The sequence below is a fragment of the Equus caballus genome, chromosome 9 (genome assembly GCF_041296265.1).
Source record: "Equus caballus isolate H_3958 breed thoroughbred chromosome 9, TB-T2T, whole genome shotgun sequence".
Classification (NCBI taxonomy): Eukaryota; Metazoa; Chordata; class Mammalia; order Perissodactyla; family Equidae; genus Equus; species Equus caballus.
The window spans coordinates 52709676-52998033 of NC_091692.1; positions in this window are offsets into that span (position 1 = coordinate 52709676).

Consider the following 288358-nt stretch of genomic DNA (forward strand, 5'->3'; position numbering starts at 1 on the left):
CAGAGAGTGGGTGCCAACAGCTCTCTGGATGGCTTTTTATCTCATTCCCTTAGTGAAAACAGTTAACTAGGCACTGGTGAGCGATTCTGTAACTGCACAACACAAAGCTGGCACTAATGCCAAGTGTGGCATGCCAGATGTGTGAATACATTCTGGAGCACAGCATCAGCAACTCCAACAGCTCGCCATAGCCATTAATCTAGAGACCTCTGGGAGTTCCGGGTAGCGCTGTAAAACCCGGCCCTGCCAAGGCTCCATCAGATAAAGCCATCAATGCATTGTAAAAAAGACACAAAACCTATTTCATGGGCTGCACTGATCAAGCAATTACAATCATTGACTACATTAAGCAAAGAAACAGTGGGGTGCCCTATAAAATTGACTGCCAACTTGAATAATCAATAGACTCCATGTAGAGTAAATTAAATAACTGAAAAACTATTTGGAAAGCTGGAGTTAAAAAGCCAATCAGTAATCCCTCATCCATGGCAAAACAATCCTGCTACCAAAAGACCCTTTGGTTAGCTTTACTTCTCACCCTTGGGAATCCTGGGCTGGTGGGCTGGGCATGGGGGAGATTCTTCCACCTCTTTGATCTTCTCTTTCATAACTGCATGTTTAATTTGAATGTTATTTATAATCAATCGATGTGCTCTTCCTGTCATCTGTAGCTGAGTGCACAACCAAGGCAGGAAGGTTTTTGATTGAAAGTCAACATTCTGACGAGAGGCATTAAGGTTTGACATGGTTCATGGTTTAACCTGGGGCTTACAATAACAAGAAGGTTTTTTTTTAAAAAAAAATATATTTAGACTAATTTGGCATTTGTGGATTTTTTAATATTTAATTTTGTATCAAATAAAGCCATACATGCAAGAGACAGAGCAATGTAAAAGCTTCTTTGAGGTTTTTGCTGATTTACCTGGTCACCACATGTATGAGTTTTTCGAAGATAGAGCAATCATGACCAAATTTCACATGTCCTTCTCCAGAAGCTATTTTTATCCTTTTTTCTCCACTGGAAAGTGACAAAACGTGTTCAAAAAATAAGCATTAATTTATATTTTATGTTATTGATGCCATGAAAAGTTCGCATTATTTTGCAAGAAATCTATTCATTTACACGCACACACACATTTGTTTGTTTCACACTGGAAAAAACACCATGTATAAAACAGTTTCCTTATTGTCAATTAGGAAATGCAGGAGAAAACATGATAAAAATGTGAAAATGATTTTTTCTTATACACAAAAAAAGTCACTTTTTTGTGGGTTTTCTTCAAGATTAAAATGTTAATGATAACAATTCCAGATCTCAGAAGCCAGGTTAGTTGGTAACACTATATCTAGATGTGAAAATGATAGCATTGGAAAGATTACCAGTACTACGTGTGCTTAACAAAGATGTTTTTCCACCAAAAGAAAAAAAAAATATTTGAAATCATTATTTCAGAGACAATACAATTTTCTTTGTGGTGAAGCCTGTTTCTGAAAACAATATATAATAGTAATAGTATGAAGACACCTACGGCACTGATGAATACATCATTAAGCAGGCATTATTGCCATTCCCACTGAATGTAAGATCACCCTCATATTATGAATGATTTGCATATTAACGAAAATAATATCGAGGTGTATTTAATGTGGCATTTGAATTAACTCTTAATGGCATGCAAGTTCTCTGGGGCCAGGCTAGGGAATAAATTGCAGGGTGAATTTGGAAATAATTGTCGCTAGCTAGGCTTTGTGAATCACAGTATCTAGAAAATATCTTAGCAGTATAATTTTTAACACATTGATGTGTTTTATGGAGCTTCCTACCGTGCAACACAATAAATTAGTTGTCAATAAACAGCTTGTTTTAACAACACTGCTTTCTTTCCTGTTAAATCTAATAGGGACGAAATCCTCTGAAATGGTGTATCTAACGAGCAAACTTTATTTTTAAAAAAGCTGCACAAGGAAAAGGAGAAATATGATGAACTAAAAATGATTATGTGTCACAATAAAATTCTCCAACTTGTCTGCTGATGAGATGATAATGTTGCCCATAAAAGCAGAAGGAGTGAAAGTGCTGCTGAGCTCTTGATAAAACGTACTATTGAAACCTATTGTATTTACTTCTTATTAGGTTCTGAACTCAAATAGATCTTGATTGTTGAGAGCTTGGGTATTTAAAAGCTTTAAGATCATCAATTACATTACTCATAATTTCCACATCTGCCTTTCCTGCTGCAATTCAGAGAGAGAGAAAGACTATTATAACAGCTTTCCAGCAACTTGATTACTGGGAGTCTCTGTTACAATGTGCACTTGAAATGCTGTTAAGATGTGAACTTAACTGCAATTTTCCGTTTTATGGAGCTGCTCCTACACAGATAGCTTTTGGTAATAATTGAAATAAAATGACAAGAGAGCTGCCAAATGAGCAGGGAGAAACGGAGGGCCACCTTAAAACCCAGACTCCTGCAGGGCTGCGGGCAAACTTGCCCTTTGGAGCTGCCCTGCTTTACCTTCCTGATAAAATGAGCTTTATGGGAGCTCAAATGCATTTTGACTAAAACAAAATAATCATTAAAGTGGCCATTATATAATTGAACAGCAGTTTGGTCATGTTTATGCTAGATAGAAACAGGCTGCGGGGATTAAAAATCTGGAGAAGTTTCACTGTCAAAATGTTGCCAAGTATCATAGCTTTTTTCAGAAATACCTTGTTGTTTCTTAACTCCTGATGGGAGATGGGGCATTTGGGGGTAGTTTTCACAATCTCCTGAACGTTTGCTTTGTATCCAAGGTTCAGGAATCCTGATAGAAATAGTTTTTTTTTTTTTTTTTTTTAAAGATTTTATTTTTTCCTTTTTCTCTCCAAAGCCCCCCGGTACATAGTTGTATATTCTTTGTTGTGGGTTCTTCTAGTTGTGGCATGTGGGACGCTGCCTCAGCGTGGTTCGACGAGCAGTGTCATGTCCACGCCCAGGATTCGAACCAACGAAACACTGGGCCGCCTGCAGCGGAGTGCGCGAACTTAACCGCTCAGCCACGGGGCCAGCCCCCTGATAGAAATAGTTTAAAACAACGGGTTATCTTTCAATAAAGTAGTTCAAAACACAGCATTGTACACGTATAAAGGTTTACTTTGTCTCATTGGGTCTCACCTTACCCAAGGAACCAAATATGAAAGGACCACATTGATCATGTAATGGGAAGTTCAGGTCCAACTTATGATCAAAATTCTGTATTTTGTTTGATTATGGAGATGGTTTGTTAAGACACAGTTTGACACACACACACACACACACAGAAATATGGAGGTGTTTTCTTAGAAGCAAAAAGACAGCATATTTGAAAGCTGCATAGCAAATCTTCAGAAAGAGGAGGGGAGAAGACTAAGAGATATTTCTCTAGAAACGACTCTTCCTGGGGAAAAAAGTAGTCTCTGCAATTTTACCTTTTCAGTAATGCTTTTCAATGCATAAATCTTTTTCTCTCTCCCTGAAGAATCAACCTTGACATCACAATTGGACCAAATCTAAGGTCTTGTCACCTAGCCCTTAAACAGAAAGGAAAGATGGGTTGGTTCTTGACAATTCCTATAGAATCTGGAGCATTTTATTATTCTTTGGCTAAAGGTTTTATTCAGCATTTAATCTGTATGCATCTTAAATCAGGCAAATACAGAATTGGGCCAAAATATTTTGAGATTTTTCACGAAATTTATTTGCTATGAAGAAAGAAAATTTTCCACTCAAGGTGAGCTCTATTTCCTCCTCCCTCCAAGAGAAACACAATAGGAGGAAATAATTGATGCCACTTTGCCTAGAAGAACAACAGTTCACAGGTCCTGTGCCAGTATTTACATGTTTGTAAATATGTGGGTATGTTTTTGAACTGATCTGGATAAAATGAAGTGTTCTCTATAGCTTCTCCATAAAAATAGACTTTGAAATGTACTTCTGCACACATAGTTAATGGATTATTCAGAATTATCGTAAACAAAGTAAGACTCTCCCTGCTTTAGAAAAGTTTTTAGTCACAGAAAAGAAATAGACTCCTGCCTAAGAAGAATTTAAGTACAGGTGTTGATGTCTAGCAATGAATTTATTTTAAAAAATATATTGTAGCAGTATCATTGTGATGCTAAATTAGAAGTATCTAATTTAGGAAGATCCAAGAACTCTATCAGTTCTCAGCATCGCAAAAAAAATGTATCTGCAGAATTTCTTCTTCTTTCTTAAAATCAGGGCTACCCAGCTCATGACCATAATTAACCTGACTCATTAAAAAGTAGACTAGTTTCAGTTTGTCCTGTTTTAACTACTCATAGACCTTCCGTTCTCTCTCTTATTCTTAGCCCTCTTCTTCCTTCAAGCATGCGGAAAGGAACCTAACACTCTTCTGCTGTTTGGACTCTCCGATGTGCTCTGAGTTAGCCTCTTTTTGCCAAGAGCTGCAGTTGCACATGAAGGAAACCAGGTGACGCCTGTAGCAGACAGGCATCTTACCACGCACTGCACTGTCTGGCTCAAGGCTGTGTGTCATAAAACAGAAATGCAGGGGCTGGCCCCGTGGCCGAGTGGTTAAGTTCGCGCGCTCCGCTGCAGGCGGCCCAGTGTTTCGTTGGTTCGAATCCTGGGCGCGGACATGGCACTGCTCATCACACCACGCTGAGGCGGCGTCCCACATGCCACAACTAGAAGAACCCACAACGAAGAATACACAACTATGTACCGGGGGGCTTTGGGGAGAAAAAGGAAAAAATAAAATCTTTAAAAAAATAAAAAAATAAAAAAATAAAACAGAAATGCAGATCAAGAATGTAAAAAGGAAATACTGGGCAGAAGGCAGAAGGCAGCAGGGTGTGTCCTGACCAGCAACCGGACCAAGTGTATGGCTCACATCCTGCTTTATTTCCAACACCCTATCTAGATTTTCCGTTCAGTCTGTCACTTTCCTCATCACTGATACAGATATAGTATTAAGTAATCAACACAGAGGCTGTGTTGATCGAGCATTAATTAACCATTTTGGCCTAAAACATGTGGCAGGACACATAAATCTGAAAATGAATGAAAAGAAAAAGGAAAGAAAGATACAACATTTTGATAATGTTATCCAATTTTATTATTAAGAAACTATTGCCCACATCAGTATGTGCCAGTTTAATTCTATCCCAGAGTGTTTGCGGCACATATCCGGCAAGCAGCACCGGGGCTGTCAACTTCCAGTCAGGACTGAAAGGAAAGTTTAAAGGAAATCCCTTTCGATCGCGATTCTGATTCTTGAATCCCTTGTTATTTAATTGTCTTCTGCTCACTAACTGGCTTTTCTCTACCCACCTTTAATAGTAGAGAATTTGCTACCTCTCCAGGTTGCCTGTTTCTTAGATTCTTAGAATTCTGATTCTTAGAAAGTTCTCTTTACAGCTGACCTAGGCCTTCCCAAGGTCTTCCATGCTCCCTCTTTGGTCATATACAAACAGATCAACTTTCTCTTCTTTAAGTCAGCCTTTAAAGCATTGATTTGTCTTTGTTAGTGCTGCAGAGTCGATTCCGATTTCTGGACACCATGTGCAGCAGCCGGAACCCTGCCTGGTCTTTTTGCATCATCCTCTGACGTTCCAGTGCTATATTGGACAATGCTCTGCTGCTATTCATAGGGTTTTCACAGCCAATTTTTTCAGAAGTGGGTCACCAGGTCCTTCTTTCTAGTCTGTCTGGTCTGGAAGCTCCGCCGAAACCTGTCCACCATGGGTAACCCTGCTGGTATTTGAAATAGCAGTGGCATAGCTTTCAGGATCACAGCAACATGCAGCCATCACAGTATGACCACCACAGTCTGACAATCAATAGACATGTGGTGTGGTTCCCTCACAGAGCACTGAATTTTAACCATTAGACCACCAGGATCAAATCTCCATGTGAATTGACTCTTTTCCAAACAAAACACTCCTGATTTATTCACCAACCACTCTTGTTACATGGTTTTAGGGCCACTCACTGCTTTGGCTACCTTTCTCTAAGTTTTCTTCAGTTTGTCTATAATTTTGCATGTGTCTCTTACTAAATTTTACTTCTTTTCTTTCCTTTTTTTTGCCAAAAGTTAATTTCCTTTGGGGTCAGCTAGATTTCCACAAATATCTTTACTCAAACTGTGGCAGGAGACATGTAGGTATACATGGCCCCATGACCTCCAGGATCAAAATCATGGCATTTTATAGAAATCATTATAGAAAGTGAGAAAATTTCCAGGTTAAATTTAAGAAGAGAATGTATGTTAATTTAGTAGAAAGAGCACAGGCTTCCGAGTTCGATGAACGTGGATTGAAATGTGTTTCTATCACTTATTAGTTACATTGTTTAATCCTTTTGAATCTCAGTCTCCTCTTAGGTAAAATTGGAATAATGCCTATTCTGCAGGATTGTCTCAAGGATTAGAAATAACATGAGGTAAGTGTCAAAAACAGAGCTTAGCATACTACAGGCGATCGATAATCACAGTTTCTTTTGTTGCTCAGGAAGTGAAAGAATTGTTACTAGAAAATGTTGAATAATGCAAAAATGGGGAAAACCCATAGAGGTACCGTTATGAAGAACTACTTAGACCAATCACATGTGAAATGTCGCTGCTGCACACTGACAATAAATTTAAGACCACCATAAATCATTTCACAGGGATTGCTCAACTGGCCTCACATGGCATCAGCAGTTTCTAACTTACAGACCTGCTGTGCATTTAGCACCAACAATGCAAAGGTGAAAAGGCCATAATCGACTTTCTGTCCCCAAAGTATCTCCAGTCCTTTAACACTGTGAATTTTGCGTCAGCTTTTCTCATCGGCACTTGGTGAAACAAAGCCTTCGTCAGGGCATTTATTTTATTTTATTTTATTTTATTTTATTTTATTTTGTTTTATTTTGTTGCTTGTGGGGTTTTTTCCCTCTCTTATTTTTGGGGACAGAAGGGAATACATTCTAAATAAAATACTTCAATATGAAACATATTGAATACTTGTTTTTCTTTATATAATGCAGCTGAGAAGTAATTATATGGATATTCCAGTGCAGAAATACTTCCTACACTACCAATATTCTTATTAAGAATAATAATAAAGCAACATGTCATGAGACTATGCTGTCACAGATTCTTACTCTTGTGTATTTTTATCTTCTCCATCCTGGATTCTTTATAGATGGCATGCTGAGTGTAACACTATTTCTGCTCTGCTAAAAGACAGTGTCAAATAAAATTATTCCTCTCAACTCCATGCCATAACAATGTCTCTAGAAGTGTATTATAGTCTTTATTTAATATATTAACTATATTTGTGCATATGTGCCTTTATAAATCATAATGAAAGCCCTAATGCATTTTAGAATCCAGCAGCATATTCAGCAAAGATAAAAAAGGCTCTATTCTGGATGAAGTCTCCCTTAAATGAAAGGGAAATGAGGACATATTGCCTTGCTCAGAAGAGATTTTACTTGAAGAAAATGGAAGGTTTACCATTGGAGAAGAGATCTTGTTTCCTAACACAAATTAGGGCATTTGATGAAGGATGAAGCATTTGATTTATATCCATATTCTATTGTGTATGTGAATCTGTGTCTGTTCACGTGTATTAGGGATAAGGTAAGAGGTGATATTGCAAAACACAGAAAAAGAGAAATGGACAAGAGAGGAATGCCTCACCTTGGTAAGTATAAAGTTCATAAAGGCTCTTCCTCACAGGGCCAATGAATTATCAAATCAAAGGAGAAAGTTCTACATGAATGGCTAAATGGGATGCTGGCCCAAACTCTATATTGCTAAGGCAGCTGGCACTGAAGATATTTGGAGGGGCCCAGGAGAAAAAAGCTCTACTCTTCAGTTCAGAGCTGAACAAGCGAATAAACATAAAACCCAGCACGTTACACTACTCGTGGCCTCAGGCAAAAAGAAGATAATGAAGAATATGATAAATCAGTCTATCTCAGATTTCCGTTCTCGGGTCTGTCTTACCAAGCCCTCTGGCTCTGGAGTAGATGTTCTCAACCCTCCCTTCATTTCCAGCTTGAGACCATGATTCTCGGATTCTCAGATAAGCAAATCAATGTCCTGTATGGTTGAATCTTTGCTTTTTGGAACATCGTCTCAGGCTCTTGTTCTTCAGCCTGACCTCTAGGGGTGGTGATATTTTGCTTTCCTGGCCTCCTCAGAATACCTTATGACCATACAGCAACTCAATTGATATGAAGGAGCTAAACGACAACCCCAAACTTTAAGCCTCAAGCAAGGCACCAAGATAGATTCTTCTATCTTTGCCAATCAAACAAAAGTCATTTCTAGAGAGAGACAGGAAATACCTGTAAGAGAAAACCTTTGAGACAGCACTTAGCACACCAAAAAAGTGTTTAATCTCTCTGAAATATCAGATGCTTATAATTCTGTTCAACAGTTGTGGTATGAGTCAACATTCTGAGACATTTGAGAGAAATTACTTGGGGAACAATTACTGATGCACTTAAAAGAACAAAGGCTTTGAGTTGAAGTCTTAGATCTTCCACTGGCTAGTTTTGTGATCTGGGCAAAATTACTTAATTTTTATGAGCTTCAATTTCCCATCTGTAAAATGGCCATTACAGAACAACACAGATTGTAAGGATCCGATAACTTTTTATGTAGGAAGCACCCAGCATTGTGCTTGTCATATAGCCATGACATGATGAACGTCATTTCCTTCCCACTGTCTACTCTAAAGTTCTTTTGTTTTATAAATTTGTTCAATAACAATTAGCAACAAAATGTGAGCAACAGAAGTATTGTTGGGACTTTGGGTTAAGTGGGGTGGCATGATCATTTGTATATGAATATACTTACAGTAATACATTTGTATTCATATTTACAATTTCTTTAAAATTACTGTAAAGGAATTTTTTTCTTTTTTGAGGAAGATTAGTCCTGAGCTAACATCTGCTGCCAATCCTCATCTTTTTGCTGAGGAAGGCTGGCCCTGAGCTAACATCCGTGCCCACCTTCCTCCACTTTATGTGTGGGTTGCCTACCACAGCATGCCTTGTCAAGCGGTGCCATGTCCACACCCAGGATCCAAACTCACGAACCCAGGGCCACCAAAGTGGAATGTGCACACTTAACCACTGTGCCACTGGGCCGGCTCCTGTAAAGGAATTTTTAAAGTATAACCTCACAAATACAAAGGGAACAGGAGAGGTGGGAAAAGTGGATGAGAGATTCTGGCACATACATGGAAGAAGAAAAGTAAACGGATGAGAAATAACTGACTTAGAAGACCAAAGAAAGCTGAACCCAAAGTACCATCAGAAAGAGATACTAATGAAAAACAAGCTTACGCACGTAAAAGAAAACCAGAAAAACCCAGGATTGTGGCACTGGCTGTCTTCCCTAGGAAATGAGAGTGAGAGGTGAGGGTAAAATAGGAAGGCTACATGAAAGTCTGACTGTCTATATAAGAAGCAGTTAGATCCTGCCAATCCCCCACCCCTGCTAAAAAAACAAAGGTTTATTCTATGGAGAAACTAAACCGCAGAATCACCACACTCTGGATCCTTGGCACAGTGGAGAGTGGCATTGAGGTGCGAGAGGGAAACAGAGGCAGTAAGAGAAAGTAAACACAAGGTACAGTGAAACCTTGAGCCTTCTTCCCTCTGTTTTGCTCCTAGCAATGGGTGGCCAAGTCTAAAGAGGGAAGAGAGGAGATTAGAGAATCATGTCTGGAGAAACTGTTATGAAAAAAAAGAATCTGAGATTCCAACATTTAAAGTTCCCATCAAAATGACCAGAATTCCTCCTAAGCATCCTACCATGAGGCTTAACAGGGCGCAAATGCTGCTCCCACACATAGATCTTTCAATCAGCTTTTTAGTGACTTGGTATTATGAAATGAGTGGATTGTCAAAGATCTCTAGACATTCATGGAATGCTTCTAACAAGAAGAATCCAAGTTTAAATCAACGGACAAGGAAAATTTATATGAAACAGAGGCATTGCAAGGGAACAGAAGAAAACTTTCAAAATATCTGTAATTATAGCCTTAGAGAATTTACTTTTATATCAGAATTCAGGAAGGATTAAAGAGTTAACAACAAAAGGCACTATTAGCCTAAGGACAAGGTAGGACGAACAAGAGTAAGATACTAAAAACAAGTTAGTAAACAACAACAAAAACCCACAAGGGACAAATCTGACACTGAGAAAAAGCTCTAAGTTGAAAGAAAAATTTGAATAATGGGGAAATAAATCATCCTGAAAATAGACCAAGAAGACAAAGCAATGATGAATTGGAAAAATGATAGAAAATAAACAAAGATATTATTAAACACTAATAAAAGAAAATTTCTGAGAATTGAAGGAAATGGATTTTCAAGTTGAAATGGCCCATGAAATGCATCACACATTGTATGAGTATCTGCATGTGAGCTATTGTGGGTAAGAAAAAATCAGGAAAAAAAATCATCAGGATATATTCAAAGGATTAGAAATCTGGATGATACCAGAATCCCACAGCAAGACTGAAAGTTGGAATGCACTGATTTTCATATTCTGAGCAAAAAAGAATTTTCAACTTAAAATTGTATACTCAGCCAAACCATGCATCAGTGAGGACAGGGGGAATAAAGATATTTTTATATGATCTAGATCTCAAGAAATAAGAGCAACTACTGTTATGTTCTTTCTCAGAGAGTACACAAGTAAGAGGAAGACATGGGTTCAAAGAAACAGGAGATGAAGTAAAAAGAACCTAGATGAGAAGAAAAGAGAAACTCAAGATGATTGTGAAGAAAAATTCCAGGATGACCTAGAACAGCTTTTCCAGACTTGAAGAAGGAAATGGAGGACTCCAGGAGGAATGCTTCCAATGAAGGAAAATGAGTTTGAAAGAACACATGGTGTAGATTTTTAGTTCTTTAGAAAGTATAAGGATAAACCTTTGACGGCAAAAGACAACTGGCAAAAAAATAATCCCTATAACTCCAGGAAGACAAAAGTTGTACAGGGAAGGAAATATAATCATAGTACTATGGTACTCAGCTGTGAATAATATTTATATATTTACCTTTAATGATATGTAAACTATTTATAATAATACCCCAAATTGTAATCTAAATATATTGGGAAGATGAGCAGTGGTTTTTCTACACATGAAGGGCATATGTTGGGAAGGGGGCTAAATCTTTATTGTAACAGAAAGTCAATAGAAAATATCTAAAATTGATATATCAATAAATAGCAGAATACGAATATTATTAGAAACACAATTATAAGTAGCCAAATGAGAATGATTTTCTGGATATTGGGAGATGAAGGCTTGGAACATGTGAGGCAGTGGACCCTGTTGCTTTCAATTTAAACTATGTAATACTATTTGAATTCTAGAATTGTGGTGGAGGCCTCTGGTGGACTACATTGCATCTGCTTCACCCAACTCTAATTTTGGCCATTTCTTGGGAGGGCAGATACTCCTCATGCCAACAGGGTCCTATCTTAAGCACAGACTTTCTGCCCGCAGTGCCTTCTCAGAAGCTGTGGGGGCTCAGTGGGAACACTGCACAATGGTATCCGTGAAGTGCAAGTGATGGGAAATAATGTCCCTTAGGGTCACCCTCAAGTGATGGGGCATGGGAGTCAGTGGATCAATGGTCCAGGCTTCTAGCCTTCAGATGGACAATTCTGGAAGATATTCTGTATACTTCTCAGGACGTCCTGGTGGAACTGACCTTCCAGTCCTATGCCTGCTGCCCACAGCTGCAACCTCTATATCCTGTCTTCCACACCTAATGCTTTCTCCGTTCCTGCCTCACTCTACCTGTTCTCTCACTTCGGCTTCTTGGAATCACCTCCACAATAAACTATCTACACCCAACGGCTTGTCTCAGGTGCAGGAGGATCCAAATGAAATAAAAAACTACACAGAAAAGTTTATGTCATGCAACATGAATTTGAAAAATTAGAATAGCAAATAGTTATGTCTTATATGTACTTTAGGATAAATAAAACATCTTTATTGCTATTATAGAAAAGGGTTTTTATGGCTTGAAATTCCTAGTCACAGTGTTATACTGAGTTTCAAAATACATTCTGTCATTAACTTAAAAACAGAAATTGACATGATATGTTTTGGAAAATATTTCAGGTGACTAAAAGTTCTCTAATGATGATGAAGACACTGATATTGAATATGCTGGTGAAAAGTTGAAATAAAATTGTTTCATGAAATGTTAGAGAGGAGATTAACATATTATTTTATAATTGCTAATTAGCATCTTATTTAACATAATATGTGATATACTTATATAACTACATTAATAAATATTTAATTATATAAATATTATTATATATAATAAATGATTTAATACATCAAAAAATATGGTTATTAAAGTCTATTTGAGGCACTGAACTGAAAGTAATTCTTCACCTAGATTTTCTTTACCCAGTATTTTCTACCAGCCTGTAAGCAACCTTATTAAAGTGGACTGGTACGGGATACAGAAATGTACTAACCAGATCAATAGTGGAGCAATGCAGAAACAGGATGACAAAAACTGTTATCCTGAACTATCCTGGTGAAGGTCAATTGGCAAGTCAAGAAGGCTTGGCAATTTATATCAGTATCAACCTGAGAGTACCACAGCAAATTATTTGAACTTGAATAATGTCTGAGAGTATGTGTTAGATTTCATATACATATTAGTGCTAAAATTCTCTCCTCCATAACTTCCAGGACACTCTTCCACCTAGCTTCTTACTGCTGAGTCTCCTTTCTTGGAACCCTGACTAACCTCTCAAATATGGTTGTTCTGTAGTATCTCCTCCTCTCTCATTCTACGCACTGACTCGTGGCCATCTCATCCCAGTCCTCGGCTTCAGTTGCTTCAGATGATTGACACTCAGTACTGGCTGCATATTAGCAACATCTGTGGCACTTCTAAAACCTGCTAATACCTGTCCTCCACCCTCTCTTGACCAGAGGTTCTGACTGAATTGTTCTGAGGTGGGATCAGGTTAGTGCTGTGATCTGAAAGTTCCCCAGATGATAACCAAGAGCTGAATTGAGATCCATTCCTCTAGATGCTGATGACTCACAAAACATAGTATTTAGTTTCTACTTTCTACCGAGTTTTAGATCCGTATTTCCAAATGCCATCTGAGAGGCAGCAGAGGGTGGTGATTAAGAGTGTGGGTTTTTATACTGTAATGGAATCCTTGCTTCGGCACTTAACTGTGTGAACCTGCACAAATTACTCATCCTCCCCCCGCCCCCCTTAAGCCTTTGTTTTCACATCTGTGAAGTGGAGTTACCATCCACTCACAGAGTAGTGCACGTTGGATAAAATAATGTTTGTAAAGCACTTAGTGCAGTATTTGGAACATAGAAGGTGCTTTAAAACGGAAGTTATTATTTCTTATAGATGCCTCTTAGTTTCTTTAATTTTAGTATTTCCAAAATGAATTCGTAAAAATTGTTCACTATAACATTATTTTCAATAATAAAAATTGAAAAATACTAAGTGTTCAACAATGGAAAATTAGTCAAGTAAAATTTGGTGTATCCATATGATAATATACAATAATATAATGGATAATATCCATATGATAGTAGAGTATAATATGCTGTACCTCATAATATGTTATGAGGTCATTAAAAAACATGGTGAAGAAAAACATTTATTTACTTTGTAAACATTTATTTTACTTTGTAAAATAAATAAACATCTATTTTACCTTGTTTACAAAGTATGTAATATATTGTGATATGAAAAAGCAAGCTATGCTTCCATTTACATAAAACAAAAAAATAAACAAAAATCTCTACATCTATGCACGCAAATACTGCCACATAGCAAACTTGTATTAATGATATTAGTTAGGAGGTGGGAAACAGGTTGGGTTTTTTTCCTTTACTTTTCTTCTGTGCACCCCAAGTTTTCCGAATTAAGCATTTACTGCTTATTTGAAAAAAAAAAAAAATGTTTTTATGACTTAAAAAACAAAATTGATGTCATGTTCTCTTTGTTCAAATTTGCTTTTTCTCTTTTTTCTTGAGTTTAGCTGGTTGATGCATCCACTCGGTCCTATGAGTTAGAAACCAGGATTCACCTCTGTATCTTCCTTCTCATCCGACTCCCTACAGGGTGTCCCTTCCATTGCTTGCCTCTTTTCTGAGCCCTCTTCTTTACTCCTGCCACTGCTGCCTCACTCGCTTTAAGTCCTCAGCTCTTTTGCCTGCTCAGGTGAAAACTTCTCCAAGTATCTTCCTCTTTCCAGTCTTTGCTCATACCGTTGCATCCTCTATCACACCTATTTCCCTAAAAGTCAAATCTGATTATATATTCCCCTTCTAATAAACTTTTGCTGATTCCTGCTGCCCATGAAAAAGCGCAAATATTTTAGCGTGTTGTTCTGCCACACACCCATCTGGGCCAGCAGTGTGGGAGAGGTTGCTGTGAGACCAAAGAAAAGACCCAAGGGCAGCGAATGAGACATATGGGTTTATTGGGAGTTACTTACAGGGAAGGTCCAGCGGCGGCCGCTGGACAGCAACATGTACCCGCTATCGTCCCATGAGAGAAGCCCTTGCTTAAGCAGGCAGAGGAACAAAGGCTGTGTGCTTGCCAAGGGGGATCATCCCTGTATGACCTGCATTCCAAGGACCAGAGCCCCCACAGAGGGCCTCCATGTTCCCACAGACCACGAGGGTCTTGGTGCTAACTCTCCCATGAGAAAGCAGCTGGGTTGGCCAAGCCCAGGACTGTTATCATTGTTGGTCTAGTGCATAGCCCAGATGGGAGCCTCAAGGACACATGGTTTTTAAAGGGGCATACCAGCTAATGCCCCTACACGTGTTATATTAAACTCTTCATGAACTGGGTGCAATTTCAGCCTTATGTACTACACTCCAATGATTCACTCTATGCTCTATTTATATTGAACCCTAAATTGTGTGACTCTTTCAGATGATGCCTTGCCATTATTCATGGTTTTGTTACTGTGTGGAATAGCCCCTTACTCCTCTTTTTGACCTAGCAGCTGCCATTTTATCCTGCACTCAGCCTATAATTTTCTGGATTTAAGAAACTTTCTTTCCTTGCCTCCCTATGTAGCCCCTGTTTCCAAGTCATTGTTTGGTTCATCTTCTTGTGTATTCTTACAACCTTGTTTATGAGAAACTATGAACAAATTTTGTGTTACATTGTTCATGTATTCTTTCAGTCTTTGAGGGCCTATGTTGTGATAGGCACTGTGCAAGACGGTAAGAATGAAACAATGTGCAAGAGACAAAGACCATGTCATCATGGAACTAAAATACTTAGGATAGGGGATGATGAAAGATAAGCAAATGACAGATTATCATATATGCCATTCTTTTGGTATTCTGAGACCCAATTTCCAATGTATGTGCATAAGTGTTCCTGCACCAACAACAAACAGTTCCTCAACCCCAGCTGGGTGTCCTACAATTCAACTCAATTCTGACACTGACTACTTTGAGATGGCATCAGGTCCTCCAGGTTAAGAGTTCTGTCCTACAAGACTGCTCTCCTACTCCCCAACCCCACCTCAGACACCAGTTGCAAGCCTAGGTTGTTACCTGTGCTTCTGACAGGTGGTCTATAAATCAGAGGTTTCCACGACCCCCTTCTCAGTTCAATTAATTTGCTAGAGTGGCTCACAGAACTCAGAGAAACATTTTACTTACTAGATCACTCATTTATTATAAAAGGATACAACTCAGGAACAGCTGGATGGAAGAGATATGGGTAGGGTAAGGGATGGAGAAAGGGTGCAGATCTTTCAGGTCCTTTCCAGGTGCACCACTCTCCCCAAATCTCCACATGTCCATTAACCTGGAAGCTCTCTGATCTCTGTCCTTTGAGTTATTATAGATCTTCATTATATAGGCATGATCGATTAAATCCCCACCTCAGAGATGAGGGGGTAACTGAAAATTCCAACCCTCTAATCATATGGTTGGTTCTCCTGGCAACCAGCCCTCTCATCCTTAGGTCACCTAAGGGCTTTCCAAAAATCACCTCTTTAATGTAAGAAAAGGCACCTTTATACCTCTTATCATTGGAATTCCAAGGGTTTTAGGAGCTGTGAGCCAGGAACCCTGGACAAAGACCAAACATATATGAGAAATATATAAATATATTTGGTCCAAATATATATGAGAAATATATATTTGGTCATCTGAATGACCAAATATATGTTTCTTATGAATTACGATATTGCAGCCATCAAGCAAGCCAACAGAGTGAAGTACTAGAGTGCAGCCGTAAGAGGATATTTATATAGCGTGTTCAGGGCAGGCCCCTCTGATGAAGCAACATCTGAGTTGAAACCTGAAAGTTGAGAAGGAGCCAACTATCTAAGACTATCAAGAGCTAACAGAAGAACAGTCCACGCAGAATAAGTAGGCTGAAGACTTATAGGCTAGAAAGAACACGCTGGATTCTTGGGAAAAAAGGTCAGTGTGGTAGCAGCTCATTGAAGGGTGGGATGTGGAAGGAGATGAAGCTAAGAAGAAAGTTGGGCTTTGTCTTCCATGGAAGGATTTGTTTTTTGTTTTTGTTTTTTCAAGGAACAGAAAACTATTAAAGGAAATTTAAGCAGAGAGGTAACGTGTTTTGATTTTTTTTTGATTAAATACATCACTCTAGCACTTTTGTAAAGAAAGGATTGAAAAGGCCGTGAGTACAGTAAACGAAATAGAAAGACCTTCAGCAGCGCTGTTGACACATGATAGCACCATACCTTAGAGGAGTGGCATTAGGAAGTTGAGGAGACTTAAATGGATTTGGAATATCCCTTGAAATAGAAGTGAGAAAATTTGCTGCCAAATCAAATAATAAGGGAGAAGACTCCTAGGCTTAGGCTTCAGATGCTGGTCACTGGGGCTGCACTTAGTAAAGGGAGGATGGAGCTACGTTCCATGCTTGACTGTTCTTCTCAGTGCTTTCAATATGGCTAATCAAGAATATCAGTCTCTCTCTTTTCAATAGGACCACATGATTTCAACCTGAGGCTGTTCAACCCATTTTTAGCCTTGCATGGTCAAGCCTGGCTGGTTCCCTGATGCTGCTCATCCACTCCTTCCAGCCCCCAGCTTCTGTTGAACATCTGGTCTGACTTCAAGCATGGTTACCCTATTTTCCTCATTACTGTATCCTCAGCATCTAGTGCAAAGTATGACAAATCACAGGTGCTCTGGATTATTTGCTGAACTAATGCATATATGGGTAAATCAATTGTCAGTAAATTCAGTATAGTTAATTTCAGAGGGAGGGTTTAGTTCTTCCCAACAATTACATTTGCTGACCTTATATATTTCCAAAGAATTCTAAAGAATTGATTCAGATCTTGCCAAGGGTAGGTAGCTCAACTTGATGTAATCAAATGAAACAGATATGATCTGGGGGTCTCGATTAAGTAGATAAGAAAATGACGGTTACAGATTTAGTCACCTAAGTGTGACCGTACTTGTTTGGGTCACCGAGGTAAACACACTTCCATTTACACTTTCAAATGTATTTTCTCATTTCCATACTTTATTAACTTAATGAAATAGGCAGGGAAGGTATTATTCTTCCAATTGTTCATGAGGCCGCTGAGAACTTGAGAAGTCAAGTCACTCATTCAGAGTAAAAGGCTGGTTGGTGAAAGAACCAGGAATGGAAGCCACGCTTTCCAACTTTCGGTCTGTACTCTTCCTACAATGCTGTGTGCACATTTCCTTTCAGCTGTGTACATGCAATGGGCTGGCATGACTATCAGAACCACCTTTGGAATTTGGCCTTGTGTCTTTAACTAAAGAGCTTAAAACCAGTATTATACTTGCTTACATCATCATTCACTCCTCTGCTTAGAATAACAAAATATTTAAAAATTCAAATTTTAAATATCCGAATTATTTCATCTTTCAATGGGAAGCAAGCCTGTGCATATTGCTGGAAGACTGATATAAGAAACTGAACAACCCACTTCATTCTTTCTGGGCCCTGAATTTTCATACCATTCTAGTCCTGCTTGTTTCAGTAAATCCTTCAGCCAGTGGTTCCATGAGAGTAAAGGAGTTGAACTCTGACAAGTGATGCTGTATCACTGTAAAACAAACACATCCATAATCATTACCAACCAGATTATTTGAGAGGCACCAGTAAGAAGAGACAACCATATGACAACACCAAAGAGGGAGTAAAATCACTTTAGTGTTTAAGTCTGCAGGATAAACCCTTAGACAAGATAGTTCATAGGGTTGGACTTATTTCTAATCCTTCTGACTGTTTTATAGGTCACAGATTTAGCACTCAACCTCATTCTGCTCTATTTTCTTCAGCTTCACTCTCATGATACTATTTATTAAGGGAGATGTCAGGTATCTGCCTGTCTCCTTCAAAGAAAAGAACGTTTCAGAAAGGACTACATGCATAGAAATAGCCAAATAAAGTAAATTTCTCCTATTTGGGTTAATCATACTATTTATTAGCAATCATAATTGTACTTCCTACAAGTCAGACTATAAAATACTAGTGTCAGATGTGGTTTTTAACAGAGACTACAGGCAAGTGTATTAATTTTAGATGAGTGAGTTTGGGGTTGCATCGCTTTCCAATGAGAAATGAGGTAGAGATAATATCAAGTTTTGATGAGTCTTTAGCACTGCAGATCATGACCTGATACAACGTGAAGTTGATCTTCAAAATTCACTGTGGTCTGATTTTACTTGTCCTCAAGGATAGTCATTAGCCTGACCTCACAATATTGGAATTTGGTTTTAAGAATAGAGCAGAGTTTTCCCTTCATAATTACTTCCATCTGCTACACTAACACATGTGTTCCTGCAATAAAATTTTCTAAAACTCTCCGAACTCCACGTGCCCTTTTTGACTGGGTTCTTGCTGCATTGATGTCTCACCTGCATCCCTTCTGAGTGGGAATCTGTCTTGCAGCTGACTGCTGCTTTGAGGGTGTGGGTAGCTGGGGGAAGTACAATGTTTGCTATAAGACTCCAGCGGCAAATTGAACACAGACATTTGCCTTGAAAACCAAAAATTATGGGCATATGTGTTACATCATATACCCTGCTCATGTCTCATTTCATTTCAATGATTTCTTTTTTACTCCATTTTTATTTATTCATTTTAAAGGATACAAATCGCATACAAAAATATTGTTATTGTAAAAGTCTTCTATTGGAATAGAAAAAAAGAAAGTTCTACCTGAGCACACCCTCCTCCCTCCACCTTAAATAATAAATGAGACATTTTCTAAGAAAACGGAATGTTTTCTCCTTAAAAAACAAACGTTTTATATTCTGTTTGTGAACAGATATTCCAAAACTTCTCCAAATGGAAGAAACCAAAGGAAAATAACAAGTCACTTTAAAACACAAATTAAAAAATCCCAAGAGAAGCAAAGCTGTATATTAATGTGCATTTCACCAGAGGGGAGTGGTGAAGGGGGAGATGACTGAATTGGTTTGATGAGCCTAAAGAGTTCCCAGCACTGTAGTTCCCAGTAGGATGCTGGGTTGTTGGCTTCCTTGATCAAGACACTGCTGCAGATACCACCAAGAGATCAGCAATGTGGATATTATCACTTTGTTTAGTCGCTAAAACCATGGTTATTAGTTGCAAGATCTTCTTTAGAAATTGCTTTTTCGTGTATATCTTTGTGTGTATGTGTAATATGCATGTATATACATTTAACTATATACACATTTGTGGAGAGAAATCCTTTTCTTAATTTTTTTGGTAAATACATTACACAGACTTTTTAACATAATAGTGCGTAGTATGGACATGCTTGTGTGTACTCCTTCTAGTCCCTTTGATACTGACATTCGCTGAGGAAGGTGAAAAGTTTAATGTCCAGGATTGATGGTTTAGGTTGTTAGTTCTATCTGCCTCCTCTGATGAATGTTTTGTCCAAGAGATACCATTCACTTGAAAATAGAATGTCTGTGTCACCTGGCAGATTGTTCAAGGTAGACACAGGCAGAGAGTGAGGCCATGCTGTTGTCAAGGCCCAGAGGAGAGGACAAGACCAAAGACCAAGGACCATATGCTGAAGAGGATCAAAGAGGTCATCCAATCCATCCCTTGAACATCAATCTTTGCCTTAGGCAAGACCACTCCTAAACCACAGAAGACATATGACTGTCAAACCCACACTAAAGTGTCTCAGGAAATACCCTCCCTCTGTAACTCATTCAGAATCCGATAAACCTGTCAGAAAGTTCTTACATACCTCTCCCCTGCCATCTCTGACTTGTTTCATGGAAATTAAGAAGTGTGTGATAGCATCTACCTCAACAGCATCTCAAGTTTCAAAACCTTGAACTATTAAAGGGTTATTTTTCAGTTTTTTTTTTTTTTAAGATTTCAGTATACAATATTTGATGTGTATATAACATATTTGGGTAAATTGTGGGTAGTAAAATAATACAATAAATGGACATAAACCCACCACCTGACTTAAGAGCTATTTCCATTGCAGCCATCTGCAAACTCTTTATTAAGCCCATTGCTTCACCCCAGGGGTATCCATTACTCTGAATTTTGAACTCAGCATTTCTTTGATTTTTCTTTTCTTTTTAAAAGTTTTACTATGTATGTATATAATCTAAAATTTAGGTAATTTATTTTTACTGTTTTAGCTTTATAAAAATTAGATTTTAAGTATGAGCTCGTCTTGCTTTTCTTTCAAAGTAATATTTCTAAAAGTCATTGATATTCTGCAATACTTTACTCATTTTAACTCATATAATATTCCTTTGTCTGTTTTTCCCTTGATAGACATTTCAATTGTTTTCAGTTTCTTCTGCTGTTATAGACAATATCATTATGAAAATTTTGAATTATCCTGTTTCCGGAATACCATATGAGTTTCTCTAGGATAATATTTTTCAAACCATGGGTTAGAAGTCATTATTGGATCATGAAATAAATTTAATGAGACTTAACCAGAAATTTTTAAAATGAAATAATTGAATAAAAATATCAGATTGGGAGTATTCACAAAACTTTCAACTTGATACATGCATGTTATGAATGTATTGGACATGATGCCAAATTTCCTTCCAAGTGATTGTACCAATTTACATTCCCAATAGCACTAGATGTTGTCTTCCTTTGTTCCACATTCTTGCTGATGCTTGATATAGCCAGATTTAATTCTTGCCATTTTAGTAGAAAATCTCATTGTGTTTCTCATTTTCATTTCCTCAATTACTGATAAGATTCAGCGTCTTTTTTCATAAGGTTATTTGTCATTTATATATCTTCTTTTTATGTATCTTACATATCTTAAATATATTTTACTTTTGTAAAATACTTCTTAGATGTTTTGGGCATTTTCCATGAGATTGTTTATCTTTTTCTTATTGCCTTGGTTCAAGTATTTTGTATGCTATAGATGCTAATAGTTTGTTGGTTATTTGTTTGGCAAATATCTTCTCCCATTTTGTGGTTCTTTTCTCATCTTGTTTATGGTTTCTTTGGATAAGCAGAGAGTTTAAATTTAATGTAGTCATCTATTTTTCTATTTTATGGTTAGTCTTCTTCAATAAACCTTTCTCCACTCCAAGGATATAAAGTACATTCATAAATTTTCTTCTAGTAGTTTAAAAGTTTTGATTTAAAATGTGATGTGAAGACGGGATCAAAGGATACTTTATTCCATGAGGGTGCTGAATTGTCTCGGTACCATTTATTGCATAGACCATCCTTTACTCAACGACCTGCAATATCGCCTATTTCATATATCTAGTTTCCACATATGTAAGGGTCTTACACTGTCTTAATTACTAGACAACATCTTATTAGTTAAGAACTCAGTGTATTTCAATCAGGATGCTCTGGCATTTGGGGCAGTGTTATAATGGGATGTTGTTACGTGGGACTGTCTCACGCATTGCAAGATGCTATGTGAAAAGCATTTCCGTAGTCATTGTGAGTAAGAAAATCATGCCCACTTCCACCATTTTCAAACTCTCCATTGATAAACACTTCCAATTGAAAACCACTGTGTTTGGCTTTACAACAGATATAAATAGCTGGTGAGCCAAGTCTTCTATCCTCATTTTTCTTTTTAGTTTGTTTTGACTACTCTTAGACTTTTGCTCTTTCTTATCATTGTAGAAAAACTTGAGAAGCTCTTCAAAATACCCATTAGAAGTTTGATTGGAATGATATTGAAACTATAGTTCAATTTGGCCATAACTGATATATGATTATATCTTCCTACTCATGAGTAATAGCCATTTATTTAGGTCTTCTCTAGTGTCTTCAATAAAGTAAAAAAATCCATGAAGCTCTTGTTTATCTTTTGTTATTTTTAGGTATACTATGTTTTCCACAGTTATTATAAATGGGAAAACCTAATTTGTATTTTCCAGTATATAGATATGCAATTGATTTTCCTTTATTAATTTAATATCTAGGAACCTCGCCAAATTCTCATACTAATTCTAATGATTTATGTACATTATTTTAGCTATGATAGTTCTATTTCTTCCTTTCCTATCCTTATACGTCTTATTTCCTTTTCTTTTCTTACTGGCTAAGACTTCGTATTAGTTTCCTAGGCCTTTCACAACAAAATACCACAAACTTGGCAGCTTAAAAGAACGGAAATTTTTTCTCTCACAGGTCTGGACATCAGAAGTCTGAAATCAAGGTTTGGAGGCCCTAAGGTAGAATCTGTTCCATGCTCCTCTCTCAGCTTCTGGTAACTGTTGGCAATCTCTGTCACTCCTTAGTTTATAGCTGTATAACTCCAGTCTCTGCTTCTGTCTCACATGACCTTCCCCTCTGTGTTCATGGTCTCTGCTCTCTCTCTCCTTTCTCTTACAAGGACACCAGTAATTGGATGTAGGGCCCGTCTTAAATCCAGGATGTTCTCATCTTCCGATCCTTTGCATCTACAGAGATCCTATTTCCAAATAAGATCACATTCAAGGGGTTAGGACTTGGACATTTCTTTTGGGGAGACAGTTCAATCCACTACAGAACCCTAAGAGAATATTGAATAAAGAGGCTATGATGTTCAAGTACTTTAATTCTTAGTTTTTATCTTAATTTTTATACAGACTGTATGTTTAGATTATTATTTAGACAGACTATGTTTAGATTGCATTTTCTAATTTATTTGATCACCTCTACTTCTTGCTTCTTAAATCTACTTTTGAAGTCTTCTTATTTTCCTTTTCTGTGAAATATATCTTACAGAAGTTTCTTTAGTAATGTTCTTCTGAGAGTAAACTCGGTTTTTTTTCATTTCCTGAAATTGTTTTTATTTGCTCTCATCGTTAAAAAATAATTATGCTAGGTCCGACATTCTCAATTGACAATTATATTCTCTCTATACCCTAAAATATCATTCCATTTCTTGGCCTCTCATTGTTGCTTTTGAGAAGTTGCCTATCTGTGTTTCCCTTATAAGTAATTTCTTTTCGGATGCTTTAACGATCTTCCCTTTGTGTTTGGTCTTCTGAAGTTTCACTACAATATGAGTGAATTTTTTATTTATCCTGCTTGTGGTACATTTTGGTTTTGCTCATGTCGCCTATTGTTCTAGAAAATTATCACTATTATCTCTTTGACTATTGCTTCTCCATTTTAAAAACTGTTTCTCATTTTGACACAAACTGTTGGTTTCTCTTTCCATTATTTGTGTTCTTTAAATTCTTTCATTTTTTCCATCTCCTCTCCTTTCCATTTCCTTCCATGTCTGCAACATTCTATTAATATCTTTCTTAACTATATTTGACAATTTTATACATCCATTGTGCTTTTCTTTTATTTCATTGGTTTTATTCATTTCTAAAAGTTCTATTTGATTCTTTTTCAAATAAGCTAAGCTATTTTTGAGAATATCTGTCAATTGCTTATTTTTAAATTATATTTTTATTTCTTTAAACTCTATACATAGTTATTCTATATCTGGTATTTCCAATATTTGAAGTGCTTGGGAATCTAATGGGCTATGTACTGTTTCTGTTGACTTCCACTAGTGGTAGCTTGCTTTCTTATGTCATTTTTATTTTTTAGTTTTTTTAGTTGCAAACGCATATTGCATATCATTTTAGATTTGTTTTATCTTCTAAGTACATTGAATCTTATACCACACAACTTACTCTCTAAAAATTCTGAAAGCCTAACTAGGGAATGCTTTAATCTAGAGAGAATTTGTGTTTTCTTCACTTGTGATCTAAGGACTGCTCCCAAACTAAGACCATCTTAGGTCATCATTCTCCATCTCAGGTTCAGCTCCCGTTCCTTGTGGGGCCCAGAATCATTTCTGATTCCATTTGGGGTCTTATTCTTTCCCTTGGGTCGCATTGCTTTTGGATTAACATTCCTTGCCTCCCCCACACCTTGTTTTCATTCTTTTGTTTTTAAAATGTTTGTTGTACATTACTGTGGGAAGTACCTTAGAGATTGAGTAGGCCATGTAAAAGAAGCATAAGTTTGAATTTTCTTTCTGTCTTTTTCCCCATTGCTGTCTATCTTCTTGGTACACTTAATAGAAGTGGAAAGATGGGCCATGTTTCTCATTACCTTCCAGTTTACGCAGAATAATGACAACTCAGAATGGAATCTTCTTATTTATTTCACTAAGCATGAGTTAGTAAAGCTGTTACAAACCATTTAAAATGTGGATGTCAGATTTAGATTTGTATTTCAAATTTATAGATCAGTTCTGTTTATTCATCATCAACTATCACTTCTTTCAAAATTAAAGATGTGGCTTCTTAGGACAGCTCTAAAGCCTTCTTGGAAATCATATTATTCTTAAAACAGATTTTTTCAAGTTAAGTTTAAGTGAATCAGAACATACGGATTATACATTCATTAAAACACACACATGGGTTGTGAAATGACAGAAAAATGTGTTTGGCAAAAACTATTTGGCAACTTTCCAAAAGCCAAAACATTTAAAAACTAGTAGTTAATCATTTTTTAAACCTCAAATATGGCCAGGTTTTTCAATATCTAGGAATTATATTCTTTGATACGTTTATTTTCTATAGCAAAGAATAACTTCTACTAACTTTAAATACTCACTTCATATATATTACCAGTAAAATCCTGTATAGCGGGCCTTCCTTCCTGCATTCACTCTTCTAATAAACTCAAAAACTCAAAATAAGCAGGATGACAAAAGACATAAGACTTGGTATTTCATCTTATTTGCACATAGAAGAATACCTGTGTACAAAGGCATGCCACCACATATGCAAACAACTTAGCAAGGATCAAATTTCAAATTTAACTGCTATGTTTTTTATTCTACAATTAATTGACTAAGAAGGCCAAGGCACATTTTGAAAAGATCCTTGATTATCACTTTAATTTTAGAGAAATAATAACTGTCTCTGGGTTCTTGGATTTAAGCCGTTATTTTCACATTCACGTGAATCAACAATATCAGTTTTTGCAAATGGGGCTATTAGACCTTGTGAGATTCACTTGATTGAGAAAATTAGGTTTACTTACAGATTGCTTAATGTGGCTATGCTAAAACTTGTTTAAGTTCCCAGAGTATTCACTTCATTTCGACTCTAAGGTTATGACCATGATTAGTCAAATCTAGCATATTGATGGAGAGTTACTGTTTCCCAAAAGGAATAGAAGTTTTAGTCTTCCATCTATCCGTTCCTGCAGTGAGAGCCCAGTCATCTGCAAATTATGCTTCTCTTCCTACATTCAATGAGACTCCTCTCTAGTTTGTGTCTCAGAGTGCATCTTCAACAGCTCTATTTTAGGAAACTGAGGCTCGTGGAGGTAGCCACTTTCTAAACTCTTTAAACACCATCAGAGGACACTTTATCCAACACTAACAGCAATTGTTGACTGAACATCTACTGTACACAAAGGACTTTATATACACTCTCTAACCTCATAACAGTCAATAAGTTAGACAACATTATCCTCATTGTATAGAACAAGTAAACTGAAGCTCACATAGATTAGTTAGAATGGGGATTTAATCCTACCTTTCTCCTTCAATGAGGAGGCCAGTTTGCCTGTGTGTCCTCCCTCTGGCCAGATCTTTTGTGTTGTCACCCTCATCCCCACCCCTGGGTCTCCAAAACCAAGGTAGCCTGGTAGTCTGGTAGCCCGGCTGAGATCTAGCACACTCATAGGCAGCCTGACAGTAATTTTCCAGGGATATATTCTCAATTCTGATATTCCTTAGCTCCTAGCGAGATAAAATTCACAGAGAACAACTCAATTTGCATCCCTGCCCCCTCATACCAAAAACACACCTCCTCTGACCCTGAGCATTGCTGTAGTATGTACCTTTGGGGCTACAATCTACTTTCCTCCCGCGATTGGGCCCAGCTCCCCTGTCTCCCCCATGTTACTGGTGCATGCCCAGAAACAGACCCAGGTTCAATGCCCTCCTAAGGTAAGCCACAATCTCCAGCTTTTAAAAAGGAATAAGTGCTTCAGTTTCCAATTCTTTGTGATTTTCTTCCTCATGCCACTTCATTTCCCCAGTGTACTGAGGGGCTGAATACAGTATATATAGCATCATGTTCTAATTCTCTCCTAAATCATAGGAGCAATTCTGAAAAAAATTTAAAAGATTTCATTTTAGGTTTTGGTTTTGTTTTCTACATAATATAGTAAATGTGAAATTATTCTCTCCAAGAAATGGCTACTACTCTTCAATTCCATTTCTGCCATTGTCACTGGGCAATAATGATTCACATATTTTACCAAAAACTACAAAGTTTCTTTGTAATCTGGATCCAGATAGCTGTGTTGTAACTGTCCTTGGTCCTTAAAATCTTAGCAGAAGAAAGACACTGCTATTGCATATCAGAAAATTGTTGTCTCCTTGTAGGCAGGGGCTTCCTAATTTTGAAGCTTTGTGCATATTAGATATTACAAAATGGGAAATTGAATTAGAAGTCTGTCTTTTTGTTTTATTTCAAGTTATATGTATAAATTATATGAAGCCATTGGATTAAGGACTTTGAAAAACTGTGTTAGTGGTTTTAGTCATGGAGTGGCATGCCAGGCATACATTTAGAATATTTTAAGTGTTGTTCATATTCATTGATAGTAGTGTCTGATCCTGTATGTAGATGCTAATTTTTCAGTTATTGCAATTATGTTTTAGAAGTTTGTTTAGGCATGGAGCTTGATGCAGAAAAAATTGGAAAAACCTGCTTTTACTGCTGTCTTAAAATTTTACTCACAGGAATTTGAAAACCTTATAGCAATAGACAACAGGAGCCAGAGTTTAAATCCAAATATATACCTACTACATTCTGGGTCCAAATGGAAACTTCTTCAGAAAGCTCAATATTAAAAGCATCACATCTTTTAGGCTTATAAGGATATTTTGTTCCATTTACTAATTCTCTTTTATCAGTAGCTGATAACAGAAAGATGGTACATAGTGTTGAAAAATGTTTGTGTCATGGTATAAATAGCTAAATTTCTCATAGGGTACAAAAAGAACAGAGCAAATAGTTTACCTGCTTGTGTTTTTTAGCATAATGGATTTTCTGTAAAAATGTAAAATCATTATTTAAATGAACCAGGTTGACAATCACTCATAACACTATTTTACATATTTATATAATATTAGATTTCAAAGAAAAGGTACAATGTGGCACTTCTGTACCAAATTTAAATGATTTATTATTGAATGATCTAACCTTGTTTTCCGAGTTGCACACTGGGAATCTGCCTAGAGCACCCAGGAGGAAGTGAGGACCTCCCCCCTGGACACGCCCACACACCCAAGCCAGGAGTGAGTTTGCAGCCACCAGAACGGCAGATGCCATGGATTTACACAGGTTTTGCTCACATCCTCATTGTGTGTCTGTGCCTGGGAGCTGCCTTCTCATCCCTCTCCCCAGCCCAAAGCCAGCACCTTCCTTTCCTGATGTGGCCTGACCTCTGGCCTCCAGGCCTCTGTCCCTGCAGTGCCCTCCACCCAAGAACCCAGTGTCACAATGCCTGAGAGTCTTATCTCTTCCTCAGCTGTACTTGTGCTCAACTCTAATTCTGCATCAGGGGATGGCACACAGTTTCTCCCTCTGTGTGCTGGGGCTCTCTGACTGAACAGAAAAGAAATTACTGTTTGGGCTCCATGTATCTTTCTGCTCCACATAGATTGGTTTAAGTTATAAGATAGAAAGATTGTCAGCTCCTCACACGTTCGTGTAGGCAGGAGTTGGAGCTCTGCCCCAAGAGTGTGTAAAACCTCACAATGGTCTAATAATAATCTCTTTCTAGCAAGGAAACAGTAATTTTCTTCCCCTCCATTCTCCTTTTCCCTCAGCCCTTGTTTCCCTTAAAGCCTAGAGCCAGTATAAAAATTAATTTGCTTTGAAATGTTTGAGATCACTTTCAACCATTATAGCGGAATCTCAGTTCTTTCAAAATAGCCTATTTCCTTCTGGAAAGACCTGTGTAACTTTTCCAGAGGGCTTAGGAGTTGAACTTAAGCCAAATAATACTCAATGTTTAAATCAATGTGACTAGCTCTTTCTTTATAGCCCAATCAAGAAACAAATCCTTTCTAGACTCCAGTTTCTAAATCTGATATTTGAAAGTAAGAAATCTTTCACTTTAGAGATACATTAATCGGGCTATTTTTGGAATCTCTGTAATTTAGATTTTAAAATGTAAAATACTGCCTTTCAGTGAATCGAAAGAATGAGACTTAGCATAACTTCTTCTCTGCCATGTCACCTTTTGGGTCTCTGACAGTGCAAGTCGGCATGGATGGCTTTCTCAAACAAGTTGTCCTGCCCCTGTGGGTATCCAAATGAAAATATAGCTTATCAAAGAAACCCTCCATTCTCATCACAAATACCAGTATTATTCTCTCTTCTCAGCTGAAATGTCTTGCTTTATTGAGAAAAGAGAATCGCAGTAGGGGGAGGGGAACTCTCCTACCTTTGTATCATAGGCCAAATCCTCAACACATCTTTTGATCCTGTCCCAGGCCCACCTTCTCAAATAATTTTCCCATGCTGCTATTATCCATATTATCTTGGACCATTGATCCTCCATCAGGATCCATCCTAGTCAGTCATTTCTATCACACAATACTACTCCGCTGACACTGTCCTTTTCAATATCGTAAACAACTCCCATGCTGCCAGATCCAGTGAGCACTCTGTTGTCACCAGCTCCATCTGCTTTAGCACCATTCTCTGTGGCTGAACTTCCCTCTAATTTTCAATCACTCTCTTTGCTTGCATTCCATGATAACACACATCCTGGTATGTTTTCTAAGTCACTAGTTCCTTACTCCTTATTTCTTTTGCAAGTGCTGCCTTCAAACAGATCTCTAAAAATTGGTGTTCTTTGGGTTAGATTCTGCGTCCACTATGGAGACTCCTCCATATCTCCAGGTAGATGTCTCACAGGTATCTCAAGCTTAACTCATCCAAATAGAACTCTCAATTGTCCCAATAAGTGCCCTTTTGTCCAATTTTTCTATCTTAGTAAACAGCATCATTATCCACTCACTCTCTCAAGCCAGAAACCTGAGAATTAGTCTTCTCCCTCACCATGTCCTCCACTTTACCCTACTTAATCCATCAGGAAGTCCTACTAATCCTGGCTTTCGAATAGACATCACAGCCATCCATCCTATGCCCACTCTGCCTAGGTTTCAGTCATCGCTGGCCAGAATTATTGCAATTGCCATTTAGAACATCCTCCTTTTTCTACTCTTCATCACCCAGTGTCCTCATGCTACAGTCATCTTTTAAAACTGAAAATCAGTTCATTTCAGTTACCCCCACCAATGACTTCCCCTGGCTCTATCATCAGGTGTCAGCACACTTCTGCAGAATAATCCTATTCTCCACCTTTCCCCATACAGAGCTCAGACTCACAGGTCTTCCTCGAGTGCCTCACACATACTGAGATAGGAGGCCCAATATAACTGTCACTTCCTCAAAGAACACTTCTTCACCACACCCAAAGCAGCCTGCCTCATTCTTCTGTAGCTCAGCCCACTGTTTATGTCTTTCATAGCATAGATCAGTGTCTGATGACAACTTCGAATTTATTTTCAATAATTTGCCTCTTTCACTGGGCTGTAAGGTCCCTATGACCATGTCCATCTCACACACTCTTACATCCTCCTTGTCCAGTGCCAAGCATGAGTAGGTGCCTAGTAAATAATTGCTGAATAAATGAATGTGATGCAGGGTGCTCATAATAACAGGATTTTTTCCACACTGCACATATGATATTGGGCTGCTAATTGGGCTTCTAAATATAGAGGAAATAAATTGTGTAAGATAAGCCATGTAAGAAAATGAGTATTTCTTGGAGAATGTGACCTTTGCATTCATTTATCTTCTAGGTCTCAAATTACGATCCAAGGGCTGCGTTGATGTAGGTTTTTTTTGTGGTTAATTATTTATGAGGCATTGAAAAGATCTATGCCAAAAAGCAAAACCTGCTTTAAATAGCTTTAATCTATCTAAAGGCACTGCTAGACACAATTCACAAAATCTACAGACAGATTATTATAGATTTGCTGAAATTATATTAATCGCACTAGCTATCACACAACATGGGAAAAGGAAACACTATTTGAAGAAATTTGTAAATGATTAAAGGGGCAGCTGTTTCAGGATCCAAGTGCTAAGGTGAAAATGGAAATTTACATCCAATCCTGTAATTCAGGAATTCTGTTAATCATGATATAATGGGCCTGATTGTCCCACTGACTACGCAATCTAGTTTTTATTTATCTCAAGTTGATGATATTTTTTCTAACTTCCACATTATTTTCTTAGACAGTTAGAAGTAATTTTTGTATTCTCATGATGAAGAGAAATTAACAGCAAAATGTACAGAAACATTTGAATCTATCTCAGGTAATAAAGAGAAATTTATATACATGAAAAAGAAGAGAATGAACTTGAAAAGTCAGGCAAAAAAATCTAAATCAGTTGTTTTAAAACTTTTTAATTTTATTTATCTTTTTATTGAAGTATAATTGACATACAATATCCTACTAGTTTCAGGTGTGCGTCATAGTCATTAGGTATTTATATACATTACAAAATGATCACCACAATAAGTCTAGTTACTATCTGTTACCATACAAAGTTATTACAATATTATTTGCTATATTCTCTATGCTGTACATTACATCCGCATGACTTAAATTTTATAACTGGAAGTTTATACCTCTTAATCCCCTTCACTGAAATAGGTGAAGGGGATTAAAATTTTTTTAAAACTGTAGAATGCTTTCTTCAAATCAATTCTGAATTTTATATGTGTTGTGTGTATATATACAATATATGCATGTGCATGCACATGCACACGCACACAAACATACATATCCTTGTAAAAGTGAGGCTAATTTGGTTGACATACAAATGGAAAAATTCAAATCTTGCCCTCTTTGTCCCTCCTTACACTGATGGCAGCCTTTGAGGTACTTATTGGATCACCTCAGTCTTTCTCAACTGGGGGATAATTAAGCCCTAAAGACCTAAGTTATCCATTGTACCTGTAGAACTAACTTTTCTCCTATGCATCTAATGTAGTACCAATTACATACCATTCTTGAGGGAACTGAAAAAGTAGTCTCTCAATTCATTTTCTATGTTCTCTGATTCATATGAGAAAACCAATAAGGCTACAAGTAATTTGAAAACCACTGATATAAGTAGTGAAAAAAGATGACTATATTATTATGTAGTCTACGTTTGTCAGATGCACTGCAATAGTTCTGCCCTTCCCCCTTCACTTACACATAGCAGACATTGCTAATCAATCATGACACTCTTTGCTCCTGTGACTGGACAATGCCTTCCAATTCCCCTGAACACTTTGCTCTAGGCAGTCATTATCAATCAATCAAAATTAAGACAGCAAGATGAAACCAAACTGCCACTCAGATGTGGGAGACATTTAAAGTGATTGAAAAGATGAATGAACAAGTAAAGATTATATAATCAAATCAATCCCACCAATGAAATGTCTGCTTTGCCTATTCTAAAGGTTGTAACTAGGAACAAGTGTACATAAAAGTATAAGGCAAGTCTTAATATCATGGGTGATATTATTTGTCATACATTATCTAAAATACATTAATTATTTAGGTTATTTGAGATGTCATTATTCTGTATTTCTTGAAAATGGTCATATAATTTGGTATAAAGATAGGCAGAAAGGAAAAACAATAGAAAGCACAGTTTTGTGCCTATATGTAAGGAGAATGACATCACTATTAGTGACTGAAAAAGGAGGAAATAAAACACTTTAAAATATGAAAATGAAGGAAAACTTTGAGAAAAAGAAATCAAAATTAAAATATGTCCTATGTGGTGGCTAAATTCTTTTGTGTACTTGCAGACAGTATGGATCTTATGATCTCTTAAACATACATAGTGACAACTCATTAAAGACCCTACAGATAGAAGGAACAGCTGTGCCCTCTGCCTCCAAAACCTCTTTCTTTTCAGATAGAACCATGTCTTTCTGATACTTCCATAGATACATTCCTGTCCAGACTGGGGATAGATAAGAACACTGGGTGAAGAACTTGTCACCTCAATCCCAAGCAGCCCTGTCCGCTCATATTCTACCCAAGCTTCCTATAGTAATGTCTAGACTTCTTCCACTATAGCTTTATCTTCTAAGCTAGTTCCAATTTTTCTTTCCCTGTGTCTGAGTTCCTGCTGGGCTTCTCTGTTCTGAGTCCTAAATTTGTTTTGTTTTGTTTTGCTTGTTTGTTTTTTAGAACTTGGCTGGCATCTTTCCCCTTGAGTGTCACCCAAGTTTAAATCTCAGACTGCATAGTTGGGTCCTTGTCACACCTGAAACTGATGATTCCCTTGCCTGGACTGATGATGATGATGGAGATAATATTAATATGCCCATGTATTAAAAGGAGTTTTACATATGAGTTTCACATATGTATTCTCTAATCATACAGCAACTCTTTAGGTTAACTATAATTATCCCCATTTTAGGGACAAAGAAACCTAGGCCCAAAAGGATTAAATAAATTGTCCAAGGCCACTGCTAGGAGATGGCAGAGCTAGATTCAAACCCAGGCCTATTGCTCTCCAAGCATCTTTACCCTTTCTAATACAACCCACAGGAGCTGTCTGACTGCTGTTACTCTGCCTAATGGGTCTATCCATCACTCAATTATTTGTCTATTCAACAAATATTTACTGAGCAAAAATTAGGAGTCAGGCAGGGTGCTAGACACTGAGAATATAACAATGGGATATAAAATAATTACGATTCTTGACGTTGCAGACTCCAAGGACGCTCCAAATCTCCAAGAAGAAGAGTCAGTAGACTTTCCTTTTGTTCCAGATGATGAGAAGCTGTAAAAGGATTTTTACGTAGAAATTTGTATGAATAGATATGTGTTTTAGAAATAGTATTCTGATAGCAGTGGAGAGGATATATTAGATTTTATATGTAAAGGAGTAAAGGACAATTAAAAAATTTATAAATAATCTAGTAAGCAACAATGTATCTATTCGGGGTATTATTAAGAATAAACAGGGTCCAGCCCTGGGGCCAAGTGGTTAAGTTTGTGTGCTCCACTTCAGTGGCCCAGGGTTTCACTGGTTCAGGTCCTGGGTGCAGACATGGCACTGCTCATCAGGCCATGCTGAGGCGGCATCCCGCATAGCACAGCCAGAGGTGCTCACAACTAGAATATACAACTGTGTACTGGGGGGCTTTGGGGAGAAGAAGAAGGAGGAGGAGGAGGAGGAGGAGAAAGAGAAGAAGAAGGAGAAGAAGAATAAGAAAAAGGAGAAGAAGAAGAAGAAGAGGAGGAGGAAGAAGAAGAAAAAGAGTCCTGGTAATAAAGGATTCCTTAAAAAAAAAAAAAAAGAAGAAGAAACAAAGAGCAGCCTGAGCAACAGTTAGGTTGAATGACCACAATTCACAGACTGATTGAACGTGGAGCTTGCAGGAGAGAGAAGCATCAAAAACAATTCTTAGCTCTCTATACTAGGAGGCTAGATGAGAAATAATACAAATGACAGACAGTACATTTTTAAAAAGGAACAGGTTTATGGGAGAATATAGTTTTTAACTTGTTGCATTTTGTGGGAAACCAGGTAAATTTCCAGTAAGTAGTTGAGAATTCCAGTAGGGAGCTAATGAACAAAGTAAGAGTTGAATACAAAGGTTTGGAAATAATCCATGAATATAGAGGTTTGGGAAAAAGCCATGGCTTCAGCCATGGGAATAGATGTGATGGTTGAAAGAAAGAAAGGAAAAAAGAAGGAAAGAGGCCAAGAGTAAACATGAGAGTTGAACTGATATTTAAAGGGCAAATAAGAGAAGTGGAACTTGCGAGAGAACTTGTTGTATATTGTAGAAAATGTCCGCAATTCTCCCTTCACTCCTTCTGATAGTTATGTCCCATGCAGTGTGACTTTGAAGCTTCTCCCATCAAGAGGGGGAGTCTATTTCCCTGTATTTGAATCTTGATAGACTCTGACATGCTTTTGCCAGCAAAATGCAGCAAAAGTGATGGTTCGCCACCAAGAGGCCTTGCATGATCTTATGTCCTCTCTTAGAACTTTGAGCAGCTGCCAAGTGTACAAGCCCAGGCTGACCTGTTGGAGGATGAGACACCTTCTGGAGCAGAGACAGACCATTCCAGTTTAAGCCATTCTAGACCAACCATCCTCCAACCAAGCTGGAAGCTAACCACAGATGCATAAGGAAGGCCAGCTGAGACTGGAAGAACTGCTGAGCTAAACACTGCCCAAATCACCTCCTTGCAGAACTGTGAACTAAATAAACAGTTGCTGTTTTAAGCTACTAACTTTTGGGGGAGCTTGTCATGCGGTAAAACATAGCTGATACAGAGAAGCAGGTGAGACAGCATAAACTAGGGTCAAAAAGTAAGAAGAGCGAGAGGTACAAAAAAAAGAGGATGGTCAACAATGTGAACTACCCCACATACTCAGGCAAAGAACTGAGAGGAGTTTATTCCACTTGGCAATGGGCAGGATTCCACTGGTCTCTGAAAGAGCAGTTTCAAGTAATGAGGTGGGAGGGGAAGACTGATGGCAGGAGATGTGGAGACAGAGTAAAGCCTTTATATCCGAGGCAATTAAGAAAAAGATCCTTACCCTGAGAGCAGGAGATTGGTGCAAGGAAGTGACATGTTTTCAACACGATGATCTTCAGCGTCTTCAACTATAAAATAAGAAAGTTGGACTTGATGACTGTGGATAATGCTTCATTTTGTTATACTTCACTGTACTTGGGAGGCAGAAAAACTTGGTAGTTGTACTCACGAGTTTTGAAATCAAACAGGCATGAGTGTAATCAGAAACTCCTTTCTCTAAGATCTATGTGTTCTTTTTAAGGTTATGTAAACAAAGTCTGAATTTTCTAACATAAAATAATAATAATATTGAGAATATTAATAATAATACCTAACCATTAGCATTATAGATGTCATTAAATTAAATGCTGTATAAAATTGGTGAGCACAGTGTCTGGCACAGAGTGAGTGGTAAACAAATTTTTATCACTATTATCATTATCATCCTCATCATCACTACTACTAAATCTTGAATAAGTTCTCTGGTTTGAAGTTAAATCTGTATTACTACATTCCCTACCTAGTTCTCTGTACTAGCAATGCCTTGTGGGTTTAGAGTATTTGACAGTTTCACAATGTGCTTTCACATCATCACATTAGGATTTGCTAAACTTTGTCATATGTTCCCCTTGGCCACCTTCACTTCATCCCTGGCTTTATAACAGATGAGACTCAGAGGTAGGATAGCTGAAAGCCATGACAGTAAGCTTAAGTTGCAGTTGTCAGTAAAAGAGGAAACAAGAAATGCTAACCAGCAAAGCACAGACATCTGAAGCCATTCAGTGTTAGGAAAAAGTGCAGCTCTCCAAACGTTAATTGTACTATCATACTTCTGCATAGTACACTAATTGATGTGCATGATGATGACCCTGCTTAATCAGAAACCATTGTTACATGTATATTCTGTTTTCTAAGGTAAGAAATTTTTTAAGGCTAAAGTTGAGCCACAAAGTATGTTCTTTAAGTGGAATCTAGGGTGGAAGCCCGGTACAGTGTAGAAGGCAGATGGGCTGAGTGGTTCTTGATGTGGCAAGTGGAGCCAGAGACCCTCACTGGGCCTGCCTAAGCTAACACTGTTGTTTCACAGGCGGGGGTCCTCCAAACTTCAGGTGGGCCCTTAGGAAATGAGGCAAAGCAAAGCATGAGATTAATTTCTTTTTTCAGAAAATGCACATCAGAAATATTTAAGTTTTGGTGCGTTAAGGGGTAAGTTATTTGGGAAAAAAATCACATACAGAAAATTGCAGTCCTTCATAGCTCTAGAGAAACAAGGTTTTACTCCTTTTTTAAAAGTAAGAAATCATCTTAAATATTACTTTTAAATTTCATAGAATAATTCTATTGACATTCACAGAAATAGAACTTTCATGAAAAAAACCTCAAAGCTCCTTTATCTCTACCTCATGAATCATTCCTCCTGTGCATAGCATATCCCCACCTAAGAAAAATACATTGCTAGTCTCTTGAAACACATTGTTAGCTAATATCACAACAGCTCCCCCTGCTTATTAAATGTTTCCTTTTATCAGTGAACTCAAACCAAATCTAATAAATATTTATTTTTAAGCAAAGAATAAAGAATTAAGTAGAGAGCTAAAAGTTACAAATTGAAATTAAGAGTGATGCCAGTGTAGACAAAAAGAAAAATTTAATAGATAGGTACATAACCTCAGGGCTTTCAAGGAACTCCAGTCAGTGAGCATGACACATATATAAGTTTTACAAACATAATTTCTTTTTATTTTATTACCTAGGAGCATTAGGATATACTTTCTTAGCTGTAATAATTGCTTGCAGTTAATTACAAATGAAACAGAAGTGCTGGTGATATTGGAGACTTGTACTCTGCATAAAACTGAAAATTACAGCTATTACTCTTGGTTGCTAGAGAATATTAGGTCATAGATGCTAATTAGCAGCTCATAGCCCTCCTACAGGGGGGACATCTCATTACTGCATGAAACTGTCTTGCTAGCCAAACCCACCACTCGCGGTACTCTGACCATTTTTGTTTGAGCAGTTATAAAGAACAATAAAATTAAAGATTTACTTTTTGGAGGGAGAAGGGAACCATGAAGGCTAGTGTGCACAATCGCATATTTGCTCACTGCTTTGAGAACAACAGTTGTAGCATACTTTGAGCCTAACAGTCAATGTGCAGGGACTGATCAAAAATGAAAAGACAAAAGTTTTAACAGCACGGGGCAGAAACAATGAGGTCTCCCATTAAATACCTGTTCTCAAAGCAAAAAATTAGAGAACAAAAGTGGATGTGGGATAGGACAGAAATGAGAATGATTCTAGGGTCTTTCCAATCAGTAATTTATCATACAGTTATACACACACACACACACACACACACACACACAAAACTAGCCCTTATGATATTCATACAGATATACGTACAATCTTTTTTATAGTCTTTTTATATATGTTCATATATGTACATGCATGTATATATATAGTTATTTTTGTCATCTTTTTTAATACAAACAGATTCCTCAAAGAACATTTCTTGGGTTTAATCTGGGTATTTTTTCAAAGGGAGCTTTTGATGCTGTGATTTATTAAAATGTTTCCATCTACCCCGATACATATATATTTTTAATAAGCACATAATCATTTGGAGAAAGGGTGTATTCAAAGAAAGAGGAACATGTTACAACTCCAATCTGAATTTAGTTATTCCTAATAAAGAAAACAAATTTAGATAATGCATAAATCCTGTCTGCTTAGTCAAATTAGTTTTTATATTGAAACATAAACTACATTTGTATTAAAAAAAGAATATTAAATCTTTTATATATCTATTCTGGGACACATGCATGCACACACACACATACACAAACACTAGTGGCTTAGAAAATTCGTTAATAAGTGAAACAAGAAACCTAGGAATAAATCAGAGCCACAGGAATATATGAGTTCTTTATGTTAAGGAAGGCATATTCATTTCTTCTCAGTGTAATGACATATTCCACCTTTAATTGGGCTCTTTTCTTTTCCCAGAAATGATACATCCTTTTTCACCTGTGAAAGTAAAATTAATTAAAGGAGCAATAATTTTTAAAAATTGCAAGAGTAAATCTTTCTTCTCTGTATAGTATCAGAGGGTCCATGTGATACGAAATGCCTTTGCCCACCTCCTAAGCTCTTGTCAAGCCTTAACACACGCTAGAAACAGATATAAAGAACTCCGAGTTCATTAAGCAAAAGAGAGAAAGAATTGGAGGTTTAGCAAGTAATAGTGAGGGAAACAGGTTAACTCTGTCCTGAATCAGGAGACTGGAGCTGGGTGGTAGGGAAGAGCTAATAGCGTGCTGTTTTAATCTACTCTCTTCAATCTTACAAGAAGAGGATTTCTTTCTCTGCTTTCTTGAACCGAATCAAATCTATGTTACAGGCAGTCTCAGTTCCAAATATTCTGACTCATTGTTCCCAGGAAAGTATTTTAACTTGTCAGACCATATGCTGTAATTTTTATGTTTGAATATTTGCCACCATTGCCATGATATGTATGGATCAGCTATGGGTACCTACTGATATAATAATGGAAGATTGGTATTTCATTTCATAATAATACACGTTAGTTGAAAAAAATCATTAGAAAATTCAGTAAGGGAGAAAATACCTGAATTTCTGTAACAGAAATAATTATATGATATTATGTTGACATTTTGATGTCTGTCTGCCTCTTTCTATCATCTATCTATCTATCTATCTATCTATCTATCATCTATCCATCTAAAAACAACTATTGAAACAACTTGTCTTTATAGAGTAGCTTACATTCACAGGCACTTTCAAATTTTGATCCTCACAACAACTCAGGGAGGAAGAGTAAGACTATGACCAGAATGTGCGTGTGCATGTGTGTATATGTGTGTGTGTGTTCGTGCGCGTGTACGTGTGTATCTTATTTATCATCTTACTCTACCAATTGTCCCACCTGTTCTGACAAAAGCAAAGGTTAATTACATTTCTGTGGAGCTATCCAGCAGTAGGCTACTTTTCTCCCACTAAGTTACAGGAGTGAATTAGAGGTTTTCAGAACTTCAAGGTTTTGATTGATGAATTCTTTAATTCAACTTTTCAAAGTGAGGACTCATGTTTTAAATATTTTATGTACAATTTGCATGTTGGCATTTTTAAGGGCTTTTTAAAAAAATTAGCACTTAAGAGAAGGGTCAAAGTGGTCACCTTGGAGGCTGGATGCCTTCATAACACAGAGGAAGAGGAAGGGTTGTCTTCCCTGTCTTTCTGTCCCCTGAAAAATAGTCTGTCTTGGATATCTCTATGAGCTCCTTATATTATGACTTTAGAACAAAAGCAAATGAGTTTAATGAGATAGAAGAGTTTCATTTCCCAAAGTGAGATTCTGTTTGTGTCAGGGTGGATGTAGACGCTGTTCAACAGAGATCTGGCTCTTATTTCGCGTTAGCTAATACCTGGTCATGGCATTGCAATTCCCCATGTGAAACCTTCCATCCAAGTTGTATGCACTTTAATACATTCTGCATCCAGTCATTGATGCTCAGGCACCTCCTTATACTCCCAAGGTAACTGAGCGTGTGCCTGTAAACTCGGCTTAGAGCAGACAGTCTTTCAGCCCATTGAATGACTTTTTTTCTGATTATAAGATTTAGGAAACATGCGTCATCCATAAAGATAATGTGACATCAGAAAAACTTCATCCTATAAGCACTGTCATTGTTTTTCCTTTCACCAAATTTTCCAATGTACTACTACACTTTCCCCCCCTCTGCAATACTCTTTAACTTATTTTGGCTACTTTTGAGAATTCATGAAGAAATAAAGTGATTACAAAAGATTCGTTCAGTCTTTTCCCCCCAGTTGACCATAGTTAAGTTTGATTTTTAAAAAATAAAGAGAAATAGGGGCCAGCCTGGTGGCATTGCAGTTAAGTTCACGTGCTCTGCTTTGGCGGCCTAAGTTGGCTGGTTTGGATCCAGGCATAGACCTACACATCACTTATCAAGCCATGCCGTGGCAGGCATCCCACATGTAAAGCAGAGGAAGATGGGCACGGATGTTAGCTAGGGCCCGTCTTCCTCAGCAAAAAGAGGAGGATTGTGGTGGATATTAGATCAGGGCTAATCTTCCTCAAAAAAATAAATGAAGAGAAGTAAAGATGGACAATCAATATGATTAGGTAATAGTATGCAAAAAGACTGTTTAGTCTTCCATCTAGGATCATATGGGATGGAAATAAATGAGTATGCAGATACATACCTTGGCACAAATTGCAGGATAAGTCACATAAAGCAGGCTTTCTTTAAAAACATCTTAACAATAAAAGAAGAGTCATTTTTAATGCCCTACTTGCTTAGTACAATCTCAACCTGATTTGGTTCACACATGCAGAATATTAAGCAGGGATCTAGTGTAATGACTGAGGGTTTTCAAGACACGGAAGGAAGAATCGTTAATAATATGTGGAGCTTCATCCTTATTAAAATCTAAAGCAATCTTTATACCTCTTCTTTTTGGTGAGTCCATCCTATTGCTGCACACAACAGTGAGCTCCTGGCCTCATTCTCAGTCCTTAATTTGTACTTGAAAAACATGTACATGTTGAGCCAGATGCTCCCGGTGCCTAAGGTAACTCTGTGATAAATTAGGCACTTGAGAAAACAGGATTAAGTCTTTCACTAAGAGTTCTGCATAGAGGCCCACTCTGCTTTACATAAATGTAGTATCTGAAAATGCAGCTCTATTAAAAAGGCAATTAGAATTTACTGTAGTTTTACATTTACCACAGTCTTTTTAACGCTTACAAAAATGCCTTTATTAACAAAAACTTTTTTCCAAATGACTCTTCAGGAATTTGTCTACTGGGTAAAGCTACATACTTTTAAAATGAAGAATATCTTCTAGTGTCCTGGAGGGGGAAAACAGCTATGTTTCTCACATGAGCCTCATACTATTTTTAATGCACAACGTTAATATACATTCACAGAGGAGGCATCAGGAGGCTGATCTCTAATTGTCAAGGGAGTGTTCAGAGCAAATTCTTACCTGCCTCACCAATAGAGCTTGTTTCATCTTAATTCGGAAAAATTAAATTGTTACATTATTGAAAATGTTTCACTTCTATTTTTCTTTCAAAGACTAGAGACAGTCATTTCTTTCGTTGATGTTCTTTCTTTGGTTCAATTGACTGAATGTTCCTCGACAATGTCGGCATCATGTAGACCTAATTTAAGTTGTTTATAATCTTCAGTGAATTTGTCACAATTTTAACGCTCTAATTTTTTGGCAGGATATTGCAAGGGATTAAAAGGCTCAAAACAACAGCAAACAAATAAGCAGTAATTACAACACAATGGTTATTCCAGCACAGCAATATTGCAGAGTATGTCTGAAAGGATCCTAATTGCACACTTCATTTGGTTACCCTTTTGCACCATGCTGATTTTTTGAGCAGGACTGTCTCCAGCCCTGACCATACCATTTAAAATACTCTTGAAGCAAAGTTCTTTCGTGTCCCAGCAAACTCACAGCAAGTTATAAATCCCTCTACCTCTTCAACCTTCTGAGAGAAGCTTCTATAACTGGTATGTCAACATGAGTGTAGCAAAAACAAGGTTTACCCATTGTGCTAAATTTGTGTTGTCCCATGGAAACGTTAATGGGAATAAACATTAATGTCTTAGCCCTCCCAGTGACTCTCTGATCTAGTCAACCTGTTGAGAAGTCTTAAAATCCTTAAGTCTGAACACTGATCTTTGAATCCACACAGTCTAAAGCTTTCTTTTATGTTGGGTGGGGTGGAGATCATGGATGAGAATAGAATCTTAAAAAGTATTTCATGAGATTTGAAATTTTGACAGTTTTTTTTACCTGACAAATCTTGCCACTTGATCTTCCTTCCCAGATATACATCATCACCCTGGCTTTCCATTCATGTCAAGTTTTTATTTCTTATGGCACTTCTGTAGGCTAATAATCATGTGCTGTATTTATTCCCGTATGCTCCCTTTTTAACTAAGTCTAACTTGTCCTCCTTTTGTTGTCATGAACATCTGCCCCCACACAGACTGCTGAGTTCATTTAAAATAAAATAATCTGCCAAGTGCAAGTAAATATGGGCCACTTCCCACTCCCTGCGAAAAGAACTGCTTTTCCCTCAATTTTTTCAACATTATGGCTACCAAACAAACAACAGCTACAAAAGTTTTATTAGTTCAAAGGTGACAAGTTAGTAAGTTTTCAGAAAGATCATTTCTTATGGTAGCCACATTTGTCTTATTTTGAAGTTTCTTTTCTGTTCAGCATAAAACTGAGTGTTCTTTGGTGTGAGATATAAAACAAACTTAGATGCTTCTCAAACTTAAATATCCAATCCAAGATTTACTACATAGCTAAGGAAAGAAATTTTAGCATAAAGTCATAAGATGAAGGTTACAATTCAACTTATACCACAGTAAATACTTCTTATACCATAAGATGTGGCATAATGAATTCCTAAGTCAGAAAAAAATGTAAAATGAAACATATTATTTAAAAAAAAAGTGTTTCAAATATAGGGACATGGAATTAAAAATGGAGAATATTTAACAAACCATCCATTTAGAACATTTTCAAATGATCTTTGGATTTGGATTTATTGAAGACAAATGTGGTAAAAATTTCTCAAGGCTAAAAATGAGCCTCGGCATGGCTACAGAGGGCAAAATGTAGGACATTATCTGAAGTCTTCTGAATTTTAATCCTAACAATGACGCGCAAATAACTTGTTACTATGGGAAGTCACTTAAGCACTATAAGTTCATGGTTTCCATTAGCTAAATTGTGGTGGTGATATCTGAACATCTGTCCACCTTCCTGAAGATCAAAGTGACGTAATGCTTATGAACAGGGTTTAAACCATAGCAAACTCTACAAATACAAAGTATTACTATTGTTCAGCAATAAAAAGCTAATGTACATTAAAAATACTGATGTAACATTTATATTTCAATAACGCTCTATTCTAATATGGATTCCTTTTAAAGACATAGCTTGGACATGGTTATAGAAGCCTTATTTTATTTGATAATATTACTTTTACAACACCGTGAAATGTTTTATTCACTTGAATTACTTTTCAAACTTTTGTATATCTACTAAAAAGAACAAAATATACTTGAAAACCTGTATGCATGTATCTCCCAAGATTACGTACATTTAAAACATACTTTGTTTGAAAACTGCAACTACATTCAAAATTTTGGGTTTGTAGCTATAATTTCTGCAGTTCTAAGCAGTAATATATATATATTTTTTACTTTTCATATATTGATAACTATGGATACCAGAACTAAAAGCTGTAGTTGAAGCTCTTTATTTGCTGCAGTTATGTGTTCCATAAAGTCACTGCAAACACTGAATTAGCAAATACTGAACAGTTGCTGCTGGGGGAAATATGGGGTGAGATTCTTGTGTGCCTCTGGTCACAACAAATTCATCAACTGATTAATATATAACTTTGTTTTCTGTATGTTTCTTTTTAAAGACACTTCACTGAATACATGTTGTTGACTCATTAACCTATGTCTGAACAGAGCTTATCTAAGACACATACCTTCCTCATAAGGCACATCACTGCCTCCTTGGGCTTAGGAACAATAGACAGCACTTCAGCACTATGCTTGGGGGCCATTTTAAACAGCAAAATCACCTACAAAACCCACAGAAATGTGAAAATGTGGTACTCAACAGATGGTGAAAAGGACACGTATACAGTATGAGAGCTGAAACAAGATGGGAGAATGTTGTCTTATTTCACCTCAGCTGCAAATGTGCACAATGGTCAACTCAAACTTTTCAGTACTCTGCACGTGTCTGTGAATGACCTCAAAAGCACCATCAGTATTGATTTCGGGGTTGCAAATAAATTTTAACAAGTAGGAATATTTGCAAATATGGAATCTGCAAATAATGAGGATTGACTGTATCTTCTGTGGCATACACAGAAATCTGAAGTTGGATTAAATTAGCAAATCCTTGGTCCATCCTCCTTTGTGTGAGGCTTCTTTTTGGTAAAAGTAAAGCAGAGCTGTAAAGCCGCTATTCACTGCTTGACGTTTAATGTGTGTCTTTTTCCCTCTTAACTCTCCCATTTAAAAAGCAAATATATTGCAAATGTCTTCGTTTACAAATTCTTTGTGTGGAACAGCTTAAATGATTATTTTTGAGACAGAATTTAGGAAATCCAGGAGTAAATCTGCGTAAACTCCTTTTGCTCCCTTTCCCTCATCCCCAATTCTCCATAGTAACAGTACTTTATCATTTATAGCACAAAAACCTGGATTTCAGTCAAATGGTGCTAACCTGAGAGGGTTTGCATTACCAGTTCAGCCATGGCCATGGCCTTTTGGAATAAAGATGAATCTGGCTCACTCTGGCTTTCATCCTGGTAAACTACTGTGATTATAATGGAAAAGTTCGATTTTTTTCCCCGTAGGTTACATTTCTTTTATGTTTCTACCTTCTCCACTGAGGAAAATTCTGGGTTCAGTGCTTTCCCAAAGATGAAGGCCAGGCTATAGTTGTCCCTGCAGTGCTCTGGCTACTCCATCCACTTCGTCTTCAACACCCGGGTTGATGAGAGAAGAGAACTAAATTAATGCAAAAAGGGAACAGAATCTTCCTGAATCCCATGACAAATTCCATTCATTAAAAAGTCCATTCAAACCATCACTGTTTAAGCCAATTAGCAGACATTTGGCCCTGTTCAAAACGTCCCTAGAGACACTGGGACCATGCTAAAAGGTCCTTGATATTGGGTCCTATCAAAAAGCATTTGACATGGACCAAATATACTCATGGACATTTGGGACATGACCAAATGTCAAAGATGTTTTGGCATGGACCAAATGTCTGTGGGACCAAATGTCTTACGGATCAAATGTCTTAGGGACGTTTTAGACAGGGCCAAATGTCTTGCAAAAGGTTTAAGCCTATTCTTAAGATTGCTGTTTAGTATTTTATGAACCGATCTCTGAAGTTTCAGAAGTATTCCACAGCATGATTATTCTCTGGATTCTAGTGAATATTCTAATACAACTTTGTTTTAGAAGCTAGGAGTCAGGATGCTAAGACTTAAGTTCTGCCTGTGTATGAATTTATGAGGTTGGGCAAGTCAATCTCCTGAAATTTATTTCCTCCGTTTGCTAGATACAGATAGTAAGAGTTACCTCAAAGGGTAAATATGAGGGTATAATGAGATAATAAACCTAAAAGGGTTTTATAAATAGTCAAAGGCTACAGGAACAGGATCTTGTCTATAACATAAACCAATGTAAATGTAGTGACTGCACAGTATTTCTAAAATAAGCTTTTTAAACAGTAAAACCAGCAGCTTCTTCTGAGCCAAAAGTAATAATTTTGCTATTTTTTTCTGCTTCAGAAAAGAAATGTTATATACCGATGAGTGACAGGAAGCAGTAATAGAATCGTTGAGTCTGAGATTTGTAGAAAGTTCCACGTCCTAGAGTAAAGAATCAGCCCATGCATAGCCTTCTATTTCTCTGGACAACCAAACTTTACAAGCTTGCTTCCAGGTCCTCAGAACAAAAAGACTTGGGTGTCACATTGCTTGTGTGAGGTTTGGAGGTTGTGACTTGGTTGAACTGATGGCCACACCCACAGAAATATGAGTGCAAGTGTATGCTTAATTCAATTACACAGCATGTAAGTGATCAAAAGAGGAAAAAATGTTGCCTTGGCTCAACTCCAGGTTTGTTCACATAGTTAATACTGATCAAAGTTACCAGATAACTGCCAATCTTGACCAATTTTTAAATTATTTTCTATTTTAATTGATGCTTCAGATTTAGGTTTGAGAGCATTTGTTTTGGATTTTTATTTTCCTTGCTGGGCTGATTTACCTTCTGTCTGCAAAGTTCTTTGACATCCAACATTTAAGATTTCATTAAGCCACACTTTACCTGTGAAATCTTCTCAGAACAGCTGAGTCAAATGAAGACTCTCACTTCCCACAAATTTCTTTTTAGCAACTGTTTCCCCCTACAATATTGAATCAAGTTTACTGTCCACAAACTAACTTTACAATTTGATCAATATATGCTTGTTTAGGATCTGTGTAATTTATGAGTAATGCTTAAGCTAATTTAGCTTGTAAGCTTAGAGTGACCTTTGTCTATGCTATGTTTGATATATTGTGGTTTATTCTGTAAACACTTAACAGCAACCAAAGAATTGGACCAATTGACACATCACCTTTATGGATTTAATGGATGACTAGTACTTTAAAAAATCCTTTAAAAGGAGAGTAAATACAGCATGAAACATTTGAATTAACTGTCCCTGACTATTCTAGGACTTCAAATCTTACTATAACTAACATACAATGAGAGAATCAAGCCATTCATCTACATGAAGACAGACAAACTTCCGAGGCTTGGTAATTTGTATCAATTTCTGCATTAACCCATATTTCAGTTACTGTTGAGGGAGCTCTCTGGATGAGAAATGGTTCTATTTTAATATCCAGTTTGAATGAAGTCAATGTTGCTTTTTTGTTATTTTGCCTAGAGAGCTACCTTAAAATCCTATCAGTTTTACCACCCTGAGCTTCATGTCCCAGTGGACAGACACATCCCAGGCCCATAAATGCCTCAAGGTAAGGCTCCGTCATTGTTTGGTGCTGTAGTCTCTTCATGCTCCACTGGTCTTCTTCAAAGGGATTTTGAAGAAGAAAATCAGGTTTCCCCTATAGAAGCAAGTTTTCATGCATACAGGATCTGCAGTAGGTTTCACTAGAGACCTTAATATTCAGGGAAGAGACCTGGTTGATTCCAAAAAACTACTTTTGTCCATCCTTAATTTGGTGACACGCTTCAATTATAATTTGTAACTAAAAAGAGATTGTGAAACGTCCCTTGACAATAACAAGATGCAGGAGCATATCCGTCCCAAGGTTCACTCAGACTTGTCGGTTTCCAATTCATTGCAAAGGTCTTATGGCCTTTGTTAATGTTCTAGCTGTCCACCAGATCACTGTGACAAGTGGTTGGATAACGGGATGTGAGTGAGGTTACTGTGAGATTTGTGAATTTTGTTCTTTGACAAATCATCAGGTTCAATAGCAGGGAAAAAAAATCAGTATCAAAACATGAGTTACCCTCTCCTCCTTTTATGAGTCAAATTTATTTTCCTTTTATAAGTCAGAGAATACATCAACAAAGAATTAGGAAAGTTAATTTTGTGAGGGGTATTATAAGTATTTTCCAAGAAAGTTAGCAACATTTCAAAAATACAGACATCATCAAGTCTTATTCATCAAATCTAAGACTTGCAGCTTAAGTTTAAACTTCAACTCATTAAAAATAGTTAATGACATCATTTGATTAGCTAAAATAACACATCAAATAACCAGCAAATATTTCTGAGCACAGGCTATGTGCACGGCACTGTGCTGAGGGCCTCAGAAGATCCAGTCACTCAACACATGCCCTCACTGAGTTTATGATGTAATCAAGGAGATAACGTCTACACAGGAGGATAAGTTGAGTGACTATTCAAGAAAGAAATAAGAGATAACCAGGATAATGAGAATATTTGTTTTGGAAAATAAGGTCACAGATGCAAAATTTAAAATAAGGCTCTGTTTTTTGGGAACAATTTTATGCAGGGAGAAAGAGAAAGCCAATGCAAGAGATAAATTCTACTCCCTCCACTCTTTGAAATTTCAAAATTACAGGCTTTATTTCATTTACAGATACAATCTAAAATCTTTTTTTGGAGAATTGTTTTGTGGTCACTGTTAAGAGTGGGATGTTTAGAGGAGGAGAAAATTTATGACTCACGGTGAGGGGATAGGAGCTTTGATATTCATAGAGCTATTTATAGAGAACTAATGGTACATATCCAAAGGGGCCACAGAATTTATTCCTGCTCTAAAGGGTTTATCGGGCTTCCACTAGAAAAGCGCAATCATCAACATAAATACATTTAGTTTAACACTCTGAAGACATTCTTAATGTCATTTCTCAGATAGAAAAAAGGGTTACGAATTTATATCAAAGTTCTATAGAGATTGAAATGTGATTGTTGCCTTCAAAGTCATCCTCTGTTTATTCCTTCGGCACTTTAAACTCAACAAATGGAAAGTGAACTCAAGATCTTCCCCCATCCTCTTGCATATCTCGCAGCTGGAGCGGCACCAGGAAAAATCCAGCCCTTTCCTCACCACATCCAAGTAGCTGGCAATATCTTTAGCTCTACATCTTCTACATACACCACCATCCTTTCTGTCATGTTCATGGTCTCTAGGCTTTCCTAGAGTTTTTATGGATATCCTCCACGCTGCTATTAGAGTTACATTTCTAAAATGCAAAGTGAACATGTCAGCACTCTGCTTAAAACCAGCTAAGGAGCATGCATTGTCAAAAAGAGAAAGTCCAATTTATTTAGCATGATGGTAAAAGGTCATCTGCTCTCTGGCCCCCGTTTTACTTTACTTTTCAGCCTCTTATCCCCCTGTCTCCATCCACTTAGGTTTTAGTCTCTGAGAACTATTTCCAGTTCTCCAAACCTGCTGGTGTACACCTTTGTCTTTGTCCATGATGTTATTTCTACTCATCCTTCAGGACACAGCTCAACTCTCATCTCCTCTTGACCACTGCTTTGCCCATGAGGAGTCTGCTGTTTCCTCCTTTGTTTTTGATCCTAAGACTTAGAACATACTATTGGAATTTATCTTGCTCTCTAGATGATGTGCTCTTCAAAAGCTGAGGCCATGAAGACCATTCATCTTTGACTACTCATCACCTAGTAGTGCTCAATAAATTTCGAGTAGATGAGAATGAATTTCTTGACTATTTTTCTTACATTGAATGTGAGTTGCTCAGTCATGGACTATATTTTATTTATCTTTGTGCTCAAGGCACAGCTTCTAAGAGAGAACAACATTTGCTAAATGCTTCATGTTGAATGAATAAATTAAAAATTGCCTGCCTACCTGAAGATTGACTGACTGACTAAATTTATAGGGTAATAGCTGATCATAATGTTGCCCCTTGGGGAAATAAGATTTTTAATTATTTTAATATATTTTGTTTTCTAGTATAATTAGTTGTGTAATTTATTTGCAAAGATGCTAATAAATTATTTTAACACTCCATGTTTACAGGCTTAAGTTTCTAGAACTTTTAGTCAAAAATCGATAGCGAATCAAATCACTTTCATCATAGAAGATAAATGTAGCAAGTTATGGGAGTGACATCAGCAAGATGCAGTATAAGAATTTCTACTGCTCATCTTCTCCCAGAAACATCAATTTGAACAACTATCTGCACACAAAAATACCTTCACGGGAGCTAAGCATTCCAGATGAGGGATCACAGCACATGAGTGGAGCACAGAAAGAAGAAAAGATGCATCAAAGAGGGTAAGAAAGACAGTTTCACACTTTTTCCATCACCTCTATTCCAAGCCCTGGTAGCCCAGCATGGAGAAAGACACCCTCCCCGTGTGAAAAGGAAAATGAAGTGAGTGCCCAACTTCATCATCAACCCCAGCCCCAGGCCCACACCATTGTCAGGAGGCTCCTGTGAGTGCAGACTCCCTGCCCACCCCAGCAGCAGCCAGCCCTGACAGATGCTAGGCCCGCACCATTCGTCCCTGTATTCTGCCCCACAAAGACCATGCCAGCCACCACGGATCCAAGCATCAGAGCTGCCTATCTCCCGACCAGGCAATTTAAATCAAATCAAGAAATAGAACTTTGCCAGCATCCTAGAAGTCCCCTTATGCACCTTTCCAAGTGCTATCCAATAGCCCAAAGGTAACTACTCTCCTGAGTTCTAACATTACAGCTTAGTATTGCCTGTTTATAGAATTTATATAAATGGAATCTTTGATTAGGTATTTTCGAGTCTTGCTTCTTTTAATGTTATATTTGTAAGATTAATCCGTTTTATTATGTGTGGTTGTGATTCATTCCTTTTCACCGCTGTATAGAATTCCACTGTAGGGGCCGGCCAGGTGGTGTAGCAGTTAACTTTGCACGTTCCACTTCTCAGTGGCCCAGGGTTCACTGGTTAGGATCCCAGGTGCAGACACAGCACTGCTTGGCAAAAGCCATGCTGTGTTAGGTGTCTCGCACATAAAATAGAGGAAGATGGGCATGGATGTTAGCTCAGGACCAGTCTTCCTCAGCAAAAAGAGGAAGATTGGCAGTAGTTAGCTCAGGGCTAATCTTCCTCAAAAAAAAAAAAAAAAAGAATTCCACTGTATACAAATATATGTTTATGAATATATAGATGTGTGTGTATATATATGCATACATGAATTTCAATTCTACTGTTTATAAATGCTTGGGGTGCTTTGAGATTGGGTTTTGCAAATCTTAGATTTATTTATAGCTACCGGCTTTTTTAAAATAATTCTTTTCTTTTTTTTTTTTGCAGGGGAATATTAGCCCTAAGATAACGTCTCTTGCCATTCCTCCTCCTTTGTTTTTCATTCTTTTTCCCCTCCAAAGCCCCAGTACATACTTGTGTATAGTTGTAATTTCTTCTGGTTCTTCTACGTGAGCTGCCACCAGAGCATGGCTACTAACATACAAGTGGTGTGGTTCCGTACCTGGGAACTCAACCAGGGCTGCCGAAGCAGAACATGGCAAACTTTAACCACTAGGCCATCAGGGCTGGCTCACTAATGACTTTTTTTTTTGGAGGAGGATTAACCCTGAGCTAATATCTGCTGCCAATCCTCCTGTTTTTTTGGGTTTTTTTTGTTTTTGCTGAGGAAAACTGGCCCTGAGCTAACATCCATGCCCATCTTCCTCCACTTTACATGTGGGACGCCTGCCATAGCATGGCTTGCCAAGTGGTGCCATGTCCACACCAGGGATCCAAATCGGCAAACCCCCGGCCACCGAAGCAGAACGTGCTAACTTAATCACTGCGCCACCGGGCCGGCCCCTCACTAATGGCTTTTTTTGATGGTATTTTAAGTAGTTTATTTTTCTGAAATTGTGTATTCCAAATGACTTTTGTTAACATATAAAAATACAACTCCACTTCCAAGCTGACTCACGGTGGCAGGCCTTTGCTACATAAGCCTGTCCACAGGACGGCCTCAGAACATGGCTTCTGATCCCCCTAGAAGGGGGCGACCAACGAGAAAGCAAGAGAGAGCCGGAGACCGAGTGCCAAAGACAGAGTTTCCGAGGTAGAAGCCAGAGTCTTTCTATTTGGAAAGTGACATCCAAAAAAACCCAAAACACAAATTAATTTTAAAATTGTTCTTGTATTCAGTAGTCTTGCTAAACATCTATTATTTCCATAATTTATCTGTAGAATCTTTGGATATTTGACATATATGTTATTACATCATCTACTGATAATAGCTTTATTTCTTCTTTCCAAACCTTGTGCTATTTATTTTCTAGTCATATTTAACTAGCTAGGCTCTCTTGTTCAAAATTGTTTATCTTTACCTTAAGGTAATTACTAATATATTTTGGTTTAAATTGATCTGTTTGCTTTTTATTTGTACTGCCTACTCTATGTAACTTTTCTTTCCTCCCCTGCTTTTTTTTTGAATTATTTACTATATTTAAAAGTTATTCCATTTCTACCTCCATTAGCTTATTTTATTTTATTATGCTAAGAACACTTAACATGAGATCTACCCTCTTAACAAATTTTTAAGTGTACAGTACATTACTGTTGGCTATAACTAAAATGTCATACATCAGATCTCTAGAGTGTATTCATCTCTTTTAATTGAAACTTTGTGCCCTTTAATTAGTAACTCTCCATTTCCCTCTCCTCTCAGGTTCTGGCAACCACCACTCCACTCTTTGATTCTATGAATTTGACCATTCTAGATAGTGGGAATGCAAATTGTGTAGGCGCTTTGTAAAACAGTATGGAAGTTCCTTCAAAAATTAAAAATAGAACCATCTTGTAATCCAGCATTCTCACTTCTAAGTATGTATCCAAAGGAGATGAAATCACTGTTTTGAAGAGATATCTGCACTCCCATGTTCATTGCAGCATTATTGACAATAGCCAAGATATGGAAACAACCCATGTCCACCAACAGATGAACAGATGAAGAATACAGAAATACACATACACATAACGAAACACTATTCAGCCTTAAAAAGGAAGGAAATTTGGCAATATGCAACAACATAGATGAAACTTGAGGACATTAAGCTAAGTAAAATAAGCCAGTCACAGAAAGACAAATAGTGCATGATTCAACTTATATGAAGTATTTACCTCTATTAGCTTTTCCTATTCTTTTCCCATTTATTCTAGAGATTACCATGTGCACACTAGATTTATCCTCATTGTTGTATAAATTACTAATTTTACCTCTGGCAATGTGAGGACCTTAGAACACTTGAACACCGTTGATCTCTGTTTTTGTGTATCTAAATTCTCTGAATATTTTATACTGTGCAAGACATTATTAATACTGTTTATTAAAGTTAGGATCAATTGAGATTTGCCCACATATTGACTTTATGTTATTGTGGGTGGTGCTTTTGTTGTTTAGTTCTTCCTGAATCTATAACTTTCCATCTGGGATTGTTTGCTCTCTGCCTGAAAAACGTCCTTTAGTATTTTAGCTCAGGTCTGCTAGGGATGAATTTTTGCAATTTTTAAAAAATTTAAAGTCTTTGTTTTACCTTTGTTCTTCAAGGATATTTTCAGAGGGTATATAATGCTAGGTTGGCAGATATTTGCTTTCTTTTCTTTAAAGATGTTACTGTATTTTCACCCAGTTTCTATTGTTTCTTTTCATAAGACAGTTGTCAATCTAATTATTCCTTATTTTTATGTTTTCTCTTTTCTGTTTTTCATATGTTCTTTTTTTCTTTTCCTGTCGGATTTTAGCAGTTTTGCTATGACGCATCTAGATGTGATTTTTTAAAAATCCTTCTTGGAGTTCATAATGATTCTTGAATATGTAGCTTGATGTTTTCTTCAGTGTGGGAAAATCCTCAGCTATTATCATCTTATCACTGGTCACTGATGCCCCAGTTTCTCTCATCTTTTCTTCTAGAACTCATTCCTTATCCATCACACCTTCTCACACTATCCTCTGTGTTTCTTATTCTCTCTTTTTAATTTTAGATTCTTTTTACTCTCCATTATTCACTTTGGATAATTTCTTTTGATCTTGCTTATTGATTCTTCAGTAGTGTCTAATATGCTGTTACTCCTATTGAGTTCTTTATTTGTATATTTTTTAAAAAATAGTTTCCAGATTTCTGGTTAACTTCTCAATAATATTTATTTCCTAAAATATATTAAACATAACTATTCTAAAGTCTTTATCTGTAGTTTAAAATGTTAGCTTCTATAGTCTGTTTTCTCCCTTATGTTTTCTTGTCTCTTCTGCTGCCTGATTAGTTTTGATTGCTTGCTGAATATTGTATATAAAAAATTTTGGAGAGAAGATTAGTCCTATACCAATGTCACCCTTCCCTAGGGAAGATTTATAATGACTTTTCACAAGTAGTTTATACATACTAGCAATCAAGGTGCATCTTAATCTATTTTCAAGGATTTAGATAATTTTAATCTGGACTTTATTCTCTTTGAGATGTTTACTTCTGGTTCACCCTTACTTCTAGAATCCTTCCTCCTAGAGATCTTTGTGATTTTAATGCGAAGTATCGGTGTTTTACCAGAACCGCCAGCAGCTCCTCTAGTCCAGTTTTTGTCCCAACTCCACAAAACTGTCTGTGAACATTGTGACTTCTTGGCTGTGACATGTTGCCTAGCCATGTGCCCAGAATGAAAAGGCAAGCAATGGTGACTACCTAGGCAGACTTGGCTTAGGCAAAAAAAGGGGATTGTTCTTCTTTACCTCAAAAAACTATTTACAAGAACTCTTGTATACAGACACTCTCTTCAACTCTTTTTAAAAGGACTCAGGAAAGGCGGTTATTTATTTAAAGAAGACTCAGAAGATACTAAAAAGACTAAAAGAATGTAGCACAGAATAGGCACATTGGCCATGTTTGTTGGGTCCAGTGGAGAAGAAATCACACTGTCTGCATTTAACCCTTCGCATTCTAATATTATCAGGTGATTTTGTGAGCATAAACATAAGGAAAGCTGTGCTTTTTTGTAAGTGGAAAGTCTCATATATTTGAGGTGAGTCAGGGAAGGAAGTGAAGGGAACAGTGTCTATTTTTGGTTGTGAACACAGCTGAGGAGTTCTAGACGCCTGCCAGCGAGACACAGCTGCAGGAGCGCTGCACGGCTGTCGGCCCACCTGCACAGCAAGCCGTGTGCTGCGCTGATTTTCTCACCATGGTTCTGGTCCTGTTTTCTGAAAGTTATAAGAAGTGGAACCAAATATGAGAGCATTTCCTAAAGTGTTAAGTAGCCCCTATATGATTCTGATAAATAAAATATTCCAGGCAAGAAAAACACTCATCGACATAAAAGAAACTTCATCCAGTTTGACAAATTTAACTCTCATATACTTAAATGCATGTAATGAGTAGCAAAATATCTTAGTCTTGCCTCTAATCCTATTTATCAAGTGCTGGTGGTCTCTTGGTCTTTAGAAACCACATCTTATCTAAATACTTTTGAAGCGTAAGACAAGACAGTTGCCAGGTACAGTAAACACTGGATTAAAGTGATATTACCAAGCTGTATTTTATGAGCCCGTTTAAAATAGTAACCTGGCAACCAGTTTGCTTTTGTCCAAATGGATAACATAGCCATAATTTGCACTCAGAATTTCCAAATAAGTTTCTTAAAAACAAAAGACACTTCCAAGTAAATATTTAAATGGGTACACACTTGGAAAATGTTCAGAGAGAACTTACTATCCTACAAGAACTATGTTATTCCAGAAACAAGATTGCTAGAAGTTCTTCAATTAAGCAATTCGGAATGACATAAGGATTACGGTTAATCTAATTAATTATAAAATTAATTAGTCTAATTTTATATACTTAAATCTAATTGTATAAATCTAATCTTATATACTCCAAAACTTTACAAAAATGAAATAAAAGTAAGTAAACTGAACCACATAGGTGAACCAGGGAATAAACAAACAAGAACCCACTATTTCGGTTAGCTGGGCGAAGTGGAGCCTTATAGGCCCTCATGCAGATCCCCTGTGGCAATTCATTTATTCACTAATAGACCACAAGCACCTCATCTGTATCTAGTGCAAGAGTGGGCACTGAGGATAGTAATGGTTCACAAAACAGATGTAGACCTTAATTCCTCAAACTTAGGATCCAGGCATTGACAAAGGGAGACATCTTACCACTTAAAAAGTATGGTATCTTTTGGGAGTTTATATCTCCGTAGCCTGTGGCATCAGGAAGGACATTCCAGAAAAAGTAACATTAGAGCTGAATCCTGAAAGGTCAGTCAGAGCTAGATAGGAGAACAGAGATGAGGGAGAGCAGAAGTTGGGAGATAGTTCTTATAGGTTCGACAGCTTGCACAAAAAGACCTAAAAGTCAGAGAGGCCATGGAAAGTATAGGAATTCAAAGAAAGCAGAATATCTGGAAAACAGTGAGCAAGGGCCAAAATGGTGAGAGAAGTGGCTGCAGAGATGGGCAGTGGATAGATCAGAGGGGGAGTGTTAAACCCTGGGACAGAAAACATACATGTGCAATAACAATAACAACAATAACAACAGTAACATGATATTTATCACACACTCCCCCCCTTACCTTTAATGGCCAAAAATATGCCTGTTCTATTTTAACAAGAAACTCACAGTAAAATTTTTGAACAGATACATAAAGCAAGTGCAACTTAAAACTAGAATCACTTTCCTAGTAAAGTCCAAGAAAAGGCTTCTGCTAGAGATTAGACCCATGTTGGACATTGTAGCTGGTCTGAACAAACAACTTCTACTTACTGAGTATCTACTACGTTTTTATCATGTACTTGTTAGACAACTGGGGATAACAAAAGAAATATATTTTCTGGTGTGGATCAATGAAAGGAATTTCAGACAGAAACCTTTCTCCTTAAGGTGCTTAGTTGTAAAGATAAAGCCAGAAACCATGAAGCAACTGGGGATAATTGAATGCTATGCTGGGCAGCACGATCAGAATCCAGGAAAGGGAATGATCCAGTGGACAAAATCATCCAGCCACAAGTGATGAAGGAGTGGATACTAGAATTGGGCCTTCAAGTACAGATGGACAATAGAAATGGAAGAGGAGTCAAAATTATGGAGAGAGTGTGAGCAGAAGACATATACTAGGCAGAGAGACCCAGGAGAAGGACCATGTAGGTGGAGAGGTGTGTGTCAAGGATGACTGGAGCTAATAAAAATTCAGAAGGCTTAACAACAACCTGTGTGCCTTCCCCCAAACCAGGCAATAAGAAGAATCAAATGATGGACTACCGGGTTCCTGCCTTCAAAGAGTCCGTAATCTACCCAAGGTGCATAAGCATGCGAAAATAAGCAGAGAACCTCATAAAGTAGTCATATACAGGAAGACTCTAGAGACAGCAGGTGCTTGACAGAAGGAATTTGACAGTAACAGTCAATTTTTAATACAGCAAAGTTTGAGTTTGAAAAGATCCTTTACAGTTGCTTTGACCACAGAAGGAGAAAAAGACTTTACAATAATCTGCAGGTTTTGAACACGTGGACGCTGCTGTATGCATACATGATCAAACACATCTTACACATATGAATGTACCCAAGCTTATGATGTTTTAATTAATAGCTTTTGCTTGTTTGTTTTTTAATAACTTAATGTTATAAAAACATTATATACTTGGATTTTACTAGGAAAGTGATTCTAGTTGCAAGTTATACTTGCTTTATGTGTCTGTTCAAAAATTTTACTTACTTTAATAATTATTAATGAATAATTTTGACTTGGTTCCTCTTTTAATTATTTAAGTAACTTTGTGTGCCAGAAGGATGGTATCGGTTCTCTGCTGCACTTGGACTAAACCCTCAATTTCATGGGGTCAGATATAGGTACACCTATGAAAGTTTTTCTCTGTGGTCCTAAGACGCTGGTGAAAGAAATCTTTACTAATGTCCCAGACAATGAGGATAATCAAGTCAATTACAGGAGATGCTACAGTTCTTAAGAACATGGTGCTCTAGGCAAGTCTGCCTCACAGGGCACAGGGTTAATTAGTGTTTATTAAGAAAAAAAAAAAAGACCAAGTAGCAGCAGGGTGGGAAGGTGGTAGTTTTTCTTTTTCTTGTTCCCACTTTCCTTCTGGCATCCAGGCTGTCAGACAATCTTCTGCTATCCTGTGGCTTTGCCCACATCTGGAACCTCTTAACTTCTTTGACCTCTCTCTGTCTGTTTCTAGACTTGAGTTCAGCAAAAGAGATGCAATGGTTAGACTTTTCCTTAGCCTCCTTTGGATAATAATAGTTACCTTTCAGAGAGTGCCTTCATACTGCCAAGTAGTATGCTAGGTGACTTCACGGACATTATCTCATCAGATGAGCATAATAACCCAGTGAGCCAAAGGCCAGGGAGATAAGTAACGTGTCCAAGGTCACACAGCAAGGAAGTGGTAAAGTCATGGTCCGGATTTAATTCTGTTTAGGTTCAATGTGCATGCTCTTTCTCCTCTTTCTACTTCACCACCTCTGGAGATCAGCCTAACAGTAAGGAACTCAGTGCAGTTTATAAGCTCTTTCATATGTGTCAATATGAGCATCAATAACCTCCAGTGGGCAAAGCTTCTTTTGAAACCACTGTTGGCCGAGAATGGCAGTATAAGGTTTTGTCAAATACTCACTGAAAATATCTTTATTGACAACTTTGAGGGATAATGAACTCATATTCATTCCACTTCCCCGTCTGTGTGGGCCTTATCCAGGTCTTGCAAGATCTACATGTTGATGGCTCAGATATTGTCTTCTAATGATCCAATAGGGCAGCAGGCAGAAGGACTCCATTCTCCTAATGCCTTCATTTAAGTCCAGATTCTTCTTTTGAGCTGGTGAAATTTTCTACGTTGGAAACAGTACTGAACTTCTCTGAGCTTCAGCTTATTCACTTTCTTTTTTTTTCCATTTATTTTTTTCATTTATTTTTTGTTTTCTTAATTGCAGTAACATTGGATTACAACATTATATAGCTTTTGGATGTACATCATAATACATTTCGAATTCTGTGTAGATTACAGCATGTTCACCACCCAAAACCTGATTATAGTCCATCCCGTCACAAGTGAGCCTTATCACCATTTTTGCCCTCCCCCCCGCCCATGGTAACCACCAATACAATTTCCAATGCTATGTGTTTGTCATTGCTTTTATCTTCTACTTATGAGTGAGATCATATGGTATTTGACTTTCTCCCTCTGACTTATTTCACTCAGCATAATACCCTCAAGGTCCATCCATGTTGTCACAAATGGCTGGATTTCATCATTTCTTATGCACTTTTTAACATCTACTTTGCCACAGTTCAGAATTGTTACAGGAATCAAGGAAAAAAATAAATATGAAAGTACTTTTAATATTATAGAATTGTAATTTAAAGTCACTGAAACAGAAAAACAAACGTTAATACTATTTAAAACACTGATATCTTGAATTTTTCTGTTACTAATAGTTGAAACTAATTTTAATTGATTTACAATACATGCTAAAAAAGAAAAGCTTGAAATGAACCATCTCCCCTAAAGAGTTGAGCTTTGGGGAACTAATTCTTTAATTTGATATGATACATCAGTATGCATAAAATTCCTAGACAGAGAGTAAAGATTAACCTATAAATGTCTGCTACCTGCTAGCATCAAATATTTATCCGTGGTGATGATATAAAATAACCTGAAAGAGTTTTCCTCTGCAAAATATGCAATGATGCATTGATGTTTTTGCAACTGTTTTACATGCATTTGTGATGAAGGAAAAATAAGATTGTTCAGCCAGTGACCAATATATTGCTCAAGATGAAATTAACTACTACCAAGGCTCTCTTTGTAGAGCTGAACAGCAGCTTTAGTCTCTATACTAAGAAGTCTGCCAAATTTTCTCTCTCCTGATTCTCTATTCACAGTCACCTCATAAAAGCTAATATCCAAATTTAGCAGTTTCCCCCCTTGTGTTTCACTAAGAAAACAGATCGTGCAATAAAATAAACACACATAAGGACTCAGGGCAAAGGTATATTCTGTATATAATTTTAATAAAAACTTGTTTTACTTTGTGAAGGAAAAAACACCTAGTGATAGCCTAAGAGTATAACACAGAAAAATATGAAGAAAGGTCATCAAATTGAAATTGAGTTATGATGCCAACTCAAATCATCACCCTTTCCTTCCCTCAGTTAAATTCAAGACAAGATTTATATCTAGACAGAGCACATATCACAGGATGATGCTGAGATGTTCACAAGGCACTATTAAAGCATTAAGGGAGAAGTTGTTTGGAACTAGAACAGTATGATGAAATTTGTGAAGATGAATTTTCTGTTGCTTTCTAGTCCATGGTGGTCATCGCATCTACTGAGTGGGAAAGAGCTCGGGAGACACCAGTCCATTCTAGAACAGTATAGAGTTCTGTTTCAGTCAGAAACTACCAAGGATTAATAATGAAACCCAAGAAGAAGACTGGGGATGGTCCACAGCTTCCAGTCCCCTTCCCACTCAAAGATTTTGATCTACTTGAGAATGGTATTGAAGAAGCAACAAAATGCGCCATTTGATCAACCATTATTCTCATTCCCTCATCAGGAGAATGCAGATTAGAATCTGGTGAGACCTCTGAATCTAGAGCAAACTTCTGAGGATGAGTTCCTCATTCCTGTACAAATAGAGCCACCCTCCCAGTTGAGTAGGGCTTTGAAGAGTAACTAATTTGTGTGTGCATGTATGCATGCCAAAGTACTTGATACATAACAAATACTTTACAATTAAAATCTATATACTAATTAAATGCTGTTAATGAAAAGCAAATCCGGTAACTCTATCTCACCGATAGTTCTGTTTCAATGCAAATATTTATGTGACTGCTCATATTAGAGACATGGTAGCACAACTGATTACTTTTCTTGTTTCAATATCACTACATTTTTAATTCAACAACAGCCTCCAGACCGGTTCTTCCCTCTCTCTGGCTCCCCACGACCACAATCACAGCTGCCACTACCGTGCCTGCCCTCTTCTAAGTTCTCTTTGTACCCAGTAACTTTATGGCACTTAAGTCAACTGGAATTCTATAAATATTTATATAGGTAATTAATATTTGCTTATTCTACCATACTGAAAGCCCACAACGGCAGGAATTGCATTCCTCTTACTTGTTGCTGTGACTATAATGAGACTATCATAATTCTGCTATGTAGTAGGTGCTCAGTAAATATTTATTGAATAAATAAATGAGTATTAAAACATAAATCAAGTTTTATGCTAACCGCTATGAGGTTCACAGATAAATTAGATGGAGTTTAGAAGAAGAGATAAAGTATGTACACAAGGAGCTATATTGCAAAGCAGAATGACATCAATATTATAGTGGAGATGCAAGTACTAAGGAAGTATTATTTGTGGAAAGTGTGATTAATTCCAGCCACTAATGAAGACAGAATGATTCCATTATATAAACACTCATTAGCTTCAGTAGAGATCTGTAGACAGCGTGTAATCCACTAACTTGCAGACAGCTGAGGCAGATTACCTGTTTTTTTACATTTAATATCAGAGAATGGAATGTCAACCTGAACTTGTACTTTATATTCTAGAATAAGAAGGCACTATAAACAACCATACATAATGGAATAGTAATAATAATTAGGGAAGCATGACTTCTACATCATTGTAATTTTGCTCTCCAGTTCCCATTTAAGCATGAGCGTTAATTAATGAATAATATTAAGCTCCTATAAAGTTATTTGCTGAATTTTCCTATTCCTATATGAATATTTTAGACAAATAAAGCATTTCTTATTTAAAATGTAACTGAAAAATTTCACAGGGAAATAATACTCAATGAAGTTGTAGTAAACATACACTCATGTACCGCTGGTAGGAAAGAAAATTGATATTTCATTTCTAAGGAAACTAACCTTAATATATTCATACTCTTTAACCAAGAAATTTCATTTCAATGTAGTATTTATATCTCTAAATATTTATAGATGAGATGTTTATCAAAGTTTTTATCTACGATAGTAAAATATTAGGAACAAACACTTTAAAAAATAGAGAATAGGTTCAATTATGGAAATTATGAAGCCATGAAAACCGTGATTGAGAAAAATGTTTTCTCATTTTTTAAACTGAAATGAAATCTTCTGTGCAATCCTAATATGGAAAGAATACGGAGGTTAAACTTCCTTGAGTAAAATGGCCCGGACAGCTCAACGTCCTCTACCACCCTGCGTAACACAGTTCCCAGTTCACAAACTGCTGCTGAGGAAGAGCACTCAGTGATGTGAGATTTTTCTTTCTAAAAGCAGACTGTTATAAAGTCCTACAGGGAAGATGAGAAGGCAACCCCATCTTAAAATACATAACAAAATATTAACAGTGCTTCTCTGTGAATAATGGGATTATAGTTCATTTGTTTCTTTTATAGTTAGCAAGTTTTAAAAATAAAAGTGCATTAACTTTGTAATCAAGGAATAAAGTTGTTTTAAACAATAAATGTAACCTAATATTTTTATTTTCAAAGTCCAGAGCTGCTTAAATTGTGATATTCCCACACTTTCCCGATGCACATTCCTGCTAAGTGCTCTTCCAGGAGCAGAGAGGAGAAGATGTGTGGTGATTCTGTGGCCCTAATCCTGGGCATTCTCCTTTTCAGGTGAGTTAATGTGGTCCAGAGAAGTGCATGCAGATACCATGTTCTAATAGACATGATAATGATTATGCAGAACTTTATTTTTGAAATTTTGAAAGAGTAGATTTTGAAGGAAAATAACCTTCTAAGTGAATCTTTCACAGCAAAATTAGCTCATACACATATTTGGTTAAGCAGATGTTATCTAAGTTTGCAAGTGCCAAATGGGAGGTGTTCTTTCCCAATGTCAATGGTGGCGATTTTGTGTGTTTTCCCCCTGAATAAATAAGTTTTAGTTAATGGGTTCTCATCAATAAGCAACTCTACAATCAGTTATGCCTTTGTGGTATGTGTGGGAAGGATTGGTTGAAGGAGAATCTGGCAGGCTGTCCATTGCCATTGTCTTAAAGTCATCATCCACAATGAGACAAAAACACAGGAGCGCCCCTTCCCACTGACCCTAAAGCTTTCCCTTTGCTAGACCTGCCAGTATCAGCCAGCTGTTGGGGGCTAGTTGGCAAGTGTTATAATTCTGCCTTTCTATAATATTTCCTCTCTGGACTGCCTCTGTGGTCCACTCTTATTTACATAGCAATTTTCATTAAATAGATTCATGTTTTGGCCAAGTGTTTTTAAAGGATTTTTTATATCCTGCTGTTCATGGAAAACACATCATTTACCACATGTAGGTAAAATTAGAACAAAAGAATGTTGCCAAATTTCAATTAGGTAATATTATCCATTACACCACCGCCTAGAAAGGCTCTGGACATTAGGCCTTGTCTCTCTGTAAAAAAGGGAGATTGGATAGTGTTATTGGAATGTTAGGGGCAGAGTAGCTCTAACTTGAGACTTTCTCCTAGACTTACTCAGAAATACCCAGGTCTATGCCTGTGGACTGCCCAAAAACATATCTTGTGTTTCCAGGGTATTTGTCTCCTACTTCAGGAATTACTGTTCTAGAATGATGCTGGACCATATGTAGTCGCTAACTATCATCTCCTTGCCTGTATCTCTCCTTTCCCATTGTAAAGAGACTCTAACATCTTTCAGGGGGTTTGTTTTAGCTCATTCACTTTTATCTCTCAGCTCAGTTCTCATCCTCAAGAGAAAGAAAGGGATTCAGCATCTTTACGTCTTGTGTGTCCTTGTGAGCCTTTCAATTTTTAGCTTTTCTTGAGACAAATGGTATATTCAAATTCAGCCAGGTGCTTGACCTGCCAATAAGCGTGGTATATTTTTGAGGCAATAAATAAATAATAAATAATGCCAAGTCTTAATTTACTATACTTATGTGCTAACAATTTAGTATCTGCGTGGGTACTAGATGATGTCATTGCTGTCAGCTTTAAGACTTTCTTTATTACAGTCATGCTAGCATTATTTTTAGCACAGCAGGTGTCAAAAAGGTTTATTTTGAAAGAAAGAAAACATAAAAATGAATTATTTATGTGAGTTAAATCAAAATGTACTTGATATAAATGTTTAATCAGTTTTTCACCAACTTTTTTCCATATGCTCTGCCCTGCTCTAATTCTAATTCTAATGGAATTACTAAATATATCTTAATAGCTCAGCATACAGCATTAGGCAACGGTACTTACACAAGAAGAGTTTTTCAACTTATGTTAGTCAGGTCAAATGATAAAAATTCTGTAGAATCTCACTGTTTTTTTCAGAAGATTATTATTCAATTGGCAAGAAAAATTCAGTAAGTTTGACACTCAAAACATGCCATGTTGACCATATTTAAATTTTCTCATTCCTTCAAAAAGAAGAGATTAGAAAATAACTTTAATTTTGACTGTAATTGCAAATGTTGTGGGGTTTTTTTCTGCTTTCATCAGTAATCAGCAGATTTGCTGTTACTCCTGGAATATAAATGTTACAGAATTGAAATAAGGATTCCAAGAAAGACTACACCATGACTGAAGGACAATTTTTGTATTATGGAAGAAACTAAAAACCTGAAGGCAGGACCCATATTTGGTAGTCTATGCCAACTTCTTGACTGACCTTCAACTAGTTGCTTCCATATTTCTGTTCTTTGAATTACATACTCTTTTAAGATTGATAATAAGTACAAGTCCTTATTTTTATTATGTGTTACATTTTCAACCAAATTAATGTCTTCAAAACACTCCTTATTACTTTTGTATGCAGATGCTTCATGCATTGAAATCATTCAATTTCTAAGGCTATAATCTAAGAGAGACACTCAAGCAGAGGGCCAGTGTCCAAGTCAGACACCAATTCCTTAAGGGGATTCTCAAACTTCAGCTGAGTTATTGTGATAGTAATGATCAAAACTACAATGTTAGTGAATGTTTATTGAGGGTTTTCCACGTGCCAGGAAACCAATCAATATTTTCTACGTGCTTTGCAGAATTTTCTCTATATAAGCCTGTATGGTAGGCACCAACCATAACCTTCTTTTCTTTTTTTCCTTTTTTTTTTTGAGGATGATTAGCCCTGAGCTAACATCTGCTGCCAGTCCTCCTCTTTTTGCTGAGGAAGACTGGCCCTGAGCTAACATCGTGCCCATCTTCTTCTACTTTATATGTGGGATGCCTGCCACAGCATGGCTTGACAAGCGGTGTGTAGGTCCACACCCAGGATCTGAACCAGTGAAGCCCAGGCCGCTGAAGAGGAATGTGCAAACTTACCTGCTGTGCTTCTGGGCTGGCCCTCATAATCTTATTTTCTGAAGAAATAGTGGAAACACTAAGAAAGCAATAAATTTCTATTCAAAAAGAGAAAGCAAGAAGATAGATTAGAAATAGCAGTTGAATTTAGGATATTGAAGATTATTTTAGTTTGGGAGTGAACAGGTAAATCTATGGCTTGACTTTGGGCAAATAATTCCAGTAATAACAGCAATACATGTACGTGCATGTAGTCTGCTCCCCACACCTTACTAAAAATGGACCAGCAGCAGAGACAATTCAGAGAAGGACAACTAAAGTGATTCAAGGGCTAGAGGCTTTCTTAAGGAAACAGACTCAAAAGATTATAGACTTTCAGTGCGGAAAGCTAAATGCAAAGCAGAAATATTTAAAAGATGATAAAATGGAAATTCTTTACCAAATCCTGGAGTATAGTTGTAGAAGAACTTCCTTGAAGTTTGAAAAAAATACATTAAAAATAAGCAGAAGCAATTATGGTGCTAATTTATCCAATAAATAAATATAAGGTGCATATTATTAAAGAGCATCAAAGGAAATGCAAATGAGGCCAAAAGAGTCAGGCAGAATGATCTAGCATCCAGCTGAACACATTTTGAAGAAGGTATAGGAATATTTCCTTAATGTTCTGCAGTTAACCTCATCAAGCATCAAAATTTTCTGCCACATAGCAGTGACAGCATCACCAAACCTGAGAAATATGGAACGTGGGTCCGTAAAGGGGGATTTATAATGGGCAAAGACAAACTATCAGACACCAAGACTTTGCTCCATGGTTGTATATTGATAATTTCCATCATACCAGTAAGGATTTCTCCTTGACTTCCTGGCACCGGGCACACGGTAGATTCCGCATGGATTTGTACTGATAGAACAGGCTGTGTGTGACCAGGGTGGGTGCTATTAGCAAAACTAAAGGGAAAATCTGGTTTTCTGAGACTCTTTGGACACAGTTTTGAGCAGGAATATCTGTTCTAGACTTCTCTGTTTCCTACTTTAATCCTTTTCATCTTTTCCCTACAGTGGAAATTGCAGTAACAACATTAAGTAGTGGCTAATGGTGGAAATAACTGAGGGCTTATTGTATGCCAAACACTATGCTAAGGTCTTTCATACATTGCTTCATTTTATCCATGGACCACATACAAGCAGTATCTCTGGCTTTTGCTGTTCAGCATCCATCTCCCTCTTCTTCTGATGACAGCACCCATACCAGACCCAATGCTTTCCTTTCTCTATTTACATGACCCCAAATACCCGTGGCTTCATCCGTGAGAATGGGACTCAGACACAGCTAGATGATATTCCATTCTTCTGGGCATGGTGACAGGTTCAGGGACAAGCAAATGTTTCAAGTCAATCTCATGATAATTTTTCAGAGGACCTTTGGTGGAATAATTGGAAAAGAGAAACTCTCTATTGGGGTCACTATGTGTAGCGGTGATATGAGCCTGGAAAATCAGAGTTGAGAGGTTAAGAGAGAAAGTACGAAGGTGAGAAGGAGATCAAAGTGAGAGCATTCATGCATGTGTGTGCATGTGTGTGTGTGTGTGTGAGAAAGTAAGAAAGAGAAAGAGGGAAAAGGGTAAGTCCCAGTTTCAGCCTCTGCATCTAGAGAGGCTTGAAGTTTTCTGGGCTGTCAGCCAGTGAATTTTTGTTTCTGTCTTCTTAAGCACTTTTGAGTTGCGTGTCTGTTACTCACATTGTCCTGACCAAAAAAGAAACACAACTTTATAAAGAATGTATTATTTGGGCCAGCCTTGTGGTGTAGCGGTTAAGTTTGTGGGCTATGCTTCAGTGGCCGGAGGTACGCCAGTTCAGATCCTGAGCGCGGACCTACACACAGCTTATCAAGCCATGCTGTGGCAGGCGTCCCACATATAAAGTAGAGAAAGATGGGCACAGATGTTAGCTTAGGGCCAATCTTCCTCAGCAAAAAGAGGAGGATTGGTGGCAGATGTTAGCTCAGGGCTAATCTTCCTCAAAAACAATTAATTAATTAATAATAAATTTTAAAAAAAGAAGGAATTTACAGATGAAAAAACTGAGCCTCAGAAAGTTTCATTCATGGACTCACTATTCTACCTGGTATCTTTAGAAATCTTATTCCAATTTTTCTCAAATCTTGATTTTCAATTTTTATATTTGAATCTGTTTATCTATTCTTGGTTCATCTGTAACTTTTTATAATGATCCCTATTGAAGAATTTTTAGATTGTACAAGCAATAGACTAAAATCATGTTCTCAAAATTATCTCTTAAAGATTTTTATTGTTGGGGCTGGCCCCATGGCCAAGTGGTTGAGTTCACATGCTCCACTTCAGTGGCCCAGGGTTTCGCTGGTTCGGATCCTGGGTGCAGACATGGCACCACTCGTCAGGCCATGCTGAGGTGGCATCCCACATGCCACAACTAGAAGGACCCACAACTGAAAATACACAACTATGTACTGGAGGGCTTTGGGGAGAAAAAGGAAAAATAAAGTCTTAAAAAAAAAAAGATTTTCATTGTTTATTGTCCTGTCTTGACTTATGTAGGCAGAAATCCACCTGAAAAATGGTTTGGATTCACAATTTCTCCATCTCATGGTTTGTAGAACATTTGTAAATGAGATGTGAATATTTATAGATGTTTGTGACACTACTACTGCATTTAGAAGCTTTTATGCGAAATTATAGATTCATGTAAAGGTTATAAATTAGAAGCTTTACAGAAAATGTCTAAATATTTATGAATTTAACTACATTTAGGAATAAATTTGCAAATCTTACATTTGCTATTTTTTCACATTTATGAGCAAATATGAGTTTTCTAATAATCTATCAAAATGAGTCGGCACTCAGAAAAGCACAAATCCGGACGGAAATGTTGTCTTCATTTTCTTTGAGCATCTCCCTCCCTCTCTGTCTCCCTCCCTCCCCTTAGGATTTCTGCCTACGTAAGTCAAGACAATAAATAACGAAAATCTTTGTTTTTTTAAGATTTTATTTTTCCTTTTCTCCCCAAAGCCCCCCAGACTATAGCTGTGTATTTCAGTTGTGGGTCCTTCTAGTTGTGGCGTGTGGGACGCCGCCTCAGCACGGCCTGACTCTTCTCCCTCCCCGACTCCTTTCTCCACCAGAAATAAAATATCCAAAATACATAAAGGAGATTTCAGCACTTCCAACAATCCCTGGTATTTATGTGTTGTCAATCATATCATCTCTTTATTTTTAACTCTCTAATCAGTCATCCATCAACCATCAGCATCCAGGAAAGAAAAAGGTTACACTCTGGGTCTTTTAAAACATCATGGACTAACCACTTAAATTTTGCTACGTTCTGAATGAACATACTTGGGGTAGACGTGGGCAAAGCCACCAGTTCTTTCTGGCCACATCCCTGAGGAAGTGGACATAAATTGAAATCTCAAGGTTTTCTGCTCCTGCATACTTCAACATTGGGAACTAGGGAAGAGAGGAGAACATCTCAACTTCTGGTGCTTCAAGGTAGAGTGCCCATTTACCAGCTTGCCACCTCACTGCTTGGCAGTACTGAGAGCCATATGGAGCTCATCAGCCAGCATCTGGGCCACTCACTGCATGACCTGCTCAGATCCAGTGATCTTTTCCTGCACCCCACCATGGCTACTGGACCTGGTCATCATGAATAGCCACACCAACACTGAAATCTCAGCTGGCACGCATTCTACTCTTTGAACTCCACCTTCAAGTCCACTCACTCTTGAACATTTCTTTGGCCTCACTGAGACTTCTAATTCATAAAACTACTATCTCATCACTGTCCTCAGTCTGTCTACTACCACTTTCCTCTTTACTCAGCTAAAAGTCCACGGTCCATCTTTATACTCATCTCCCTGCAAGCACTACTAACTCCCTTGACTCTCCCCCTGCCCTTTTGCATCAGGCCAAATTCCATCCCTGGTTAAATCCAAGTACCTGACAGAGTTGCTGAACATTACTGGAGACTAATATACCACTAGGTTGATTTTAACTTCAGAAACAAAAATATCGAATAAATATTCAACAGTGCTGACTCACACCATCAGCTCCAGAGGTGGAATAGTCTAAGGAACTCAGGCCCAAGTCACACTGAGTGTGGAAATGGTCTAATGAGGCTGGTTCAGGGATCGGCATGAAATCAAATTAGTGAATTAGACACAAATAGAGATTTTGTGAGGTTTCCCACCCATTTTAGAGAGCAACTAGGATCTTACCCTCATATTCTCCCACTCCGTTATGATGATGTAAATTGTAGCTTTAAAGCCTAGACTGCTTTAGTCGCTTTCCTGTCATCAAGAGAGCAAGGCCACCTGTGCAAGATGCTAACACCATGGAAGACAGAGAAGATAAAATGAAAAAACTCAGATCCTTTATGATATTTTTGAGTTGCTGAATCATTCAATGCTGAGGTTCACCCCACTTCCATACCTTCCATTTACATTAGGCAATAAACATCCTTTATTGTTTAAGGTGGTAGGAATTGAGTTTTCTCTTACATGCTATAAATAAGAATTCAAAACTCATAGACTTACTATAATTGCTTTCTTCCTCTCCAAAAGCCCTTGCTTTTTACAGTCTCTTCTTTCACCAAACAGGCACATAAAGGGTTGTTGAATAAATGCTTGCTGCATGTTGTTAAATGGCTCCTTAATAGTTCACTCCCAGGCTCCAGTGCACTGTAGTGAGGCCGGTTGGGAGAGGCATGTTAAAGTTGCACAGGGGAAATGACCACAGATAGTGATTTTCATGGTCTTAAGGATACACACTTTGAAGTAGCTAAAAAAATCTTTCTTTTCCTACCTGGAGTCAAAGTGATCTATAAAATTCTGCCCCCTTCACCTGGGAATGCTAACACATTCTTAGATATTGGCAGGCATCTGAAGCTGCCAACAGTGTAGAACACAGATCAGAAGAAACTCACACTTATTTGTTGCATTAATATAAGTATAAATTTGTGCAGTAGAAACTAAGAGAACAAAAGAGCAAAAACTCTACATAATAATAATAGTAGCTAACATTCATTTTGATCTGTTACCTGCTGGGCATTGTGCAATTTATGCAAGATGCTCTGATCCTCATAACAGTTCTATAACAGGCATTTTAATCTCCACTCTACAGATGATGAAGACTGAAATTGACCAACGTTAGGTGACTATGCAAGGCCTCATGGATAGTAGTGGGTTGAATGGCGGTCCCACAAAGATATGTCCAGGTCCTAACTGCTAGAATCTGGGAACATGACCTTATTTGGCAAAAGGGTCTTCGTGGATATAACTAAGTTCAACATCTGAAGATGAGATCATCCTGGATTTAGGATTCCTAAATCCAATTACAGGTGTCCTTATAAGAGAAAGACAGAGGAATGTCTGAGACACAGACACAGAGGAGAAGGTGATGTGAAGATAGAGGCAGAAATTAGACTGATGCATCTACATGCCAAAGAATGCCAAGGACTACTGGCAGCCACTAGAGTCTAGGAGAGGGTCACGGAATCAATTATCCCTCCAAGTCTCCGGAAGGAGCTAATCCTGCTAGCACCTTGATTTTGGACTTGTGGCCTCCAGAACTGTAAGAGAATAGGTTTCTGTTTTAAGCCATTTGGTTTGTGGCAATTTAATACAGCAGCCACAGGAAACTAAAAAAAGCTGAAATTCAAACCCAGAACTGCCTGCTTCTTAGGAGTTCATGCTTTGACCAAAACACCACATTGGATAAAAACCACTTAAAACCTGGACTTTAGATGCATACAGATAAGAGAATTGAGTATTCTGTGAAATCATAATCATAGAAACGCTACAAAAGAAATAACTTCTGATGCACGCTAGTCCCAGTGAGAAGTATAGAGGAGCCTTGAGTGCAGAACAAGAACAATACAAAAGATAATGACCATGGGTATTTCACAAGTTTGTTGGTCAAGAGAAATTGCAATTTAGTACCAGAAAGCACTTCAGCTACATTATTAATACATGAGTGTGTTGTTCATGAGTAAATAGGTATAAACAGACACATCTATGCTTAACTAGTTAATTAATATTAGTAGCATGAGTTTAAGTATCAGTTAACACATTTTGGTTGTCTTTTCAAAGTTACGAGTGCAAATACTTATTTTTAGGAAAGGTATTTAACAGTATGGAGTGACTTCTATACCAGATACTTCATGTGTTACCTCAATCTTTATAAAATCTCATTTTCAAAAAGGAGAAAGCTAGGCAGGGCCATCATTAGTCTATGCAGCACCTTTGTGCAAATTACAAATGTGTGTGCCAAGATAGATGGCTTAGCAAGAGCAGCAAGGGGCTTGGTTCGGCTCTACTTTGTCCCTCGACTGTGTCTACAAGCTCATGTGCAAGGTGGGAGCTGCACAGCTGCCCACATTGGCCGCAAAGCTGAAGCTCAAAGCAGCAAGGTAACAGTGCTCAGGTCCCAAGACCAGTAAATGTGTGTGCTATGGTTTGAAACTACTTTTCTCTGACTCCAAATTCTGTGTTTCCACTACTACATGAGGAGATCTTCATGTCACTTCAGATTTTACTACAGAAAGGTATCTAAGCTGATCAATGGAAGTGACAACTGCAGTTAATATGCCAGAGGCAGGCCAAGTGAGTAACCCTTCTGAAGAATAGTACCAGAAGACAGACTTACCTTCCCCAGGTGGGCAGGACCAGCTGTATAACTTGCAAAGCTCTCCACAAAATGAAAATGTAAGACTCCTGTTGAAAAATCATAAAGACTTTCAATAGCAGGGCATTAAACTAAGCCCAGAGTCCTTCTAAGTGTGAGGCCCTGTGGGACTGGTCAGGTGGCACACCTGTGAAGCTGGCCTTGCAGGTGGACTACATGAAGCCAAATACCTGGCTTGCAGAATAGCAATCAAAGGGACCTTGGTAGAGAAGATCTCCTGCCTAGGTTGGCACATTCTCCTCGGTAGCTTGTCAAGCTCCAGTGGGTTCCAGCAGTCCTAATAAGAATTTGGGTTGAGTTCTATTTTCTCAAGGCAGGAAGAATCTTTAATGCCCCATTCTGGGTTCTTATACAAGTAGACTACTGCATTTCGCTGGGTGAATCTCTTAAGGTTAGGGACTAGAAATTCAAGTGCTTCCACAAAAGTATTTTTACTGCATTGGTCTCTTAGTCTCTTAGTGAAATAGGTGAGAACCTCAATTGCTTTATGTATGTATTTGATCCAAGCTAATATCAATAAAAGAAATGACTCTGATTTGAAGGATAGTGGAATGGGAAAGGAGAATACCAAATTCTGCTGCTCTAGAGGAGGCAAGATCATCTGTTTAAATATAACTTTTGAAGTCTCAGAAATGCTGGATTTTAGTTTCTGTAAGATACTAGCTGTATTTTAATTGCCTTTTAGATCAGTCTTTTCCAAAGTGTATGTAACTGAAAACTATTTTGAAAGATGTTAAAAGGTAATTGCATAAAAATAGTTTTAAGATCAAATACATTAGAGCGATGTACTCAACAGTGTTTTATCGCAGGATGTGTCTGAGTCTTTGTCACATACTCGTGCTTGAGTGGAATAAGGTATGTGACTTTGCACAGAGCACCTGCGGGACTGTGTTCCATGAAATGTACTTTATGAAGTGCTCCTTTATGTGAAGCTGCACTGCAGGCAGCATGCCAAAGAGGGCATTTTCAAGCTCCATCAGTCCAGGCACACTTGTTTAAGAGCTTGCTTACCTAGGAACTTCTGATTTGGCCATTCTTAGCTCATTACTTCCCCTCTGCAAGTCCCAGGTGGAGGTTGATACACCTGTTCTCACAATGTCCTGGCATTTGGTGCTCAGTTTTCACTTGAGGAGCAGATTATGACTGTGAAGATCGAAAAACATTCTCAGCTAATCTTAGCTGTGGGGTTAATACTGTTGTGGGGATCTTTTTTGCAGTTTATGCAGACGTGCACTGCTCAAAGATCCATCTAACACTCAAAATGAGGCTCCCTGAGTCGACGCCTGGAACCGCCGTCACCACCAGATCTGGCATTGTGCCTGGCTGCTCTGTGGGGCCCAAGGCAAGTTACTGCATTCAATAAGACAAGTGGCTGCTGTGCTCTTCCTAATTTTAAATATGCCCAGAGAGCAGAGAGGGACTCAGTTTGATAGATAACTATTTAGTTTGCATCAAAAGTACCTGAGTTTTCAGGGGCCGAGCCTGTCGCCAAGTGGTTAAGTTCATTTCCTCTGCTTCAGTGGCCCAGGGTTTGCCAGATCGGGTCCTGGGCACAGGTCTACATGCCACTCATCAAGCCATGCTGTGGCAGCATCCCACATAGAAAAACTAGAATGACCTGCAACTAGGATGTATAACTATATACTAGGGCTTTGGAGGAAGATTGGCAACAGATGTTAGCTCACAGCCAATATTTCTCACCAAAAAGCAAAAAAAAAAAAAAAAAGAGTAACTAAATTTTCCATTCCACCTCACTTGAAAAACCTACCAGGCTGTAAGGTTAGCAGTCAATGAGCAAGCACCAACTCAGCCCACATAACTTGGAGCTCTGAGGCTGGGTGAGGATCTGTGGGATGGGTGTGTGCCTATCTTACACATGTAATTTCCCAGGAGGCCAGAAATAGGTGGATAAATACCCATGTAGTCTCTGATGGGACTAGTCAATTTCAGCACTGTGCATGTTTATTCACAGGAAGGGAAATTGAAATCACAAGTGTGTTTACTAATGTTTGGAATATGATAAAGGAATAATCAAAGAAATTCAACGTGTGTGGTTCAAACTAGTTTTTCTTTCTTAGCCTCTATCAAAAATTATTTTATAAATTATTTAAATGATTATCTCCAACTCCTTTCAAATGAAAGCAGCAAAAAAAGTCAACCAGATTTTATTCAGGAAATATTTTCTTATTGAAAAGACGCATGATTTTTACTAGTATTGGTTTCTTGAATACTTCTGGTGATTCCTGAACAGCAGATATTGACTGCTATAAACTTTAATCAACTTGCCACTAGAGCCACTGTTAAAAGCCCTAAGGGAGGGGCCAGCCCGGTGGCGCAGCGGTTAAGTGTGCACATTCGGGTTCGGCAGACTAGGGTTCCCCGGACCAGGGTTCCCTGGTTTGGATCCCCAATGTGGACACAGCACTGGTTGACAAGCCATGCTGTGGTAGGCGTCCCACAAATAAACTAGAGGAAGATGGGCATGGATGTTAGCTCAGGGCCAGTCTTCCTCAGGAAAAAGAGGAAGATTGGTGGCAGATGTTAGCTCAGGGCTAATCTTCCTCAAAAAAAAAAAAAAGCTCTATGGGAATTAAATGTGTGAAGTTGAAAGATGTACATTTTTTGCTGCATTGTATCACTCATTTGTTCATTTAACACATATATTGAGCCTCCATTTTGTACCAAGAACTGTGACAGACCTATGGGAATAAGTAGGGACCATAATACACAAGGGCCCTAACCTCAAGCTACTATTCAGCATCTCGGAAGTTGTTTGCTCCAGGGCATGACTATGGAGGGGCTGTGGCCACTGCTGCTACAGGCCTCTGATATCTCCTGCCTCAGCTTTTCCTGGCTTCCTGCTCCCCATGTCCTCAGAGCATCACTGCCAACATCCCAGCTCACTAACTCAGACCATTCCCAATTCCTAGCAAATTATGATCAAGGCAGGAGTATATCGTGGTTCTCAGTGTTCTTCCTGCTATGGCTAGAATTATTTTATTATAATAAAATATGTTGGATTTCCTACTGGTTAGGGTCTTCCTGATTCCAAACTATAAAGCAAATTGTGACTTAAATTGCTGTCGACTTTGGACACTTGATGACTCGAAGTCAGACTTGAAAGATGAAACAGAATTTCCAATCCATAGTGTTGTCCTAAGCGTTTGGTCTAATCTTTGGGTCTCAACTCCCTTCTCCTCCTTCTTAATTGGTGCTGCTCTACATGGCCATAAGAAAGCATCCCTGCAATGCACACCTGATGGGAGAAGTGGGTGGGGGAAAGCTACTCTGGAACTGGGAAAGCTCACAATGCAGAAAGTTAATTCTGAGTACAGGGAACTCATATCCTTTATATTTTGCAAGAAGGCTTTAAGTTGTCATAATATTTCATTCCTTCTAAGGAAAAGAATGATCACATAGGCAGAAAAAAGTTACTAACATTGCATCTCTTTGCTGAAAATTATAAGAAAAAAGAATGAATATAGAAAAATAAGACCAAAACACAGAAACGACTAGAAGATATCCAATAAATGATCCCTTGGCTAAAGGGGGAGTAAGAGAAAGAACGACTAAAAGCCGATAAAAGTCATGGTAGCCTATTAATCTGCTCAGGCTGCTATAAAAAATTACTAGACTGAGTAAGTTAAAGAGCAGAAATTTATTATCTCACAGTTCTGGAGGCTAGAAGTGCAAAATCAAGGTGCTGTCAGGGTTGGTTTCTGGTGGGGTCTCTCTTCCTGGCTTGTAGATGACTGCCTTCTTGCTGTGTCCTCACATGGCCTCTTCTCTGGTGTCTTTCCCTTTTTTTATAAGGAAAACAGTGCTGTTGGTTTAGGGCCCCACCCTTATGATCTCATTTAATCTTAACTACATCCTTAAAGACACTATCCAATATAGTCAAAATGGGGGTTAGAGATTCAACATGTGAATTTTGGGGAGACACAATTCAGTCCATAATAGTACCTAATGAGTGAGCAGAACATAGCCAGACTGAGCAATGTGGGGTCATGTACACAATGGTAAAAACATCAGACTCTGGATTCAGATAGGTATAGGTTTGAACTCCTGTTCGCCAACTTCATCCATCCAGTTATTCTTTCATTCAGTTGTTGAACAAGTATTTATTCAATCGTTCATTCAATTGTTGAACAAGTATTTACCCTGGGGTGAATATAGGCATCTCAACAGATACAATCTCTGTTCTTACACAATTTGTAGTCCAGTGGGAGTGTTAGTCAATAAACAAAAAACGTAGCTATATATAATTGTCAGCTGTGAGCTCTTGTACAAGTTACTCAAGCATACAAAGCCTCAATTTCCTCATCTGTAAAATGGGCCAATACCACTACATCATAGTGTTTTGTGGGAAGATGAAATGATAAAGGTACATATAAGACACAACACAGTGCTCAACATGTAGGTAGTACAAATAAACAAATAACAAAAATAACAACAAAAAATCCCTAGGAGACATCCCCTATCAAGAGGAAAATAATAAATTGCAGATTGGTAGAAAGCAATGAATCACTAGGGTAGAGTATTCTTCGTGTGAATCTATTGAGATAAAGATATGGGATAACATTTTCCTTCTCTAACCTTGCCAGGCCACATCATCTGTTCAAAGTAGTGCTGGGAATGCCTTGTGAAGCCACGCTTGAAACATAGCTTTCCTCAGTTTGCTCTTCTTCCTGAATTTTAAAAGAAACCATCTGCTTTTTGTGTTTTGTTACATAATGAGAGGTGAAAGACAGGGTGATTAGATGTGGCCCTCCTGTGTTTCCTCCCCACTCAGCAGGTGTACGATTGGACACTGAAGCTGAGGCTGGAGGTGGCAGCCAGCCTGTTAGAACTATTTCCCCAAGTCCTTTAGAAAGATGAGCATGAAACACATGGAAATGAGAAAAGCCAGTGTGAAAAAAATAGTTTTGAATTCAAGGTAGGAAATCAAGAAATTGGAGTTCTAGTCTCTGTCTGGAATTAAAGAACTGCATGGCCCCAAGAGATAGTTTTGGGAGTAATTTTCCTCGTCTGGAAAAATAAAAATATAGGAGGGAGGATTTTAAGTTTCAAAATCCTAGGCTTTAAATAAGGTTAATGATTAGGATTGGGAAAATAGCATGAGGAGACGGCTTTCTTTTATGTGACATAAAGATAATCAGACAAATACAAAACAAAACAAAAAATGAACGTTTTCAAGATGGACTTAATAAACAAAGTTGCGACTTATGCTGACCCCAAGTACGTTTTCCTTCCTTACACCTTCAAGTAGATAGAGCTCTAAAGCAAGTCAATTCTTGACTGTTCCACATAGCTGTTCAATGCAGGAGCCTTGGGGTCAGGCCAACTTGGTTTGGAAAGTTGGTTCATAGGCCTGTACCTGGCACACAGTAGACTTTCAATAAACATGTGTTTAATATTGTTGAGTCAATAAGCACTCTTTTCCAATTGTAAATCACTTAGCCTCTCTGTGCCTTGGTTTCTCCGCTGTAAGATGAGAATAGAAGCAGTGCCCGCCCTGTAGACTTATCATGAAAATGCATGAGACAATGCATGCAGAGCACTGCACACAGCAAGTGCACAACATGTTAGTTGTTTTTGCAAAGGGAATTTCTGAATGATTCTCTGTGCTGTTTCCATTCAGTAAGTTTTAGTCCATCCAATGACAATTTTCCAGAGTGGCAGTAAATGCAGGCCAATGTCCTTGCTAAAAGTGAAATCTCTGGTCCTGATGTGAGGGAAGCTCTCAAATCCTGAAAAGAAGATTTTTGTTAGCAAAATTGCCTGCCACTTCCTCACTTCACCTCAGGGTCCATTCTCTGTTTTTCTTTTCACTGCATACCATTCAGATCAAAGCATTCTCCTCTAACGCACACCATATCAGTAGGTTAATAGTTGAAGATCGCAGACTTCGATTTCTCCGCACCCTGTCGGGGCCATGCTTGGTAGCAGCCAGAGCCCCAGCTGGCGTGGGGGAGGTTACCGTGAGCACACTGTTTGTGCACCCAGCAGATGTAAAAAGCTTGGTGCAGTGATCTGGGTGCACCTGTTGGTTTATCACCATCTGCTAGCCAAAATGTTAAAGAGCCACACCCTCGGATGGCCAGCTGAGAAGAACTTAATCTCTTCCCCCACAGGCCTCCTAATACAGGCTGCTGGTCACATTTTACAAAAGAGGAGAGGCAAACACAGAGAAGAAACTGTCTGAACCCCACCTGGGGGAAGCCTAATCTTCTGTCATTGCTTGGTTTTATTTCTTAAACTAATAAGAAAGGGCTTTTAAAATAAACCTAGATAGTTATTACCTGATAAGTGATCCTGTTATAAACTGCCAATTTTTTAAAAAGCAAGATATTGGTTTAACATGGATACTAACATGAGGTGAATTAAGTGGTAATAGTGTTTTGGATGAGTACTTAGTGCGGTGGAACTTTTGTGAAGGAGCTAACGTTTGCCGCCTCTGAGGGAGACAGAACTGGAATCTCAGGAGCAAAATGCTTGGGAAGTCAGCGCAGGATAAACAATTATCTAGAGTGTAGGCCTTGGAGTCTTGAAAATTAGAGAAACATTCCTCTAAGTGAAAACAGAAATTTGTATGACCTGTATCAAATCATGAGGCAGGCTTCATCCATTGGTACCTCTCTCTACTGCCCAGATCTTCAGGACACAGAACTAAGCATCACATTCCCAAAGGGTCAAGGACCACACCATGGAATAGCATTTAGCTGGGTGCCACTCCTGTTAGCTGAATGCCAGGTAAGTATATTTAAAAGCAGTCTGAGATAGCAAAGATCTTTTGTTAAATGACCAGTCTAAACTTTACCAAAGTAAATATTCAGCTAGAATACGCATCCAGCAACTTTCTTGAATACACACCCAGGATATCTTGGAGCAAATGTTAGTATGCATTCTTGTCTTTGTTGAGAATAAATAGAGAGCAAGAAACTGGTTTCTATCCAAAGTTGTAAAATAAGAAAGATTTAGTTTGTAATTCAAGATTTTAAAAAGAATTTTAAGTTAGAAATGACTTGACCTAGCTATCAAGTTTGGGTTTTTTTTTAGTGGTGGGGAGACAACTTAAAAATCCTTTGGCCAAATCTCTTGTATGGCCTATTCCTTTCACATTAATTCTCTACCCGGTTCTTTCTTACTAAACTGTCATTCGATCAATTCTTAAGGAATATTGAATAGAATTAACTCCTTTATACCAATCCCATTAGTGTGCTGTTAAATTAATGGGTTCATTTCTGCCCTCAAGCAAGATGCGGATTGTAACCTTGAGACAAGCTACCTTTAGGCAGTAGGCAATCACTTTAAAAACCTGAAAGCAGGCAACATATGGCACACTACATAATATAAAATTGTTTTTAAGAGGTACAAGTTTCCACCCTCCATGATACATGTCCAGTTTTAAATAAAACATAGCGTCATCTGGTTTACACTTAAACACTGAAATTGAAATTATTGGCCATACTGTCATTTTCAAAACAATAGCTAATGGTTTGTACATGTGCTGTTTACAGATCTACAGCCTGTAAACCCAGTCACCAACCACAAGTTTGCAAAGGTAAGTGACAGCTTGAAAAATTTCAGGTCTCCAGAACTCCTGGGATTTCCTCATTTTCCCCCTTTTCATTCATTCTCTCTTCCTACCCCACCCCTGCCTTTCATCATAGACACAACAAATCCTCTTCTGCCTGCGCATGTGTAACTTCCTAACCATGTCACCGCCACCTCCCAACCCCCCACGACACATTTTCCTGCTGTTGAGACCAGCTGGGATGCATTAGTCATGCTGAAGCACATCGTGTAACACAGCAAAATATCAGGCAGTCCTGTGTCTTGGGAAACGTGAATCTACTTCATTATCTACCTAGGGAAAGGAAACAGCACTATCGCTTAGACGGGCCTGGTCTTCCCTTCCGTGTTGTTAATGTAAATTCTATTAATATCCTTAAGGAAATTCCAAGTTCTCGGTATCAGTGAACACAGTACATTAGAGAAGCACCAATAATAATATGGTGGCACATACCTATGCTCTGGGGTCTTTCTCTACCATTTTTGTTCATACACAAATTCCATAAATGTTAAAGGATTTTGATACACATAAATAAGGGAGAAGGATACTGTTATCAAACTAGGAACAAGTATGTCCTGTACTGTAAGGCACAGCATCTGACATTTATAGAGAAAAATAATAATCTGTTGTGTAGCACTGCTTCTCAAACTTTAATGTGCATTAGAATCACATGGAGAGCCTATTAGAAATGCTGTTTCTGATTCAGGGGCTTAAGAGTCTGCGTTTCTAAAAGCTTCCAGGTGATGCTGATGCTGCTGGTCCCAGGACAACATTTTGAGTAGCAAGTTTATACAGAAAGGACAACGTTTAAGACAGTTCAAAGGACAGTTTTAGAACTACTGAGGACTAATCTCAATCAAAAACTGACCTGAATGAGCTGGCAAACATCTACGCCTAGACAACAGTGAAGGGACGGGGCTGTCACAGGCTCTCTGGGGACGTTTTTGGTGGGCCTAAAGCAAAAGATGTGAGGAACAGGCATCAATAAGAGACAAGGAGGATGCTTAGGTTAAATTTTAATTTTTAATCTTAAACATCTGGACAGGTCTGGAAGCCCTCAAAATTCTCTTTAGGAGGTATCTATTGGTATCTCAGATTTTTTTTAGTAGAGAAGCAGAGATGCAAAGAGGTTTTTAATAAAGGATATCAAAAAACGATTAAAAAAATGGAATTGAAACTAGATTCTGGTTTGGCAGTAGCGTCTGTAGTAAAATCTCTGAGGAAAAAAAAAGGGAAAATGATTTTCCCGACAAAAGATGGTTAAGGAAGTTATGATAAGGTGAAACATTAGTTTCTCATTGCTCCTTGAAATAATTTACATCTGGTATTTCTTCTGTCATTTTTCTCATGTCACTAACTGTGGTAGCTTGACAGTTAATACAATTATTTTATCTTTATAACAACATCATTTTTAAGAGAGAAAATGGTTTCAAAAACTTTAAAGTGTCAGTGGGTGCTCTTCTCCATGATGCCAAGAAACACGAGGAATTTTGACTTCCTAAGTTAAAATTAAACATAAATTTTGGAAATTGAAAAAAAAGAAATTGGTCAAACTTTTGTTTTTATTTCTTAAATTGCATTATGATACTGTATTAATTTCCTCAGGCTGCAATAACAAATCACTACAAACTTTGTGGCTTACAACAGAAATTTATTCACTCACAGTTTTGGAGGTTGGAAGTCTGCATGGCTCTAGGGAAGAATTCTTTTCTGCCTCGTCCCAGCTTCTGTGGTTTCTGGCAATCCTGGATGTTCTTGGCTTATAGATACATCATCCAATCTCTGCCTCTATTGTCACATAGTGTTCACTCTGTGTGTCTCTTCTCTTCTTAAAAGGACACCAGTTATGTTGGGTTAAGGCCCACTGTAATACAGTGTGACCTCATTTGAACCTAACTACATCTGCAAAGACCACGTTTCTGCCGAAGATGACATTCACAGGTTTGGGGATTAAGACTTCAGTGTATCTTTTTAGGGGACAGAATTCAACCCACAACAGGTATTAATGGCATAGACTCTTTGCACTTTGAGTCTAAATTTCCAGGTTTTTTTGCAACTTTACCATTTCATTTTGAACAGGTTCTTTTTACACTTTTAAATAAAGCAAAAGTGACAGTACTTTTTGATGCTGAAGTGCTTTGATTATAAAGGGCAAAAAACTCCTGGAAAGTTTCACTTTTTACTGTAAAAATATTAACTGATTAGACACATAATAGATATTAGAAATTTTTGCTTTGTTTTAGAGCTAACACAATTCAAAATATTTGTTCTTATAAAGATTTGTACGTGTTTTTATCCGGCAGTTGTTGCTTCACTATATATTAATAACTACAACTGGAGATGTAATAGACTACCGTAACCATTGTAGTTAGTAGACTGTGAGTTTCTTGAGGACAGATGCTGTCCATTATTTTGATTCCCTCTCTGCTCCTATACATGTTTGTTGGATACTTTCTCATATCAAGTTATATTGAATCATTTTGAAGGCAAAATAAAACTTTAATCATCATTAACATCTGAGTGCTGCTATTGTCTATTTGACTTTGGGGAAAATTCTTATCAGAAGAGATGGATGACATTTTCGTAAACATTTATTATGCATAACCTGTTATTAGCACTAAAATATACAATCAATAATCACAAACAATAAATAATTGGTATCCTAGGTTTATCTTCAAGTCTCCTGTCTGTAAGCTTATCCCACAAGGTGTCGAAGTTACTTGAAAGTCACGATGTTAGCTAACGTCCTGCCTGGCTTGCTCAATTATGAGATAGTAACTCAAACGAGTCACTTGCCACTGACTCTAGTCCTTGATTTGCTGTGGAAAAGGTGAAGAAATTTGATATGGAAACATTTTTGATTTAATAAAATATTCTCCTAGAATCTTTCTCATAACCTCTTTCCCTCACCCAACCACATACAAGCAAAAATATTCGAAGAAGAATCTTGTGGTTAAGATTTAAAAACTCATCTTGAACTTAAAGCTAGCAAATGTCAGCAGTTTCTCGTTCATTTGTCCTAATGTTTTCAGAAATCTAAACTATGGTATCTTGCAGCATTTAAAATTCTTCCCTGCTTGCTGCAGTCCCTAATAATATCCTGGCCATGTACCTTCATCTATATTCATGAGAGTGCAGATGCAGCCAAATTAGTGGCAGCAAAGCACATTTTACAGTGTAGAAAATACAATCTGGCTTCCTTTAAACATTTTTTGACAAAAAAGTTTTATTAAAAAAAAAAAAAAGAATACCAGACAGATTTAAATTCACCACCACCCGTCAGAGGAGTCTGTTTCAAATGCACAGCTGGCTTGATGATGAGTGACAAATCAAAAGTCAGAGAGAAACTTCCCGATCATCTGAGCCCTTGCCACCCGATTAGCAGAAGAAAAACAGGGCAGATGGAGAGAGACGCAGCAGTTCGGAGGGAACAGATGGCCACTACGAACTTGATATATGAAATTAATAACACTTTCTCAAATACAATTAGTAACAGGAATACATTACCTGAATTTTCATAACTGTGAGCAAGCTGATATTAAATGAGGTTTTTCAGATTAACAGTTGATGTGGCATTGATATTTGGAGGGAAATAAATATATATAGCAATAAGAGAAACCTCTTGCTTTTTGGTGCCATTGATCAGGACACTGTAACATATGAAAGGAGAATTGCAATTCAAGGAAATTCCATATTTAAATTTCACTAATTGGGATTTTTTTTTTCTAATGTAGCCATTTGGGCCACATAATGCATGAGACACTTAAGAGCCTCACAGATGTATGCAGCATCTACTTCCCTAGATGAATTATTCTTTAGGAAGAAATTAACCATTATACATCTCCCTACAAATAAACTTGGGGGAAAAGCAAAGAAAAAGGGACCAGACAATAAAAAAGTCAAGGTAAGATGAAATCAAGAAGCTAGCTTTTGTGTTTTTCAAGTCTACTAATGGTACAATAGGTAATTCCAGGAAAGTCATTAAGTTTTCTCTATTTTGATGCCCAACTTTTAGAATGGGCAAAATTCTTATGCTATACGTCTTATTCAAAGCACTGTCAACCAAAAAATATTTTAATTTAAAACCCATGATAGTGATATTTCTGGATTGTGTTAACCAGCCCTCTGGGCAGCCAGAACCTCCATGAGCTAGGCTAGGTCAGCCTCTGGTACAAGAGTTTCTGAGGCTCCTGATGAGGCAGACGTGATGGTGATGGAGCCTTGCTGAATGAAGTCCAACCCTTGGCCCCTGCAGGAGGCTGAGGCAACCTGGGGTGCTACAAGATGAGGCCAAAGCAGCAGCTGCATGGGCTTTGTGGTTGTAGCAAAGGGCACACTCACATTTATGAGTGAGAGCTGCCACAGGTCCAAGGCCCATGGGACAGGTGGGCTTGAGTGTCTCTAGAGAGGTGCAAAAACTGGTTCTGATACAATGATAGAGCAAAAATATGCAAGCACACCACCATATGTACTTGTCTATGGTGGCAAGAGGAGTCTCTTACGAGTCCCAGGAGGCAGATATTAGTTCTGCTACAATATGAGAATGGCTGTTTCCACAGCTGGGGGCTGCAGAAATTGACAGAGAGAGAAGGTAAGGACATCTCCTCTTCCCTGAAAGGAACAAGCCTCGGTATTCCTGGGTAAACATAGAAATCACAAAAAGAAGGCTGTTCTATGTTAAGGAGCTAGCACCTTCCTATTGGTAAGAAGGAGAATCACCCAAAGAAATCAAGACAGAGTTCCCTCCCCAAACCATCCAGAAATACACACTTTACAAAATAGTTGAATCAGGTACAATTCAGAAAGCCTAGAGGACAGGGTGAATATTGAGTGCTTGACTAGGCATTAAAAAATATTAATTTTTAAGTAACACCTGAATTTAATTAGTGGCTTCAGCTGTGAAGCCAATTAGCAATGAGATTTAGGTAAGTCACTTCCCAAGCCTTATACCATCTAAGGAGTTTTCATATGGAAAATAGAGGTTTGGGATTTATAAAAGAACTATTAGATCTCAAAATATTTTATTATATTAAAAAGCTAAATGTTAACATACCTGTGTACATTTTGTTAATTCTTTCAGTCTGCAATAACATGTCCCCTTGTAACCAAGCATAAAAAAGTTACTTAGAAAAGTTAATTCTAAATGTTCCCAAAAGTTTCAGTCTACTGAAAGACAGGCTATAGCTTTTCAAGGTGAACATGTTTCTCTGCATATCTGAAACAAAAATAAGATTATCACACACATTTAAGTTAGGCTAGTGAACGAAAGACAAGTATGAATTGGGGAGGCGTGTTTCTGAGCTTAGGTTTCTCCAGAAGCAGACCTGGACACAATAACTTGAGAGCAAGTAGTTTATTTGAGAGGTGAAAGAAAACACCAGTGTGGGTAGTTGTGAGGGAAGTAAGACAGGGAAATGAAGACAGCCAATAAATGTCACATTATCAAACCAGTCACCACTATAAGTGACTGTTGCCCCAGTTCATCGGGAAAAGTTTGCCATGTAAAGCACACATCCCAGCGTTAACCCACTGAGGAGTGAGGGAGCTGGGGTACTCATCACCCACTCCTTGGTTAAGGGCGGCTCCAGGGATCGTTCATTTCCCTGCACTTCTGGTCTATGCCGGTGGCCAGGCAGGCTCCTGTAGCGGAGAAAGCCCGATGGCAAAGATAATCAGGTGCTGGCAGTTGGAAGTTAGGTTGCTGCACCTCCGACCTTCGAGGGCAAGGGGATATGGCAGGACATTGGCATCATCTGCTAGAGCATGTAATGATAAAACTGCTGTCAACAAATTCCCCACTCAGTAGCTCTTTATTCCACAGACTGTATGACCTGAAATTTTTTATATCCTTCTCCTCTCACCTTTGGGAAATGGGTAGAATCCAACAGTGAGTCAATACACCAAACATCTGCTGCTGCTCCTGGAAGTGCCTCCCCTGCAGCCTCTGCAAGTGAATAAGAACCATCCCTTCACCTCAAACTTATCTGATACATCTGGGTATTTCCTGAACTACTTCCAGCTTCCTGAAGGTAATGATCTTCATTTTCTGAATGGTCCTAACTCCACACTTGGCTTTGCTCACTCTGAGAATGAGGAGTGAGACGACAGAGGATACAGAAAAGCTATTCTCATGACCCATCTAACATTCTAGAGAGGGCAGGGGATTATGCTGACCTCCCCACTTCTTGTATTATTCCCCTGGAGACATGAATTTTGGGTAAAATTCAATTAGAATTTCCTTTTACCTTACTTGAAGTACAAAAAGTCCCCCCCCTTTATTGAAATTTGCATATTGAAGAGAGCTAGTAAGCAGGATATCTAAATAGAGGGGTTTTAAGCAGGGTATTTGCTGCTGTTTTCCATTCTCCTTTGGTGCGGATGGGGAGTATGCCTTTCAGAAAAGGTCCTAACAACTTATAGACGCTGGGTCCGTAAGCTGTTAGGCTCATCTGTTCTATGAGGAAGAAACTTTATTACATAGGAGTGCTGGAGGACTTGAGTCTCATTTAGAGATTTTTCTCAAGGATCCTCCCAAACACCAAATAATATTACTTCTTGTCAATTATTTTATTCTTTGAAATTAAAAAATTTTAATTCATTTCCTAAAAAGTTATCTTCATTCTCATGAGAGGAATCGGACGTTAGTGATTAAGTTATTAAGAAAGTCTGGTAGTATGTAAGAAAGCAATAAATGCTATAAAATAAAGAAAATACATAGCATGGGGAAGGAGGGCCTAGGAGTAACCTGGCCTCACAGGGAAGTGCCATTCATGCAAAGACTTAAGGTAAGAATACCATTCTGAGTACCTGGCACATTTCTAGGACTAGCAATACTGCAGTAAATGTAACAAAATCTTTCCTTAGAGAAGTTTATGTTGTAATGAAAGAGCTCAATCATAAACAGATAAACAAATACATACAACACAATATCAAGTGATAATCATCAAGAAAAAAAATAAAGCAAGATAATGGAATACAGCAGGAGTTGGCAAACTTTTTCTGGAAAGGGCCGGAGAGTAAATATTTTAAGCTTTCTGGCATGGTTTCTGACACAGCTACTCAACTCTGCCATTATGATATGTAAGCAATCATAGATAATAAGTACATGAATGGGTGTGGCTGTGTTCCTTGAAAAGGTAGCTTGATTGGCAAGTGTGAGCCATGAAGTCAAGTGAGCAAAAGGAAGAAATATAGGAAGTTGGATCAGGAGTATGTGGCAGACTGCATTACTGTGCACAATCATTTATTTCTCCCCGTATGCACGTCTTTTGCCATGTGATATTGTAGCTTCTCCCTCTAAAGGGGAGTAGTGCATTTCCCTAGGCTTGACTTTGCATTTAGCCATTTGACTTGCTTTGCTTAGAACAAAGTAGAAGTGACAGTATGCCAATTCTGAGTGTAAGTTTTAAGAGATTGCCTTTTTCTGCTCATCCTCTTGCATGTCCGCTGTTGCTATAAGAATGGCTCAGGTGAGCCTTCTGATCCCTATAGAGGCAGAGACAGCCAGCCAAACAATCCCAGTTGGGTTCAGCCTGGATCAATCAACTTTTAGCCAAGTCATTGACATATAAGTGATAAAAAGTGTTGTTTTAAGCCATTGAGTTTTCAGGTTGTTTGTTACATACAAATAGTTATATGATACGGAAAAGTAGCCTCGTGGCTATGGCAGGAACTTTGGATTTCATTCCGTGAGAAGGGAAACCTTTTAAATGTCGAGAGCAGGGGTGTGGCAAGACTTGGTTCTTGCCATATTTTAGATGGAATACCTGGGTTACTATGGGAGAACAGACTGCAGAGGTGCTTAAGTGGAGTATGGGAGACTAATTAGGAGGGGTTTGCAGCTGACACATGTTGGTAGCTAAAACGAAAGAAGCAGAAGTGAAGGAGAAGAGAAGTGGTTAGATTTGGGCTACATTTTGAAGACAGAGCCTATGTAATTTTTTAATGGATTTGATGTGGCATGTAAGTGAAAAAGAATAATCAAGGATGGCTCTGAAGTTTTGGGCCTGAACAAATGGCTGAATATTTGCTGAAATAGAGGGTGAATTGATTGGAAATGAAAAAGAATCCTGAATTGAGATCAAGATCAATAGAAAAGTGAGAAATATTTTGGCAATATGAAATCATTAAAAAATACTTCAATTTTGAACAAGACTTTGTAAGCATGCTGTGTAAGCTACTATTAGTTAGCTTGGGTTGCCATAATAGGATACCACAGACCGATTGGCATAAACAACAGACATTTATTTTCTCACAGTTGTGCAGGCTAAAGGTCCAAGACCAAGGTGCCACCAGTGTTGATTTCTGGTGAGACTTGTCTTCCTGGCTCGAAGCCACCTTCTCATTGTGTCCTTACATGGCCTTTCCTTTGCGTGCCCACAGAGGGAGAAAAAGCTCTGATGCATCTCCCTCTTCTTACAAGGACACCGGTCCTAGAGGATTAGGCCTCACCCTTATGACCTTATTAAATCTTAATTATTTCCTTAATGGCCCTGTCTCCAAACAGTCGCATTGGGGGCTAAGGCTTCAACATATGAATTTTTAGGGAACACAATTCTGTCCAAAATAGCTACCTTTATTTGCAGTATGTCTAATGGACTAAAGCAATTTAAATTTAACTCCAGTTAGCATCAACGTTTTTGTTCCTTTCACAGCAAAACTTTTTGAAAATGGTTTATATATTCTTCTCAACCTTTCCAATTAAGTTCTTTTCTACCACTTCAGCAAAATTTTTCTTGTCAGGGTCAGCACTGACTGCTATCAGTTAATCCCATGGTTCCCTTTTTTCCCTCTGTTTTCTTGACTCCTCTTCAGATTTGACACAGTTGGCCATATCTTCTTTGAAACACCTTCTCCTATTGCCTTAGGGGGCCCTATGCTCTCCCTGTTTTCCTCCAACTTCTCTGAGAACTTCTTGAAGTCACCTTTGCTCGCTCTTCTGTGAGATGTTGAGATGCCTCAGAGTGTAGACCCAGATCCATTGTTCTTTTCTGGAGCAATCTGGCCCCAGGTGACCTCATCAGCTCTCATGACCTTGCATAAAACCTGTAGGCTAATAGCTACTACATTTATGTATACAACTGTGATTTCCACTTTCATCCAGACTTTTGTACCTAACTGCATCCTTGACTTCTCCACTTAGATATTAATAGGCATCTCAAGATCATCAAGTCCTGAACAAAAGCCTTGATTTACCCCTACGCCAAGCCAGTTCCTTGACCAGTGTCCTTCACCTGAGTAAATGCCACCATCATCAACTCATCTGCTCAGGTCCAGCACCTGTGAGTCTTCCTTATGTCTACTTGTTCTCTTACTCCACATGCTTAATCTACAACAAATCCCATTAGCTTTATCTCCTTCCCTTATTCCAGCGACTTATTAACATCTCCATTGCAACCACCCATTGGTTATTGAAAATAAAATTCATGGTTTAATAAAAAGGTCACTGGCACTTTTAGTTCGAGTGTGACTCCTTTGTAACTGCTTCACTGAGGCATGTGGCTAATACAGTGAAGAAATTAAGAAGAAAAAGAATATATGTAGTTTAATAAATAAACTTTGCTAAGATGTTTTAGGAACCTAAAATACAAGTGGAAGGAATGGTGTTGAATATCCCATAATATTTATTGACTTGTGGAAATCCAATAATAAGCAGAAGAGAAATATACCTGGGACGAAATTCCTTTTGGGAAAATTTACACTGTTAGCTAGCTGGGTCATAGGCTGTGATATGAAATCCTGTAGAAAGTCAACCCATGTGGCACTCTGTCCTTTCAAGCCTAGGGAAGGAGGCTCTTCATGCTAACAAGGGACAACTCTTTCATTCAAAGAACCGAGCCCTTAATTGAGGAACAGTAGAATACTTGGTGGCAGATGCTGGGGTACTTTTTGGAGTCCTTCAAATTTAACTGCTTCACCTACATATGAGATGGGCTGTATCATTCTTACTGCTGTAACAAGATAAACAAAAGCAATTAAAAAGAAAAGAAAAAAGAAATAGTCAAAGTAAGCAGAATTCTTAAAAATCCATAAAATCCTTATGCAGTTTTAACCAATAACACGTCTGCTTTCAGTTAAAAAAGTGCCAAAAGCCAACCACAGAAATGAATCAGAATGGAAATTTGATTGAAGACTGCTGGCCAGCAGGCACTGAAAAGCCTATTGTGAGAGGGCTGGCGGAGATCAGTGTTGAAGCCGTGTTTGATTTATATTAGGAACTGTTGCCATTCGGACCAGTGAAAGCGACTGCTCTAGGCAGAGAGATCCAGTCCCTGCGCTGCGTTCTCTTCCACCTCCACCACGGCTTCTAGTTGAATGAAATGAAGAAAATTCAACAATCTATTGGGATCATCCAGCGGGGCTGGCTAAATAATTTGCAGGGGGCAGTGCAAAATGAAAGTTTGGTGCCCCTTGTTTAAAATTTGAGAAAAATGTGCTGCTAAAAGCACTAAAATATATAACTTTCCTTCCTTCCAAGGTCTCGCTCTTGACCTCTTAAGGTGTTTTTCATTAACTTTTTAATGTTAAGTTAAACTCCTTCAGGCGGGTGAATACTCACAGGATCAGTGCAGACTTTCACAGGCAGCTGAGGGCTCAGTCTGAGCTATCATCAGATCCACTTGTCAATTTCCCTTTTCCATGTCAGCCACCTAAGCCATGACGGACGAGTGACCCTGAGGGATTCCATCCTCACAGAGGGACATGATAGGTGGCTTGATCAGGACTGGCTAAGAGCCTCCTCTCCCCCAAACAAGTCACCTGGTAAACACCCTGTGGTGCTGATAACCCTCGGTGAGGACAGCCACCCCAGCACTCTGCCCTGAGATACTGTGGGATGCAGGCATACTCAACCCCAAACCTTCTCATGTCCATACGCAGGCCCTCACCAGGGATGGGGGCAATGGCAGAATGTTAGCCTTCTCCTGCTTACCTGACCCTATCTATCCCTAAGGGTGATTGTGGTAGTAGGGCAGGAAGGGGAAGTGTGGTGGGCTCAAGAGCCAAAGGATGGGGACCAGGCTGCCAAGAACCCATCCCAAGGAGGTGGTGATGTGGCAGGAGGCCGCACCACACTTTAGCTGAGGCTCCAAGCCCCACCCCCCATGCTGTTTTCCCATCATACTTGACTTACAAAACACGAATTCAAAGATAAAGCTATTAATGATTCCAAGAAAGTGACTGTAGAGCATGGAACCCCAAACTCAGGTCCTTCTGAGCCCAGGGCCATGTATGACTACACTGGTCACACAGCCATGAAGCTGACCCTAATGGGAAGTGGATTTGCCAGTGACATCACAGTGTCCTGATTCTGGAGGGTTTTGGAGGAGCTGTGTGCTTCTGCCAACTCTGGCTCTTATCCAACGTACACAATGTTATTGTTGAAAAAGAACTTTCTACCTTACTAAGACAAGAAAGACAAGGCATTTTAGGAATTCTAAAAACAGTATATCTTTTATTTCATGGGCTTATACACAACATATATAGCAGTACCAGAAGAATTTGCTGAAGAGCGAAAATGACTTAATTTGGAGTCTGTTTCTAGGCAGTGCCATTCTGATCAGAATGTAATTAAGGCATTGCTCCAAGCAGTCTTGGCTGAGTTCAGTGAGCTTAGACAGATATGGCTCTCTGAGTCCTTCACAGCCTGGACTGGATTAACGATCAGCAAAGCCTCCCAGTGATCACTTTTCCTCTTTTCTTTGTGCCTCCATTTCTTTATCAGTATTGCTGTTCAATCCACATCCAGCAGACCCTAATATCATTTATGGTGAATCAGTGCACACATTTATACTGTTTATTCACAATAGTACTTTGCTTGAAAATTTTCATTATAGTACATTTGAAAAACCTAATTAAAAAATTTTGAGGTTCTTCATAGCTCTACACATATGGTTGTATAGTTTTAATTGTTTTTTTTTGTATTCTTTCTTTTTATTGCTGATATTGCTTTCTTGGGGATGTGATTAGTTATAGTCCATCATATTTAATTATTATAATTACATATACAGTATTATACATATAATTCTAAGTTTAAATGTATATAATTATGATTATATACGTGTAATATTTTTTGAATGCTTACTACCTGTCAACCATACTTTAACTCATCTAATCTTCACTACAATCCTATGAAATAAGTACTCTCACCCCTGTCTCACATATGAAGACACTGAGTTTCAGAGTGATTGAGTAACTTGCCTAAATTCACACAGCTCATTGGTAGCAACATTCATTGAGGTCCTACTATGAGCCAGGCACCATGCAAAGTGTACTACATAGGTTCCCTCATTTAATCCCTACAACCATCCTTTAGGATTGTACAATTATTTCCTCTCTTTACAGATAAAAGCTTGACATTGGCAAGGCTGATTTTCTCAAGAACACACTGCTATTGCTACTAAGTAGAAGAACCAGGATTTTACCATAGGTATTTGGACACCAGAGCTGGTGTTTTGATCCATTATGCTATTTGTGGAAGGTTGTATTTTACAAAAATGGTCAGAGCAATATTTCTGTTCCAACATCCTCTTCCAGAACCTTGAACTCCCTTATTAAGGAATGGGGTCTATTTTCTCTCCTGTTGAAGCTGTGTGGGCATTATGACTGCCATGGCAAGTAGCAATGTAGGGGAAGTAACGCTGCATGCTTTTGGGGACTAGGTTATAAGAGGCACTACAGAAGCTTTCTGGCTTGCTCAGGATGCACATCCTTGAAAGTCAGCCACTGTGGTAGGCAGAGTAATGGCTCCCCCCAAATTTCCATGTCCTAATCCCTGAAACCTGTAAATATGTTACCTTATATGACAAAAGAGACTTGGCAAATGTGATTAAGTTAAGGACCTCCAGAGAAGAAGATTATGTCGGATTATCTGGGTGTGCCCAACGTAATCACAGGATCCTTAAACGTAGAATAGAGAGGCAGAAAGCTCAGAGTCAGAAGAAGTGACTGCAGAAGAAACCTCATATAGAGGGAGGCAGAAACAAGTCAGTCAGAGGGAAACGTGGCTATGGAAGAAAGGCACAGAGAGATATAATATTGTTGGCTTTGAAAACGGAGGAAGGAGGCCAGTAGGCAGTCTCTACAAACTGGAAAGAAGAAACAGATTCTCCCCAAGAGCCTCCAGAAAGGAATGCAGCCCTGTATCACCTTGATTTTAGTTCACTGAGACCCGTATTGGACTTTTGACCTACAGAACTATAAGACAACATATTTGTGTTGTTTTAAGCCACTGAATTAGTGGTAACTTTTTGAGGCAGTGGTAGAAAACTAATACAGCAATGATGCTGTGAGGAAGCCCAGGCCATGTGTTAAGTGTTTCAACTGACAATTCAAGCTAAGGATTCAGCCAACAGCCAGCATCATTCACTACAAAATGAGTGAGTGGGTACGCCTACACCTTCAGAAGATTCCAGCTCCCAGCCTTTGCAATGCTCCTGCTGATGCCAAGTAGAGCAGAGATGAGCTGCCCGTGCTGATCCTTGCTCAGATGTCTGAAGGGACTGTTGAAGAAATCAAATAAGAGGTTCTGGGTTACCTTATTGCATGCTTTGCTCAACTTGGGAAACTGTCCAGTCTGTGAAGCAACTGTTGATTATTGAGTTTCATGATCGTAAATTACAACAAGCATTAACCTATTCCTAACTGCTGAAAGTGTCAGACTCATGCTTAGTAATAAGATTCTAGAGCACTTGAGCAATAAATAAGGAAGTATACCAATGGACAGAGGGGCATACTCATTGTTAGAAGAATAAACTATCTCCAAGATTAGTGTAGTCCTTTATGTTCTTTACTGACTAATAGCATAGTCTTTGAAAAAATTTCCATTTGGATGATTCCTAAGCTTCATAAGAGTAATCAAGAACCTCGATTCCACATGATACAGCATACAGAACACACAGAAATCATGGAGGACCATCTAACAAAGATAAGTACCTGCCTTGATTCAAATTTTTTTTTTTTTATGTTTTTTTAAAGATTTTTATTTTTTTCCTTTTTCTCCCCAAAGCCCCCCAGTACATAGTTGTCTATTCTTCGTTGTGGGTCCTTCTGGTTGTGGCATGTGGGACGCTGCCTCAGCGTGGTCTGACGAGCAGTGCCATGTCCGCACCCAGGATTCGAACCAACGAAACACTGGGCCGCCTGCAGCGGAGCGCGCGAACTTAACCACTGGGCCACGGGGCCAGCCCCTCAAATTTTTTTTTTTTGAAGAAAGAAAACATCACAGAGATACCATGATCATGAATTTGGCATTTGTTGTTTTCAGCCATGCATGTTTTTTTGTATTTTTGATCCTTAAAAAAGTGGTACTGTTTTGCTACACTTCATGAATGATATCATCAACCTGAAACTTAATTTTTGGTCACTAAGTTTTTAAGGTTTATTCGTTGATACTCATGGGTCTAGCTTATTCATTTTTAATGGCATATACTTTCTGTTGTTAATGGACATTTAGGTTTCATTTTTTTTGTTTGTTTTAGCTTTTCCCTCTAAGGAAAAATGCTACAATTTGCCTTCTTTACACATCTCCTTAGGTGCATCTACTAGAGTTCACTGTATTATATACTTAGGGGTGAAGCTGACGAAATGAAGGAGATATGGATCTTCAAATTTGCTAGATAATGCAAGACTGTTCTCCGAACAATTTAGAATTCCATCACAGTATATAAGAGTTTCACTGTTTTACATTCTTGTTCACACCTGCTGTTACCAAACAGTTTATATTTTGCCAAACAAATTTTGAAATTATATCTAATTGTGGTTTTCCCAGATTATGAGGGAAGCTAGGCAACCTTTCATACGCTTACAGGACAATTTTTTCCCTTTTCTGTGAATTACCTATCTCTGTCCTCTGCCTATTTTTCTATTGAATTGTGTGTGTATGTGAGGGGAGCCTTCTCATTTGTAAGCATCTTTAAAAATTTTGGATAATAATTGGTTTTGTTATATGTTTTGCAAAAGCCCTCTCTCAATGTTGTGGAGTATCTGTTTACCTTGTTTACAGAGTTCTTTTGTGTAATACTGGTATAAATTTGAATATACTAAGCTTTACATTTTCTTCAATAGTGTGTGCATTTGTTTCTTATTTGCTCTATCTCAAGGTTATAAATGCATTTTAAAATATTTTCTTCTAAACTTTTCATGTGTTTTATTAATCAAGAATTTACTTTTTTGTGTAGAGTGTGAGGTGGGGGTTTGATTTTATTTTTTTTCCACAGTGATATCTCATTTTTCAGCAGCATTTGTTGAATAGCCATCCCCACTAATTTTTAACGATGTCTCTATCATACTAAGTTTTCACATATATGTGAGTTGAAAATACACTATTATACCTCTATGAGTTTGTATAAGCTACTGCTTCTGTGTGGAATGTCCTTTCTCTGTTGACTTGCAAATATTCTACCATTCTATTAAGTCCCAGTTAAATGTCACCTCCTTTATGAGATGGCTTTCACCTTTATTCCTCCTTCTCTGAGTTGATTATAGCCTTCATTAGCAGCACGTCGTGCACCATAGATATTTATGTGAAGAGAGTTTTCACTGCCAGATTTTTAGCTTTCTTGAGGCTAAACACATTGTTCTGCTATTTTGTACTGTCAGACACCTTGTAGATATTTAATAAGATTAACTAAATGAATAAATTAATGAGTGAATCTTCAAACAGAACAGCTTGAGTGACACTTGGTAAGTCTGAATAATTCATCTTCACATCTCTGGACTATCTTTTTCCTTGTTTGGCTGACTTTGTTGTATAGAGATTTTAACATATCATGGATGAAATTCTTCTCTCTAAAAATTGCTTCCTATGTAATTTTTAGTAATATGATCTTACCTATTAGATTCTTTATTTCTGGGTTTTGTTTTGTCTTTTTAATAAATGATGACTGAGGACTAACTGAGCAGTCTCACCTACATAGTGGTGCTGCTTTATCTGAAAGTGCCCAGAGTTGTCGTGTTGGGGTAGAAGGCAAGCTCTGCACTCTAAGCAAGCTGCTATTTGGTACATATAACTAAAATCTATAAAGCACACTCAAAACTGTAAACTCACTCAATTTTACATAATTATTTTTGGATACTCTATGGTACCCTATAAAATGCAGAGTTTCCATAAATAGTTAGTGACCATTTGCATGATAATAAACATGTTTCTTCACATGCCTTACTCTTGAGAAGGTTTTATAAGATCTATGAACCCCACAGGTAATAAGGAACATACCTGATTCTGTACATTATTTCTGTCATAGCACACGCATTTTATGAAGCAGGCTAGGCATGAGCATTGCCAACATGATCTTGAAGTTGCTATAGTTGCTAGCCTCTGGTATTATTTGAAAGTAGATTTATACCACCTATTATTGATATTGTTTTCACTTTCAGTAAGTACTCAGATGATTAGCAGTCCTTTATTGCTGTCAAATTTGCTATTGACTAACTCACAGTAATAAATGCTACCATTGACTCCAACAATTCAAAGCAGTGAAAAACACAGTCTATACACGAGAGTGTAGTCATCAAAATCTCATGCTCAGCCAGTCATTTAGTCTGCAAGACTTACCTTAACCTGGGAGTGCGGAAGTTCAGATTTTACATTGTCACAGGTCAGCAAATCATGCATAGTTAGCTTTGCCTTGTTTAGAGGAGTTTAGTTACAACCTATTCCACACTATTTCTGCACCAACTTAAGTTGTGTCTCTGATAGTTCTAATTCACTTGAGGAAAGAGCAATCACTTTCAAGAGTTCACCCAAATTGTTCTTTTAAGCCATCCTTAACACTCTGAGCTTTTCTCTAGATCTTTCTTTTCCTTATCCCTAGAAATATCCTTTCATCACTTGCTTTTCGAGATGTTCAGCCAACATAATTTCTAAAATTGGTCCTTTCAGTTCCTGCCCTGGTTAGTCTATTAAACTCTTTAGCTTTTCATCTTACCTTCTTAACTCTCTTCTGGTGAATTTCCTTTCCAACACTCCTTGCCTCTACTCTCCAAGCTCCCCACCACCCCCACCACAAACATAAAAAGTTTCTACTTCCTTCCCAATCTCAGCCATATGGATTCCAAATTTTCTCATTCTTCTCTGTTGCTTTCCCTGTAAAAGAATATGTTTTATCTCAAATTAGTGTTTTAAGTCCCAAATTTACACGTAAAGGGCATAAGTAACTCTTATCTACAAACTTGCCAGACTCTTCCTCTCTTTAGAGTTCAGTTTCCTTGTCTGCAAAATGAGGTGGTTGGAAGGCATCTGTAAGGTCTGTTTCAGCATAAACATAATGTGACTCCATAAATCAGAGAAAATCTTTCTTCTTTGGTACACCTCAACTGATTATGGCTTATTTGCCATAGAATAGGCTATCTTTGCCACATATAATGTCTTGAGCACTTTGGCGATCAGCATGTTAAATGTAAAACTGGATCACGAAAAAGAAGAACCAGCTAGTTATCTAATATCACAGTTGTATTTGTCTTAGCATAAGGCAAAGCAGATCTGGTTGGGAGAACAGAAAGCAACAAAAGCACAAGAAGCTGCAAAAAAGGTGAACTGAAATAAGATGGTCACAGCCAAAGATGTGAGTTGAAATGTCTTTATGACATCCCAGAAGATGATAATCAAAGGAACTAGGCCAGCGTCAGGGGTTCAGGGAGGGAGTTGACAGAAAAAAGCAAAAAAAATTTAGAACTTAGTCATCAGAAAGATGCTTTTCTTCTTTAGTAAGATGTTTCCTCATTGTGTGAGTATAGGGTCAAGGAGACAAAGCAATTGGCAGGCAAAGGTCTGGCAGTAGATGCAGAGTCAAATTTAAAGGTAGGGGGTGTAAAAGGGAGCTTGAGCCCAGAGTCCTAAGTCTTTTTGTCACCCCCTCAAAGACCATAATTCTGAATGCAATGAGCAGAAATAGATGAACTTTATTTTTGCTAAGATACCTGTTAGGCTGCCTCCGCTTAATAAATTCCTGATCATATGATCAGTTTATCATGCCATTCAGGTAACAGAAGAAATACAATTATATTTCTTCCATTCCGTTTGGTAGACAGCACATCAAGAGACCAAATATGGTCAGCTTTATAAGAGCAACTCTTTCTGAACAAGCAGTATTCTTGAAAAGAACATTCTATTTCCTGAAATGAAAATTGGAAAGGATTATAGCCTTCAGAAGTTTGATTTATTGAAGGCTTTTTGATTTTTCAAAGAAGTGAATAACTTTTTTTGAACCAAGAATATGTGTGCTACAAATCCTTCTGGATAACGGGTTATTGAATTGAAGAACTTTAAAGTTAAAAAAATTATCTAGCCTCTCTATTCCCAAGTAAGATTGCTGTTATTCCTAGTTCCATCTTGCAGATGAGGATATGGAGGTTCAGAATGATTAAGTGAATTGAAGCTGGTCACGTAGAGCAAGAAATGAAGATGGTATTTAAATCTAGCTCTCTTGACTTTAAACCCTATGCTCCGCATACTATATTCCTAGCAGCTTTCACCCAGACTGTGAGGTATTTAGAAAGGTATATTCTTGCCCCTCCTTACCTTGCAGGTGCTTAGTAAATTAGTCATGAAAGTATAACAGACATAAGGAACATCTTAGCAGAATCACCAGATGGCCACCCATACCTGTCTTCACATCTCCCCTCTACAACCCCTATCTCTCATTATGAAACAAGGACTTCTTCTTTCTTTCTTTCTTTCCTTCCTTCCTTCTTTTCTTTCTTTTGCAGTTTGCTTTTTAGGGTTTGTATAGACAATGGTGCCATATACAGCAGAGCTTCCTAGAAGAAGGAAGATCCATTCATTGATTTCTTGATTAAATCATTCATTGTATATTAAATGAGTCATCACTCCTTGCAGGTTCTTGTGTGAGGTATATAACAGGGCATCATTGAATGTTTATGCTAATGGATATAACAGTCTAATCTTTTTTGCTTTTTGTAATTTGAAAAGTTTTCAAATGGTTGAAGTTTGGAGGAAATTAAGAAAATGAATCTCAGTTCAAATAATCACAAAGTCCTGTATAAAGAAGAAACAGAGCTGATTCTCATTTGGCTCTAAAATATAGTCAAGCTCCTAAACACGTGTTTTCAAATATCACTGTGGAATAAGTGCTGCAAATGCCAAAGGCAGCATTGACCGGTAGGGTGCATATCTCTCTCCAGCAGAGTCAATTAACCCAAGATGGCTTCTAGTAGCCTCACCGCTTCTTCTTGTCCCTCCCTTTACTTGGAGGAAAATGCCTGCTGATGGCACTTTGCGGCACGACAGCATTTCTGATACTTTCAGTGTACTTCACCTTTTGGTGCTCCCTTAACTCAGTGACCCATCCGTGCTAGCCAGAGATGCATCAACCAGGTCCCACCCTCACAGGAGAAATTCCTTTCATTCATCAGCAGATAAGGAGTTTTGAGAAGCCTCTTCGGGGAGCAAAATGGGAAAAACACGCACACAAAAGTTTGCCCTGTAATACTGAGAAGTACAAAGTGAAGAGGCCAAATAAAGACTGAAGGAAGCTTTGAGGCAGCCAGGGCAGACAGGGAGTCTGCTATCAGAATTAAATGCGATGCAGTCCAGAGCCCCTCTCTCTGTCTCTACCTGCTTCTTCTCAATGTCACTATCGGCCAACAGTTTGATACAAAACAGATCCCCAGAAGTATTCCAGTAACTCCTCAGGACCACCAGGGCAAAAACAAAAACATTCAGGGCTTGACACTTACCAGGGCAACTTGCCAAGCTTATCACATGTGAAAAGAGCTGCTCGGAGAGAATAATCTTGCTCATGTTCACAAGGGTGGGTGTTAAGTCTGTGAGAACCCAGGGCATTTTCCATCCAGGGCAGCCTAGAAGAGTTGGGAAAAGCACTTTTCCATGAACTGCTAGAAAGGACAATTATATATTTTATGGAAGTGAAGGCTGAAGGAGAACTTGAAAGGTCATTTGGGGGGGAAATAGGGAAAATTAGTCTACTTGCTTGTCTTCAAGTCTGAATACACTGGAATGACCCCACCTTGCAAGGATATTTCACTCGTTCTTTACTAAATCTTCTCTGCAAACCCAGCCTTGAGGAATTCTGACACCCAAGCTAACACTTTCATGAGATATTTATTTCTCTTCCTGCAGGCTTTATTGAAGATACTAATAGCACACACTGCTCCCCTCCCCGAGTGCTTCCTGCATGCAGATATGGTCCTGGACTTCTCATAGGGATCTTTTCATACGATCCTATAAACACCCTATGAGGTTACTCTCCCTATTTTCCAGCTGAGAAAATTGAGGTGCAAAGAATATAACTGAGGTCATGTGGCTAATGAATGATATAGCAGGAATTTACACCTGCTTCTTATTGGATACTCATACTTGTAACATTTTTTCAGAGGGACACTTTCCCCCTTTTTCTTCTCAGTCTTCTCAGGTGGCTAAATAATCTTTTTGTCTCTAAGCCTTTCACCTCCTATGCCTTCCTTCTGACATCTCTCTCTAGGTTTCCCTTTAATAAGATTTGTTTTTCAAAATGGTGCAAAACTTCTAATGTATGTTGTTTTAGGTTTAAATACAGTCATGCACTGCATAATGATGTTTCACTCAACAACAGACTGCACATATGACAGTGGTCCCATAAGATTAGTACCATAAAGTCTAAGTGTGTAGTCGGCTATACCATCTAGGTTTGTGTAAGTATACGCTATGATGTTTACACAACAACGAAATTGCCTAACAATGAGCTTCTCAGAAAGTATTCCTGCTGTTAAGCGATATGTGACTGAATCGGTCAACTATACTTATATAGTACATGCCTTATATCATGTTGTTGTATATTTTTTCAGGAGAATCATCTATCTCAACTGCATTCCTTATAATTCTTCATAACTGCTACAAGTTTCTGACCTATTAAGATAAACCCTTATATTTCAAATTAGAACCTCACCCCTCAAATATGGTTTTTATATTAGAAGCTATACCCATGCATTCTATCCTTTAGGCAAATTTGTTAAGAAGCTTTGTGAGGTTTTGGATTTTACACCATTGCTTCTTTCCTAAGGCTGCAGGCAGCTATCACTGTTTGTTAAGATCACGGCAGTGTGGTTAAAGTTGCTTTTACCTGTCTGGATGGCAGCCTATTCCACTTATTCCTCCAACCTTGAGAGGCCACTGGTCCATGAACTGACACATCACACTAATCGAGAACATGATGAGTTGGCTTTTTCACTATATAAAACTTTTATTCATTGGTCTAACAAATATGTATGAAGTGCCTACTACTTGTCAGGCATGCTCTAAGTGCTAGCACTAACTCAGTGAACAAAATAGATAATGAAATCTCTGCCTCTTAAATCTTATCCTCTAGTGGGTTTTGTAGATATGCTGTATATTAGTTATGCTGGAGAATTTGGTAAATGAGAAATAGGAAGTTCATCCATCTAAAATTGATTTAACAACTCTTTGTTAAATGCCTAATATATATTGTAGTGTGTTTGTCAGGTGCTGGGCTGAGGATAAAACAGGAACCACAGATACACTTCCAGCCCTCATTTTACTTACATTATAGTGGACTGTGCCCATCATTTAACTCTTTGCTCTCACATCCACTTCTCACCCTTCCTCTGCTGTTCTGGAGGGGGAAGGTGAGGGGCATAGTCCGTGCACATTGCATTTCCTAGGTCCCCTTGTCAAAAGGCTTTTGACTGTTCTTCCAGGAGCAGAAACTGGCTAAAGTTTGGAGGGTAGGAGGAAGTCTGCAGCCCTGCTTCTTCCTTTTTCTCTTTGTCTCAGGAGATGGCTGCCTTTTCTCTGGATACAACTCCTAATGGCCATGGTTCCAAGTCCTGACAGATTCTCTCTACTTCTGGCCAGCGGTCTTATCACCTCCTCCTATTGTCCCTCCATTCCTTGTGTTAGTGGTGACTTGTTCTGAGTTGCTTCACGGTCTCCTGTTTAACTTTGCTGCTCTTTCGTAATCCATGTGACCAAATTCTCATATTACGCTCTTTCTCTTTGAAAGACCTAAAACAGTTTCTGTTTTCCTCATGGAACCGTAAGTAGGGAAGAGAGTTTTGATGAAGCTATTATAAACATGATTAGCAAAACAAAAATGGACGTGTGGGACACTGTGGAATGTACAAGAGAAAATACTAACTGTGTTAGTTTCCTGGGGTTGCCATAACAAAATACCACAGGCTAGGTGGCTTAAACAACAGACATATACTTTCTCACAGTTTCTGGAGGCTGGAAGTCCAAGATCAGGGTGTCTAGTCTCCTAACTTGCAGATAGCCACCTTCTCCCTGTGTCCTCACATGGCTGTCCTCAGTGCATTCTTGTCCCTGGTATCTCTTCTTATAAGGATATCAGTCAGATTGGATTAGGACCCACCCTAAAGGCCTCACTGTAACTTAGTCACCTTTTTCAAGATCTTATCTCCAAATACAGTCATATTCTAAAGTATTAGAAGTTAGGGCTTCAACATACGGATTTGGGGAAGGGATAAAATTCAGTCCACAACATTAACCTAGTTAAAAGGTCAGGAAGGCCTGACTAAGAAAGACATCAACAAAAACATTGGCAGCCATACATGCATTTACTTGATTTTCACACATTTGACATACTTTTATCAACACAATGTGCTAGCTACTGGACTGAATAAGATGAATGTCCTCTCTCAACCCTAACATTGGTAGGAGAGATGGACAAGGGGTGGGAGAAATATATAGTAGGATTTACTATATTAAACCTAAATTAAATCTAAATTGTGCTAAATTAAAGTACAGTGTGATTCCTCTCAGGATGGGTTAAGTATAGGGCATAACTGGAGTTTGGAGAACAGGAGCATCGTACCCCGTTAAGAAGGTCAAGAACGGCTTCCTCTGAGTAGACGTCATTCGAGGTGGGTCTTAAAAAACTAAAATGTCAGGAGAGTGAAAAGGAAACTGAGAGTGAGAAGAAAACTCCAGACTGATGCAAGAGCACGTTTCCTAGAGGTTAGACTTATGAGTGAAAGACAGCATAGCATTTCATCCTTCATGAAATTGAGAGGACAGATATTTCTTTGTATTTTTGTAAGAAGCAAGAATATGTCTCAATAGTCATTCTAGTAGTGCTCTTCACGCCTCTTTTAAAAAATATAGGGAGTTGGTCTCTAAATATCTTTGAGATAGTGTTTTGTCTCCTCATATTTGTTTGCTTGTTTCCATCTATGAGAGAAGGTCATGGCACTCTTCATTATTCACTGTGTTTCTAACTTTGGTGTGGCTATCCTCTCCTTTGGCACCTGTGATCCTGGGGGCCCAGGACAGTGCAGCTCCCAGGAAGTTGCTGGGGGTTGTTTATTGGAACAATCGGAGGAACAGAGCAGACTTTTAAAACCCTGCTTTTTAACTTTATTCCATCTACATCCTTAGTGAGGACGTTTCTTCCTTTCTTAGGCATATATCATTAATGTGAATTATTACACAGCATTGGGCCCACATGGTTGGCCCAAAACCAATGTAAAAAATAAAATTAAAAAATATAGTTCTTGTTTTGTTTCTCTTTTTCTACTATTTAAGTAGATCTCATTCCTCACTGCCTGAGGGTGTCATCAGAGAGAGTTCAAAGTCACTCTTACGTGGATTTTCAGCTTAAAGAATAAGCAGTTTGTCCAATGACATTATTTAGGAAGGAGAATAATTAAAAAATAATGTTCATAATATTATAAATAACCTATGAGCATTTGAGGATTTTGCACTTTATCATATGCATCATAGATAGAAGGCATTCAGAGGTCCTCAAAGACTCACTAAAATCCTCAGATGGGACCTTTTTCTCAGGGAAAACTTTAGTTTAGCAATTCTAGAGAGTTTTTATGCATATATTATTCCTATTCATAACAAAAGGATGTTTGAGTACTAACCTAACTAATTTCTACTAGTAGTAGATTTAGGAGTAGGTAGCATCTTTTCTCATTGGTGAAAGAGATGAGAGATAAAATTGCATGCTACTGATGAGAGATAAAAAATATCACATGCATCTTTCCTTCCATTAAAATTGAGAACATTTGACTTGCGGGTCTTCCGGGTTAACAGATTGTTTTACATTTCCGCCTCTGAGGAGGAAATAGATGCTACATTATAGCAAGAGAACATTGAGCTAGATGTAAAGAAGAACTTTGTGTGTCAGCCTTATTAAACACTGGAGCAAATTAGCAGGGAAGCTTATGGAATCACCATCTGTGGAGATATTTTAAAAATAGAATTGACAATTTTCTTCTTTGGATGATTTCGGAAATGCCCCTACTGGCAAGGAGATGGACCAAATGGGCTCTTGAAATTCTTTTTGGTTTTTCACTCCTGAGAGTCTTTCTGTACAGTTCTTGGAAGTATTTATTTCCTAAGTAGAATGTAGAACAGAATGTTTTTAGCAAAGGTGGTGTGTGTGTATTCATATCTTTAGGTAGAAGAATGGGAAGGGAACATTGTGATATTTTACAAAACAAAATGATCATTTCTTCACCAGTCATTTTTACCTATGGCAAATAGATATGACTTTCTTGGACTTTCTAGAAGCTTGCCACTTTTCTGACTGCTCTCTCTCTGTCTTTTCTATGCCCACAGTTCAGGTGCAGGCCTGAACCTGAGTCCTACTCTCAGCTCTCCTTCTCCCTCACATCCTGTCTCTCCCGAGGCAACTTTATGTTCTGCTGAGACTTCTGCTCTTGGGAGACTTGACAAGTCGACTTCTACAATCATGAATATTTCTCTGGGTTCCAGACCCACATTCCAACTTCCTGCTAGATATATCCACCCGAGAAGAGCTCTCAGCAAATTCAACTTGATATGTTCCAGACTGAAAAGCTGGTAGAAGAGAAAAGGGTGCTTCTAGATCCTTAATCTCTACCCTCCCCTTTTGCAGTTCCTGTTGTGACCTCTTCATCCTCTCCGCCATCCCTGTGGTCCTTCCTCCCATGTTCACCATCTGAATCCTCTTATCTCTTCAGCCTTGTATTTCACACTCCCCAAACTCATGGTCAAACAGTCACAGAAAATCATGCCTGACCCCCTCCCTGGCACCATGCCATTCTCACAGTTTACAGCTCTGTGAGCTCATTTGCCTTTCTCGAGCTGCCTATTCCTCTTTGCCTACAGTATTTCTTCTACTTTGAATTACCTTCTTACCCTGACGGTGGAATTCTAACTCTACGTTATGACTCATATTCCCAGTCTCAGCTCTTCTTCCTGGCAAGTCTTACTGAATCCTCCCTAGTGTGCACTAATACGCCCGTGTCCAAGGACCCTCCACACATTCTTTATATGACTATGGAAAAGGCATGGAGCATAAGGGGTGGACTACCTAGTATCTGGAACTAGATTGTCTACATCACATCTCAGCTACAAGACCTTGATGAGTCCTTTAACCTCTTAGTGCCTCAGTTTCCCCAGCTCTAAAAATGGGGTAAAAATAATACTACCCCACAGGATTGAGGATCAAAACACTCAACTGGGTGCAGGGGAGACTAAAGAGATAAACAGTCCCTGCAATGAAGGAGCTTATAGTCAAATGATTGTGGTAATATAAGCGATAATATCCAAATAACTGTAATAAGCTGTGAAAGTAACATCATCATCGTCATCACAACTAAGCTTCCTTCAGGGCTTACCATCCTGCCCAGCTCTGTTCTATCCAGAATGAATCATTTAGTAGATATATATGAGTAGATATGTAGTAAAAACTCTTATAACAATTAGGCAAACCAAGGTCATTTGGATATGTCGACCTGCCTTCCTGCTAGGATAGGGTAATTTCCTTAGCATATTCTTAAGTGTTTAGTCTATTTTTAAATGACTGAAACTCTTCGGCTCCTACCACATCCTATGAAAGCTTGTTCTACAATGCATGAGACAGAAGTTCCAGGAAATTTCTTTTTCTGAGATTTACTTTTCCTCCAATCATTTCAACAAAGCCTCATATTCCAAAATTTCATTATAAAAAAGTGTTATCATTGTGCAGTTATTATGCCTAGTATTTATAGTTATCTCATTGCTGCTAAGGTATTTTTTTCCCCTTAAAATGCTATACCACATGACCTTACTCCTTTATTCTTCTAAGACATTAGTCCTAAGTAGCCAAATCATAGTTATCTTTGAATCTGTTCGTATTTTCAAAGTGCCTCCCATTTATATAAAGTTCTGTGACAAACTCTCAAAAACTTAAATATCACTTTACTTGGTGTAATGATGATGACAAAAAATAATAAAAATAATAAGAAGTAAAAGAAGAATATAAAAATAATGAGGGCTTACATCAGTTTACTACCTTATTGTGTACAAAACACTTTTTACATCAATTACAGTGGAATTTCACCTTACACGGAGATTGGCTCTCAAACCTATATGTAAGATGAAGATTGTCTACAGTTAAATTACCCTTAAAAATATCTTAGGAAGTGCCACATTTGATATCAACATACCATTTCTCAATAAGTCCAAAGATAACTTTTTTTCCTCTGCCATTGGAACAGGTCGCCATTTCTTTGGTTGAGCTCCAGAGGAAGGAATTGGCTTGCATTTAGGGACCATGTTGCATGAAAAATAAGTATCTTTAAACAACTAGAATCACACTCTTGCACCATCAAGTGCTCACATTATGAGAAACAGCCACAGGAAGATAGAGACCTCAGCAGAAATAGCCTCCCATGTCACTCTCACCCGCGGGTGTGTGCTCAGGCACTGGAGGGCTGGGTAGATAGATGGACCTAGCTATTTCATATCTCCCGCTCTGCCTTTTGCCTCTGTTTGTCTCTCTTTCTCTGTGTCTAATTCTCTTTCTCTTTCTTTTTTGTGAGATATGAGAGGATAGGCATATAGCTGAATATGTTTAAGTGAAAAAAGGCTTGTGATACGCTATCACTGTACCCCATTTGAGTATCTTAACAATCAGATGAGGTTGCTAGGCATTATTATCTTATTTTACAAGTGAAAATATACCAGAGTTCAGATTAGGGTTGCCAGATTTAACAAATTAAAATACAGGACGCCCAGTTAAACCTCAATACCAGATAAACAATGAATAATTTTGTAGGATAAGTATGTCCACTGCAATATTTGGGTCATAGTTGTACTAAAAATATTTTTTGTTCATCTGAAATTCAAATTTAACTAGGCATCCTAGATTTTATCTGAAAACTCCATCTTAGAGGCATTACCTGGCCTCAAGTCTTCTAGCTTCCACACTCTTACATTAGATCATGGTGCTGCTCCTGTTTTGAATGTATTAATTCTCTTTGTTTACACTTGAACAACTTATTTGTCTACATTATATTTATGTTTGAAATGACTTTATGTTACTATGAAATGACTTAAAATTTTTATTTTGACTAGAAAATTATTTAATTAAAAAAATCAAGCAACACGCACAAATATATTCTCTTATTAAGACAATCCATAAATTAAGACTCAAATTTGAGCTGTATTAGTCCATTCTAGATGAGGAATTGAGTGTCTTCTTGCTTTATAGTTTTAAAGATAAAACACTCAGTGAATTTGATTTTAGGGAAGGGTGTGAAACCAGGGAAAAACTATGAATATAGCGAAGGTACTGCTCAGATGGAATGGAAAATGTTTAAGCCAAAAAAAAGAAGAAACGTCACTTTCATGTGTTTAAAATATTAGGCTTATATTCATTATGACATCATTAATAGCCAATAAAAAAGTTCTGTTGGTATCAGCTTTCTGACTCTATTTCACAATAATTAGTACTAATAGCATTTTACTGCTGCTATGTTCTTTGCCAGCACCAAGACCGATGGATTCTGATCCAGAATATAAGCGATTTTTTAACAGGGCAAGCACAATATTATATTATTTTTACTATGCCATGTTACCTGGCAGGCAATTACAGTTCTGGACTTTAACATTGTTTTCCAAGAATAACAATCATCTAATGTTTGGTTTGGCTAAAGCAGGGTTTGTGATTGGCCACCTATTAGAAGAAAAGTAAGGCATTCCTGTGGTTGGAAGATCTGAGATAAATCATGAAAGGTTTTAAGAAAGGGTAGTGTGTTCTGTTGGCTACAATAGAAATTGTAAGAGGTGAGGAAAATTAGATAATAGACAAAGGTCTGAGTATTACAGATCTTTTGATTATCCTTAAAAACATCTCCATAATGCTCTCATCTGTGGGCTGGGGTGGAAGGATCTGACATTTGTGACATTTAATTGGAACAGCTGTAGAACTGTATCTTACACTAGTGGTCAGATTCCCTGCAGAGGATTAGGGGAGCATCCCAAGGGGGTCATGTGACCAGAACAGCTGACTTTAAAGCAGCAATTTAATCATGAGGCAAATGCAGAGTAGCCTAGTGTTTATGAGCTTATGCCCTGAAGCCAGTACACATGGAATAATTATTAGCTCTGCTACTTACTACCTCTGTGACCCAGGGAAAGTTTTCCTCTTTAAGACTCAGTTTTCTCACCTGTAAAATGGGAATAAAAATGCTGTCAGGATTGTTTTGAAGGAATTAATATAACTAAAAGTGTAAGCACTTATAATAAACACCAATAAATGAAGCTATTATTACTACTAATAAGCTACATGAGTAAGGAGAATGAGACTTGTTTGTTTGCTTGTTTGTCAACTCTTTTATTCACCAAACATTTAGTGAGTGTTGCGTGACACTGTTCAAGGTGCTGGAGAATAAGACCTTTCAACCCCAGGCTGATGTTCTTTCCCTGGCACCTTCCCACATCCTTTCAGCCCAATTCACTGCTCTCCTACAGAGAGGTAGAAGGATACTTAAGATTACAAAGTAAGTGATAGTAGGAAATAATATTCCTTGTGCCTGTAACTATATACCTCATCTTATATTATTTAATACAGGCAACACCTATGTGGGGTATCATGTCGCTTTATTATAGATGAGGAAACTGAGGCCCACAGAGTTTTAATAGCATATCTAAGTTAGTAGACAGCAGAACTAGGATTTGTACCTGAGTTTGCATGACTTTCAAGTACATTCCCTTAAGTACTACAGTCAGGAAAAAATGCCTGAGAGCCTCTAAATAGAAGATTCCCCATCCTGACGTGAAAAAAATGGAAAGGCCAAACTTTTTGTCATTTCCGTGATCATTAAAAATGATTTTATCTTGCATCCAGTATGAAAACTAAAAGCTAATTCTTATATCGAAGTGCCATTGTATCAATTCCCTGGTTCTTTCCATGAGTATGCATTCATTAACATTTAGGTAACTAGTCTCTCTCATTGCTGATGTGATCAAAATCAAAGGGTTAATGAACTGAGACACCCTTGCTAAAAATATCTCTGCAAAGACCACATGTGGTAATTCTAATGAGCTATTTTATAGTAAATGTACTTACGAAGAGTGTGAAGGAAACACAGAAATGGAGCTCTCAAAGTCAAATTAAAAATCAGTACTAACAAAGCCAATCTGCGATCATGATACTATATTTTAATCCTACACTATTTTTTCACCTAATAGCATATCAATTTATCAATGGATAAACGTTCTTAAATATCCACACAGCAATTAGATTTAACTTTCCTAAGGGGTAACTGAGTCATGAGAAGACTAGCAATTTCTCTAATCTTCAAAATGCAACTTTAAATCACTAATAAATAAAAGCCAAAAATCCTATCTCCTCATCTGTTTCTGAAGACTGCAGATAGGCGGTGTCTATGTCCCTACTTGTTAACATGGAAGTATTTCAATATCTCTTATTTTGAAATACCACCATATTTCATATACTAGTGTTTCATAATTATAATCATGTACATCGTAGCCTAAGGGGAACATAAAACATGCAGTGCTCAAATGTGAAATGGAACCTATGAGAATTCAAATGAAATGAGAAATTTTTCAGGTTAGAAAAATCTGTGCTCACGTCAACCATAGGTTGAATGTTATTAGTCCTTCTAGGTGGGGGATAGCGTTTGTGAAGACATTGGACAGATTATTAATGACAAATTTAGAGGAATGCCTGATCAGTATACTTCTCTAAATATTATTTAGAAAATAAAAAGCAAAGGAGAATTGGGAGAGCTGTATCTTCACATTATTCTCACTGGGGTTTATTATCAATAGTGCAGTTTACTTAACGCCTTTCCCAGTGCCCCCGAAACCAAAACAAATTGCCATTAATACACTCAATAAGAGAAAGAAAGCAAAGCCATTCATTTGCTGCAGTAGAGATGAAGTCAACACAAAGGGGACATTCTTGTCAATGAAGAAATTTTCACTTTATAACAGGATCCTAGACATTCATATTTCAACTCTCATCTCTTTTCCTTTACTCCTGACCCCTTCCATGCACAACCACTCCATTCCCTGTCTTGTCAATTATTCTTCCACAATGCCTCTCCTTCCATCCTCTTGGACATCCATTTTCCACCCTAATCAACATTTCCTGACCTTATAATATTTTTCTTTTTAATTGCTTCAGCTTCTTTTCACTGCTCCTAGTCCACATACCCTAATCTGCTCAAAATGCTCTAGAAACGTCAGCGAGCATATGCATTTTTTCCTCACTCTCTAGTGTGCTGGAGAGGTCACAGAACATTTGAACTCCCTCTTAAAAGATGTTGGCAGTCTTGAAGAAGGGGGATATTGGCATGAGATATGATGTCCAAAAGCACTTTGAGCACTGAAATGCCCTCTGTACAGGAGATAGATGTTCTCATTTTGCGTTACCAGATGTATCCCAATTCAGAATATGATATTAGACAGCAATTGGAAGTGCGGCCTTTTTATTGATTTGGTAGCATGAACAAGTTCATTCCCTTCTGTGTGCCTCAGTGTTTTCAACAGTGAAATGAAATGAAGGTCTGGGCATTCTGAAGCAGGAGCAGGACAGGTGTCAAAATGGAGAAGAAACAAAGAGGGGATAATTAATTCTCTCTGCTGAAAACAAGACATGTCACATTATCGAGGAACCAAATGTGTGAGGAGGCTCAGTAACCATTTTTAACTTCAATTTGGGCAAACAATTTGAGTCACGTCCCTGTTTCTAGGTTCACTTTGTACTTTTTACTCGATTTCTCTTTTCCAGTGGGCACTGCTATGCGGTTACCAATGCCAGGGAACTAAATCTCACCTAGTGTCAAAATGAGAGGATGATGATTGAGCAATGCTCTGGCAGCTGAGCAGTGCTCTGAGAGCTGACTAAGGTTCTGAAGCTGACTAACAGGCAAACCTACTGTACTTCCTTCTTCAGCAATCCTGATGGAAGGCACACAGGCTGACCATGATGACTGACAGTAAGGAAGGAAGAGAGGAGGGAGGGGTGAGGGAAAGAAGGGAGAAGGAAGTTGAAGAAAGAAAACAAAATAAAACACATTACCATAAAAGTGTTAAAATATCAAAGGAAACCATTTAAGAATAAAAACATGAAACAGAACTCGAATAAAACCATGAAACAGCTCTCATCCATCAGCAACACAGCTGGTAGCATCTCTTACTTTGGGCTAGCCCAATGGGCATTACTGTGGAATTACTTTAGAATTCTTGGTATTGTTTAACGTTGACCAATAGCTTCTGGTAAGGTTTAGAATACTTCAGGAATCTTCCAAGGAGGCAGCATTTAGGAATATTTTAATGTACCTGAGGGTAAAGAAAACCAACAGAGAATGAGCTGAATTTTGGAGATTAGTAAATATACATTAAAATTAATATCAAATGATAGCAGCACAGCTTCAAAGAAGATGCTGTTTTGAACTGAAAAGAAAGTTAACTTGGCCAATGTCTGGCAGGGCATATTATCTAACAGCACATTATCATTCAGTTGAGCTTCACTTGCAAGCAGAGAGTTTCCTCCTTCCTCTCTGTGAAGTGCTGCTATGGAGAGAAGAATTTTCAAGTTGGTCTTAATAAGGATCATCAGTGTACAATTTGCTATTTCCAATGAGTGGTTTCTAGCAATGTTATAACAGAGGAATGTCTTCTGGGGGCACAGTACGTAGTGTTCCTAACTGGAAGATCATCACACAGAGAATTATATGCTTTTCTGTATTGGAGTGCAGGAAACCCCAGTATTTGAACTGTCAGAGTGATGTAGAGAGGATGGGAGCTTTTCAAATAAAAGTCAATTTGTAAGTTACATTTATCACTTTCTCTCAAAAATATTTTAAAAAACATAAAAATACGTATGTATATATACTTAAAATTGTAAAATAAGTTTGAACAATAGTGTGCTCTTAACGTACCATCGATGGACTGATAAACATTATAGTAATGTGTTGGAAGCTTGGACAATTATATCCTATGTTACCAATATAGACAATAATATTAAACTATAATACCGTTCTGAATGGATCTATAGAACTCCATGGTTTTATGGCTGAGTTGCTCTTTGATCATGCTTTGATAGCAACTGATTTTATGATTTAAACATGAATTATTTGTATTGAACAACTTTATAATTTAATCAAAGGAGCCCAGAATTTGGAGTTAGAAGCTCTAAGTTCAAGACCTAGAAATACCAATAACTGGATGTATGATTCTGGGCAAGCCTCCTAATAGTATTGAGCCTCAGTTTTCTTATCAGTAATTGGGGATACCTACTTTATTAAGATTAAAGAGATAGTATATATTAAAAGTACTTAGATAATATGAACACACTGAGAAAATAAGTATTTTAAGTATTAACAATAAGTAATAATTGATTTTATTTTTAAAAAGTGGTCAAAAGAATCTTTGTGAAGAGAAGAAAGAATCTAAGGAAAATTTCAAGTAATTATTGCTTACTATAAAAATTTTTTCTTTATGGGTTTTTAAATTGGTTAAAATGGTGAAGTATTTAAAATTTATTTTCCTTTCTCCCCCAAAAAGAGAAAAGAAAATATTTAAAGAAAACAAGTAAACATCTTTCCCTCCAAAAAGTCATAAGTTGTGAATGAAGTCACATTATCAAATACGTTACTGACAGTTTTAAAAGACACAGAGTTTGAGAGCTCTAGATCTTGAGACTACATCACTTTGATGTTTTGAGTCTTCCTGATAATGTTAAGAAAATATGAATGTCAGAATGGGTTATAAAAATTATAGTATATTTTAGTTGTTTGTCTTTAGCCAAGTCATACTTTTAAAAGCACAAAAAATACAGTGACGATGTGTGTCCATCCCATCAGCACCCTCCATGACCAAGAGGGGCAGGGTGGATGATTCTTCTGCCTTCTTCCAACCGTCTCCCACCCTGCAGTGACCCAGCATTCAGCACATTATTTTCATGATACAACGGTCATATTTGAGTATGGAATATGTAGTGGGTAGCTGCAAATCTGCTCCTTAGAATGGATAACAATGTTGCCCAGATAGTCTTATCTAACAAGAATTATATGAGTTCAGTAGAAAAATTCAGGATCTGTGACTAGCATCCTAGATGTGCCTGTATTTTATCAGCCTCCACAAGGATGAATAAATTCCTTTTGTTTCAAAGACAGCGAGCACTGAATCACTTCGCTCATATATATTCTAAAGCAAAGAATAAACTAAGGGAGCCTGTACATTTACCTTCCAAATGCAGATGAAATAACTTCCACATGGCTTTTTAATTACACTACCCCAAACTAATATTCTTTGAAAAAGTAATTTTCTCTCTGTGGAGTTATTCCTATAAATTGGCACATGTTGGAGGGAAAGAACTCTAAACATTAATACTCACATCCATTCTAACCAATTACAATGCCAAGAAACACTGAATATTTCAGTGGACCTCCCACATTCTCGATAGGATGTTTTCTGTGCATGGTGATCCACAAATATTATCATTTCATGACAAGGCAGTTTCATCAAGGTACGTCTCAATCCATGGGATACGAGTCCCACACAACAGACGGGGAATTTGGCGCAGCCCTGTGCACGCTGCATGTGTTACTTACTGGTTATATTGCAGTGGTCACACTGAGTCCCGTATGGCGCCGTATTAACGAATGGCATGCAAGCACCTTCTGTTGAAACATCTGCGACAGGGAAATTTCAGGCATTTTTCCAGATAATTTTTGTGCTCTGGACCAAATTTTCATTAGGGCCATAAAAGCTGGCAAGCAGTATTGTTGTGTATGATTTTTTAATAAACTGGGACATGCCTTTGTTAAAAGAGTGGGGAAAAGGGCTCTTTGGAGACTCTTTCTTCTAGAAAATGTTCAGAAAACATATGACGGTTCACAAAATAACATCTCCCAACATCTTTTCTTTTTTAAGTGCAAGGTTCTAGGCTTTTGTAGACATATAAATAAAATTCACAGCTTTGGATACAAAAGCAAAAATGCAGATTTTCACATCTTGGAGTGAATGATCCCAACAGTGGCTTTCCTTAAACATGTGTTTGTTAAGAACGTGCACAATCAACAGAGATGTTTTATCTGTATTTAATATTTGATGCTCGCTGCTAAAAAAAGCCATGAGAGAGTTTTTACTTGCTTTAAGACACCATGTCTCAGAATTAGAAAAAAAGTAAAGAGTTTGGGCACATGCCTATTTGTACTCATAAACAATGTGAACTTAACAATTAGCATTGTTCATTTCCTTCACTAGCTCAAATTGAGTGTTTCCATTTCTTTCTTCACTGTCAATAAGCACCCTACTACACTAGTGGAGACTAGAAAAACTCCCTCTTGTAATTCCTTAATTCCCTGTGCCGTGCTGCAAACACTAATGCAAAACAAACATGCTCGGCAGTAACTATGTGCATTATCATTATGTAAATAAGCATGTTATCAATATACTTTGATGAGGCCTTCTTTGTAAAGGCTTTTTTCTTCCTAAATATATTATCTAATTTAAGTTATAATGCATTTTATACCACTGGGGCTGTATAAACACTCTAGATCAAGGAGAATTAGTAGACTGTATATAATATAACAAAATGTTTACCACCTATGCATATGGTGTGTGACACAAAGATTACCAACCAAACAGACTCATTCTTCTGCACATTATATATTCCACACAGCAGTGCAGAGAAACCTTTGAGATGAATATCCATCTTGCGGTTCAAATCAAGTACCACGTTATGACATTTTATATTGACAATATTATAAGCTGAGATGATACATTTTTAAACTCGATGAGATGAATGATCTAGTACCAGCAGAAAATAGGCTGCATATCTGAACCTTACATGAACTAGGAACGACTCATGTCACAGTCTGTTTGAAAATATTCTGATGTTTGCATAAATCCACTGCTTACGCGCAAGCTCCAGGGACCTGGAATCCTTCGGCAGGCAGTAATCTGTAAAGTTCTCCTGGTGCTTGATAGGCATGAGAGATGCATCTCACATTCTCCTCAGTAAATTGCAAATGTTTGTGTAAGAAGAGCAAATAGCTGCATATTGCATGGAAAGATCAAGGCAGGTTCCTTCAGTAGGATTGAAAGAGAGCATAGAGAATGTGCATGAGGAAAGGAAGAACCTAGCACATCGTCTAATTTACTTAGTCCTCTAAAAACAAGAAAACCTCACCTGAAGAAGTAGATTTTTGCCCTATTATTTGTCTTCACATTCTGCAGTTGTCAAAATTATTGGCCATATCAACCACGTATTTTAGTTTACCCATAAAGATATAGCAGTGCCAATAACCAAAGGAAGGATGATAAGGTTCCTCTGCTTCCACTATTTTCTCTTTTCTGGAGCAAGTAAGCTGTTACCTCTGAAACAACGAGACAATTGTAGTGCATATTCTTTGTTTGTTTCAAATAATGCGATCCATGTTTTTTTAAAGTCTCTTAAAGGAGTGTGCTATTTGACATACAGTTAAACACATGAGAGCTCAAACAGCTAGAAGATTGGATTTCTGTAAATTTAAAACTCATTAGCATTAGAATCTGGTTTACAGGGCTCCAGAATAAATGAGGTGATGTTTTCTACTTGCTCACCTCATTGTTTACTATGTACTTGTTCTGTGTAAAGTCTTTTTCTTTTTAGATATGTTATCTGATCTTAGTTATGGTGCACAGTCTACCATGGGGCTGGATACAAACCTATGATAGCTTTGAGGAGGTTCAAATATTCACCACATGCATCAGACTTTCTGCTTTGACCATTTCTATTCTATCATCAGATTAATGGAGGGTATGATTTGAGAAGTGGGGCTCATTGCTAGACACAGTATTTGGCTGTCTCATTGGAGAAAACCACTCTCCTTCGCTCCAGGTTCTTTGTGCTTGTTCTCCCCTAACCTCAACCCACCCTTGCCCTGAATCCTCTCTCTCCCACTTTATCTGGCTCATTTCTAGTTGTGTTAGTCAGCTGGGACTGCCATAATAAAATACCACAAACTGGGACGGCTTAAATCACAGAAATTTATTTTCTCACGGTTCTGGAGGCTTGAAGTCTAAGATCAGGTGGCTGAACTCTAGCTTGGGGTGGGACATTGGTCTCTTGGTGTCTGCAGGTCAGTGTGTATCGAATTATATCCAACACAAATTAAATCTGAGAGGAAATTTTAAAAATACCAAATATAACATCTGAAATTACTGAAAAATCACTGGGTAATTGAGCCTAGTATTGAGATTATTGAAAAACTGGAAAGTTCTTGATGGTAATTTTCTAATCAGTACAATCATAAAATGACTAGCTTTTAAAGAAATATCATATATCCATTTACAAAAATTTCATGCAAGAAAGAAATTATCTCCTCAGAATGTTGTTTTCTTTTTTTTGAATGCAGATTTATTTCTGACCTCCTTAACTGATGAGCTCTCCCAGAAGTGGGGACCTTGAAAGGAAGCAGAGCTCAATTCCAAATCCACAATGGTCACATGGTGCCTGCATTTCCCCCAACTCCTTTCAAGTCGAACACACTTTCCAAGAAAGGAGAAAAAATTACAAATGCTGGAGAAGGCTTTTTATAAACAAGTCATTTAAACTTCAGAGGCAATTAGCCCCCTGCCCATTTTTAGCTTCTTGGTTTCATAGCCCCATCTCTCCCGATAACTTACTTTTGAAATTCTCAGGCCTGTTAGGCTGGCCCGGGTGAGTTCTGCCTTCACATGTGTGGCTGCTTGGAGATGTCGACCTGCCATGGTCAGTTTGACAAAGTATACATAAGCTTTTGGCACCACATATCTCCAATATCATGGACGGTCAGGGAGGCGCCTGTTATAAAAATACACAATGAAACACAACTGAAGGACTGCTCTTTCTCAAAGACGAGCGTAATGCATTCCTTCTGTTTAGGCTCATTTTCCAGCCTTTCACATTCTTTGTGAACAAGAGTTATAAAACAACCCTGATGCAGGCCAATTATTTTTACTTTGAAGGCCATTAATCAAGATTGACTAAGAAAATGAAGACAGCTAAGCAAAATTTCATATGTGACTAGAGTGAGATTAAAATAAAACCAGATGGGATGGACAGAGACACTAAGCATCTTTTTTTTTAAAAATTTTGGTATAATAAATGTCTTTTACAAATTATAGCACTCTTATTTTCTTACAGTAAATCAAATCAGGCCATAATGTACAAGTGGTTTCATTGCTGAAATGTCAAAAATAGAACCTGCCTTGTTTTTGTAAAGTAATTCCTCAAATCTAAACCAGCAGTGCAGGCTAACAACTTATAAACCGTCTACCTGTGTGAAATCAGAACTGTACCTGATGGATGTGTTTCTCATAGCCTCAGAGCAAACCACACAGTGAATTCACAGAAATCTCACCAGGAAATGATTAAAGTCTTGAATCAGAGTTATCAAGTAGTCCAGTGTCCTATAAGTTAAGAAAAGGTAGGTTCAAGACCTGTTAATATCCAGATTGCCTGTCATGAACGTGAGTAGGGAGGCCAGCAAACTACCGATTTAGAAGCTTTAGTATGCTTTTCTCTTGGATCTTGAGGATCTGATATTGCTGGTAGATTCATTGTTTTTGTCACATGAATACACATTTTGAAATACACATTTTGTGAACAGAATAGTAAAATGTGTGTGTTTAAAAAATAAAATGGAATTTTTCTCCCGAACTTTATGGTGCTCTTTTATTTTTTCTAATTTTTGCTTTGGTAGCAAGATTCGATCTCCCTTACTTCTTTCATACAGCAGCAGTGTCTTCCCACAGTGAGAAAATGACTGAAAATAACCAGCTGTTTCAGGATCTTTATCAAAACACACCATAATCCCAAAGAATTCTTTCCCATTTAGCACTGTCAGGTTAAAAAATCTGCTTAGGAAATGAGACTAAACTTTCTTTTCATAACACTCAGTGAACCATTTCCACAAAATATTTAGAGAGGACATATGCATTTCTTAAAGCAGATTTAAAATGATCTGTAAAGAAAATGAAGTAAATTTTCATCTATGGTAAGTTTTCTTAACTCCGATGTTTCCTTTTCAAGATGAAGAAGAAAATTTTGAGTTTAAAAAAGGACATCTTTTTGCAAAATTCTTTTCCTGAAAAAAAAATCAAAAGACCAAAACCAAAAACACCTATCAACCCAAGAAAATGAAGAAGGATATCTACCATTCTTCTCTACAAATCTCTAAACAAATCAGAAAACGTTTTTCCAAAATTCCTCGGATAACAATACAACTCCCTACACATAGTTATAGTTTATTAAATGCCATAGATTTGATCCTCAAAAGTCATGCTAACATTGTGTTTCTGTGAGTGGGCTTATCTTTTAATTGCTTCCTATTTAAAGCCTGCTGGTGAATCCTTCTGTAAGTAAAGGTTCATATTCATATATGGAGGCTAACATCAAGGAATTAAATTAAATTGGCACAAATGAACTTCTGCAAGTTATTTTTAAAGTTCAGAGTTTTACATGGATTTCTCGATCAGTGACTCTAGCAGCCAGACTAACTCAACACAGTATGCTTATTTGTAAATCCGAGAATAAAGGACTCTACACATTGATATGTCTCAAACTCATGCTGAACATTACCTTGGGAATTTTCTGCCTTGATCTCAAATAATATAACAAATCCAAACTTGATATCTTTTTTTTTTTTTTGGTCATAACTTGCTGCTTTTCTTGATAACCAAATTTCTGTCAATTGCAACTTCATCCTTCAAGCCTAAACCTTAAGATCCCTAAATTTTAACATCTTAGAGTCCTCTTTATTATCTCAAACACCCATGCTACCTTCTCTCAGTAGTCCTTCAGCCACCAAGTGCTATCTGTCAGTCAGTCCATGCAGTAAAGGCTTCCCCAAAGTCTGGCCATCTGGGGGAGTAGGCCAAAGGGATGGTGTTGTTATTAGGTCAACAGCCTTCTATGCAAAGTAGGCCAAGTCAGCCTAAAATCTACAAAATGGAGCAGAATAGATGAATTTTACGAAACCAAAAGAGGAATCTTTCATTCTCCCCACTGCACTCTTAGTATTTTCCACCTCCCTAGTTCCATCGTTCATCCTCAAGCCAAAAAATCTAGGCATTATTCTAGATTCTGCTCTTTCCTTATCTACAACCAACCCCTCAGTAAATGCTACCAACTCTGCCTTCAAAACACAACTCCCAGCACTTCTCTACTACTCACTATTAAAATTCTAGTCAAGTCCCCCATCAGTGATCTCTTACCTGCTCAGTGATGTCCCTGCCTCTCCTCTTGCCATTAAGATCAATTCTCATGAGAGCAGGCTGAGTGATCTTTTAAAAATGAACATTAGGTTTTATCTCACATTCCTCTTGAAAATTTTCCAATTGCTTCCCTTCCCACATAGAATAACACCCTAACTCATTACAGAGGTCTACACACTTTATCTCATCCAGTCTCTACTTACCATTCTGACATTATTTCCTTCCACTTTCACTGTGGCTTACCACATTCAGGGCCAATTAGCCCTTTTTTGTTCTTACAACTAGCCAAGTTCATTTCTGTCTTAGGGCCATTGCATTAACTGTGTCCTATATCGAGAACACTAAAAGAATATTTTGCCCATATTTTGTATGGCTGTCTGCTTCCTGTCATTCAAATCTCTGTTTAAATGTCAATTCCTCAGAAGGGCCATTTTAACACTCTGCTTAAATTTCCCCCAGTCATTGTCTGTCACTTTACCTTATTTTAATTCTTTGCCCTGTTGCTTGTGGATGTGTTCATTTATTTGGTTACCATCTATCAGCAATAGAATGTATTGAGAGAGGCCTTGTCTCTCTCATTTCCTGCCATATTTCTGGCATAAGATCTGTGCTTGGCCTTTAACAGGAATAAAGCAAGTTTGTTGAATAAATGAAGGAAATAAAAATCGAAACATAAAAGAGATATTAAGTCACAAAAAAAAGGAGAAGTAGAAATGAAATGGGTGGAGATGAGGTCCAAAGAGTTAATGCTTCCTTCAGAGTCCAACTCCACAAGCATGGGGTTCCTTCACAGCCTCCTCTTTAAGTGAGAAGAGCTTGTTTTAAAGAGACAAGTTCCCCCGAACAAAATCAGTAACTCCATGGGAATGCCTTTTTAAATCCTTCCATCGTTGACATTTCCACCTCTACTCACATCACCTTGTCTCTCATTTCTCTATGCTTTCCTGGCTACACCACCTTGTTCTGATCTTGCCTACTCCCAGTCCATCGAGAACACTGGTGCCAAATTAATCTTACTAAAAACAGTTTGCATGATGTCACCTTCCAGTTCAAAACACTCTTCAAGTGGTTCTCATTATCTAAGGGTAAAGGTCAAACATTTTAGTTTAGCCCACAAGACCATCCAGCTGTGCCCAGACATCCTTCCCAACTTATCTCCCATTTCTCCAACAGGAATCCATTCCTTAGTTCAGCCAGACTCCCTAGTCCCTTGAACTCACATTGTTCACTCCCAATCTTGCTTGTGTAACTCCCACTGATTAAAAACCTTCTCTTTCTCTTCTACTCAGCTCTTAACCAGTAATCATGATTCATATAGAATCCCAAAGGATATGTTTAAATCCTAAAATGCTTATGATTATTATTTACTATATCTTTGGCCATTATCACACATTATTTTCAAATGATCATTATTTTCAAATGATCATTATTTTCTCATTTACACAGGTTTTGTTTTTCTTCTGAAAATATATTTTACTTTACTTTCTCCCTGCATTCAGCTTTGACAGTGAACATGTTATTGGGAATCTTAGAGACAGTTTTCTCATCTGGAAAAGGGAGATAATAATAGTAGCTTTATAGACTTGCTAGAAAAATTAAATGAGATAATGCCTTTAATAAACTTAGCACAGTGTTTGGCATACATAAAATCTTATTATCTTAGTCCATCACAAAATGGTAAGTTAACAAACTGATTGATTACACAGCTGATCATGACATGGATTTATTTATACTGCCAAGTACATCTCTTCAAAATATACATATAGTAAACACCTATAATTTAATCTTCTTAGAAAGTGTATAACTTCTGATTTTCAATACCACCACTATATTTAGTAATCTAACCCAGTGATCCTTAACCTATTTTAGCACCAAAACCTTATTGGAAATCTGATTAAAGCTCTTGACTCTCTCCCTAGAAAAATACATATACAAACAAAATTTGGTATGTAATTTCAGAGAGTTTCATGGCCCCTTATAGACCATGCATGAACTTCTAGGGGTCTATTAGACTCTTAGCAAGCCATGAAATCCAGTGTTAAGACTCTGATCACTCTTCCCATTCCTGGCTCTTTGACAATGCTGCATTGATAACCAAACGCCAATTTGCAGCAGAACACATGAACTCAACTTTTTTTGGTAAAGACAAAATTAAATGAGGTTAAAAAAACCCAAATAATGAAGAAATAATAAATATGTTTCTCTTAACACTTTTGCAACAAGTTGTGCTATGATGCTTTCATATTGGGTTTCAAAAACATGGGCCTCTCAGTTTATGCTGTTTCTTTTTTACACATGAGATGGAAAGCTACAAAGTCAAAGGAGAGACCAAGTTTAACTTCAAATTTGAGATTTTAGCCCTCATGAGCTTTCTTCTTGTTTCCCTTTCTTCTATCATTCTTTCCTTTCATCCTTGAAGTAATTGAATGCTTGTTCAATGCCATGCTGTTTGCTAAAAATTGAGCAGACAATAGTGAGCAACACAGTTTCTGTCCTAATAGATCTTATAGCCTCTTGGAAAATACAACATTATTAAATAGTCATAAGAATAAATATGTACTCACATTATAATATGTGTCAAGAAAGACAATCATTAAAGTTATAAGAGTATATAAGTGAAGGAGATGACTTAGTCTAGGCATCAGAGAAAGCCTCTTGGAGAAAGACGTATTTTAACTGAGATTTGAAGACTGAGTAGGGGTTAAGTAGGTGAAGTACGTAGGGTAGGGGATTGGTGTTGTGATAGGAGAGTCACCAAGACAGGGAGGAACATTTTAGGAACTCAGAGAACACCAGAGCCACTGGAAGGGGAAAGAATTATGGAAGGCATTGTAAGTCATGTATTTTTGTTAAGAATGCTTTTGATTCAAGTAATAGAAGGTTCTACTAACAGTGGTTTAAAAAAGTGTGGTTTTAATAACAAAAATTTTAGAGGTAGACAATTACTGGTATTGGTTTAGTTATCCATTGATATCACTGGAGACTGAGATTTATTCTGTTTTTCTTCCACCATAATTAGCAAATTGTCCTTCATCAGCATGCCAGCCATCTCATGGTCATAAGATGGCTGCTGAAGTCTCAGGCATCATAGCCATATTCAAGGCAGGAAGAAGTGAAGGAAAGGTGACAGCATCAGTTACATCTGTCTGTTTTATATGAAAAAGCAAAAGTCTTCTCAGTCCTCAGGAGATTCCCAATTATACCTTATCAATCAGAAATCTGTCACATGCCCCCTGCCACCCTCTAGCTACAAGTGCGAGGAAGGCTGAAGAAGTGAGTATTTATCTTTTCCAGCTCTCTGGAGGAGGTAGGTAAGAGAGAACCAAGATAAGGACTGATGTAGGGCTAGGCAAACAATAATGCCTGCCCTTCATATAATGGGCTTCATTCCGAATCTTAAAAAACAAAATGAGTGGAGCCAGTAAGTGTTCTAATTTATTTATTTAAATTTTTTTGGTGAGGAAGATTAGCCCTTAGCTAACACCTGTGCCAATCTTCCTCTATTTTTCATATGTGGGCCACCACAGCATGGCTTAATGAGCAGTGTGTAGATCTGCGCCCAGGATCCGAATTTGTGAACCCCTGGCTGCTGAAGTGGAGTGCGCGAACTTAACCACTACACCACATGGCCAGCCCTAATTTAAAAACATGTAATCATTTAATAACATACATCTCTCAGGCTGTCATGGGGAAAATTGATTGGAGGGGGCAAGACGATGTGAAGTGGATAGTTAGGGAGACATTGATCAAGGTGAGAGATGGCTGAGACTTGAACTGAGGTGATGGTGGTGGAGAGAGGAGAAGAGGGACTCAGAGGTAGTTAGGAGCCTTAGGGTGGCTCTGATTATTCATAGGACTTTTGTATGTAGCAAATGCAATTATATATGTGAATTCACTTTAAAACTATAAAGTTTTATACAAAATTAGCTCATTTTAAAGTCAGAATTTTGACTAACTTGTTATTAAGATACGTGTTGTCCTTGAACTTAAAACTCCTTTCCATTAGTGAAATTCTTGGGAGATACAAAAGCTGGTTGATTCATCTGAAAGATAAAATTACTTTCTGATCCTTTTTCCTTACAGAAGTCTTCTATTTAGTGATGTAGAAAAGACAGAAAGCATCCCCAGGCCAACGGTGTTTGTTCCCTCCAGCTTAATAAAATAATTATGCTTTTGTGTTCATACTAAGGGAAACCCAAACGCGATAGATAAAGGATATTCTTAAAACCATGAGGAAAAACTTCAGGCTTTCTTAAGTAGGGCTAACCGTTCTACAGAAAAAAAAAAATGATGGGGGGAAGGAATTAAACCCACATCCTAACATAAATCACATAGAAAAATATTAGAATTTTTCAGAGTTTTCTATAACTGATATTAGAATTCATTCCGAGGCTGAGATTTTTTATTTCAACTTTCACATTAACAGTCCAATAATAAACCCTTGATTAAAGAAAAGGGATTACAGTGAAAGGGTTGAAATAAGCTTAATTGTAGAGGTGTGATTAGCACTACAGTGATAGACTCCCAGGTAATGATTTTTAAAATTTTATAGGAAATGTTTAACAAAATGATTGCCTGACTATAAAATGTCTCTGTATAAGAAAATAGTCTTTGAAAGCAGCATTGGGTCCTGTTGCACTAATATATTCATGAATAGCAACATTTCTTTTATAGTTTTGATGAATGCTAAAGTAGAAACTTTATTATAATGATTTGGGACCGAGAACTGTGAAAATAGCGGGCAGAATATGAACACTTTACCAGATCAATCAATTTTCATTTAAAATTCTACTTATTGAGTATGGTATCAAACTATGAAAATGTAACATTTCAAACTAGTGATTTCTGTCCTACTAAAATTGCAGTACTTATTTGGCTTTTGAAGTAGATAGGATCAGCTTTGGAGACAGCATGGTGTAAACAAACAAACAAAAATTGAAATATTTCTCTTCTAGTCTCTTTTACTTATTCATTCAACCTGCAAACATTTACACATGGCCTAAAAAGTGCAAGACACTGAAATAGAAAGACCCCAGATATTTCCATGTGTTCTTAAGAAATGCTCAGTTTCTATGTGACTCTGTGTTCATTTGCAATGATGAACACATAGGTTTGTGGGAATATAGAGGAGAACTCATCTCAGGCAGGTGTGGATATAGGAAAGGGCTAAGGGAAAGCTTCCAGGAAGAGGTGACATGATCTAAGACTTGAAATCTTCACTTATAATGGGATTGAGCCAGTCCATGTAGGGAACGAACATTAGGAAACAGTGCAAACAGGCTCAAGTATTTTGATGTCTGCAGAGGGCAAAAAGTGTCAAGTGATGAGATGAAACAACATTGATCAACTCTGGATAACTTGAGTCGGGGAAAGAAATGCTGGCAGAGCATGAGATGTCTCATAGTGAGTCTTATATCCCTCATTGAGGAATTTGGACTGAATTCTGGAGAAAAAGAAGAAGGCTGTAAGGTGTTATGACCATACTTAGATTTAAAATAGTTTATTTGGGTGACTCCGTGAAGGGTGGATTTAAAAGAGGCCATTAGCAATCTCTTCGTAGTGAGCTGAGAGAAAGATGTTGGAGAAGAGCCAAGAAATATTTGGGAACTAAAATCTGCAAAAATAGAGAAAAGTCAAGGACATGAAGTAGAGGACTCACAGAGGCTGACCCAAGAATGATGAAAACATAGCTGGTGTGATGGGAAATGTGCTGAGTGTTCAGACATGTTGAGCTTTAGGTACCTATGGGATATCCAGGTAGAGATGCCAGCAGAAAACTGGATACATGAGTCAGAAACTCAGGGGAGGTTTCTGGGTTGAAGAGAGTGATTAAGAAGTCATCAGCATGCAGCATACAAGGGATGAGAGAGTTTTGGCTGTTGAAATTTTGTTAATAATACCACTCAGGGAGACCGCATGGCATGAAAGGAGTAAGAAGTCCTGCCTATATTGAGAAAATATATGGAAAAAGGGTACAGAAAAGAAGTATGGTATGATTATGACTTGAACTTGGTCTCAAATGTTTACATGATATGCTTAAAAAAACTACAAAGCTGTAAGTATAACAACATAAACACTCACTTACCAAAATACTTTTGTGGTTGAGAGATAGGTATTAGGAAGAACAGAAAATATTACTAAGGAAATTATATAATTCCACTGACATCTGATGAAATTATTGAGAAAAATGTTGATGAAGGAAATAATACTTTATATTTGAATAATGATTTCAACTTTTCAAAGTTATCAGGTTTCATTTCTTCTTGTGTTTTCCTGTATGTGCCTTCAAGAACAAATCAAATAATTAGAAAAACACTCTTTGAGGATAAAATTTCCAGGCCATTCCTCAGGTAGTACTGGTCCTTAATAATTCTAGAACACTATTGGATTTAAAGAACTGGATAGTGTAAAATAGCTTGCAATGTTTTGTAACTTAGTCCAAATCACTTTTGAAATTAATTATTGGACTTTGCATTATATGAAAAGGAGAAGGTAGTGGTTTAAGGTCATTTTCTTTGTTTATGCCCCTCAGTATTCAATTTTAACTCCATCTTCTCTTTTCCATGGTAAGTGATCCAAAAGTCATCATTGTTACTTTCCATAAATAATTTTAAAGTTGGAATTGAGTATTGAAATAACGATTTCAGTAAGGCTGTGCCTCATATAAGGGGAATCAAATGAACTAGATGAATTGCACTCATTTGGTGTGTAAAGATTTCCTGTTCTTGTTGATAATAAAACTGAATATGGTGCAACACTCTCTTGGGTTTTGCTGAAGCCCACGAAAAGAATTTCGTTAGTTTAGTATTATTTAAAAAAAGACATCATGTTAGTTTTAGTGTATTTAGGGTTAGAGTTAGAGACCAGCAGAAAGTGATGGTGTTTGGAATCAATTATCCTATCCTTATGGCGAGCTAGTTCACAACTTCTTTGAACCTCGCCTGTGAAGTCCACATAATGACACCTACCTCCTAGTACTTTTAAGAGATAAATTAGATGTATATAATGGGCTTAAAATGGCAGCTGATAATTTTTTCTCAATAAATTAACAGATGCTCCCATTACTATTAATTATAAACAGCTGTTTCGTCACAAGATCACTTTTATAATTCAGTGACATTTATTTTGACTGATCAGCATGTAAATACCTTTGTAACTTGAGAAGAGTCCTAAAATAGGAGAGAGACTGGGCCATACCTCCCACTACGAAAACTTCGAAGCATGTTGATATATCTTCTCCCTCTGAACAACTAGATATGCCCCTTCAGGACTTATAAAGAATTGGAAATCATAATGTCTAGTCATGGAGCACAGATCCAAACAATATTTTTAAGAATTTCTGATAGCTAGCTATTGATAGCTAGTTCCTCATTCTCTTTTAGTACTTCTAAAGTTTTAAAGTAGTTTTAAAGTAGTGTTTTACTGAGAATCTAAACATTGAAGCAAATATTTGCTCAAAGCTATTTTTAATATTTTCTTACAATTCGTTCATTCACTGATTCATTCTTTTAAATTTGTTATTTATATATTTATAACTAATATATTTATATTCATATGCTTTAATGAATTTAATTTTTATTATTAATTCTATCTGTAAAGAAAGTTTGAGCGACTAATAAGCTGGTCACTGTGCTAAAAACTTCAGATATAAGAACAGTAAAGAAGGAGAGACAATAGAAAGAAAATTAGATGACATTAGTAAACATGAGAAAGTCAAATACATATTTGTTATGGTCAATGTGTGAAAATTGTATCATTCTAGTTGTATTAAATATAGTGGGGAAAATTATGCTGTATTTTATTTATTTTTTAGTACCATTGGTGCCTCCAACAAAATCATTAAATGTTTTGTTTTCCTCCATAAACTTTGTCTTTCTGAATTTAGGAGATTGAGACTTACTGCAGTGCTTCATTTTTAGGACATTCACATAAAGGCCAATGCTTTTTTCATCTTTTATTTAAAAGTTTGTTTTCTGCTGCATTTCATTACCCTCATTGCCAAAAGATTTTTTAATTTATCTTCAGGGAACACTCAGGACAACAATGAGATAACGACTCTGACTCAGTTATAGTGTAGATCCATTTTTGTCTATGTTTCAGGGGTTTGGTTTCCAAATCCCCCAAACATTGCACAAATGAATGGTTTAGTCAGGGGTCCACTTCTAGACACATAGCAGCCACTTAGTAATTTAAGATTCATTGGTTCTTTTAGTTCATGCACTGGCCTGACCAGACCTAAAAGTAAATCAATGTTTGGACTGTAAGCAAGAGATAAAACAGATTTCTAGTTTCATTGAGTAGAATTACTAGAGGTGGCAGGTTATTATCGTGTCGTTTCACTCTTATAGAAACACAAAGGGGAAAAAAGTTGTTTGCCATAAAGGCAGTAGTCTAATCCTTTGCTCCCATAGAACCTTCATCTAGAAATGAGATTACAGTATGTAGTAGGCCAAATATTGCCCACACTCCATCTCCCAAGATGTCCGCGTCCTCGTCCTTGGAAGCTGTGAGTATGTTATATTACAAAGAAGTGTTAAGATCACAGATGGAAATCGGGTTATTAAGAGGCTAACTTTATAACTAAGAGATTATCTTGGATTATCTGGGGGGGGGGGCTCCAACTAATGATAAGAATCCTTAAAAGCAGAAAAGGGAGGCAGAAGAGAGAGAAAAAGATATGATAACATAAGCAAGGTCAAAGAGATGCAGCATTGCTGGCTTTGAAGAAGGAAGAAGGCCGTGAACCAAAGAATGTGAGCACCCTCCAGAAACTAGAAAAGGCAAGGAAATGGATTGTCTCCTAGAGCACCCAAAAGGAATGCAAAGGTGCTAATATGTTTATTTTAGCCCAGTGAGACAGTGTTTGACTTCTTACCTGCCTAACTGTAAGATAATACATTTTTATTGTTTGAAGCCACAAAGTTTGTGGTAATTTGGTATGGCAGCAAGAGAAAATTAATGCATAGTGCTTATTATTACATAATTTTCTATACTGAAGCTACTGATTGACATATCTGGAAACTAGACAATGAGGAAGCTGCTCTAGCCTAGATAATTTCTAAAACCCCTTCCCATTTTTGAAATTTCAGTTTCTTGCCATTCGAGTTATGCAATTGCCATTAAACTGACCCCAAATCATGACTTTGACAGAAAGTACGTAAGAGTCTCCTCTCTGCTTTATTTCCCTCTCCAACAATTTCTCTTTTTCATTCCCTCCATCCATTGACTTCATCAGACTTTTTTTTTTTTTAAAGACTGGCACCTAAGCTAACAACTGTTGCCAATCTTCTTTTCTTTTTTTAAAGATTGGCACCTGAGCTAACAACTGTTGCCAATCTATTTTTTTCTATATTTTTTCTTTCATAAATCCTTAGACTTTATGAATTTTGAATTGCAGACATGAGTAGGTGCTCACAGAACTCAGATTTATTCACCATTCTCTGCACTAGTCTCCAGCACCTCTGAGAAAAAAGGCAGCTCCTTGTGTCAGGGGCAAACAGAAGAAGAGCCAAAAAGATGCTTCTGATAGTCCAGAAAAGGATTATTTACAATTAGATACACAGGGAAGAGAAAGAGAAAATGAGTAGGTGGAAGAGAAAAACAGAGGGAGAAGAAAAAGAGAGGGATATTTCTGAAAAAGTTATAGTGTATAATTTCCTTTCTGCTCCTAGAAGACCCTTGGCTATAGACATTATGGATACATGGACCCAAATAGCTAATCACTGAGAGTGCCCACTGCTCTTGATAAATTTAGCATAGACAAATTTAAGCTATATTATAACCACTTGTAACGAAATAATTTTTTAAAAAAAGAAGCAATAAGATTACTTGTTCTTCTTCCATCTTTTCCTCAATATATTGATTTATAGAAACTTTTAAAAAGCCACCATTCGATCTTGTCAAGATGGTGGCCTAAGCAGACTCTGAACTCATCTCCTCCCGTGAACACAACCAGGTTACAACTATTTTTCAAAAAATTACCCTGGAGAGAAAACTGAAAACTGGATATAAAGAACCCCCACAACAAGGGACAGTCCTGACTAAGGCGGAAGAGGCAGAAATTCCTGTTGGAGAGAAAAAAGCCACCTTTGGGAGCAGCGGAGCTTCTCAGCTGGCCAGGCGCGAGCCACCCTAAGTATGCAGCCCTCCTTGGAGGAGTGAGGTCCGGAGCGGGGGTGATACTGCTATAAGCATCCTTCAGACTCAGCCCAACTGAGACAGATGAGGGTCTTACTGTCTGGTTTCACTGGCTATTAACTGCAGCGAGGATACCCCAGAAAAGCTATCAGATGACAGCTGGAAAGACCCAGGTCTTAAAGGGCCCACGAACAAACTCACTCATTGCAGCAACCTAAAATCACCAGAGAGAAGGCTGACAGTCCTTTGGTGAAATACGACTCACCTGGTGGGTTCTGAGGGCATCTTGGTGAGAGGAGAGACCTCTCCAGCGAGTGAGACATTGGTGGGGGCCATTGTTCTGAACTGGTCCAGGCGCGTGCTGACAGAGACCCCGGTGGGTGCCATGCCATTCAGGTTCATCTCTTGGCCTGTTAGCCCAGGGGTCTGCCATGCCCACTAGAGCACAGATTTAATCCAGTTCAGCCAGGGCAGGCAGCCTGCCCTAGGGACCGGCGCCACGTAACAGCAAGCTCTCAGGCTACTTTTCAGCCTGCATTGACTGGGTGCCTTGATCCTCTACAAACAGGCAAGGGTGTCTGCCTCTGTGGGGCAGGGACTGTGTGAGGACCAGGTGAACTGTGTGGGACACTGGTGGAGAGGTGGGGGCCTCTGCAGTGCGGCATCAGGGTACGCTCCAGGGGGTTGAGAAGAGTGCATGGACCAGGACTGTGTTGATGGAGTGTGTGGTCCTGGGGGCGGGGGTGCGGGTAAGACTTATCAGCAGCAGAAGACCTATACTTCACAAATAACCATAAAAAGGATCAGCCCCAAAGCCTGAAACAATTGAGTGCTCCCAGGCCTAGGGCCAGCCCCACTGAGCTGCACTCCTAAGAGAACTGACAACAGCCTTGTAGGCCTGAGGCCTGTAGCAACTGTAAGCCCCTGAGCCTGGGAAACAGCTACACTGGGTAGCAAGACGATTAAGAGGAAAACTGCAATAGGAGTGTGCTGATAGACTTTGTAGCCAATGGTACAGAGGCTCCCCAAACTGGATTTACAAACAGCTGGCCAGGGAAGGAAAGACTAGTCTCCCTGGGTTCCTGCAGTGGGAACAACCCTGCCCCAGCAAAAGGACACAAGTAGCCCACAAAGTGGTCACTCCTGGACCTTCTGGACTGGTGATAAGAGGGAAGCACACTGCCGGGCCTCATAAGGCATCTCATACATAAGGCCACTTCTCCAAGATCAGGAGACATAGCCGACTCACCTAATACATAGAAATAAGCACAGAGAAAGAGGCATAATGAGGAGACAAAGGAATACATTCCAAGCAAGGGAACAGTACAAAACCCTAGAAAAAGGACTAAATGAAACAGAAACGAGTGATCTACTCAACAAAGAGTTCAAACAAAATCTCATGAGGATGCTCACAGATATGTGGAGAAGACTGGATGAACACAGTGAGCACACCAGCAAAGAACTGGAAAATATAAAAAAAAGAGCCAATCAGAAATGAAGAATACAATACTGGAAATGAGAAATTCACTACAGGGACTCAATAGCAGAATAGAGGATGCAGAAGAACGGATCAATGAGCTAGATGAAAGACTAGAGGAAATCACCCAAGCAGAACAGAAAAAAGAAAAAAGAATTACACAGAATGAGAACAGTCTAAGGGGACTCTGGGACAATATCAAGCCTGCTAACATTCGTATTATAGGTGTCCCAGAAGGAGAGGAGAGAGAAAAAGGGGCAGAAAATTTATTTGAAGGAATAATAGATGAAAATTTTCCTAATCTGAGGAAGGAGACAGATATCCAAGTTCAGGAAGCACAGAGAGCTCCAAACAAGATAAGCCCAAAGAGGCCCACACCAAGACATATTATAATTAAAATGTCCAAAATTAAAGACAAAGAAAGAATCCTATAAGCAGCAAGACAAAGGCCACATGTGACATATAAAGGGAAGCCCATCAGGCTATCAGTGGATTTCTCAGCCCTGACCCTACAGGCAAGAAGAGAATGGCACGACTTATTTAAAGTGCTAAAAGGAAAAAAACCTACAGCCAAGAATACTCTATCCATCAAGGTTGTCATTCAGATTGGAAGGAGAGATAAAGAGCTTCCCAAACAAGCAAAAATTAAAGGAGTTTATCACCAAGAAACCAGTTCTACAAGAAATGCTGAGAGGACTTATTTAAGTGGGAAAGGAATGACCTCAAATAGAGATTTAAAAAAATTATTAACCAAAAAACAAAACAGCAACAACAAAAATGAGGCAATAAAATCAGTTGTAAAGGTAAAAATATACTAAAGGTAGCAGATCAACTATCTGTGAAGATAACATAAAGGTTAAAAGACAAATATGCTAAAATCACCTATTTCAACGAGAAGAGGGTAATAGATGGACACACACTAAACAGGAGACTATGTATAATTTGAAAAACATAAAAAGTGGGAGGAGGGGAGTGAAAAAGTAGAGCTTTTAGAAAGAGGTCAAGCTAAAGAGTCTATCAACTCGATATAGACTGTTACATGCATAGAATATTAAATAGGATCCTCATGGTAATCACAAATCAGAAACCTATAATAAGCAAGCAAGTAAGACAAAAGAAATCAAACATGTTACCAAAGATAGCCATCAAACCACAGGGGAAGACAGCAATAGAAAAAGACAGGAACAGAGAAGAACTACTAAAACACCCAGAAAAACAAAAGTATCAAAACGGCAATAAATACATGTGTATCAATAGCTACTTTAAACGTCAATGGACTACCTGCTCCAATCAAATGCCATAGGGTGGCCAATTGGATAAAAAACAAGACTCATGTATACGCTGCAAACGAGAGACACACTTCAGACCTAAAGACACTCACAAACTGAAAGTGAGAGGATGGAAAAAGATACTCCATGCAAATGGCAAAGAAAAGAAAGCTGGGGTAGCAATACATATATCAGATAAAATAGACTTTAAAGCAAAAACTGTAACAAGAGACAAAGTTGGGCACTACTTAATGATAAAGGGAATAATCCAACAAGAAAACATAACACTTGTAAATGTCTATGCACCCGACATAGGAGCACCTAAATATTTAAAGCAATCATTAACAGACATAAAAGAAGAAATAGACAGTAACACAATAATAGTAGGGGACTTTAGCACTCTACTTACACCAATGGATAGATCATCCAAACAGAAGATCAATAAGGAAAGACTGTCCTTAAAGGACACATTAGACCAGATGGACTTAGTAGATGTATACAGAGCATTCCATCCAAAAACCACAGAATACACATTCTTTTCAAATGCACAAGGAACATTCCCCAGGATTGATCACGTATTAGGCCACAAAACAAGTCTCAATAAATTTGAGAAGATGGAAATAATACCATGCATCTTTTCTGACCACAAAAGAATGAAACCAGAAATCAACTACAGGAAGAAAACCAGAAAAACCACAAAAATGTGGAGATTAAACAAAACGCTGCTGAACAACAATTGGGTCAATGAAGAAATCAAAACTTTCCTGGAGACAAATGAAAATGAAAACACAACATGCCAAAATCTGTGGGATACAGCAAAAGCGATTCTAAGAGGGAAGCTCATAGCAATTCAGGCCTACTCAACAACGAAGAAAAATCCCAAATAGACAATCTAAAAACACATCTAAAGGTACTGGAAAACGAACAACAAACAAAGCCCAAAATCAGCAGAAAGAAGGAAATAATAAAAATCAGAGCAGAAATAAACAAAATAGAGACTAAAACAACAATAGAAAAACTTAATGAAACCAAGACCTGGTTCTTTGAAAAGCCAAACAAAATTTCACAAACCCTTAGCTAGACTCACCAAGAAAAGAAGAGAGAAGGCTCAAATAAATAAAATCAGAAATGAAAGAGGAGAAATTACAACAGACACCTCAGAAATCAAAAGATAATAAGACAATACTATGAAAAGCTATACGCCAAACAAATTGGATAATCTAGAAGAAATGGATAAATTCTTAGAAACATACAACCTTCCAAAACTGGACCAAGAACAAGTAGACAATTTGAATAGACCCATCACCAGTAAGGAGATCGAAACAGAAATCAAAAGCCTCCCAAAAATAAAAGTCCAGGACCAGATGGATTCCCCAGTGAATTCTACCACACATTCAAAGAAGACTTAATACCTATCCTTCTCAAACTCTTCCAAAAAATTGAAGAGGAGGGCAGGCTTCCTAACTCATTCTGCAGAGCCAACATTATCCTGATACCAAAACCAGACAAGGACAGCAGAAAAAAAAGAAAATTACAGGCCAATATCAGTGATGAACATTGACGCAAAAATCCTCAACAAAATACTAGCAAATCGAATACAAGAATACATTAAAAAGATCATACATCATGATCAAGTGGGTTTCATTCCAGGGATGCAGGGATGGTTCAACATCCGCAAATCTATCAATGTGATACACCACATTAACAAAATGAAGAATAAAAATCACATGATCATCTCAATAGATGCAGAGAAAGCGTTTGGCAAGATACAGCATCCATTTATGATAAAAACTCTAAATAAAATGGGTATAGAAGGAAAATACCTCAACAGAATAAAGGCCATATATGACAAACCCACAGCAAATGTCATTCTCAACAGAGAAAAACTGAAAGCTATCCCTCTAAGAATAGGAACCAGACAAGGATGCCCTCTTTCACCACTCTTATTTAACATAGCATTGGAAGTCCTAGCCAGAGCAACCAGGCAAGAAAAAGAAATAAAAGGGAGCCATATTGGAAAAGAAGAAGTGAAACTGTCACTCTTTGCAGACGACATGATTTTATATCTAGAAGACCCTAAAGAATCCACTAAAAAACTTTTAGAAATAATAAATGAATACAGTCAAGTTGCAGGATACAAAATCAACATCAAAAATCGGTTGCATTTTTATACACTAACAATGAAGTAATAGAAGGAGAAATTAAGAACGCAAGTCCATTTACAATTGCAATAAAAAGAATAAAATATCTAGGAATAAACTTAAGAAAAGAGGTGGAAGATCTGTACACTGATAACTATAAAACATTGTTGAAAGAAAGCGAAGACGACGCAAAGAAATGGAAAGATATTCTGTGCTCTTGGATTGGAAGAATTAACATAGTTAAAATGTACATATTTCCTAAAGCAATCTACAGATTCAACGCAATCCCTATCAAAGTTCTAACAACATTTTTCACAGAAATAGAACAAAGAATCCTAAAATTTATATGGAACAAAAGACCCCGAATAGCCAAAAGAATCCTGAGAAAAAAGAACAAAGCTGGAGGTATCACACGCCCTGATTTCAAAATATACTACAAAGCCATAGTAACCAAAACAGCATGGTACTGGCACAAAAACAGACACACAGATCAATGGAACAGAATCGAGAGCCCAGAAATAAACCCACACATTTTTGGACAGCAAACATTTGACAAGGGAGCCAAGAGCATACGATGGAGAAAGGAGAGTGTCTTCAATAAATGGTGTTGGGAAAACTGACAGCCACGTGCAAAAGAATGAAAGTAGATCATTACCTTACACCATGCACAAAAATCAACTCAAAATGGATTAAAGACTTGAATGTAAGACCCAAACCCATGAGACTTCTAGAAGAAAACACAGGCAGCACGCTCTTTGACATTGGTTTGAGCAGCACATTTTCAAGTGCCATGTGTGACTGGGCAAGGGAAACAAAAGAAAAAATGAACAAATGGGACTACATCACACTAAAATGCTTCTGCACAGCAAAGGAAACCATCAACAACACGAAAAGACAACCTAACAATTTGGAGAAGATATTTGCAAACCATATATCAGATAAGGCGTTAATATCCAAATTACGAAGAACTCACACTGCTCAACAACAAAAAAAACAACCCAATTAAAAAACGGGCAAAAGATCTGAACAGAGATTTCTCCAAAGAAGACATGTGGATGGCCAACAGGCATGTGAAAAGATGCTCAACATCACTAGCTATCAGGGAAACGCAAATCAAAACTACAATGAGGTACCACCTCACTCTGGTCAGAATGGCTATAAGTAACAAGACAGGAAACAACAAGTGTTAGAGAGGAAGTGGAGAGAAGGGAACCCTCGTACACGGCTGGTGGGAGTGCAAACTGGTGCAGCCACTATGGAAAGCAGTATGGAGTATCCCCAGAAAATTAAGAATAGACCTATCATATGATCCAGTTAGCCCACTGCTGGGTATTTATCCAAAGAACTTGAAAACACAAAAGCATAAAGATACTTGCACCCCTATGTTCATTGCGGCATTATTCACAATAGCCAAGACTTGGAAGCAACCTAGGTGCCCATCAAGGGACGAATGGATAAAGAAGATGTGGAATATATACACAATGGAATACTACTCAGCCATAAGAAATGATGAAATCCTGCGATTTGTGACATCATGGATGGACCTTGAGGGTATTATACGAAGTGCAATAAGTCAGAGGGAGAAAGTCAAATACTGTATGATGTCACTCATAAGTAGAAGATAAAAATGACAAACAAACACATAGCAATGGAGATTGGATTGGCGGTTACCACAGGTGAAGGAGGGAGGGGGGAGGGCAAAAGGGGTGATTAGGCGCACATGTGAGGGGATGGACTAGAATTAGTTCTTGGGTGGTGAACATGATGTAACCTACACAGAATTCCAAATATATTATGATGTACATCTGAAAGCTACATAATGTTATATCCCAATGTTACTGCAATTTAAAAAAAACCACCATTATCACATTTGTTCAATTTGATTTTTGTTTCTTTCCGAAACTTTTTTGCATTTCTTACACTATTTTAGACGCAAGAAGTGCTGGTTTAAAAGAAGAGGTATTGCATTATTTAATATTTTATATAGGTTTTGCTTTATGGACAAAGTTTTATACAGGGGTGTGTGTATGTGCGTAAAACTCTTGGCATCAAAACCATTTAGTTTCAGAAGTTTCTTCTTTTCGTCATTAAGATTGCAGCTATATTAATTGAGTTTAATATAAAAATGCCATGCCTGAGTCATAAAAAAATTTATAGAATTGTGTAACTAAATTCAGTTACCCATTAAACAAATATTTATTAAACTCTTTCTATGTGCACAATATCGTGATAAGGAAGAATTAATATTCTGGAGCACAGGGTATGTTGCTGAGCTTAAGTGTTTAATAGAATATAATTTTAGAAAATGAGGACTAAGATGACACTAAACTTCCAGTTCACATTTTTTAATTGTAATAAAATACTTTTTTTTTTTTTTTTTGGTGTAAGGAAACTGCCTTGGAAGCATCATTCAACTTCATATTTAGAAAATTTTTAAAATAAGGTTTTTTAAAATTCTTAAGCTCTATAGCTCTGGATTCCAGTAATGTATGAAACTTATTTCAGTTTACATCAAACTATTTTAAATCATACCTTCCAGTGAGATGCCAACAGTGTCAGTCAATCTATGAGCAGTCCTGGCATTTCAGAAGACTGACAAGTTTACTTTGAAAATGACAGAGGGAGAAAGCATGAGGCATTGTCTTGATGCCCCAAAGGGGTCTATCGTTTTCAATGTCTCTGAGTTTTTTGTCCCAATTAAGAATTTTGAAATAAAATGCTTGATACACAGAAAAGATTTAGATTTCAAAAATCATCAGTGTATAAAGTGGCCTTATTCTTTGGCATCTCAGCGTAGCTTGCTTAAATGTAACATATATCAAGCTATCGTCAGACAGGACCATTCCTATTATAAAGCATTTGTGTTCACCCCTTTTAAAAAATCAGGGCTGCAGTTCCTTCTAGAAAGAACATTGATTTAAATGTTAACAAAAGACAGTGCTCAAAAGAGAAGTAAATAAACATGCTACTTCTTTATTTAAAATTTGTGTGGCTCTTCAAGATGTATTAACACTTCTAAGATTTCCTAACGTGGTAAGAGAGATAGAGTAGTAGAACAAATATCTTTGTAAATGAAGCAAAATAACATGTCCTGTTTCCAAGAGTTAGAAAAGGCTTAATGAGTCTTCACTTATTTCCCTCCACAAAATCATACATTTTATTTATTCTTAAGCCTTCTCATATTATAATGCCTCTGGATGTTGCAAGACTGGATGAGGTTGAGGTATCTTGACATTTTTAGGTGTTTTATTTTTAAAGTTACAAATGTAATGCATGCTTAAGAACAAAAACAGTAGAAAAGTGATAACCTCCCAACCACCCAACTGGCGTAACCAATGTGAATAATTTGGTACCTGTTCTTCTACGTTTTATTCAATGCATAGAAAATCATAGACACAGCAATAAAAACACATACAAAGATTTCACCTTTTTAAGGAAAAGTAGGATCACATTCCAACTGCTACTATTCAACTCCTTTTTAAAACATCAGTACGACATCTTGAATAGCTTTTTAGACCTTGCAATTATCTATGTAATATTTCATGGTGTGGATAAATACTTTATTCAACCATTCTCCATTGATCCATTGATGGGTACCAAGGTCATTTCCAGTGGTTTGCTGCTACAAATTCTGCTGTAATAAATATCCTTATATTATTATGTTTTGTTTCAGTAGAATCAATTTCTAGAACTGGAAGTTCCTAGAATTGTAAAGTGTTTTGTTTTGAAATTTTATAATAAGGACCACTGTGATGCAATTCTTCACCATTGTGTATCATTCCACTTGTCCACTTTCTTCAAATGTTAATTAAACTAATTCTGTTATATATGTAAAAGGACAACTGTTTTTCTACAAGCATAGTTCGTGTTGCTTTTTTATCTTCAGAAAATTTCCTTTCTTAAAAATTTGACCTATGACTATTTATCATCCAATAGATGATAGAGCAGGTGCTAAATTGTTAGTTAAATAAATTTGCGAGCATTTCTTCATCCTCCAATAGATGATAGAGCAGGTGCTAAATTGTTAGTTAAATAAATTTGCGAGCATTTCTTCATCCTGAGATAAAGATGTCTAAGTCGATCTGACTTCACCATTCCAGTCTTTTCCCCTGAAATACTGAACTGGTAGCAGTGGAGCTGTGGGGGGAGGGGTTGGGAAGGGCCACAGAAGCTGATAATGAGCCTGTGTTGAGAGCATGAACAGTCCCAGCAGAGAAAAGAGAGAATCAGACACTAGGCAAAAGTAGCTATGGATTGGCAACTATAGAAAAGGACTTTACCAGGAGAGCCACTATAGTTTGATGGGCCAAGAGTTGTCTGAAGCTTGTAGAACTGACTTCACATAACTGCAATGCCAACAAATCTTTTTTTGTTTATTCTCTTGTTTTATTGAGATAAAATTGACATAGAACATTTTGTAAGTTTAAGGTGTACAATGTGTTGATTTGATAAATTTATATATTGCAATACAATTACCACTCTAGTGTTAGTTAACACCCTATTATATCACATAATTATCACTTCTCTTTTGTGGTAAGAACATTTAAGATCTAGTCTCTTAGCAACTTTGAAGGATATACTACAGTATTATATCTTATTCCCACTTTAGTGAGCATGATTGTCTCAGGAACAAGATGTGCCTGAGTATGTAAGTTAATATTTGTCAGTCCCTTAAACAGGATGGCAAAGGAAAGGGAGGAGAAAGCAGAGACTCTTCTGGCCAAGCAGTGCACATTTTCTGCCAGACTCCAGGCAGATCCTTGAAAATGCGGGGTGGAGCTTTTAGGGGAAAATTTTGTTTTGATGCAAGGGGATCACTATATTTCCTCCAACCATTGGGGTGAAACCGGGACAAATGGCAATCCTGTTTTCCTGTTTATAAAACATCTCATTTCCTTAGATTCTACTTGAGTTTTATGGCTATCTATAGAACTGGAAATTGAGCTGAAGCCAAACAGGACTGGCCCTATTTTCCACGGGCCCCTGCACTACCGAGTGGGACCTGAGAGCAGGCACAAGCCTGCCATCCACAGCAAAGCACTTGGCAATGCTATCATAAAAAAAAATGCTGTCAAAACACCCAGAGGCCTTGGGTCAGGAAGGAGCTATCATGTGCCTTCCATTTGGATACAAAAAGAGCGCTGCTGCAGTTTTTATTTTAATTGTTTCTAATTTTCAGATGCTCTTCACTATTAGTTATGATGCTACTGTTAAGGAGCTACATGTTTCTGTGTGTATCATATATATGAATCCGTTATCGGTGTTTGTATCAACCCATTAATCTATTTTTATTGTCTCTACCATATACCGAGCACCATGTTGGATTTTGTGGAGGAATCAAAGGATGGCAGAGTAATATTTATTTTTCTAAGTTTTTCTTCTTCTCTCTTTCTCTCTTCTCTCGTATTTCTCTTTCTTGTACTTTTTCGTTAATACAGGAAAATCTCAAAGAATTAAAAGCTTATAGAATGGTCCATTTCTCTCTCCGATGAGCTGAAAACAAGCAGTGATTCTTTATTTCTTTTTACTATTGTTCTCTCATTTTCTTTGTAACTTTTCTTGTAATTTTGTAAACTTGTATATTGTTATGTGATATTCTGGAATGCATGAATTTACTACTGAATTTATTTTTATTCTTTAGCTATAGAGTAAGCCCACTTTATATATATGTGCGAGTCGATATGCACCAATATTAGTTTTTCAAGATTGTAAATAGTTTGATTAAAGATTATATGTGTGTGTTTGTGTGTGTTAGAACATTTCTAAGAAATCATTCAGAAAATACCGTCATAGTACAAATAGAGATAAAGAAAGCTCTTTGAGGGAAAGTATCCTACTCTGAAGACAAAGATGCACTCATTACATCTACTCTTCCTCAACTCTGCCTTCTTTATGTACAAATTTATTTACAGGTATGCAATTCATCTATCTTCTTCCTTTTTGTCTTTGAGAATGAAATGATTCTTTCCTTTCCCATTGGTGAATTGAGTCAACTCTCTTTTAACGTGTTTTTACTTCCTACATCAATTATCTTCTCCTTTTTGGACCTTCAGCCTCATTTATATAGTAGAGAAATATTATAGCTTAGAAACATAAATAAATGAATATCTTGCATCCTAAATAAAAATCCCCTCTTGACCACACACCATTCTTATATCAGCCTCTCTCTGCTCTTCCCTGTCATTCCTATTTCTTGAATTTGGTGTTGAGTTATCTATAATCTTTCTTGTTCACTTCTTCATAGACTGAAGTCTGGCTTTTACTGCCACCACCCCACTGAAAGGGGTCTTGAAGAAAAATCTTAATTTTAATGTCCAGTGGACAGTATTGGATAGATGTTTCTGTTGCATCTGACAAGGTTCATTACTCCCTTGTCTCGAAAGTTTTGACTCTAGGTTTCCATTACATTACTCTGCCACTCGGTCTTTAATCAGCTTACACATCTCTGAGCACTCCTTCTTGGCTTTTTCCATAAATTTTGCTGTCATTCTTTATTTTTCAAATGTTGATATTCCTCAAGGTTCTGCCATCAACCCACATTTCTTCCACTTTCTGCAGTTCCTTGAGCAAACCCACCTTCAGGATGTTGACTGCCCCCAGAGGTGGTGGTACACTCTAGTTGTCCCAGTGGTATTATGTCAGTAATGCTCCAATCTCTCTCTCCAGCTCTGAAATGGTCCCAGAACCTGCTGGTCCCCTCCACCTGGTTGTCCTACAAGAACTTTTAGCTCCATGCACTGCCTTAAATCTTTTGGAACAAGTCAGGATATCAACAAATAACTGAAAAGAAAATGCCCAATGTCAAATTCATTACTTTCCCCCCTCAAACCTGCTCCTTTTCCCTATGATTCCTGACTCAGTCCATTCATCCTGACCTTTTACCCAGTCACTCAAAATAGAAATGGGAGCTTGATGGTTCATGCTTGAGTCTTTCTTTTCCCTTGACTCTCATATCCAAATAATCACCAAGTGCTATGCACTTTACCTCCTAAATAATCTTGAATCAGTTTCTTCATCCTCATAACTACTTATACTTCTTTAACACAAACTAGATTATCACAACGGTCTCCCAGCCTCTAAGACTATATACTAAAACCCATCCTCTCACGGTGGACAGAAGAAAGCATCCAAATTCAATTCTGATCACATCACTTCCAGAACAAAACTTGTCAGTGGTTCCACATCATTTGCTCTATTTCTTTGTCATAATCTTACATCACCACCTACCTTATGTTTTCCTCTCCCACAATGCTGAATTCTTGGTAATTCTGCTCATGTGCTATGCTGTTTATCCTGCTGGTATCTTTGCTCAGGCTGACCCCTCTTCTTGGAGTATTCCTATCCCCTTCACCTGGTTAACTCCTCTTAATGCTTTAAGACTATTCTTGAGTATAACCTCTTTCAAGAAGACTTCCTTGATCTCTACCCATATCTTTTGTTGGATTGGGTAATCTTATACTTCTGTAGTAGCCTCTATGTATCTTCACTCAATTTGTCATTTTATGTTGTAATTATCTGCTTATATGCATTGTTGAAAGCACTATGGGAATTTGTTTTTATCCCCAGCACTTAACTCAGAGCCTGTGATACAATAGACACAAGACAGCCAATTCTGTTAGGTTAGGGCTTAACTTGAATTTTAAATTATGAACAGGATTTGGAAAACTGCAAAAAAGAAGGGAATCCAATGGAAATAAGACTTTGCACTAAGATTCAGACATAGAAAAGTCTCTGGTAGATTTCTGGAGTTAGTAAGGAGCCTATACTTACTGGAGTGGAAAGCTTGTGTGTGCGTGTAGGGGGGCATCTATCGACAGGCTGGACGGATAGATTGGGGAAAACATCGAAGTGCCGGAGCATACACATTTTAGGCATTGTAGACAACACAGAGGCATCATTTTTTGAGCGAAGAAACAAAATGATGAGGATGGAGTGTTAGGAAGATTCAGTAATAATGGGTTTATCAATTAAGGCTGGAAGCAGGATGAATAATCATAAAAATACAAAGGTTCTCGGGGCTGGCCCCGTGGCCGAGTGGTTAAGTTCGCACCCTCCGCTGCAGGCGGCCCGGTGTTTTGTTGGTTCGAATCCTGGGCGCAGACATGGCACTGCTCATCAAACCATGCTAAGGCAGCGTCCCACATGCCACAACTAGAAGAACCCACAACGAAGAATATACAACTATGTACTGGGGGGCTTTGGGGAGAAAAAGGAAAAAAATAAAATCTTTAAAAAAAAAAATACAAAGGTTCAGGAATGAAATAATAATGATCCTGAGCTAGAAAAAATAACAGTAGAAATAGTAGAAAAAGAGTACAAACAAAACATTCCAAAAAGTCACTATGGTGGCTAAATGGTGGGTCCAAGGAGAGCATTGTGAGGTCAGGAATAATGTTTGCTTTGGTCAGCACTGTGCTCACTGCTTAGCACTGAGCTTGGCATACAGTAGGTGGTGAATAAATGTTTTTTAAGTAAAAGAATTAATAGATGAATGATGATACAACCCTTTCACATGCATATCTTCTTTGAGAGACCAGCATGGAATGTTTTTTTGTTTTCTGTTTGTTTTTTGCTCGTCTTTTGTACCTTTACCACCCCCAGTGCAAATAAATCTGAGGAGTGGATTTAGACTAATTATGGAATGATGTGACTTTGTTGTAGTTTAGGTCACTTTCATTCTCTCCTAATTGCTTCCCCAGAGTCCCAGGCCTTAGTACAATTAATGCCACTGTTTTGAAATCAGATTTAGAACTTTGATCTCAGGCTCTAACTATGCCCTTGTTGTAAACAAGCAACACATCTAATAATAACTATATCACCTGCTCATCTAAACAGTTTCATATGTGTTTAATTAATAATTGAAAACAAAGGTCACCATCGTTGCCTCGCTTTAGACAGGGGACAATTATATCATCTACTTATTTTTTTCTGCTTGACAGATACATAAAGCTTTTAGAGAAGGTTATTAAGGATTCAGATAATTAAACTTGTACTTTTTAGCACATTAATGACAATTTATGTTTGAAAAAAATTAGCATGAGTTACTTATGTGTTCAAAGAATCAATTTCAAAGGAAAATCTTTATAACTTATGAAGATATATGTTCAGGGATATTAACTGTAACACTGTTAACAATAGCGAAAGTCTGGAAGCTACTTAAATATCCATGATTAATTATGAGATACATTCTAGGCAGAATTTTAAACAGTTTTAAAAATAGAGTAAATCTATATGTAGTGATGTAGGAAAATATTCAAGATATGTTGTTAACTGGAAAATTTGCAGACTTATGGAGCAGAATATTTAGTAGGAAAGCAATTCATGTGAATGACAAATCCAGATCAGGCAACTATATGTGTGTATACACACACATACACACACATACACGTTATACCACTAGTGACACTAAAATTACCTGGAAGGATTCCTAAGAAAGTGTTAAAAGTAGTTAATTCTGGGATTTTGTTAAGCATTTTAAAACATTTTTACAATAAGTTTATTGACTAGAAACAATAAACAAGTTACTTCTGTGTTTTCCAACTTCCGCTGAGGTTTCTCCTCACATTTATCTAAAAATTAATATTAAAAACAACATACAGGAGGCACCTTTTTCTCCAGGTTAAAATGTCATAATTCAAATGAAGGCATTGTAGGGATGAACCCAGATTTATGACACTTTGATGCCAGTTTCAATCTCAAGTAATCAGAAGTAGGAAAGTAAAATCGCACGCTCCTGCTACCTATTCTGAGGGATGATATTCAAAATGTTCAACAACCCATAGGATATTGACCAATCAGAAGAGGCACAGGTGTTAGTATGGAGGCCCAGCTTATTATTTACTGGATTGTGAGAAACTCTGGGGTGCTTGGAACGTCCTAGGGGGTCCAGGCTACAAATCTTGAGCAGCACATTGGAAGGTGGGAGGCAATAATTTACCAACTAGTGTGTACTTTTTGTTTCATTTTAACAATTATCACAGCTCTGTCAGCCTGCCTATTTTGAACCACATTGGCTTCAAAGTCTTTCCCTAAACAAACCCTGTACTATAATTACACACTTCTTAGCTTTACACATGCTGTTTCTTTTCCTTCCAAATCCATAGCTATCCTGCATTCTCCACTTTCAAGTCTATGTCCAGTGATTCTCCTCTTGAAAGTCTATCCTTCAAACTCTAGCTCAAATGTCACCCTTTCTGTGAAGTCCTCCACGGGTGCTCTTCTTCCCACCCAGGAATGACTGGAGAGGTACCACTCCCTCTCACTGTGAGTCCTTAAAGTTCTCTGTTTATTCTGTTGTTGCATCTCTTCTACCTTATTGTATACTGCTACAATTTGGCTGGCTTCATGCAAGTGAGGATGCGTCTCATTAATGTTGCATTCTTGGCAACTAACCTAGGGCTAAGGACATGATGAGTCCATTTATTACATGAATAAATTAATGGTAGAAGTAGGAAAAATGGTAGTAATTGCTACCTTCTTTATGCTAGATTCTAGCACATTACATGTATCAACTTATTAATCTTCACTACATGCCAATGTGCCACAATTTTCACCATTTATTGATGGATAAACTGAGGCAGCAAGAGAGCCAGAGACTAGTCCAAATTTCACAGTCATAATGACAGAGGCAATATTGGACCCAGGCAGAGTGGCAGACATTGTGAGTGATGGCGCTTGTAACTAAATAAACCTGTCCAAACTCAGATAACTTCATGGGATTTTGACATGCAGGCAGCTCTAAGGTCCTAGAAGTCTTGTCATATGACAGAAATCTATGGTCACAAAGCGAGATCCAAGTCTACGATGGGCAGTTCTATGCCTGGTATTAAATGTACCTGGTCCTGGATAAGTCATATATAATCAGGAGGCCACAGAGTGGCAAGCAAGAACATTAGCTTTAGGAATAAGCTAACTCAGAAGGGAGTATGTTGATAGAGTACACAGACCAGGGTGAAAATGAGATTTTAGTTTCCTGCTCAGTTGCTAAGAAGAAAATCTCAGAATGTGTGTGTGCATGTGTACGTGTGTGTACATGAATATGTATGGACACATGAGTGTGTGTTAAAATAATAATAAATTCAATTAACATTTATATAGCCCCATAATGAGGGCTTTACATATACTAATGCATTTAGTCAAAGAACAACCACAGGAAGTAGGTACTGTTACTATCTTCTTTTTATATGTAGGGAAATTTGGAACACAGAGAAGACAGTAACTTGCCCAAGGTTACAGAGTTAGGGAGAGACAGAGCCAAGGTCTCAACCTAGCAACCAAATTTTATAGGCTGGCCACTTAACTACCATACTAGTCTCTATGTTTAAAATCATAGCTAACAATTTCTGAGCAGTTGTTACATACCAGGCACAGCTCTAACCTGTATTAATAATTAAAATGTATCATGCAGTACCAAGTATAAAGAAAGTACTCAACAAATGTTAAAACCCTGTGGCACAGATATTACTTTTATCCACATGTTCAAAGAAAGCTGAAGCCCAGAGAAGTTAAATAATTTAAGCCAGTTTACAATAAATTACATAGCTAGAAAGTGATGGGGCTACTATTTAAATCCCAACATCTGGCTGCTCTTAAATGTTTAAGCATTACACTCCAGTGCCTCAATAGTAGGGAAACATTTCAGGGTTCAAGATGGAAGCCCAGCATCTTACGTCTGAAAAATAAACCAAGCACAAGGCAGGAGACAGCTATCTGGCTGACTGCGTGGATGCCAATGGGTATCCCAGGGTAGCATTACCTTCTTGAACATCCTGAGATGCAAAATCAGATCATCAGTCTTTTTTTTTCTTTCCTGTAAATTTACAATGATATATTTTAACCACTCATAAAATTCTAGAAAATAATGTATTGATAATCAATGCACTCACCTCCAAATATGTTAAGTAAGGTTTACATATGTATATTATCTTTTAGATTCTAAATCTAAATTGATATACAGATATTTATATATGCCTCATCTCACTGGAGTAACCAGAGTATTCACCCGCATTCTCATTCCTCACCTCAGGATAGTAAACCTTTCCTCATTTGGTGCTTATAATTCCAAGGAATGTCTTTATATGTTTACTATTCATGGGTATATTCATAAGTAAAAGGTAGCATTGCTCTTCAGGTTTTCAAAATACTATTGTCCATTGAACACCTAAACCATGAGATAGAATGTGTACTCAAAATTTTTTGAGTGAATAATGAAATGGATGTTTTTAGAGATTAACTCATGTTGGATACAAGAAATTCTAATGTCTTCCTTTTAACTGTTGTATAATGCTCCATTTTAAATATGCCATAATTTATCTAATAAACATTCATATTGAATGTAAATAAGAATAATTCAAAAATTATTTCTGATTTTTATAGCGTGTGCTTCTTTTTCTTGACTTAATGCATTGAAGGCGCATTTATTCACTCTTGAATAGGAAAAGAAGTAGTGGACATCTTTCCCTTGTTTCTGACTTTAGAGGAAATGGTTTCTAATATGTTACATGTAAATTTGTTATTTTCTGTACAATGTTGGTACATATCCCATATTAGATTAAAAACTTTCTCATCTATTCCAGTTTGATTATAGTTTTCATCACAAAGGTATGCTGAATATTATCAAAGGTAAATTTTCTGTATCCACTGAGATGATTTTACATATTTTTTCCTTTAATCTATCAATGTGATGAATTGCTTTAAAATTTTTTCTAATATTAAACTATCCTTGCATTCTTGAAGAAAACCTTATGTAGTTGTTATGAATTAATTAAATAATATTTTAAAAAATATATTACTAGACTCAAAGAGCTTACATTTTATCTAGGAATTTTGAGTTTGTATAAGTCAAAAAAGTCCATAATTTTTCTTTCTTTTACTCTTCCAATCTGATTTTAGAATCAAGGTTATGCTAGCTTCATAAATAAGTTAGTAGGTGTACTAATTGGCATGTCCAACAAGATGTTCTGAAAGTAAAGTCCAAAACTACAGTGGCACAAACAATGTAGAGGCAGTAAGCGTGCTTCTGGTCCTCACAAGATCATCTACAGATGAAAGTTCTTTCTTTTCTTTTGTTGCTAACTCATCTTCTAAGCTTTTGTCATTATCTGAAAGGTGAAAGATGACTGGCTCACACCAGGCCAGAAAATTTCAGCTCGTGGAGATGGGGGAAAAGAGGAAATTGATGGCAGATTATGCCATCCTGAAAGGATGTGACCTGCACATTGCACACATCACTTTCATTCAGATCTTGTTGATCACAACTTAGTCATATAGTCACACAAACTGCAGGGGTTACTGGAAAATGTGATTTGTAATTGAGTGTCCATAGTCAGCCAAAATTTGAAGAGGAGAATGGATATGGTTATAATTAACAGGCACTTCCACAGGAACAGTCAGTATAAGACTGGAATTGTCTGTTCTTCAAATATATGTGAGAATGCACTTCTAAAACTTTCTTTTTGGAGGGTAAATATTTGTGTATCTAATTACTTTAAAGAGAAAAATGGATTTACTCAAACAACCTATTCCTTTCTAAATTAATTTTAGGGTATATTCTTCTAGAAAATTGCCCATTTTCTCAAAGTGTTCAAATTTATTGGCATAAAATCATGTATAGAATTAAGATTTTTTAAAATATTGCCATATTTTGGGTTTTCTTATTTTTTTCTAATATTGTTAATCAGTGTTGTCTCTCTTTTTACATGATTAGCTTTGTCAGAGATTTGTGAATTTTATTAATGAATAAAAAATACAGATTATGATTTTGTCCTATCATATTTTTTCCTATTTCATTGTCTCTATTTTGATCCTCTACTTTCTGTATTATTAATTTCTATTCTTTATTATATTTTCACTTCTATTATCTTTTGGCTTACTGTATTTTTTATAACTTCTTCAACCTGTATTTAATTTGTTAGTGGGTATTCAAATTTGTTTCAAGTGATTGCAAAGAATGCTCACAGTTTTGTCCTAAGAACTAGTTTGATTTCATCTAGCTAATTTTGATATGCCATATTTTCTGTACCGTTAATTCTACAAGTTTTCTAAGTTCCATCATAATTTCTTATTTGACCTATGAGTTATTTAGAAGTTTTAAAATCCCAAAGTGTGTGAGTCTTAAAATTATTTCTTATATATTTGAAAATCTAATTGTATTGTAATCAGATAATATGGTATCATTTCAAATTTATTTTCTTCTGTTTGATGTCTGTTTTGATAATATAGAAGTGTTTAAAATGTCTTTTTTCAAGTAGGAAAGTCTCGGTTTCTAAGACAAATTTTAATTGTTTTCTTTTATAGCACATATGTTAACTCTGGTAAAAAGTTATAAACTTTTTATTTATTTTTTATTGTATTTTTTCTTATTTTATTGCAGTAACATTGGGATATAACATTATATAGCTTTCAGATGTACATCATAATATATTTGGAATTCTGTGTAGGTTACATCATGTTCACCACCCAAGAACTAATTCTAGTCCATCCCCTCACATGTGCGCCTAATCACCCCTTTTGCCCTCCCCCCTCCCTCCTTCACCTGTGGTAACCGCCAATCCAATCTCCATTGCTATGTGTTTGTTTGTCATTTTTATCTTCTACTTATGAGTGACATCATACAGTATTTGACTTTCTCCCTCTGACTTATTGCACTTCGTATAATACCCTCAAGGTCCATCCATGATGTCACAAATCGCAGGATTTCATCATTTCTTATGGCTGAGTAGTATTCCATTGTGTATATATTCCACATCTTCTTTATCCATTCGTCCCTTGATGGGCACCTAGGTTGCTTCCAAGTCTTGGCTATTGTGAATAATGCCGCAATGAACATAGGGGTGCAAGTATCTTTATGCTTTTGTGTTTTCAAGTTCTTTGGATAAATACCCAGCAGTGGGCTAACTGGATCATATGATAGGTCTATTCTTAATTTTCTGGGGATACTCCATACTGCTTTCCATAGTGGCTGCACCAGTTTGCACTCCCACCAGCCGTGTACGAGGGTTCCCTTCTCTCCACTTCCTCTCTAACACTTGTTGTTTCCTGTCTTGTTACTTATAGCCATTCTGACCAGAGTGAGGTGGTACCTCATTGTAGTTTTGATTTGCGTTTCCCTGATAGCTAGTGATGTTGAGCATCTTTTCACATGCCTGTTGGCCATCCACATGTCTTCTTTGGAGAAATCTCTGTTCAGATCTTTTGCCCGTTTTTTAATTGGGTTGTTTTTTTTGTTGTTGAGCAGTGTGAGTTCTTCGTAATTTGGATATTAACGCCTTATCTGATATATGGTTTGCAAATATCTTCTCCAAATTGTTAGGTTGTCTTTTCGTGTTGTTGATGGTTTCCTTTGCTGTGCAGAAGCATTTTAGTGTGATGTAGTCCCATTTGTTCATTTTTTCTTTTGTTTCCCTTGCCCAGTCACACATGGCACTTGAAAATGTGCTGCTCAAACCAATGTCAAAGAGCGTGCTGCCTGTGTTTTCTTCTAGAAGTCTCATGGGTTTGGGTCTTACATTCAAGTCTTTAATCCATTTTGAGTTGATTTTTGTGCATGGTGTAAGGTAATGATCTACTTTCATTCTTTTGCACGTGGCTGTCAGTTTTCCCAACACCATTTATTGAAGACACTCTCCTTTCTCCATCGTATGCTCTTGGCTCCCTTGTCAAATGTTTGCTGTCCAAAAATGTGTGGGTTTATTTCTGGGCTCTCGATTCTGTTCCATTGATCTGTGTGTCTGTTTTTGTGCCAGTACCATGCTGTTTTGGTTACTATGGCTTTGTAGTATATTTTGAAATCAGGGCGTGTGATACCTCCAGCTTTGTTCTTTTTTCTCAGGATTCTTTTGGCTATTCGGGGTCTTTTGTTCCATATAAATTTTAGGATTCTTTGTTCTATTTCTGTGAAAAATGTTGTTAGAACTTTGATAGGGATTGCGTTGAATCTGTAGATTGCTTTAGGAAATATGTACATTTTAACTATGTTAATTCTTCCAATCCAAGAGCACAGAATATCTTTCCATTTCTTTGCGTCGTCTTCGCTTTCTTTCAACAATGTTTTATAGTTATCAGTGTACAGATCTTCCACCTCTTTTCTTAAGTTTATTCCTAGATATTTTATTCTTTTTATTGCAATTGTAAATGGACTTGCGTTCTTAATTTCTCCTTCTATTACTTCATTGTTAGTGTATAAAAATGCAACCGATTTTTGATGTTGATTTTGTATCCTGCAACTTGACTGTATTCATTTATTATTTCTAAAAGTTTTTTAGTGGATTCTTTAGGGTCTTCTAGATATAAAATCATGTCGTCTGCAAAGAGTGACAGTTTCACTTCTTCTTTTCCAATATGGCTCCCTTTTATTTCTTTTTCTTGCCTGGTTGCTCTGGCTAGGACTTCCAATGCTATGTTAAATAAGAGTGGTGAAAGAGGGCATCCTTGTCTGGTTCCTATTCTTAGAGGGATAGCTTTCAGTTTTTCTCTGTTGAGAATGACATTTGCTGTGGGTTTGTCATATATGGCCTTTATTCTGTTGAGGTATTTTCCTTCTATACCCATTTTATTTAGAGTTTTTATCATAAATGGATGCTGTATCTTGCCAAACGCTTTCTCTGCATCTATTGAGATGATCATGTGATTTTTATTCTTCATTTTGTTAATGTGGTGTATCACATTGATAGATTTGCGGATGTTGAACCATCCCTGCATCCCTGGAATGAAACCCACTTGATCATGATGTATGATCTTTTTAATGTATTCTTGTATTCGATTTGCTAGTATTTTGTTGAGGATTTTTGCGTCAATGTTCATCACTGATATTGGCCTGTAATTTTCTTTTTTTTCTGCTGTCCTTGTCTGGTTTTGGTATCAGGATAATGTTGGCTCTGCAGAATGAGTTAGGAAGCCTGCCCTCCTCTTCAATTTTTTGGAAGAGTTTGAGAAGGATAGGTATTAAGTCTTCTTTGAATGTGTGGTAGAATTCACTGGGGAATCCATCTGGTCCTGGACTTTTATTTTTGGGAGGCTTTTGATTTCTGTTTCGATCTCCTTACTGGTGATGGGTCTATTCAAATTGTCTACTTGTTCTTGGTCCAGTTTTGGAAGGTTGTATGTTTCTAAGAATTTATCCATTTCTTCTAGATTATCCAATTTGTTTGGCGTATAGCTTTTCATAGTATTGTCTTATTATCTTTTGATTTCTGAGGTGTCTGTTGTAATTTCTCCTCTTTCATTTCTGATTTTATTTATTTGAGCCTTCTCTCTTCTTTTCTTGGTGAGTCTAGCTAAGGGTTTGTGAAATTTTGTTTGGCTTTTCAAAGAACCAGGTCTTGGTTTCATTAAGTTTTTCTATTGTTGTTTTAGTCTCTATTTTGTTTATTTCTGCTCTGATTTTTATTATTTCCTTCTTTCTGCTGATTTTGGGCTTTGTTTGTTGTTCGTTTTCCAGTACCTTTAGATGTGTTTTTAGATTGTCTATTTGGGATTTTTCTTCGTTGTTGAGTAGGCCTGAATTGCTATGAGCTTCCCTCTTAGAATCGCTTTTGCTGTATCCCACAGATTTTGGCATGTTGTGTTTTCATTTTCATTTGTCTCCAGGAAAGTTTTGATTTCTTCATTGACCCAATTGTTGTTCAGCAGCGTTTTGTTTAATCTCCACATTTTTGTGGTTTTTCTGGTTTTCTTCCTGTAGTTGATTTCTGGTTTCATTCTTTTGTGGTCAGAAAAGATGCATGGTATTATTTCCATCTTCTCAAATTTATTGAGACTTGTTTTGTGGCCTAATACGTGATCAATCCTGGGGAATGTTCCTTGTGCATTTGAAAAGAATGTGTATTCTGTGGTTTTTGGATGGAATGCTCTGTATACATCTACTAAGTCCATCTGGTCTAATGTGTCCTTTAAGGACAGTCTTTCCTTATTGATCTTCTGTTTGGATGATCTATCCATTGGTGTAAGTAGAGTGCTAAAGTCCCCTACTATTATTGTGTTACTGTCTATTTCTTCTTTTATGTCTGTTAATGATTGCTTTAAATATTTAGGTGCTCCTATGTCGGGTGCATAGACATTTACAAGTGTTATGTTTTCTTGTTGGATTATTCCCTTTATCATTAAGTAGTGCCCAACTTTGTCTCTTGTTACAGTTTTTGCTTTAAAGTCTATTTTATCTGATATATGTATTGCTACCCCAGCTTTCTTTTCTTTGCCATTTGCATGGAGTATCTTTTTCCATCCTCTCACTTTCAGTTTGTGAGTGTCTTTAGGTCTGAAGTGTGTCTCTCGTTTGCAGCGTATACATGAGTCTTGTTTTTTATCCAATTGGCCACCCTATGGCATTTGATTGGAGCAGGTAGTCCATTGACGTTTAAAGTAGCTATTGATACACATGTATTTATTGCCGTTTTGATACTTTTGTTTTTCTGGGTGTTTTAGTAGTTCTTCTCTGTTCCTGTCTTTTTCTATTGCTGTCTTCCCCTGTGGTTTGATGGCTATCTTTGGTAACATGTTTGATTTCTTTTGTCTTACTTGCTTGCTTATTATAGGTTTCTGATTTGTGATTACCATGAGGATCCTATTTAATATTCTATGCATGTAACAGTCTATATCGAGTTGATAGACTCTTTAGCTTGACCTCTTTCTAAAAGCTCTACTTTTTCACTCCCCTCCTCCCACTTTTTATGTTTTTCAAATTATACATAGTCTCCTGTTTAGTGTGTGTCCATCTATTACCCTCTTCTCGTTGAAATAGGTGATTTTAGCATATTTGTCTTTTAACCTTTATGTTATCTTCACAGATAGTTGATCTGCTACCTTTAGTATATTTTTACCTTTACAACTGATTTTATTGCCTCATTTTTGTTGTTGCTGTTTTGTTTTTTGGTTAATAATTTTTTTAAATCTCTATTTGAGGTCATTCCTTTCCCACTTAAATAAGTCCTCTCAGCATTTCTTGTAGAACTGGTTTCTTGGTGATAAACTCCTTTAATTTTTGCTTGTTTGGGAAGCTCTTTATCTCTCCTTCCAATCTGAATGACAACCTTGATGGATAGAGTATTCTTGGCTGTAGGTTTTTTTCCTTTTAGCACTTTAAATAAGTCGTGCCATTCTCTTCTTGCCTGTAGGGTCAGGGCTGAGAAATCCACTGATAGCCTGATGGGCTTCCCTTTATATGTCACATGTGGCCTTTGTCTTGCTGCTTATAGGATTCTTTCTTTGTCTTTAATTTTGGACATTTTAATTATAATATGTCTTGGTGTGGGCCTCTTTGGGCTTATCTTGTTTGGAGCTCTCTGTGCTTCCTGAACTTGGATATCTGTCTCCTTCCTCAGATTAGGAAAATTTTCATCTATTATTCCTTCAAATAAATTTTCTGCCCCTTTTTCTCTCTCCTCTCCTTCTGGGACACCTATAATACGAATGTTAGCAGGCTTGATATTGTCCCAGAGTCCCCTTAGACTGTTCTCATTCTGTGTAATTCTTTTTTCTTTTTTCTGTTCTGCTTGGGTGATTTCCTCTAGTCTTTCATCTAGCTCATTGATCCGTTCTTCTGCATCCTCTATTCTGCTATTGAGTCCCTGTAGTGAATTTCTCATTTCCAGTATTGTATTCTTCATTTCTGATTGGCTCTTTTTTTTATATTTTCCAGTTCTTTGCTGGTGTGCTCACTGTGTTCATCCAGTCTTCTCCACATATCTGTGAGCATCCTCATGAGATTTTGTTTGAACTCTTTGTTGAGTAGATCACTCGTTTCTGTTTCATTTAGTCCTTTTTCTAGGGTTTTGTACTGTTCCCTTGCTTGGAATGTATTCCTTTGTCTCCTCATTATGCCTCTTTCTCTGTGCTTATTTCTATGTATTAGGTGAGTCGGCTATGTCTCCTGATCTTGGAGAAGTGGCCTTATGTATGAGATGCCTTATGAGGCCCGGCAGTGTGCTTCCCTCTTATCACCAGTCCAGAAGGTCCAGGAGTGACCACTTTGTGGGCTACTTGTGTCCTTTTGCTGGGGCAGGGTTGTTCCCACTGCAGGAACCCAGGGAGACTAGTCTTTCCTTCCCTGGCCAGCTGTTTGTAAATCCAGTTTGGGGAGCCTCTGTACCATTGGCTACAAAGTCTATCAGCACACTCCTATTGCAGTTTTCCTCTTAATCGTCTTGCTACCCAGTGTAGCTGTTTCCCAGGCTCAGGGGCTTACAGTTGCTACAGGCCTCAGGCCTACAAGGCTGTTGTCAGTTCTCTTAGGAGTGCAGCTCAGTGGGGCTGGCCCTAGGCCTGGGAGCACTCAATTGTTTCAGGCTTTGGGGCTGATCCTTTTTATGGTTATTTGTGAAGTATAGGTCTTCTGCTGCTGATAAGTCTTACCCGCACCCCCGCCCCCAGGACCACACACTCCATCAACACAGTCCTGGTCCATGCACTCTTCTCAACCCCCTGGAGCGTACCCTGATGCCACACTGCAGAGGCCCCCACCTCTCCACCAGTGTCCCCCACAGTTCACCTGGTCCTCACACAGGCTCTGCCCTACAGAGGTGGACACACTGGCCTGCCTGAAGAGGATCAAGGCACCCAGTTAATGCAGGCCAACAAGTAGCCTGAGGACTTGCTGTTGGGTGGGGCTGTTCCCTAGGTGTGGCTGCCTGCCCTGGCTCAACTAGATTAAATCTGCACTCTAGTTGGTCTGGCAGACCCCTGGGCTAACAGGCCAGGGGAAGAATTTCAATGGCATCTTCTGGGGTCTGTGTCAGCACACCTGTACTATGTCACAACAATGTCTACCATTAATGTCTCAGTCTCCAGAGAGGTCTCTCCCTCTCACCGAGATGTACCCAGAGCCCACAAAGTTTCTTTTCACCAAAGGACTGTCAGCCTTCTTTCTGGTGATTTTGGGTTGCTGAGAAAGGTGAGTTTGTGCATAGGCCCTTTAAGACCCTGGTCTTTTTGGCTTTTGTCCAATAGCTTTTCTGGGGGTATTCCCTGCTGCAGTTAATAGCCAGCAAAGCCAGATAGTAAAACCCGCCTCTCAGTTGTGCTGAGTCTGAAAGACGTTTATAGCAGTATTGGCCCTCACTCTAGACCTCACTCTTCCAGAGAGGGCTGTGTAACTTAGGGTGGCTCCTGCCTTGCTGGCTGAGAAACTCTGCTGCTCCTGAAGGTGGCTTTTTGTCTCTCCAGAAGGAATTTCTGCCTCTTCCGCTTTAGTCAGGACTGTCTCTTGTTGTGGGAGTTCTTTTTATCCAGTTTTAAGTTTTCTATCCAGGGTAATTTTTCCAAAAATAGTTGTAGCCTGGTTGTGTTCATGGGAGGAGATGAGTTCAGAGTCTGCTTACGCTGCCATCTTCCAGCCCCTAAAATCATATTCTTTAATAACTTTTTGTTACTTGTTGTCTTTTGGTAATTTTAAAGCACTTTCATGGTCATTTTTATTTTATTTTTTACTGATGCATATGAAGGTTGTTTCCTAACAATATTTTGTCTGTTGGCTCTTAATGCTCACTACAAGCTCATGAGGGTAGAGAGCTGTGGTTCTTACTTAAGTCAAGTCTAACATAGGTGATTATTCTTTCCCAACCTGCACATTTATAGGATGAAGTTATAGTCTCTGTTCAACATTCTATGTGATGCTTGATCTGATCTCAAATCTGTCAACATTTCAAGCAAGGTGCTACCTAACATTAGCAGATATATGTGAAGGAAAAGCAGGTCATTCACTTCAAAGCTGAAGCTATAGCTATCCATGCATTGCACCAAATCACAATCCCTTTTTGTGTTTCAAGTTAAAAATTTTAAGCAGCCACATGTTCATCATTGTAATTGATACTACAATTCTCCCGTCCCTTGGCCCTTACATCCTCAAATGTATATAAATATTCCTCTCAGCTCACACGTTTCTAGTTCTTTCACTGATACCCAGTGTTAATGAACTGGGTGTGCTGTCCCTGGTGATGAAAGACTACAGACCTCAATGAATAGTTCCTGGGCTTCTTTTTTACAATATGGAACAAGGACATTTGTTGTTGCTGCATTATTGTATTTCTGAATAAAGTCCCTATTCCCACTGTAACCAAATCAAATGAGCTTGTGGTGGATTTTATTCATCTGAATTGTGGTTAAGCAATCCTCAGCTACGGCATTAGTTAGGCCTACCCAGGGCTGCTGAAGAGTCAGCTTTGTGATTTACGTGGCTCACTATGTGATCAAGCGTCTCCATTATTGGAATAAAATGAAAACTTTCAAGATCATGGTCATGCAATAGAGGAAACAATTTTACCTCAGCACTAAAGCTCAAATGCTACGCTAATCTACAGTAATTCTGTTATTGCATTTGGAAGCAATTCCTTCTATTCACTCAGAGATAACTATTACAATACAATATGCTGCCTCCTGCCTTTTTCCCTTAGTGAGCGAAATATGTTGTTCATTGCAAAGAAAACTAGCAGTAGTGGGCTGTAGTGTTTGTTTTTATGTGAATTAATGTACATTTAAAGACCATCAGGAGGCTTGGTTTGCATTACAAGGGTACAGGAGAAGATGTTCTTGGGGTATAGGGCACTCAAGCAAAATGTGCATGGGGAGGAGGAGATTATCGCCTTCCTCAGATTTCAGTGAGAAATCTAATCAAGGATTCTTTGACTCCAGTAGTCCCTCCAGCGCAACTCTGGCTCAAGAATTGAACTGCCTGGGTGGTTTCAGTATCATTATGCTACAGAAATTATTTGGTAAACAAGCATTACACATTTGCTCTCTATGTACCAGTACGGATTGGGCTCACTGACTGTTCATTTTGCATCTTAAGTTTAAACCCTGCTTGCAGATTTAAATCAATCACTCTAGGTAGAAGAAACTTTGATTTTATTCAAGAAAATAATTCTTTACTTTCTTAACCTGCATTTTTGGCTTTAACATTTTTACATCAGAAAATGCTCCCTTCCACATCTGTCTGTAAATTCTCACATAATGATTTCTTATCATTCCTGTCCACTTAGAGTGAGGGAAGATAGCAATTTAATGAGTAACAGCAAATATGAGATATATATTAATTGAACTACTTCTATGTTTCTACTCTCATCACGTTTTTCTAATTTTCTGTTTTATCAATCTTCTCTGACAAATGCATTATGGGAACACTTCTTTTAAAACATAATTTTCGCCTTTCTGACCTTTACTCTAATAAAACAAAGTAGTCATATACAAATGACAGGTTATTTTGCATTTGGCATCATTGGGTCTCTTAGTCAAAATCACTGTTAAATGTTAAGCGTTTAGGCTGGGAATGTGATTCTCATCACTGTGTGGTGTCAACTTTCATGAAAACAAGCTAAAATAAACAGGAATGACATAAAGCTTATAACTGGAGAAATCAACAGTACCCAGGGAATGTAAAAGGGAGTATCCATAGCCAAGAGAATTCAAGGAATGAAAATCCCTGGCTAATCACCCCAGACATCTTTGCTTGATTTGATTAAAACATATGTTTTAAATGATGGAATGTGTAGATTTAAAAATAGTAGCAAGTTAAAGTACAACTCAGTCCTTCTCTAAATTGGGGAAAGGAGGTCACAGTGATTAGTCAAAGAAGAGAGTTAGTAAAGGGCATTATGAAACCTACTTTTTCTGTCTCTACCTCTGTCTTTCCTGAGTCTCATGGTACATGATAGCTGGAGGTTTGTTTCCCAGTTTTACTGAGATAAAATTGACATACATCACTGTGCACATTTAAGGTGTAGGGCATAATGATTCGACTCACATGTGTTGTGAAATGATTACCACAATAAGTTTAATTAACATCCATAATCTCATATGGATACAAAAAAAAAAAGAAAAAGATTTTTTTTTGTAATGAGAACTCTTAGGAGTAAATCCTAAGACAACTTTCAAATATACTATACAGCAGTGTTAACTATAGTCCAAATGTTATACGTTGCATCCCTAGTACATATTTATCTTAGAACTGGAAATTTGTACCTTTTGACCACTTTTGTGATAACTGTTTCTGAAGCGAAATGACATTATTGTATCTACTGCAACAAAAATGGAAGGCATTCTGCATACATTTACAGTAAAAAGGATAATATGTTTATTTTGTATGCAACATGAAACTAAAGAACATAACTGACTTTTGGAGGCTTTTTTTACAGGGTAAAATCCATCAGATTTCTTTCCTGTCTGTCTAAGAATACCTCAAATCCTTAGATTTTGCTGCAAAGCTTTAGATTAAGTGCTGAGTGACATCTCTGTACCAAAAGCTGTGCTATTTTAATATTCAAGGAAAGTACAAAGGGGTAAGACTTGAAATTTAAGATTAAAAATATTCTGTCTGTGTATCCTTCGCCTGTGTTCCTAACACACAGGCAGATACGTTTCCCCATCCTCTAGAAATAATGACTCTTTCCTTGCGTGTATCTTTTTATTAGATAATCCCCCCTTTTCTTTTCAGCTACATTGCCGAAGATACCACCCAGAAGAGGCAGAAGAGGCTCAAATTCTGAAGCTATGTGCATGAAAGTGGATCCTTGGAGGCTTAAGCCTGTACCATAAGCCAGCAAAGAGTGTAACATGTCACCCAGGTATCTAAACTTCTAAACTCCTGACATTCTTTTGAACTTTTCTTGTACAAACGCAAGCAGTGAGGAGAGATAGAATCTCCTCTTTAGGAATATCATTACCACATTCTGCTCGATTTCCTGCCTGCTCCACTCCACCCCATCCTAACGTATTAGTTAGGAAAGTTGAAATTTAAGTAAAGCTTGAATACTCAGGGAGACAAGTTCAGAGGATTCCTTTTTGACTTTGTAGCTTCTCAGTTTGAGCTGAGATTAGATATCCCTGACTACTATTAGCCTTAGAAGATCTGTCATCATCATCACCTCCTGGATGAAGCACCACTGGCTGTACCTCTGAAAACCTCTTTTCTTAATGTTCTTAACGTTTGGACTTGCTTCTCACACATGGTTATCAGCATTGAGTTTATGCTCTAAAAACCATTTATTCTAAAAGATCGCTCACTAACATGAAGGCCCAAAGCAAGGAACAATATAAAAATGTTACTTTTCCTACCTTTACAAAAATCACTTAAATAGGTCTCTTGTATGTAAATATAACTTCCCTTGCAAAGTTTTTTTGGGGAACCATCTGCAATAATATGGAAATGTTCATATGGGATCATATGTTGATCCCTTTTTCCTTTCCTCTGATGTCTTTGGCATCCATATCAAAGGTAAACCTGGGAGGTGTTTGTGTCGTCCATTCATCTGTACTTTCTTAAGATTATTAAACACCTGACAAGTACAAAGCTTTTGATCACTATAATAGAGGCACTGATGTATTGGAAAGGTTATTTTGGGTAGTGCTGAAAATATTTGTGATGATAAGATTATTTTAGGCACCAAATATATACTTTAGGGGAGAGGTTCTAAATTTAAAATTCTTGATGAAATATCCATGGTATATCCAAAGCAAGAAAAAGAATAACTATATTGGGTTTCTTGATGAAGGTGACAGGAATCTGGTCTTCAACTCTCAGAGAACAGGAACATTCTAGTTTGCTGATTTTTTGATATTATTTTCTCAATTAAGCTAGGTTTGAAGAGGTAAACGTGTTACCTGTGTATGTTAGCAGTCATTCAGTCCCCATGACCTGACTCAGTCCATGTGTCCATATCCTTGACATTCTTGTCCTGAAAAGCAGCATTCTCATATGAAAGGGCAGTGAGAGGAAAAGCTAAAACTTCCCTGGTAGTTTCAAGAAGGAGCATAACACTTAATATGTGCTAAGTGCTACATAGGGGCAGATCTGGACTTTTGTGGAGTCTAAAACTATGCTATTTGGGGGTAATCTCCTTAAGAAAAAGAACACAAAATTAATAATTAAGGTTAATTTCTATTTTGTGTAAGAAAAAGAAATCGCAACAAATCATAAATTTTAAAGAATTGACGAGTGTCACAAACACCACGTAATTAGGAAAAATAACGTAATTTTTTATTAATTAACTGCCTGTCATACCTCTATAATTTTTCTTCCTTCTGTATTTTGGCTGCATTCTTTGAGTGTTCCTTCATAGAACAATGTGCTAGCATTTTCCGCAGAGAGAATAGAAAGATAATTTTGTTTTTCTTCCAGCATAGTTGGTTGAAATTTGTTATTGTTTTTATATCACTGAGTATTTAGAAAAAAATTTTAAGGTTCAAAATCATTATAATAACATATTAATCCTTATGGAAAAACTTCTATTAACTTTTTTTCACATATGAGCTGTAAGATTTGGAGGAATTTTCCAAAGATGAGTTTTTGGCTCTGTATGTCTAGTTTCTCCTCCATTATCCACTTCCTTCTTCTTGCCAACTATCATAGGATACACCCATTTTACACTCAATCTCTGGCCTGCACTTTGGGTCATGTCTCAGGGTAAATTAGGCAGTTCATAACAGGAATATTTCTGGCAGCCATTCATACACCAGAACGACTAAAATATCTTATCTAGAACTTAATGTGACATTAAGATTCTTCTCTAGCTCTCAGGCCAATCGTAGCCTCTAGATAAAGCAGTTACATTTATCAATTAAACTTTCTCTTAGCCATATCTCCTCAATCCCTGCAGCTGCACCAATGCTGCCCAAGAGAAAGAAAAGAAGTCAAAAGGGGAATTGGAGTGAAAGCGACAATGGTCTTAACCAAGGACAGTTAAAATATCTTGCTTTCGAAAACTTTATAGAAACTCATGACTTTGTGAACAGAGTCTCCTCATAAGGCTTTGCATGGGCTCATGCAAGTGAGGCATCCTGAAGCTTAACCCTTCTTGCTTTGATGCAAAATCCATAACTGAAGTCAAATACTATTTTAAGATCTCTACATGCAATATATTTTTCTAAATTATTGAGCTATAACTCACATACCATAAGACTCACCATTTTGGCGTATACAATTCAGTATATTTACAAGATTGTACACTACCCCTATCTAATTCCAGAACATTTTCATCATCCCAAAAAGAAACCTTGCACCTGTTAGCAATCACTCATTTTTCTCCTTCCAGCAGTCCCTGACTACCACAGCATTAGTCAGGGTTCTCCAGAAAAACAGAACCAATAAAAAATATAGAGATATATAGAAAGAGATTTATTATGAGAGATTGGCTCATGCAATTATGGTGACTAAGAAATCCCACCATCTACCATCTATAAGCTGGGGGCCCAGGGAGGCGGGTAGTGTAGTTCCAGTCCAAATCTGAAGGTCTGAGAGTTGAGGAGCTGATAGTGTAAGTTCCAGCCCAAGTGTGAAAGCCCAAGAACCAGGAGCGCTGATACTGAAGACGGCGGGAGAAGACGGCTGTGTCCACTTAAGCAGAGAGCAAATTCTCCTTTCCTCTATGTTTTCGTTCTAGTCAGCCCCTCAACAGATTGGATGATGCCTACCACACTGGCGACGGTGATCTACTCAGTCTCCTGATTCAAGTGGTAATCTTTTCCAGAAACACCCTCACAGACACACCCAGAAATAATAACCAGCTATCTGCACAACCTTTAGCCCAGTCAAGTTGGCACATACAATTAACTATCACAACCACTAATCTACTTTCTATCTCTATGTATTTATCTATTCTGGACACTTCATATGGATGGAAACATAATCTGTGACCTTTTGTGTCTGGCTTCTTTCACTTTCCACAATATTTTCAAGGTTCATCCATGCTGCTGAATGTATCAGTATTTCATTCCTTTTTATGGCTGAATAATATTTCATTGTATGGATATGCAATATTTTGCTTATCTACTCATCAGTTCATGGGCATTTCTGTTTTCCACTCTTTGGCTGTTATGTATTATGCTGCTATGAACATTTATTACAAGTGTTTACATGAGCATATGTTTTCAATTTTCTTAAGTATATACCTAGGAATGGAATTACTGGGTCATATGGTACCTCTATATTTAACTTTTTAAGGAACTGTCAAACTGGTTTCCTAAGTAGCTGCACCATTTTACATTCCCACCAACCATGCCTGAGTGGTCCCATTTCTCTGCATCCTCACCAAAACTACTTATTGTCTGTCATTTTATTTATAGCCATCCTAATAGGTATGAAGTGGCATTTCATTGTGGTTTTGATTTGCATTTCCCTAATGATTAAAGATATTGAACATCTTTTCACACACTTATTGGCCATTTGTATATCCTCTTTGGAAAAATGTCTATTCAAATCTTTTGCCTATTTTTAATTGGGTTATTCATCTTTTATTATTGAATTGCAAGAGTTATATATATAGTTTGGATACTCATACCAGATATATAATTTGCAAATATCGTCTCCTATATGTGCGTTGTCTTTTCACTTTCTTGAAAGTGTATGTCTTGCACTTCTTTGTTAAATTTATTCCTAAGCAATTTATTTTTTGATGCAATTATAAATGAATTATCTTTCTAAAATTCATTTTCAAATTGTCATTGCCAACATATAGAAATTGAATTGATTTTTGTATATTGATCTTATACCTTTCAACCTTGCTGAACTATTTTATTACCTCTTTATAATAGTTTTAGTGTGTGTGTGTGTGTCTGTGAAAATTCCTTAGGATTTTCTGTATACAAGATCATATCATCTACAGAGAAATAATTTCCTCTTTCTTTTCCAATCTTCCATTTCCAATGAAATGTCCTTTCATTTCTTTTTCTTGACTAATTTCTCTGGCTAGAACTACTAGTACAATGTTTTAGAAGTGCTAAAAGCAGATGCTTTTGTTCCTGATCTTCAAGGGAAATCATTCAGTCTTCGACCGTTAAATATGAAGCTAGCTATTGGTTTGGGGTAGATGCCCTTTATTGGCTTGAGGAAGTTCACTTTTATTCCTTGTTTGTGTGAAAGATTTTATTACAAAAATTTATGGGATTTTGCCAGATGCTTTTTTTGTGTCTATTGAGATGATCATGTGTTTTTGTCTTTTATTAATATGGCAAATTACATTGTTTGATTTTTATATGTTGAACCAACCTTGTATTTCTGGGATAAATACCAGTTGGTTGCGATGTAGAATCCCTCTTATATATCATGGGATTCGATATGCTAAAAGTATGTTGAGAATTTTTTGCATCTATATTTATAAGGGATATTGGTCTGTACTTTTCTTTTCTGGTGATATCTTTGGTTTTAATATCAGGTTAAGGATGGCCTCCTAAGATGGGTCTGGAAGTGTTTCCTCATATTCTATTCTTTAAAGAGTTTGGGAACGATTGGTGTTAATTCTTCTTTAAATGTTTAGTAAAATTCACCAGTGAAGCCATCTGGTGCTGGGCTTTTCTTTGTGGAAAGTTTTGTGATTGCTAATTTAATCTCTTTGGTTGTAATACGTCTGTTCAGATTGTTGCTGCTTCTTTTTTTTTTTCCCCAAAGATCGGCACCTGAGCTAACAACTGTTGTCAATCTTTTTTTTTCTTTTTCTGCTTTTTCTCCCCAAATCCCCCCAGTACATAGTTGTATATATTTTTTTTAGTTGTAGGTCCTTCTAGTTGTGCTATGTGGGACGCCATCTCAACATGGCCTGACAAGCAGTGCCATGTCCACACCCAGGATCCGAACCAGCGAAACCCTGGGCCAGCGAAGCAGAACATGCAAACTTAACCACTTGGCCATGGGGCCAGCCCCCAGATTGTTTCTTCTTGAGTTGCTTTTGATAGTTTTGTCTTTCTAGGAACTTATCCACTTAATCTAAGTAACCATTCTTCTTTTTCCTGAATGGGGAAAATAATGTTAAAGAGATTAAAATAACTTTCCAGAGCTCATGCTTTTGTGTTTGAATCCAGATCTACTTGACTCCATGGTGCTAGGACATTCTCCACAAAGGTGTGGCTGCTCTGTTATAGACAGGATGGGAAGCCTACACCTCTGGACACTTTCTTCGAGGTCCTCTGACGCTTAAGTCCCAGGGAAGACTCTTATGTCACATGAACTGAATCTGCTTCCCATTTCTCTGCTGGGAGAATGCTCTTTGGAAACTACAAAGTGAAAGATGAAAAAGTTTAGAGAATTAGTAGTTTTGTCTCATTTGTATGCGTTAAATTTGTACATTTATCAAAATACTTTTTTATACATTTTAACTCAAATTTAAAATTTTATTTTCTTAACCTATTACCTTCAGTATCACACTTTTTTCTTAAGCTTACTTATTTTTATTTTCTTACACTTTTCCTTTCTTTTTCAATCTTGCAGTGCTTTATTAAGTATAATTAATGCCAAAACATAATATTTTATACTTTTATATTATTATTGTAAAATTTAACTTAAGTAATGTGCTTCTCATATTTTAACTATCATTTTTATTTTTTCTTAGAGTGTTACTATATGCTCAGGTAATACAGAAACAAAAAGAATAAGTCACAGATCCTGATGTCAAGAGGTTCACTTTCCATCGGTTCAATTGTTCTTTGCATGCTTCCATTTCATGTGTGTGTGTGGGTGTGTGAGGAAAATTGGCCCTGAGCTACCATCTGTGCCATTCTTCTACTTTGTATGTGGGATGCCACCACAGCATGGTTTGATGAGCAGTGTGTAGGTCCAAGCCCAGGATCTGAACCCTCAAACTCTGGGCTGCCAAAGCAGAGTGTCTGAACTTAACCACTACACCAGCAGGCTGGCCCCTGCATGCTTCCATATTAACCTTTCTCCTTACAATATTTTTTATCGTTCTTACTCTATTAAGGAAGTTGTATATTAATAATAGTAACATTTCTAATGCTTATTAATATGCTAAGTACTGTGCTTAACCTGATTCATAATTGCTCTTTCATTTTACTTTTTTAGTTTTATTTTTTTTAAAGATTCGCCCCTGAGCTAACATCTGTTGCCAGTCTTCCTTGTCTTCCTCTTCTTCTCCTTCTTCTTCCTCTTCTCGTTCTCCTTCTCCTCCTTCTCCTCCTCCTTCTTCTTCTTCTTCTTCTCCCCAAAGCCCCCCTGTACATAGTTGTATATTCTAGTTGTGAGTACTTCTTGTGCTGTGTGGGATGCCATCTCAGCATGGCCTGACAAAGAGTGCCATGTCGGCACCCAGGATCTGAACCCTTGAAACCCCAGGCCCTCTAGCAGAATAATTGCTCTTTTACATGCCGTCATGAATCAGATCCTTCTAACACCTTGGTTTTACATACGATGAGATTAAGGTCCAGAAATGCAAGTAAATTTACAAAGGTTATAGAGCAAGTAAGAATCAGAGCTGAGATCCAAAGTTGCTCTCCAACCACCATACTTTCCTGGTTAACATTTTATATTAAAGCCAAGTATAGTTAACATCTTAAAGCCTGATTCCAGAGAAGTTCTGTACAGGCATGACAATGCTAGAATTCTTAGCAATAAATGTATCTTGGCTTGTGGTGATGTTATGTCAAGTGAGATGAGACCTATATTTTTGGTTAAACAACCTAGATCACATTAGAAGAAATTTCCCTTTAAACAATGTGCTTACAAATCTTTCACATATTTAAATTCATGATGATCAAGGAAAATAATTAGTCCCTATAGAAAGAGTCTTCCATGCTTCATCTTCCCATGCACATTCTCTCTTAAATTCTCAGCTATTTACCAGGGATCCAAATATGGTTATTATTAATAGCATTGCAGTTTAAGTGGAGTATCTCAATGAAAACACAAGAGGACAGAAACAGCAAGTCTATATTTTCAAATCCCTGATAGCCAGAAGTCTAGACTAACATTTATAAACTCATTTATCTCTGAATCTCAACAAGTGCTAACTGATCTCATCCCCTTCATCCAAAATGTTTTCCCTTTTTTGTAATCATTGTTTCAGTGATTGGCATTGCCACCAACCCAGTGCCCAAGCCAGAGACCTGGAAGCTATGTACACTGCTTTTTATATTTCATTCCCCTGATCCCTCCTGCAAAACACATTCAACCTATCCATGTCCTTTCCAGTCATATTCCAAAACAGCTTTTATTTTATTCTTTCTTTTTTTTCCATAGCTACTGCCCTGTTTTGTGTCTGGTCGTTTCTCCGATAGGCCATTCCTTCTGTTCCTCTGTCTCTTCAGAATCCAACTCTCAAATTTGACTTGACTTATCTTCTCCACTAGATTCAGTCTCCATACTGTAGTCGATTATCTTTTAAAAACTCAAATATGTTCAGACAAAATTATCAAAACTGATAGACAAAATTAAAAATTCTTAGCATGGCACATACAGCCAACTATAATTTGGTTTCCCCTGCTAATATAATTTGGTACTGTCTACCCCTACTACTTCTTGCTCTCACTTTATGTATGGCTTTTATATGGCTAAGTCTTCCTTCAGACCATGACAGTTTATAAGGATGAATGGTGTCACATTATTTATAATCAATTCTGTTTTATCAATCCATGTCCACACCTGCTAATTTCTGTCCCCTCTAAAACATCACTCAGTACTTTTTTGTGTATTCTTGGGACTGTTCCACATGAGTTCATGAACATTCTCTTTGCCTATGATTACCACACAGAAACAGTTCTGTTGTTTTATCCTTCCTACTGGGAAAACTCTCTTATCTATGTCAAGAATTCTATTTCCCACAGCCAGCACCATGGCCTAGTGGTTAAGTTTGGTGCACTCCACTTCGGCAGCCAGGGTTTGTGGGTTTGGATCCTGAGCACGGACCCACACCACTTGTCAGCCATGCTGTGACGGTGACCCACATATAAAATAGAGGAAGATTGGCACAGATGTAATCTCAGGGCTAATATTCCTCAAGCAAGAAAAAAAAGAGGATTAGCAACAGATGTTAGCTCAGGGCTAATCGTCCTCAGCAAGAAAAAGAAAAAGAATTCTATTTCCCAGTTCTCCCCAATCTGCCACAGAGATCCACTTTGAAGTTCCATTTTCTTGTAGTCCTCTAGAGACTGATGGTTGGGATTCAGGTCTGGGGGCCTGTTGTATAGTCTCATTGTGTGACTCTGGCCTGTGATTTTATCAGATAATTTCTCCAGTTTTCTTTCTTCTTCTTTTTTAAAAATCTCCTCTAGGAAACCACTCCTCACCCTTTGCTCTTATTGGAGACTTCTTTGTGCACCCTCTGAAAACCTGTACCTTAGCATGCATCTTATTTCAGTCTTCCTGATTTTGCTCTCTTTCTTTGATCTCCCCAGAAAGTCCCCAGAGTGGGCACTCCATTTGTATTCCCTTGATCTACCACAGTGCCTGGGACCCAGGATGCACTCAATCAATGTTGGCTAAATGGACAAAGAATATCCTTTCCAGTGTACACACAGAAAAGCATGATTTTGGAAACAATTTATTAACAAAAAAATACTGCTTTTTTTCTACTTTTGTCTCTACAAAAAAAGATTTTATTTTGTATAAATTCAAATGCTTATTTTTCAAATATCATTACTGTGTGTTCTATTACAAACTGCAGAAAAAGTTAATTTAGGTGACTATGATCATGAAGAAAGAGACTCTTTATACTCAGTATGTGAGTCATTAAGTAGACATCTCATTTATCACAAGACCTAACTAGAAAAAACAAAGAACGAGAACTAACACAAGATTCTGGTTTTGTTAGAAAAAAAGTTCAAGGAATCTGTATTTAATCAAAACACACAAAACAATCTCCAGATACTGTCTGGCAACAAATTTAGGATTTGCAGAGCTGAAATGTTGATTTGCTTAGCTATAAATATTACATTGATGAAAGACAGTCCTAACTCTGTCTTCTACCACTTTACGTCTGATAAGAAAGCTGCTATTGTATATGTTTTCTTAGGAGCCCATTAGATCTAACCTTTCTGGAAACATCCAGAGAGACATAATTATTCAACATGAAAAGAGATTATCTGGATTTTACAAGGAAAATGCCTACAAAAGAAAGTGACAAAAAAATGAGGAAGAGAGCAAGAACAAGAGAGAAAATTTTGTTCAAATCTAAGGACTAATCCAGCAACCTTGTGAAAAAAGGAAAAATCCTTTTGATGTCAATGAAAATTCTGAATTTCGAGTTTGGGCACAGGGCCCATCTTGTGATATGTTAACTAAAAGAAAAATTTTATTTTCCAGGCATCTGCCTTCCTTTTTCTCCATTTCCATAGCAAGCTGTTTCAAGGTGCTTCATGAAAAGCGTCTCGAAACCAATGTGTTCTAAAAGCCACAAGTTTGATGACTGATGAAAGAGTCACAAGAGAGAGTTTTTGCATCTCTTCTTTAACAATCTTGAAAAGCCAAATGACTAGGAACGTGCACAATTCATCCTCTGCAAATGTAAAAATGTATGTTTAACTGTCGCCTACTGCATTTTCAGTGGTACCTATTCAAAAGTTCCCCTGAATATGTGAGCACCATTCTGAGGAGAGAGGAAAAAACTGAGTCATGATAAATCTCATATTGAACTTTCTTTCATTTATGGAAATTGTGAGTGTTTAAATGTCACAAATAGTCACATTTCTATTCACATTATGTGAAAACTCATACAGTAAGTCCTCAGCTATACAGAACTCCCTGGAAATGAGTTATTCTGAACAGCTGAATGTTCCAGATGGCTTGGGGTTAACTCATTAACTTCCAGCTAAAATGTAGCAAATATCTCCAAAAATAGACCAGGTTTTATCCATCTAAAATTTTTCAGAACATAGAGCATGCTTGCAGATAAGTTAAATTTTACAAAGTTTATTCGGTAAACGTACACAGTGTGCAAAGTATTTGGTACAGTTCTCTGCATAGAGTAAATACTACGAGAACTAGTGGTAATTGTTGCTGTTGCTTTTCTTGACTACCACCACTATTCCTAAGATTCTTAATCTTTTTGGTAAACACTGTGTTAGAGATGGACCATCCTTGGATCATTTGACTAAGAACTACATAAAACAGTAAAAAGTTAGGTGATCTAATTTGGATGGATGGAATATGCCACAAACTTTTGTGTTCCCCTCAAATTCACGTGTTGAAGCCTAATCCCCAATGTGATGGTCTTTGGAGGTGGGACCTCTGGGAGATAATTAGCATATGAGGTCAGAGTCCTCATGCATGAGATTAGCACCCTTATAAAAGGGACACCAGAGACATTCCTCACCCCTTCTGCCATGTGAGGACACAGTGAAAAGATAGTCATCTATAAACCAAGAAGCAGGCTCTCGCTTGACACTGAATCTACTGGCACCTTGATCTTGGACTTCACAGCCTCCAGAGCTGTGAGAAATGTTTGTTGTTTGTTGTTTATAAGCCACCCATGGTGTTTTTTATAGCAGCCTGAACAGACTAAAACATGGTGTTACACCATAGCTTTGTGTAACTCAGCATCTTCAAAAGAATTGGACAGCAATACTCAGTGACTCTGATATTATACAGAGCAAATAAGTCATTATTGCACTGATCATTTGACATGTTACAGAAACCTTCCTGTACATGACTGCCTCTTCACAATTTTCAAGATTTCTTTTTTTTATTATTTGAGAGAATTATGTCTATGGCTTAGTGGAGTGATTGACATATAGTAAAGCACAAAAATATTTGTTTAATACTGAATTCTGGAATGCCCTCTCACGTGCTGTATTTGTACTTGGCATTTCATAGGTTTCCATATTTTTTTCTTTTCTGACATATTTTGTAACTTTGCTGATAGGATAAAGTGAATAATCTCCCAAATTGTTAGACTACAGTGATTTGCATATCTTCTAAGGATAAACTATAAGTTCCTTGTGATTGAGGACCATGTTGTATTCAATTTTACACAGCAGCTACTGTGGATTCTACAGTAGCGATCCACTGTTCATGGAGTAAATAAGCACAGTACTGGTGGTATTTTCTAACCATCTTCTTCTCCTAGCTCACTCCCTATCATGGTGATTTCAGTTTTCTATTTCTCAGAGACTGTGACTGTGAGATTCAGGCAGATTTTTGTTTCAGCCTAGCAGGAGTACTTCCTCTTCCATGATATAGCTAATAAATAAAAAAATAATATAATTATTCCCTCAACAAATTGCAACAAACTATGGTTGAGTGCAAGGTCTTTGGAGTGAGAGAAACATGGTTTTGAAGTCCAGCTCCAATGCTAACTACTTTTGGGATCTTGGAAAAATGATGTCACTTTTCTTATCTCCTGTAAACGAATTCTATTCAGATCTTATGGCTGTCAAGAGGGTCAAGTGAATTAATTTCCAGATAATCCTTAGGACAGTGCTCCAGACACTAAGTAAGGTGCTCAGTAGTCCCATGGGCCTTCATAAATCTATGTGTGTTTTATTCCCTATGTGTACCATGTTGTGAAAAAGATCGGAGGCACTGCTGGAGTCGTTCCAAGACATTGTAATACTTTCCTTTTACACAGCCATCTGAAATTTGAACTGATAAAAGAAGGCTTTGCCCCTTTGGGCTCTTTATTCTTTGTTCCCAGTTATTCTTTTTTATCTTTAACATGAGGTTATTTTATTTTTGTTACTTTTAGATGGCAAATTGTTCTAGGAGCCTCAGAATTCTGGAAAGCTAATCTCCAGATAGTCGTAGTTTTAATTCACTAACACTGTTCGAATTACTAAGGACCTGTAGTTTTGATTACTGTAATTTTTTCATGTAGTAGTTTATAAGTCACTGCTTCTGATTTCTTAACATTATCAACTTGAGTGAAGGGGAGAAAGAAGGAAAACATCGTTTTCTTTATAGTTGCAAATTTTATGTTTGGTTAAACATTTTCTTGGGGTTATACTTGTAAAAATGCATGTATCTTGCTTCACATATTTATTAATGGGAATAATATATCTTAGGAGAACCACAGTTTATCAGGAATGAGACAAAGCACAGCGAGATAATGACAGATATCCATAAATGTTGTGCTGAGCATCAAGGATCCCAAAGAAAACACTGCATGTATCTGAGGTCACTTCTGTTAAGGTGACATAGGATTTATATAAAACAGTAAAGAAATACAATCAGAAAGCCTTCACAGGCTTTTCAGATTGTGAAAATATGTTAAATTTCTAAATGAACATGTAGATTCACTCATAATTGCTACGTTTTACTCTTAGGATGGAGTGCTCCAGGGCTCCATCCTGGAACCTCTTCTTTGTCCTCATTCAAGCCATAGATGATTTCATCAAGTCTCATGGCTTTTAAAGACCTGAGAAGATACTTCACAAAAGCTAGCAAGCACAGGAAAAGCTGTTCAATAACATTAATCACTAGGAAATGCAAATGAAAAATTACAACAAGATACCACGCCACATCCAAATAGAATGGCTAAAATCAAATACACTGACAACACAAAGTGCTGGTGAAAATGTAGACTAACTGTAAGTCTCTATATCACTGGGAAACAGTTTGGCAGCATCTTACAAAGTTAAATATACAGATCCTATGTCTCAGAAATTCCACTACTAAACATTTAGCCAAGAGAAATGAAAGTACATTTGCCCAGAAATACTGAGATATTCATATCAGCTTTATTCACAATAGCCCAAATTAGAAACAAGCCAAATGTCCATCAGCTGATGAACACATAAACAAATAGTCATATATTTATACAATGGTTGTACTGCACAGAAATAAAATGCATCAAACTGCTGATATGTAAAACAACGTGGAAAAATCTCACAGATATAATGTTAAGTGGAAAATGTCTGAGACAAAAGATATATGATTCCATTTGCATGAATTTCTAAACTGGCAAACCTGCGTGGTAGTGAAATACATGAGATCAAGGGTTGCAGGGTAGGGAGTATTGATTGGAGAGGAGCATGAAGGAACTTACTGGGGTAATGGGAATGTTTTAATCCTGAGTGGGATGGTGAGCACATGAGTGTATACACGTGTCAAAACTCTACCCGGGCTATCATATTGGGACATATTACATATACATCATTTGTATTAGAAGTTACCCCAAGAAAATTAATCAAATTCATTTTAGCCCATTCATTCATTCAAAATCTGTCTCACGCTAGAGATAACAACAACCAAAAGAGAGGTAATTCCTTCTGCCTCCAGGAGCTTCCAGATTAGTAGGAAAAGCAGATGTTAAAATATAAAAAAATAAGTATATAATTACAAACTGTGATGCATATACTGTGAAGGAGACGTACTGAGTTATGTGATAGCCTATAAGTGCGATTCCCAGTCTAGTAGGTGGGGGAGAGACAAGTAGGTATTTATACCATCATAGTTAAGGACACAGAGCTTGGAGTCAGACTGCCAGGGTTGGAGTTCTAGATCTATCATTCATCAGTTGTGCAACCTTGGGCAAACTCTTTAAGCCTCAGTTTGCTTATCTGCAGAACACGTATTAGCAGTGCCTGTGTTAGAATTTATTTCAAGTACTTAGCTTGACCAAATCAAATGGAAGTTGTGGTGGACACAAATTAATGATTTTTCCAGTAGAAGAATAGATATAGAAGCTAGCTTTGAGTCAGCTGAAGGGAGAATAGAAGTGTGAAAATAGAGACATTTAACATAAACAACTCTTTTAAGGAGTTTTGCTGTGAAGGTGAACAGAGAGGAGGGGCAGTGGCTGGAAGAGTTCAAGAGGCCAAGGGAAATATTTACTTATTCCTTTTAGAATGAGAGGTACTCTGTCTTGCTGCTAGGAATGACCTATTTCAGAGGGAAATACTGAGGATGTAGGAGAGAGAGGGTGTAACTACAAGAATGAAGTTCTTATGTAGGTAAGCGATGGTTGGCTTTAGATAGAAACTGGGATTTTTTTTTCCATTATAACAAGAGTTTCATTTAAGCTAAGGCTCAATGTATTTATTCAAAAATGTACCAGGCACAAGGGACAAAATAGTAACAAAAAATAAATTGGTGGGTACAGGAAGAGATGATTCTCATCTGGTTGTATCTTGTCTAAGGAAGCGTGAAGTCATCAGCTGAGTTTTATCACAGAAGTTTGAGGAAGGAGAAAATGTGAAATAGTTCCCGTGGAATATGGGAGGATCTTTCATGCCTGTTTGAGAATTTTGTCATTCATTCTACTAAAGTGTGACTAGTCCTTGTGGCCGCAAGATTTTCTTCAGCAACTTTCAGCCATCTGGGTGCAGGCATAGAGTGGTAGAAAGGTGAGGATGATCTCAGTAGTGGTCTTGCCAGAGACTGCTAAGGAATAAGAGGACAATGCCAGGAGTGTTTGCAGAGGAGAGGTCAGTGTCCTTAGCCCTTGTGATGTAAGCTTGACAGGGAGGGAAGGTGGGTCTATGAGATCGAAGTTCCCTGTGGATTTCAAGGATGTGTAGAGTGGTAGTATTAGCCCAAGTCAACTGGAAGAACAGATAACTTTATTGCTGGATGTTTGTTTTCCATTTTGAAGACATTCTGTGTCTATTTTCTAGATAGCTGTTTTGCTGTTATTACATAAAAAGCATTTCAAAATTTGCTCTCGGGAGAAACTGTAACGCTAATTTTGAAAAGTTTAATTAGCTTTTTAAAATTCAATATTAAAACCAGTTTTGTCATACTCATTTTTAAAATTAGGCAACAAACACTTTCTGAAGAATTAGGGATTCTTCACACAGATTATGGACCACTCAGACTTCTTTTTCTCTCCTCTGTTCCGTCACATCTCTCTTGAATATTTATTCTACTCATCAGCATTTCCAAATTATAGTGAACAGGTGGAAGAAGACAACATAAACCATGTATCACATGGTATTAATTTTCACTCTAGAAATATTAAGAGGGGAAGATGAATATACGGACCAATCAGATTTTTAAAAATTATTTGTGGATACAGTTGATACATACTGACCTTGCTTTGAGTCAATAGTGAATTCTCTAAACAATAAACAGCAAGTCTAGAATTTAAGATCATTTCTTATGAATATCTGCCAAAATCAAACTCACCTTTAAAGTACTGCCATATATTATCTCAAATTTGTCAGACATTTTCAGAAATATATAAAATAACTTGAAAGATTCTGGCCATAGTCAACATAGAATAAAAGAATTCAGAATATCCTCAAATTGCAGTATCAAAAACTCAAGATTAAAAAATCAAACCAAAAGTACTTTAAAAATGAGGAAAAAAATAAAGAGGGAAAATTAGCTCGTTAAAACTCTGGTTGGAGAAATGTTTTTCTCATCTTCTTAATATCAAACACAGATACACACTTCCTTAACTTTGACTTACAGTACTCTGCTTTGTTCAAAGATCTTCTTGTACCATATTCCTAGCTAATGAACATGGAATCAGAGAACTATAGTAACACTTAATATTTTCAGTTTTATGCCTATATATTTATATAGCTCGAATATACATTTACTACTTTTACTGGTATTAAAGGATCTACTATTTAGTCATTCCATTCCTACTTACCAATGCTTTCCCTGGGTTTACTGGAGTGCAATTTACCAATTTACTTCACTGAAACTCTTGCTATTGTTGATTGGAAGGATTTGGTCACGGGTTTAAATCATAGCTCTGTAATATCGTAACTGTGTGGCATTGAATAATTGACTTTTCATCTGTAAGCCTCCAATTCATCTCTGTAAATTCTGGATAGCATTTGAAGCTATCTTATAAGATTATTGTGAGTACAAAATGAAATAAAATATTTAAAGCATGCTCCTGCCACATTGAATAAATAAAGGATAGCTGACATGTCATTGTATTATTCTATATGATGCACACAAAGATAGCCCTATGAAGTGATGTTATTATTGACATATTACAGATGAGAGGAAGGGGAAAGTAAGTGAAAAAAAAAAATGTACCTCCAAGTTAGTTACATGACCATGGAGCAGAGTTTGGGTATGAGGCCAGTGTTAGATTCTTTGATTGAAGATTGTACACATAGAAGAAATCTACTCATTCAGTAGAACGGTTGTTGTGATTGTTAGCATCAGATTGTCTGAGATAATGTTTTAAAAGAAAATTTATACAGAAAGAATTTAGATATACTCCAAAGTAGGGAGGAAAGTACAATGAACTGCTGTATACTACCGTCCAGATTCAACAATTATCAAGAATGTGAAAATGGCATGTTTTGAAATTTCTTCCTCTATGACAACATATTCCTCTAAGGAAAAAGTACTCACAACTTTTTAAATGATATGTGAGTTAAATGTAACAAATTAAATACTAGTCATATATTGTTAAGCACATACTTACTGGGTTTCTTTGATGTACCAGACACTATGCTGAGCGTTGGCTTGAAATGGTAAAGACGACAGACACCTCTCTGTCCTGAGAGAGAACTATTTGTATCATCACAAGCAAGCGTGTCTCAGCAAGCTCTGATTCTTTCATTTTTGCACTCATCAGTTGTTCTGTAGTTGCTGAGAGGAAAAACTTGTCTCAATGTGGAAAACAGTAAGATCATCTAGCCTCTAAACTTAAAAATATATTATCAGAGCTGTTATAATAAAGATTAATTCTGCTGGTTAACCAGTGCTACTTTCACTTTTATGATTGCTTTTCAAAAGATCTCCAGTATCCATAACTTATTCTGCTTATATATCAATAATAAATCTAATCAGGCAGTTAAAGAAGGTTAAATAATTCCAAATTTCCAAAGATGTATTCAGATGAACAATTATATTGGTAGCTTACTAAAACCATAAAGTAGACTTTAAGCTTTATTAGAATGCAGACGACGTTGCTGCAGGAACAGTGATTCAACTGGAGAAACATCATTCAATATCTTGGATATTGTGTACTTTTTCAATTATAGTTACTAAAATGCCAGAGACAGTTCCAAGCTAGAAATCTGTCCTAGAGTTTTTCCGTTATATTTGGAATTGCTATACTATCTCCCATGGGAAACTTCTCTGGCTTAATATTTGTGCCATATTGTCTGTTGGGAAGTCAGCACCATTTCTCTCATCTTGGCTCCACCGTGTGTCGCACAGGCTGGAATCCCAAGAACTAGATTTCTCAAATTTCCTGTCAGAAGAGTTCTAGGTAAATCCTTCCAATGAGAGGCAGTTTATGAAACATAAAAGGTGAAAAGGAAGCAGAAGCCATATTATCATTCTGCCTGCAATGGGCAGATATGTGGGTTTTGGCAGGTCTGACAAGTTTGCAGCAGTCTCCAGGTATTTTCTTTTGAAACGTTGGCTTCATTGCTGAAGGCAATGGTGATCCTTGCCATAAGTTTCTGGCAGTTTTTGTACCTTCCTGCCCCCTTAGAGTGGTAGTGAAATCTAGTGGTGGCTATTTCCAATCTATTCTTTGCGCCTTTCAATCGTTTGGGAAACACTTATTCTCTGTATCAAATCCCTTTCTACTTACTTTGAGTACACAGAGAGGCTTCTGTTTTTCTGACAGGACTGGACAAATAAATTATTTCTAGATTAGATCAGAAGAGATGAAAATTGAGAAAATAGTGACCTAAACATTGGATAGAAGTATTTTTATGATCATGTTACGTTGATCTTTGATTTAGGCAGACAGTGGGTATTTAATAAGTACTCCTTGAATCAATTTTAACTCACTACAGAAATAGTATTTGGGTAAATTCAGTATGTGGGAGAGAAGAAGCCTGCAGAAGGGAATTTTGAAATGGAGGAATAAACCAGTTTTAGAATATCAGAGGAAAGACATGTGTGGGGGTTTTTTGGTATTATTGGAACAATAGAGCTGATAAAAATAGAAATATCAACTTATAAGTGAATACTTATTTTCATGTTTCTATATTTCATATTAAAAGCAAATCTTATAATACTGACAGGTCTTTGTGGATTTTTAAAAAGCTTTTCCAGACTGTATACCATCTAAATAAATGATAGAATGTTTTACCACTACTCAGAACTGGAATATTCTCAACTTAAAATAATTTATTCATCCAGGTATACGATTTTTTTATGAACAAAACTTTCCGGTAGTCGGTGTGATCCAATCTGCATGAGACTTTGTTTGCAGAGAGGCTTTGTTAATTGAAATGATCGTTGCTCACCCTCCTGAATTCAGAAAAATGTAGCTGACGGTCGTCACAGTGTTGCAGGCCACAGTCGGTAGGAAAATACGGTTGCCAGGATACTTTCATTATTTCATCGTCCTGTCACACCGGTCTATCAATTAATAAAGAAACTCAAGTTAATTCTCAGTCACATTTATACACATTCTTAGCATATGATTTCCCTTATCTCCAAGAGACATTTCTCCCTCTAGCATTCACCTTCTACTCCATAAAATATTAAACACGAGGTTATCACATCAGTTTACAAATTACAGCAATGATGCATGTCTTCTGCTTAACCTTTCCATTCACTTTCCATCCTGGTGTAAGTTCTCACAGCAAAGATCTATGCGTAAAGTAAATTATTTTTTCTACTTCTAAGGTTTATTTCCAAGAAAATCGATGCCTGGGAAAAAATACATGGATTGAACTGATATCTTTAGTCCTTTTTTACTTCCTTCTAAGGGAAAAAGTGGAGCAGGAAACCCCTTTGAAAATCACTCCGGCATCTTTGTATATTCATAACTATTCCCAGTTTATTGCTTTACATTTTACGGTTAGACTCACAGATGTGTGATATGGGGTCTTGTAAATACATTTTTTATGACTATTACATTGTGGTCAGAATCACCACATGCTGCCTTGAGTTCCACTTGACAGGGCATTATAAAAATAACAACAATAAATGAGAATCTTTGATATGATAAATTCATCTCATTTACACCTGTTCAATTCACTGCCTACTAATTGTAGCTTATGATACCAAAATAAAATAAATTACATTATTTTTTCAAAAAAAGCAAGAATGCAGCATGTTCTGAAAATTGTCTGGAAAAAGAGAGAATATTGACTCTAATTATATACAATATATAACTACAGAAATTTCAAGATTTCATTTAGTTTTGATATCTTCTTTACAATCCCAGTACATAAAAATTATTGCTAATTCTACTATACAAGGAAACTGAGTAATATATGGATTAAGTCACTGGCAAAGTATCATTTAGTAAATTCAACAGTCAAGGATAGAATTAATATTTCCTAATGTTTGCTGTAGTTTTATCATTCCTTCAAATTTAATGGTCAATATTTGCATTTGAACAGTTTTATTCAAATTGTACACCCAGTAGAATGCAAAAGAAAGGAAAAAAAGGAGGACACTGACTTCAAGGAGTAGATGTCTCAACTCTTAAAAATGTTTTTAAGAAGCTCAACATATTTTTAAATTTATATATAAATACATTAATGGTGATTGTATCAAAACCCAAACTGACCGTACAGATGTAATCTTTCAAAAAACTTGCCTGTGCCAAAGACTGTACACAGCTGTTTTCCATTCACTAAAGTGCATGTGTGGTCCCTCTTTCAGGCCAAAGAAAAATCTTTCTCTTTTTAAATTTGCATGTGTGGTTTGGCAAACCATATAGTTAATGTAAGAATATACTGGCTTAAAATAATTTTCTTTATCAACCTTTGTGTCCTTTAGAATGGATTAAAACAGTCTTCTAATGAAATATAGAAAATTTACTAATGTATTTGATGCTTTATAAATGTTTCCCAAGTGTTACCTACATGTATTTTGAGCATAATGCAATCAGATTTTTTAAACTTTGAGAATCAGAATTCAAAACAACGTAACGATAAAGTCCAAGATTATAGTATTTTTGATGGAATAATTAGATTAACAGATTTTTGTGTTTCATGTTGGTATCAGTTTCCTTTTTTATCACAGATCACTTTTGACTTTTCCTTAGCACAATATTATCGCACTTCATTCTCAGACAAAGTATCCCTCTGATTCATCTCTATCTAAACTTTTGTCGGGTTCAATACATATTAAATAGTCTCTTTTAGGGCATTTAAAAAATGTTTTCCCCCTAAAACTCAAAGAAGCCACTGGGGGGTAATGATGCTTCCCTATGATTTTGGCAGGCTTAACAAAATCGAAACACATTTTTCTTTTCCTGTAGGCTCCACTCCTTGTTTTAAGTTCATCATGAAGCCTCTGTCTGAAAACATTATAGTGAGGTAAACTTCAACAGGACAAATTTATGTTTTCATCTACACATTTCTTTCCATTTTTAAATATAAAAAATCTGAAATTTGGGTCCAACAAATGATTATTGTTTAAGGTTATTACATGAACATATCTCTTTTCAAATTTTCAAATGGCTTCAACCATCATTGTCCCTAGATGCTGCAAGGATAGATTTGTCCTTTATGTTGAACAGTATGGTCTCCCTAATTCAAAATACTAGTCTCTTCTCTTGCCCATTTATTTTCTTTTTTTATCATAATTTCCAGCCTTTAGGGAAGAATTTATTCTCTTTTTGCTTATTTCTCCTCACCATAGCCATAGTCCAATAATTTCAAGCTGACATGACACATTCCACAATGACATTTTTCCTGGTCAACTCAATCAAATATTTGCTAATCGCCTACTATGTGTCACAGACAATGAAGGTAGGCTACTTTGCCTGTTCCACTCTAATCTAGGTACCATTGTTAAAACGGCACATTTGGCACTAAATCACCAATTTGGATTTAAGTGGATGGGATCAACATTGCTTTCACTTTAGGCAGATGTGAATGAAATAGGGTACAATCATTTAATCTTACTTCATCTTTCAATTGTGAATGTCCCTCAAGTGTTACCTACAGCTCATCTCTCTATGTCTCAAAGAGAATAAGCTAAAAGGAAAAAAAAAGTGGAAAGTCAGTAGACAGTGGGAAAACATCTTTATAACCTACTGGAAGTGTGTATGGTCTGAGGGGGAGGGGATTATTGTTACACGCAAGAATACAGGAAAAATGCAAATAGGAAATAAGACAGAATGAAGACCAAAAGGAGAGGAGAGGGGCCAGCCCGGTGGCCTAGCTGTTAAGTACACACGTTCCACTTGGCTGCCCAGGGTTTGCTGGTTCAAATCCGGGTGCAGACATGGCACCACTTGGCAAAAGCCATGCTGTGGTAGGCATCCCATGTATAAAGTAGAGGAAGATGGGCATGGATGTTAGCTCAGAGCCAGTCTTACTCAGCAAAAAGAGAAGGATTGGCAGTAGTTAGCTCAGGACTAATCTTCCTCAAAAAAAAAACGGAGAGGAGAAAGAAAATGTCAAGAAAAAATATTTTATTTATCCATGTATTTTTTATTTGGTTTACAATTTTGACCTCTATACTACTAGTAAAATATTTTAGAGCTAGAATTCTGGAAATTATAGAATCCACATAAAAAGTCATTGTGAATGCTCAATATGATCAAGTAAGGATAATGTACTTCTTTCTGTGGATTCGCTACTGAAATATACATAGTACAATAAGTAACAGCCTTACCAGTGTTAAACGTTTTTTTAAAACATGGAGTATAGAATTCATATCTGAATATTCTGCTTGGAGATTCAGTATTCCAAATCCTACTTGCCCTCCAGAGCTCCAGCCACACTCTGTTGAATACTCATCCCTGAGCCCTAATGGGAAGCTGTCTCCACCCCGTCTCGGGGTGCTCCTCGCCATCCTCTCTGTGCGCTCATCAAGAGGCAGGGCCTCAGCTTTAAGTCTCTATTTCAGCAGATTATTTCAGGAATGACATTCTTATTCAAACTCTGGGCTTAAAAGATGCTGGAAATAGCCCAGATTTGGGGTAAAAAAACCTGAGACCTTATTTCTAATGCTTTCCGGAGAAGCATAACCTTTCACAAGCAGTAATTTACTCAGCAAACAGAAAGGGGAAAAAAAAACTCCCCAAAGCATCTTTATTAGGCAACATGACATTATAAGCATAGCACAATGTCAGTGGCATTTCTCTTATGAAGTGATAAACATGCTGTGTTCCTGGTGAAGGTGGACAATACAGCAAATAGCGTCAGGAGTCCATTAATCTAAAACGGGCTGTGGCCGTACAGGATACTCTCAATCCCACACTCAAGTATGGTGAACTATTTTAGGAAAGTTAGGGAACAGTTGCAAAATCAAAAACTAGAGGATATAAATCTAAATTACAGACTAAAATTATACAGCTCTCCACATAGTAATATAATTTTTGGTTTTTTAAAATCTCTCTTTAATTCACTTTTATCATTATGTGGAATCTGTGACAAAAGATATAACTAGATGTATTCTGCTCCTTAAAAGTTCACGGTTGTCAGTTCACAGGTAAAAAAATAAAGAAATTTAAAAAACTGTGTTTGAAAATACATCATGTTAAAAAAATGCTAACAGTCACAAATTCCACAATCATTTCCTTGTTTAAAATTTGGAAGCAGAGACAAAAGTCCTTTAGATTCTCTCAGGATTTCTGCTGATGCTCCCTCATCAAGAAGGCCACCCTCATGACTAAGTCTTTAAACATTTCAGAAGAGTTTCGGCCTTGGATTGAGTCTTCCATTGTTAAGATGAAGAAAATAAAGTGTAGAGATTTTATTCAACTGTTATGTCCACATACTTCTTCAGCAGTAGAGTCAGAACTCGGAAAATACTTGGGTTACCTGACATTGCACATTCATGAATTCTGTAACCCACACTAGACTCAACAGAATTTTAAAAGTGTAATTACTTTTTCCTTATCCTTTCCTGCCAACACCTGAAATGAATTCAACTGCAGCTGCATTAGCAGCACGGACCTGGTGATAGCATATAGAAGTACAAAATTCAGAGAAAACTAGGAAGAATTGTATGAGATCCTACAACATTTCTTCTGGTAAATTCCCTCCTGCTTTATTAGACAAAACAAAAATGTTATTTGCTGCTCTGCAGGATTTTGCATGTCAGAAGACTTATACCTATGAGAATGATTCCTGTTGCATTGAAAAAATATTTCCTAAATCATACATAAGCATGGTTAAAAAAAGTTCTACCTGTCAATCAACTCAGAAATAAACATGAATATTCACTTGTCACTCATTTGAATCCATGAACTTTTGGACTTAGTGTAGCTCAAGCTTATTGTTTTACAACATGTTTGTGAGAACATAATGGAAGGAAAATTATTCATCTAATTTGGGAGAAGTGGCTGCCACATTTTGATGTGGCATGTGGCCTTTCTATGTACACAATGATGCACTGCCATGTACCAGCTTTTCGGCACTGGCATGTCACCTGGCCTGTAGCATCTCACATTCTCATGTTCTCACACTTGTGTTATGGCCCAACCAACTTGTTTAAGCCAAAGCCAAAAAGCAGGTGGGGCACATGCTTGACAGAGACTGGAATGGGAGGCCACATGCCTCTCCAAGCGCTGTAAACACCAGGGTTTGTTTGGAAATTTCATCTCCTGGTTACAGTAAACAAGACTTGATGGAGCATCCAGCAGAGAAGTGGCATGCCCTTTTCCACAAAATGTAATTTTCAGGAAATAATATAAGCTATTAGTGAAATACAGAATAATTTTTCCAACTACCTATTATTTTTGAGCTCTATTTAAATATAATGCAATCTAATATCTTATGACATAATATACAAAATGACACAAGTATGGCATAATCATTTATATTTCTGAAGTTCAGAGAGCAAATCTTGGGGGATAAATTACTATGAATTGCATATTGAAAGAATGCAGCTCTTGAGTTTTGTGCAATAACTTTTTAAAGATGAATGTAAAAGTTTTTGGTAGGAAAAGATTAAATTATAGCATAACATAATGATTACCTTTTGTCACATTCTTACAACTCTAAGAAAACAATTCTATTCTAAATTTAGTGAAAATAGTTTTATGAAATCACTGTCTAGTCTAAAAATTAAAATCTAATTAACTGTATAAAAATGAGAATGTCCAGTACTGTCAAAAGTTCACCATTGTACAAAGACTTTAATAACTTTTGATGAACTTATAAATAGTCATGCTACAGCAACTTGATTTCCAGTGCACTACCAACATTAAAAGATTAGCATAAAACTATGGACTACTTAGCTCATGATTTAGGATTAAGATTCTGTTCTTCTAAACTGGATTATAGACTCTAAATATTTTTGTTTCTTTGGTCCTCTTCTTACACCTGAACATTCCAGCCATATATTTTTAGCTCAATTACATTGATCCTGATTGATCGTGTGATATTCTTTTTATCTAGGGACACATTAAGAAAACTTATAGTTATATGGAAGATATGTCCAGATTTATTTTTTTTTAAGATTTTATTTTTCGTTTTTCTCCCCAAAGCCCTCCAGTGCATAGTTGTATATTTTAGCTGTGGGTTCTTCTAGTTGTGGCATGTGGGATGCCACCTCAACATGGCTTGATCAGTGGTGCCATGTCCGTGCCTGGGATCTGAACCAGCGAAACCCTGGGCCTCCGAAGTGAGTGAGTGAACTTAACCACTTGGTCACGGGGCAGTCCCCAGATTTATTCTTAACACATACACACACACGCACACACAAAGACTCACATATATCAAGAGTTTAATTCGGAAGTGAGTGGTCAATATCAAGAAAACTAGACTCTACTCCCCAGCTCTACATTATTGGTTATTTTTAGCTAAGCTTCAGTTATGCAGTGGTGAATAGTTAGAAAGATTTTACAAAGACTTGTCCTTCCACAAATGTGGTTCTAAACCAAGTTCTAAGTCAACTGATGATGCCGGTTTAGAATTATGAGTTCTCCTGGCTATAATATGCAGTGCAATCGTCTTGAGGATTCTTTAGGAGTTTTCATCTACAAGGCAGAAGATCTGCTCTGACTTTTATTAACGAGGCTTCCTTCCTTAGTGCTGACTGCATAGCTTAGATGACAAAGATAAATGAAACTTGCATTGAGGACAATAGAAAGAACAGAGATGGTGTCATTCCCTTCTGTTTTCTTTGAATTGAAACACATTTCCACTGAATTTCAGTTATAATGTAAAAATGAGGGCTGAAGTAGGGATGAGAAGTGCTTTAAAGCTTTTCTAAGGTGAATAGTTGAGAGTGGAAAGCTTTTTCTTTTCTTTTGATATTTTCTCCCAGATTGGCTGCTAGATCTTTTGTGTATCTATCTCCAAAATTTTTAGTGTCTACTTTATATGTCCAAAATATGGTATGGATGAGGTGATGCATATTAATCAGTCTCTGTCCTCAACTAGGAACAAAATATTCAAAAAGCTATCTTACCTATCAGACCATTGTAATGCCAATAACAGCTATAAAGTATTAAAGGTAATAGAGAAAGAGCATATCTGGTTGTGGAAATTTCTTTTTAAAGCTTCATGGAGGAGGAGACATTTGAATGTCTGTAGAGATTTAACTGGGAGGGAATGTGGAGAATATTTTAGGCAAAGGGAACAGCTTGAGGGAAGATATAAATGCCAAATATGTGCTTGAGAGTTAGCCAGGGGGACAGTCTGTCACTTGAAAAAAGCAGAAGGAGAGTAGGGTGAAATAACACTAGCTGGCCTGGCTGGCCCAGGTCAGGGGTAGTCCAGCATGCCAGGCCAAGGACTGTTAACAGGTGATGAATGACGAAACAGGGGGCAATTGTCAGTTGGAAAGTGATGTTCTGAGAATGGTTGTTTAAGAAGATTCAGTGGTCATCTCTGCCCAGTAGAGGATGAATTTGAATGCTGAGAGTGGGTAGATAATATTTTAACCTGGGGCAGATCTAATGGAGTAACAGTCATATTTGAGGTCAAACTTCAGCTTTGTAATCAAGTAGTTATGGAAATTGAGCCAGAAAATTAACCTTTTTGGCCTCAATTCCCTGAACTACATGACCTTCAAGTTCCTTCAAGCAATAACATTCCATGGTTAAGGTAATACCAAGCCTGGACTAGTACAACGGAAATGAGAATGGAAAGTAGAAAATGGACACGAGGTATTTGAAGAGGTGGACTCTATTTGCACTTCTCAATGGGGCCTCCATTGATATTTTGGGCTCCACAATTTTTCAATAAGAAGAACTACTTTCGATGTTACAGACATTTCAGCATCTCTGGTCCCCACCTACTAAATCTGAGTAACACCTTCCAGTCATTATAGCAATCCAAAAGTCGCATATATTTCCACATTTTTCCTGGAGGATTATGACCACTGGGACTTCCCTCATCCACCATCTCACACATAATAAACATTGTGAGTCTATTTTAATTACTATTTGAATATAGTAGAGAACTGAAAGACTATCGGTGCCATGAACAGCCGTGGAGAATTCATGAGGAAGAATTCACTTTGAAAACGTTGTTTCATTTTGGACATACTGAAAGTGAGGTGCCAGTGGGATATCCAGATATCCCCTTTGTACATGGGCAACAAGGAAGTAAGAGAGAGAAGAAAACCCAGTAACAACAGTTTAATAATTTGTCTATTCAACCTTGAGAAAGAGAGATGTTTCTTGTTCAGATCTTCAGAGAGCTTATTAAATCAAAAGAAGTGCTTTGGCCTTGCTGCAATCTGCCTACCTGCTTTGCTCCTATTAATACTTACCTCAGAATTTTCTTTTGAACTTCTGAGGAAGCAAAAGAAAATGACCGTCTCTTGGGCACCTACACGTACCCCATGCTTGCCAGGCATTTTACAGACATATTTTACATTTTCACTGTGTTTCAGAGAGATTGAGTACCTCGCCTAAGATGACATAAAAACTTCAGTAGCGGAAAGGAAAAATTCAAATCCAGCTCCAAAACCTGGGTTCTTTTCACTACAACAATGTGACAGTTAGCTGATTTGAATTTCTCTTTTTTTTTTTTTTTGAGGAAGATTAGCCCTGAGCTAACTACTGCCAGTCCTCCTCTTTTTTTTGCTGAGGAAGCCTCGCCCTGAACTAACATCCGGGTCCATCTTCCTCTGCTTTATATGTGGGATGCCTACCACAGCATGGCGTGTCAAGTGGTGCCATGTCCACACCTGGGATCCGAACCTGCGAACCCCAGGCCCCCGAGAAGCGGAACGTGAGAACTTAACCGCTGTGCCACCGGGCCAGCCCCTGATTTGAATTTCAAAAATCCATGCTGACATGCAAATTGGTATTGTATATTCATGTATTACTCCTGCTAGGCCTTCCGAGTCACAATGCTTAAAGCAGAGTGACTGGTGGGAATTCCAGGCACCATGCTATAGGCAGGTGAGTTGCAAACCATTTTGTATATAAATCCCATCAGACACTACAAACTCCAATTTGAACAAGGATAGGATTATTTAGACTTGTTCATTTAATTTACAACACCTTCCCAATGATGGAAATAGATTCTTTTTGAATGCTGTAATGAAAATCTCATATCAAGGTACATTCTGAAACATTATGGAGAACTGTTTTTCCTAAGCTTACTCTTCAGTGTCACACCCACTGTTGTGTCTCCTTGATTCCCTGGGGAGGGCTTTATTCTATCCATTTCTACTTGACTACACGGGTTGTTGATAGGACTCCTGCATCCACGTGTGATGCTTTGAGGGCGGCAAGGGCTCCATGACTTTTGCAATTATTACCTTATGGCCCTAATTGCATCTTTTAAGTGTTTTGAGGTCACCTCCACTCACCTCTACTTGCCATTTTGTATTGAATTCTTTGTCTTTGGCTCTCTCACTCAGCCATTTTTTTTCTTTCTTTAATCATGGCATCGTCCAGCACATACAAAGCTAAATTTCAAGACTCTTGGTTTTGATGTTATCTCTGATTCTCTTCTGTCACCTGAAGCAGTAAATTAGTTTGTTTTCTTCATCTGTAGAATTGATAGTCATCTCTCTTTTTCTTCAATTTAATAGGCCATAATCTCCAGATTGTACTTAACTCATGGACAAGGAGGGATATCTGATCAAAATCAATAATTGTGAATGACTTAAATCACCCCTGTATATTCCCATTGATGGTTAAATTACAATTTACTTTCAATGTTTATTTAATAATACTTTGGGCACATATATAAAATAAAAAAGGAATTATATATTTCAATATGTTTATGAACATGTAGGGGTTGCAAGTTGGCCAGATTGAATTCAATTTGTTGATGATTTCACTTCTCTTTTCTATAATAGTTTACTAAGAAAAGGCATATTTAAAATTGCTCACCCATTAAGTTCTAGAAAGAAACTTCTGTCTTGTGATGATTTCAGGCATCTTGCATACTACCTACAATGCAATCAGTCATTCAGAATGCTTGTTTCTTGAAGGATATGATTTGAACTCACAAAGATTTATGTGGTCCAGGTCAGGGGATAGAAGAAAAATAACTGCTTATGTCACATGGAGTAGTCCAAATGAAGATTTGAAGATGAGAGAAAGAAAACCAAAATATAAATTTTCTCACTTTGAGAAGTTACAATAAGATATGTAATTTTATCATATTTGTTAGAATAGGTACAATGAAGCCCTAGGAAATCCAATGAGGTTATATCTTCCCATTTCCAAACAGGTCCACATTCCTAAGAGTAAGCAGAATTCTAAATGAAAGTCAAAACAGATATACTCCTATCTGTAGACAGAATAGCCAAAAGTGGCTTTCAATTGAAAGAAGTTCAACATAACTGCTCTTGCTAATGCTCTCAGGTAAAAATTCCCTGATCTGTGCAAAGCATGATGTAGATATATCTATTACTTAAGTCTACATATACACGCATATACTATATATGTATACTTTTAATCATTTGGATTTTGACTGATTTCCTATCAAAGAATGATGAATATTTATGTTTCATTGCAAGTAACAGTTATAACTTCTCATTGACTGTTAATGAAAAATTAGTCTAATTAAAATATCTCCCTAATGAATTTAGTAGTACATTTTCAATAAATAGCTTCTGACTGTCTTTATATATGATCATAAGATGCTGGAAAAATCAATATTTTGTTTCAGAAATGCATTTTCCTAGGAACGACATAATCTAGCAAATGATTTTAAATGTGTAAGATCAGAACTTAACTCTGAATGTTAACCTGTTAGGTTGTGATATAAACACAGCAGTAAATATTCAACAATAGTATATATCATTATTGCCATTGATAAATTATTTTCTGTGTATCTATGCCCTATATACATCCCAAATATTAGCTCCCAGCTGACGCAAGGCATTCAATATTTTGAGTTGCCTTGCCCTTCAAGATTTAAGTAAAAATTTGTCTCAAAATCCTGGTCCCAATATCTCTGAGGATTCACTGTGGGGGCTTGGCCAGACTGACATTTTGCCTAGATATTGCTTATCTGCATTTCTCCTAAATCTTTAATTGCCTTCATATCTCATAGCTTTCAGCTATTCTGGTTTCTTTCCCCCGTGTAACTCAGTTATAAAACAAAGCCCATTTTCTTGATTACTTTAACACACCACAGAGAGAGAGAGAGAGAGAGAGAGTTGCAAACCAGTATGTTAAGAAAATTTGAAGATTTCATCTAAGTGTTGCATGCATTTTGAGAATTTTCCTGATGAATATTAGACATTCCTACTGCATTCTCATCAATGGGAATATCCCACTGGCCAACTCTTCTTTCTCATCCTGGACAACTGCACCTCATGAGACATCGCCAAATCCATCCCCAGAGTCCAGCCTCTCTTCATCTCTGGGACCCTTTCCCTCTTCCTCCTGGCTACCCTTGTAAATGAAAAATTATTTTGTGCAGAGCAACTTATCTCTTTTTGTATAACTCTTACTGCATTCTAACAATGTTCTGAGGGATATGATTGCAGAACCAATATAGATCCATATGCTATTTCGAGAAACAAAATAAAATTATCTTATCTAAAATGATTCCGATGCCATCTTTGAACAGGTTTTTCTCCTCGGACTAGCTGTACATTACCCAAGGTTATACACACATATAAATGATATATATACACGTATATATTTCACTTTCATCCCATTTTTATTCCACCCTCTAGCATTTCATCCCTCTATAGTTAATTCCTGCTATAAAATGTAAATGTTCAGATTTCCCTAAGCTTTATTTAAGTTACTAACTTGGTAGCTAACACTTGCTACTCCTGTCAGTCTATTTTCTCCTGGCATTTAATGATTGAGCATTCTGCTGCCATGTCTCCTCACCACTGTGTCCTCCCCTAATCCTCTCAATTTGGCTCCCATTGCTACCACGCTGCTGAAGGGATTCAGCAATTCTCTTCTAGAAACCACGCTAATTACCAACGACCGTACCCACTTACTACACACTATAGACTTTGTATCTTCCTCATTTACAGCATTATTTCTCATTCTAATCTGCATGCAAAAATCGCTACTTAAATTTTTCTTTATATAGACTTACCTCCAGTATCTTCTCACACCACTATAATCAGCATACATTTACCTGTATATTTTTTCTCAAATGCAATTTTAATCACATGACTTTATGTGATCTGGGATTAAACTTCCATTGGCATTTTGCCATTTGGTCTATTCTAAACACTTCAAGATCCTTTGTCAATGGACATTCCCCTCAGCAGGAAAATTGATCTCAATAGTTCTTATACATTTTGGCTGCTTACTACCTCCGATCTTGGCATTTTCCATGTAGTGATCCTTGCTTCTGTGTCTCTAACTCAGGCTGACTACTTCACTAAAGATTTTCTCAAAATTTATTTATTTCAAACAGCTATTCTGAACACTTATACTCCCAGATGACCACTTTCTATCTTTAACTTTCCTCTGCACATGGCAAATTATTACAACATATCAGATATGATCTTTATGAAGAATGACCCTTCTAGATTGCAAACTCCCGGGGGGGCCAAGTAGTGTGTCTTCTCCATACTTTTTAAACGTTATTACATCAAGTACAGTGATGTGTATCCAAAAGGTGTTAAATGATAGATGAGCTATAGAACTAGGTAACAATGTATTCCACGTGGTCAGTCATTAAGAAAGTCACAGAGTCTTTTCGAAAGCCTGTATCTTGCTCTGCCCTCCCTGCAACATACTCTTGCCCTCCCTTTTTTAAAGCTCAATTATTAATGTGAAATAAATCAACAGAGTCAGGGAAGAGGAAATACTAAAAATTCCTACTCATTCTGAAGCCCACCCAAGCTGAGCAATGGAGAGGTGACACTCTGCATCAGCCAGCATATCTTTAATTTCTCCCTACTCCAGCTTCTATTATCTCTCTACCGCCACAGCTGCATACCGCTATTGTCAGTGGTAAAGATGAGACATCTCTAATTAGAGGGCAGGGTAAATTGCTTTTATCTACTTTTAACATGCTTTTACATGGCACCTGGTACACAAGCCTTAGCTAGGCAGCCATAATTTGAAAAGCAAATGAATCCTCAGAGAAATACGATACGTTTTTCAAAGAAAATTAAATATATAGAGTAGCAAAATCAACATGCTGGAGACTGCAGAGTTTTAGAGCTGTCAGTCTTGTATGCTTATGTGTTATAGTGAATTACAATAAGCAATCAGGGTGCTGTACCCTGCAGAGTCCAGTGGTCCTGTCTTTCTTTTTCTCTTGGAAATAAATGGTGAAATTTAAAGTCTAGAAAAATTATCAGTGGAAGAAGCAGACTGATGTTATCCCCTTGATGGTCTAGGAGAGTAGATTTTTAGGTGAAAGAAAAAAAAAATCAATAGAATCTTTTTCAGTTTACATACAGTCAATCACCTTCACAATAAACAAATCCATCGTGTGTGAGTTTCTGTTTCTGGTTTAAGATTCAGTTGCTTTTTCTTTTTTTACTTTGGCAGTCAAGAACATTTTCAACAACCAAGAAATTTATCAGCTTTTCAAAAATAAAACAAAGAGAATTCAACCACAGTTAGATCCATGGTGTGTTGGACAGCAACGCCATTCAGTAAAAATATCTGACATTTATTATTGCTTGAAATACAGATCCTATAGTTTGGATAGCCTGAGTCACAGACAAACTCCACAGACTCCTCTCCCTCTGATCATTATCAGCAAAGATGGATCAAATGCTTCTCTCCAACAGCATCACAGGAGATCACGTGTTCTGCATTCGGTGCGGTCATTATAACCCTTCCTTATGCATAATTTCTATTACTGCTATATTGCCCTCCAAACTTTGGCTACTTATTTCCTTGGGGATTGCCTGATTACTGACTATAACTTTCAGGCTGTAAAATTGGCAGCTCTAAATAATAACTGGGCTACCCTGTTTATTTATTGCTGCTTTGGAACAGAAAAACAACTGGAGTCCTTTAGTGCTGTGTGTAAAAAGGACTTTCAGCTAAGAGAAGCTGGCACTGTAAATACAATGGTTCTGGCAGGGGAACTGCCTGATTAGGGATCCCTAGCTTCTTCGATACCCATATGCAGGCATATGCAGTCATCTATATGTATGTGGAGCTTGTGAATTTCTTTGATTTTCAACGTACCATAAATGAGAGGGTATAATTTAAGAGGCTAAAGTAGGGACACATTTAGAAGCATCTTTAATTTAAGTATTTGGGCCCTATGCAAGATTAGAACATGTGCTTCACTGCATTAAACACTACTTAGAAGGTACTGATTCCTATTTTAGTCTTTGTAGGAGCCATTAGCATGATTGCTTAAAAAGTTCTCTGCCTTCCATGAACAAGATAAGATTGCACTTTCTGGCCCTATTATGTCTGGGTCTGCCTATGTGATTATTTCTGACCAATGATTCATGAGAAGAAATAACATTTAATGGCTGATAGAAGACCTTCCAGAACTTTCTCCTTCTCTCTGCCTAGGTAACCAATAATGATCAAGATGGTGGCTGATCCATCAGCTTGGATTCTGGAGTAAAAACAATGTGTCTTCACATTCAAAACTGCATGTTGGTCATGTAGCATGAACAAGAAATAAAGTTTGTTTTTTAAACCATTGAAATTTTAGTGCTTTTTGTTATTGAAGCATACTCTAACCCACCCCTATGACTAAACTATTTTTATTCATTTCCCATTCTTACCACACTTCCACTTACTGTATTTGTTAATTTAGCCCCCTAAGCACAATTTGATTATAGTGCTTACCACCTAAATTACATTTACGTATTTCTCTCCTTTATTTGTCTATAATTTTCTTGAGGACAGAGACATCGCAGTCATCTTTATCTTTTCAGCCCTTTGTACAGTGCCTTTATATAGCAGACACTCAAGACTGTCGATTTGAACTGAATTCAATTTACCCCACGTTGACATGTCAGCTCTGTGCCCAAGTACTGAATGAGCTAGAGTGATGATTAATATTAAGTAACATTATTTAGATATGTGCCTCTCTTAAAGTTAAAAGAGGCAAAAATGATGAAGTCAATCTGATGTGGAAACTACACTAAGTTTAGCAGATTTGGGTTTAATTTCTGCTTATTATCAACTGTGTAACACCTAATAATCCATTTTGGAAGATATATATATTAGTTGTCCACTTATTCTATGCCAGACAATGTTCTAGACTCTGAGAATACTAAGAGTGATAGGTGTTCTTGAGGAATTAGCAAGGTCACATAATGAATTATGTTTTCATTTATTCATAAATTATACAATAATATCTGCTATACTTAATAGATTTGTTGTAAGATTTAAAGGAAATAATATATGTGTAAAGGATTTATAAATTTCAAAACATTTTATAAATGTAAACATAAGACATTTTCATTTTAAAGTTTTTGAGTAATATATTTTTACTAATAATTTATCTGATAAATATGTTTAATAATTCACTTCTAAATATTAGGTGACTCATTTAATGTGACTAATTGGGGCTCATAAAGAAATAACTTTTAAACTATTTAGTGACCATTAAAAAATTCCAAACATGATTTAGATTTGTGTTTTAGTTTGGAGAAGGATGTGTGTGTTAGCAAACAATAGCAATAAATATACCTTTAATTTGGCAGAATACAAGTTCTAATTTCTAATTTTTAAACAAAGACAACTGTTTCCTGGAAAACAGCACAGGTATACTTGTACTTCTAGTACAGAATAGTAATTAAGTCTGGGTAATAGACGGGAAAGGAGAGACAATGATTAGGCCTACTAGGTAACACAAATTGTTGCAACCTCTGGTCATAAAAATGATTGATCCAATGCAAATGGTTCATTCAAAGAAGAAACACTTTATGCTTTTTGAATATATAGAAACAATATATACAGATGGATAAATTTATGCTTAATGATTGAAAGTCAACTAATGTATGTAAACACTTACCAAAAAACTACCTTAAGTTCTCTGACAGCAGATTTAACTGAGCATTCCCTAAACAGTTGAAATCATAATATCTCAGTGGCAGGAATGAGCCACCTCAGATGCTCCCAGAGAAATTTGCATATTCTATTTGATATAGCAAATACATAAATTCTTATATTATACTTTTAAAATATGTAATCAATAATTACTTTGGTATTAATTCATTCATTGGCTCATTCAAAGAAATGTTGATTGAGTGTCCATTCTGTTCTAGACATTGCACAGGGCCCTGTAAATACAAGGGTGAGTTCCACATAGTTTCTGCCCTCAAAGAGCTCATGATATTTTACAAATATTTCCTGCTTTGCACAAAGAAATATGTTAGGTTAAACTTCATGAAACTACCATAGCTGAGCTAAATTCCAAAAAACTGTAAGATGAAGACTGCTCTTAAGAAACCTAAAAATCCAGTTAGATACAAATGAAACAACTAGATAAGAAGTGTGCCTTCTCCATCCTTTTTAAACCTTATCACAAATAAGAAATTGACCACGATTGAATAAACCAGAAATATTTTCTGTGCTTATCTTGTATACATTCTATACAGTAAGGCCAATCTGTCAGAGAGTGAGGCACGTCCTCCAAAAGGAAGAGATAGCTCCAATAACACATGTAAATAATTCATATGAGAATTTGGAAAACTTGACTTTATATTGGGATTTTTAAAAATCTTCCTTTTCTCTGAGACAGGGAGTCAGCAGTACAGCTTAGCTCTAAACTCCATTTATAGAATAAACTGCTATGGCTCTGGTGGTGACAGCTGAAGTGATTGCCTTTGGTCATGTGGAGGCTGGTCTGGAGCTGCCAGGAAGCCAGGTATGGACAGCGCTCCTATAAGAGTCCAAGTGTGGGGGCAATACTAGTTGCCTTCCATGTCATTCTCTCTCAGTGTAATGCAACATTATGGATGAAACAAATGAGGTCCTCTATTAGCTGTCTGTGTAAGTCCTGATTGGCCTAAACTATTAGAGTGATCTCCCTTTGTCAAAGTTATTGATTCAGGACTGAGTTTGTGAGCAAGGCCTAAACCAAGCAGTCATAAAACAGGCATACCTTATTTTATTGTGCTTTGCTTTATTGCACTTTGCAGATACTGCATTTTTTACAAATTGAAGTTTTTTGGCAACTTTGCATTAAGCAATTCTATTGCCATTTTTCTGACAGGATTTGCTCACTTCATGTCTCTGTCACATTTTGGTAATTCTTGCAATATTTTAAACTTTTTCATTATTATTATATCTATTATGGTGATCTACGACCAGTGACTTTTGATGTTACTATTATCATTGTTTTGGGGTGCCACGAATCATGCCCGTATAAGATGGCAAAATTAATTGATAAATGTGTGGGTGTTGACTGCTCCACTGACTGGCTGTCCCTCCATCTCTCTCCCACTCTTTGGGCCTCCATATTATGAAACACAATAATATTGAAATTAGGCCAATTAATAAACCTAGAATGGCCTCTAAGTGTTCAAGCAAAAGGAAGAGTCACATGCCTCCCACTTTAAATCAAAAGCTAGAAATGATTAAGCTTAGTGACAAAAGCATGTCAAAAGCCAAGATAGGCCAAAAGCTAGGCCTCTAGGGCCAAATAGTTAGCCAAGTTGTGAGTGCAAAGGAAAAGTTCTTGAAGGAAATTAAAAGTGCTACTCCAGTGAATACATGAATGATAAGTGAAGCAGCCTTGTTGCTGATGTGGAGAAAGTTTTAGTGGTCTGGATGGAAGATCAAACCAGCCGCAACATTCCCTTAAGCCAAAACCTAATCCAGAGCAAGGCCCTAACTCTCCTCAACTCTTTTAAGGCTGAGAGAAGAGAGGAAGCTGTGGAAGAAAAGTTTGAAGCTAGCAGAGGTTGGTTCATGAGGTTTAAGGAAAGAAGCCGTCTCCACAACATAAAAGTGCAGGGGAAGCAGCAAGAGCTGACGTAGAGGCTGCAGCGAGTCATCCGGAAGATCGAGCTAAGACCTTTAGCCATTGCGGCTGCACTGAACAACAGATTTTCAGTGTAGACAAAACAACCTTATACTGGAAGAAGGTGCCATCTAGGACTGTCATTGGTAGAGAGGAAAAGTCAATGCCTGGCTTCAAAGCTCCAAAGGACAGGCTGAATCTCCTATTAGTGGCTAATGCATCTGGTGACTTTTAAGTTGAAGCCAGTGCTCATTTACCATTTCAAAAATCCTAGGTTCCTTAAGAATTAAGCTACATCTATTCTGCCTGTGCTCTATAAATGGAAAAGCAAAGCCTAGATGACAACAAATCTATTTACAACATGGTTCACTAAATATTTTAAGTCCACTGTTGAGACCTACTGCTCAGAAAAAAAGATACCTTTCAAAATATTACTACTTTTTGACAATGCACCTAGTCACCTAAGAGCTCTGATGGAAATGCACAACAAGATAAATGTTGTTTTCATGACTGCTAACACAACATCCATTCTGCTTCCCATGGATCAAGAAGTAATTTCAACTTTCAAGTCTTATTATTTAAGAAATACATTTCATAAGGCTATAACTGCCATAGATAGTGAGTCTTCTGACGGATGTTGGAAAGTAAACTGAAAACCTTCTGGAAAAGATTCATTATTTTAGATGCCATTAAGAACATTTGTGATTCATGGGACGAGGTCAAAATATCAACATTAACAGGAGTTTGGAAGAAGTTGATTCCAAACTTCATGGATGACTTTGAGGGGTTCAAGACTTCAGTGGAGGAAGTATAACTGCAAATGTGGTGGAAATAGCAAGAGAACTAGAACTGGAAGTGGAGTCTGAAGATGTGACTGAATTGCTGCAAACTAATGATGAAACTTTAACAGATGAAGAGTTGTTTCTAATGGATGAGCAAAAAAAGTAGGTTCTTGAGATGGAATCTACTCTTGGTGAAGATGCTGTGAAGATTGTTGAAAAGACAACAAAGGATTTAGAACATTACATAAACTTAGTTGATAAAGCAGTGGCAGAGTTTGAGAAGATTGACTCCAATTTTGAAAGAAGTTCTACTGTAGGTAAAATGCCGTCAAACAGCATCACATGATACAGAGAAATAACTTGTGAAAGGAAAAGTCAATCAATACAGCAAACTTCATCATTGTCTTATTTTAAGAAATTGCCACAGCCACCCAACCTTCAACAACCACCACCTTGATGATTCAGCAGCCGTCAACATCAAGGCAAGATCCTCCACCAGCAAAAAGATTATGACTCACTGAAGGTTCAGATGATGGGTAGCATTTTTTAGCAATAAAATATTTTTTAATTAAGTGTACATATCATTTTTTTAGACATGATGCTATTGCACACTTAATAGACTACAGTATAAAAAACCCATAACTTTTATATGTACCGAGATATAAAAAAAATTATGTGACTTGCTTTATTGTGGTATTCACTTTATTGCAGTGGTCTGGAACCAAACCAGCAATATCTCTGAAGTATGCCAGTGTTCTCCTGGTTATAAAATTTGGTTCAGGGAAGGGCATATGATCTGAATTGCTCTAATCAGAGAGAAGCACAGGACTCCTGTTTCATGGTTAGAGAAAGAGAAGGTATCTATCTCTCCTTGGATGTAAACCAGAAAGCACATATCTGTAGAGTCTACTGGCAGCCATCTTGTGACATGAAAGAAGCCACTTGGAAAGTATGGGCAACATATGGAAAAGGCTAGAGGCAAGAGAAGATAAAGAAATGGAGCCAAAGACCAATGACACTATGAACTCTGTAAGTCCTTTCTACAAGCCTCACATGTAAGTAAAGTCTTATTAAATCAGTAGTGCTTTGGAGTGACATCAGAATCATGGGAGAGTGAACTTGCCCGGGACTCTCTCCCCTCCAACGTACAACAAAAAGGGGCAACCATACTCCAACAGATGATATCCTAACAACACAAAAACCTTGGAGAGACACACAGCCACACGACAGAGGGTGGAGAGGCTGGAGCCCCCCTCAGAGGAGCTGGAACTGGGTAAGAGAGAACTTCGTTCCTTCCCCTAAAGACTGCAGTTGCTGCGACAGGAGGATGCATAGGAAGGAGTAGTGGAGGGGTTGCTTGTTTGCAGGATAACCCAAGACTCCCTAGGGCCCTTGCAGCCTAGAGGGAAGCCCTCCAATAGGGAGAAAGCTTTTGCACGGGGTGACCTCATCAAGCCAAGACCCCAGGGACCAGATAGCAAGAGCTGATCAACAAATCCTGGACTGCACTCAGGAGAAAGCATCCCTCCCCCACCCCACCCTGCATGGCCACCATCTTTGCTCAAGGTGGAGGACTCAGAATACCAAGCTCTTAACCCCCACCCAGTCGTGATAGGCTGTAACCGCAACCAAATAATACCAGAATGAGAAAGAGCCAACTTTCCACATCAGGCACTACATCAAATCTCCAGACCAGAGAGAAAACAAGCACCCAAAATTCAGTTCTGAGCACTCAGAAATATGTAAGCTAAACGACAATGAATTCAAAATAATTATCATCAAAAAACTCAATGAAGTAAAAAGAATACAGAAAAACAATTCAATGAGTTCAGGAGCTACTTCACAAAAGAAGTTGAAACTATAGAGAAGAATCAATCAGAAATATTAGAGATGAAAGACAATGGAAGAGATAAAACAAAATACAGATTTCCTTAATGCTTGAGTGGACATCATAGAGAAGTGAATCAGTATAATCGAGGATAGGCATGTTGAAATGCTCCAGACAGAGGAGGAGAGAGAACTAAGACTAAAAAGAAGGGAAGAAAATCTCCAAGAAATATCTGACTCAATGAGGAAATGCAACATAAGAATTATGGGTATTCAAGGAGATGAAGAGAAGGGAAATGGAGCAGAAAGCGTGTTCAAAGAAATAATAGCAGAGAACTTTCCAAGTCTAGGGAAAGAGTGGGAAATATGTGTGGAAAAAACTTCCAGATCTCTGAGAATTGTCAATGTAAAAAGACTTGCTGCAAGGTATATAGTAGTAAAACTGGCAAAAACGAATGACAAAGAAAGAACACTCAGGGCAGCAAGGCAAAAGAAAATAACCAACAAAGGAACCCCTATCAGGCTTTCAGCAGATTTCTCTGCAGAAACCTTACAAGCTAGGAGAGAATGGAATGACATATTCAGAACTTTAAAAGACAAGAATCTTCAACCAAGAATACTCTATCCAGCAAAAATATCCTTCAGATACAAGGGAGAAATTAAATCTTTCACAGACAAACAAAAGCTAAGGGACTTTGTAGCCATGAGACCCCCCTACAAGAAATCTTCAAGAAGGCCCTCATACCTGAAAAAGGAAAAAAAAGGGAGGAAGGGGTCACAAAACATAGAGTAAGGAGATAGTTAGACAGAATCAGAATAGGATAGCAAATATTCAACAATAGCATTAGGCTAAAAGGAAGGAAAACACTAAAAACAAAGACAGTCTTGTCACTTTAATGACAAACTCACAAGTTGGAATAAGATATGAAAAAAACAACTTAGGAGGGGAGGAGGAAAGGGACTGAATCTGTTTAGACTAACGAAATAAGAAACCATTAGAAAATGAACTATCTTATACATGAGATTCTGAATACAAACTTTGGAGTAGCCACTAAACAAAAAAGAACAGAGACACAAAAAATAAATAAGGAAAGAACAAAGAAACACATCATTTAAAACTACATAATTCAATGGGTAGACCAAAACACACAGGGCAAGAAACAAAGGAAATGCAGGAAAACCAGAAAACGAGTGATATAATGACAGCATTAAGCCCTCATACATCATTAATCACACTAAATGTAAATGGATTGAATTCTCCAATAAAAAGACATAGAGTGGTGAGATGGATTAAAGAACGAGATCCAACAATTTGCTGCCTCCAGAAAACACACCTCAGCTCCAATGACAAATACAGGCTCAGAGTGAAGGGGTGGAAGACAATACTCCAAGCAAACAGCAAACAAAAGAAAGCAGGTGTCACAATACTTATATCAGACAAAGTAGACTTCCAGATAAGGAAGGTAAAGAGAGACATAGAGGGCCAATATATAATGATCACAGGGACATTCCATCAAAAAGAAATAATGCTTATACATATCTATGGACCCAACACAGGAACAACAAAGTTCATAAAGCAACTATTAACAAACCTAAAAGAAGATATTAAAAATAACACAATAATAGTAGGGGACTTCAACACCCCACTCACATCAATGGACAGATCATCCAGACAGAAAGTCAACAAGGAAACAGTGGAATTAAATGAAAAGCTAAACCAGTTGGACTTAATAGACATATGTAGAACACTCCATCCAAAAACAGCAGAACACACATTCTTCTCAAGTGTGCATGGAACATTCTCAAGGATAGACCATATGTTGGGAAACAAGGCAAGCCTCTATAAATATAAAAAAAAATTGAAATAATAATAAGCATCTTTTTCTATCATAATGCTATAAAGCTAGAAATTAATTACAAGAAAAAGCTGAGAAAGGGACAAAGATGTGGAGACTAAACAACATGCTATTGAACAAGCTATGGACTATTGAAGAAATTAAAGGAGAACTCAAAAAATATTTGGAGACAAATGAAAATGATAACATACAATTTGGACCAACTCATATGGGATACAGCAAAAGCTGTATTAAGAGGGAAATTCATCTCAATACAGGCACACCTTAACACACAAGAAAAATCCCAAATAAGAAATCTCAAATTACACTTAACCCAATAAGAAAAATAAGAACAAACAAAGCCAAACGTCAGCAGAAGGAAAGAAATAAAAATCAGAGCAGAAATAAATGCTATTGAAACAAAAAAGGCAGTAGAAAGGATCAATGAAACAAAGAGCTTGTTCTTTCAGAAGATAAATAAAATTGACAAACCCCTAGCCAGACTTACAAAGAAAAAAAAAGAGAAAGCTCAAATAAATAAAATCAGAAATGAAAGAGGAGAAATAACAACCGACTCCACAGAAATACAATGGATTATAAGAAAATACTATGAAAAACTATATGTCAACAAAATGGATAACCTAGAGGAAATGGATAAATTCTTAGACTCTTATAACCTCCCAAAGCTGAGTCAAGAAGAAACAGACAATATGAATAGATCAATCACAAGGAAAGAGATTGAAATAGCAGTCAAAAGCATCCAAAGGATAAAACCCCAGGACCAGACTGCTTTCCTGGGGAATTTTACCAAACTTTCAGAGGGGATTTAATACCTATCCTTCTCAAGCTATTCCAAAAAATTAGGGAAGATGGAACACTTCCTAATGCATTCTACGAGGCCAACATCACTCTGATACCAAAGCTTGACAAAGACAGCACAAAAAAGAACTACAGGCCAATATCACTGATGAACATAGATGCAAAAATTCTCAACAAAATTTTGGCAACTCGAATTCAGCAATACATCTAAAGGGTCATACATCATGATCCAGTGGGATTCATACCAGGGACACAGGGATGGTTCAACATCGGCAAGTCAATTGTGATACACCGCCTCAACAAATGGAGGAATAAAAACCACGTGATCATTTCGATAGATGCAGAGAAAGCATTTGACAAGATCCAACGGCCATTTATGATAAAAACTCTTAACGAAATGGGGATATAAGGAAATTACCTCAACATAATAAAGGCCCTATATTACAAACTCACAGCCAACATCATACTCAATGGGCAAAAACTGAGAACCATCCCCCTGAGAACAGGAAGGAAACAAGGATGCCCACTATCACCACTCTTATTCAACATAGTACTGAAGGCTTTGTCCAGAGAAATTAGGAAGAGAAAGGAATAAAAGGAATCCAAATAGGGAGTGAAACTCTCACTGTTTGCAGATCACATGATCTTATATATAGAAAATCCCCAAAAAATCCATCAGAAAACTAATAGAAATAATTAAAACTACAGTAAAGTTGCAGGGTACAGAATCAACTTACAAAAATCAGTTGCTTTTCTAAACTCCAATAATGAACTTACAGAAAGAGAACTCAAGAATACAATTCCGTTTGCAATCGCAACTAAAAGAATAAAGTACCTAGGAATAAATTTAACCAAGGAGGTGAAAGACTTATACAATGAAAACTATAACACATTTCTGAGAGAAATTGATAATGACATAAAGAGATGGAAAGAGATTCCTTGCTCATGGATTGGAAGAATTAACATAGTTAAAATGTCCATACTACCCAAAACAATCTACAGATTCAATGCAATCCCAATCAGAATCTCAATTACATTCTTCATGGAAATAGAGCAAAGAATACTAAAATTCATATAGGGTAATCACTGCCCCTGAATTGCTAAGGCAATCCTGAGAAACAAGAACAAAGCTGAATGTATCACAATCCATGACTTCAAAATGTACTACAAAGCCATAGTGATCAAAACAGCATGGTACTGGTACAAAAACAGGCACACAGATCAGTGGAACAGAACTGAAAGCCCAGAAATAAAACCACACATCTATGGACAGCTAATCTTCAACAAAGGTGACAAGAACATACAATCGAGAAAAGATAGTCTCTTCAATAAATGGTGTTGGGAAAACTGAACAGCCACATGCAAAAGAATGAAGGTAGACCACTATCTCATGCCATACACAAAAATAAACTCAAAAGGGATCAAAGACTTGAAGATACATCCTGAAACTATAAAACTCCTGGAAGATAATATTGGTAGTACATTCTTTGACATCAAACTAAAAAGCATCTTTTCAAATACCATGACCTCTCAGACAAGGGAAACAAAAGAAAAAATAAACAAGTGGGAATTCATCAGACTAAAGCGATTCTGCATGGCAAAAGAAACTAGAATCAAAACAAAGAGACAATCTACAAATTGGGAGAAAATATTTGCAAATCATGTATCTGACAAGGGGTTAATGTCCATAATATATAAGGAACTCACACAACTGAACAACAAAAAATAAAAAAAATAAAAAATAAAAAAATGGGCTGAGGAGATGAACAGAGATTTTTCCAAAGGAGATATACAGATGACCAATAAACACATGAAAAGATGTTCAACGTCACTAATCATCAGAGAAATGCAAATCAAAACTGTACTAAGATACCACCTTATGCTTGTTGAAATAGCTATAGTCACTAAGATTAAAAATAACAAATGTAGGAGAGGGTGTGGAGAGAAGGGAACCCTCATACACTGCTTGTGAGAATGCAAACTGGTGCAGCCACTATGGAAAACAGTATGGAGATTCCTCAAAAAACTAAAAATAGAAATACCAAATGACCCAGCTATCCCACTACTGGGTATCTACCCAAACAACTTGAAATCAACAATCCAAAGTAACATATGCACCCCTATGTTCTTTGCAGCACTATTCACATTAGCCAAGACATGGAAGCATCCTAAGTTCCCATTGACTGATGATTGGATAAAGAAGATGTGGTGTATATATAGAATGGAATACTACTCAGTCAGAAAAAAAGACAAATTCATCCCATTTGCAATAACATGGGAGGACCTAGAGGGAGCTATGCTAAGCAAAATAAGCCAGACTGAGAAAGACAAACACCAAATGATTTCACTCATATATAAACAAGTATCTGGACAAAGGAAACAGTTCAGTGGTTACCAGGGGAAGGAGGGTGGGAGTGGGCACAGGGGGTGAAGGGGAGCACTTATGTGGTGACAGTCAAGAAATAATACACAACTGAAATCTCACATTAATGTAAACTATTATGAACTCAATAAAAAAATAATTGAGAGAAAAAAAAAACAGTAGTGCTTTGAATGAAGTAAGGATAGGCCTAATGGGATCTGGGACAGAGAGGATGGTGTCCCCTTCCTCACACCTGCTCTCACCAGCAAAGTACAACTATCCTCACTAGAAGGAGCATTAGTTGCTGAGAGCTACCTGATGAAGCTCCTGGAGGGGAAGAAGAAGAGGGACTGCACCCACTGTGCATGTAGCAGAACCTTCGGAAACTGAGAAATATCTGGGTGACACTTGGTGACAAGGTTACTGGAGCACTTGCCATCATAAATTAGACTACTCCAGATACTACTACAGACAGATCATTGATTTTCAATCCATTATCTCAGGTATGCAACGATATGTATTCTGAGTACTTCCTATAACTTGATATAATTTATGTCTTTTTTTCATGCATGAAAATACCTTTAGAAGGTCTAATGATTTCAGGTGAGGAATTATAGCACCTGGGTGAAGCACAGACATAAGTTATGGATTTAGGGGGAAAAAAAAACTTTTATAACCAGTTTTATGTTCCCTGTGGCATAAAGAGGAAAAAAAACAAAACAAAGTGTTAATTCTCCCTGGACTTGGAGAGGAGTGCAGAAGAGAGGAAAGCATGAAAGAAGTCAAAAGGCAGTTTCCAAGGCCTCGGTGCCATGAGCAAGGGGACAGAGTGTGAGTATCAACGGGTAGAGGCTTGCAGAGGGCAGCTATGTCATGAGAATCTAGTTGTGGGGAAAGGATGTCAGTGGACCCCAACCTACAATCTCCCCACCCCCCACTCCACAATGCTAGGTAGAAAAAGTTGCTAAATATTGCCAAGTAAAGTAATCTTAAAGAAAAGTATAGAGTCAAAATATCATAAAGAGAATCTAACACCTAGGGAGGAAAGATTCATATAACAAGAAAAAGTCTTAAGTGACTTAAAAAAATAGGAATTGACTACATTACGCCTAACACCCTCCCCCAAGCCAAGGCAGCCCAGTGTGGAAAGAGTCAGCCTGGTGCTGAAGCAGGCCAGCACTGGGGTCCACAATGAAGTTGAGCACTCACTTCAGTCTCCTTGTCCCACATACTTTACTGCCTGGGCAGCACTCATGGCCCCAAGTGTCTCCTGTGACATCAGTCTCCAAGCAGGCTCCAGCAAACTCAGGATCCCAGCTCACATGGATCTTGACTCCAGACTGGCTCCGTTGGACGCAGGCTCCTTCCCACCCCAACACCAGGCCAGCCCGTGAAGCACCAACCTTGAGGCTGCCTTCCAGAGACCCAAGCACCTGGATTGACTAGTGCCAGACAAGCCCCCACAGACCTAATCTCTAAGCCAGCCAATCAGGCACCAGGTTACAGGTTGATTTCCAGGCTTTAGGTTCACACTAGTGCCAGTCTTGCCCCACTGGCCCCAGCTTCTAGGTCATCTCTCATGAAAACAGCCTCCTGTCCCATCCCAATACCAGACTGGCCCTTGCACATCTAGGCACCAGGTCCACTCCAGTGGTCCGTGGCACCTGATTAATCTCTGTGGACCCACGATCCAGGTCCACCCATGCAGACCCAGGTCCCAGGTCCATCTCCACTGACTCAAGCATCAGTTGACCCCGGTGAACCCAGGCTCCAGCCCACTCCCAAAGACCCAGGCACCAGGTCTCTATGTACCCAAGTACCAGGGCTGCCCACCTGCTGACCCAGGCAACATATCAGCCTTCCCAAGGATTCAGAAGGAAGCCTGCCTGCAGACACCACCAGACAGCCCATCTAGAATCTGTAAATAAGCTAACTGGTGAAGGGCTTTTGCCTGCCATAGTCAGCCTGTAAAGATTGGAAGAGGTGCTTACTTCCTCAAATGCACAGACACAAACACAAGACTTCAAGGACTATAAATAATCAAGGAAACATGATTCCTTTGGTGGTGACCGAAGGAAGCTAATAATACTCTAATGACTGACTCTAATAAAATGGAGACCTATGTACTATCTGACAAAGAAGTTAGAATGATTCTCTTAAAGAAATTCAGTGAACTACAAGAAAACACAGTTAGACAACCAAATGAAATTAGGAAAGCATGGCATGAACAAAATGAGAAGTTTAACAAAGAAATAGAAACCATTACCCCAAAAGACTCAAGAAATTTTAGAATTGAAGAATACAATGCCTGAAAAGAAGAATTCAATAGTGAGCTTAAGAGCAGATTTAACCAAGCAGAAGAAAGAATTAGTGAAGTAGAAGACTGGTCATTTGAAGTCAACCATTCAGAGGAGTGAAAAGAAAAAAGAATGAAAAAGAGTGAAGAAAGCTTATGTGAAAGATAGTATACAATTAGGAGAAACAATCTATCTGTTATTGGAGTCCTAGAAGGAGAGAAGAAAGAGAAAGGGGAAGAAAGCCTATTTAAAGAAATAATGTCTGAGAAGCTTCCAAATCTGGGAAGAGATTTGGACATCTAGGTTCATGAAGCTAATAAGTCACCCCAAAACAATCTTCTTCAAGAAACATTACAATAAAACTGTCTAAAATCAAAGACAATGAGAATTTTAGAAGCACCAAGAGAAAAAATTCCTATGTATAAGAAATTCACATAAGAGTATCAGAGGATTTCTCAGAATCCTTGTAGGCCAAAAGAGAGTAGAATGATATACTCAAAATGCTGAAAGAAAAAAAAAAGCCAACCAAGAATACTTCTTTTTTTTGAGAAAGATTAGCCCTGAGCTAACATCTGCCACCAATCCTCCTCTTTTTGCTGAGGAAGACTGGCCCTGAGCTAACATCCTTGCCCATCTTCCTCTACTTTATATGTGGGATGCCTACCACAGTATGGCTTGCCAAGCAGTACCATGTTCACACCTGGGATCCGAACTGGCGAACCCCGGGGTACCAAAGCAGAACGTGCACACTTAACCACTGCACCACCAGGCCGGCACGCAACCAAGAATACTTTACCCATCAAAGTCTTTCAGAAGTGAAAGTGAGATACAGACTTTCCTAAGCAAGCAAAAGTTGAGGGAGTTCATCACCACTAGACTTGCCTTACAGGAAATGCTGAAAGGAGTTCTTCAAGCAGAAATTAAAGGACACTAGTTAATATATAAACCATACTGCTAAAGGTAAGTATATAGTCAAATTTAGAATACTCTAATACTGTAATATGTAACATTCTCCGGGATAGATCACAAAACAAGCCTTAGCAACTGTGAGAAGACTGAAATTGTACCAAGGATCTTCTACAACCAGAGTATGAAACTAGAAATCAATAACAGGAGGAAAATTGAAAATTCACAAATATGTGGAGATTAAACAACACATTCCTGAACAACCAATGGGTCAAAGAAGAAATCAAAGGAGAAATAAAAAAAAATCTTGAAACAAATGAAAATGGAAACATAACGTACCAAAATATATGGGATGCAGCATCAGCAGTTCTAAGAAGGATGTTTTTAGTATTAAATGCCTACCTTAAGCAAAAAAAAAAAAAAAAAAAAAAACTCAAATAAACCACTTACCTTTACTCCTCAAGAAACTAGAAAAATAAGTGCAAACTAAGCCCAAAATTAGCAGAAGGAAGAAGAAAACAAAGATCATAGCAGAAATAAATGAGATGAAGAATGGGAAAACAACAGAAAAGATCAACAAAATTAACAGTTGGTTTTTTGAAAGGATAAACAAAACTGACAAACCTTTAACTAGACTTACCAAGAAAAAAAGGACACTAATAAATAAAATCAGAAGTGAAAGGGAAGATATTACAACTGACAGCACATAGGTACAAAGGATCATAAGAGACCACTACGAACAATTATATGCCAAGAAATTGGATATTCTAGAAGAAATGGATGAATTTCTAGAAACATACAACCTACCAAGATTGAACCGTGAAGAAATAGAAAATTTGAACAGACCAACGAGTCAGGAGATTGAATCAGTAATCAAAAATCTCCAACAAAGAAAGCCCAGAAACAGATGATTTCACTGGTGAATTCTACCAAATATTTAAAGAATAAATGCTAAGCCTTCTCAAACTCCTCAAAAAACTTAACAAAGAGGGTGCACGCTCAAACGCATTTTGCAAGGCCAATTTTACTCTGATACCAAAGCAAAATAAGGACACCACAGGAAAAGAAAACTAAAGGCCAACGTCCCTGATGAATATTGATATAAAAATTCTCAAAAAATTAGTATTCAACAGCACAAAGCCAAATTCAACTTTAAAAGGATCATACACTATGGTCAGTGGGATTCATCCCTGGGACACAAGGATGATTCAACATATGTAAATCAATAAATGTGACACATCACATTAATAGAATAAAATGTAAAAATTTTGTGATCATCTCAATAGATGCAGAAAAAGCATTTGACAAAATTCACCATCTAGTCATGATAAAAACTCTCAATAAATTGAGTACAGAAAGAACATACCTCAACATAATATGGTCCATATATGACAAGTCCACAGCTAACACCATACTCAATGGTGAAAGGTTTAAAGCGTTTCCTCTAAAATCAGGAAGAAGATGAGGGTACCTACTCTCACTCCTCCTATTTAACATAATACTGAGAGTCCTAGCCAGAGAAATTAGGCAAGAAAGAGAAGTGAGATATCCAAATCAGAAAAGAAATAAAATGGCCTCTGCAGATGACACGATCTTCTATACAGAAAATTCTAAAGGCTCCATCAAAAACCTGTTAGAATTAATCAATGAATTCCATGAAGTTGCAGGATACAAAAATCAGTTTCTTTTCTACACACTAACAATGAACTTTCAAGAAATAGAAATAGAGAAAATAATCCCATTTACAGTAGCATCAAAAATACTCAGGAATAAATTTAACCAAGGAGGTGAAAGAACTGTACATTGAAAGCTGTAAGACATTAATGAAATGAAAGCATTGAAGGAGACACAAATAAATGAAAAGATATCATACTGTGTTCAAGGATTAGAAGAATTAATAATAAAATGTCCATACTACCCAAGGCAATCTATAGATTCAGTAGAAGCCGTATCAAAATTCTGATGGCATTTTTCACAGAAACAGAAAAAAAAATCCTAAAATTTTTATGGAACCACAAAAGACCCTGAATAGCCAAAGTAGTCCTGAGAAAGAAGAACAAAATAGCATGTATCACAGTTCCTGATTTGAAACTTTATTACAAAGCTACAGTAATCAAAATATTATGGTAGTTGCATGAAAACAGACACATAGACTAATGGAACAGTTGACAGCTCAGAAATAAACTCATGCATATATGGTCAACCAATATTTTACAAGAGAGCCAAGCATACTTAATGCGGAAAGGATAGTCTCTTCAATAAATTATGTTGGTAAGTTGGATATTCGTATGCAAAAGAATGAGGGCATTATGCTAAGTGAAATAAGTCAGAAAGAAAGACAAATACTGTATGTTCTCACCTATACATGGAATCTAAAAAAGCTGTACTCATAGAAATGGAAAGTAGAATGGTGGTTGCCAGGGGCTGGAGGGTGGGGAAATGGGAAGATATTGATCAAAAGGTAAAGACTTTCAGCTATAAAATGAAGAAGTTTTGGGGATCAAATGTAAAGTATGGTGAGTATAATTAATAATAATGGTATTATATACTTGAAAGTTGTTAAGAGAGTAGAAATGTCATCACTACAAAAAAGTGGTAGTTATGTGAGGGAGTAGAGACGTTAACTAACCTTATTGTAGTAATCTTTTCACAACATATTCATGTATCAAATCATCATGTTGCATACGTTAAACCTACATATGTTATATTTCAATAATATCTCAATAAAGCTGAAAAAATATTAATATGACAGTGTTTGGTGAGACTGTTTTAACACGTGATAAAATTTGGGATGTTTAATAATATTTACCAAAGTTTGGAATTTGGCATTGGATTTGTGTTTCATTGGGAAGTGTGGGACATGGTCCTTGATTTTAGTGATCCAACTTTGGGTCGTCTTTTTATTGAGGGGCTATGTCAGGGGATAAGAAAAGAATAAAATTTTCTTTCAGCTTTGAAAGCATAAAGTAGGGGGCATTACAAACCTTGCTCAAAAACCTTGTTTAGATTGCTGCTGAGTAACTGTTTTCCAATATAGTTATGGCACATAGGCACATCCGAGAGCAAAGAGGAGATTTTTATGAATAAATAGGAAAATCAATTCTATATTATTAATGGAGAATTCTCCACCTTCTTATAATCAATCTTCAAAAAAATGTATTAGAGGGGCTGGCCCAGTGGCATAGTGGTTAGGTTTGCACGCTCCACTTCGGTGGCCTGGGGTTTGCAGTTTCGGATCCCAGGCGCAGATGTAGCACTGCTCGTCAAGCCATGATGTGGCGGCATCTCACACGAAATGGAGGAAGATTGGCACAGATATTAGCTCAAGGACAATCTTCCTCACACACACTCACACACAATGGTATTAAACATATTAATATCTAACATAAAACACACAACAGATTATGACATGCTCTAGTCTATGCACAGCAGATTATAACATGAACTGTAAGAACCAAAGAAGTTAGTCTACACCAATAAATGGTATCCCTATTTAAGTTCTAGTGCCTAATACATAGCAGTGAATTAGCTCCATGATGGACAGTAAATAATGAAACTTGCTGTCGCTCCTCTAGTGATATTTTAATAAACACCATAAGGTTAGATGTTCAAACAAAAGCATTTTGTGTGAAACAGTTGTTGAATGACATCTTATTCAAACCTGTTTGGGGCAAGATAGAAAATATGCCAGATTTCTTCACACGCATTTCTCATATGGAATTATTTCCCATAAAAAGCTACCACTCCCAAAGTAAAACACTCCTTTGCCAGTTGGTCCTCTTTCTGGAATGGCAAGACTACGTCAAATCTTGCCGCACCCTATTTAATGGATCTCTGTAGCTGGCAGGAGCTAATTCCCAGTGCAGCCTGAGCTCTCAGCTCTTCATATCCATAAGCTGAAAATTAACAGCAATTTTTCATTATGACACCAGGATTCCAACTGTGCTTATAAGTATTTCAGAAAAAATAATGCATGATATGATTTCCATACATATATTTTTTTTGAGGTTTCAAGTACAGCATTTTTCAGACCCACTTATGTAAAAACACTGATACCCTAATAGAGGGGGAATTATCATTATATTTCATTTTAAATGTTTAAGAAAGAAAAACCTCCTGGCACAAATTTGAGCTAGCACATTGTTTTCCTGATGTACAGGGTTTGAAGAGCTGCTGAATGAGAGCCCTCCCTAAAGTAATATTTCATACACTTTCTATAGGCCTGTGAAATTTCTATAATGCAGCAAAATAAGCTTTGCCTCAGGTTTAATGTCTTCTGTTTATTAGCAGAATACTATGCACCTGCTCAAGACACCTGCACACTTTGAGCATTTTAAACCAAATTCAATCAAGTATGCATTAGTACACTGACTCACCATCTAGTACATTAAGGGTTTAGGGTTCAATTCATAAATTGCTTAGCAAGATGGATGTCCTCTCTCCCCTGCCTCCTTGTTGCTCCTCCAGTCCCACCACCCCATGCAGAGGATTATCTATCACAGTAGAACAATAGCTTTATCCTTACTGTCAAGTAGAATTAGGAGGTTATTTAAGTCTTGGAGGCAAATCTATAAGACTCATGGTCTGTTGTTCATGAGACAACAGGAATTTTATTTCTGATTATAAATAGGCATATTTTCAAAAGGAAATGTCCATCAATCATGAGAACATGAACCTTGTGCATGACAATTTTTCTTCTCAATTGTAACGGCAGCTGCCAAGTCTATTTCCTATAGATAGCAGAAAAAACTGTAAGTCCTTTTTATTTCTTCTATCTGGGTTTAGGTTTTTTGCTGTTGTTGTGTGCTTTCTCAAAATGTGTGTATTTATTTTTCAAGTAAAATATGACACAATGAAATATTTTATTTCTTTTTTGAATACATTCTCTCACTTCTCTTCCCACATCTGTGAACGCTCGTTCTTGGTTTCATTAAGCACCTTCAGCTTTTCAGCTCACCTTTTATAATTATTCATTCAGCATTTTTTTTTTTTTGAGTTCTTACTGTCTTCCCAGCATCATTGTAGGTACTGGTAAATGGCATCCAATAACATAGAAAATGTTCCTTGCCTTTGTATAACTTACATTCCAGTGGTGGTGGAGGGTGGAAATAGACAATAAATGAGTAGAAAAACAGATAAACAAAAACAAGGATTTAATTTACCATAATGATAAGTGATATGAAAGAAATACGCAAGGCAATACAGTAGGAGGAAACTAATTTGAGTGGATTTCCCAATTTTTCTTTTTATTTCAATTCAATTAAGTTTTACTTTATTTTATGCACTAACCTTGAACCAGGTCCTATTTGATAATGGTTCTACAAAGGTAAGTAGATTTTGCCTGTACCTTAACAGAACTCACATTCCAATAGAAAGAGCAAAATGCAAACAATTACAATAGTCTGTGACAAGTGCTATAATAAACTCTTTACGATCAATGGAATGGGAAAATTCTCTGATGCTGTCCAGGAAGTGAAGGTGACTTTCCAGAGCAAAGGACAACAGAGGGGACCGTTGAAGGAGCAATCAGAATTAATTCAAGTGATTAAGTTAAAGAGCATTGCTGGTAGACATGCAAAAGAATGGACATCGAGAAGATCATGTACATTTGGTGACTCACGTTTAGTATGCACAAAGAGCATCATGCTGTCAGGTACCAGATCCTGAATGTTTGTGCACTAGGCTCGGGTGTTTGGACTTCATCCTGAAGGTAGTAGGGAACTAGTGGAGGATTTTGAAAAGATTAGCAGTGGGAGCAGATTTGGGTTTTAGAGAGATCATTTGATCAACTTGGATGGAGATATCATTCTAGGGAATGGGTAGGGGGCTGGGTAAAGAGAGAGATCAGTGAGGAGACACTGCCTGAACTAAGATGGCTGGCACAGTGTAGGCTCTCAGTGATTTTTTTTTTTAAGTGAAGAAAAATAAATGAAAGCCTGAATTAAAGGAGGATCAGGTAGGAGAGTGATTTGGGAATGAAATGGTTTATTGATTTAAGAGAACTCAGTGATGGCTTGTTGTTCTAATGAAGCGTAATGTGAGTCATAGCCTCAAGCAGAAGTACTGATGGATGGAACGTCACAAGTCTCAATCCAGTGTTCTAGAGCAGTGCTTTTCAACTAGGGGTGACTTTGCCCTTCAGGAAGCATTTGGCAATTCAAGGAGACATTTTTCGTTTTCACAACCTAGAGACACAGGGAGGTGCTACTGGCATCTGGTAGGTAGAGGAGCCAGGGATGCTGCTAAGCATCCTACAGTTCACAGAATGGTCCCCCACAACAAAGAATTATCCCCCCACAACAAAGAATTATCCAGACCAAAATGTTAGAAGGCATGGTCTTAAAGAATGATCTCACTAGGTGTGGCTAAACCTACTGAGTACAAAGCCCAAGGAGCAGAAGCCACTGCGTTGAGGGTGATGTCTAGAAGAGGCCTCATGCAAAGATTTAAAAGGGCTTTGGCTCTAGTTCTGCAAGTTTTGTCGGAGTCAGTCAAATAAGTCAGCTGTTGCCTTCATCCCTGTTTTTCCTTTCTGTGCCTTCAGAAAAGACACAGCTAAAGAAGATATTTGTAGAACACATCTTGTTGATGTTTACTTCTTTGTAATATGCACACATGTTGCTGTTGGTCATGATGCAGTGTAGGAATTTTCTAATCACTTGGTGGGAGAAAAGCAGCAATGTGTCACATATTTGATAGACTAATACACCTGGCTTTCAAAACCTGTGTTTAAGGGTATAATGCAATTACCAGAGAGAGGAACAATAATGGAATTAGAATATCTGAGAAGATTTGTCTCCGTTAATGATGATAATAGCTAATATTTATTGAGTGCTTACTAGCCATATGTCCTTCTAAGAGTTTACATGCATTGTTTCACATAATCCTTAAACATCGTACAAGGAAGATAGAATAACTAAATGCATTTTACAGACAAGGAAACTAAGACACGGGGGTTCATTGACTTGGCAAAGTCCCACGACTAGTGAGTGTTGGAGCCAGAACTTGCATCCACTTTAGATCTACTCATACGCCCTGCTATGCCTCCTCTCCGATTACTTGCTCTAATTATTATAATACCACCCTGTTTTCCACATAGACAAAAAAATCTAATCTTTCCTGGGAATGAAATGAGAACAGACATGCAATGGTGTCGCAATGTTTCCTCAGTAGAATCTGCTGAAGAATTCAAATTTGGCAGGTAAAACTGAGAGCAATATTTTGTCATTCTCCCTCAGATCATGCACAGTTGTCAAGAGTGGGTGGATGGTTTCAATTGGTCTTAAACTAAGGTGACAGGGCCGGCCCCATGGCCAAATGATTAAGTTCACATGCTCCACTTCAGCGGCCCACCGTTTCAACTGTTCAGATCCTGGGCATGGACATGGCACTGCTCATCAGGCCATTCTGAGGCGGTGTCCCACATGCCACAACCAGAAGGACCTACAACTACCGTATACAACTATGTACTGGCAGGTTTTGGAGAGAAGAAGAAAAGAAAAAGAAGGTTGACAACAGATGTTAGCTCAGGTGCCAATCTTTAAAAAACGAAAGATTGAGGTGACAACTACACCTTATTTCAGCTGAATAGGAAAAACTTAGCTATAAGGAAACTTGAACTAAAAGGAAAATGGAAATAGTTTCTTTAAAATTGACAAATAATATTGCCCATGTAAGTATTGTAAAGCCTCTGTTTTGCATGGTAAACCTTTTAAAAATGAAAATACATCTAGTGATGAAGAAAAATCCATATAGGAATTAAGTCTTGTTGGAACCTACCATAGTTTACAATAAGTAAACTCTGTATTGATTCTAGCTATCTATACAAGCAAGCAGAAAAACAATGTAAACAATGCTTTTATAAATTAAGTCCCCAAGTACAAAACACTTGGCAACAGTAATCTTGAAAAACATTTTTTAAAATTTCTGGTCAAAGTAACAAGACTGTAACGGAACTTTGTCTTCTGTTTTTCTTTTTAAAATTATGCTTCAATGGTTAGTTTCCAAAAGGAAAAATGAAATAAAATTATAGCAGCCTTTAAATATGCATTGTTTTCTCCCAGAGATTAAAAAAGAACAGCTATTTTGACAGAAAATGGGCGATTTTAAAGTAATTTAAAAACATTCCCTGTACCTGGCCTAGAGTCTTGCTCTTAGTAGGAGTTTGCTGAATATTGAAGTTTTTGGAAAGTCTTCCCAAAAGCTTAAAGGAATTAAAAGGTAGTGTCTAATTTGACATAAAGAAAATGTCTGACAGGGATGAAGGAGAACCCAAGGAATTTACAAGCAATTTGACTAATTTGCCTAAACAGTAAATGGCAGAACCGACAGGCTAATGTCTTCAGGAGCAGCTTACACACAAGTGTTATGACTTGAGGGGTGCACTTTATGATGACATTTCATGTAACTCTTTACAAAGCACATTCATCCACACTATTTCTCATAGTCCTCTAATGTTCTTATGAAGACAGTGTTCTAAATGTACCCATGTTACAGACTCAGAAATATTCAATAACCATCCTAATGTCAAAATAGATTTGAATCTCAGTCTTCAGACAAATAAGCTGGAATGTTTTCCTACCTTATAGTTTCTATACATTTCCTCAGCCTTTTTTATACATTACCTCAGCCTTTTCCCACCTTGGGATTTGTTTCACACTTTTATTTTTCAAATGAAATAACAGTCGCTTCTACCTTTGTTTGGGCATTCTCCCACTCAAGTATGGGAAGCAGCCCACGGCTACATGAAAGCAGAGGGATTCAAAGAACTTTCCATGGTCTCCTCCTAACCCCCAAACTATTATAACAGTCCTTCTGGTTTTGACTATCTTGGAAGCAGGACTGGCAGATTTATTCTACCATCCAGGGACAGCTGTCTTTTAACAGTTTCTGAGCGCCTGGGTTTCTCTAATCCCTTGCTCCTGAATGGTGGATCAAGGCAGCGTTTGCTATGTGCATCCTGGCTCTCCCTCTACAGCAGCTTCCATGTTGGGAGCTGGACCCAGAGAAATGGGCCTGTGTGTGTTAGCATGCACCAGTGCCATGTCCAGTTGCACAGTTCTGATGTGGTTACCCTCCTCAGCATCTTATTCAAGCGGGTGAGCCCCACCATTTTCAGTTAACTGGAAAAGAGCTTGCTGTTTTGGGGCACTCAGTGGGTGGTGGTGCAACATTATAGTGAATGCTTTTCCTGCCTTCCTGCTCATGGAACACATCTTAGGTTCCCTCAGTCCCCTTTACCGAAGGAAAGGGTTTCTGCACCTCCAGAAGGACAAGACTTAAATTCTTTAATAACTTTACCAGGACCAGTGAGTCGTGTCTGTTTCTTTCTCTCTCTCTCTTTGTTTTTTTGGGGGGGGGGGTGAGGTTTATTCTACCTGAGAATGGGAAAAACAGACAAAATTGCCCGCAAAATATATGTGCACAGTAAAACTTATGACAAGAATGCTCTCCAAGATAAACAAGCTACGGTTCCATTTCCTCTGAGAAGCCAGCACTTGCTGTCATATGTTGGTAACGCAGGCTTACTTCTTTGAATGATTCATGAATCAATGGCTTAAACTGTAACTGATTTAAGAAACCAAATGGCAAATTTCCACTACAGAAATTCAATGTGTTTGTTTAAAAATAAATTAAATTCTAAATCAAAGGATCCAGAAACTGTCCCAAGAAGAAATTCTTTCTTTTACTAAGTAGATATTTAGATAACTTATTTATTTTAAAGCCTGTCACTTTTAGGTTAAATTTGAATTTTCCTAAGTGGGGACTCTGCATTATTAACTGCCAGCTAAAAATAACACAGAGTAAGAATATCACGGGGAACTAGGTCAAGGCAAGACAGAAACATGAAAAATTACAATTCTTTTCAATTTCCCTCTCTGGGGGTAATACAATTTTGAAGTGAATAGTCACTATAGATGACGCATAGAATATTTTTCTTCCTTTAAGTCTGATGATTTTATTTTTAGTAAATAAGTATTCTTAAGCTTTCTCTAGTGCTTCTCTCATAGAAATAATTGAAATTAGTCTGCTTCATCTAACAATGGGAAATGACTTAAGGAAGATCAAATGCTCACTTTACTAAACCTGTGCTCAGACTCTTCCGATGTTAAATCAAGAGGATGAGTTGCTAGAATCTTATGTTTAATGCCTGCTCTGCAGCCTGCTTTCTGAAATGTGGTAGTGAAATTCACATGCTGTAATTGTTCCACTGTAAAACGAATTCATAACTGGCCTTGGAGAGGTAGTCAAGGAATTAGAAAATCCATGATTTGAAGGAATTGAAATTCTTTGATTTGTGTATTGAGAGCATAGTGGAATTTATTTTCTGTCCCTAGTATTAGAAGGCTTAAATGAACCTTAAAGGCTAATCATATTGTGATAGATTTTCACTATGAAGTGGTTAAATTTCAAGGAGCCAGGTTTTAAAAATTGCCATGATCCCAAGATATGTCCCACCTTTTAGCTCTCATCTTTCTGCCCTACTTGTGTCTACCAACTCAGTATTGCCAGGACAAGTCTACAAACACTTCAGGATCTTTGATTCATAGAAGTTAAATAACCAATCATATTATTTAAAGTCAAATATCAATTAGAACCATAAGAATAAAATTAAGACTTTTCTAATACACTGTCTCTATATATTTAACACTTTTAAAATATTTAAGTAGTATTAACACTTTGAATCTTCAGAAAAATTTTATTAAGGAGATTACTATAATGATCTATGCATGGAATTAAATAGAGCAAAAACTATTATCTATTTCATAAAAGCATTTCAAAGACCTTTAAAGCAAACTTTAGGAAGAGTAAGAAAATACATTCATGAGTTCTTTTTTCATCTTTTTGATGAGAAAGGAGATGAGAGATGGGAAGTAAGTACTTCATTTCAAAATTTTAAGGGAAAATTCTAGAAAATGGACCATAAAAGAAAAGTAAGGTGTGTTTTATTAACCTTCAGTAGACCTATCAGACAATATGAGGCTTGACTCATTCTTCCCAATTCATTACAAGGACAGGGCAGTGACATACTCAAGCCTCATGGAGTTGGCATCCATCTTCAATCGCACTACAGACTTTTCTGACTTCTCGCAATTCTATATATGCCAGTCCCTCTAACAAATATTGTGCCCACCATACCCAATTCCTCTTTCAAGGATTCATCTAAATATTAAAAAGACAAACCAACTGTTATTTTCTATATGAAGGCCACTCCAACTGCCCTGGGCAGAACTGTTCCCTGTATCCTCGTCTGAGCTATGGAGACACTTTGTTCCTACTAGCATGTACCTTTTTGATCCTACTATTAGACTATGAACTTTTTTTTTTTTTTTAAAGATTTTATTTTTTCCTTTTTCTCCCCAAAGCCCCCAGGTACATAGTTGTATCTTCTTCGTTGTGGGTCCTCTAGCTGTGGCACGCGGGACGCCGCCTCAGCATGGCCTGATGAGCAGTGCCATGTCCGTGCCCAGGATCCGAACCAACGAAACACCGGGCCGCCTGCAGCGGAGCGCGCGAACTTAACCACTCGGCCACTGGGCCAGCCCCTAGACTATGAACTTTTTAACATCAATGAACCATGTCACACCTAACTTTGTATGTTTGTAACCTAGTGCAAATGCCCAGCAGTTATTTGATTCTCAGTAAATGCGCGAATGGATGGGAAAAATTCCAAGGTACTTGGTTTTGCTTGAAGTTCAGTCCCAAGATCTTTTTCGCCTTTGATGTATTTGACCAAATGAGGGAGTATGAAACCTCTGAGAGGTTTGCAAAATGAGATTCACTTTCAAAAAAATAAGATTTAAAGATGCTCCAAGGCTAGGCACGACCAAGATATGTAGCGTATCTCTTTACCACTTATTGACCTAAAGAATGTTATTTATTGGTGATGGGAATGAATGTGTAGAGCCTTTTGGAAAGCACACTGGTAAACTATATTTTATCTATATGATACAGGTAAAAAAGTTTTATGCATCAAGTTTTCGATGTAGTGTTACTGTAAGCTTAAAGCAAAATATATAAACAGTCGTCCAACAACAGAAAGATAATAAATTCTTTTAATGGAATATCAGGAAGCTTTTCATAGTTGGTATGAAAGTACTAATGTTATGATATTATGGGAAAAGGAAAATTTTACATACACTGTAACCATAATTGTCCAAAAAATATACAGAAAAATGCTGATTAAAACAAACATATTATGTGGAAAGACTTCTTTTTAATTTATTAAATCTTCTGAGTTTTTCTCCCTGGGACAAATTTATGTTCTTTTACTGTTAAGCAAAATTTTAAAAACTTGAACAACAACAAAACACACTGTTAATCTTCAGGATATTTTTCTAAATAGAGTTCTAAACTATTAAAGTTGAAATGGAAGTCAGAGAACGGTGGTTTTCACACTTCTCTGAGGAAATTAAGGACTCCAAAAAGGTGCCTGTGTGTTTGTGTTTAGCAGGCAATGTGCAAAGTGGCAGGCCTCCCCTCTCCAGTTCAACCAGAATAGCTCTGCTCTTATCTATTTTACTTATTGTGGTTCTGTAAAATATACTGTTTGAAATAAGAATTCTGCCACTAAAATCAAATAAGTGAAAACTATAGTTTTTGCATAACCTTTTTACGTTACTGATGAAGAGATCGGGCTTGGGAAGGCTAAATGACCCCTGACTGTACCCTGAGATTAATGGAAGTGGTGAAGGAAGATTTTAGGCCTCTTAATATGGCCAGTTAAGCATTCTTTCCATCACACCTAAAGACATGCTTTTTCCTGAACTGCAGCACCAGCCTCCTCTATAAACCACATATTACTTTGTGCTAGGTAAAAGTTCACATCAACTTAACCTGCGTCTCAAGTGTCAAGTCAGGACCTGTTTTCATGATTAAGTCACTGAAACCCATTCAGTATGTGGAAAATTTCCTTTTGAAAAGTGAATTCACTCTTGCGTAAAGCCCAACAACCTCATCAAATTGATAAGTCCTCTTATACAGTGAAATGTGAATTTGTAAATATTCAACAAGTTAAAAGGGGAAGAGAAAATTGAGGTTGGTTATATAAAATATCACTTCTATTATCAAACAACATATTGAAATAATATTTGTGATAACAAAGATTTTTTTTTAAAGTCAACCTTATTAAAGTTTAATTTATATACAATGAAATGCATCCATTTTGATTGCACAGTCCAAGGAGCTTTGGTAAATGTATGCCTGGTAATCCCTGCCACAGTGCAGATAGAACACAGTTCCATTATGCCCAAAACTTGCTTCATGCCTCTTTCCAGTCAACCTCAATGTCACCCCAGACTTGAAGCAACACTGATCTCCTTTTATTACCATAGATGTATTTCGCCTTTTTAACAATTAGCTATTACTGAGGCTGTTTCGTTGTTGTTCCAAAGCTATCAGTTTAATCGTATGTTATGTAGATTGTATCATCATCATGAAAGCACAATTAGGCTATAGCTGGCATTTGCTCTTGAGTTACGAGCCACATAAAATGCTAGAAATGTCTGACCACCAGTCCATCAGCCCAAACCTTCCAGAACCCCCGCAGGGAATGCGATCTCTGTCTCTAATACTGGAATGGGTTGGACCCAACCACAGGCTCCTAATACTTTTCCTAACCAACATTTTATGTTGTCTCATATTAGAAAGGATATTTTTTCCCTCTTTTGGTAAAATGTGGCCCTCCTTTGAAAATAATCGTAGAGACTGTCCATATACTAACAGGAGAAGGAAATTTATGACCAGACATGAAATGACTGCTTCCCTCCCCACTTCTCATATTAAAATATTTCCAATTGGTTTTCAAGATTTTCTCCTACTGCAGCAACTTAAAAATAATTTGGATATCAATTTTTTTGCTTACTGTTGTGTTGTGATTCTTTCCTCTGTTGTCACAAGTATGAATATCAGGTAATGGGCACCATTCATTTTTGTGCTTAGTAGTTTTCCTGGGGTGCCAGTGACAGGAGAAATGTATGCATTAAAACAAGCGTGATGAAAAGCAGCTCTCTTTATAATTTCAGCCCAGCTGCTGTATTGATGGATACAATCTCTAGCACATGCTCCAGGTGGCTTCTAATGCCTGACTCCCTGCAGAAGCCTATATTTGCACATCTTAAACCACTTATTGGATTTGAACAGGATTTTTCAGCCTGAGTGCAGTAACAGTGTTCACTTGTGTAATATTTGTAAATCCTGGCTTTACATTTCACTCACCAAACCATCGTCAGAAGACATTCAACAGTGCCTTTGTGCCTCCCTGAGTCTCTTCTTTGGATTAGATGGTGTCCATTTGGGGGGCCAAAAAGTGTATAGATAAACATATTTCCATCATTGTTGTCATGCACAATGAAAAGCATTTCAATTAATCAGCCTTCTCAAATGGTGCTTTTCTTTTGTCTCTTAAATTCACGTAAAATTCATTTAAAGGCTTTGTATTCAAACTTTAACTTTTTTTTTCAAAATACGTATCTCAAAAGGCTGTGCTCAACTAGTTTGCTGTTGCTTTAAACTCTACTTACTGCTGTATCAGTTGTTCTGAATTATTGTGCTTAAGACCTTTGCTTAATGCTGACACCACTTTAATATGCTACCCTGTAGCCAGCACACTTCAAGGCTTTTATTGTCATGGATGGGAGCTGGAGATGACTAAAGCAAATGCCTTCTTTTTGTTTGAAATGTAATACAGTACAGCAACCTCCAGGCAGATATTTGGCTCTGCCCTTTGTATTTAAGTAACACAAATTTTAGGAGTTCCTGATATAACCAGTATCTCTGCTCACATATCTAGATGGTATAACATTTAGGAGACTTGGTAAGAGGTTAGTTCACCAATTAGCAGGAACAACAGATGCTTGCGATTTATGCGCAATGCCCTACATGTCATTGTGTTGCCAGACCATAAAGAAACTTTATTTCTTAACTGTGTGCCACTCAAATTAATTGCACATCAACTTATTTGTAGCTCCGAGCCTCTGGTTTTATCTTAAGGATTTCTATCTCTGAAAGGTTAATCTTCCATCTGAAGAAGTTCTTTTACTAGCAAACACCATTGGTTTTCAGAAGTACTATATGTCACATGGGCTAAACTTTGGCATCTCTGTATCCTCTGTGTGGAATAAAGACATATTCTCATGTTGAGTGATGCTTATCAGTTAGTATTCCAGAGCAGGTGGCTTGAATTGTGACCTGAATTCGACCATGTGTATGTGCAATGTGGAGTATTACAACGGGATACTCTGGAGGGTGCTGAGGAGATAGAGAAATAACTGTGACCTAATGATTGCATTTAGCTTTGGAGTGGGCTTACATCAAAGTTTTTTGCTGAACTCTCCAAAGCACAAAGGCTAAGCATGCCTTTGTGTGTGGCAGTGGACTGGATATAATAAACTGAGGGACCATTACACATCTTGTGGGTCAATCATTCCTGTGCTAAGAGGGATTTGCATTCTGAGAGAACCTACCCCTTTACTGGTAGTACTGTCTGCCAGGTTCAAAGTCCACTTTCTGAAGGATAGTAAAACATAGTCTATTCTGTTAATCATATCTTCAAGCTATCAAAGTATTTATTAAGCACATCAACCCAAGGTAATTCCAAATATGTTTTAGGACCTTTAGGGGTTTGGTGGAAAACCAACAGGTAAGGCATAAGGCAAAACAACAAATAAAATATGAAAAAATAAGCAAGGTGCTTTTTAGTTATACAAAATCCTCACATTTTATATCATGAGCTAAGTGCACATGGATATGCTTACACTATATAACTCACACAATCTTTGTAGTAGAAATTTTAATGGATCTGTGGGACTTTTTAAAAATAAAATGGAGTGAAAACTCAGCCTTCAAAGGTATTCATATATGACTATGAAGCGTGTTAAACGTTATAGCCAGGTATATATATCTAGCTCTCCACATTCTGAATTGATTACTTGTGAACTGTTTTACCCCCATACCCTGCTTTATTCTCAGTCACAAGTGGCCTGAAATTTATCAGTTATATTACAATTAACCAAATACATGATTTGGCAAAATAAAGTCACACAGCAAGATTCAGAATTCATGATGAATAAATTGGGCCAAAAAGGACTTCACATTCGTTTCTTGTGAGTCTCATTCATAACAAAGATAAGTTTCAAATAAGAATTCTATTTTCTCTGACTGATGGATCCAAACACACTGAGAGAGACCGGCTGCAAACTAAGCCATTCTTTACCATTGTGAAAATTCCAAAATACTTCTCTGCTTAAACCAGATCCATTAGACAGTGATGCTCTTACCTATCAGTTGTGACATAGCTCGGTTAGGATGAGATGGCGCTTCTGACACATTCCTTCTTCACATGACAGTCACTTAAGAGAACTACCCACAAATTCCACTGTACATCTTTGGCATTTGTGTATTTTTAGTCACCCCCAGGATATTGTCTTGCCCTACCTTCTCCATAGTCTCATGACAGTGACTGTTAAACACGTCAAACTTCCAACATGAACAGGTCAGCACATCTTTCCAAGAGGAACACACTCATCGCTTCATTATCATTCAGCAAGGCAGAGGAGAAAAATTGCTTCTCATTCAGCATAGCCTAGAAAAATGGCTGTTAAGTTTTCTCACTAAAGACCAGTAAGCAAAAATGGGAGGGTAGAACTTTGTAATTACTCCAGTGTCACAAACCAAGATAACAACAACATTATAGACAAAATAGCACAGCGAGAGCGGACATATGTTGAGATATGCTTAGGAGGACTGATTTAACTGCTGTGTGACCAAATTTGTTACTTGTGAGGATTCTTATAAAATGTGCTTTTATGTGCCACTATGCCGCCCCCTGCTTTTCCTTAAAACACCATGGCATCTAACAATATTTAAGAAAGGAGAGTTTTGAAATCTGATTTTAGTTATGAATTTTTTGTAGTCAATAACGCCAACAAACACACACACACACAAAATCATTAAACAAAACAGCACATAAGAAAGAACTACACATTCACCAGAACACCAGACCCTATGCTTTGGCTATGGGTTTCCTACTCTATCTGAAGTAGTATGTAGCTTCACTTTAACCTTGCAGCCTTCACAAAACAACTAATCAAGCCACAAAAAGAAAAAAATCTATTTCTGCTCGTCATATACAGACAGACCCATGCTGATGCAAGGTATACTAGAAAGTCAGAACATGGCGCTACAAATAGCAATCTGTTATGAGAATGGCTCCCTAGATTGCCATCTGAAAAGAAGCCTGCACTTTTCCCATCATGTGGCCCGGAATTTCAGTCTTCTATTATAATCGGTGTCCATGTAATGTGAACCCTTCTTAAAGGTACACTCTAGTCTTCCAAGAAATACTTCTCATTGTGGCCATTGAGAAGTTGCAGTACAGTGATCAGTTACCTTGAAATGTGCTTATTCAAAAGAGAAAATAAATTTGTTTGGGAAGCACTAGTGGACATTTCTATAGTGAAAGATGTGGAATATAGTAGAATATAAGAATTAGTATTTAATAATGCCCTCAAACAGCAGATGACCCTGAAAAAGGTGACAGACACAAATATGAGTCAACTAAAATAGGGATTATAAATAGCAGTTGGACCTAAGTATCTATAGAACTTAATGGCCTGGAAGGAGCCATAGTACAAGTCCAATGTATGTGAGATGTTATTTATGAAAATGAATCTTGCAGACATTGCATAGGGGTTGAAAAAATAAGTGCATTCAGAATCATCCAGTCACAGATTGACCTACTAGAAGTTCAGCCTCTTTTGTAGTACTCCTATTTGATTCTCTTTACAACAACGCTATTAAGCGATTGGGTGTAGTTGTCACTGATGTTAGTATCTTCTGGTTACAGTGTAGGATTGCTCTTCCTGGTCTCCTTATGTTTTGAGTCAAATGTCTAGTTCTGGCCAATGAGTTGTGAGTGAAAATAACGTGTCACTCAGAGACTGAAGCATTTAAGTATTCCTTCAAAAACCTCCACAGCATATTCCTTTTCCCTCAGCTTTGATGGCTAGCAACATTCAAGATGATAGTTGTTTCATCGGTCTGGGTCCAGGTGACTCAAACAGGCAAAGCACCTCTGCCAACACATGATAGCTATAGAGTGTGAATGATATCGTTTGGAGCCCCTGAATTTTGGCATTGTTATTGCAACAACATTATCACTTAGTTTTTCCTGATGGGTACAATAACCTCTGCTAAGAAAAATTCAGTGATAGCAAGATATCCTGTTTCATTTTTTTGATTTCTTTAAGGTTTAATTTTTATCTTTCTTATATTGACCCTATATCTGTCTTCCTATAGCATCTCATTACTAGACTAGTTTTAGCTTTGGAGATTATAGAAGGCAAGTCCAATTTACCTTTCACATGATTATCTATCATATTTGTTTAGTTGTTCATTAAGCAAACATTATCAATCATCTATTAAATGCCTGGCAATTATGTAGTTAAGCAGCACCACAAATAAATAAAGTACAGTCCCTGTCCTAGAGAATCTTATCCTCTAGTGGGCATATCCCCAGCCCTATATGTGACTACTGCAGCAGCGGTGGGCAATGTTGACTGAAGTAATCCAAGGAACCATGGCCACACTGGCTGGTGCTTTATGGTTGATAAATTGCCAGGGTAAACATTATCCTAGTTATTATTATTATCATTGTTATTATTACTAGCCCTCAAAGTTCTATAAATAGAGAGACTGGAAAGGTAATTTTATGATTCATTCTATTACCCACTTTTTACAGATCAAAAACAGAGTCAGAGCGATTAAGGGATTTGTTCATATCCTCACACGTAGTAACTTTTGAAGCCCAGGCTTACACCTGAGATTTCTTGCTCCAAAGAATGCACTCTCTCCAGGTCCCAATGCTGTTTACTTGTCAGACTCTCCCGGAGTGTTACCAGACTGGAGTGCCAACCAGCAGAAGGAGGTCCAGACAACATTTCTGGAATAGCATGGCCCACGGAAAACTGTCGGAAGGGCGAAAATGGAGAGGTTGTTTTGTCCACCAGAAACTGTAAAAAACTTTAAAGCCCCTACAGCGTACTCAGTACTCTTGCAATTTTAATTTTGCCTGTCTTCTTACATTTTTTTTTGTTGTCTATTTATTATTAAATGCCCCTCTAGCATATCTTGGTAATGGAACTTATAAACAAGGATCAAGTAGACCATAGGTTAGGTAAACATTCTAAATGGCCTAATTGTGAGAGGTTTTCAAGACATAAATAGAATTTTCCTGAAAATTATTGCAGCCCTTTGTCCACTGGCATCTTTGGGAGAAGCTTACCTTACGCTATGATTGTCAGAGCCTTTTCTTGTGACAGCTCAGCCCAGTGCAATATACATGATCAGTCGTTTCGTTCCACTTGACTCCTCCCTCCCCACCACCCCTTTCCCTCCCAGTGTAGCTCACATGCTTTCACACATAAAAATTAATGTTGCCATTTCAACTAAATCATTTGGCAGGAACTAGTTTGTAAGCCAAAGCAAACATGGAAGGAAGGAAAGTAATAAAACACAAACAAGAGGGACAGAGAGGGCATTTGGAGATTTTTCAAAATGAGTACCAGTATTACATAGTTTACAACAACAACAAAAAACCACTTTCGCAATTTTTTAAACTGATGTCAGATTTGATGCTAAGCAGTTCACAATAACAAAGTAATAAAGCAAAAATAAACAAAGATCATCAAAATCAGAGGCAAGAAATAAAGTTTGCATTAAAATCACAAGCACGTAAAGGACATATATATATATATATATATATATAATATAATTTTAGATTTTCTGTTGGACATGTATTTTTTCCATTAGAAATTGGACTTATAGATTAATCACTTTTTCTTTTTACCGTTGCCCGTCATGAGCATTACAAAGCATCAGTTCTGAAACTGTCTTATACAGTCCTCAACTCAAATGTGAATTAAAGGTGCTAGTTCTCCTTATTGTCGTTTCCTTCACCCTGAAAAAAGTCATTTTTCAACAGTTATGATAGCTTCAGAAAGAGTGTGCTGTGGGCTTTCAATCACACAGAGAAAACTCAGTGGGAGATTGGCTTGCAGAATAACAGGAGACTAGGACACAGTCACGGGGGTCGTTAAATAATAAACATATAAAGCATAATCTTAACGTTTTATGTAAAATGATTTTAAAATAAAAGCATAATAATCTAGAGTTAAGCGATTATTCACATTTGGACTCTTCATAGTTCCTGTGACTATTTAGCTGAATATCTGATACCAATAGCTAATTATTAGGATTGCAACTATAGGAAAATAATATTTAAAATCATTTATGTATATATTAAATGAAGAAAAATAGATTAAAAAATTAACTGGCTATAACTATTTCAGACTCAATAATTAAACTTGAAAACCTTATGTGGATAGAGTGTAAATAAACATCAGACTACCCTCCTCCCCAGGTTAAGCCCAAACACTGCACAGAGTTACACCTCAGAAGGGATACACTTGCCCGATTCTAGCACAGTGTTCTCCTAGGTCACAGAAATAAGGTGTATTTTTCTCCAAAGAAAAAACAGATTGAAAATTTACATTTCTCCCCTGTCACATCCTATTCTCTTAAGGAGACAAGGCAAAATATATGGCAGAACTAATGCAAGGCCTGGTATTTTTATCCCTCTGTATGCTGATCTGTAACTGCAGCAGTAAAACTTTCAAAGCCAAATGACCCTTTTTATGTCTACTTTTATTTGTCTTGTATTCCAATTGCAAAAAAAGTCTATAAAACCGTTGCACTCTGTAACTTGTGATATTCAATTCAAGTTGTCCAAATAATAAAGGTATGCTATAGTTTAAAAATACAGTTGTCTGTGGCCTTCACTAGAGTAGGTGAAAGAACTTCATTATTGAAAGAAACTGCACTAATAAATAAAATTTATCTTGACTAATTTCTAGGCAATGAGAACTAGAATTCAGGACATTCTATTTTGTACAATCTGCCTTCTAATTAAGTGCTTTCTAAGATTTTGTTGAACGTCAAAGATTAATTTATTCAATTAATTTAAAAAAGCTTCTCCATTACTCTGTATTTTAGTTTAAAATTTTGAGTTTTCTTTTAATATTTCTATAATTCTTAAGAGAGACATGAATGGATAATGTTTCATTTAACTTTAATTTCTGAGCAAGTGACTGCATCGTATAATCAGTAAATTAGCACAATTAGGAACATGTCAATAGAATTTTATTTTGTGAGCAAATAAAACCCACACAAATCAGTGTGAAGCACACTTTACCAAGAAGCAAAATCAAAACTGTACTACATGGTAGGGAGTCTTAAAAATTACGCACGTTTTAACATTGATGCAAATTCAGATTACTTTTACACATCAAAAGAACACGTTTGCAGTTTTCCTTCTTAGATTTTCCCAGAGTTTTGTTTGGTTGCCTGTTTGTTTGATTCTTCATTTGATCACTTATTGGCCTGAGATAAAGCGGTTCTGACCACTTGTCTCAGCCCTGCCACAAATGTCGTTTCTGAGTCTCTCTTTTCTTATCTGTGAACTAAACGGTTGAATTAGATAATCCCTAAAACCACTTTTAGATCTATGACTCAAGAATACTTGAGTTAGACTATAATCTCTCTATTTTTTCCAGCTATGAAATGTTATGTTTTTCAATACCTCATAGTCTGTAATCTATGCAGTAGCAGTAACTAGGCTAGTCCATAATTCATCTTGCAGGAAAGAGTGGATATTGAGGGAGTAGGCAGCCTCCAAGATGAGCCCCAATGATTCACACTTCCAGTATCTATAACCTTGCGTAGTCCTGCCTCAAAATGAATCAAGACTCACCCTGTGTAATCAATAGAACAGGGTAGAGTGACAATGTGTAACTTCTGAGGCTAGGTTATAAAAGGCACTGCAGCTTCTGCTTTAGCTTCTTGCATCACATACTCTGAAGGAAACCAGATGCCATGTTATAAGGGCACCCAAGCCACCCAGTTCATAGGCATTCAGCCAGTAAACCTGGGAAAGTGGATCCTCAGCCCCCGTCAAGCCTTCAGATGGCAGCAGCTCTCTGACTTCAACTACACAATTCCAGTGAGAACTGTCCTTCCAAGTCCTCCCTGAATATCTATCCTAAGGAATCTGCAAGCATAATAAACAATTGTTTAGATCACTAAGCTTGGAGCAATTTGTTACATAACTATAGTAATTGGACCACAGGTAAACAGGAAACTTTTTGGTTAGATGGTGGCAGGAAGAGGAAAAAATTATGATAGAGAAGAGACAAAATGCCTTCCTAACTTGTTGATTCTGTATTATCCTAAAGCAAACAAATCAAATTTTCCTTAGTGCAATTCTGATAAGTAGATATAAACACATATTCAAAACACATTGGCCATGCACTATTCAAATATGTTTTGAAATCTGTGTTTATACAGAGAAATCAAAATCCCTAAAACATCATTATTGATTTTAAGGAGTGGAAAGTAAAATGGGAGAAGAAGGTTTTTGAATAATTATTCCCAAATATCACTTCTCAGTAACCACTAGGAACAACACCTCTACGCTAAAGACAACTGCAGTTGAGTTTCTTTGCCCTTCTCAGCCTTCTAAGGAAAGTGCTATTGTTCTCTGAAACTTTGAAATTGCAAAATCAGGAAGAAAAGGTATGGATGAGACTGATAAAAGACAAGTGGGACAGGGTATATCAGGGGATCTCCAGGGAATTTGGAAGAGAATGGTGCTGTGGCAGATGGATTATGACAAAATTGTAAAAAGAGAAAAAATTGGGATGAAGGGTAGGGCATATTGGAAATATCTTTAATGCTCTCCAGTAGGCATAAGTAAAATGCGGGGTTTTTTGTTGAGTTCTTTTTGCCCAATTGAACTGTGCATCTTTTAATGCCATTATTCCAGCACTACATGCATTATAAACTCACATAATTATAAAAGTAAGAAAGTGTGAAAGGTAGTTGAGGCAGAGTGTCCTGAGAATACTACAGAAGGAGCTACTACTACTGTTCCTCCTTCCGCGACTGTCCCAGAGCATTCACCAGGGGTCACAAAGAAGGAGTGACCACTGAACTAGGAGTGGAGCACCTGCAAAGTGTGGAGGTAGAAACAGCAATTGGAGGAGAGTGTGCGTGGGAGTGAAGAGAGACAGGCACAGACAAATCTGGAGAGGATTTGTGTATCTTGCCTTTTTCTTCCGGCCAGCAGCTCTCAAGCATTGGTCCATAGAGTGGCTTCATCAAAATCCCCAAGTTAAAGCCCGAGCCCATCAAAAGCACACTGAATCAACATCTTCAGAGACAAAGATTTCAACCAGTGAGTCTCATGGGCAACGAGGTTTGGTACTTCTGCTGATAATGTTAGATTTTTGAGCAGGAGAGTAGCATGACCGGGGACGTCATTTAGAAAGCTCATTCTGGCTGCAGAGCAGATAATGGGACTTAGGGGAAGAACAAGCAAGCTAGGAAGCAAGGAAGGAAATTCCTCAGTATTTCTGGCGGTAAATGATGAGAACTTGAACTAAGGTAGTAGTGCTGGGAATGTAGATAGAAATGAAAAGACATTGCTGGTTTGGAATCAATAGATGTTTGGGACCAATAGGATATGAAGCATAGTTTGTACATAAAGTTTTCAAGGGCCCCTTTGCTCCACCCCCAAATCTTCTATCCATCTGGCACTAACTAAAAGTCTTTTAAAGGGAAGAAGTGCTTTAATTTTGTCATTGTTGAAAAAGGCTTAAAATCTAACCCAGCCTGGTTGAAGAGACAAAGAGGAAATCATTCACATATATACAAATTTAATTAGAATATCAATTAAAAAGTGTGGTAAACTGACATTAGATTATTTCTCCTTTAAATGAGAAGAGCATTCCAAAAGAAGAAGATACAAGGAATGATGAACACATATCTCAATGACTTTATAATTTTTCCTACAAAAATAAAGAGAAGGTATGTTGATTTGAAGGGACATTGGTCATTAACATGGTAAATTCCATCCTCTAGAGCTTAAAATCTAAATTTTCATTCAAATTAAAAGTTGATTTTGTGCATGTTAAGCATTTCCAGGCTAGAAGAATATCTGAATATTTTAAGCACATTGGGAACAAAGACCCTGCCTTGTTCTGTTTTTTGTGCTGGAAATGTTATCATTTACCTATCTTTATTTATCTATTTATTGATCAAATAATTGTGACACTTATGATGTACCAAGCATTGCTCTAAATTCTTAATAAATATAAATTACTCCTTACAATGCTTTATAAAGTTGGTATTAGTAGTAGTGATACTTTCTCCATGTTACAGAGGAGGAAACAGGCACTGAGTGGTTAAGTAGTTTACCCTGACTCACACAGCCAGCAAGAGGCAGAGCCAATCTGAATCCAGGCAACCTGGCTCCAGAAGCTGTGCTTTCGGACACTTCTATGATGCACGCTCCATCATACTACTGAATGAGAGCAGGAATGAATGACTCACTCTATGCTTCACAAATCCATTAAACAAATACTTTGAGTTCCTGTTTTGCACCAGAAACTGTATTTTACATCTCTCTGCAGCATGATCATACCTTAGGCAAAGCAAAAATATACACTAATGATGACAGCAGCCAGAGAGCAGGATTTGCCTGAGCTAAATCCATAATACCATTATACTCAATGTGGAGACAATGTCAATTGAGACTTCAGGAACTTTATTTTTTATTTCATTAACTTGAAGGTAAATTCTTGATTTTCTGGGTTTTTTTCAAAGCACCCATAGTGAACCTTTGGCCAGAAATATTCAAAGTCAATACTGACTATTAATAACAAAACGATTATCTCTTTTCTGTGAAGGAATTTCAAATAGATAGATGAAAGGTATTTTAGAGACTAGAAATTTAAGAGATACCATTTCCATGAAGAGTTGTACTCAAAAAATAGACTTTTTCAAGGAAAGAAAAATCTAAAGGTATATATAGATTGATTGATTGATCTGATTAACAACCCAAAATATTATGGATGTTAAGGAAGAAGGGGGGGCAACACAAAAGATAATTGTATTGAAATATCAGACCATAATTAGGAAGTTCCCAAAACGCCTGTTATCATGAGTAAGATAATAAAACTTCACCTCTAAAAACCTGAGACATGAGCATTAACTTGGACTTCAAGTCGGTTATTTTATGCATAAATGATAAAGATATCTTTAAAAAGATCAATGTAAAATGGGCAGTCTGTTTTGCTGAGTGAAGAGTTAAGATCTTGCCTCTCAGTTAACCCATAATGCTCTTACTTTTCGGACCCATTTTTACCAGCCCTTGTGTCTGTTAACAATGAGTATTAGATTGTAAATATGTTGGGACCAGAGTGCTCAGCAATGGAGTTTAGATAGCCCAGAAGGCAAGGCTATCAGATACATTGTAAATAAAATTATGCTTGGGTATCATCTTGCTGTGACTACAACTTTACAACTTTCAGTGCCATCTCTCATTGGGGATTTTTTTTTAAACCATTGTCTCATTAAAACTGCTCAGTTGAAGAAGTGGAAGATATTTCTTTTATCTCCCTTGGAATATTTTGGGCTACCTATTTATCTGGAGAACTTGGAAACAGATTCTCTCACTACAATGAACAGGAGATAGTAATTTAGTACCTGGTTTACAGTAAGAATTATTTATAACTCTGAATAATGTATAGGTTTTGACTGTGGCAACAGTAAGATATCTTTGGATTGCAATAATGAAGGAGCCTTATTATAGAAGAACTCCTTAGAAGCTTGCGAAAGAAATTCCAGTCTAATATTGTTATGAAGAAGTATCAAATATAAATGAGTTGGTTACATGAACAGGAGGAAGCTCTAAGTGGCTCTGATGTTAGGTAGGCTCTTCAGTGGGGGTGATTTTATTCTCTCCTGTCGTTATTCTATTGTTGAAATGGTGACTGATAGAATCTTTAAATTAGATCAAATCACTTCGAGTTTTTTTCCCTGCTTGAACTTAAGATGAACCTAACCATTTTGATAACAACAAATGGGTCTATAAAACTCCAACATCATTTCCAGTCTTGTTTAGAAAATTTTTTAACTTTACTTTTTCCGTAGTAATTTCATCTCCTAGGGTACTGTTGGAAGAAGATAATAGTTGTGGTTTATGTAATTCAGAATTGGAAGCTAATGATTATTTTAATATTAATAATTAGTAACATTTTAATATTTTTAAATTGTTTTAATATTTAAAAGTCATCACAATAGTCAATGAAAGGCTTCAATACAGTAGATTTCCAGATTATATCCAGAACTAATGGAATGGATGCAGGCTTCCCAATCAGACACCTACTATTTGTTTTTCATATTCTGAGGACTATGTTGGCATTATTGGTTCTTCACTGTCTCTATCTATAAACTGTCTACAGAGTTCAAAACAAGAATAAATTGTTGGCTTTCCAGTCTCTTTTTTCTGTTCATAACTTGCAGTGCACTCCTGGTTTTTCCTCTTTCTCCCTCCAAATTCTTTGAGCAGAACTTAGAAGCACATCCTGCTTCTTTTTTTCTTACCAATGTCTCTCCTCTAGATATTTTTTTGAAACGAAAAGACTACACTTCCACAAAACTTCATAGCTGTTATAATCTCTAAAAGAGAAAAATAATCAAGTCAATTTCAATGAAAAACGAAGTCAGTATTACCATCATACAAATCAGATTTGTGGAATGAAAAGTTGATGCTATTTTAGACATTTAATACATTTGCCTAATGATGATTTCTTTTACCTCTAGAATGCTGCTACAAGGCTTGATACAATATCATTAAAAGTTTATTTAAAATCAATAAATTGTGGATGGTCTAAGCCAGACCTCATATACACTTCGAATCAAAAGGCTTAGTTACCAAGCTCATCACCTTGGAGTCGCGCTCCGCCGTGCGCTTTCATTTGACACCCAGGGAGCCGGCGTGAAGCCCCCAGTAGAGGAGATACACAAACAGGTCTCAGTAAGTACACATGGCTGCCCTGGGGCTGGGGATGTTGCATATTTGTGTGCACAGTGTATGAATGTGTGCAGAGCAAGTGGAGATTACAGCTGAAATACAGCATAACTAAATGCACTGCTGCGGAAAAAACTTTACAAGAGCAAACTAAAGGTGAAAACACCTTTTAGAATGTGCTTCTATGCGACATGCCACATTTTCTAATTATTACAATGTGAAAATCATCAGAATAGATAGAAACAAGTTTATTCTCCTCCCTGATTCCTAATTACTCTGTACAGGTTACAGATACTAGCCTTTTTCTGTTGACACTATTTAGCAACTTTGAGCAAGTTTTTAGTAGTCCACCCTCTTCGTTGTATGATGCTATAAATTGCAGCACAATTCAGCACGTCAGTGTGTAATTTCCCAAAGGTTTTATAAAAATCATTAATATAAAACATTAATGCAGAGGACCTGTAGGTCTTTTTTTGTTGAGTTTAAATCCATTGACTTGTAACTGGCTTTTAAAATGACATTTTTCCTTGCTGCCTTCAATTCAGTCCAAATTAAAAAAAACAAAATAAAATAAAAAGATGCCAGATGTCATGAGGCCAATAAGCAGGTGGGCTGAAGCTTCTGTACCAATTCAAACTGGCACTGCATCAAACCTGGTGGGTATAACCTTTAATTCACTGCTTCTCTGGCACCAGATCCAGTGCCATCTGCTCAGCCTTGCTAAGCTGTGCTTGTTTCTGTGCAGGGACGATGCCAACAATGCAAACTGTCTCCTACATGTGCAGGGAATCATCAGTGCAACTAGTTTTTCGAGACCCATATGGTGGCATCTGTGAATGCACACTGTCAGCATCGCTGCCTATACCACCCTTCGAGTTTTAAGAATGGAAGGAGAGAATGCCAGTTTGTAATTCACTATTGAGAGCCAGGAGGAAAACTTTTTCCTTCTTTCTGAGTGCTTTTATTAGAGTCTTTTGAAGTGAGTACCCAAGGCATTGGAAGAGGCTTGACTTTAGCTCAGAGGCCAAGAACACCAGGAAGAAGCTTCTATGAATGTCATACCCAGAAAGGGCCCCCTCATGTATTTACTAAAGAAACTCAAATCAACAGAAACCAAAATCCTCCTCTTTTCATGCACCAATACTCCAGAAGGCTATCCTTTAAGAATTTTTCTTATTTCCATTAAGACTTCAAATACTAAGATTTAAATAGCAATAGGGGTTGGGAGGGGTAAATCTTGTTTTTCCAAGAAATAAATGAAGGTAGGAAAAGAGATTTGTTTTATTATTGTTTACATCCAGCATGCCTTAGAGGTGCGGAACATTCTTGAACTATAGTCCTTTATGAAGAGTGACCCTTAACCTACTTACTCATTTTATATTATTTGCTGAGCACTGATGAGGTGATCTGAAGAAAATGCACATGCACATGCATGCACACATCAATTGTGCCTTGTGAAATGATTGGAAAGGCATAAGTTGCATGTGTGCAGTGAATTACCTTAGAGCCCAGAGCTCCCAAGGGAAACGGTGATGTTTCTAGATTCATGCCTACTGATAATTCCCCACACTGTTCCATATTCCAGGACAAATGCCCTGAGTCTGACTTCCATCGGACTTAGACAGGAATACCTGATCAGCACTCTGCTGCTAAACAGATAAATAAATGTGGTTTTATTAGTTTGCCTGTTTATTATCTATTTTTCATACTGACCACAATTTCCATGAAAGGACTTTACTGAGCTCACCATTCTAAACCTAGCTTCGAGCAAGGTATCCAGCACATAGTAGTTACTAAACAAGTACTTAATAAATAGATACATTTATAAAAACAGAGAAAATTCTGCTTTTAGATAATCTAAGAGAAAAAAATATATATTCCGGAATACATGAGATATACTGAATAATGGCTAATACAACTGAATTCATATTAAGTAGTAATGTATCAACAGCACTATTTACTGAACACTGACTTTATACTAAACACCGTGCTGAGCACTTCACATCATTTACCTTATTTTATAATTCTAGAACTCTGTTAGTTACTAATTTGGTCCCCACTGTACAGATGAGAAAACCGGATCTGAGAAGTTTAGCTAGTAAGCGTCAGAAGCAAAGTCAAATCCGGCTCCATCTGACTCTTAACCACAGCACTAATAGGCCTCTCTCCTTTCAAAATATTTGGTAAACTCAGCCTAAATCAAATGAAAGAAAGTGTCAGACAAATAGGTTTATGTTTCTACCATACGTTAGGTATTATTTTGAAGATCTCCTATTAAACTAGTATTATTATTATGTTAATTATTTGGGCCAGGTATGTGTTTAACCTTTTACTTATTTACAAAATATTCATATTCTATCATGTATAAAATATACCTATCTCACTAAGAATCCTAAAATTCACAGGTATAAAAAATATAATTCTCACTCTTTTAACACCCATCTCTGATGGTTACATTTCTGCATATACGGAAACTCCTGATTGCTGTATTAGATCTAATACCATCTGGTAACACAAAGATCTTGAAATATAAGGCAGAATCATTTAGGGAGAGGATGATGATAATTACAGTGCAATATTTATCATACACACATTTGAGAATGTTAATTCACCTGATAAACATTACCAACTGAAACTAGGAAGAGACTATACTTCCTAAACATAGAATTACTAAAAAAAAATTATTAGTTATCATTGATTTTAGCTGTCACTGTATAAATAGTTTAACAGCATCAGAGCCTGATAGCATTATCTCATCTAAAGAAATATGTCCTGTAAAATCATAGTCACTATAAATTAGATCCTGCCTTTAACCTCCAAAGTATCTCTTTTGGAACTTTGCGATTTTCTTCCCTTTGATTAATTCAATCCATCCTCTTCATTACCTTTCCTTCAGTTCACACACACAGTTTTTTCCTAGCAACAAAAAGAAGGAAGGAAGGGAGGGCAGACAAACGGAAAGACAGAAAGAAAGAAAAAAGAAAGAAGGAGGAAAAAGAAAGAAAGAAGGAAGGAAGGAAGAAAGGAAAGAAGGAAGGAAGGAAGGAAGAAAGAAAGGACAGAAAGATTATTATGTTAACACCTGTTATAGGGAGCATTTCCAGAAGAAATTCAGCCAAAAGTTCAGCCTCGAATGTGCATTTCTTCTCAATAATTAGTTTTATTAATGCTAGAGAGACATTAGAACAAGATGGAAAGGGTCAGAGGATAGGAAGATTTTTAAAAAGGCAAATGGATTATAAAAAACTAAAATTTAAATAGCAGAGCATATACATTGCAAACAGAAAAGAGGTCATTGCATAGACATGCATAGAAGCACACACTCTAAATGAATGCTGACGACCATGGGTGCTTTAAGAATATGCCTAGTCTCAGGCTGCAGTAGTTTTTCTAGTTCACTGAATTGCTTCAAGGATCAAATACAATAATGGACATGACAGTGCGTTGTTCAATGTGGCATGTGACACAAATGTAAGGAGACTTTTTATAAGCACGATTATTATTCCTTATTGCCAGCCATGGCCCAAACATTTTGTCAACAGAAAAAGGACGAGCAAAACTCTCATTGTTGGGAAAGTCTGACTTCAAATGGCAGATACTTGGAAAAGGACCACTTTGCACATATAAGTTCCACCTCATCTCATACCAGAGCTGCCAGGTCAAGTGACTTGAGCTTCCTAAGCCTAAATCAGCAGATTTTGGTTCTCAGTGACCACCATCCTCATTTGCATTCAGGTAGGTCTTGCAACTTGGAATCTGTTCAGAGTTTGAACCTCCATGAAAAATCCCCTTGATTGAGATTCTTTGGAGGAGGTTAAATATCACCCCGCAGCAGCTTCCTAAGATGGTAGGACTGAAGACATCACCAGGTTAGAAGCACTGCCCTCCCTTCTCACTCAAGCACTCTCACTCAGCCCTATCCTCCAACTACAAAGACCACCTGCAAGAGTATGGAGGAAGAAATTAACAGGAGTCTGCTCTGTTCTTCCCTCCAGTCTTGGTTGTACTACCTTTACCTTCCTTGACCTTCCAGTGCCTACTCTTCCCAACTCCTTCAGACTCTGCAATAACTAGGCGTGTAATGGCACCAGCTCTGCCAAGTTCCAGCAGCAACACAGAATAAAAGCATGTGCTTATTAATCAAAACATTATAACATCAACATAGCTGAAAACTTATTTACCAGACCCATTATCCAAGCACTTCATTGCATTTAATCCTCAAAACAACCCCATCTGATAGAGGAGAAAACTAAGTCTTGGGGAGGTGAAGAGGCTTGTTTAGGATACACAAATAGATAAGTTGCAGAGATGGAATCCAAACCTAGGTATATCTGATAGCCACGCTTGAGCTCTTGAACCCAATGCTAGTGCTATGCACACTGGGAAAGAGGTGGTATACTGGGAGGACAAGAAGCCATAGAATTGTCATGATGCATTATACAAGATTCTTTTACTTGAAGATGTTTTTGTGAAAAAATATTTTACATTAAAACAAACAGGGTGCATTATGAAATAGAAGGCAATGAGGACATGAATTTTCAATTAAAAATGTGAGAATTCAAGTAATTGCACGCATGTTAGGGCTATCTTATCATGAAAGGAGCTCCTGCCTTTCATGCTACCATTTGGGTAGCCCAGTGAATACACAAGGGGCCCTGACACGCCCCTAATAAATTCCTCTGTAGACTAGTGCTTCTCAAACCTGCTCACATATTAGTATCATCAGGGGTGTTTTTTAAAAAAATATCCATGTGGAGGCTTTACCCATGGTGAATTTGATTTAATTGGTCTGGAGTAGGCAAGGCATCCATATTTTTTAAAAGCTCCCCAGCTGGGGTTGAGAATGACAGCACAAACAAAAAACATGTATGATACTATCATTTAAATAAACATGATTTAAAATGCTTCTTCTCATTCATTTAATAGATACTCGTTGTGTGCCCACCTAAGCAGGGCATTGTGCTGGGCACAATGGTACCTGCAACCAATACAGCAATTCAGGTCTGAAATATATCTCCTTGAGGCCTGAAAGATTGTCAATTAATTGAACTATCTCATTACTTTTCATTGCTTCACTTCTGCCCTCATATATATTGTCTTCAATAGTAGTTTGAAAAGGCTCTTTTTATAGCCCTTATCTCTATATGGTGACAAATAACATGGTGGGAGGAAGAAAGAGATAATTCCATGTTGACGTCACCAAGAGACAAAGTTACTATAGGACCAGTGCTAGATGAAGGCAGAGTAGAGGGAGAGGTAACAAGGAAAAGGAAAAAGAATGAAAATGTGACAGAAAGGAATATGGGTCACCTGCTGAGAACATACCTCACTGAATTCTGAATTCCTCCAGGTCAAGTGTTGAATGATCACCAAGCCATGTTGGAATGAAGATCCTGATTTTAAGCACGTAAGACATTTGTGCCAAGCCAGTCATTGCAATGGTGACACCCAAGAGTGAGAACAAAAGCAAGCACAAGAGGGACAGAGAGAGAGAGAGTAAGTGAGTGAGCATAAAGAAGACACCAACAAAGGAATTAAGGAGGTTTTCGTCATTTTAGGAAATTGTGATTTGAGGGAATGCTGAAAGAAGATAATAAATGGCTATTGAGATTGAGCAGTTTCTAGTTTCAGCTTCCAGCATTCATAAACAGATATTTTACAGGATTTTTGACTCATGAGTTCAGGACCCACTCCACCTTCCAGGTGTCTGTTTGCAGCTGGGAATTTGAGACTACCCAGTTAAGCTGAATAACATGTGTAACGAAGTCTTTTAAATGCATCCTTGTGTTTCCTTATAGGTGATAATAACTGCTATACTCTTTTGAGCACCTTTACGTGTGGAGCACTGTTCTAAATACATTTCATGGATTAAACCATTTTGCCATTGCAATAGACCCGCCATGTAGCGACTATGTGTAGCAGCATGCACTGCTCATGAGAGAACCTGCTGTGAGGAGCCATAGTTAGCTGACAGCCTCCAGCTGCCATACGTTTGGGAATCTATGGCAGCGTTCACTCCAAAAGCACTTTGTCCCTGGGCCGCTCTTGGCCAATGACTGAGCACAGTGGGAGTACTACAGCCAAGACATTTGTATCTAACATCGGATTCCTATAATGGATAACATTGGCTTGGGGACTCCCCATCAACCTGACCAAGAATTTCTCTGAACTGCACTGCAGTGTGAGGCTCTTCCTACGACTCTTTCTCCCACTTTCGTTTCTGGGTGTTAGACCTACACTGTGATCCAGAGGTTCCATGCCTATTCTTGCTCTCTCTTCCTTTTGTACTTTGTAGATGCTTCTCCCAATGTCTTGCATCTGCTTCTCAGAGTACTGGAACTGACACACTTTGATTAACAATACTCAATGGAAAGCTTCATTAAACACATCTCAGATCACATGATTGGGAAATAATGGGGCTGATATTTCAATTAGGCAGAGTGACTTCACAATTGTCTCTCTTAATGATTCTCTTGTTCCAGATTTCCAAATTGAAAACTCCTGGGAGGAAGGAGTCTGGGATCCAGGCCACATTCCCTCTCTACTGACACAGAATTATGATGGATTTGGAAGGTACTGTAAAACAAAAAGGGAAATGAAGTTGCTAGCAAGATACGGATCCTAGCCACTGTGAGATTAAAGGAGTAGTGTTCTCTCTGATGAGTGGCACTCAGCTCTCAGGCCCAGGGAGTCAGAAAAGACGGATTTGTCATTGAGATTTAAGGTGCTAAAGTAAATGTGCCCTGTCTCACAGCTGGTGAAAACTAACTTGCTGATCACACATTTTATTCAATGCAATGAATGGCCGAGACAGAGGAATCTCTCTTGGTTCTTTGCCAAGTTGCTTTCAGGCCCTGAGACATGTTATGGAGAGCAATAATGTGGAGAGGACATACAGGCTCTGGCAAGAGGCAAACCTGAGTTCAAATGTCTGCTCCTTATTACCTGGGTGATGCTATAACATTTAATCTCAATCTCTAACTCAATTTTTCCATCTGAACTTTAGAGATAATGTAATTATATTTTTAAAATTTTAAAGAATTACATGTGACAATGTAAATTTTTGTGGTGCATGGTTATACATCCACAAATATTAGTTTTTTCCTAAACATGCTTTTAATTTATCTGTGTGGTTCAGTTTTCCCATGAACTGAGATGATATTCAAGGACTGGGAAAGCCTTGGCCCCATACAGATCAGAGCTCACCCCTAATTCTCACTATTCGACTGTGATGGATTCGTTGGTACTCATTTTGTTTTCCATGTCAGTAGTTCTGGCAGATGCAGCGACTCCTTATATTATTCATGGAGCAAAATCAGTCACTTTTCAACCTTCTGAATGAGCTCAGAGTTAAGCACATGTTTTCTGCACTCTTGCTTCTTCTTTCTTTGGGGCTTCTTTTACGGACGGGAGAGATTCAAAGTCTTCCTTTCCTTGTCTTCAAAAACGTCATTTGACTACAAACTGCTCCACACAGTCTTGAGGGTCCATTGAAGTGCCTTGGAAACAAGACAGGGGGCAAGCAAATAGTCCTGAGATCATCATCTCATTGAAATTAGAACTTCTCCCCTTTTAAAGACTCTCTTTGAAGAAAGGGCTGATAGAGTGATTCCTATTACATCACTGGATAACAAACCATTCCAAAACTTAGTGGCTTAAATCAACAACAATAATTTTATATTCTCTCACAGTTTCTCTGAGACAGCAATTTGGGAAGAACTTGCTTGGCTGGCCATTCCTAGCTCAAGGACTCATGCAAGTGTGATCAGATGGTGGCCGGAATAGGAACAGCTGGGGGCTGACAGAGCTTCTCTCTTCATTTAGCCACAGAGATTTCCATGTGGTCTCTCCACATGGACCTGTTTGGATTTTCACAGCATGGAAGCCTTAGGGCAGTGACACTGCTTACATGGAGACTTGTGCACCAGCACGGGGGTTCAGGCTCCCAAGGCTAAAGCCATATCTCTTTTTATTTCCAAGCACCAAAAGTCATGCAGCATCACTTCCACCACATTATATTGGTTGCAAGCAAGTTCCAACACCACTCAGAATTGAGGAGATAGGAATTAGGCTCTACCTCTTTCTGAGAAAGTGGCAAGGTTCTAGAACAGCGTGTGGCATTGTAATGGCTTCTTTGGAAAATATAATCAGTCACCGATAGATAGATTCAGATATGGATATGTACATATAGATGTTTCAGTCTACTGAATGTATCAATCTATTGAATGTATTACACATACGCATACATTCGCAAAAGTATGGTCTGTGCACCCCTTTCAGTAACAGAATCACCTAAGTGCTGGCTGAAATTGCTTGAGGGACACACTATGCACCCTCAATGATAGTTCACATTTCATTTTCCTTAAGTTGCAATAGATTCTAGTCCCACCCCACCTGCAACAAAGTGTGTGACTGTGGCGCAATGGAAATTATTCCCAAGTGACACAGGAAATTCAGGCTGAGCTGCTCAAATAATGAGATCAAGCCCCACTCTTCTAGGAGAATCTAAATGGGATTGATAGCCTCCCTTCTCTCCATCGCAATGGTTGTACCGGAACTCACCTTTCCACAGAATCAGTGGCTTCTTTGTCCCTGAAAGAGGAGCTGTAATTTCCCAAAAGCCTCAGTGTTCCCAGATATTGGCCCCTCTTCATTACCAGATAACTCCTATAAGTAACTGGCGCCCATTAACTTGGACTTTCTGCTGTCCAAACAGTTTGTGTGCCCCTGTCACACTTACTCTCAGTCTTAGAAATTCCTGGGGAAAAACACCCCTGTTCTGGAACATAGACTCACACCACACATAGCTTCATGTCTGTTAATCCTAAATCAGGCCATCCTTTACTTTGATTGCTGTGATGTATCCTTTCCCAGTGTCCTTTAGAATGCCCATTTATTTTGGAAGTGAAAAATTATACACATCGAGGTTTATAAATTTTGACAGTGCTCCTATACAAAAGACATATGTAAGAAACTAAAATTATTCACTTAACAATCCTGGGTATAAAACTGAAAAATATTGGCTTACTTATTTGTTATCTCATTCACCTTGACAGCTTAAAGTCGCATTATACCTAGATGTCTACTTAATAGTGAATTGATTATTCACTGCAAAATTATTGGTCTTTGTATTAGAATTCTTTACTCATACGTGCCTCAAGTTTGACATGTTGATGTGTCTGAATGTCAGAAATCACAAACTGGCTGCTCATAGGACAAACACAACTTGCAGACATGTTTCTGTGGCCTATAAACTTTTAAAATATTTGAATTAATAGCCAGGATATAAAAATTGAGATAGCTTTAAAAATTGGATTTCTAGCTTCTCTTGAAAAACCATCAGAGCTAGCACCACAAGGCCCATGTTGCTTTTTGCTGATGGTAAATGGTTGTTCCCTTTGCATCTGGCCAGTGGCTAATCTGCCTTACCTATTTTGTACAACTTCCTCAGCCCCTGAGGGCATTAAGTTTGAGACACTTAATAAATTTCATATCTCAAATATTCAGCTTATCAAATGATGAATGTAATGAAGCTTGTATTATAAATGGCACAGCTATTGAAATACAGAGAGCAACAGAAAACATCAAGAAAGTTGCTCAATGTACAATCCCCCAAGAGTAGTTGTAGAGCTATTTGGTAGTAATTTATCTGTCAACCTCAATACATGCCTCGGATCAGGAAGGGAGATAAGGAAGCATCTGAGCAGCCTAAAGATATGACATAAGATCCATGCAATAGAACTCATGCTCTCTACTCTCAGGTGAGTACCCTAAACCCTCATTCAATACCCATTTACTCTTGTTTTACGTCATGTAAGTAGAAAGCTCAGACAGAGCAATGAAGATCCTACAGATAGCTCATAATCCTGTCACAGCGAATACTGTTTATAGTATACTACAGAGTCTCCTGGTCTTTTTAGGCAACTGCATGCAAATTTATGAAAATAATATTGGTACCATGCTGTATATGTACATATATATAAGCTACATATCGTCTTTTATAATATTTCTTTTAAATTAATGCTTACTTAATTTTTCCCTTGTTTTTAAATTTTCTTCCACATGTTTTCGAATAACTGTTATATTCCACTGTATAAATGCACCATGATTTATTTGGTCTAGCTTTTTCTAATTTTTGTTATTATTAAAATTATTTAAGAAACATCCTTGAATATTAATCTTTCCCTCTATATATTTTCTTAGTATAATGCCTGAATATAAACAGTATAACGCGTTAGAAGTAGGAATTGTTTTGCAAATGATAAGCACATTTTTAAGACGTTAGATACTTATTTTAGAAAGACCTCTGTGGTAGTTTGTTTGGGCTGTTTTAATGAACTACCATACGCTTAGGTGGCTTATAGAAAACTGACATTTATTTCTCTCAGTTCTGGAGGCTGGGAAGTCCAAGATCATGGTACCAGTAGGTTTAGTGTCTGATGAGAGCCTGCTTCCTGGTTCACAGACTGCCATCTTCTCACTGTGACCTCACATAGAGGAAAGGGCAGGGGACTGCTCTGGATGTCTTTTATAAAGGCACTAATCCCATTCAGGAAAGCTTACCATCATTACCTAATCACCTCTTAATTATCCTACCTCAAAATATGATTACACTGGGGATCAAGTTTCAACAGATGAATTTTGGATCCCAGCTATTACATAAAAGGTTTCTAAATAGTTAAGCTAATAAATGTTTCTCTGTTTTAAGTTGTAAGTTTCAGTTGGGGGTAACTTCCATTTGTAAACTTCAATTGGGGAAATCCTCTCCAAAGTTCAATAAATGATAACAAATAAATTAGATATTACTACTTATGAAATTTTTCCAATTTCCACCTGCATTACTATGTAGACTAGAAGATATTTTAGTTATAGCATTAATAATAAGTGTGACTGGTCATTTTTTGAGAATCCATATATGTATTAATTAACCATTGCCCCAATAACACTACATTTTAAATGACCACAACAACTTAATAGCAAACAACAATAACTATTTATGAAGTCCATGAGTCTGTGGGGCAGAAATTTAGGCTGGGATTGGCTGGGAACTTCTGGTATTGAATGAGCTTGCTCACAAATCTAGTGGTGAGCTGTCGTGTGCAGTCTTAGCTGGGTGGATTGTGGCTACTCAGCTTTTTCCCATGTGCCTCATGCAGTCATGTTCTCATGGTGATGGCAGAGGGAAGAGTATCAGCAGAAGTGCTCAAGTGCTTTTACTAGATTCTTCTTGGATTACATCCCATGGGCCAAACCAAGTCACATGACCAAGCCTGAGACAGAGTAAGGAGACATAAGAGTTACACAGTAATGGGTGTGGCTCCAGAGAGGTGTGATAGAATTGGCCATTAATGCAATCAGGCTTCCACTCTATAGAAAACATTTGTAGATGTTTCTGTTTTTAGAGTGTGTTTCCAGGTTCCTGAGCTGGTGTTGCTGTCAACACACTGATTGTTCCAGTACACTTGAGAACCCATTAAACTCGAGAAAGATGGCAAGTGTGATTCCTCTTCATAAGTCCACATTGCAGGGACAAAACAAAAAACTATTGTATCCAAATGGAAAAAAAATTATTGAAGAAGTCTCTATGGGAATACAGCTGGACAAATCTGATATAGCTGGAGAAAATTTCTCTTGGCCTTGACTGACATTTATTCATTTCAGAACCAAAAACTGAAAAGAGCATCTGGTATTTTATAATGAGTCTTTGTTAGCATTTATTTTTAAGCTTGCATTTTATCATCCAACACAAAGTTAATTTCATACAAAACTAATTCCATGAGAGCATCAGCCTGCATAAATGCTCATTGAGTAGCTGAATGCTGGATTTAATCAATTGGTATTTGAATTATGTGCTACAAGAAATTAGTAGTAGAAATTTCTCTGCCTTCTAATTCATCCCGACAAAAATAGACTATGTATGTTTTTTTCATTTCTCTCAACAAACAGACTAATAATTTTTGTTATGGAGAGAAAGAATAGGAAATAAAAGGATATCAGCTACTCTACTCACAAAAATATGTCTTATCTGGGAAGTCTTACCAATGTAATAAGTTTGAGGAGATTACTAGATGAGAAACTCAGCAGACAAAAAGTAGGAGCCTGTTAATGCTGAGAGGGGACACATCAACTCTCCTTTTACAGCTGCCCGTTGATGTAGTAAGATAATAATGTTTTAGAATTAGGAAACACACATTAATATAGTTTGTTTCGTAATTAAAGTAAACGTATTACTTAAATCATTTTGAACTTTATTATGCGACTGAGGCAGAATTGATGTATAACATTGTAAAAAAGAGAAGTTATTTGTACATTTTTAAAATGTAAAATTATTATTATAAAAAAGTATGAAGTATTCATACATGCTACAACATGGATGAAATCTGAAAACATTGTGTTAAGTGAAAGAGGCCATCACAAAACACCACAGATTGCATGACTCCACTCACAAGAAATGTCCAAAATAAGCAAATCTACAAAGACAGAAAGATTAAGAGTTGCATGGAGCTGGGATGCAGGGGTCGGGGCCAGCAACAGGAATGAGGAATGACTGCTAATGGATACTTTGTTTCTTTTCGGAGTTTTGAAATGTTCTAAAATTAGATTGTAGTGATGTTTGCACAACTCCGAATATACTAAAAGCCACTGAACTGTACGCTTTAAGTAGGTGAATTTTAGGGTGTGTGAAATGTATTTTAATAAAGTCGTGAAACAATGTAAAGTTGTCGCTTAGAGAAGAGGCAAACATTATGAAGAATATTGGATGCAAAGAGAATGTCTATTAGTCATTAATGATTTTAAATCAATTGGAATTATTTTACTAACATGATATGAATAATTTAAAATGAATTATAATTAAGTAAACTGAACTAAGAATCATTTTTGTCATTAGTGCAATGGAAATAAGATACATGGAGACATATGAGAGTTCTCTACTGAATTTAAAGCAGGCAGTGCGAAAAGAGAAAATAGATCATAGTAATATAATGAAGAGACAGAGGTAAATTCTAGGGAACGAAATGAAGGAATTTGAAAGGAAGAAAAGGGTCAAATAAAATTGAAAAGAGTTCTAAGAGGAAAATAATGAGTTCTACCTTAGGACTCAAGTTTCTCTGAACGCTACCAGTTGATGAGAGCCAGGGTCAGATGTTCCCGGCCCAGCTGAGCTATCACAGCATAGCTCCTCATTCTCTTTTCAATCACTTTCTCTGAAAGAGCCAGGCATGCCCATATTCACAAAATATTTGTGTGATAGATATAAGTAATATACCTAATCTCCTGATCATATTACGTGTCTATAGATTCACAGAACCCACCTAGCCCAGGAATATTTGAGGAAGGGTAGCTGATTTATCTGTGTTTACAAGGTGTAGATTCAGTTATCCATATTTTATTTTTTAACTTTTCTTTCAGGTTCTCCTGTCTGTCTTTGTGATTCTCTAAAACAAATGAAATGCTTTCAGAGTCAAAGCAGGTGCTCACACGCCAATCACAGCAAGCCACACCACAGGCATACATATTGATCTCTAACAGCAAACAGCAGTGATACAGACAGTCGGGTCTCATGATCTGCTTCAGTTAGCCTCAGAACGCCCAAAGATTTTGGAATAAGAATCGATCTATATCACATATCCCCAGTCAGTTTTGTTGAAATCACATCCCCATGTCACCCACAACATTCATAACGAATTACTTATTTCTTCTCTGTCAAGCAACAGCTTAACCCTGGATTGACTTCTTAGCTTACAATATACGCACAGTTATTACATGACTGAAGAAAGCTGAAGTGCATTCAAGGAAAGCAGACGGAGAAGGCCACCCAGTTCAATCAGAGCCAAAGAAACGAAATGACAGTTCATAGTTTCTGTTGTCCAAAGCGAAACCCCACAATTGTAGTCACTGTTCAGTGTTCTGAGCTTCAGGCTGCATTTTAGGCAAGAAATTAAAGTAAGTTAGGATTAAGTATTTAAAGTGTAAGATTCCAACTTGTTGCAATGAGACAGCATATCTTTATTGAATTTGTAAATTGTATCATCTTACCTCAAATTATTCCTAGAAGAGGTAGGATATAAGCAATACCTAATTAATTAAGCTATATTCTGAAACAAGTGATCGCCTACTAAGAAGCTTTATTGATTAAATCAGTTTTTTTATAAGCAAAGGGAAAGTATGAGAGCAAGGTGGAGATTTTAGATTATTCTAAGGAGGAAAAAGATTTCTTAGAAATATAATCCTGGAATTATTCTTTATAGTTACGACACAAGTCACCTACAGAAATAAAATTATATTAAAAATCAAATAACATATTTTTGCATGTTTTATTTATTTTATGCATTATAATTTATATTATACATTATAAAACAACATAACATATACTTTTACATATAACATATAACTTTTATTCTGATAAAATTTCACCACAATTATAATTTTTTTAAATGACAATATAAGAATCTAGATTTTTTAAATTTATAAGAAAATCTTGGATCTTAAAACAACTTTAAAAAATTCAGATGGAAAAGTAGCTCCCAGCCCAGCCACCTCAGAGATCTGCCAAGAAGCCAGGTGCTCTCTGGGCACCTCTTCTGGAGCTTAGCATCTGGGGTTTCTAAGTTGTTACTGAGGGAAGAAAAAGGAAAAAATCTACCACAGTGTGTAGTGCTGAGGTTACTGGCCTCTTCAGACAAATAATATGAAAATGTTTTCTTTTCAACAATGAGACTTACAAAATGGGAATAGAAATCTAAAGGTAACAAAATATTGTATGCTCTAAAATGTCTTTTCTGCATTATTTTTAATTTATGTTAAGACTATTAGCTTCAGAGTGTTTATCTATGTACCCACAAGAGGATTAGCCGGGAACACTCTCTGAGATAAACTAAAAGAAGTATTTGGTGCTGGCACTGTTAAAGTTCTCTGATGTGCAGGTGTTTGTAGTATTGGCACAGTTGCCTGATTGGTTTCCAACCAGGTAAATCCATAGAGAATAAGGTTTATCGTTTCAGGGTAGAGAAGTGCAGAGGCTATTACAGAATATAGTGAAAACCTGCCTCTAGCCACTTCCACGCTATTTTCTAAAGAGTTGCATGTTCTGACTCAGAATATAAGCAAGCCTTCACTTCCTCATTAAACGTTTCTGGCTGATCTTTGCTGAATCTCATTCATCTTACTTTTTTCCAACATCTTTCATAATCATCTCTGCATTTATAACTTTTCATCAGTATTACAAAGTAAGAATATATATTGTTACTGACAAATAGTAAAATATACTAAGGAACTTGTTATTTTTACATATGATTTAGAACAGTACTGATAAAAGGGTTCACTCATTTTATTCTGTCGACAAAATTTTGTGGAGCAACTGAAGTATCCCAGGTACTGTGCTGGGTGCAGAGAACATAAAAATGAGCAAACAGAAACAGTCCCTGCCTTCGTGGAGTTTATGTTCACTGGGGAGACAGAGAATAACTGGGTAGTAGATTGGCAGTTTCAACTATGGTACCAATGTAAACTAAATGCCGCATTCCACTGGATGCATTAGATCACATGCTGAATTAATAAATGATTTAGCCAAATCTTCCTCAACCTTAAAACCGTTCATCCACACTGGAAGCCATGGACTTGGAGACTGGGAAAAAATTTGTGAGAAAGCTTCCTCTGAATCAGATTGTGCTATGAGTCTCCCAAACAAACAAAAAAAAGAGGTGGGGAGGGAGATTTGAGTGTCCCTGTCCCTTCCCTCAAGCCGTCAGACACAATGTACTGAGGTCTAACTGCAACCGAGGAAGCCAAATCGCAGAAACAGATTGGCCAGCTGCTTGCGTAACAGAACAAAGACTTGAGGCTGTATTAGGACGGGCTTCCTCGCCCAGAGTTTGCCCTGTAATGACAACATAAGACTGTTTGTGGGCCAGAGGAGAGAAAGTTGGCCTGGAGTTGTTCTAAATTCTACCTTAGAGAGCAATAAAGGAAGGTCACAGGACCTCAAAGATAAATTTCAATTTTATGTGGTGTAGACCTAACAAAAGAAAACAAAGAGAAAGATGCTAAGGGGTATGTGACTAGCAAGAGAAAAATGCATTTATCATAGGAAGTACAGAGAATCAGAGGTGGGACCGGGTGATGTGAGTAAAGTACTCGTCTCAGGCACAAAATTCAAGGGGCCACCAAAAAGTAAAAACTCAGTAATCAAGATAGATAACATTTGATGCAATATTTCAAAAATATGAGAATTGATGCAAAAGAATCCATGATAAAGAAAATGCCAAAAATTTTTCAAAAGAAAAGGATCCTCCCTCACTTGCCTCAACCTAATCCCAGCCTTGCAGGGAATGTCCCCAGAGAGGGCTTTTGAAGAATCACAAAAGTACCCAAGAAAAAGTCAGCTTTAAACATTGCCAGGCCCAGAAGGAAAGACACTCTGTTATCCCAGCAGGTAATACTAGACTACCCCCTTGTCTTTTAACCTTCCTCTTTTCCCAATACAACCATCAGCTCTCATTCCTGTTGGGGTCAGAAACTGTAGCTAGTAAGTGGAGGAGATGAGTGAGGGCTATGTGTAAGGAGTGCTAACAGTGATACCAAGTTGAGTCTGTGTTCTTTGTCTCAGTGTGATTACACATCCTTTTATTATTTGAGTTATGGTTGCTGTAAAATTTTTTATCCAGTGGGAAGAAAAGAACTAGCCAAATGAGTAACTCAAAGGGACAGTGGGAGATGAAGATGCTTTCTGTTTGTTCAGTTTAACAGTTGCATGAGAAAGTAAATAAATTTATGATTACAAATTGAGACACCTGTCCTATAGAAAGCAAACATGGTGCTAGGCTAGGTAAGTAACAATGGGGACTACTTGAGACAGGCTGGCCAGGTGAAGTATACCTGAGCATCTCTGAGGAGGTCAGAGAATACCAGCCATCTCAAGAGTTAGAGGCAGAGGAAAAGCCTGAGGTAAACTCCTGTAGCAGCAAAAGGCATGGCTCCCAGATCCCAAAGCCCAGATGACTGGAGTGTACTCATTGGTGGCATCAAAGAGGTAAGAGAGGTAGCAGGGCCAGACCATATGAAGTATGGCAAAGACTCTGGATTTTTTTCTAAGTTCTATGAAGGTCTGTTTAAGGTCTTTGAAGATAGGACTGACATGGTCTGCCGTTACCATTGCTGTCCTAGACAGTGCAATAGGGCAAGAAAAAGAAATGTAAGGTATGAAGAACGGAAAGAAAGAAGTAAACTGCCTCTTTTCACAGACAATACAGAATATCCTAAGGAATCCTCAACACAACTACTAAGGAGAACTACTGAATGAATTCAGCAATGTCTTAGAAGAAAAAGTTATTGTTTTAAAAAATCACTTTCATTTCTATGCAATAGCAGAAAAGACAATTGGAAAACAAAATTTACAAAGCAATTTTACTTACAATAGCATCAAAAAACATAGGATACTTAGAATTAAAATTAACAAAAGATATGAAAGATCACTACAATAAAAAAACATGAATCTTGGCTGAGAGAAATTGAGTCCTAAATATATGGAGTTATGTTATGTTCAATGGCTGGAAGATTCAATAATGTTAACATGTCATTTCTCCCTAAATTGATCCACAGATTCAATACAATCTCAATCAAAATCCGAATAGGCTTTTTTGGTAGAAATTGACCAAATAATAATAAAATCTCTATGATAAAGCAAAAAACCTAGAATAGTCATAACAATCCCGTAAAAGAACAAACTTGGAAGATTCACAGTACCCGATTTTTCAGTTAATTTTATAGCTATAGTAAACAAGACAATGTGGTATTGACTTAAGTAGAGACAAATAAATGGAATAGGCCCAAATATCTATGGTCAATTAATTTTTGACAAAGGAGCAAGTTAAATTCAATGGAGAAAAGAAAACCATTTCAATAAATGTACTGAAATAACTAGATAAGCACACCACACACACACAAATGAACTTCAGCCTTTATATGACACCGTAAACAAATATTAACTTGAAATGGACCATAGGCTTAAATATAAGAGCTAAAATTATAAAACTTCTAGAAGAAAACATGAGAACAATTTAGTAATCTTGCATTTGACAAAGATTTCTTAAAGAAGACACAAAAGTATTAATATAAAAGGAAAACTGGATAAATTGGACCTTATCAAAATTAAAAATTCAGCTAAAGACACCCCATAAAGAAAATAAATGTCAAGCCATAGACTGTGAGAAAATATTTTCAAATCATAAATCTATAATCTTTACATGTAAGTAAAGAACTCTTATAAATCAACAACAAAAATATAAATGACCAATAAAAATGGACAAAAAAGTTAGTATAAAAAAAAGACGTATTCATGGTTAATAAACACATGAAAATGTGCTCAGCATAATTAGTAATGATAGAAATGCAGACAGAACCAAAATGAGATTCCATTCCCCATTCACTAGAATGGTTAAAATGAAAAATACTGGCAACATCAGATGCTGAAGCGGATGTGGTGGTGTACCTGTGATTCTTATACATTACTGGTAGGGGTGCAAATGGAAGAGCAACTTTAGAAAATAGTTTGGCAGTTTCCTATTAAGTTAAATTAAAACCTACTCTATGACCCAGCAGTTATGCTCCTATAAATAAATAAATTTCCCAAGGGAAATAAAAATTTCTTTATAAATCCAATAATATATATGCTATATATGTTACATATGTTATATGAAATATGTATAATATATAATGCATCTCCTATAAAAAGATAAATTTCCCAAGGGAAATGAAAACATCCTTCACAGAAAGAGTTGTCTATGGATGTTAATAGTATGAATATTCATTGTACCTAAGGAGTGAAAACAACCCAACATCTATCAACTGATGATAGAATAAACAAGATACATTATACTCATACAATGAAACATTACTCAGGAATTAAAAGGATAAACTTGATATACACACACATACACACATGTAATAAAGACTTAATCTGTTGTAGTTTTTGTTCTATTACTTCTATACATCTACACAGCTCTTAAAGTCCCAAAATAGCTTGCCCATCCACATTCTAGAAAAGCATTTAAAACTCTTCCCCCCTGTGGTGGTCTCAATAGTGAGAACATAAGCTAGTGTAATAAACTGAGTTCCGCGTTTTCTCTTCTTACAGGCTTAAAACAGTGGTTTGGACATAAGTTTCATTTTTTAAATGTGAGATTAAAGTGAGGAAGAAAGTTATTAAAGCACAATGATAATATAATAAATTCTTCTATTTTTGTTATACTAAGAGAACCTTGACAAAATGAACTACTTACTTTCAGTGTCATAATAGATGAAAGTTGCATTCATTTGCAACTTTTGTTTAAAGAATCTAAATTAGAGGGAAACGTTTGCTTACTTCTGTGAATGAAAAGAAAAATGAAACTATGCTTAATAGAAATTAAAATAAGAAAGAATAAAAGAAAAATGATTTACCAAAACTTTTTATTTACAATAGGTTTAAGCCTTTATGCTATATAAATTATATATATCAGTAAAGGACCTTTCTGCTTCTCTCCAGGACCCCTTGGCACAACTATAAATTTGAACAAATCTTTCAATGCTCTTTTTTTTTCTGATGAATTATTTCACTACAAATTAAATACTTATTGTAAGCAAGTAACATTTTATATAGGTGTTATATTTCTTCATTTCAAGAGTGCATGTATGCCTTGATTCATTCTCAACAACCCCCATATGTGGAGTGTTACAGCTTTTGTTTACATGCAATTATGTACCATTAAAGTAATAACAGCTGTCACTCATTCAGTACCTCCTATATCTGTTACTGTGCTAAACACTGCCTACATTATCTCAACTAATCTTCACAACAGGCCTATGAAGTAGGAATAATAATTAATCCCCATTTTACAGATAAGTATTCAGTAGCTCAGAGAAATTAAAAAACATAAGCAAAGTCTCACTGTTAGTAAATACTGGAGCAGGGTTTAAACCAAGTTCTCCGTGATTTTAAAGCGTATATTTTCAAATGCCTGAATACACTGGTGCTTGCTTCTCTTAACTTGCTGCACATTATTTGTACATAAGTAATGTCGTCCAAAGGGTGTGAGACTAGATGTCCTAGAGAACACAAACAGGAATTGTCCACAGCTTTGCTTCACGTCTTCCCAAAGCCCTGGAGCTGTCTGGCTGAGTGGTGCTAAGCAATAGAAATACTGAAATTACCTAGCTGAAAACATAACCTGTCACTAGGCTCCAGTTATAAATAATTTCTAGTTGTATTTTACCTTAAACTTTGCTCTAAAGACCCCATTACCCAAAATGTCAGAATGATTATGCATTTATTTCTTCCCTCTATAAAAATCCCACTGAAAGAACAATAAATGTGTTTAAAATAGTATTAACCTACAAGGATAATAAGACAGGAGGAGATGCAACAGAAGGAAGCTTTGAAATAGGAATAAAGAAAAATAATGGCTTTTAAAAATTACAAAATATGAAAACTGACATATAAAATTATATTTGAATAAAAACCAAAGAAATCTCACAGAACATAGAGCAAAAAGACAAAAATATAAAACATATAAAAGATAGCAAAAATTTTCCAACATCTTTCTAACAATACTTCTACAAAGAGACCAGAGAAAATAAAGTGGAGAGAATTATAACATATAAAATATAAGAAACAGGCCAGCCCCATGGTGTGGTGGTTAAGTTCAGCACGCTCCGCTTCAAACACCTGGGTTTATAGGCTTGGATCCCAGGTGGGGACCTACACCACTCATCAGCCATGCTGTGGCAGCAACCCACATATAAAGTGGAGGAAGACTGGCACAGATGTTAGCTCAGGGTGAGTCTTCCTCAAGCAAAAAAGGAGGAAGATTGGCAACAGATGTTAGCTCAAAGCTAATCTTCCTCAGGAAAAAAAAAATTAAAATACAAGAAACGATTTTAAAGAGTAAGGATACAAACTCCCAGACTGAAAGTGCTCACTGAGTGCCCAATTAAGCGAGTAAAAACAAGATTGACCCCAAAGCACATGATCTTGAAATTTCAGAACACAGGGACTAAAAGAAAAATCTCCTAGAGAAAAGAAAGAAGTCTCCTAAAACACACAGGAACCAAAATGGCATCAGATCCTCAACAGCAACATGGATCGTAGGAGACAATACAGCCACATCTTCACTCTATGGGAAAAATCACTTTTAACCTAAAATTCTATATACAATATTAGTCAAGTGTGAAAGTAAAATGAAGATATTTGCAAGGATACAAAGTGTTTCTCTTAGGTAATCTATTAGTTAGGATAATATTTGCTAAAATAAGACAGAATACTAATATATATGTTTTTATCCATACATATATATATGCAAATATAATGGAATATTAATTTTTGTTCTTTCAACAGACAATAATAGGTATCAGTGTTACCAGGCATGACTCTTCTCCATGCGATCATTCAGAGAACTCAGGCTCTGCCACCTTCAACAAGTGCTTCCTAGGTCACCATGGCTGTCTCCCTTCTAGTTACATAGAATGGGGAAGAAATTGGAGGGCCTTACATGGAAGACTTTTATGAGCAAGCCTGGAAGTGGCACATGCCACTTCTCTTATTCCAATGGTCATAATTTAGTTTCATGTTAAATGTGGTATAACCACATGCCTAGAAAAGAAGAAAAAATGGACTTTGGTGAACAGCTAGCAGTCTTTTCCATACGAAGACTCCAAAATATACTTCCAATACTCACGCTTTTAGAAAACTACTGAAGGACATGCAAAATGAGTAAACCAAGAAAGAGGAAGCCATGAGGTCTAAGACCCAGAAGATGTAGGGTAGCATGATGAAGACAAGTTCCAGAACTAGAGAGCAAACGGGCCAGAGTGCAGCATGGGAAATAAGAGGTTCTTCCGTCAACCCAGGCACTGGAGATACTGTCTACAAACTTAATGAAGCTTAGTTTGTGGTTACCAATTCTCACGGAATATTTTTTTCTCCACTTGGAGAAATTTCAAAACAGGCACATTTCCTTCTTCACTCTTCAGGTACAGAGAGAAGGGCAGTGTTATTCTAGTTCATCCTTGCTTTGAAAGTGTAACTCCTGTGGCGCTCTCTGTGCTGAGCAATCCTCTTATACTGCACACTCTAAGAGGGCCTTGACTCTTTCTCCTGACTGCCCTCATGTCTTCTCTAAGAAGCTGTGAAAATTGGATTTGGTTTGGCAGCACCTTCAGGATATAGGCTCTGCTTACTACATCAGGTTGCCACTTTAATTTAACTTTTAGTTTGACCTCTGAAAATTCTGTACTTTCTAACAAGATCATTGATGCACTTTCAGAAGTGCAAGGGTCATTTTTAGCAGAAGAGTCACTGGGGTCTCTAATCTGCCATTCTTATGAAAATGTAATGTATTGCTCTTTTTTATTTCATCCTTTCAACATTATTCATTTATTTAACTATGTGTACATGTATTAATAATTGAAGACTTCATTACTGGTTGTTTACTTCTTCTAGTTTCATAAACCTAACTGGAAATTGAGTTTCCCATCCTTGCCAAAAGAAAAACTATTAACATGACTACATCAGTCCATAATTCATATTTCCAAGTAAAGCAGGTGAGATTCTTTTAAAATGTAATTTATTATAAAGCAAAGACTAATTAACTTTTTCCAAAATAATTTCCTCCCAATTCAAAACCCTCTTCTTACATAGCCTGCCTCATAGTTCTATTTGGCATGGGGAATCGGCCACTTAAACTGGATCTCTGGCTGAAACTCAGACCTATCCCCATAGTTAAGCCACTGACATCATTTTTTCTTAGAAATTTGAAAGCGGGAAAGAGGGAGTCTAATAAGGTTAAAGTTGAGTGCTAAGATTGTGAATCCATGAAGGGCAATGACAGACCTTTATGAATTTACTTTCCTTTTTTGTTGGCAGAAGACACAAGAATGCCTCAGTGATAAGAGACCATTTGGTCACAGAGAGAAGCGCAGCTCCTGATGACTTTTCAAGTTCCTTCTGGGGCCCTGCTGTACTTATTTCACTTTTGTGGTTAAGACGGGTAGCTCTCAAGCCAGACTTAAAATTCTGGCCCACCAGTAGTGTGATCTTGCCCAGCTATGTGCGGTTAAGAAAAGAGACAGACAAAGAGACAGAGGGAGAGAGATCTGGAAGAATTTTTGTTGTGGCTAGAAGCCCACAGAGGTGACTGGAATCGGGTGAAAAGCAGACAATATTTTTGAGACAGTTGTACTGAGAAAGAACTGCCTGCTTGAACCCCTTTCTGACTGGGAATATTTATTGTGGTCCATGCCTCACCACTGTATCTTAGGCTTGTGCATAGAAGATAACTTTTCTTTTTGGTTTGTAGGTTTCTGAATCGGAGGAGCACCACTGGATGCAGAGATAGTTCTTTTTAATTTTAATAGGGATAGAAAGAAATATCAATGGAGAAAACAGTATGTGGGCAAGTTGACAAAAAGTTCAATTTGAAGTCACAGAAACTCTATTAACCTCCCTATTTGACCATCATGGTAGATAAAAATGATTCCATTTATTTTTAAAGTTCTGTCAAATTTTCCAAATAAAAACAATATCTTATAAATAAAATGTTCAAGTCTTTAAATTTCAAAATGAAGTTTAGGCACATGTTATGAGTTGGATTCTTCTTTCCATCGTAATTTCTTAAATCACATATACGCTGTTATATTGCTTAACGTTCACCACCGCTAAATCCTCAAAGTACAAAATCTTACATATGAATTAAATTCCCTTTCCTTAGAAAAGGTTAGGAAATTAAATATTCTGTTTTGTTGAATAGGCCAATTAAATGAACTGCATGTTATCTACAAATTACATTTGAAAAACAAAGAATGCAATACAATTATTAATCTCAATACTGCTTATATTTTATTCTTTATGAAATCTGTTTCTTTTCTTGACACAAGGATATTATCAATATTAATTACTATAATACTGTTATGTACAAGTACGATGTATAGAAAATTGGTATGAATTTTTAGTACAAAAACTCTGTCATATGTGACAGATATTGCTTTTTAATAAAACAAATCACTGCCATAACCAGTCCATCTTTGAGTTCCTTAAGCATCTAATATATGCAAGTTACTGTCTGGGTGTTGTGGGTGAAAGAAATAGAAGACATAATCTTTGCTTTTAAAAAGTTTACAATTTAGTTCAGGTGATAGACCAATGAAGAGTGAAGAGCTCACAGGACCACACAGTTTCATGCCCTTCCACTCAATCCACAGGAGTAATCAAACCTCTAGAGAGAGTTGTCTCTACTAGTCGTCTCCACTCCTCATTCCCCATTCACTTCCAACCCATTGTAGCATGCCTTCCACCTCTATTACTCCTTTGAAGCTCTTCTCACTCATTTAGACCACCTTGTTGCTAAATCCCATAGATTCTTCCCAATTCTTATCCTCGTAGTTATGGCTAATATCAACCATTTGCTCTTCCATGGAATGCTCCAGAATCCCAGGCCTCAATAATATTATGTTCTTCATCTTCTCTTCCTTTCTGTCTATGGCTTCTTTGTGTCCTCGTGCTCTGAGCTTCCCATCTCTGACATTCCTTAATTTTTGGTGCTACTTAGGCTGATTTATGTCTTCTTACCTTCTCATACATGCTCAGCCACCCTATGGTTTACATTTCCACTTCTATACTAATGACTCCCAAGTAAACATTTCCAGGGCAAATCTCTTTCTGAATTATAGTCACTTCTCTAACTGGATGTCCCACAGACACCTTCAAACTAAACATGTCAGAATAAAGTCCCAACCATTTAAAATGGCTTATGAAATTGTAGTATTCTTGCTTCTGACTTTAATTCCCTGAATATGGCATGCTCTCTCTCATCCCTGGGCTTTGATTAATGCCATTTATTACCAATGTAACTTTAGACAGGCACTTAAAATCTCAGTACTCAGATTGTGGGTATAATTGTTTCTGTTTCATGGAGTTAATGTGAGAATTAAATGAGTTAATCTTTACAAAGTGTGCAAAATAAGTGCCTCACACATAAGAAGTACTAAACAAATATTAGCTATTATTTTCAGTTTTATATTGTGTTCTTGCTATCCTATCCATCAACAAGTTCACCACAAACAACATTAATCTAATGCTGAGCATTAGAGTTGTATGGCCTGGGAAGACAGTACAATCTAACTGGAATGTATTGTTAACTACAGCAGCCACTTCACAATACATGCAGAGTAGGGAGGAGTCAATTTTACAGCGTCTCTCTATGCCTTCCCTGCCTAGACCCTCCTATTTCCTGCAAGGAAAGACCTGATTGGTCAGAGTCCACAACTGACTGGGCCACATTTACTGTAATAGAGCACTCAACCATGCCATAAGTCTAGATAAGGAGACGTACTCTCTGGATTTTCTGCATCTGCTCTCTTAAACTGCCTTCCTCCAACTAAATAGTCAGAGGGGAAGAAGGAGTTCTCACTTAGACCTTAAATATAAGCCATGGACCAGAATTCTTTTGGGAATCAGGTGCTTGCATAGCAATTAAAGTTCTCTGTTTCATATTCAGTATCTGTTTCTGCATTACACAGAATAACTTGGGAAACTGACAGGACAAGATTCTAGCACTCCCATGGCCTTGACCAAAACACTATCATAAAATAGCAAATTGACAGTTTTATTCCTAACACATGCCAATGTCTACCAAGGGTGCCAGACTAGGGATGGCAGATGACCTGGGGCTTGTCCTGTTCTAGATGTAGAGAATACAAAGTGAGTAAGACAGCTCTGCTCCCAGAGAGTGGGCAGTCTGGTAAGGGGATAGATAGGTGAAATACACCGTAGCAAGTGTTTTAATAGAGATATGTGCATAGATAGAGAGGTAAGAGGGCATAGTCAGCTCTCCTTGAAGAAGTTAGAAAAAGCTTCAAAGGAGGAAACACTCAGGAGTTCTCTAGTTTTAGAAAAGGGAGCAAACATTCTCAGAAGTATGCGCAAAGTCAAAGAAAGTTTAAACAGCAGGTTAGATTTGGGGAAATAGAAGTAATTTCATTGGTCTTTAGGGTAGAAGGAAGTGAGGAGACTGGCTTTCAGAGACACTGGAGAAGTAGGCAAGGGCCATACAGATCATGGAGGAGTGCATTTGGTTAGACTTTATCCTCTAATGGATGGGGAAGGCAGCAGAGAGTTTGAAGCAGCTCCGTTGAAGTTTCAGTACAATCCTTTAGAGGGAATGTGGTCTGAGAAAGAAGTGCACTCTTCCCAGCATGAAATTTGTTTGCAGAGTATGAATTGAACACAGAAGGTATAGGCTGAAGTTTCATTAGAGGAAAGATAAAGATATTAATTCATGTTGACATAACCATGAGCAATAACTTAATGACAGAGTACTCAAAACACAATTCTAATTTGATTGCCCCCTAAAAATGAAACAAACTTAACTAGCAAAACAGAGACAATTTCAAACCGTTAAAATTAGAAATGAGCTCATGTTTAAGTTCAATTTTATGGTCTTCTTTTACGTGAGTTTCAGAAAATATAGTAGATTCAATAAAACAAAATATCCCAGACACCTGGTATAATTAAAGCAAGTGAACCAAGTAGTAAAAATATCTCTGATCAAGGCTACATTTGATGTCTAGCCAGAAAGACTGCAGATTCTGTGACTCTAGAGCCTGAAATAAATATATCGACTGGAGTGTGGATGGAGCAGAAATACAAGGATTATTTCTTGTCGGTCAGAAAGTCACCATTCTGTTTTATAAGGTCTAAGAAGGCAGGCAGGTTTTTCACTGGCTCCTTAAATAGTTCAAACCTATGTATCTTCCTATACTTATCCTGTGAAATATCCGGAGGAAAACTGGTTCTTAAACATGTGTTGAACATAATCAAACCCAGTATTGGAGACAACAGGAAAGCTCACAGAAGCCCTCAAATGCTTTCTCATTTCCTTCTCATTCACTAGGATAAATTGACCTACCATGTAAATCCTCGTTTACTTGTTGGCCATGTCTAAAAGAGGTTGCCTGCAGTTTTCCACACTAGTTCCTCGTAAATTATTCTTTTGTTTTTGTTTTTGAGGAAGATTAGCCCTGAGCTAACTGCTGCCAATCCTCCTCTTTTTGCTGAGGAAGACTGGCCCTGAGCTAGGATCTGTGCCCATCTTCGTCTACTTTATACGTGGGATGCCTACCACAGCATGGCTTGCCAAGCGGTGCCATGTCGGCACCCGGGATGCAAACTGGTGAACTCAGGGCCACCAAAGCAGACCCCGAGCACTTAACTGCTGCGCCACTGGGCTGGCCCCTTGTAAATGATTCTTGATTGCAAAATCTTCATTCCTTGTCACTTAAAATGTCACCTTTCACTTATCAACCACAGAGGTGCTAAATTCTAGTAGTGGATACAGTTAGCAGATAAAAATGTTTTGAAAAAGTATTTTTAAAAGATTCTTAAGTTTGGAGTTGGCCCAGTGGCACAGCAGTTAAGTTTATGCACTCCACTTCAGCAGCCGGGGTGGGCGGGGCCGGGGGGGGTGAGGCGGGAACGGGTTCAGGCCATGCTGTGTCAGGCATCCCACATATAAAGTAGAGGAAGATGGGCACGGATGTGAGCTCAGGGCCAAAAAATCTGTTGCTTGTCCTTTCATTCTTTTACTAGTTTCTTTCAAACAGCAGACATTTTTATTTTGATGAAATTCATATTATTACCTTTTCTTTTGTAGATTATGCTTTTGGTGTCATGTGTAAGAAATCTTTACCAAACTTAAGGGCAAAAAATTTTCTGCTGTGTTTCTTCTAGAATTTTTATGGTGTTAGGGCTTACATGTAGATTTGTAATAAATTTTTGTGTTTAGTGCTATAAATTATTCTTTAAATCCTGCTTTAGTGGAATTTCACAAATTTTATATACTGTATTTTCATTCATTTTAAAACACTTTCAAATTTCTTTTTTGATTTCTTCTTTGTGTTTTGAAGCTCTGATATTAGGTGCATAAATGTTTAGAATTATGCTTCCTAGATGAATTGACTTCTATTTCATTACAAAATGAACTTTTTTATCCTTAATAATATTCTTTACCCTGAAACCTATTTTGTTTAATTTTAATACAGCCACTACAGCTTTCTTTTGATTAGTGTTAGTGTAGTACATCTTTTTCAACGTTTACTTTTAATATGTTTTTGTCTTTGTGTTTTAAAGTGAGCTTCTTGAGGCATCATATAAGTAGGTCTTGCTTTTTTATCCAATCTAATGTTCTCTGTCTTTTAATTGGCATGTTTATACCATTAGATTTGTCTTAGTTTTCTATTGCTGCATAATAAATTACCAGAAATTTAGCAGATCAAAACAGCGCTCATTCATTATCTCACAGATCTGTAGATCAGAAGTCCAGGTGGACTCAGATAGGGTCTCTGTTTAATCTCACAAGGCCGAAAGCGAAGTGTTGGCCATGTTGGGCTTTTATCTGAAGGTTCTACGAAATAATTTGCTTCCAGCTCATTCAAGTCTTGGCAGAACTCAGTTGCTTATGTTTGTAGGACTGAGGTCCCATTTCCTTGCTGGCTGTCAGCCAAGGGCTCCTTTCAGCTTTTAGAGGCTGCCCAGAGTCCTCATCATATGACTCCCTTCAAGGCACCAATGGCACATTGAATTTTTCTTGTGCTTTGAATCTCTTTGACTCCTCTTTCTCCTCCCAACAGAGAAATGTCTCTGTTTTGAAAAGGCTCAGTGATTAGATTAGGCCCACCCAGATAATCTCCCTTTGCCCTATAATTTAACATGATCACTGGCTTGATATGTCACCATATTCACAGTCCTGGGGATCAGGGAGAAAAGTCTCGTGGGGCCATTTTAGGATTTTACTTACCACGACCATTAACGCGATTACTGATATAGTCAGGCTTAAATCTATGATGTTGTCATTTGTTTTTGGCTTTTTCCATGTTTTTTTGTTTCTCTTTTTCCTTTTTGGGGGCTTCTTCTGGATTGAGTACATTTATATTATTCTATTTTATCTATTTTATTGAATTTTTAGCTATAATTTTTGTTTTGTTATTTTAATGGTTACTTTAGGGTTTATAATATACATTTTTAATTTATCAGAGTCTGCTTTCAAGTGATATTCCACTTCATGGATAGTATAATAATGTTACGATAGTATGCTCTCATTTCTTCTTTCCCAGTCATGTGTTATTGTTGTCAAACATTTTACTCCTACATATGATATAAGCTTGCACTATATGATTACTATTTTTGCTTAGTCACTTATTTTTAATGAGTTTTACATAGTAATAAAACAGTTTTCATATTTACCCACATAGTTAACATTGCCAGGACTTTTCATTCCGTTGTATAGATCCATATTTTCATCTGGTATCATTTTCCTTCTACCTTTAACATTTCTTATAGTGTGGGTCTGTTGGTAAAAAATTCTTCCAAATTTCGTAGATCTAAAAAAGGTCTCATATCACTTTCATTTTTGAAATATATTTTCAGTGGGCATAGAATTCTCACTTTTTTTCTCCTCTCAATACTTTAAAGACGTTTCTCCACTGTCTTTTGTTTGCATTGATTCCAACAAAAAAATCTGTTTATCTCTTTCCCCTTTGTATGTAATGAGTCTTTTTTCTCCTGCTACTTTTAAGATTTCTCTTCATCATAGATTTTGAGCAACATGATCATAATGTGCTTTCTTGTGGTTTTCTTCATGTTTCTTGTGCTTGGGGTTCATTGAGATTCTTAAAACTGTGTGTTTATAGTTTTCATCAAATTTGGAAAATTTTTCGCCATTATTTATTTGAATGCATTTTCCCCTAAACACTCTTTCAGGGACTCTAATCAGATATGTTTTAGGCTGTGTGAAGTTGTCCCAGAGCCCTCAATTTTTTTCACCTCTATGGGTGTAATTTGGATAGTTTCAGTTTCTATGTCTTCAAGTTTACTAATCTTATCTTTTAGAATACCTAACCTGTAATTAATCTCATCCAGTTAATTTTTATCTCAAAGATTGTAGTTTGATTTGGAAATTTTATCTATTTATATTTTTTTCACCCATGTCTTTACTGAACCTGTTATATCTTTCCTTTAGTTTCCTGAATATTTGGAATACAAATGTAATAACTGTTTCAAGTTTCTTATTTGCTAATTCTAACATCTGGTTTAGTTCTGGGTTGATTTTGATTGACTTTTCTCCTCATTTTGGGTTATATTTTCCTGTTTCTTTGCATGCCTGTAATTTTTGATTAAATGCCAGACACCAGTGAATTTTGCCTTATTGAGAGCTGATTACTTTTGTATTTCTACCAACATCTTGAGTTTTGTTTCTGGTATGCAGTTAAGGTGCTTGGAAACATTTTTATTTTTGCTTTTAAGATTTGTTGGGTGGAATCAGAGCAGTGTTTAATTTAAGGCTAATTATTTCCCATTGCTGGAGCATGATGCTTCTGAGTACTCTACACAATGTCCTGTGAATTATTAGTTTTTCCATTCTGGCTAGTGGAAACAGGCATTATTCCCAGCCCTATATGAGCTTCCCATACTTTTCCCTCTAGCCATTTCATTTGGTTCTTCTCCTAATCTTGGTTAGTTTCTTCACATACATGTGCTGGTCAGTACTCTGTTGAATACTCAAGGATTTCAAGAGTTCTCTCTCTCTGTAGCTCTCACATCACATATATTTTGTCCTAAGTACTATAGCCATTTTGGTCTCATTAAAGTCTCAGTTTCATCTCCTCAATTAAGAGAGTCTACTAGGTTCACTATGGGCTCCCACTCCTTGCACCACAGCTGGGAAACTCTCTTTTTTTTTTTACACATGTGCCTAGTCATCCCTTTCACCCTCCTCCCTCCTCCCTTCCCCTCTGGTAACCGTCAATCCAGTCTCGGTCTCTATGCTTGTTTGTTTGTTTGTTTAAAGGTTGGCACCTGAGCTAACAACTGTTGCCAATCTTCTTCTTCTTCTTTTTTTTTTTTCTCCCTAAATTCCCCCAGTACATAGCTGTATACTTTAGTTGTGGGCCCTTCTAGTTGTGGCATGTGGGACACCTCCTCAGCGTGGCCTGATGAGCTGTGCCATGTCCGCGCCCAGGATCCAAACCGGGGAAACCCTGGGCTGCCGAAGCAGAGTGCGCAAACTTAACCACTCTCGGCCATGTGGCCGGCCCCTGGGAAACTCTCTTAAGACCATAAGCTGGACAATCGTAGGGTCACCTTGTTTGTTTCCTGTCTTTCAGGGTTTACTATCCTTAGAAGTGTAATATCCAATATCTCGAAAATCATTTTTTCTTTTTTTTTTTGTTAATTGTTTCATGCAGGAGGGTAATCCTAGTCCCTTACTCTATCTTGTTTCAAAGTGAGCATCCAAATATACATTTTAAAAGTCTAATGACATTAACTCTTCGAAGTATGAAAGCATGTGTGATTCTAGAGAGATGAGTTAACTGAAATAACTAAAGAATATTAATATCATAGAAATTACCTTAGCTATGATGAATAGAGTTGATACTTGTTCAATTTAAGTGTAACAATCTTTATATGTTGTCTTATCTAGAGAGATTACCCAGAGTTGAGATTATCCTGAATTTGATATTTACCACAGATGTAAAAACAGTGAATTATAAAATTCTGCTCTTCAAATTTTCAAGGAAAGCAAGATCTGGCCAGATTATGTGAAAACTGAATCCATCTAGATAGAAGAGGATTTCTTTAGCTACCACATAGATCCAAGCTCATAAGCCCATTATACTCAGTCACTGATGTTCATCATAATAGCGATAAAATTCTATAGATTTATCCAGAGGTAAATAAAGAATTATAAAAACAAAAACTACCATTTTGCAAATATTTGGGGACATACACAATTTGTATACCCTTTCTAGTATTTATGGATATTTGGATTTTTTCCAGGTTTTGGCTATTATAAAAAATGGTGCAATGAACATTTCTGTATATATTTCCTGGTACACACAGGCACATATTCCTTTAGGGTACGTATTTAGGAGCAGTATTTCTGAGTCAATGTGATATATGTATCTTAGATTTACTAGATTATGCCAAAAGTGCTCATACCAATTTATACTCCATCAGCAGTGAATGAGGATCACTTTTGGTTTTTATCTATACTTACACTTACTGTTTTTCCATTTTCAGACTTTTTTTAGGAGCCAGAGAAAATGATGAAGGTTATATTCATGCTTTCTTCCATACATTTTCTCGTTACATCTATTGCATCCTTACCTTCTTGGTGCTCTATATTCAAAGATGAAAATAATATGCCCCCTACTCACACTAGAGGAGTCACAGACTAAAGGATACAGAATTAGTGTAAAATATAAAACGTAAGATTCAATTTTGTGCTAAAATAGAGGGTCAACATGAGATCAATTATTTGTAGGCACGCTTTATAACAATAAGTAAGATTATTATCAAGAACATTCAGTTCACTGATGACAATTCTTTAGTTAGCCCAAGATTTACAGTTTATGATTAGGTGTAATAAATTTACCTGGAATTTTGTGTGTGTGCCTGTGTGTGTGTGTTTGTGTCTATAAGTATAAAGAGACAGAGAGTGAGCAATGTTTTTAAGGACAGAAGGGAAAGTCAATGTCCAACTTGCTGCAAGTTCCCTTCAGAACATCAAGTCTACAATTTAAGATGGAGATTAGAAAACTTTTTTCATAAAAGGCCAGATAGTAAACAGTGTAGGCTTTGTGGGTCATAATGTTCCTGTCTCAACTACTTGAGTCTGCCTTTGTAGTGTACAAACAGCCACAGACAATAGTAAAACAAATGAATGTTTTTAATGAAACTTTATTTACAAGAACAGGCTGTAGGCCTTATTTGATCCAAGGGCTGTAGTTGGCGGACCCCGATCTAAGACATGAAAACTTATTAGAGAGTCAAATGATCCATGGAGAATCTATTAGTGTAAATTAGTATCAGATATTTCATACTTAGTGTAAATAAAGGCTTCAAAAGTAGGTTATGACAGAGAGGGTAGAAAGAACAGAGAAAACACAGTGAAGATGCCTGAGGGCGGAGGAAACTAGCATCTCCATCATGCCTTTACCTAGGGGCAGTACCAGACATATGATTCAGTGGAATTTTGCATTTCCAAAGATGACAATAAACTACATGTGACAGCAACATGCATTTTAGTGAATGAAAGGACTTTCTGGAAGCAAGAGCTGTGTGCTTTCATTTTACTAGTGAAAGAAGATGGTGATAGTTTAATGAGCCCCACAAGTCAAAACTGTTCACAAAAATTTTATCTCTAAAGAAATAAGCATGTACAGTTTTTTCACATTTACCAGCTGAGAATTTCTTAGCCCTTTCACCTTAGAAAATATAAAATACTGCGCCAGATTATTAAATATAAATGCTGTTTAAAGTTAGTACTTCAGGAGGCAAATTCTCTCTTTTAGTCTATTGAAACCTACCAGATCTAATATACCATTCATATCCCGGTGAAAGAGACTGTAGAATCTTCTCTCATTCATAATATTCCCTGCAAATAATTAACAAAACAGAAAATCTATTTTATAATATTTAAAATAATAAAAGCTAACGCTAAAAAGCTATTATGTCTCTGTCAAGCATTAGTCATGACAACTCTATCAGGTGGAAAATATAATTACCATCCTATTTTATAGATTTAAAAAAACAGACACAGAGAAGTTAAGTAACTTCCCCAAGGGCACACAGCTAGTAAATATTAGGGCTGAGATTCAAACCAAAGTAGTCTTCTTTCAGAGTCTCTGTCTTTAAACAGAATGCATTCTGCTTCTTATCCTAAGGAGACTATACTATTTATTACCCCCATTCTCCCATATTCAGGACGAGTCTGTATGTGGTATTTAAAATTAGTCATCCAATAACTGTGCCTTTTCAAAGACCAACACGTAATAGAGGTTTGATGCTTTAAAGGAATACAAAAGGGAATTTCTTTCTATGTTTAATTGTTATTAAACATAACATGTCACCAAAGAAAAGACCCGTCTTGTCTAGAATGACTTTGTGATGAACTAAATGTTTATGTGCCTCCAAAATTCATATGTTGAGATCCTAACTCCCAATGTGATGGCATTCAAGGTGGGGCTTTGGGGCCTGACTAGGTGATGAGGATGGAGCCCTTATAAATGGGACTAGTGCCCTTATGAGACAGAGCTCTCTTACTCCTTCTGCCGTGTGAGGTCACAAGGAAAATACGGCCATCTATGAACCAGGAAGAGAGTTGTCACCAGACATCAAATCTGTTGGCACTGTGATCTTGGACTTCTCAGCCTTGAGAACTGTGAGAAACAAATTTTTGTTGTTTAAGCCACCCAATCTATGGCTTTTTTGTTATAGCAACCTGCAACAACTAAGACAAACTTACTTGTAGATTTTTCCAAACTTTCTCCTTATCCTCTTGGCAAATTCATCATTCCCTCCTCAATGCTTGTTCCTACTGCTAATATGGCACTGATCACATTGGGTGGCAATTTGCTTTTATATTTGTCTTTGTCTCTGGGCTGTGGACTCTTTAAGGATAGGAAGCATGTTACGCTTACCTTCATGTCTCCAGAATCTTCACAGGGTCTACTATGGAAGGTACTCTAATATTTGATGAATGATTGAATGAACCCATGAATCAATGTTTCCTCCAATCAATGGTTCAAAGATTGTTACCCCAAAAGAAGAGATAAGACAATATTCAGCACTTCTAAAAATAAAACAGAATCTTTTTAAAGATTCCTTTTTTTTAAGTAAATTTATTTATTTATTTATTTATTTATTAATTGAAGTAACATTGGATTATAACATTATATAGCTTTTGGGTGTACATCATAATATATTCCAAATTCTGTGCAGATTACATCATGTTCACCACCCAAAAACTAATTATAGTCCATCCCTCACATGTGAGCCTAATCACCCCTTTTGCTCTCCCCCCTCACCATGGTAACCACCAATCCATTCTCCCTTGCTATGTGTTTGTTTGTCGTTGTTTTCATCTTCTACTAATGAGTGAGATCATATGGTATTTGACCTTCTCCCTCTGACTTATTTCACTCAGCATAATACCCTCAAGGTCCATCCATGTTGTCACAAATGGCTGGATTTCATCATTTCTTATGGCTAAGTAGTATTCCATAGTGTATAAATACCACATCTTCTTTATCCATTCGTCCCTTCATGGGCACCTAGGTTGCTTCCAAGTCTTGGCTATTGTGAATAATGCTGCAATGAACATAGGGGTGCAAGTATCTTGATGCCCTTGTGTTATCAATTTCTTTGGATAAATACCCAGCAGTGGAATATCTGGATCATACGGTAGATCTATTCTTGAATTTCTGAGGAAACTCCATACTGCTTTCCATAGTGGCTGCACCAGTTTGCACTCCCACCAGCAGTGTACAAGGGTTCCCATCTCTCTGAGTGCTCTCCAACATTTGTTGTTTCCTGTCTTGTTAATTATAGCCATTCTGACCGGAGTGAGGCAATACCTCACTGTAGTTTTGATTTGCTTTCCCTCGTAGCTAATGATGTTGAGCATCTTTTCATGTGCCTGTTGGCCATCTGTATATCTTCTTTGGCGAAATCTCTGTTCAGATCTTTTGCCCATTTTTTAATTGGGTTGTTAGTTTTTTTGTTGTTGAGCTGTATGTGTTCTCTTTATATTTTGGATATTAACCCCTTATCAGATATGTGGTTTGCAAATATCTTCTCCAAATTGTTAGGTTGTCTTTTCGTTTTGTTGATGGTTTCCTTTGCTGTGCAGAAGTTTTTAGTTTGATGTAGTCCCATTTGTTCATTTTTTCTTTTGTTTCCCTTGCCCAGTCACACATGGTACTTGAAAATATGCTGCTAAGACCAATGTCAAAGAGCATACTGCCTATGTTTTCTTCAAGAAGTTTCATGGTTTCGGGTCTTACATCCAAGTCTTTAATCCATTTTGAGTTGATTTTTGTGTGTGGTGTAAGGGAATGGTCTACTTTCATTCTTTTGCATGTGGCTGTCCAGTTTTCCCAGCACCATTTATTGAAGAGACTCTGCTTTCTCCCTCGTATGCTCTTGGCTCCCTTGTCAAATATTAGCTGTGCATAAATGTGTGGGTTTATTTCTGGGCTCTTGATTCTGTTCCATTGATCTGTATGTTTGTTTTTGTGCCAGTACCATGTTGTTTTGGTTACTATGGCTTTGTAGTATATTTTGAAATCAGGGAGTGTGATACACCACATTAACAAAATTAAGAATAAAAATCATATGGTCATCTCAATAGATGCGGAGAAAGCATTTGACAAGAAACAGCATCCATTTATGATAAAAACTCTAAATAAAATGGGTATAGAAGGAAAATACCTCAACATAACAAAGGCCATATATGACAAACCCACAGCAAATGTCATTCTCAATGGAGAAAAACTGAAACATATTCCTTTAAGAACAAGAACCAGACAAAGATGCCCACTGTCACCACTCTTATTTAACATAGTATTGGAAGTCCTAGCCAGAGCAATAAGGCAAGAAAAAGAAGTAAAAGGGATCCACATTGGAAAAGAAGAAGTGAAACTGTCACTCTTTGCAGATGACATGATTTTATATATAGAAAACCCTAAAGAATCCACTGAAAAACTTTTAGAAACAATAAAGGAATACAGTCAAGTCGCGGGATACAAAATCAACATACAAAAATCGGTTGCGATCCATACACTAACCACGAAGTACCAGAAAGAGAAACTAAGAATAAATCCCATTTACAATTGCAACAAAAAGAATAAAATATGTAGGAATAAACTTAACCAAAGAGGTGAAAGATCTGTACACCGAAAACTATAAAACGTTGTTGAAAGAAATCGAAGAAGACATGAAGAAATGGAAACATATTCTGTGCTCTTGGATTGGAACAATTAACATCGTTAAAATGTCCATACTTCCTAGAGCTATCTACAGATTCAATGCAATCCCTATCAAAGTTCCAACAACAGTTTTCACAGAAATAGAACAAAGAATCCTAAAATTTATATGGAACAACAAAAGACCCTGAATAGCCAAAAGATTCCTGAGAAAAAAGAACAAAGCTGGAGGTATCACACTCCTTGATTTCAAAAAAGAAACTTTCTTAATCAAGCACATCTGTTTGATTTACTGCAGAAGCATGTAAGCACTATGCACGAGGGCTGCTGTCCGACAAACTGCAGCCTCCGCAACCCAGAAGCAGCTGTGCTAATCCAAGCTGGCTGGCCCCAGCTGCAGGTACTGTTGCTTGTCTTTGCAGGGACACTTCCACAGGGACACAGCTACAGCCCATTTACCTCTTCTTAAGTTTTAATGATATTGTTAAGAAATATGTTATAAGACATTGCTGAGAACACTTAGGGGGATTGCTAGATAATTCCACAGTAGTTCTGCTCAAATATCTTAAGTGCTGGGCTGCATAAGAACACTGCTTTTTCATCTTGTTTTGTTTCTCTGCCAATTCTCCCTGTTCTCTCTTTTGGAAAAAACAAAAAAAAAAGCTTTATTTTTCTTTACATCGTTCTTATAGGCAGAAGGAATAAACCTTTTTTTCAGTCACCAAAGTCTTCTGATACAACATCAACTTTCATATTTATGATTCATGGTCCTTGCTTTGATTAACAATCAATTGTCAAAAAACGTGTTTAATGAATGATCAGGGCTACAATATTGAATGTGTTAAGGGGTCTCTAATCGCAATCCATGAGATTCCCACATGTACATATGCTGTCCACATGGATTACTAGTGCATCCCTTTTTAAACCAACACAGTTCTCAAGTATGCTTCACTTTGATAACCAAGATAATGCATGTCCGGTGCTTATAATAAATGAGTGTCAGCCCAAGGGACACAGAAGCGTTTTTGCTTCTCTCTCTCTGTCTCTTTGTCATGCACTCCTTTACGTCCGATGTGTGATTATGAGAAATGAATATAAATGTGGGTGTGTGTTTTGAATGCTCCTGTTTGGGTATAGAGAGGAATTTGTAGGACACGCTGTGTGTGATGCTGCTTAGTAGGCACTCCATAACTATCAACTGAATTGAATTGTAGGTGTTTGGATTTCTGTTTCAAAATTCTTTAAGGCTGGGGGCCAGCCCAGTGGTGCAGCGGTTAAGTTCACACGTTTGGCTTCCGCAGCCAGGAGTTCTCTGGTTTGGATCTCGGGCGCAGACCTACACACTGCTTGTCAAGCCATGCTGTGGCAGATGTCCCACATACAAAGTGGAGGAAGATGGGCGCAGACGTTAGCTCGGGGCCAGTCTTCCCCAGCAAAAAGAGGAGGACCGCCAGCAGACGTTAGCTCAGGGCTAATCTTCCTCAAAAAAAAAAAAACCTCTTTGATGCTGGCCGTTGTGGGCTAAATGGTGGCCCCCAAAAAGATATATCAGAATCCTAATCCCCAGAACCTGTGAATATTATGCTATATGGCAAGAGCGACTACTGCCCTTATGGTAATGATGTGATTAAGTTAAAGATCTTGAGAGGAGAAGCTTATCCTCGATTATCCCCCAAGTCTTAGATGCAATCACGCGTATCCTTGTAAGAGCGAGGCAGAGGGGATTCTGAGACAAACAGATAAAGAAGAGGGAAGCAATGTGACCATGGAGGTAATTTGGAGTGATACAGCCACAAACCAAGGAATGCCTAGGAATGCCAGGCGACCACCAGAAACTAGAAGAGGGAAGAAACCAATCCTACCTCGGAGTCACTGGGGAGAGTCCAACCCTGCTGACACCTTAATTTCAGACTTCTGGCCTCTGGAACCATGAAAGAATGTGTTAAGTCACCCAAATTGTGGTAACTTGTCACAGCAGCCACAGGAAACTAAAATCCTGGCTAACCTCGTGAATCAGGCAGGCAGCAGCCTGGGAAGGCAGGAGCCAAGAAGCCTAGACCTGTGGGGAAGGCCAGGAAGGCTCCAAGAGTCAGGTGGCTACTGAGGGAAAGCGTCTTGGCCCAAGAGGTTGTTCCCCACATAGGAATACAGCAAACCAAGTTTGAGCCAGGCAAGCATTGATTTTTGAGGTGGCCCCAAATAGAGAGGACCCAGCCCTGGTGGTCCACTGGTTAAGATTCGGTGCTCTCCACCATGACCTGGTCTGTTTCCAGTCAGGGAACCACACCACCCATCTGTCCATTGTCATACTGTGGCAGCTGTGTGTTTCTGTGATGCTGAAAGCTATGCCACCAGTATTTCAAATACCAGCAGGGTCACCCATAGTGGACAGGTTTCAGTCAAGCTTCCAGACTAAGACAGACTAGGAAGAAGCACTTTGTCACCCACTTCTGAAAAAATTGGCCATGAAAGGCCTATGAATAGGAGCAGAACGTTGTTTGATATAGTGCTGATAGGAGAGAGGATGGAGTGAAAAAAAAAGACCAGGCAGGGTTCCACTCTGCTGTACACAGGGCCACTAGGAGTGGGAATTAACTCATGGCACTAACAACAAAAAAATAGTGAGGAGGGAACTGTAGCAATAATTTAGATGGAAGTCAGGTGAACAACTGTATTAGTTGTGATTAGTTAATTATAAATATTAATAGGAAAAAACATTGAGAACTCAGTTTGTCAGGTTTTAAACTACCACTGACCTATCAGGTAAGTTTCATTTTTTTTCATTTTACACATGAGTAAACTGAAACTCAACAGAGATTAAATAAGTTATCCAAGATCACACAGATAACAAGTGGCAAAAAATAGGATTCAAATTCAAGTTTGTCCGACTCCTTGTCTAGGTTTCTGACTACTGTGCTATACGCCCCCACTCTGCTTTACCACTCCTACTCAGGACTGTTGCAATGGGCAGCAGCACCCAGGCCTAATGGTCAGCATGTTGACAGGAACTGGACAGTTCGAGGTCTTCACCTCGTTCTGGACAAACCTCCAGACCAATCAAGGAAAGAGGGCAATGCAATGGAAGAGAAATGAGTGTGGGGCTCAGGGTGAGTTATATTCACATTCAGGTTTGACCAGAGGTTGACTGTCTGATCTCTGTGCCACTTCCTCTTCTTTATAACGTGAGTAATATCTATCTCACAGAATCAATCCACGAGAGGCCATATGTAAGGAAAACGCCTGGTTCAATATATAGCAAGAAAAATGGCTTCCTGCTACATGGTAGAGCTTGAAGAAAATTGGACAAAGCAATAACAGACATTATTATTGGCTAGTATAAATTACAGTAAACACAGTCCCACTCTCTACTTTTGAAGTTAACATCGAGTTAAGTTTAAACTACAGCAAATGAGAAGTGGTTTGTGTCTTAGTCCATTTGGGCTGCTGTAGCAAAAATACCATATTTTTGGCTAATAAACAACAGAAATTTATTTCTCAGTTCTGGAGGCCCGGAAGTCCAAAATCATGGTGCTGGCAGATTCAGGGTCTGGTGAGAGCTTCCTGGTTTCTAGCCATCTTTTATGCTATGTCCTCACATGTCAGAAGAGGGAAGGGAGAAGGAAGATTTCTCGGGCCCCTTTTATAAGAGAGCTAATCCCATTCATGAGGGCTCCGTCCTCACGACCTAATCATCTCCCAGAGGTCCCACCTCCTAATACCATCACCTTGGGGGTTAGGTTTCAACACGAATTTTGTGCGGACACAAACAGTTTAGTTTGATGAAACAGCTACTTGATTAGAAATCCAATTCCTTAAAATCCCGAGGTTTCCTGTCTGCACAATTAACTACAATGGGTTTGAGAATCACGCAGGGTTCAGCAAAAGAAAGGCATGTTATTTATTACAAATGCAGATAATTATCCTAAAGGGCTGATTTGCAGCATATACCAGGCTACATTTGATGTAATTCTGATCAGCCTTCCTTGTGGAACTTCTGAGATGCAGATTTGGAATCAACCTCATGGGACGCGTCAGTCTTTTTCACGGAGCTTCTTACTCACAAGCACACAGTACTCACATTCAATGAAATTATTGGATAATTTTTTTAAACGAATTAAATATAAAGCATTTTGTGTTTCTTGTATTTATTTCAACTGAAAATTGCAAACAGTTACTTTGAGATTAAAGAAGGAACACTGATTTTTTTTCCTCATTTTTCAAAAAAGGGAGTAAATGAGAGCAATAATGGAACATGTATATATACTGAGGTTAAAAACAAATGAATAGATCCTTCAAATAGAATTATTTAGTGGATCACTGAAAAATTTTTTTAAAAGTTTATAAAATTCTTCATTTGGCTTTACCACACTGCATTCTCATAAGTTTTAAATGATCACTTAGCTTTTTTTAAAAAGGCACTCTTTGGAAGTTTATAGGCTGTGCATGCTTCAGAAGTGAAGATGATACCATCGACCCACCACCAGTAAGACATGTTCTTTGAGTGATTTTTGTTTTAGTATTGACAGTGTTTTCTGATAAATGTGATTTTTGTCTCATGCTTCCTTTACAACCAGCAGCACACATTCACAAATGGCTGCCTGTGGTTACCAAGGCCATCAGAAGATAGTGCTAGAACAAAGCATACTTGCAATCACCCATGTGAGATCAAATCAATGACCTTAACCTCATTAGCACATTTTCCAACCAATAGATAAAGCTATGGTGAACTCCTTCTTCTGGGAGGAGTTCTGAAAGCTGACTCTTATATGAAGTCTTCAAAACCCTTTGTAAAGAACAAAATGAGAAAGAATAATGATCTGGTCCTTGTAATCTGACTTTGACATCTACACTTCAGTCACTGGTTGATCCAGCTTGGTGAAGGATGCGATAACCTCATTTTTATATTTTGATGTATCATGGATATCAGATTTTTAGGAGCATGAATGGCTCAACTTTATAGTGCTTTCTCGGGAAAAGGTAAAATATCATGTGGCTAAAAGAGAAAGTGTAACAAATGGGACTAGAATTGTTAATTTGTATAGCAGAAGATACAACTGTGATTATTATAAGTGATTACAGGCTCTATCTCATAGGATATAAATGGTGAAAATCATAGTTAGCCCGTGTAAACAGTTTTGAAAATTAGCCATAAACAAAACCACACTTTGGTAACAAATGAGTTCCATCCAAAGGTACATCATACATTTGATCGAATTAATATAACTTAGTAGGACCCGCACTGAGAGCCTGCAAATAGCCCCATTTGTCCCCAGATCATGAGATTCTCAAATGTAGTGACAGCTTTTCCAAATTTACTGTCTACCCCTTGGTCTTTGTACCAGAAGCAAATAATTTTTTTAAGTGCTAATTGGCAGTTCTGCAAAGATTCCACAGTGCCCCCACACTAATTGCATCACCTGCAGAACTCTCAGTCGGACTCCACTTCCAACCTGTACCGTCAGGAAGTCCGACAGGAAAATGTATTCTCAAAGTTCTCAACAAAGGGGAAATTACTTTTCAGTCAGCTATAAACATGTGAAGATAGCTGAAAGTTATTTCGTTTCATTCATTAGAGATTATCTAACTTGGCTAATCTACACTGTTTAAATTACATAGCTGCTTTTCATAATTTTTGGATAAGTGCCATATTTATGGCACACATGCTGAATATCTGAGGTAGCTTGAACTGATATATGTGGTACTATGGCTTGTTTATAGTTGAGTTGATTAAATTGCCCCATCCACATTTTACGTGGATCTTTCTCTCACGAGTTATTTCAATCAATGTAAAAGTTGCTTAGGCTGAAGGAATTATGTGTTTGACAGCTGGTTGTTGGCTCCAAGCAGTTGATCAAAAAAGTAATTTTAAGGGGGCTGGCTCGGTGGCACAGCAGTTAAGTGTGCACGTTCCACTTCGGTGGCCCAAGGTTCCCTGGTTCAGATCCTGGGTGTGGACATAGCACTGCTTGGCAAGCCATGCTGTGGTAGGCATCCCACATTATAAAGTGGAGGAAGATGGGTGCAGATGTTAGCTCAGGGCCAGTCTTCCTCAGCAAAAAGAGGAGCATTGACAGCAGATGTTAGCTCAGGGCTAATCTTCCTCAAAAAACAAAAAAGCAATTTTAAATTGGGGGGAGTCCTTCACAAGATTGAGAAGCTGATGTGCTACAAAACCATGGAGCAGATGGGAAAGAAAGGATTAAGCCGTCATATACTTCATTCTGTGGCTCTGACAGTTAGGACTGTGACCTACAGAATTAAATTCCTCACGCCTCAGATTTCTCATCTGTCAGATGGGGCTAACACTTGCATCAACCATATGAAAAGTTACAATTTTGTAGATCAAAAATGGTCAAATATCAGCAATTTCATGTGGTTTATTCTAATAATAATGTCCATATCATAGGGTTATTAGAAGGATTATATAATGTAAAGAACTCAACACAATAATCGAAACATAATAAATACATGCACAATAAATGCTAATAATTTCTTGTATATAATTATTACATTTTTAAGCCTGGGTTAATGTGAAGAGAGATGTACAATATGTACTGGTAATTTCTGTTTCAAATGCTGTCTCTGAATCGTCTCACTTTTTCCTGGTGGGACCAGGTAAGAAATTACTAAGCAGTAACCCAGGTTGAGGCAGGGCCACCTGTCCTACAAGGCTGATATGGGTGCCTGACTCAAGAGAGGATAGTCCAGAAACAAAGCCAAGTGTGAGCAGGCAACAAGTGTAGGTGTCCAGGGTGGAGTCTGGGAGCTATTATCTCATTCTAGAATCTGTCACTGAAGCCAAGGCTGGAAAATACAAATAACACAACCAAGTGTGGCTAACAAGCCAAGTTATAGCCTTGGGTCATAATGGGGAGAGTGAGGCAAGAAAGACTCCAAAGGCCCAGGTATAGAGTAGAATGGACAGCCTCCAACTGGCAATGTCACTGATAAAGCTCCAGCCCTAGGACTAGAGGGTTTTGAATCACCACACAGCATCCTAAGTCTTAAAGGGTTGGCCACTTGGGGAACCTCTTTTGCGTTTTGATCCCCCATCTCCTGGGAGCTGCCTGGATAATTGGTAGCCCTAATGCTGTAATTATGTTTACTCTGTGAGAAGAAAGTACACTCTCTGTTGCAGTTCCTATAAGATGCCATCTCCCTAGAGAAAGACAGATGAGGTCAGGCTATGACTTTGATAAATTTTTTTGCTGTTCAGTTGAAAGACTACAGCCCCTTCTAAGAAAACTGTCACGAGCCTCACAATATCCTCAAAGCTCCAGTTTCTCCACAAATCATTCATCTACTCCGTTTCAAATCAAATAAGATTAATCGCTCCTCATATATATTATCTGGCTTCATCATGAAGTCACTTCAACGTTTAAGAGATAACTAAAAAAATATCTCTTGACTTAAATTTAATATAATTCAATTGCAATAAACTATGTTAATACCTATCAGTATCATGTATAAATAATAAACCATTTTTCACACTATACTAGATGCATTGACTATTTTAGTTTTATGTATATATATATTACATATAAAGTATATATACATAGTCATATAACCGGGGCAAAATATTCTATTTAATGCTATAAAATAGCTGATATATAAGCTAGCCAATAATACATAATATTATATTTTAGGACAGCATTTTGTAATGTAAAGCAAGGATCTGGTGCATCTCTTGGTGAGTATGTTACTATCACAATGAAGACTATCCATGTGCCTGTTCCACTTAAGCCCAAGTTAGTTCATGTTACATCATACCAACTATTTAAATGGCTGTTATCCAGAATGGTACAATGAAGATAGCTTGAGACAGGCCCAGACATGACTCCGCCAATCTCTGTATCAATGACTAAGAAAGCAAGTGAATACTCTAGGTCTCGGTTTCTTCCCCTATCAATAAAGGGGAAAAAAATCTATGCCAGGCGGGTGTTGTGAGAAATACATGGGAAGTTAAACAACTACCACAGTTCAGTGTAACAAGGATACACCCAGTAAACCTTACTCTGTTCTCCGTGTTCCTGGGTTCACAAGTTCCATTAAGGTGAATTGGTTTGAAGTAAGCAGTATGAATATAATTAGAATTAAAATACCCACAATAACTTTGGTAAGAATAATAGTAAAAGTACCATCTGCATAACCTTATATAATTTGCTTAATAATAGCATTTAGTCTACATAAAAATACTGTAGTCTTCATCTTACCATTTAAAAAATATTGAGGCTGAGAGAATCTATGGTGACCTGCCTACGATCACATAGTCAGTCAACAGCACAATTTGGAATTGAACTCAAGTCTTCTGACTTGCAGTATGGTGATCCTGCAATCTACTCTCTTAAGTGAGGCTTATTCTGATACAATGTCTCAAAATCTCATATCTGGAGAAACGGGTTGTCTATGAATCATTACTAGGCGGAAATAAAATGATATTCATTATAAAATATTAAGGCATTATAGTAACGTAAAAAGTGAAAGATACCTGGGTGACGGAAAGGAGCTCAAGGGCTGACCCCTGACTTCTGATTGGACTATCTCTGCTTCCCAGCACCTATGTTGCAAGGTGCCTTTCCTTTAGAGATAAGCCATTCTCATCTACTGGTAAACTTAGAATTGCAAAAGGACATTTTCATTCGGTTGATTAACCTTCTAGCCAGACATAGATTCAGTGAAGAAGGGCCTTGGGAGAATCCAGTCAATTTGCCAACTATTAGCTTCCTTCTTATGGACAGAAAGGAGACTAGAGCCTGTTGTGTAGCATAAATACTCAAAAAGCCAATTCAATCAGAAATTTTAGATCCAAGATGTTGATGTTGCATTGGTTACCATTATGTATTAAAGATGAAGGAAAAAAACACATTGTGACAAAACCTCAAAATCACTGATTTGTTTTGTTTTATCTTTTGTTTTCTTTTTTTCACCTGATACGCTGGTTTCATCTTTGCTGATTCTTGACTCCAACTTTTTCAACGTGACAATATTTCACGTATCAAATAGAGCAGTGTGATACTACTGAAAAAAGGTGAGACAAAAAGGACATGGAATGCTTCTCTCCTGTTTCTGATATCAAGATTATCTGAGAAATAACAAACCCACTGGAGAGCAGAAGAACACAATACAATTTGTAAATGTTAGGATTTGCTAATTTTCCTAAAACTTCCTGGCCATAGATAAATGGGTATTAATTTAAAAAAAAATTTGTCTTCTAGCTACTACCATAGGATAAAATACTTATACATTACTTACATTTTGGGCCTCGAAGGCAAAGCATACACATAAATTGTGAAATATCTGTCTCTGCTTAACTTTTACGTCTCCACGTATCATTATTCATCAGCACTTGCTTATATGTAGAAGATATAGTCTTTCGAGTCATTGTCTCTTTTGGTAACTATAAAGTTTTTCCAAGGATGCCTCCATCTTCTACTTAACATGTCAAACTACACCAACTGCTACACCTACTGGCAGTGGTGAAATTGCAGGGATAGCCTCCTGTCTTGTCAAGCCTACATCAGTGCTTTGAGGAAATAAACTAGGCTAAAAAAAGGTCTGGCAATGCTGTTGTTTGTTTGAACAGAAAAGTCATCTACATATCGCTGTCTTCCAGTACCTCTGAAGATGTCAGGTGGTAGGTCATTTCTCTCTGCTGAAGTGCTTTTTCTTTTATTACCAAGCCAATTATTATGATTCAGCAATAGTCATGCCACAGCTACAGCTACTTGTTGAGAGTAAATAATAAAAGCATTTTATCTGAATGGCTGTCATTTTCCTGTTGAGGGATTCGTCTGGTACCTAAGTCCATTTGTATGCGTGTCTGCCTTATGTGAACTGCTCTAATTTGGTTATCCTGATAGGTGCCACTGCAGCTTCATTCTAACAACATTAGCAGAGAGGAAGAAGTCAGTCGCTCTCAAACTAATTTGCAATCACTCCAATCAAAGGGATTGCAACAAGATTAAAACCTAGTAAGAAAGGATTTTCAGGAGACTATGGGAAAGTATTCAAGGACCATATCAAAATCTGACATTTAAGCAAAATGTATGCTAGAGAAAGGGAACAAGTGCACTGCATTGAGATTTAAAAGTTAGTAAGAAAGTATAGGCTACTCTTAATGTTAGAGGGTTAAATGCTTTTTATATAACTGATCTAAATTGTATGAGATCTGGGTCACTTCTAAATAATTAAAGTAATATTTGTAGCTTTACTTTTAGTTTTCTCAAATATAATTTTTTATTATTTAAAATCTTAATCAGAAGAGACTCAAGGATTGTTAATTATGTCATACTTTTCTATTTTATTCCCACCGAGAAACCAAGAACTTTGCAGAGACTTAAATAAGATTTTCATTTTCCTTATATTTCGAGTAAATAATATTATCTGAAACAACTGCTTAGCTTGACTTACTAAATGCAGAGAAAGAATGGCATGTATATATGGAATCGATTCGCCATATTCTACAAATGCTTATTGAGCACATCCCATGTGTCACTCACCGGACAAAGAGCATCGTCCTTATGGACCTTGTTACTTACCTCAAAAGAGAGAGACATAAAACAAGCAATTACAATGAAGTGTGCTAAGTGTTAAACATGAGAGTACGATGTTCTCTGAAATTGGGTGCATAAAGGTCCAGCAACCAGGAAAGCATCATGGAATAGGTAAAATTTAAACTCCTAACTAAAGGATGACTGCAAATTAGCCCAAATAAAAGACAGGGGAAGAGGCATTAGGATAAAGAAATAACAGCTACCCAAATCCACTATCCAAAGACAATGGAAAATTGAAGGAATGAAAAGAAGTGTTTTTTTTGAGGAAGATCAGCCCTGAGCTAACATCTGCCGCCAATCCTCCTCTTTTTGCTGAGGAAGACTGGCCCTGAGCTAACATCCTTGCCCATCTTCCTCTACTTTATACGTGTGACGCCTACCACAGTGTGGCTTGCCAAGTGGTGCCATATCCGCACTTGGGATCCGAACAGGAGAACCCCGGGCTGCCAAAGCGACACGCGCACTTAACTGCTGCGCCATCGGGCTGGCCCCAGAAGTATTTTTTACAGGAAGTGTAGAGTACCAGGTGAGGAGATGTCAGAAATGAGGCTTAGGCCTTGAAAGTGGAGATTTATTTAATTAGAAATTAGAAGCCATTGACCCTATTGAATGCTTTTAAGTAGGGAGTAACATGATAAGATGTGAGCATTGGAAAATCATTCTGACTGCAGTTTCAAGAATATTCTAGAAAAGAGCATGACTGGGGGCGTAGGGATCACTTAGAAGTTCAGCTAAGCACTAATGGTAGCCCAGGCTAGGGAGTTGGTAATGGACATGGTTTAAGATACGGAATGGACAAGACTTGGTGAATAAATATAACAAATGATGAAGAAGAAGGAATAAAAATCATGGCTTTTTGGAGCAACTTGGTGGCTGGCAGTGCTCTTTATTAAGATAGAAAACATTGGGAGACAAGATTGACTGAAATTCTGAAATATTAGGAGCGTGATAGGAAATAAAAACAATTCCTTACCTATTTAGTTTTATGTAAGTATGTATTCTATTTAAAAACATATAAAGATAGAAGATTTGTTTTTCTTTCAGAAAGCCAGACTGACTAGTTTGTTAATCACACTATTTTAAGGAAATAGCGATCTGGAATTATTAGTGTATTTCCCAAGAAGGAAAACATAAAGCCCTGAACAATGAAGTGGCCTTCTCAGAATAACATAGCGAATGAAAGGGCTGGTCACAGCACAAGTTAACATTTTTTTTCCTTATATGGAATTCAGACTTTCAAACTAAAAATGCCATGTAGATCTAACTTGTGTCTCCAAAATACAGCTTCTGTTCATGGCACCGAATCCTGAACACCTATGTGCTCAGTACTGCCTGTGGGCGCCATGAAAAAAAATCAAAAGTCTACACACATTACCTCGGACTTAAACTATCTTATAATTAATTATTAATTAATGGATTCATTAATTAGTGCATTAAATACATATTCTGAACACCCACTATTAGCCGAGTCTTGGATTTGACCCCTGCATGGGTTTACAAAATACGAAAGATAACATCCTTGCCTTCAAGGAACTCATTATCTCGAAAATACTTAGAATTCTTATGTGTATTCAGCGCAATGTCAGTCTACAGGAGAAGGTGTCTACAGGAGAGGGTGATGCTTTAACGCTTGAACTAAACTCTAAAGATCAATAGAAATTGCCCAGGAGAAAACTGGGGAAGGAGTGTTAAAGGGTAGCAGCACCTGGAAAGGGACAGAGATATAAAATGACCTTATGCATATGGAGAGATGCAAGAAGGTAGGTAGAGACCCTGAAACATATTGTTTTTTGTCAAGGAAAAGAGATTGACTGTATCCTGACAGTCATGGGGAGCCATTGAACATGCGACATGTCTATATTTTCTGCATTGGAATATCTCTAGCAACAGTGTGGCAGTCTAGAAGTGGCAAGACTAGATCAAAGCCTATTTCAGGTGGTGGTTGTAAAGGTGGAAAATTAGGGACTTATTTAAGAAATATGCAGGAGCTTAAATCAGCCTGGTTTTGGTGACTGACTAAACATGGAGGATGAGGAAGGGAGAAATCAGAGTCAGAGGCACCTAACATGCATGCAGCGAACATTCCCTTCCATCGTCATCGGTATTTCCCAAGTGTCTGATGTAACAAGTATTGTCATTATATGACTCTTTAGCTCCTCAAATCCAATATATCACAAAGTTTATTGATTTTTTTTACTTCAAGATATTTCTTAGATAGACCCCTCTTTGTTTTGCCAACTGCCACCTTTTAATGGCAAGTTTACTACAACAATCTTCTTTCCTTTCCTGCATATTCCTTGGTTTAGTGTGTTAATTTCTTTAATTGTCTTCCTTTCGAGGTAAAAGATACTTTATTCTAAGTGTGTAACCAACTGATCCTAGAGAAATTTGAAAAAGAAAGGAAATAATATTTTCTTGGGAACTGTTTTTCTAAAATCTTGAAGTTAGGAAAAATATGCCCCTTCGTTATTAAGTGCATTGAGATGATTTCCCAGTGAGTTTAATACTCATGGATCTACCATAGGATTAAGCATATTGCCAAAAAATTGATGTGATTATGACGTTCCTTAATTTTCAAATGTATAGTTCCTGATGACATTTCCAACCTGTCCACGGAAAACCACTAAACACTGCAAGGCAAATTTTGAATCCAAAACTCTATCAAGCATAATCAGAGATTGTATCTAAGGTTTTCCTTCTTAAAAGGATAAATAGAATACTTGACTAAGAAATGAAATAAAATTTTCTTGTAATTTCAATTATAGTAAAGTTTTATTCCTAGAAGCCATGATAGGAACTGCAGGCCTATTGCCATCATTCCAAAGGTAAATTAATTTTTAAGAAAGTGACTTTTAATTTTTCCCCCATATTTCACTCTAAGTAACAGATAATCACAGGCTGGAAAAAATTTTCAAGTGAGTGAATTGTGCTAAATTATGGACTTACTTCTTTAGTTTCCAATTCCACCCTAAAAGTGAATTTTCTAAGCCTGGGTTTATTAGTCTATGAAATTTGTCCAGTCTTATAAACCAAACACTTCACATAAGGTTACGTTAGATAAAGTATAATATAAAATAAATTGAAAGATTAAAAAGATTAAAATGTTATTGGGGGTATACACACACATAGGGCATCAAAAGTTATGATTAATAAATGAAATATGTAAAGCTATATTGCCTAGAAATACTGTCAAATTTTCTTTTCCATACAAAGATTATAAAAACACAGAGAAGTATTTTCCATCTTGCACTATGCTATATGTACATAAGCATCCATCAGCTGGCCACTTTCAGTGAAGACAGGAGTGGAGTTGATGATACTTAATAGAAAACATGAAAGGTAAATCTTAATGGAAAGAGAACTTCATCTGACCAGGAGTCGTCTATCCATTTTGTCCCAGTGGTGCTGATGTTACTTTGACATTGACAGTCACATGAGTTATAACCTGAACAAGAATTTCCATAAAAACAGCTGTAACCAGCTTTGTTAAGTAAAAGAATTCCTTTTACCTTCACAGTCTAATAAAGGAGTACAACTAGGGGCCAGCCTGGTGGTGAAGTGGTTAGGGTCACGTGCTCTGCTTTGGCAGCCTGGGTTTGCAGGTTTAGATCCCAGGCATGGACCTACACACTGCTCATCAAGCCGTGCTGTGGTGGCATCCCACATACAAAATAGAGGAGGAGTGGCACAGGTGTTAGCTCAGGGCCAATATTCCTCAAGTAAAAAGGGGAAGATTGGCACAGATGTTAGCTCAGGGACTATCTTCCTCACCAAAAAAAAAAAAAGAAGAAGAAGAAGTACAACTAAGGAACACTAAATGAGAAAGAAGAAACTTGATTTCCAACCTATAGCCTCTTAAACATTCATATTTCACGTAACTAGGAGGCTGATCACATCATTTCATAGATACACTCAGTGGTGCTATAACATTTATTTGCTTTACATTTGAAAATTTTTGTTTCTTGGTTTAATATTTTATAAACCATGATGTTTCCACATATAGACACAGGGAGCTTGACTTGGCTTCTGGTCTGTATGTTTCCTACTTGACAGAAGTGTGCTAATGTTCTCTGGGAAATCCTAAGTCTGAGTTTCAGGAATAGGAGACAGTAAAGCAGAACCCCTAGACTCGGAGGGAGTATTTGCCTACATGATAAGACGGTGTCTGAAAGTAACAGAAGAGATAACCCTTGCTCTTAGGGAAGCTTACAAGATTTTTCATTGAGAGGAATATATAATGGGAATGCACAAATCATCTTGTCCATCAAGAAATTAACTTTACATAGGTAGTGAAATTAGAGGAGGTTTCATTAGTTGTGTTCTTCCATTAATCTACTTCATATCAAGCTAATTGTAAAACAATTTGCAAATTTGCTTTTAAACAATGTAGACTCATTTGTTTAAGTATGTGAACATTGATACTCACCATATATACATTTCGTTATACCCTGAAATATAGCATTAGTAAACTAGAAAAGAGAACTCGTCTGAGTCAAGGCTTGTTCATCCTATTTAAGGGTAAAAGCTGGGAAAGAGAATCACCACTTACTGAATGTTAGTTTAGCATGAGCTAGCCATTGCTCTAGTTTACAAAATACATGGTCCCATTTTGTCCTCATCATTCCATGAGATAGGATATTCCCATCTTTTTAAATGAAAAAGTTAAGGTTCAGAGAGATAAATTGTCATTCTCGCACATCATCTGAGTGGTCTTGACTCTTTAGTCTTTTTCCTGTTATATATGCTGAAAGTAAGCTTTACTTCCATGTAAGAAGGAAAAACACACTTATAATTTATAATACTATTAAGGAACTTCAGAAAAAGATCTGTCAAAATAATGTTCGTTTTGGAATTGATTATAAAGGTAGAAAATAAATTAATGTGATAGTGAGGTGCATTCTTTATCCCAAAAGGGTATCAATTGGTAATTTCAGGTAAGGAATAAATGTTAAAAATTTGCTAAAGTCTGTGAATATTCTAAGGTCTGGTGAACTTCTATTCATCCTTCAAAGACCAGCTCAAGGGTGACCTCCTCAGGCCGAGTTAATCACTGCTACTGTTGTGCGTTTACCTGTATTTCAGTACATAGCACATTGCATTCTAATTCTTGGTTTACCTATCTGTTTCCCTTCTGATATGTTGAGCTTCACAGAGTTTTTTGTTTCCTTTTGCCCCAAGATTTAGGATTTTAATAAGGTGTGTGTGCTATACCAATTGAAAATCATTGTATACTAATAATCTGGAGCATTAACATTTTCCAGTCATCAGAAGAACATTCCCAATAAATTTGTAAAACTCTCTTTCTCTTTGGTTGGTGGTTTATTTTGTCCTAACATACCCTAGGATTTTTTGGAAGTTTTGAATATGCATCTATTCTTTATTTAATGTCGTGGCATCTCAACACTTAGCTGACATTCTATTCAACTTTACAATACGTTATTGAAATAATTTCTCCAAAATTTAAATAATTTTACTTTCATATCATTATGCCTATGGGTGACACTTTTTTTCTTTGCAGTTCTAAAATAAAATTTACAATCAACATAAAAAAATATAATGCATTAAAATCTGTGTGGTTCCTCCCCCACCTTTCCATAAAGTGAAGGGCAAAACAAGATCTACTATGAATTCCCTACATTATCTACATTTTTTAAAATTTTCAAGCAGTTTGAATATGGGGAGGTTGCTTTAAAGAGCAAATATATAGAAGAAGGTCAATGTGTGGAAAAATAACAGTCTCAGTCTCTGGCACTACTCTTCAACAAATCCTGTTTTCTTTATTTCCATATTAAACAAAAGAGCTAGTCATATGTAAGTTAATAAAGTGAACACAAGGGAGATGTACCTCCAAATTAGAGCCAGACGGTGAATAACATAGCAGGAATGTACTTAAAGCCCTGTACCAGCGCGTGACAAGGTCTGTTCTCTGTCTTAGTCCTGGGTTTTTGGAAAAGCTTCAGGAGCTATGAGAAAAACTTTCAACCTGACAAGCACTCCAGGGCTGGGAAAGGCTCCTGTTTTAATTCAGACCAGATGTGATCCTTAATGAAAGCATTATGGTTCTGCAGCTGTGGTGGATGGTACAAGCATTTTTAAAAGAATAAATTATTTAAAAAGATTTTATTTTTCTCTTTCACAATTATACTCGACCTGTGTTGGGGTAAAATCCTAAGATATACTATAAAACAATTTATGACTTCATGGCTTTTACAGTCTGAATATTTTACTAAACTACATACAAAGGAAAGAGATGCGAAAACTCATGATATATGGACTATTTAAATATGTTTATCATCCCAACATAGAGTGCCTAATCCAATAATTCTCCAAAAGCTGTTTCAAGCATATGTAGTAAGAAAATCTTAAGCCAACCAGAACACTGATTCTCATGATATAAGCTAAATTATTTACATGGACATTACTTGCTTATTCAAATTTGCATTTTATTACAATCCCTGGCAGGTATACATACATATACATAAACATTATGGGTTTTTTTAATTTAAAATTTTAAATGTCATAAACACAAGCAAATGTCATTTTTAAAAGGCAACAATAAAAACAAGATCTTAGATGGAGAAAATCCACTTGAATAACCAGAACTGCTGCTTCATGTTTCAGAAACATAATATGGTGTAGCACCTAAATATCCACCTGACGGTGTCCCTACATGAGAAGGAAGCCTCCACTCAAGGATTTCTGTCTTCATCAATGAAACAGAAACAGAGATGGACAACGTTTGGGGGGAAATGGGAATATTCTGAAGCATTCTTTGTTTCCCTTGTTTATTACTTTGGAAATGCTCTAGTTGAGAAGCATCCAGTGGAGCCTCAGGGAAGAGCATTTTACATATTTACTGAAACATTTGCTAACGGTATAACATTCTAGCTAAAGAAAAATCTCCATTAAGCCCATAAAATAGTTTTTAAGCTTTTATAGGAAGTTACTTTCCAAGAGTGACAAGAAAAAAGAAAAAAGAGAGAAGAACCAAATGATTGAAAGGTATTAAATGATTCCGTTTGAGAGCAGGAAATGCAGGTTATTATTTGCTGACGGATTATTCAAAATGAATTTCATCATTCTTGTTACAAATGTGTTTTTTGACACTTTAATTATGAAGAGACTATTCTGAAACACAATATGAGCAGAAGATGCTATAAGTTTAAGTAAAATGCTATTACATCCTCATTTTACAAAATTCACAATCACATTGAAATTAAACAGCATTTCTCTTTTGTAGAAAGAAATGCTTATTGCAAAAATGGAATGAATGTGGACCCAGTGACATTTTAATCATTTTATTTTACACAGTATTTAGAAATAGTGGAAATGGAAGGAGGAACGCTTTGCAATTTAATGCGTGTATACAGTATATAGCACACTCTTACGTGCCATAAAAATGGAACTTTTTCTACTGCTATTAGTGAAAAAAGATACTCATTAAAGACTAGTGAGTAGGTAGCAGATGTTGGTACCTGAGTACATACATACTCAGCTAAGCTCTGCGCATCCAGGTGGTTTTACTTCTTCTATCCTCATGCCCTCAATTTACTAATGAACATCTCAGTTTGTAATTTATTTGGGCACTTTACTCTAGAACAGCCAGCCAATCAGCCCAATGACCATAATTTAAACAAATAATCTACAAATCATTTTTACAAGCTATGCCTATTAACTTGTGATGTATTGATAAATTTAACAGAAAACATAATGGCATATGAGGGGCCCCAATAAACATGCAATCTGAATATTACAAATTCAACTGATTAAATGTAAATTTTCAGAGAATTCTCAATCTGAGCTAGTGTAGGAAATAGAATCTCTAGAGCTGAAAATTCTATCCTCATTTTCAGCCAGTCGTGGTAGGCTGTAATAAAAACTGGACCCTTAAAGACTAATTTCTCTTACTTTTAGAAATCTCCACCTAAATTAGAAGGCGGTCTTTTCAAATTTTTACCTCCAACAACTGGCAAGTTTTCTGAAATCATTATTTTAAATCCAATTAAAAGGTTACATGTATGACTTTAAGGTAAATTCACCTGCAGTGTTTGTCTCCAATATATTTCTATACAGCTTAGAAAATAGGCAAGTTGTGAGAACACTTCATCTATTGTCACAAGTTGTGCTTATTGCACATGTAAACATGTCTGCTCCAATGCATGGTAATTCTCAAGACTAGAGTATAACACTACAGAGGTCTGCAAGTCAAAAGAAATGTTGATTGAGTGAGTTAATTTTATTTCTAGACAAGTTAGGAAAATGTTTGGCCAAGATTTTACTTTGCTTAAGAATAAAATGCTATTTTTGCTTCCATTCTAGAAAAGGATCCCAGCTTATAGGAGAAGGACAAGCAAAAAATTAAAAGACCACTGCATCAAGTGACTGTGGGAACATGACCTTCAGTAATGTTTGGTTTAATTAGGTCTACTTCTCTAAGAATTACACCTCCCAAAGGGTAACATGTTTTAAAATTCCACGTCCTTGAGGGAGAGAAATATTGAAATAATCAACTTCCTGCTACCCTCCTGGAAGCAATTTTATAACAATAATAGAAATAATAATAAGTTAAATAATACTATATTATTAAATATTGTGAAACACATATAGAAATAATCACCCGTTTTACTTAGTAAAATACTCTCTGCACCTGTAGAGACTTTATGTTTAAGCAATGTATGTTACCCTGATTTATAACATCAATCAACAAGTGCTTAACAACGCAGGTACTCTGAGTCAACCTCATTTTACATGTGATCCATTCATTAGTTCTCTGTTTTTACCAGTTTTTTAAAAGTCAGTTTTTAATATTTAACACATATATGATGAAATATATACACTCATAAAAATTAGTCTTATATAATCAAGCACTATTATTGAGATATTAAATCAAATTTTTTCTTTTAAAAAGAAAAAAGTTTTCGTCTTCGAAGATACAAAAAAAACTGTTTTTGTTTTTTTTAACAAAAGAAATTATAATTTCAAGCTGCTTTGCCTCTTTAATCTCTTTTGTATGGCTAGAAATTAGTGATGCATATGGTTCTGAAATTCAAATATAATGCAAAAGACTTTCTACATTTCAATCATTCAAATTCATATTTAATGTATTGAAAAATTAACATAAATGGAGTATTTCCAAAAATGTACATT